This window comes from Marmota flaviventris, chromosome 4 (genome assembly GCF_047511675.1).
Source record: "Marmota flaviventris isolate mMarFla1 chromosome 4, mMarFla1.hap1, whole genome shotgun sequence".
NCBI classification, from domain to species: Eukaryota; Metazoa; Chordata; class Mammalia; order Rodentia; family Sciuridae; genus Marmota; species Marmota flaviventris.
The window spans coordinates 29,840,987-30,084,779 of NC_092501.1; the positions used below are offsets into that span (position 1 = coordinate 29,840,987).

General features: G+C 44.7%; 12 protein-coding genes, 1 long non-coding RNA gene and 2 pseudogenes across 26 annotated transcripts; 5 read left to right on the forward strand and 10 right to left on the reverse strand.

The window, feature by feature from the left end:
* Positions 1 to 13,517: 13,517 nt before the first annotated feature.
* Marveld1 (MARVEL domain containing 1) lies at positions 13,518 to 18,050 on the reverse strand. The gene is made up of 2 exons (XM_027930372.2): positions 15,885 to 18,050; positions 13,518 to 14,444 (listed from the first exon to the last, which is right to left on the reverse strand). Exon 1 carries the CDS (start codon positions 17,893 to 17,895, stop codon positions 17,374 to 17,376), a length of 522 nt encoding a protein of 173 aa, XP_027786173.1. The 5' UTR covers positions 17,896 to 18,050; the 3' UTR covers positions 13,518 to 14,444; positions 15,885 to 17,373.
* A 6,370-nt stretch (positions 18,051 to 24,420) lies between these two features.
* LOC139705472 (SUMO-conjugating enzyme UBC9-B pseudogene) lies at positions 24,421 to 26,893 on the forward strand (annotated as a pseudogene).
* A 13,049-nt stretch (positions 26,894 to 39,942) lies between these two features.
* Avpi1 (arginine vasopressin induced 1) lies at positions 39,943 to 47,743 on the forward strand. Of its 2 annotated transcripts, none has more exons than XM_071611021.1 (3): positions 39,943 to 40,106; positions 46,271 to 46,567; positions 47,135 to 47,743. In XM_071611021.1, exons 2-3 carry the CDS (start codon positions 46,281 to 46,283, stop codon positions 47,295 to 47,297), a joined length of 450 nt encoding a protein of 149 aa, XP_071467122.1. In that variant the 5' UTR covers positions 39,943 to 40,106; positions 46,271 to 46,280; the 3' UTR covers positions 47,298 to 47,743. The 2 variants fall into 2 exon arrangements, with proteins under 2 accessions (XP_071467122.1, XP_027786236.1); XM_027930435.2 differs by having other exon boundaries at positions 39,945 to 40,106; positions 47,138 to 47,743.
* Positions 47,744 to 48,765: 1,022 nt separating this feature from the next.
* Pi4k2a (phosphatidylinositol 4-kinase type 2 alpha) lies at positions 48,766 to 76,516 on the reverse strand. Its single transcript, XM_027930094.2, has 9 exons — positions 76,024 to 76,516; positions 68,230 to 68,430; positions 63,265 to 63,396; positions 62,724 to 62,877; positions 56,914 to 56,975; positions 54,956 to 55,055; positions 53,969 to 54,102; positions 53,434 to 53,493; positions 48,766 to 51,170 (listed from the first exon to the last, which is right to left on the reverse strand). Exons 1-9 carry the CDS (start codon positions 76,456 to 76,458, stop codon positions 51,009 to 51,011), a joined length of 1,440 nt encoding a protein of 479 aa, XP_027785895.1. The 5' UTR covers positions 76,459 to 76,516; the 3' UTR covers positions 48,766 to 51,008.
* Positions 76,517 to 82,098: 5,582 nt separating this feature from the next.
* Positions 82,099 to 92,285, forward strand: Morn4 (MORN repeat containing 4). Of its 4 annotated transcripts, none has more exons than XM_027930348.2 (5): positions 82,099 to 82,518; positions 88,304 to 88,401; positions 89,870 to 89,984; positions 90,383 to 90,492; positions 90,928 to 92,285. In XM_027930348.2, the coding sequence occupies exons 2-5, from the start codon at positions 88,335 to 88,337 to the stop codon at positions 91,074 to 91,076; spliced, it is 441 nt and encodes a 146-aa protein (XP_027786149.1). In that variant the 5' UTR covers positions 82,099 to 82,518; positions 88,304 to 88,334; the 3' UTR covers positions 91,077 to 92,285. The 4 variants fall into 4 exon arrangements, with proteins under 4 accessions (XP_027786149.1, XP_027786150.1, XP_027786152.1 ...); XM_027930349.2 differs by having other exon boundaries at positions 82,099 to 82,277; XM_027930351.2 differs by having other exon boundaries at positions 82,099 to 82,244.
* Positions 92,286 to 93,654: 1,369 nt separating this feature from the next.
* On the reverse strand, positions 93,655 to 118,150 carry Hoga1 (4-hydroxy-2-oxoglutarate aldolase 1). 2 transcript variants are annotated; one of them, XM_027930430.2, is made up of 7 exons: positions 117,617 to 118,150; positions 106,125 to 106,253; positions 105,826 to 105,953; positions 105,297 to 105,431; positions 104,934 to 105,030; positions 103,015 to 103,148; positions 93,655 to 94,868 (listed from the first exon to the last, which is right to left on the reverse strand). In XM_027930430.2, the coding sequence occupies exons 1-7, from the start codon at positions 117,831 to 117,833 to the stop codon at positions 94,719 to 94,721; spliced, it is 990 nt and encodes a 329-aa protein (XP_027786231.2). In that variant the 5' UTR covers positions 117,834 to 118,150; the 3' UTR covers positions 93,655 to 94,718. The 2 variants fall into 2 exon arrangements, with proteins under 2 accessions (XP_027786231.2, XP_071467123.1); XM_071611022.1 differs by lacking the exon at positions 105,297 to 105,431.
* Positions 112,710 to 114,250, reverse strand: C4H10orf62 (chromosome 4 C10orf62 homolog). The gene is made up of 2 exons (XM_071611688.1): positions 114,239 to 114,250; positions 112,710 to 114,064 (listed from the first exon to the last, which is right to left on the reverse strand). Exons 1-2 carry the CDS (start codon positions 114,248 to 114,250, stop codon positions 113,030 to 113,032), a joined length of 1,047 nt encoding a protein of 348 aa, XP_071467789.1. The 3' UTR covers positions 112,710 to 113,029.
* Positions 118,151 to 118,553: 403 nt separating the features above from the next.
* Positions 118,554 to 128,845, reverse strand: Ankrd2 (ankyrin repeat domain 2). The gene is made up of 9 exons (XM_027930136.2): positions 128,729 to 128,845; positions 124,162 to 124,263; positions 123,667 to 123,825; positions 123,465 to 123,572; positions 121,350 to 121,448; positions 120,907 to 121,005; positions 119,923 to 120,021; positions 119,630 to 119,728; positions 118,554 to 118,854 (listed from the first exon to the last, which is right to left on the reverse strand). Exons 1-9 carry the CDS (start codon positions 128,825 to 128,827, stop codon positions 118,708 to 118,710), a joined length of 1,011 nt encoding a protein of 336 aa, XP_027785937.2. The 5' UTR covers positions 128,828 to 128,845; the 3' UTR covers positions 118,554 to 118,707.
* Positions 128,846 to 130,181: 1,336 nt separating this feature from the next.
* On the reverse strand, positions 130,182 to 183,440 carry Ubtd1 (ubiquitin domain containing 1). Its single transcript, XM_027930213.2, has 3 exons — positions 182,943 to 183,440; positions 132,551 to 132,778; positions 130,182 to 131,303 (listed from the first exon to the last, which is right to left on the reverse strand). Exons 1-3 carry the CDS (start codon positions 183,010 to 183,012, stop codon positions 130,918 to 130,920), a joined length of 684 nt encoding a protein of 227 aa, XP_027786014.1. The 5' UTR covers positions 183,013 to 183,440; the 3' UTR covers positions 130,182 to 130,917.
* A 406-nt stretch (positions 183,441 to 183,846) lies between these two features.
* Mms19 (MMS19 homolog, cytosolic iron-sulfur assembly component) lies at positions 183,847 to 212,326 on the forward strand. Of its 3 annotated transcripts, none has more exons than XM_027930237.2 (31): positions 183,847 to 183,976; positions 194,061 to 194,109; positions 196,308 to 196,408; positions 197,210 to 197,295; positions 197,657 to 197,731; positions 198,144 to 198,213; positions 198,650 to 198,778; positions 198,869 to 198,930; positions 201,822 to 201,908; positions 202,309 to 202,383; positions 202,773 to 202,850; positions 203,413 to 203,551; positions 203,800 to 203,954; positions 204,225 to 204,303; positions 204,604 to 204,729; positions 204,926 to 205,007; positions 205,355 to 205,455; positions 205,563 to 205,712; positions 207,105 to 207,260; positions 208,024 to 208,123; positions 208,514 to 208,616; positions 208,767 to 208,835; positions 209,039 to 209,165; positions 209,881 to 209,981; positions 210,112 to 210,168; positions 210,317 to 210,503; positions 210,818 to 210,900; positions 211,022 to 211,186; positions 211,264 to 211,323; positions 211,740 to 211,840; positions 211,920 to 212,326. In XM_027930237.2, the coding sequence occupies exons 1-31, from the start codon at positions 183,865 to 183,867 to the stop codon at positions 211,945 to 211,947; spliced, it is 3,093 nt and encodes a 1,030-aa protein (XP_027786038.1). In that variant the 5' UTR covers positions 183,847 to 183,864; the 3' UTR covers positions 211,948 to 212,326. The 3 variants fall into 3 exon arrangements, with proteins under 3 accessions (XP_027786038.1, XP_027786039.1, XP_027786040.1); XM_027930238.2 differs by having other exon boundaries at positions 205,358 to 205,455; XM_027930239.2 differs by lacking the exons at positions 183,847 to 183,976; positions 194,061 to 194,109; positions 196,308 to 196,408; ... (2 more) ...; positions 198,144 to 198,213; positions 198,869 to 198,930 and having other exon boundaries at positions 198,656 to 198,778.
* LOC139705413 (uncharacterized) lies at positions 199,028 to 203,470 on the reverse strand. The gene is made up of 2 exons (XR_011707302.1): positions 203,383 to 203,470; positions 199,028 to 201,955 (listed from the first exon to the last, which is right to left on the reverse strand). It is a non-coding gene; the product is annotated as an uncharacterized lncRNA (long non-coding RNA).
* Positions 212,327 to 212,555: 229 nt separating the features above from the next.
* On the reverse strand, positions 212,556 to 221,870 carry Zdhhc16 (zinc finger DHHC-type palmitoyltransferase 16). 7 transcript variants are annotated; one of them, XM_027930244.2, is made up of 13 exons: positions 221,661 to 221,870; positions 219,552 to 219,593; positions 217,981 to 218,228; positions 217,608 to 217,802; positions 217,379 to 217,467; positions 216,959 to 216,987; positions 216,139 to 216,272; positions 215,953 to 216,000; positions 215,057 to 215,142; positions 214,850 to 214,945; positions 214,068 to 214,191; positions 213,787 to 213,857; positions 212,556 to 213,145 (listed from the first exon to the last, which is right to left on the reverse strand). In XM_027930244.2, exons 3-13 carry the CDS (start codon positions 218,221 to 218,223, stop codon positions 213,031 to 213,033), a joined length of 1,230 nt encoding a protein of 409 aa, XP_027786045.1. In that variant the 5' UTR covers positions 218,224 to 218,228; positions 219,552 to 219,593; positions 221,661 to 221,870; the 3' UTR covers positions 212,556 to 213,030. The 7 variants fall into 7 exon arrangements, with proteins under 7 accessions (XP_027786045.1, XP_027786044.1, XP_027786046.1 ...); XM_027930243.2 differs by lacking the exon at positions 219,552 to 219,593; XM_027930245.2 differs by lacking the exons at positions 219,552 to 219,593; positions 221,661 to 221,870 and adding an exon at positions 221,450 to 221,540.
* A 144-nt stretch (positions 221,871 to 222,014) lies between these two features.
* Positions 222,015 to 228,929, forward strand: Exosc1 (exosome component 1). Its single transcript, XM_027930327.1, has 8 exons — positions 222,015 to 222,063; positions 222,171 to 222,286; positions 224,312 to 224,386; positions 225,726 to 225,814; positions 226,476 to 226,509; positions 227,023 to 227,073; positions 227,205 to 227,289; positions 228,510 to 228,929. Exons 1-8 carry the CDS (start codon positions 222,033 to 222,035, stop codon positions 228,614 to 228,616), a joined length of 588 nt encoding a protein of 195 aa, XP_027786128.1. The 5' UTR covers positions 222,015 to 222,032; the 3' UTR covers positions 228,617 to 228,929.
* Positions 223,289 to 223,396, reverse strand: LOC114088725 (U6atac minor spliceosomal RNA; annotated as a pseudogene).
* Positions 228,930 to 231,778: 2,849 nt separating the features above from the next.
* Pgam1 (phosphoglycerate mutase 1) lies at positions 231,779 to 239,739 on the reverse strand. Its single transcript, XM_027930070.2, has 4 exons — positions 239,496 to 239,739; positions 234,375 to 234,649; positions 233,660 to 233,840; positions 231,779 to 232,856 (listed from the first exon to the last, which is right to left on the reverse strand). Exons 1-4 carry the CDS (start codon positions 239,632 to 239,634, stop codon positions 232,687 to 232,689), a joined length of 765 nt encoding a protein of 254 aa, XP_027785871.1. The 5' UTR covers positions 239,635 to 239,739; the 3' UTR covers positions 231,779 to 232,686.
* Between the last annotated feature and the right edge of the window lie 4,054 nt (positions 239,740 to 243,793).

Here is a 243,793-nt window from a genome sequence, read left to right on the forward strand (position 1 = left end):
TTCGCCCTCATCTCTCTCTCTGTTTCCTTGCTGCCACCAGAGCAGCAGTTTTCCACCACTGGGCCTTTCTGCGATGATGTGCTGCCTCACCTTGGGCCCAGAGCAATGGGGTCACCCATCTATGGACTGAGACCTCTGATACCATTAGCCCCAAGTAAACTTTTCCTCCTCTTAGTTGTTCTTGTTGGATATTTTGGTCACATTAACGGGGAAGCTGACTGAAATGCCATCCCCATGAGTATTAGAGTATGAGCCTTGTGTACACCCCACCTCCTCTTCCTCACCCAGCTCACACCTCACTGCACTATGTCCTGCTTCCCTCCACACCACTAGGGTACCTGCCTGCAGATGTCCTGACTGCTAAATCCAAGGAGTACTTCCAGTCCTCCTCCCAGGTCATCTCTGCAGCTCTAGAAACTCTTCACTACTCTCCCTTCCTGGCACCACAGTCCATCTTAGCCTTCATGACACCTGTAAAGCAAAAATAACCAAAACGGTTTGGGCGCCATTATGGAAGCACAAATACCCAGGATGGAAGCAGACCTCCAACAGATCAGCAAGCTTTTCTTTATTCCGAAGCGGAGTCAATCAATCAGGCACTGGAGGGGCTTGCTTTCTGGGTAGAAAATGGCCTGTAGTTACAGAGGGCTCTGAGTGTTATAGGTTACAATAAGAGTGAATTAATCACTGGAGACTGAAGTAGGACATGTTGGTTTTGGACAGTCAGGAAAGAAGTTGTAAAAACTCATTGTCACTGGGAAAAGTTCAGAACTCAGTGTTCACTGCTCATCTTCTCCAGGATTCATTGTTTCCCAGAGCTTCACTATTTGCTCTTCTCCTTCCAGGACTCATCAGCAGTAGGAAAGGGTAAAAGTCCAGGGCCCAGCATTTCAGTATCTACCTCCTCCCTTCAGGACCCATTGTGATTGGGAAGGGATAAAAGTTTGCTTTTTTCCCACGGGGCCCATTGTTATTGGGAAAGTATTAACTGGGAGAGGATTAATGATTACCTTCCTCCTCCCTTTTTCTCCAGGTCACACAGTTTGGGGGGATTATCATTTTCCATATCCTGCAGTACCACCTTCAGCTACTTTCAAGGTCTCTTTGGGATTTTTCTTCCCCCTTCAAATGCTGTCTATCTTCCACTCTCTTCCCTCTGACACCAGGTGTTCTTGCTGAGGCTCTCATTTAATCTCAGATCTTCAGTCAGCAGATGTTCCCCATATTGTTGCTTCAGCAACTAGAGCGGTACCTGCTACATAGTAGGCATTCTGTAAAAAAGGGTTGCAAGATATTACCACTGGGAATAGTATATGGGATTTCTCTGAGACCTTATTACTATATATAAATTTATAATTATCTCAAAATAAAATTAAATGTTTACAATATGTAGGAATTTTTTTTTAATGGCTCTTTGTTTTGGTCAACTTTTTCAATTACCTGGCATGTACCAGTCCCAACGTGAATTAGGTAGGAGGGTTTCTCCTTGAATGAGTCGCTTGGTTGGTTTTTCCACTATAAAATGGGGATAATCATTGTATCAACTTCCAAGGGCTATGGTGAGAATTAAATGAGATAAAGAATAGAAAATCCTGGCATGCGTGTTCACGAATTGTTAGCAATCATCACTATTTTTATTTTTACTCAAAACCCTACCTCATCACCCCAGCCCAGAAACCAGACAAGAAGGACTACACATAGATCCAAATCAGATTACACACACCACTAAGCTATACTCAGAAGTGCCCCCACTACTCCTTAAAGGAAAGGTCTCAGGTTTGTGGCCCATCCAGTAAAAACCCTGGACTCTGCCTCTCCTCCCTTAGAATGAGTCTTCTCCCAGAAGTCTCCTTGGTCTCTCAAGCAAAAAGCCCCTGGAAGCCCCACCTCCCCCTTTCCTGACCTAGCCCTAGCTCTGAACCCCAAGGAAACGTTTCCACTCCCACCCTCAACTCTTCCCCCTCCCGCCCTTTTGTATCCTGTTCACACCACTCTCTTATACTGGAAAGTTTTCAGTGCTACCCTGTAATCTCCAGAGGACACTCTTCTGGAAGTTCCCCAAATGTGTCACATCTTCTTCTATTACTCTGCCTTTCTTCCGACATTCTTTTTTTTTTTCCCTGGTGGTATTGGGCATGAAACCCAGGAGCTTTACCATTGAACTACACACCCAGCTTCACCACCCTCCCCTTCCTTTTTTTTTTTTTTTTTTGGTATGGGGATTGAACCCAGGGGCGTTCTACCACTGAGCCACATCCCCAGCCTTTTTTATATTTTATTTTGAGATGCTAACTAAGGCTGGACTCAAACTTGCAATCCTCCTGACCATTCTTCCTGCACTTTCAAGGAGGCCTTCCCCACATTCTTTATTTGGCCTACTGTTACTCCTCCTCCATAACCCAGCTCAGGTTTCGCCCCTTCAGGAAAACTTACCTGACCCCTCCCCCATCAGCAGCCACAACTGAGTTAGGTGCCCTTCGGATTTGGTTTCACGTACTGGCCCTGCCCAGCACTTGGCAGATGAGTGGCCTTTGTTTACTTGGCCAGTCTCACTAGACTGAGAGTCCTGAAAGAACTTTTATGTGTCCAGCTTCTGGCAAAGTAGGTAGGTCCCCAAGGAATGTTCCCTGAATGTGTGCATGCCTGTCCACTTCTTCCCTGTAGTCTAGCTAGACAGCATGTCTTCCCCCCCACTCTGGATGTTGACCTCCTGGAGAGAAGAATCCACATTTCCTTGGATCTAAAACCTCGAACAGTGCCCATCTCTTAAAATGATGACTATGAAACTGACAAACCTAAACAAGGCTCAAATTCCACCCTCAGTGGACTCTTAGTTCATTAAGAGACACTGTCTTGACTTAGCCACAGAATGAAGCAGTGAGCACAATAAAAATCTATGCAAAAATAAGCTTTAGTCTTTAGTCTAAGAAAAAGGATGGGGAAAGCTTTCCAGACAGTGTTTGAGCTCCCTTCTTGGAAAAATATCATGCTGGCATGTGCGTGTGTGTGTGCACGCATGCACTAGCACTCATATGCAGAAGGTCCTGGGGATTGAATCCAAGGCTTCACACATGCAAGGCAAGGGTTCTATCACCAAACTACATCCCTACTCCTTTTTATTTAAAAAATAATAATAATTTAATGTAATTTAGGGACAAGTTCTCCCTAAATCGCCAAGGCTGACCTTGAACTTTCAATCTTCCTGACTCAACCTCTGGAGTCACTGGGATGACAGGCGCGTGGTGCCACCATACCCCACTGAAAGAAGAAAATTGTTTACTTCAATGTTCTAACTACCTGAAATTCCACCATTAGTAAACTAAGTCCCTTGAAGGAATACTAGGTGGAAATGCCCAGTAGAACAAGCAGAGAGGGGACTGTCTAGGCGTGCCTCCAGCCACCAGATGGCTCCCTCGCCCCCTATTTCTGGGAAACTTGAGATTTCAGAGACTTCCTTCAACTTCAGATTTCTGCCTATGATCCTTCAAGTCAGCCTCCATGAATTTCTCACCATTTCCACAATATGCCAGCTATTTTCACGCTTCCAGCTTTATTAGTTATAACTGTGTAACAAGATATTTCTAAACTGTCCAACAATAGACATACATTATTTTATGCTAGGCAAGCACTTAACCACTGAGCTAACACCCCCCAGACTCCTCCTGTTTGGGGTGGTTTGGATTAAGAAATTGAGAGCAGGTTGGTGGGCAGTTTGGGCTCAGGGACTTTCCTGAAATTCCTGTCAGATGTTGGCTAGGGCAGCGCTCATTGGCAGGCTTGATGAGGCTGAGCATTGATCCTTGGGAGTATTGGTCACATGACTAACAATTGATGCTGGCAGACTCATACTGTCAAACTGGCAGAAGTTTCCAGTCCCTCTTCATTTGGATCTCTCTAGATGGCTTTTTGAGTGTCCTCATGACATGTGCTTGATTCCCCCAGAAATCCACAGGGAGCAAGGCAAGAAACCCAAAGTCTTGTATGATGTATTCTCAAGTCACACAGCATCACTTCACAGTCTATCGGTTTTGCAGATCAGTCCTATTAAATATGCACGAGGATCATACAGTGCATAAATGCCAGAGGTGAGACCAGCTGGGGCCATCCTGACGGCTGGCTACAGGTGCTGCTGGCTCAGCTTGGGTACCTTTCCACCTCTGCCTGACCAACTCCCACTTACCTTTCACATCCATGTTGAATGTCTGTTCCTTTGTGAAGCCCTCCCCAAGTGATTCTCCACTTCCTTCTCTGAATCTACATAGAAGTCTGTTCCTTCTCCAGTAGACACCTATCATCTTTCATTCCCCACACTGTCCCCTGAGTTCCTGCATGCAGGGAGACCAAGAACAAACATCTTGGCAGCTCCAGCTTCTACCAACTATAGAGCCCTGGCACAGTAGGTACTCAATAATTGTTTAAAAATGAATGCAGGGCTGAGAATACAGCTCAGTTGGTAGAGTGCTTGCCTCGCATGCACAAAACCCTGAGTTTGATCCCCAGCACCCCCTCTAATAAAATGAATAAATACTGGGGCTGGGATTGTGGCTTAGTGGTTGAGTGCTTGCCTAGCATGTGTGAGGCACTGGGTTTAATCCTCAGCACTACATATAAATAAATGAATAAAATAAAGGTCCATCAGTGACTAAAAAAATTTTTATTAAATAAATGAATAAAATAGAAAAGAATAAGTATGGGTGAGGACATGGAGAAATTGGAAACTGTACACTGTTGGTGGGAATGTAAAATGGTACAATTGCTGTGGAAAAAAATAGTATAGCATTTTCCTCAAAAAAATTAAAAATAATATTACCATATGACTTAGTAGTTCCACCTCTGGATATACACCTAAAAGGATCAAAAACAGGATTTCAAAGAGATGTTTATGCACCCATATTTATAGCAGCATTTTTCACACTAGTTAAAAATGGGTCTGGGTGTGGTGAGGCACGCCTGCAATCCCGGTGACTCAGGAGTCTGAGACAGGAGGATGCAAGTTCAAGGCCAGTCTGGGAAAATTAGTAAGAACCTTTCTCAAAATAAAGAGGGTTAAGGATATAGTCAGTGGTAAAGCACCTTTGGGTGATCTTGAATACAAGAAAAAAATAAAAGAAAAAGAGAGTGGAAACAACTCAAGTGTCCATAGACAGATGAACAAATAAGCAAACTGTAGTATATGCATACAAAGGAACATTTTTCAGCCTTGTAAAGAAATCCTGACACATGCTACAACATAAATGAACTTAGAGAACATTGTGCCAAATGAAATAAACCAGTCACAAAAAGACAGATACTGTATGATTCTGTTCATATGAGGTACCAAGAGTAGTCAAATTCACCACAACAGAAAGTAGCATGCATGATGGTTACCAGGGTCTAATGGAGAGGAAATGAAGAAGTATTATTTAATGGGTTCAGAATTCCAGTTTTGCAAGATGAGAAGAGTTCTGGAGATGGATGATGATCATAGTTTCTCAACAACATCAAAGTACTTAATACCACTGAACTACACACTTGAAAAATAGTTAAGATGGTAGACTATATTGTATATTTTGCTACTATTTAAAACTTTTTAATTAATGAATAATGGACCAAAAATGTAATCTATCCATTTCAAAGGAATATAGTACTAATTCATACTAAAAACATTATGCTAAGTGAAAGAAATCAAATATAAAAAGCTACATATTCTTTTTCTTCTTCTTTTTTTTTTTTTTTTTTTTTTTTTTTTGGTACTAGGGATTGAGGGATTGAACCCAGGGTGTTTTATCATTAAGCTACATCCCCAGCCTTTTTTTTTTTTTTTTTAAATATTTATTTAGTTGTAGATGAACACACAGTATCTTTATATTTTTTAAACTTTTTTTTAATATTTATTTTTCTTTTTAGTTGTAGTTGGACACAATACCTTTGTTTTTATTTTTATTTTTTTAAGAGAGAGAGAGAATTTTTTAATATTTATTTTTTAGTTTTCGGCGGACGCAACATCTTTGTATGTGGTGCTGAGGGTCGAACCCTGGCCGCACGCACGCCAGGCGAGCGCGCTACCGCTTGAGCCACATCCCCAGCCCCTATTTATTTATTTTTATGTGGTGCTGAGGATCGAACCCAGGGCCTCGAACACACTACGTGAGTGCTCAACCGCTGAGCCACAACCCCAGCCCCTCTTTATTTATTTTTATGTAGTGTTGAGGATTGAATCCAGGGCCTCATACATTCGAGGCAAGCACTTTACCACTGAGTTACAGCCTCAGCCCCATGCCCAGCCTTTTAAATTTTTTTTATTTTGAGACAGGGTCTTGCTAAGTTGCTGAGGCTGGCCTTGAACTTTCAATCCTCTCAACTCAGCCTCCCAAGTTGCTGGGACACTGCGCCTGGCTTCAAGGCCGTTTATTCTACAATCACTCTTATATGAAACATCCCAAATAAGCCAGTCCACAGAGATCAAGTAGATTAGTGGCTGCTGGAGCTTGGAAAAGGAAGGAAACAAGAGTGACAATGGATACAGGATTTCTTAGGGGAATGGTGAAGCTGTTCTGGAATTGGATAGTGGTGATGGTCACACAACCTTGTGAATATACACAATAAAATGAGAATTGTTATGTGACAATTTGTGTTGTGTGAATTATATATTAGGTTTTAAATGAATGAAAAAAGTTTGATGTATGTCTTCAGATTTTCTTTCCTATTTAGATTTCTCTAATATCTAAGCTTAATATCTGACCAGCATTTATTTTTTGATCAATAGTTTGCTGCCATCGCCCTAGAACAGTGTTTAATAAATACGTCTTTATGTTCTTGTACCTGGGAAAGAGGGACTCATGAGTAACGAGTTCTCCAGCTGTGAGACAGGGAGTTGTTGGACAAACACAGCAAGGAAATGAATGTCTGCAGTTACACTCTTACTCCGCAGCTCTTGGCAGCCATGAAAACAACCATTCATCAAACACTGGCACACACAAAAAAAGAAGAAGAAAAAAGTCTCACAGTGAGAGGCAATGAAAATCTCAGCAATAAAGCCTTGGCCCTTACATGAAAGGAACAGTTAACTGTCCTCCAAAAAGCCTGTCCTCCCCATCCCATACACACACCAGTGGTACAGAGTTGTTGCTGGGCCACGGCTGGCCAGCCAGGGATTACATTCCCTAGCCCTCTGCGTAGGTCAGGCCATGCGACTCCCAAAGAAGTGAGTGGGAATGCTGAGTGTCCTTTACAGACCAAGACATTTCAAGTCAGAAAGGTACTTTTGCCTCTCTTTCTCCACTTACCAGCTCAATGCAGAAGGAACAGTAAAGCCACAAGGTGGAATAAGCCTGAGTCTCTGAATCATCTTGTAGTGGAAAGTCTCCGACCAGCAGGAACACACACAGTGAACAATTATGTGAGGAACAGATAGATTTGTATATGAATAATAAATAGGCTACTGAAAACTTAAGGTGTATTTGTTGTAGCAGCTAGACATTAATATTCATTCATTTTACCAAATGACTACATATTATGTGCCTTTCTTGGGAATATAATAAGCTTCAAATTCTTTTCTCAAAAATTGTGCATTCTGATGAGATGAACAACCTGAATAAATTTAGCACCAATGGAAGAGCAGTAGGTGACCCACCAAAAACCTGAATAAACCAATTACCATGAAAGAAATTGCAAGAATTAAAAAGAAAAAGAAATTAAAGATTTTCTAAAACACATCAAGCCAAGATTATTTTGTAGACAAATTTTATCAAACCCACAAATAAAATGATAGAGTTAAGGGGCAGGGGCTGGGGCTCAGTGGCAGAGCACTTGTCTAGCAAGTGTGAGGCACTGGGTTCAATTCTCAGCACTGCATATAAATAAATGAATAAAACAAAGGTCCATCACCATCTAAAATATTTTTTAAATGGTAGAGTTAAACTGTTTCAGAGCATAGAACAAGATGAGAAATTTCTTAATTTCTCCTGAGTTCAGAATTACCCTCCCTAATACAAAGGATGAGCAAGAACGAACACACACACACACATCCAATTTCACCTGAAACATAGCCAATTTTAAAATAATAAACCTATCACATGACTGAACCATTCCACTGCTAGGTTTCCATCCAAGACAATTTAAAGCAAATCTACACAAACACTTGTACATGTATGTTCATGGCAGCTATGTTCACAGTAACCAAAAATTTGAAACAAAATTTATGTCCACCAATAAACAAACTATAGTACATCTATATAGTGAATCTACTCAATGATAAAATTGTTGTTACAACAATATCATAAATGAATTTCAATGTAATTAAGCTAAGTAAAAGAAACTAGATATCATCTCTCTCAAAAAAAAGAGTATATGCCACACATTCCATTTATATAAAAGTCTAAAGATGCAGAGTCCTAGAAGGCAGGTCAGTAGCTGCCTGGGGCAGGGAGGGAGGTGATGGGAAGGGGAAGTACAAAAGGCACAGGGAAACTTTTACACATTTTGGTTATGTCCACGACTGGAGCATGGTGATAGTTTCCCCAGTGTTTACCTATATCAAAGCTCACTGCCTGTACATTTTAAATATGTGTGGTTTAATGTATATGTATACCTAACAAATCTATATTTTTTTAAAAAGAAATATCCATGCAGCTACTTCACCTCTCTGAGCCTCACCTATAAAAGGGAGTTGTTATTACATTGCTGGTCTGTTGAGAAGAGAATGAGAAGAAATAATGAATATAAAGAATTTTGTTGGGCTCGGGATGTGGCTCAAGTGATAGTGCGCTCGCCTGGCATGCGTGCGGCCCAGGTTCGATCCTCATCACCACTTACAAACAAAGATGTTGTATCCGCTGAAAACTAAAAAAATAAATATTAAAAAAAAAAGAATTTTGTAAACTTGGAGACAGGCACCAGGGCGCATGCCTGTGATCCCAAATACCCAGGAGACTTAGGCAGAGGGATCACATGTTCAAGGCCAGTCTAGGCAACTTAGCAAGACCCTGTTTTGAGACCCTGCCTCAAAATAAAAAAAATATAAAGGGGCTGTAGCTCAGTGGTAGAGTGCTTGCCTAGCATGTACAAGGCCCTGGATTCAAAAGCTAGCACCAAAAAACTACATTTATGAATAGATTTGCAAATTCTGAATACAAGAATGGAGATGTTGTGTAATTGTACTACTATTAATGTCATTATTAACAATAATGTAATTATCATCATTGTCATGTCACTACATTGTCATTGTCACTACAAAAATACTTCTTCGTTTTAGTCTTCTGGCACACTACTGCAGGACATCTTAGTCCTAGTGTATAGGTGCCAGCCCCAAAGTGACATGAGACCCAAGAAAGAGAAGCAATCAGGCATGGTGGAGCATGCCTATAATCCCAGGAACTCTGGAGGTTAAGGCAGGAGGATCGCAACTTCGAGGCCAGCCTCAACAACTTAGTGAGGCCATAAGCATCTTAGCAAGACCTTGTCTCAAAAAAATCAAAAGTGCTGGGGATGTGGCTCAGTGGTCAAGCACCCTGGATTCAATCCCCAGTATCAAGAAAAAATAAAAAAGTAAAAGAAAAATAACGAGAAGCAGACAAACCCAGGATTGCATAGAGTGCAATTTACTGGGGGATGTACTGACAGAAGTGCAGCCCTGGTGGCAGCCAGACCAGTTGATCCCCTCAATATGCACCAGAAAAGGATGAATATTTATGGGTTAGGACAAAAGTGACTTCATCCTGGCTGGAATGTACCTGGTGTATCTTTAGATCATATCAAAGAGTCAGGCGCATCCCTGCAACCAGGTCTGACTGTAAAACCCCACATGTGACTGGAATGGTTTTGTCTCTTGTTTGTAAGGAAACCCACTCGAGTTACCCAGGGACAGTCATGCAATTATGACTCAAGATGGATGCTGTCACGTCAAGACAAATCCACACACTCTATGTTGAGATCTCTGAGGTAGTTCATTCATTTAGCCTAGAAATAAGCAAACCCAGCCAAGTTTATTAATTCCTAGAGATGGCTGGGAGGAGACCGGGACAAGCTGGTAAATACAACCAAGGTTACCAGAGAAGTGAGGAAAGCCGTGTTGTGAGATGTCCAGAAACTCACCAGCTAGGGAAGCTCGGTTCCCGGGAAATGCTTCTGTTACCTAGATTAAATTTGATTTGAATGCAATCATGGGAGACCTTGCAAACACACAAGGAGGGGGGTTTGTGAGATTTCCACTGCTGACCTGAGGCCAGTTCACCTCTCCAGATACACTGGAACCCCAGAAACTCAATGGAAACAGTCCTCTTTCCTGGCTGAAAGGAAGGCAGAAGAGGGCAGTGCTTGGAGCCCAGAGACAGGTAGGGGACACCAAAGGGAAGGAAAAGCAGGGTAGAGAGGGACGACAGACTCTGGAGAGTAAAAGGTACAGCACAATCATTTCAACACAACAGGGAAGTAAGTAGGACACAAGAAGGCAGAGCAGACGCGGATGAGAACGAGGCCTCCATTTATGGGTGTTGAGACTGTCCTTCCCCAGGTTGGGGAGAGAGCCTGGAGAAGTGGGACAAAGGGAACTCACATTTCTGATCATTACCTATGGCTACGGGGCAGACTGGGCTCAGCAGTTTTTATCAGTTACTCAGGAATCCTCCCAAGGCCTTTGGTACACGGCTGAGAGCTGAACTCTGCTCACTGAGTGACCAGGCACGCTGCTCTGCAGACATCATCTCACTGTGCCCTTTCCACAGCCGAAGGAGGCTGTCACGAATAGTACCCTCATTTGCTAAGTGACGAGGCCAAGATGCAAAGAGATTTTGTCATTTGCCTCAGACCAGACAACTAACAAGAGATCAGGCTCACCTCTGCCGTCACAGGCTGAGCTCATGGAAGAATCTGAGCCAGTCTGCCAACTGCCTGGGAGAGAGAGAGACAGAGAGAGAGAGACAGAGAGAGAGAGAGAGAGAGAGAGAGAGAGAGAGAGAGAGAGAGAGAGAGAGAGAGAACAGAGCACATAGTAAATAGTCAGGATTGCCAAAAGTGAAGGGCTCAGTATCCAAAAGTTCAGGTGGTCATATACATGGCACAGGGCTTGGAGAGAAAGAGGGGCTGGGTGCAGGGGCTGTCTGCAGATCCTCCTCACATCTGGCAGAGGAACCATCTCCAGAGAACTAGAAAGCTGCTCTCCGAAAAGTGCACTGATTAAACCTGAGGGGGACTATCTAATTTTGTTGTGAACTGGGAAAAGAAGAGATGCTGTAATTCAGATTTATAATGGTATCACTTTCTTTATGGTCTTTCCTTCCTGCCTTGGCTCAAAATACAATGTTGCAAATACTCACACTACTTTTAAATGAAGTGTTTGGGTACATTTTAACTTGCAGCCTGGGCAATTTAGCAGGACCTTGTCTCACAATAAAAAATGGCTGGGGATGTGGCTCATTTGTAGAGTGCCCCTGGGTTCAATCCCTAGTACCACCAAAACAAAAACAAACAAAACCCCACAAATTGTAGAAGAGTTTGAAAGTGTATATGCATCCTTATATGCCTGGTTAGTTATTTAAAAAAAAAATGAGGAAGGAGGCCAGGCATGATGGTACAAGCCTATAATCCCAGGTTAACGTAGGAGGATCACAAGTTTGAGGCCAGCTCAGCAACTTAGCAAGACCCTATCTCAAAATAGAAAACAAAAAGGGCTGGGGATATAGCTCAGAGATAAAAGTGCCTGTGTGTTCAATCCCCAGTTCAAAGAAAGAGGAAGAGGAGAAAGAGGAGGAGGAGAGGAGGAGAAAGGAGAAGTGGTTAAGGATTTTATCTCTAGGACATGACATTAGGATGGTTGAATGAATTCTCTTTCTACTTTATGTACTTCTGTTTACATATTTAATGGATATATATTGCTATTATATTTTAATGAACATCCTGTATATTACTATTTTATTTTACAAATAACTATTGTAACAAAATAATATATAAATAAATCATGCTAACCAGACCTCTCATATGCCTGTTCTTTCCTTTAAGCCAATACATGTTAGTTTATTAATTTGCTTTACCATCAGCTACCCTATCCCCACCCAACCCCCTCCCCAAATAAAAAATAAATAAAACAGGAAAAGTAATAGACAAAAATGAGGAAAGCTTTGGGATTTCTAGAACTTAGAGGAGCTCATGATGTCCCTGAGAAGCAGTGTCTTATTTCAAAGTGCCTCCCACACATAAATATTAAATAAACAAACAAACAAAAAAATCAGATTATACCATTCCTAAACATTTGGTGTCCAGGAGGAAAAACCAAATTTCACCTAAATTTCAGAGCCTGCCAAGGACTACGGGGGTTTAAGAGAACCTCTTACAGCCATGTCCTGCTTCTAGCCAGGATATGACTCTGGATAGAAACTCTTTTCCTTCTCTAGAGCTCCATTTCCTCTGTTGAGGGCTGAGTAACAACACCAACCTCTTAAGACTATTGGGAATGTCAAACAAGGCAATGCAGGTAAAAGCACTTTTCAATTATAAAATACCCAGGCAAGCGAAGTCAAGACAAGCAGAGGACTTATCAGGTTTTACATAAAAGTGTACCACTTTTTTTTAATATGTGGCACTGGGGACTGAACCAGGGACACTCTACTGCTGAGTCACATCCCCAGCCCATTTTATTTTTTATTTTGAGGCAGGGTCTCACTGAGTTACTGAGGCTGACCTCAAACTTGTGATTATCTTTCCTCAGCCTCCCAAGTCCCTGCGATTACAGACATGCATCACTGCATCCAGATAACGTCCGCTAAACTACTGAATGAGGCACACACACATTCATGTTGAAGAGGGTTCTTTGGAAGAGTGGGTGTGGAGCACACACAGCAGCGGATCTGTCAGCTGCTCCATTGTGAACTTGGAGCTATTCCCAGCAAGTTTTGAGATCTGCCAATAGGATCCTATTTCCAGGCTGCAGACCACAAGCTCAGGGAATAAGGAGGAGCAGGTCAGGAAGCCTCTTACCTCTGCCTTTGCGCCCTTCCCAGGGCATCTTGGTTAGCAGTCAACAACTGGCTGAGCAGAAAATTTTCTGGGGAATCAAGCACATGTTAGGCACAGTGGTCTACAGGACAAAAACCAGAGCTTGTGCTCCAGGAGACTCCAGCTGTACTCCAGATCAGCTGTGAGGAGTTGCTACCACACCCTGAACTTTGTCCCCCCACCCCACCAAGATGATGGGGTTAGACTAGAACATTTATTCTGAGTCTAGCATGACAGGCAATGGAGCTTGCAAACAGATACACTGAGAGCTGAGCCAGGAGCCTTTGGAATTCCCTCCAGCCTCAGCCAGAAACAAACACAGTTTTCTTCCCTCTGGTTCCTGCCCTCAGGCAACCCCTGTGCCCTGTTCTGAACTGCATGGAAAATCTGTGAACTAGGTTTCCCTTCCTTCCCAGAGGAAAGGGGGAGGCAGGGAGGCAGAGAGGAGGCAGCCGAAGGGCAATGTGGCATGAGGACCTGGAGGGAGGCTTGGAGGACCAGATACCAAGGGTTACTGCAGATTACCAAGACAGAAGACACAGATGCCAAGATCAGACAAAACAAACTTTATTAAGAAAAGCATATTGGTAACCACCGCTAAACTACTGAATGAGGCACACAGGTCCCCTCTCTTACCACCTTCACTCCTCCTAAACCCACTCTCTCTCTTAGCCTTTGTAGAACACTGTGAAAATCATCTCTCCAGTCCACAAGTGCCCCAGACTTTTGGGCTGTGAGCTGCCAGGAAGGTCTTGGGCTGGTTCTGGAGTCTTAGAATCAAAAAGGGAGGCCTATGCTACTACCTTCAGTATCCAAAATTCTAGGCAAAACAGGTGGCCAAAACTAAGGCCGTGGAGATGGGAGGGTAGATGTGGCAGTAGTCCTGTAGATCCTTCTCACATCTCGCAGGGACCACAGAGCCACTAGAAGCCAAGTGGAAAGGCACATGCCACATCTGGAATGTTATAGGCACATCTGGGTGGACAAGGCACCATGAAGGCCAAGATGTCTGCTCCTGAGTGAGGACACTTGGCGACAGGCAGGGCACCAGGGCTGGGGGCCCCGAGAAGGAGATCCTGAGGGAGCTGGACCTGAGCTTAGCATTCAGCTTAGATGGTGATCTTAAAAAAATGCCAAAGCAAAAAGAATTGAAGGTGGAACTAAAACCCACTCTGTACAGGGTACAGAGCTCAGTTCCAAGTGCCTGGAATCTTGTGCCCAAATCATGGCACAAGGAGAATCAGGAATTATCTTGGGTTAAGGCACAAATAAATCTTCACCATCCCGGCTCTTGGATGGTGGGAAAGCAACTGCTGGGCAGAGGCCATTCCCTTTCCCACCTGGCCCTTCCGTAGTGAAGACTCTGAATCCATCTGCCAGTCAGGGCCAGCATGGCCCTGCCAACCACGGCAGCAGGCTTAGGAGAGGTCAGCCTGACGGGCTCTGGCAATCTCCACCAGCCTCAGCAACATGGAAACCTGCAGCAAAAGAAGAAAGTCACTGGGCTTCCGAGGCATTCCAGACAACCTAGCAGCACCCACTCCAGGCTCTGGAACAGTTACCCTTCCATGAGACTCAACCCACTAAAATATTAAATACTCCAGACCCATAGGGCTCAGTGTTCTGGGATTTCCCAGAGAGAAAAACAACAACAAAATAACCACAATTGTAATGGGTATGAAGATTTTCAGTTTTGCAAGATGAAAAAAGTCCTGGGGATGGATGGTGGGGATGGCTGTACAATAATGTGAATGTACAAAATGCCACCCACTAAACTGTACACTTAAAATTGGTTCAAATGGTAAATTTTGTGTAATGAATATTTTACCACAACTTAGGAAAAAAAGGAGTTTTTTGATGCTGGAGATTGAACCTAGGGGCCTCATTCATGCTAAGCCCATCCATGGTCTACCACTGAGCCACATCCCCAACCCCAGAAAAAAATGAAGAAATGCTAAGCATGAGCAAGGCCCTGGTTTCAACTCCCACTACCGGTAAGTAAATAAACAACCACACTGACAGTATCAAACTTAGTATGTAGTGGTGCTACTTAGTATAGTATATAGCATGGCTAAAGAGGCCAGAGTGCCAGGGTTCCAATGTATGCTCCATCACTGATCATGGCGGAGATCTTGGACACCTTATTTAACCTCTCTGGGGCTCGTGTTCCTCATACAAAAATGAGAAGGGCTGGGCATGGTGCACAGCCTATAATCCCAGCCACTCAGGAGGCTGAGGCAGAAGGATCATAAATTCGAGGCCAGCCTCAGCAACTTAGCAAAGCCCTAAGCAATTTAGCAAGACCCTGACCCAAAATAAAAAATAAAAAGGGCTAGGGATGTGGCTCAGTGGTTAAGCATCCTGGGGTTCAATCCCTAATGCAAAAAAAAAAAAAAAAGTGAGAAGAATATTAGCACCCACTTCAATAGAATTACTAAGAGAATACATGAATACATGTAAAATACCCCAAGCAGTGCCAGCCACACAGTAGGGCTATATTAGGTGATATGTAAAACTTACATACTTGCTCTACACCCCCATCTGAACCACTACCTTCCTAACCACAGCAAAGATACCTCTATGCCTAAGTTTTAAGAACAGCTCACTGGGGAAGGTGATGTAGCTCACCGGTGGAATGCTTGTCTGGCATGCCTGAGGCCCTGGGTTCCATTCCCAGTCCATGGCCTACCCTATTCTGGTTTCTGATCCAGGGGAGGTTGAACTTTTTCAAAGAGCAGACCTTTGAAGAATTTAGTAAAAAGTTCGAATTTACCCAACTCTATGGACATTGTGGTTATCACTGTAGCTCCTCCAACTTGCTCTGAATAAAAACCCTTTAACATTTGGAAAAGGAGAAAGTTCTATGCTTTTTATTTAAAGCCCTATGACCCCTTCCAGAAAACCAAGAACTACCTTACCTGTCCAGCTGTTTGCCCTGCTCCAGAGATACTTCTTCTCTTCAGTGAGCAGGGCCCACCCTGTCAGCTGCTGAGTTAATGCCAGGATCTTACAGGTGACGGTCCTTTTGACTGGGAAACCATCTGGAGAGCCTTGGCTTCATTTTTCCAACAATGTAAAGGAATGTTCAAGTTTACCAGTGCCCATGTTTCTGGCTGGCCAGAGGCAGCTTACTCCTTCCTCACTGCCCTGGGCATCCTCCTGCCAACAAAATTCTCTGGAGGGGGCTTCCTAAATCTTCCATGGGAATAAATGAGAATTGGGTCAGCACAGGACTGCCTGGAACCTTAAGGTGACAATGCTGGCCCAAGCCCAGAAGTAATTAACACAGTGAACTAAATTTCTGTACTGGGGCTTCTTGTGCTAGGGGACTTCTCAGAGTCCTTGCTACAAGTTAATAAACATTGTAAAACTCCAACAAGGGGAGAGAACACCTCTAACAAACCCATTTGACCTCAAAACCGTCTTTAAGAGGTAGCTCCTGAACCAGGCTTCCCGGGACACCTACTGTTTCAGCTGGGCCGCCTGTGGGGAGAACAGATTCTAATATTAAATTGGCTGTTCCTAAGAGCTGGCTCTGGGTCCCAACCTGTAAAAAGCAGGGGTAGGCCTCACTCTAACATTCCCGATGGTCTGGTGGGATCCATAATGCAAACATTGAGCGGTGGGCTGAGCAGAAGCCTCAAGAGAATTGTGTCACTGCGAGGCCAAGGAGGTTAGTGTGCTTGGGGTCTGGCCTGTTTGAATCCGGAGCACAAAGGAGGAGAAGGCAGAGCCGAGAGAAGCTTCAGAGGTGTAAGGGTATAGTCCACTGGCCTTTCCTATCCATCCCTTCCTCTTCAGACTGGCCCCAGGACAAGAAGCACCGAGGGATGGGCAGGGAGGGGCTGGAGCAGATTCCCGCACAATCCCAAACGAAAACCAAACTCGTCTCAGGACCAGCTGAGGCCTGTCCCCAGCTCCACCCGCGCTGCCAGCAAGCCTTTTACAAACCCAAGGCTGAAAGAAGGGCCTGGGAAGGGGCTGCTCTTCTGACCACTGGGCGGGAGGGAGGGGGCAGTGGTGCAGCCCAAAGAGTGGTTCCAATTTAGGAGCCTCCCCCGGATCTACGCGGCGCCTGTCCACGTCTTGCTCTCCGCAGGGAAGGGGACGAGGAACATCTAAGTTTCGCCTCGGGGCGGCCCATTTGAGGGTGTGCATCCGCTCCTGGTGTCGCAGCGCTGGTCCCTGGAGTCCGAGGGTGCGTCTGGCACTGCTTTCCGGACTCTGGGCTGAGGCGCTGCTGTCGAATTGGAACTGCATGTCTGGGGTCCGGGGCGCGGGCGGCGGTGGAAATGCAGGGCAAAGGAGGTTGCCAGGGTGCATCCGCGCTGGGCGGCGACGGTGACGGCGGGAAAGACCCCGGAGGGTCCCCAGCGCCAATCCCGGCAGCGGAGAGCGCGGGCAGCCTCACACCACCTCCTGCTTGCCCTGGTAGCGACGGCAGCAGCCGTAGAGCGCCGAGAGCAGGTAGAGGCCCAGGCAGAGGCCGCCGCAGACGGCGGCTGCCAGGAAGGCGTGGTATGCGCAGGGCAGTGGGTAATCTTTGAGGTTGCAGTAGCTGTGGCGCTGCGTCTGGTCGATCATGATGCCCGTCGCGGCGCCGTAGAGTGCGGCCGCCAGCAGATCGTGAGCCACGTTGACCACCAGCCAGCGCGAGCCTAGCACCGGCACCACCTCGTGCTTGCCTAGGAGCGTGAGGAAGTAGAGGGCTAGGGTCAGCAGCCAGAAGAGCACCGACACGAAGAGCGCGAAGTGCACCGGGCCCTGGTACTTGCTGGTGGCGATGGTGATCCAGAAGGCGGCGCCGGCCAGCAGCTGCAGCAGCCGCAGCACGCCTAGCGGGCCGCGCAAAAAAGGCCGCTGCAGGCTCACCGCTCCGCGGGCAGCGCGCGCCTGGGGCGGCGGCTGGCGCGGGGGCGGCGGGAGCATGGCCCCAGGGCGCGGCGGCGGCTGCGGCGGCGCTCCAAGCAGCGGAATGGCGGCGCCTTGCTCGCGGGGGTGGCCCAGCCGAGGTGGCCGCTGCGCCCGCCGCGTCTGTCTCCCCTCCTAGTCCTCTCTGCTTCTCCTCTTTACCCCACCCTTCCTCCCCGGTCTTCTCCCTCCAGCCCTCCTTTCTCTCTCCCTCTCTCCACCTCCTACCCGCCCTTTTCCCTTCCCCTCGATGGTCTCCACCCCCACTCGCTCCTCCCGGCTTCCTGCCATTTCTCTTTCTGTCTGGCTCTCCACCCTGGCGCCCCCCTTTCCCCTCCGCGCCAGTCTCCCGGCTCAGATTCTTGCATCCCCGGGACAGGGCGGAGCGCCCGGCACCCCCTAGCTCCTCTCGGCCCTTCCGCCCTGCCCTCCTGCGCCACTGGGCGAAGTTCGCCACATCTGGGGCCGCCCCTACCCGTTCTGCCTCGGGGCTCCGGCCCAGCCTCCAAAGGGAAGGCTGTTCAACAAGAATTCTCCCAGCCTCTGGCTAGGCCACTTTCACCCTTTCTCCTGTCATAGACCCCACTGAGGCCTCCTGGCCCTGCATAGGCGCCGAAGAGCCGTGTTGGTCCTCAACTGATGGTCGTTCTTACCTGAACGTATCCTACTCCTGCCCACTGTCCAAAGCTGGGCTCCGGCTGTTTCTCCATAGAGTTCACAGAAGGGAACCATCTTCCTCCAGATGCCCCACTACACACCACCGGCAAAGCACAAAGCATGTAACCCTGCTCCCTTTCATCCAACCGCTCCTTGGCCATCTTCTCACCTTGCCTGGAATCAAAATATACTACCCAGCATTACCCAGACATATACTCAGGTCCAAGAGACAACACAGGCCTTGTGTGTAACTACTCCTCCAAACTGCCTGTAACGGGGCCCTATGAGGCTGTGCATTATTGTTACTGCTATGCTAATGTTTTACCTGAGTTTTCATTTAAACCTGGAAACACTCCAAGAGATATAAACAACTATTTCTCTCAGTTTACTGATAGCAAAACGAAACCAGGAGGGGTTCACACCAGGACATTGGTAATTACTGCTGGTCTCTCTTCTCCCCCTTCAGACCAACCTTTGGGCTATTAAGCAACTTTCTAAAACAGACCTTGTTCATTACACTGCTTTCCACACTAACCACAGGATAGAGTTGTATCTCTTCTCTATGGCACATTTCACAATCTGTCCCCAGTCAACTTCCAACTTCCTGATTTTTCTCTTCCTTCCCATACCCATGCTCCCACCTAGAATGTTGACCCCACCAGGCCTTTTATTCCCCAAACAAACTTAGAATGCTCTTCATTCCCAGAGCTCACTTGGAAAACTACTTATCCTTCAATGCCCATGTTAAATGCTTCCAGCTTTGAGTTTAATCTCCCAGGCTATTGATTACTTGCTCTTCTACCTCCTTTTGGACCATCCCTCCACCGTAGTATTGAGTCTGCTACATCATAAGCATTGGTTATCATGTCTTATTCATCTCTGCCTGGTCCTGGCACAGAGGAGAGACTCCAGTAAATACATGTGGAGTCGATGGCTGAATGACTGCAGGAACAGCAGTGAAACTGAGAAGGCCCCTCTTACCCTGGGAACCATGCCTACATCAGACGTCCAGCTGATCCTACACTGCAGAACTAGTCCTTTATATCCTGGTCCTGAGATGAATCCAATGCCCTCTGGCCTGGCTGAGCAGTTCCCTCTTCCAGCAGCCTGGATCCTTTCTAGGGGGAAAAAAAAATCGCTTCTCAGGGGGCTAATGCCTGTCATTACCGACTCAGCCTACTCATGTAGGAATGTGAGAAAGCTCTGCATGCGTATCTTAAATGAACAAATGGTGACATTTAACATCCATATCTATGTAAGCCAGCATGGCGATGTGGCTCAGGGTACAGACCCCGGCGTCAGACTACTTGGCTATGTATCATTGCTTCATTATTCTCAAGTGCAGGAACCTGGAGGGGGTGCTGCTTAACCTCTTTGTGCCTTTCCTTATCTGTTTCATTTTTTGCCTCAACTAGTAGATATTAAACACTTATTCAGTGCTGGGCCCTGTTTAAGGAGCTGAGGATACAGAATATATGTGTGATTTTTTTATCAATTGAATATTTACTGCATATGCTCTGTACCATGACAAGCACTTTACTTTCATGGTTCAATTTGATCCTTACACAAACCCTATAAAATGGTTGTTATTAGCTCTCAATTGCTGATGGGGAAAGCAGGACTTAGGGGGCTGAAGAAGTTCAGAGTTGGGGGTGACAGTTGAAGCAGGAGCTTAGGTAGAGCTGATTCCATGTCCACATTCCAAGTACTTTTACATAATTCCCACACTGTTTTCTCAGCTATTCTCACAGAGACCCAGAGAATGTTTAGTGATTTGCCCAAAGGAACGTGACTTGTAAGTGGCAGGGTTGGAACTAGGTCTTCCAACTCAATTTTAGGGTTTCTCCCTCAGCATGCCTTAACATCCACAAGAAGGACATCCTCAGTGCTCTCTGGACGCCCATCCTGACCTAGTCTGAGGCTCAGATGGGCAACTAGCAACTGAATCTGGGTGCTTGAGTTTTCTGAGCAGAATGACCTAAAGGAACAGGGGGCCAAAAAGGAGGGAAGAGGGAATACCTTTCTAAAAAAGGCATCTGGAGCTGTGCGAGTCAGGGCGCCACCTGGTGGGCATAAACTTTCAGCCTCAGGAGTCAAATCCCGCTCCTTACAAGGAAGAACCCTGCAGTGGCTTTAGGGTGATATTTTTAGCCTTTCTAATCCTGAAAACATTCCAAGAGGCAGTGGAGCAGACTCTCTGGAAAAGCATAACTATGCTGAAGGATCTTGATTCCATCCAGCTTAACAAATCTGGTCTAAGCACCTGCTAGATGCAGACCCTTGGATGAGGAATGCAGGAACAAAGAGGACTGACTATGCCTGCCGGCAAGTGTTGGTACTTTGCTGGAAGCAGAGGGACTGTTGTGGACACAAAAATGACATAGATGAGGATTATAAGGAAAATACAAAAGGGAATGAGAGAGAACTATAAGGGGAGGCCTGGGGACTCTTCAAGTATAAGGTCATTGGAGGTAAGACAGGTTGTGGGCAAGTACTTGTGGGAGATAGCATTGTTGAAAGTGGCAATCCCCATGGGTATTGAGTTCCCTCTGTTAGTTCTGGGGATGCCAATAATGCAAGGCCATGATCTCTGCTCAATCATTCCTTAGGGTTGTGTTTGCAACCTTGAGAGATGAGGGAATGTCTTCCCCCCAAAGAGCAGGCTTGCTTACATCAGGAATGGTGATGTTGGAAGTCATGGGGGTTCCCCAAATTCAGTACTTCTCAGTCAAGTCCCAATGCATGTGTGATGTCCATCTGGGCCTCTCTATGTTGCCTTGTGAAGGCTGAGGACAAGGGGAAAAGACATAATTATGATGCTCGTGTTGTTTTGCCTCTGAGTCAGGAGTCTCATGTCTATGAAATAGCACCAGACCAGCTTATTTGTCAGTGGGGTGAAATCGCAGACCCTGACAGGTGTTCTAGGCAGAGGAAACCTTGCAAGCAAAAGTAGAGTCCAGACTGCTCAAGGGACAAGATGTAGTATTTCTTAGTTTATTATCTCTAAAGCCCTGGTGCAATGATTCTAATATGGCCAGAAAGGAAGGCAAGCAATTGACAGTAAGGAGGAGCGTGTTGCCCACCCTGAGATCTGACGATTAGCACTTGCTAATCAGAGTGACATTCTGTTCGGTCTTTAGTCTCTGGGTTGCTGTAAAAAGTATTGCATTTATGGATTCAACACACATTTGTTTAATACTTATTATGTGTCAGGCCCCAGGCTGGTACTTGCCACAAATCAGCTAACAGTAGAGGCAAAATATGTACCAATAAAGCAGATGGGTACCGGCACCTGCAGAATCCTGCCTTGACTCTTAAAACTAAATTATCAGATAAACATTCCCTGGACAGGTATTGAGGCACACCTGTAATCCCAGTGATTTGAGAGCTGAGGCAGGAGGTTTGCAAGTTTGAGGTCAATCTGGGCAATTTAGTGAGACCCTATCTCAAATAAAAATTTTAAATGGCTGGGGATTAGTTCAATGGTAAAGCACCCTTGGGTTCCATGCCCAGTAGTAAGGAAAAAAAAAAAAAAAGATGTGATATGGAACTTTTCCCCAACATTGATTTTTTTTCTGCTGCCAAGAAATCTCCCCTTAATCTAGACAGATAGAGTGGAACATTGTTGCCATGATTCAAATAGATCAAGGGTCACAGAAGCCACTAGAGACTCAAGAGAACCTTGGCCCAAGTAGCCAAGAGCATGGCATTCAGGGACCAAAAGAGGCAGCAGGAATCTTCAGTGGAACTGCACCGCTTTCCCAGGCTCACCTCCTCATGGTAGTCTTCTCCTTCCCTGTACTGCTTGGCCCCTGTTGGAGAAGCAGTTCTAGATGGGCAGATTTATACTCTAAGGCCCAGCTGCCACGTCCCCCACTCCACTTCCCACCAAAGCTGGGCCTTTGGAAACCTTTTCCTGGAATTTAGCTAAACCTTTTCCTGGAAACTTTTTCCTGGAATTTAATTCCCCAGAGGAACTAGTTTTGCTAAAGCAGCCAAAGCCAGTGCATAAGGCAAATTTGTGGGGAGTAGAAGTTCTGAACAGAGGAAGCTAGTGTGAAAAGAACGATGTATTCATCAGTGTTCTCTAGAGAAACCAAGCCAGAGGAGGGAGGGAGAGGGAAGGGGAGAAGGAGGAAAAGACAGAGATCATAAGAAATCAGCTCACACAATTATGGAGACTGACAAGCCCCAAGATCTGCAGTGGGCAAGCTGGAGCCCCAGGAGAGCCAATAGTATATAGTTACTGTCCAAAGGTTGGCTGTCTCTAGACCCAGGAACCACCAAAGTTCCTTTGAGTCTGAAGATGGGAAAAACCCCTCATCCCAGCCTGAAGGCAGTCAGGCAGGAGAAGTCCCCCCTGCTCATAGGCAGAGCATCCCTTTTGATCTATCAGGACTTCAGCAGATTGCCTGAGACCCACCCACACTGGGGAGGGCCATCTGCTTAATTCAGGCTACCAATTCATATGAACATATGAATTGGTAGCCATCAACAACATCTGCCATCTTAGTCCATTTTTTTGTTGCTATAACAGAACTCTTGAGAATGGGTAATTTATAAAGGAAGGAGATTTATTTTGGTTCATAGTTCTGGAGGCTGGGACGTCCAAGATTGAGTGACTACATCTGGTGAAGGCCTTTTCCTGCTTCAATTCATGGAAGAAAAACAGAAGTGGAGCAGATGCATGTGAAAGAGGTGCAACAAGGGGACACCCTTGCTTTATAACAACCCGCTCTCCCAGGAACTAATCTCATATTTTGGATGAGAGCTCACTCCAAGGGACAGGCAGAAAACCCACTTAGCGACCAGATCACCAAGCAGAGGACATCTCTCAACACCACATCATAGTGCCCAGGGGTGATTCCAACATCAGCTTCGAAGGAGAATGATCATATTCAAATCACAGCACCAAGGATAATGTTAGGCCAAATACCTGGGCACCTGTGGCTTGGTCAAACTGACACCAGATGTGATGATGCCTGCCTGTAATCCCAGGGACTCTGAGGATTGCAAGTTTGATGTCAGCCTCTGTGACTTAGTCTCAAAAAAATACAGAGTGGCACATGCCTGTAATCCCAGCGGATCGGGAGGCTAAGATAGGAGGATCGTGAGTTGAAAGCCAGTCTCAGCAATGGTGAGGTGCTAAGCAATTCAATGAGACCCTGTCTCTAAATAAAATGCAAAATAGGGCTGGGGATGTGGCTCAGTGGTTGACTGTCCTGTGTTCAATCCCCAGAACAGGAAAGAAAAAAATACACACACACACACACACACACAAAGGGCTAGGAATGTAACTCAGTGGTACAGCACCCCTGGGTTTGATCCTCAGTACTACACACACACATACACACATGCACAAACACAGACAAAGAGTTGGACGACAGTCAGTTACCCATGATTTACTGTAGGTCACTGAGCTGGACTTCATTTCTGTGAGCACAGGTAGCTTTACCTATCCTCTCTGGCTACTTTTGTACTTGAGCTAACTTACACATTACTATACCTTACAACGATCCTGTGGGTAAGCAAGTAGGCCTGAATCCTAGCTCTACACAGTAGTGGTTTTAAAATTCTTTGGCTCTCCTCACATCAAGATGTTAGGTCTTTGTACCCTTCCAGTGAATCTGGGTGGGCTTATGACTCAGTTTTAACCAGTGGGACAGCAGGAGCAACACTGAGGACTTCCAACCTATGTCAAAAAGGCAAGGCAGTTGCCTTGTTTGCAATTTAGCAAGACCCTGTCTCAAAATAAAAAAACAAAAACATGTTAGCTCTGAACCATCATGGAAGAAGTCTCACTACCCTGAGGCCACCATGGTCCAGGTCACACCAAGAAGCCACTGATGGGACGCACCAGGATGTGGCTGCCCAGGGACTCTGAACATGTCGGGGATCACCCACAGCAGACTCGCCCAGGAGAGAAAAGCTTGGAGGAGGGACCATCCCTTTTGCTTGTGGTTGTCCCAAGTAAGAACCTAGACAGCACGATGAACCTGATGAATTGGGAATGTGCCATCCCAGGAAAGAAGGGGACTCGTGGGAAGGAGGCTTGTTCAAGCTGTGGATGCTCTTCAAAGATGATCATCCATCCTCACCACCGAAATGTAAATTTGAGCCACCACGATTTCACCTGAATGTGTGTCCTTCTGGTACGGTGTGTCTGTCCATCCTGGAAGAGGACAAGGACTGGAGGCCAGCCATCACGATCAAGTAGATCGTATTAGGAATACAGGAACTTCTAAATGAACCAAATATGCAAGACCCCACTCAAGGAGAGGCCTACATGATTTACTGTGTAAAAACAGAGTGGAATATGAGAAAAGTGTTCAAGCAAGAAGTTTGCACCTTCGTAGACAGCAACCCTGTGGCACTGCAAAAGTGGCACACAGAAGTGACAGACAAAGCATAGATTTATTGAAGGAGAAAATACTCTATAAAGCAGAGGAGAGAAGACAGGGACAGAAAGGGAGAGAGGGAGGGAGTGGGGGATGGGGGAGGGAGAGAATGTCGGGGGATTCTTGTCTTATACGTTGAGCTATGTGTGAGGTGTTCCCCTCCTTGTACAGACCAGATTGAAGACCCTGCATCATTTATTCCATTGGCCACTTTATGGTACCTCCTTAAAATACCAAACCTGTGGCAGGAGTTGTCTTAAGCTATAAGCCTCAGTGGTGGGAGTTGTTATGGACTTACCAGTAAACAGGGACATGATGACTCAACTTCCATCTGGTACCTTTTTCTGTACCTTCCACCATCTTGACATCCTAAACTCCTACCTAACAAAACCTTCAGGACTCAAGATTATTTGGGCAGTTATAAAAAGTTTTGCTAGTATGTTATTGGGTATAATAGAAAGCAGAAGTGGTTATGTTGGTATATACCTATAATGCCAGCCACTCTGGAGGTGGAAGCAGGACGAGTATAAGATTGAGGTCAGTTTGGGCACCTTAGCAAGACCCTGTCTAAAAATAAAATTTTATTTATTTATTATTATTATTATTATTAATTTATTTTAGTACCAGGAATTTAACCCAGCAGTGCTTAACTGCTGAGACACATCCCCAGCACTTTTTAAAAATTTTTTATTTTGAGACAAGTTCTTGCTAAGTTATTCAGGGCTTCGCTAAGTTGCTGAGGCTGGCTTTGAACTTGTAATCCTCTTCCCTCAGCCTCTCAAGCCTCTAGGATTACAGGCATATACCACTGTGCCTGGCAAAATAAAAATTTTAAAAGGGCTGGGGGTGGCCATCTGTTCAGTAAAGCTTTTTGCATGAACCTTCTATGAATTTTATCTGTTTTGTATTTTAGAAATGTCAGTTGCTGCATTCCTGAACTTTTAATTTGCACTATAGGCTTAGAGACTATCAGTTCCCTTTGAACAGATAAATTTTATAGAAGGTTCATGCAAAAAGCTTTACTAAACAGATGGCCACAGAACTAGAACATTTGATGATTTTACTGGCAATGTCAATGGGACTCCCAATGTTTCTGGACCCAACTTGAACTCTCATCTTAGGCTTTGTATTTTGCTTTCCCAGTTTCACTAATGACACACACATGCCAGAAAATAAAAATTCAGAACTTCACATTAGAAAAGTATTCTGAAATGAAAGGCAAGAAAAGCACTTGAATATCTTACAAGTATAGTAGCATGCTGCCAGGGTTCTTACTAAACAAACAGAGGTAGTAGTATTGTACGTTAGGCCAGTAACTTTTAGGAAGAGTGTCTTTTGGAAACAAAGCAGTAGTCTGTCCCATTAGTTTGATTTACTTTTTCATTTCAATATGTAACTGAAAAGCAAAGCATGGAATTATAGGTATATTGATCTAAGGGCCAGGGTAAGTGGTGGAAAAAGATAAAATAAAAAACCTGCTCAAGATAGAAAAAAGGGGGGGGGCTAGGGATGTAGCTCAATGCTTGTCTAGTGTAGGTGAGACCCTGGGTTCAATCCCCAGTAGCAAGCAAATAAAAACAAACAAACAAACAAAAGAAGTATAGTCACTTCTACTTCTACCCTTGATTTTCAGATCCACTGGGGGAATAGTACCAAATAATGACACAAAGTATATACTCCCTTTTTTTTTGGGCAGTACTGGGGATTGAGTTCAGGGGTGTTCTACCACTGAACTACACACACACACACACACACACACACACACATTTATTTATTTTGAGATGATCTTATTAAGTTGCACAGGCTGGCCTTGAACTTGTAATTCACTTGTTTCAGCCTCCGGAATCACTGGGATGACAGGTCTGTGCCACCGTGTCCAGCATATACTGCGTCTATAAGAAAGGACCTCATCCTTTCAGGGTCTTGTCTCTCAAACAGCACTGCAACTGAGTCTTCAGTAAGCCATTCCACCTTTCAGTTAGTTTGGCTACTTTTGGGTGATGGATATTAATTGCATGACTGTGAGCCCATTGCTGTGAAATGAGTTCTTTGACCAGAAGTAATGCTATTAGCAACCCCATGAAGCTGGCTAAACACTGTGTGAGCCCATGGATGGTGGTCCTAGCAGAAGTATCACCAGCAAGAAAAGCAAGTCCAATTTCAGAACATGTGCCTACCACAAGAAGGATAGATCTGTGCCTCATGGAAAAGAGGTGCAATGAAATAAATTTACCACAGATGGCTTGCTGGTCTCCTTGGTGAATAATGCCAAATAGAACCTTGTGTGGATCTCTGCTTTTGGCAGATTAGGTGTACTCAATCTGCCACTCAGTAGTGTGTGGGAAGCCAACCCTGAGCTATTTAGCATCTTCACTCAACCTTGAGCCAAGGCTTGGCATTCCAAGTTATTTTGTGGCTCCTCCCACTTAATGGATTATGCAATGCCCATGACCTCAGTCTTTGCTAGGCTAGGGAGATTGCTCTTGTAGCTCCAAAATTGGGAGTAACCCATTGGGCCTGGACAGCCCACCTCCTACCTTATTTGGCAAAAGAACATTATGTAGAAAACCTTTGATATTTCCCCCATATAAATAAACACAACTTGGGCTCTCACTCTCTCTTCCCAGTATGGAAGGATTGTGAATGAAAAAAAATAAAAAAAGAAAAAGAAAAAGAAGAAAAAAAAAGAAAACAATGAGAAGTTACTTAACATTTGCAAGCAGGTTCTCTACATAATATTTATTTTTACTCATTTAAGAACATAAGTATTGGACCGGGCACACAGTGGCACACGCCCGTAATCCCAGTGGCTTGGGAGGCTGAGGCAGGACGATCAGCAATGGCAAGGGGCTAAACAACTCAGTGAGACCCCTAAGGTCAAAGAGCCGTCCCACCCCCACTTTCTGAAATTACTTTCTGTGTTAGTGTGGTTTTTTCACCACCTTCTTTTCTTAGCTTTATTTTGTAGCCAGCTCACTCCACAGAGAGGAAACCCAAATTCCATCACCTACACAGGACGTGGGCAAGAGTAGTGGTCAGTTTTAGTGAGGAAAATTCCAAATAGTTAAACCCATGTGTCGCCTCCATGTCTGCCATGATAAGTCACTTTGTTCACAGGCTCATTGAACAAGACCTTGGGAGGATAGAGAAAGAGGCTGACTGTTAATGCCATCAATTCTTCTGCCTTCTTTCATATATAGATCTTTACCATCTTGACATTCCATAAAACATCATACTGGTCTATTACGTTGACAGTATTAGGCTAAGTTGGTCTGATAATCAGGAAATAACAAGTACTTTAGATGCCTTAGTAAAACTTACATGATCTGGAGAGTAGGAGATAAGCCCTACAGAAATTGAGAGACTGTGGGCTGGGGATACAGCTCAGTTGATAGAGTGCTTGCCTCACATGCACAAGGCCCTGGGTTCAATCTCCAGCACCACCAAAAAACGTTGAGGGACTGGATGCTTTAGTGAAGTTCTGGAGCATTCAATTAACTTGAACCATATTCAGATAGGCCTTCAATGGTGAAAGAGACCTACATCTCATGCTCTGCCAAGTTTTTAATCAGTTTTTAATCAGTTCCAAATTAAGACAAGACTCTGCAATAAGTTCAGACTGCAGTATAAGCCATTGTTCAACTGAAGCCTAATGATCCAGCAGATCCAAAGATACTTAGTGTTTATGACAAGTAGGGATTGCTTACCTACAAGCCACACTGTCCTTCAATTAGAACCAGGTTTGTTCAGGTATAAGATACAATGTGCTCAGAAAAGAAGAATCATGATTGGTTCAGATAATCATGGCACTTTGACTCCCCTGATCTCATTTCAGCCAATGAAATGTGAAGATAAATTTAATGGGCAGCCTTGGGGAAAGAATGTCCTTATTGCTTAAAACTGATTCATGGACAGTTTTAATAGAATGAGAATACAAATCACAGACTGGGAGATAAGATTTGCAAAAAATAAAACACTGTTATCCAAAATATATAAAGAACTCTTACCAGGCATGGTGGTGCCTGTAATTCCAGCAGCTCCAGAAGTTGAAGCAGGAGGATCACAAGTTCAAAGCTAGCCTCAGCAACTTAACAAGGCCCTCAAAATAAAAAAATAAAAAGGGATGGGGATGTTGCTCAGTGGTTAAGTGCCCTGGGTCCAATCCCTGGTACAGAAAAAAAGAAAAAGAAACTCAACAATAAGTAAATAAAAAACCCAATAATAAACCAAAGATACACATATAGCAAATAAAGCATATAAAAAGATGCTCAATATTTAATGTCATCAGAGAATTACAAATTAAAGCAATGATGTGATACCACTGTTCACTCATTAGGATGGGAAAAATCCAAAACATTCACAACACCAAATTGCAAGGATACAGAGCAACAGGAACTCTAATTCATTGCTGGTAGGGAAGCAAAGTTGTACAGTCACTTCAGAAGACAGTTTTGCATTTTTCTTATAAAATAAACATACTGTTACTATACAATGATTCAATAACTGTGCTCCATCATATAGTTACCCAAAAGAGTGGAAAACTTATGGCCACAAAAACTCCTGACAAATGATATTTAGAGCAACTTTTTGTTTTTTTCATACTAAAACTTGTCCTTGATTGACCTTGGCTGGATAAATGGGTAAATAAATTGGTAATACTCATACAATATTATTCAGTGCTAAAAGGAAATTAGCTATCAAATCACAACAAGACATGGAAGAATTCTAAATGCATATTACTTAGTGAAAACATAGCCAACTGAAAAGGCTGTTTTGTATGATTCCAAATGACACTCTGGAAAAAGCATATGCTATTAGCCAGCTTTTCATTGTGTGACAAAATATCTAGTAAAGTCAACTCAGAGGAGAAAATACTTATTTTGACTCATGGTTTCAGTCTATGATAACTTGGATCCATTATCTCTGGGCCTGTGGTGAGGCAGATTATCACGGTGTGCAGCGTGTGGTGGAGCAAAGCTGCTCATCTCATGACAGCCCCAGTGACCAACTTCCTCAAAACATGCTCTACCTCCTAAAGTTTCTAACCCCCCCCCAATAATCCATAAAGTTATGAATCCACCAACAGATTGATACACTGATGAAGTCAGAACCCTCATAATCCAACAACCTCCCAAAGGACCCCTCTGAGATCCACATCTCTCTGCGCTGGGATCCGCATCCTCCAACAGGTGAGCTTTGGGGAGACGTTTCAGATGCAAACCATAATAAGGCAAAGCTATAGCGAAAGTAAAATAATTCATGGGATGCCAGGGGTTAGGAGGGAAGGAGATGAATAAGCACATCAGAGGATTTTAGAGCAGTGAAATAATTCTGTATAAAACTATAATGGTAGAGGGCTGGGGTTGTGGCTCAGTCATGGAGCGCTTGCCTAGCATGTGTGAGGCACTGGGTTCTATCCTCAGTACCACATAAAAATAAATAAATAAATAAAGGTATGTGTCCATCTACAACTAAAAAAAAAATTTTAAATATTTAAAATTTTAAAACTATAATGGTAGATACATATCACTAGACATTTGTCAAAACTCATAGATTGTACAACACCAAGAACAAACTCTATAAACTAAGGAATTTGGTTAATAATGATGTGCCAATGTAGATTCATTGATGGCAACAAATGTACATGCTATAGTTTGGATTTGAAATGCCTTCCAAAAGGCCCATATGCTAATGGCTTGGTCCCCAGCCTATGATGCTACTAAGGAGGTGGTGGAACCTTTAGGAGGTAGGGCCTAATGAAAGAAAGTTAGGTCACTGGGGGCATGCCTTTGATGGGATACTGAGATCCTAGCCCCTTTTTATCCCCCTTACAGTTTCAGAGGTTCAGCACAAAGTTGGTCAACCTCAAAGCTCTGGGTCAGAGATGAGGCAGAACATCATGGCAAAAGGGCATGGTGAGGAAAGCTGCTCAGTTAATACCATCCCAGGAATCAAAGAGAGACAGAGACAGAGAGAAAAAGAGAGCTCTGCTCACCAGAGACAAAATACAAATCCCAAAGGCATGGCGCCAGTACCTACTTCCTCTAGCTAGACCTGGCTGGCCTATAGTTGCCATTCAGTAAATCCATTCAAGCAGATTAATCCACTGATTAGGTTACAGCTCTCATAATCTGATTATTTCATCACTGAACATTTTTGCAGTCTCACGTATAAAGTTTTGGGGGAACACTACATACCCAAATCATAACATTCTGTCCCTGGTCCCCAAAATCTCATGCCTGCCTCAGTACAAAATACATTTAGTCCATTTTCAAGGTCCCCATAATCTTAACAGTTCCAGCATTCCCAAAAGTCCAAGTCCAAAATCTCATCTGAGACTCAAGGCATACTTTTAGCTATGAGCTCTATAAAGATCAAAAGCAAGCTGGGCACAGTAGCACACACCTGTAATCTCAGCAGCTCCGGAGGCTGAGGCAGGAGGATCACGAGTTCAAAGCCAACCTCAGCAATGGCAAGACACTAAGCAACTTAGTGAGACCCTGTCTCTAAATAAAATATAAAACAAGGCTGGGGAGGTGGCTCAGTGGCTGAGTGCCCCTGAGTTCAATCCCTGGTACAAAAAAGAAAAGAAAAGAAAAATCAAAAACAAGTTACAGTGCCAGGCATGGTGGTATGTGCCTGTAATCCCAGCAGCTTGGGAGGCTGACACAGGAGGATCATGAGTTCAAAACCAGCCTCAGCAAAATAGAGGCGCTAAGCAACTCAGTGAGACGCTGTCTCTAAATAAAATACCAAAAAGGGTTGGGGATGTGGCTCAGTGGTTGAGTGCCCCTGGGTTAGATTCCTGGTACCAAAACCAAAACAAACAAACAAACAAAAACTACTTACATATATGCGATATATGATGGCACAAAGTAAACATTTCTATTCCAAAAGGGAGCAACAGGAGCATGGCTAGAAGGGATTGGACCAAAGCAAGACCAAAATACAGCAGGGCAAAAAGTCCTGAACATGGTATCATAATGTTCTCTCAAAGGGCTCATTTAGCTCTGCCCCTATGACCTTCCTAGTTGAAGCCAACATGACCTCTCTTAATCTCAGGGTTTTCCATGCAGCTTTGGCTTTCCTCTCACATCTTCATCTATCTCCCTCTCAGGGGTTGCATGTAGGGATTCTGATCCTGCCACACTTTGCCTGGTCTCCCAGACCTTCCTTTGAAATCTTGAAGCCTCCATGACTCCCTAACTCCAGCATCCTGCATTCCTGCAGAACTAGTACTACGTGAATGACACCAAGCTCTGCTACCATTGCAATCAGTAGCCAGGTTTCCTGGGACCATGGCTGCAGGGGCCTCTGAGTGCTTGGGTGGCTGAAAATAGTGAACAAACTTCCTGGACCCCCTGGGCAAGCAGGTGCCCCCATGGTCTCTTCTCAAAGGAATTTTTACTTTTGCCAATTTCTGAGATACCCTCAAGCCAGTTTTCTTAATGTTTCTGTGTAAAATACTTAAATTTCTGTATTAGCTATAATCTTTTCAACAATCACAGCTTCCTTGACCCAGATTTACATGTACTTTTCTAGACAGATTGCAAGTTTTTCAAATCTTTTGGTTCTGCTTTCTGCTTCTAATAATCACAGTAAACTTGGCTAAAAACTACCAGCAATATCCATACTACTGCCTGAATGCTGTGCTGCCTTGAAATTTTATCAAATTAATTAGTCCATCACCTTTAAATCCAACCTCCAAAAGTCTAGGACATGAGTAAAAAGTAAGACAACTTCTTTGCCAGAATGTATCACAAATGGCCTCTAGTCCAATTTACAGTCGAGTTCTCCTTCCCCTCTCAAACCTCATGAGCCCATTATACTCTCTCTGCTCTCCTATCAGCATTCTGGTCTTCTGACCTCCTATCAGAATCGGCCACTAAGCTCAGCTTACAACATTCTAAGACTTCTCCAGCCTGCATTTCCAAATTTTTCCAAACTCCTCCCACAAACCAGTTCCAAATATTTCCAAACCATTTGATCAAATTAGTCACAGCAATGACCCCATTTCTTGGTTTCAATTTCTGTTTTAGTCACCTTTGTCACCATGATCAATATACCCAACAAGAACAACTCAGAGGAGGTAAAGCTTATTTTGGCTCAGTTTCAGAGGTTCAGTCCATGATCAGCCAACTCCCTAGCTCTGGGACCTAAGTGAGACAGACCATCATGGCAGAAGGGCATGGCGGAAGAAAGCTGCTCAGTTCATGACATCCAAGAAGGAGAGAGAGAGAGAGAGAGAGAGAGAGAGAGAGAGAGAGAGAGAGAGCGCTGTGCTCACCAGAGACAAAATATAAATTCCAAAGGCACATCTCCACTAGCTACTTCCTCCAGCCATACCTGGCTGGCCTACAGTTACTACTCAGGAAATCCACTCAAGTGGATCAATCCACTGTGTAGGTTAGGTTACAGCTCTCATAATCTAATCATTCTTGCATTGTCTCACACATGAGCTTTGGGGGGACACCATACATTCAAACCATAACAATGGGTATATTATGGGAACTCACTATACTTTTTGCTTAATTTTATTGTGCTCTAAAAAAATACTCTTTAAAAAAAAAAAGGTACCCAGGCTTGGTAGCATATCTGTAATCTCAGCAACTTGGGAAACTAAGGCTGGAGGATCATGAGTTCAAGGTCAGCCTGAGCAACACAGTGAGACCCTGTCTATAAATAAATAGGTAAAATGTAAAAACCCTGATGTATGGAAAGACATACAGCACTGGTTGAATTTTGTTTATAAAACTGCTACAACCAGGGTGGGGCCATTAGGAGAAATATTGCCAGCGTGCTGAGAATCCCCCTGCCTCTGGACCTCTTGTGAGAAAACAAGCTCTTGCTTGACTAAGCCAGTTCAGTTGGTATAATACCTTCTGCTTACCTCTTGATCCATTCTCCACGTTTTCCACTCTGTTCTTGCCCTGGAGGGTGATCCGGTTCAACATCAGGGGGTTTCCCTCCTCTCTGGCTTTCAATTGGATCTGACCAAGAAAAACCACCCACAAGAAATGGGAGGGAGAGAAATGAATTAGGAACTGTTTCCTACCAGGCTCTTGACTGAGGATTCTGGGACTTCTGTGTCTTACAGTCAAAGGTATCCTAACAATATATATGTTCTCTAACTTCTAGGTGGCAATTTGCTTATTATTCATTTATTTTCCCCAGATTTATTAAAGCCTAAACTAATAAAACTTATGTTAATATTTAAGGTCTACAACATGGTGTTGTTTTGATACTTCATAAATTGTTATGGTTTGAATGTTCTCCCCAAACTTCACATGCTGGGAACTTCATCGCCAAGGTAACAATGTTAAAAGATGAAGTCTAATGAGGTGGTTAGGCCATGAGGGCTCTGCCTTCACAGATGCTATCCTGTCCATGTCACTGGAGAGGCTTGGTTATCCAGTTATCAGGAGGGTGAGTTCAGCCCCCTCTTGCCACTGTCCCCTCCACATGAGAAGAAGGCTGTCTAGGGGCTAGGGATGTGGCTCAAGCGGTAGTGCGCTCGCCTGGCATGCGTATGGCCTGGGTTCGATCCTCAGCACCACATACAAACAAAGATATTGTGTCTGCTGAAAACTAAAAAATAAATATTAAAAAATTCTCTCTCTCTCTCTTAAAGAAAAAAAAAAAAGGCAGTCTATAAGCCTTCTGGTAAGAGCCCTTACCAGAAATGGAATTGGCTGCCCTTTTCTTTTCTTTTTGGCAGTCCTGGGGATTGAACCCAGACCCTGTTCATATTAGGCAAGTGTTCTGACACTGAGCTACATCCCCAGCCCTTTTAATTTTTTTTTTTTTAATTTTGAGACAGGGTCTTTCTAAATTGCTGGGAGGTCTCATTAAATTGCTGATACCAGCCTTAAACTTGCAATCCTCCTGCCTCAGCCTCTAGGGGTGCTGGGATTACATGCATGTGCCACCTGACCCACTTTCCCTGGCATCTTGATCTTGGATTTTCCAGCCTCCAGAACTGTGAGAAAATAAATTTCTCTCATCCGGGCTGCTTGGTCTTTGGCATTTTGTTATAGCAGCCCAAGCATATTAATACAATATCACCTTTCATTCTAATCTATATGAATGGTGTTTTGGGTACTGGGGATTGAACCCAGGAGTGATCTACCCCTGAGCTACAGCCCCAGCTCTTTTATTTTTTTATTTACTTTTTTTAATATTTTATTTTTTTAGTTATAGTTGGACACAATACCTTCGTTTATTTATTTTTATGTGGTGCTGAGGATCGAACTCAGGGCCTTGCATTTGCTAGGTGAGTGCTCTACCACTAAGCCATAACCCCAGCCCACCTCTTTTATTTTTTATTTTGAGACTGGGTCTCACTAAGTTCCCCAGGCTGGCCTCAAATTTGAGGTTCTCCTTCCTAAGTCTCTCATGTAGCTGGGATTACAGGTGTGTGCAACCATGCTCAACTGAATGACATATATATAATGTACCATTTGCTTGTAGGGCTTTGTTATTTTTTGGCTTGTCCAGATTGTACTTTCAGACAAAAGGACTGTCATCAAAGTTGCCTTGTGTAATATCATAAACAGAAGGGTGTTTTTAAAAAGAGCTTAGAGGGGCTGAGCTTAGAGGGGCTGGGGTTGTGGCTCAGTGGTAGAGCACTCACCTAGCATGTGTGAGGCACTGAGTTCGATCCTTAGCACCACATAAAAATAAATAAATAGAATAAAAGTATTATGTCCCACTACAAATATATATATATATATATATATATATATATATATATATATATATATATATATAAGCTTAGAATGTCTAGAATCATTTATCAAGGAAAATCAAAGTCAACTCACCATCTGCTTGTCAGTTGAGTGTGAAAGTTCTCCCTGCTCTCTCTAGAACAGGACATATGGCAAAAAACCCATGCAAAGTTGGGCACGGTGATGCACACCTATAATCCCAGTGGCTCTGGAGGCTGAGGTGGGAGAATCTCGAGTTCAAAGCCAGCCTCAGCAACTTAGTGAGGCACTTAGCAACTGAGACCCTGTGTCTAAATAAAATACAACTGGGTATGGCCCAGTGGTTAAGGGCCCCTGAGTTCAATTCCCAGTACAATAAAAGAGAGGGGGGTGAAGAGAGAGTGGGTAGGGGAGAAGAAACCCATGTGAATCAGTCTCAGTCACTGGGGGACCAGACCTGTCCAGCTGTGTGAACAGCTCCTGGAGGATAGGGAAAGGGAAAGAATCCAGTACTGACTTCGTATAGAAGGTACAGCCGTCCCCCAGCATTCACAGGGGGATGGGTTCTAGGAAGCCCCACACTCAGATATCAAAATCTGTGGATGGTCAAGTCCCTTGTATAAAATTGTATAGCATTATAATTGGGATATGAGGTATTATCCCCCCCAAAGCTCCTGTATTAATGAAGGAGCTAAAACTGAAATGTTAGATTATGAGCTATAGCCTAATCAGTGAATTATTCCATTTGATGGGTTAATAATATGAATGGATTACTGGGTAGTAACTGTAACCAAGTGGGGCATGAATGGAGGAGGTGGGTGACTGGGGCATGCCTTTGGAGTTTATAATTTGTCCCTGGTGCCTCTATCTATCTCTGCTTCCTGGCCACCATGAGGTGAGCAGCTTTTCTTCACCATGCCCTACTACCAGGATATTCTGCCTCGCCTTGGGCCCACAGCAATGGAATTGGCCAATCATAGACTGAATTTCTGAAACCATGAGCCAAAATGAACTTTTTCTTCTCTATGTTGTTCTTGTTATGTGTTTTAGTCACAGTGACAAAAAGCTGAATAACACACATAGTATTGACATAGAACCTGCATGCATCCTTTATTTTTATTTATTCATTTATTTATTTTTTGGTATTAGAGATTATTTTATATTTTGAGACAGTCTTGCTAAGTTGCTTAGGTCCTTGCTTAGTTGCTAAGGCTAACCTCAAACTTGGTATCTTTCAGCCTTAACTTCCCGAGTCACAGGGATTACAGGCATGGATCACCAAACCCAGCCTCCTGTATAGTTTAAATCATCTCTAGACTACTTAAAATAGCTAATTCTCTGTAAATTATGTTATACTATACTTTTTAGGGAATAATGACAAGAAAAAAGTCCATACATTTTTTTCCCTAAATTGTCTGAAACAATTTTTTTTCTAATATTTTCTATCCATTGTTGGTTGAAGCACTCAGCCTTTATTTAATATCTTACTTTGTCCTCACAGTAACACTGAGAGGTAGATAGGACTATTCCCATTTTATTTATATATATTTTTTGCAGTACTGGGTATTGAATCCAGGGCCTTGTGCATGCCAACCATATACTCTACCACTGAGCTATGTCTGTAAGCATGATTATTCTCATTTTAAAGATGAGAAGTTGAAAGGCAGAAAATTTAAGTCACTTGAACAGACAGAACCCGTGTTTTGGATTTTAATTTCCTTAAGGTTAAAAACAGTTCTGAGTTGAACCATTTTGGAACCTGAGACAAAAGGAAAAATATGTGCTTATCCAAATACCCTTCCATATTTTGAACCAAATGGAAAAAAAAGTGGATAAAAACACTGCAATCAAAAAACATGACTTCATTTAAAGCCCCATGTTGCCCAATCTGTTCATGTGCTATTGTCAGTCCTCATAAAGCCACTGCGATGGCAGTCTGCCTGGGACCTGTGGGCTGATAGGAAATGACTATTCCCATTACAAAATAGTGCAGAGATATAAAACAAACAATAGCCTGTCTTTATTTAAATTTCAATATTTTGTTCATCATGGATATTTTGCATTAATTTTGAGTTTTAAAAATACTGCATTGAGATGTTATATATCTTATTATGAATTTTTTGGTGTACCTCTTAGATTTTGTGGCACAGAATTCCTTACTCGACTTAATCTGGGTCCTAGGTAAAACCAGATCTTGGCCTGAATGACACCAGGTAATATTCCCCAGAGTCAACCTTCTAAAAATAGGGTCCTATTCATTGGTGGTTTTTGTCTTCAGCACTCTCCTATGGGTGCTTGATGATGCCACTCCTGATCAGGTCTCCTGTGACCCACTCTACCATGGAAGTAGCCCCACGTTCTGAATAGAAATATTGAATCATAAAGTTATAACAATGGAAATGGTTCCATTGTGTGGTAAGCACAGTCACATGGCTGCAAAATGTTTGGAGACACCAGATATTATCCACCCAGCCTTAGTCACATCTGACCCAGAAACCACAAGTTCCTGATTCCTCCCTAGGTATGTTCATCTGGCTCATAGCTTGTAGAGTTCCTAGATTTTCCAAGCACTGCTATGCTGAGTAGTATCTAGCCAATAGTTTGGCTCTCCTATTGCCTAGAGTGGGCTAGATGAGTCCCTGGCTCAGATGCTTGGTTTTTGGTTTAAGAGCATGCACAGTCCATCTTTAGGCAGGCAGTTGGCGGGAGGTTTTGCAGCAATACTTTCCATTGGAGATAACATTAATGATTTCTTTGTTATTTTCATCATTTCCCCAGGGCTTAAGGAAAAGCATCTTTTTAGCTAGAGCATAACATTTGGTGTTACTGCTTTTATGCAGAGGGATGGAATGAAGAACTGTAGACCATGGGATGAGGAAGAACAGCTTCAAAACACTCCCTTACCTTTCAAAATGGAACCCACTAATTTCAGTGTGGTGCCTTGTAATCTCCCCGCTTGGAACTTTTACAGAAGAGATTAAATTTATGAGGTCAGCTTTGTTGTGAAAAAGAAGTCAGGGAGACCTCACTGCCTATACACAGCCATCCTTCCTGACCATTTCTGGACAAGTACACAAACAACCCCTCATCATCCAAGGAAGAAAACAACAATTTATCAATAGCCTAATGGATACTCTGCACCCACTCCTGCCCTCTCCAAGTTCGAAGCTTCGCCTTCTAAAAACACAAATTTGTCACCAGGATAAAATGAGTTAATATTTGTAAAGTGCATTACTTGCACATAGTACATACGCATCATGCTATTCCCTGACCTGAGGATCAGATGCAAACTTCTTCACTGCCTGCCTCTGCCATCTGCTTCCCACAGGGAAGGGAATCGCCTTGCTGGCACTACCCCAGGCCTTGTTGCATACTCGGGCCTCTTTTCATTTCTCCCCAGCAAAGGTATGTCTTGGCCCTAGCACGTGCCCTTGCCTCTTCCTTAAACTCTCTCCCCAGACCCATTCCTTGTCATTCTAACAATTTCAACTCCTTCCTATCTCCCTTGAAAGTTACATGTTCTGCCTTCCAGGACTTCCCAGAGGAAACTTAGGTACCTCTGTTATGCCCCTCACAGCATAAACGTTTATCACAATCGTAATCACAGTTAAATGCTTTAGGTATTTGCCTCCCCTACTAGGCTGTAAACACCCCAAGGCTATATAGTTGTTACTTCCTGTCAGGGAACCCTGACAGGATCTGTCGCTAATGAACGAAGTCGAACGAATACAAACTTTTAAGTACTGTCTCGATTGGGTAACTGGCCCAAAGTCTCAGGGTTGACCCAACATTCAAGCCCCACTTGACGTTCTTGCTTTGAAGACCATTCTGACTGCTGCAGGGACTGCACCTCCTCTACCTCAAAGCTGGAGCCAGAAGGTGGGCTGGGAGGCGGGAGGTTTTAGGAGCTGCCGAGTATAAAGGTTCTGCAGGGGCTACACGCATCCAGGAACTGGGCGCCGCGCGCATTGGCCTCGGCCTAAGAAAAGGGGCATCCGTCACGTGTACCCTGCTGGGCCAGCCGCTGCCTCACCCGGGGGCAGGAATGCGGCCCCGCCCGGCTCTCGCGCCAGCAAAACCGCGCTGGCCCAGGGGACTGACGTCAATGAAGGGGGCGCCTCCAGGCAAGGCGCGCGGGCGGCCGGGGAGGAGCCGAGGGCCCGCGCGGACACACCCCCTCGCTGCTGCTCGGCCGCTGATTGGACTCAAGGAATCTCCGCACTCGATTCTCAAGACCCAAGAAGGAAAGGGGGCAGAGCCGGCCACGCCCCTTGCACCCTGCCACAGTTGATTGGCCAGTGGAGTCTCCGCGTTCGATTTTGGAAGGCTAGCCCCGGAGCTCACAGCAAGGCTGGGGCCGTGGATTGGCTGTTCCGGGGCTCTGGAGCGCTTTCTCTGGGGAACCTGACTGTGACCGAGGTGGCCCGGGCCAGCTCCTGGCTGCGTGCGGCCCGCTTCAGGCAACCAGGTACGTAGGTTGGCGGTACGACTTGGCTCCGCGGTGGGAACTGGCGGGTGGACGGAGACTGGGAACCGCTGGGACACGCACCCCAAACGCACTTAGGGCCCTGTCGTTTTGCCGAGTAGTCACTCTTTAGCCTCGAGGACCGACCCATGCTGGGGATATCGCTGAGTGATCTCAGCCAGAATACTCTCTCCCAGGTTCTGTCCTGCCTGTGAACGTCGCCTGGTCCTTGCAAGCACTTCCTCGGCAGGAAATCTAGAGCTGCACCCGCTCTTTCGAAAGGCCGTGGAATGGTTGGGGTGGGTGCAGCTTAGTTTGCCCCACCTCGATTTGAGATCCGTCGGAGCTGCCCTTCAGCGTACTGAGTAACCGCTCGAACTCCCCATGGGGCGGTAGAGCTTTACTTGGTAGTCCTGATTTTGGATTGCCGCGATTTGCAAAATCCTCAGAAGCAGACAGTAGGCTCTGAGAGATTTCAGAATTTTCTGGGTCCTTCTTTCCCTGAAGACCTTCTCGGCCGTCTGGCAGTAACAAGAATAACAACGGTTGAGAGTGTGGGTCAGACCACCTGGGTTCATATCCCAACCAGCTCTGTGAATTTGGGCAAGTTACTTAATCTTTATGAGCTCGATTTTCTCACCTGCAAGATGGGTTTGACAATAATGTCTCCACAGTGGAGGACAGTGATAATGCAACCTCAGGTGAGGGTTAGAAAGTCCCTCTGAAAGTGCTCTGTTCTACACTTGAAACGAAACTGCCTCTATGAATTTAATCAAAAAGTATGACTTAAAAATACACAGAAGAATTTGTCTCCCTTCATCCTCTTCTCCTAAGAGTGGAGGCCTCTCTAGGAGTTTGTTGTTGGTGATGATGAAGATAACCATGATTCTATAATGCGGTCAGTTTGTAATCTTCCCCTTACATCATTCATTCAACCAACATGCAGAATGGAATGCCTGTTGTATGGCAGGTACTAGAATGAAAGCTCTCAAATACTTCATCTCCCTTTTCCCATTAAGGATTCTATTTCTCACCATTTTGATGATGAGCAAACTGAAGCAGGAGAAAAGTGAGATTTATACAAGGTTATCCAGTTATCCATGGCGCAGCAAGAATTCAGAGTTCCTGAACTCTTAAAGTTATTCCTAGACCTAGTAGTTTATTTCCAGGTCATGTCTGAGAATTGGTCTGAGGAAAGAGCCAGTTTCTTCATCTATCTCCTGGGGAATAGATTTGGAGACCCAGTGGGGTCTGGAGCCCACACAGCCATTTGTTTTTTTGTTTTGTTTTTTTTTTAAAGAAAGAAAGAATATTCTTTTTTAAAAAATATAGAGAGAGAGAGAATTTTTTTTTAATATTTATTTTTTAGTTATCAGCGGACACAACATCTTTGTTTGTATGTGGTGCTGAGGATTGAACCCGGGCCGCATGCATGCCAGGCGAGCACGCTACCACTTGAGCCACATCCCCAGCCCCCACACAGCCATTTGACTCAGCTTCCCAGAGCAGATTTTGGCTGCTGTCCAGTGGCATGCCTGTGCAGGGTACTAGGCAAGGGCCATAAGTGTTGATTCTGGCATTGGGCCAGAGCCTCCAGTTATTTTTCTAAGAGGCCTTTGGCCTCTGATTACAGAGATTATTGCTATCACCAGGGTTGTTATTCAAAAGAGACAAACTGAGTAGGAACCAGGAGTTGCCCAGTTTACCCAAGTGTGCTCTGCCTCTCTTGGTCATGTGAGCTCCCCGAGACTCCAGAGAAATATTCACCTGGAAAACTGTTGGAACTAACTTCATATGTTAACAAATAATGCTCAATTGTGCACCATATTTATATATTGCAAATTCATTGCTGGGTGAGTCACTTGTGAAATATATTTTTGTTAGAGCTCTATAGTTCTTATTGCCTGATTCAGAACAAGTAGTACTTTGTGATTTTCAACATTTTGATACTTACTTTGGGGGTTCATTTTTAACCCAGTTTGTGTCAAATTGAAGTGTTTTGCAATTAGTCTTTACTCATTTGTGCACAGACCCCCACAATTATCTTACGTCTGTTCTGAAATGAGAGATCTATTTGTAGTCTTTTAATAGCCCTATGGTTTCATTTTCCAGTTTTAAAAAAGTACCATTGTTCAAGTATTCACTGACCTTCCTAGATTAAGGTCTTGTCCAGGAAATTGGGGGGAAAGTAACTATTGAACACAGTGAATGAGATAGGAAACATTCTTCTGATAATATAAGTGTTCTGATTCACTACTTCATCGGTTTTCCCAAAGTTTACCATCTAGTCCTACCTGGAATACCCCTATTTTTATTCTCAGTCTCATTCTGCTGTATGAATCCCTGGGTGGGAGGCAGAGCCAAAAGTAGGGTGCTTCAAAATCTGGAGGTGCCAAGCCCTTCCCAAGTTTCATGGAGAGTATTGAAGATAGAGGCTCTGACTCTCCCAGATGGTTTCTTCTTTCTTTCTTTTTTGTTTTGTTTTGTTTTGGTACTAGGGATTGAACTCAGGGGCACCCGACCACTGAGCCACATTCCCAGCCCTATTTTGAGTTTTATTTAGAGATAGGGTCTCACTGAGTTGCTTAGCTTCTTGTCATTGCTGAGGCTGGCTTTGAACTCGATCCTCCTGTCTCAGCCTCTGGAGCCGCTGGGATCACAGACATGTGCCACCACACCGGGCTCCAGATGGTTTCTCCTTGGTAGGTTTGTAACTCAGCTGGCTGGAGGCCATCCAATCAAGGCCTTGCAGCCCTGACAGAATTGTGGAGTCCCCTGGTTGGAACCATCTGGGAAGTCAGGCTCCAGCCATTTCCTCCCCCAAACAGCTGCAGCTGCTTGATCCTGTTGCCTTCTTTCCCAGGGTGGGCGTGGGGGTGGGGGTGTGACTGAGTCAGAGGAAGGACATCACCTCTTCTACCACCCAGACCAGCCTAGTAGTTCATCCTAGGCTTGGTCATTAGGGTGCTCTAGAGCAGTGTGTTCTGACTTCCACCAGACCTTGACCCCATAATCCGCTGTAGCAAAGACAATATCTGGCCTCCAGAGGAGATTGAGGAGGGAGAGGGGGAGCTACTAGTTGGGGATTTCCTAGCACCTAACTAGCCAGACCTGTCCACACCCTCTGCTCCTAGGCCCTGGCAGACAAGCAGGGTCATCCTGCTTCCATATAGACCTAGCCTTGTCATGGAGCATTGACTCTCAATACCAGGGCAGGCCCTCAGAGCTGACTTGATTCCCCTGAGGTCCCTCAGCTGGTGTGAGACAGACCCAGGGCTGAAGCCCAGGCTTCTTACTCCTGAGCCAGTGCTTTGTGTGCTGATCTGGGTTGCAGTTCTACATTTCATTGGTGGAAGCAGGGGATTTCCTTTAAAGTGCCATCTGCTGTGGTTGAAGGTTGGGGGCACTTGGGGGATTCATCCAGTAAACAGGCTGAATTTTATGACTCCACCCTGTGGGATAATTCATTGTTCTTCCCTTCCTATTGGCAGGGCTTCCCCTTTGTGAATTCTATAGGAATGGTGAAGTGCTTCTCATGGAAACATGGAGAAATTGCTCTGAGCTGCTTGGCTATATGGCAGCTGTGGTTAACATCAGGAGTTGCAGTCACAGAACAGCTTCAGGCCTTGGCTCAACCACTGCTTCACAATTCTGTTTCCTTTTGCTCCTCTGCGCAGTGGGATGAAAATAAGTGTCTAGCCTAATTCCTAGGATTGTGTTGATGATTAAATGATACGTACACATTGCTTGATACAGAACATACACCCCATTGTTAGCTTTCCTATCACCTGAAAGTATTCCTTGGTCACTCTAGTCTTCTTGTCATAGTGTGTTCAATACCATCAGCTCTGGGGACTTAATTCTCACACATATTAACTGAATTTCCATAATAGTGCCTAAGGATTTTACAGTTTCCATTTTCTAGGAAAAACATAATTTCTATGAAATTAATTTATCTGGATGTCTTTTTGTGGGTTTATTTTAGTTATTAAATCTTTTCAAAAAGAGAGTGGGGTTCTTAAGACAGAAACTGGGACTGGGCGAGTGTGGAAATGACTGGAGTCATGAGGGTGGTTATTGAGGTGAGGTGGAGGGAAGGCCAGGGGAGGGAGGGTGTAATGATTCTGGGAGTTTGAATGGGGTGGAGAGATGACTCAAACTCTCCAGAAAAAGAGAACAAAAGGCTGGTTAGGATGAGGGTTGCTTCTGCAAGTGGGTCGAGGGTAGGAAACTAGAATTGCTTTTATTTGATTCTGTACTGTGTGCCTCTTTTACATTGAGTATGTAAATAACTTTACTTGAATATATTTTTACTTTACTTTCCTCCTTTGCGGCTGGCTGCTGGTTGACAGCCTCTTCTGTGGGCAGCTGTGAAGGAGGGCCACTCAGGCCCTGGGGAAGACCAGGACTTGGTCTTCCCTACCCTGTTAAGTCTGGGCTGGGAGGGGAACCTAGACCTGTCCTTAGCCCATGGCTCTGGGCACATGGCTTAGAGGAAATGGAGGATCCATATCACAACTCTCTCCCAGGTACAAAGATTAGGGAGGCCAAAAAAGAGGAAATTTCCACTTATTTAGCTCTTATTGATTACTAGATTCATTTAATTCTTATTACAATCCTGAGAAGTGGGTATTTACATTTAAGGGACAGGCTCAGAGACTGAATAACTTGCCTAAGGTCACAGACCTAGGAAGGTGGCAGGGCTGGGATTCAAACCCAGTCCTATGTCATGCCAAAGTTCTTGGTCTTTCCTGTCTCCAAGCTGTTTTCCAATCCCATAGCCTTTCCAGGCTGTACTGGAGACAGGATAAGGTGGGGAGCTTCTTATGTCCTCATTATTATTCAAAGTCAAATATCCAGAATCTAGGAAGATATTTTCATTTCCTGGATGGGAGACATTGACACAAAGCCTGACTTGTGTTGAACTCTTTAAGTCAATCTCTGTCCTTAACAGTATATTCTGACCTTTCCAGCCTTCTCTTCTGTTCCCATCTTCCCCCACCCTGAGTGCTTTGTACTATGGTTAGATCTGATTGGTCTGTTACATACTTTTTGTTAAATTATATGGACTTGGTTCATGCCCCAGGTCTTGAAAATAGGATGTGGAATGTTTATTTTCAATTTGTAAAATTTGAAAAGCAGAATCCAGGTTGAACACCCCAATGTGAAAGTCTGAATGCCCCCAAATCCAAAAGATTTTGAGTGTTGACATGATACCACAGTAAAAACTTTCATACCATGAAACCATTTCATGCACAAAATTATTTAAAATATTGTATAAAATTACCTTCAGTCTTTATGTGTAAGACATGAAACAAATGAATTGTGTGTTTAGACTTGGGTTCTGTTCCTAAGATACTTCATTATTTAGCTGTAATTATTTCAAAATTTGAAAAACTCAAAATCTCAAGCATTTCAAATAAAGAATAGTCAACCTATGGTAGAACGCTGAGCACTGTTCTAAATGCTGTGTCTCTGTATCATCCCTACGAAGTTAGTACTGGTACTAGCAGCTGAAACTTGGAGGGCCAGCCTGCAAGTAGTAAAGTGTGTTTCCAGTCAGGGTAGGCTCCACATCCTCTTTATCTCTGAGTGATAACCTGGGCCTTCATATCAGAGATGTCTAAATCTAGTTCCAGTTGCACAACCACGGGTGCCATAACTTCTCTGTTCCTCAGATTTCACCCTCGATGAAATGAGGGCTGCTGTGTTTATTATACTTAATTAATGTTATAGGAATAAAGCTTCTATAGCACAGCCTGTTACAATGGTAAGTGCTCAACAAATTTGAGCTGGTACTGGGCATCCTGGTGTTTCCCTGGATTGAGAGTACTCTTCAAGTGCTCCTGGCTCTGTGCTTACCCATGGCCTTGACAGCAAGTCATCTAACCTGAGACACACTTCATTAAAGGGGATGAAAAGTAATTCTTATCTCACTAGTAAATGAGATGATAATCGTATTTGTCATATAGCACTTAAATAAGTTTGGCTGTCAGCCTTAATACCATTTCTCCAAGGTGCCCTGGGAAATTAAGCGTGATTTTTACAGCAAGACTTACTTGTTTGAATCCTGGAGAGCAGAAATACTGGAAGCCCTGGCATTAATCAGGCCCCCAGCTTGGAAACAGCCTCTTCAGCACTGATGTTTCTATGATTTCCATCCTCAGAGTGCCCACAATGGGCACCCCAGCCTCTGTGGTGAGTGAGCCGCTCCCTTGGCAAGCCCCCATTGAGGCCCGGGGTCGTAAACAGGCCTCAGCCAACATCTTCCAGGATGCTGACCTGCTGCAGATCCAGGGCCTGTTTCAGCGCAGTGGGGACCAGCTGGCCGAGGAGCGGGCCCAAATCATCTGGGAGTGTGCAGGGGACCACCGAGTGGTGGAGGCCCTAAGGAGGCTGCGCAGGAAGAGACCCCCAAGGCAGAAACCCCTGGCTCACTCATTGCACCACTGCAGCCGGCTCAGGTGGGTACTTGGGACTGGAGGGCTGAGGGAAAGGGTGCTAATGATGCCAGCCTCACTATGTTCTGGCTGCATGACCTAGAACCAGTTGCTTGGCTTCACTTTACCATGAGTCCTGTTAAGTGGTTTTAATGTCTACACAGTGCCACCACCTGACAGGCACTAACCACTTCTGTTACTGCTGTCAACTCCTGAAGGTGCCTGGGTCCAATCAACACCTCCTTGCTTTGCCTTGATTCTTGGCCAGGTGGGAGGGAGTATTATTACAGTTCATAATTCTTTTTACCTATAGTAAAATAGGTAACATTCAAAAGTAAGACTGGTTAAGACCTTAGCTGTGGGAGTAGAGAATGTTCTGGGGATATACTGCAGGACATCATGGGTTACAAGTTGTAGAAACTTCACCTTGAGATAGCATCTCCCCAATTTCTCTAGTCATCCACCTCATTGCCTAGGTCACAAGAACTCCGGTCTCATTTTGCTCTAAACAGTGTTTTGTAGTCCATTGTGACGAACATCTCCTGAAGCCCCCATCTTGTCCTCCTTGGCTTATCATACCTTTGCTCCCAGCAGAATCCCAGAGCCCTGCTCTCCACTGGCCAATGCACAGAGCAGTGCCCCTGAGACAGCCTCCAGTGAGCAGCATTGGAACTCCAGGAGGACAAGTGCCAGGATCCGCCGGAACTGGAGGAAACCAAGCCCCACAGGCTACCTTCACCAGATCAGACACTGATCCCAGGCTGGGAATGGCAAGACCTTCCCCAGGAATCATGGGAACTTTACCAAAGGCCTGGGAGGTGAAGATGGAAGACCTGAGGTAGGCAGCCCTGCACAGATAAATGAAAGGAAGAGGCCACTGGCACTGGCCTGCTCAACTCAGAACAGGACTGGAGGTTTCCCCTGGGCTCTACACCATGTGATACCCATTCTTACCACAGTGAGAAGACACAGACTGTTCCTGCCTCAGCCCTTCTTGATCTAACACTATAACCTGGCCTGCATGATATTCTCCTGGAAATCAAACAGGCACTCAGATGTAGCACCTCACCATGTCTGCCCTAATCTGCTGGCTACTACTGTCACCCATAGTCCAGCAGCCTGTCCTACATCCCTGGTGCTGTCAGGCCAGCATGAGGAAACCATGGTTTAAGTGGCAAATAAAAACACTTGCATCAAGAACTGTGTGAGTCTGTTATAGAAGGGGAGAATCCTGAAATGGAGACTCTGGAGCCAGAGGGGGAGGGACAGAAGTTCCCCAGGAAGGAGGCATCAGGGTTGGCCTCTACTGCCTTCTTACCCCATTCCCTGGAGCTCCTATGACACAGCCTTGTTCTTCCAAGGCCATGGGACCCGAGAGGGACAAGACGGTTTTGGCAGGCAGTCCTGATCCATAGGGAAGAACAGGAAGGCTGCTATGATCAGCCTAATACAATGGGCACTGGGCCCATGATCCAATCTTCAGCCAAAGCAGTGAGACCAGCTCTTTAGATGGCTTTTTCACCCTTATGGGCCCACCATCCCAAGGTGCCATAATGGCTAGACCAATCATTCATAAGTGTTAGCATTATCCTTTGTTCCCAATGGCTTGGAAAACTTGTGAGGGTTTTCCCTACTATTCTGGTTCCATTTCAGAAGAAGCATACTATGTATTCATTAGTTTCTTCCTCCCCTTCCCTATCCCACAAGCTAGATCATCCATCACTCCGAGTCAGGGCTGAATAGGGCAATGGTATGTACACAGGGCAGGCTTGCCCTCTGGTGGCCAAGAAGAAAAGCCATTCTCACTTAAGCATAATCCACTTCTTATTCCAAAGCCCTGGAGCTAGATGATTTTGACATACAAAATGTTTTTGTTTTTTCGGAAATAGGGAAAATATGGTCCCTAGTAAGGACCATAAAATCTCATAAAAGGGAATAACATTTCTGCAACAAATATTCACACTAAGAGATACATATGAATAATAATAGCATCATATCAATATAGACTCAAGTAAGGTTTTGAAATGAGTCATGAAAATACTTTTGGTTTTCCAAGCACTGGAACTGTGGAAGTGAAAGACCTGTAAGGAAGCTCTACTAGGGGAAAAGAGCCCCAGCAGCCATGTCTCTGCAACTCCATGGAAACATAGGTTTCTTTGTCCTTAAAACTGCATTCTACCTTCTTTGTCTTCCTTCCCCCAAAGAGAACTGGACAAAAAAGGTCAGAATTGGATTTGTTATTCATACATTTGCATTGATTTAAATACATTACATACAATTTCTACAGTGCATTAGAAGAATGATAATGGGGGCAACAGCACTCTCACAGCCCAGCCTCCACTCCCTGACTGGGGGGACAGGCTTATGGCTGGCAGAGAGACAGGCCGTTCTGAGAGTGCCACCAGAAGCCTGCCCCGGCACTCAGGGCCCCTAGCTCTCCCAAAGTCCACATTCAAGGCAGCCTGAGTACAGGCTTCAAGGGAGAGAGGAGACCAGCCAGGAAAGGATGCCCTGCACTCTTGCCTTCCAGACCTTGGACTGGCTCCCTTTTACATTGGACCCAATTTTCTCCTGACTGCAGAGCTGGTCTGAAGCAGGACAGTACAGATGTAGCTGGTAAAGTACCAGGTTCCTCTTCAGGTGCCTCTGGCTCTCCTAGGCACCTAGGTAAGGAGTCTTGCCAGCATGTTTGCATGAAGACGTCTTTTCTGTGGAGGGCTACCCACACTGGGTCCCTGCTGGCTCCTGTGGTCAGGAGGCAGGTATTCTCTCAAACCTGGTTCCCAAGGCCAGAGTCCAGGTGGGCTAGATGGGATTGTCAGGGCAGGGCAGGCAGGGGAGTGGTGCCTTTGTCCTCAGGGCATGCATATCTAGCACTGAGATGCTTCCTGTCAGCTGGTGGAAGCCCAGGACAAGCTGGCTCCTGGGGGGCTGTAAGGGATGGGAAGTGGCCTAGCCCAACTGACAGGAGGGCTGCATGTCTTTGCTTTGCATCCTGGATGGTAGGAGCTGTTCAAGCAGAGTGCACACAGCCATAGTCCTCACTCCCTTTCTTTGGTTGTTTTTCAAACCTTCAAAATACTTTCTTTCCAAGGCTGATTGACCAATCGCAGGGTGCTAGAACCACAAAGTGTCCATAGCACATGAACACAGCTGCCCCTCACCACAGGTGACACCTTTTTACTCCCTCCTGAGGCCATTCTTTGCTTTGGTGTAGAAAGGGCTTGAACACCTGGCAAGCAGGGCAGCTGGGGAAAAGACACATAAAAGCAAGAAGATGCACACTGAGCTGGGCAGGCACTGGGGGACAGTTTGAAGACCTTTCTGCTTTGGGCCTTGCCTTTCTCAAGAAGCCAGGGACAAACAAATCCAGGATAATAAGCCAGGGAGAAAAGGGAAACTGTCAATTAGGAGGCAGAATGCAAGTCTGGTTGCCAATACAAGCAGAAGTGGGAGCACATAAAGAAGTCCAAGGACCTGATGATATCCTGTCCTCTTATGAGCTGAGACCACCCCAGAGCGATCCATTCTACAACCTGAACAGAACTCCTAAGTCAAAAAAGCTAGGGGGAAATATTTAAAACAACAAATTAGAGAAGGACTGGCACTAAGGATTCAGGAAGCAAGGCTGGGAAAATTCACCCATAGGCCACTTACAGCTCCCAGTGTGTACCTAGGCCATATGGATCACAATCACGTGCTGGGCATCAACTTTCTATTAAAACAGAAATTCTAAGAGTAGCCCCTCATGCCTCTGCTTGAGTGATAGGCAAGCTGCATCAGAGCAGAGAGCAGAGAGGTTCTGTAGATCATATGCAGAATCACTGAGAGCTGCAGAGCAAAATCCTGCGCACCACAAGAAGCCAGCCTACTGCCAATAGGAAGAGAAGGAAAAGATTTGGCAAAAACCCAAAAGGAAGCTGTGGCTTCTGTCTGTCCCAGAACTAGGAGCCACCCAGTGGCCCTGTAACACAGCCTTGGTTCATTGGAGTAAGCAACTGCCAGGCACCTGAATGTCTGGGTCTATGCAAATTTAGGTCTGGATTAAAGGCTTCTGACATGAGAGGATCTGGGTTCTGCTACAAGCATTTAAATTTGTTTTTGTTGTTGTTTTCTGATGCAGAATATAATAGGGAATTACAAAGGAGCAGGGTGTCAGGGAGGTAGGGACTTTCCCAGCCTGCCACAGGAGATGTTGGAAGGAAGGTGCTCCTTCTAGCCACCTGGACTTCTGGCCTGGAACTCCAGCCTCCCCTCAGAAGGGCCCAAGAGCACTCTGGTCCTTGATTGTGCTTCTCCCTGTGGGTGAGAAAGCCCTGAGGGAGGTGACTTTGAGCAGAGAGGGAGGACTGGTAAAGGCTGCTCTCCACAGGCTTCTCTGGCTTCCTTGTACCCAGCTCCCAGGCATCCTCCCAGCCCGTGTCTCACACAGCATTTCCTCTGCCTGCCATGGGCTTCTCATGGGCTACCACCATGAGAAGAAGGGCTTCCGACTCTGAAAGCTCTGTGTGTAGGACTCGCTAGCAGACCGCTGGTGGGATCGGGCAGTCTCAACAATCACAGGTGGCATCTGGACCAGGTGCAGAGGACTCTTGTTGTCTTTCAGGGCCTGGGTCAGATTTAGGATCTGTAGTGGGAAAAAGGAGACAGATGAGAGAGGCCTGGGATTCCAGATCTTCCTCTGCAGACAGGCCAGCAGACAGAGCACTCCTATAAATCAATAAAAAATAAACACACCAGCAGGTGCCTTGGCTCACACCTATAATCCCAGCAACTTGGGAGGCTAAGAGGATTGAAAGTTTGAGGGCAGTCTCAGCAACTTAGCAAGGCCCTAAGCAACTTAGCAAGACCCTATTTCAAAATAAAAAATAAAAAGATTTGAGATCTAGCTCAATGGTAAAGTTCCCATTGGGTTCAATCCCCAATACCAAATAATAAAAATAAAAAATAAACACACCAATGGAAAATCATACACGTAGACTATAAAAATAGAAATACAAAGGGACAACAAACAGAAAATGGTAACCTCTCTAGTTATTTTAAAAATACAAATGAAAAGCCAGGCACACTGGCCTGTGCCTAAAGTCCCAGCACTCAGGAAGCTGAGGCAGAAGGATTACTTGAGTCCAATAGTTTAAGCCTGGGCAATATAGTGAGATCCATCCCAATTAAAAAAAAAAATGAAAACAAATACCTCCCCTATTTTTTTGCCCTTCCATTTAGTAAAAATAGTGATGATGACTCAGAGGTGGGGAGAACTCAGTTAAATAGACAGGTTTGTGACCTCTTTTCCCTGTTCTATTTCAGATTTCTATGGGGTAGAGGTTCATTTTGCTTTGGTATGTGAACAGCAGACAAGTACAGGTGTGAATGACTTCTTGCATGTTGGGAGAAACTAGATGCTTATAGAACCTTACAGTGTTAAGGAGTAGGTATTTAGTTATGTGAAACTTGCTTAAACCAGACTCAACTTGTCTCTCTCTCTCTTTTTTTTTTTTTAATGTGGTACTAGGGATCAAACCCTGGGTCTTTTGCAAGCTAATCATACGATTTACCACTGGGTTACATTTCCAGTCCTTGACTATCATTTTGAAAGGTGAATTGGCTGAGTATGCAAGACTAAGCATGATATCAAGCTTATTCTTTTACATTGAATTCTCTGACAAGAGTAAATCGTGATTTTTAAGGTGACTTTGAGGGAGGTGACTTTGATTCTGCCAGCCTAATTAGGTCCTAACTTTACTTAGGAAAGCTAGGAAGACCACGTTACAGTTTTCGGACAACTATAATAATAACAGTTCTTCAACCATTTCATTTTCAGGGAAAATGGACTCAATGAGCCCAAGAGGTGCTCTCAGCAAAAGCCCTTAGCTAAATGGTAGGAAGAAGTAAATGTATGATTATGTCTGGGAGAACCATACTATCCTTTAAAGATGTGAGAAGTTAACTTTCTATATATAAAATCATAATTATAATAGCTATCATGTATTGAGTACTCCAAGTACTACTATACCTTTTTCAAATAATTTATCTCATAATAACCATAATGAAATAATTATTCATTAATTCCATGACACAAATGGAGAAATGAAGTGAAGGAGACATTAAGGAATGTGCCCAGGTTGGCCTCATAGGTAGTAAATGGCACAGCAAGGCATCAAACCCAAGCAGTCTAACTGGTTTGTGCCCTCCTAGGCCATCCCAGAAGTCCTTTTAAGGACTTCAAGTGATATGCATGATGCCAGTGCCCTACAGAGCTTTCAAATCATTGTTCAAACATATTTTTTACTATGCTTCTGGAAGATTAATAATGCCCTGAGTTTCTGTGGCTCCCTTTGAAGGTGAAAGTGGAAGGCCAGGCATAATACAATTTGAACTCAAAAATGTTATAACTACAGTCAACATGAGTGCTTACCATGTGCCAAGTGTTATTTTTACTTATTGCTTGATATGCATTATCTCCGGCAATCCTCTGTCCAATTGTGCAAAGTATTCTTGCTAACCTATTTTATAAACAAGAAAACAAGGCTCTTGCCCAAGATCCGAGAGCTTGTAAGTGGTGAGGTGATCTGACTGCACATACCAGCTCTTAACCACCAAGGTATATGGCCTGTCTTGAGCAACTTGAAGACAGGGAGCACTGGCTTATTTACCAATAATTTATCCAGCAACTGGCACAGAGATATGCCTGTAATGAGTGCTTCAGCAAGCACTGGATCCCATGGAAGAAGTTGGAGATTGGACAATACTACCTTTCTTCTCTCATGTGTTTGGACATAGTCACAAACATGTATGGCACAGACTGAAAAGTATATAAAACACAAGTTTTTACACATTTGCTCAGATGAACACATAAGCACATAAGAATCCAAAGGATGGTGCAGGCTTACCTGTCCCCGCATGACAGCAATCTGCTTATGGAACTGGCCCCTATCAAAACCAGGATCTTTCTGTAAAAGAAGGGAAAGAGATAGGAAATGTGTGAATGCCTCATAGGAACCTATTTTCTTTCCCAGTTAGAAACTTTCTAATAAAGTGAGTCCACATAAGGGTTACTGGGCTTGGTAAAGTCAACTAGCACCCTGTGAACTCCTGCTTTTACAGATGAAAAACAGAGAACAAGAAAACATCTAGTTTTCCATCTCAAACTCTGGGCTCCAGTGTTCCATTTGGAAACAAGAGCTCTGTGGATATGTTGGAGCCACATGATGTACACAATACACACTAATGTGATCTACCACCACTGTACATTTCTTTCAAACCCATTCGAACCAGGTTCTGCTGTCCATATGTGGGAACTTGCTTTCGCTGGCTAACTCAAGTCAGAGGGTATTAGCCATTCCCTCTTGGCTTTGTCAGGACCAATCAGATAAACCATCAGGAATGTCTTCTTTATGTAACCAGGTTGAGGTTCCCAGGACTTACCTTGAAGAGTTCATATAGGTCCTCCTCCAAGTCTTTGACAAAGTTAGGGTCTGATATCTTTGGAAGAATCAGATCTTTGATCTCCTGAGAGAATGGGACTTTGGCCTGGGGCAACCAGGCCCAGTAAAAGGGATCTGAAAAGAGGAAAGGCCAAAACCAAAGCTGGTGACTGGAAAAGTCCCTGCTCATCTTCTGTCTTCTATCAGGGTACTTTCAAAGACAGAATCCCTCTTCCCGGATACATAACAAAAAAGAATACTTACAAATGCTATTAACCATAAAGGTTGTATGGACACTAAGTAGAGGAACCAGGATTCAAACCCAGATCTGCCTAATCCTGGAGCTCTTTCCCAGACATTTTGTGCCCTTACATGATAAAAGACAGTAGAGAAGCAACTACCCACCCTGAGAGATTAAGATGGTCTGAAAATAAATCAAGTGCTGCAAAGGGGACAGTGACTCCCTACTTGTTTTTTCTCCCCCTTTCCAAAAGCTTCTTACTTATAATCAATAAGGAAGATATCAATAAGTAAGACCGGACACTGGCAGCTGCTGTAGTGTCCCAAATAGAATAAAACATAAAAAGATAGTTCTCAGTTCTACGAAAGAACAAGAAGCATGCAAAGTGGACATGAAAAAACTCATCTTTGTGCTTCTAATTTCTCTTCTCTCTCTCTTTTCTTTCTTTATTTGGGGTGTGGGAGATTGAACCCAGGGCCTTGTGCTAGTACTCTACCATGTAACTATACCCCTAACTCTCTCTGTTTCTAATTTTTAATCACCCATATGCCTTCAGTGAGAATAATATAAGTAAAAATTAATAATAATTTATATTATGGAACAGCTGCCATTGTATTAAAGGCTGAGATGCATTATTTCACTAATTCTTAGAATGGTGCTATAATAGAGGTATTATTATCTACACTGTACAGTAAGCAAACTGAGACTGAGCAAGGGAAAAGCCAGACCAGTGTTCTTAAGACTTACATGCCCTCCAAGAGTCAGGATGCTTCAGTGGGAAAGCCAGCCCATTGTCTATGGCCGCCACCTTGATAACAGGTTCCTTCACCACCACCCAGTCTGTATCCTGCAGAGCAAGGAAAGACTAGTTAGTGAGAAAGCCCATCTGCCTCAGACCCTGTAGGGTAGTAGCAAAGCAACCCATCTCACCCAACTCAGACACCAATCCTTCTTCAAATTATTTGGAACCATTCTCTGAGCTGGTTTCTGTACTGTTACCTGAACCTGGTACATTTATGGCACCTCAGACTCTGCTTGATCAAGTTCTCTGTGTTCCCTTCTTATCATAGGAAAGGATGATGACCAAAACAAAGATAATCATATGACAATTCTCCTAAAGATAGGCACTGAGAATCCACTAAATGGAAAAGAAGAAAAGTCCACTTCAGGTGGCCAGAGTCCTTTTTAGTGGACTTTGACTCAAATGCCATTTCACTGGTGATGACCAAATTTTCCAGTGAAAAATCAGATCCACAGAAGATGACAGTTGGCTTTTCTTACACAAAGAAGTCTATTCTGATTCAATGATACATAAAAAAGAAAAGGACCACAGTTAAATGGAAAAAGTGGCAGGCCACCTGTGACAGCCCATGATAGGGACACTCACTATGTGGCTCAATACTTTAGGTTCACCGTTGCCATCACAGGAATAGGGACTGTGGTTCCTAGACACTGCATCAAATCCCTTAATTTTTAAGTGTGGAATCCCAAGTTTTGCCCTACACCTGATGAATCAATTTCTGAGGTAACGGCCTGAGGAATGTACTATTTTAGTTTGTTTTGTTTTGTTTTATTTTGCAGTGCTGGGGATCAAATTCAGAGCCTTATATAAGCTAGAAAGGTGCTCTACCACTGAACTACAACTCTTCTAATAATTCAGGCATAAACTTTTGGAGCCAGTGAGAGAAAGAAATAAAACCACCATGAGAAATAAAAACTGGGGCCAGGTGTGATTGTACACATCTGCTACTCAGGAGGAAGAGAAAGGAGGATCACAAGTTACAGGCTAGCTTCAACAACTTATTGAGATGAGATCCTGCCTCAAAATAAAAAAAATTAAAAAATTAGTTAAAAAGGACTGGGGATGTAGCTCAATGGTAGTAAGCCCCTGGGCTCAAGTCCCAGTATTGCAAATAGGAAAAAAAAAAAAGAAAGGAAAACCAGGGCAGGAGGTTAGTTCAGTAGTAAAGCACTTTGCCTGGCATGTGGAAATTCATGTATTCAGTCCCCAACAATAGTGAGTGAGTGAATGAGTGAGTGAGAGAGAGAGAGAGAAAACCAAACTTCTGCTACTTTTAAAAGACATGTAGCCAAAATAGTGATGGAGAAGAGTAGCAGAGGATGAAAGGAACAGGAGAGAAAGAAAGGTACAGAAGCAGCTGTTTCTAAACTTAGTTCTGTAGAATGATGGTCAATTGTGAAAAAATGTTACATGGTTTGAAAAGGGTGTGATCACAGGACCAAACAAAATTAAACAGATTTGTTTCACACAATACTTCCCAGACCTTTTCTATGCTACTATGCAATGTGAAACTCAAAGGAACAGAATATGTTCCAACTATGTTCCAAACTTACTTGGTCCTTTTCTCATGCTATTCCTATTAAAATTAGTAGGATGATCCTTAAAACACACTGAGAGGGCTGGGGGTGGGACTCAGTGGCAGAATGGTTGCCTAGCATGTGTGAGGCACTGAGTTCGATTCTCAGCACCCCAAATCAATAAATAAAATAAAGGTCCATTGACAACTAAAAAAAAATATTTAAAAAAAAACACACTGAGAAAAACTATACCAAATATTAACCTATTATTTTAAAGCCTTGTTCTTCCCCAATTCTTCTAAACTTATATGACAATTCTGTGTGTTTATGTATTATAAAGATATTCCTTTTCATGCTCTTCTTTGAGCTATAGACCAACCTCTTACCCGAGAGCCAGAACTATCCATTGGATAGTCATATTTAATCAGCCAGTTGTCATTGCCTCGATCTGTAAACAGAAATAAAAAGTTAGCAGAAATAATCAGGGTGACTTTTTAATTTAACTAAGGTGGACTAGGTATTTTGAACACCTGGACCAACCCTTCTATTGAGAGCAACTACAGAAAATGGATAAAATATTTCAAAATCTCTGGAAGGCATTGGTTTTAACCAGACTATAAGAACTTAAAAATCAAGTTCTAGGAGATAAAGAAAATCCAGAAGAAGGGTCCCAGGATTTGTGGCTTCTTTTCCCTTACAAACCTACTAATTTGGGAAGAGATGTGACTAGAAGGTTGAGAAGTAGAACACTGTTCTAATAGTCTTATATGGCTAGTGAGTCAAAAGTTATAATCTAGTCACTGATAGGGGAAGGGGACACACTGGTAAATCATCCATACTGTGGGTTGAGACCTAAAGAACTATCTATACCATGTAAGCAAGCCAGCACCCTCTCAGTACCTGAAATTAAAGTGATTCTTGGTGGCTAGTGTGCTTGCTGCTTGCCAAAAGCAAACTTCTTCGTCCACACAGGATTTATGCCAGCGAATATTTCTACAATTTCTGATAAAGAGTATCTGATCACCAAAAATAACCAGATAGACAAACAGACAAAATGAAATGAATAAAAACAGAGAAACATGAGAAAATTAAAGCTGTCTATAGCTTTAATGTAAACATCTTACATAGATTTTTAAATGTTCAAGTAAAATATTTAATACGTTTTAGGGTAAAAAACAAAATTAAGAGTTTCAGTAGAAAACAAGAATATGTAAAAAAAAGGAATCAAAAATTCTAGAAGTAAAAAACTAAAAATTACCAAAAATAAAATTTCAGTATGGTATATGAATTTAACAGTAAATCATGCTGAAGAGGGAGATGGTGACTTGGAGACAGTAAATAAGAAAATAACCAGAAAAAAGCACACAGGAATTAAACAACGCATGCATAGTTTTATCTAACAGCATGTAACTGAGTCTTAGGAGAGAAGAGAAAACTAGGGCAAAAGTTAATATTTTAAGAGATAATATCTGAGACTTTTCTAAACTGACAAATAAAACTACAGATTCAAGATGCCCTGTGAATCCTTAGTAGGAAAAATACAAAGAAAACTACACATAGGCTATCCTAGTAACACTTTTGAAAACCAAAGATAGTGGGAGAGCACTTGCCTAGCATGCCCAAGGCCCTGGGTTTAATCCCTAGTACAGGGGGAAAAAAAAATCTCCAGGACAAGATGAACCTAAATAGAAGTTTAGACATGCAGGAAGAAATAAGAGCAATAAAATAGGTAAATAAGTTAGGAGATCTAGATAAATATTGCCAATTTTGTTTAGGTAGGACAGTTTGCATGCTTTTTTTTTTTTTTTTTTGGTACCGGGGATTGAACTCAGAGGCACTTGACCACTGAGCCACATCCCCAGCCCTATTTTGTATTTTTATTTAGAGACAGGGTCTCTCACTGAGTTGCTTAGTGCCTCACTTTTGCTGAGGCTGGCTTTGAACTTGTGATCCTTCTGCCTTAGCCTCCCGAGCCGCTAGGATTATAGACATGCACCACTGCACCAGGCTTGCATACTTTTTTTTTAGTTTTGTTTGTTTTGTGATACTGGGAAATCGAACTCAGGGCCTCACAGTGCCAAGCAAGCACTCTACCAGTGAATCACTTTATCTTTTAGAGATACATATTGAAACTAATAACTGGTTTCTGAAAATATCAACAAAACTGACAAATCTGTAGCTAAATGGATCAAGAAAAAAAAATTTAAAGGCTCAAATTACTAAAATCAGAAATAAAAGCACAGATATTACTACCAATTCTACAGAATTTTTTTAAATTACATGAGAACACTATAAACAACCATATGCCAACAAATTGGATAACCTAGATAAAATAAGTAAATTCCTAGAAACACGAAACCTACCAAGATTAAACCACAAAGAACTAGAAAATCTCAAACTGGGTGTGGGTAGTGCATGTCCATAATCCCAGCTACTCAGGAGCCTGTTAGAGAATCTCAAATTCAAGGCCAGCCTGGGCAACATAGCAAGACCCCCATCTAAAAGAAAGAAAGAAAAGAAAGAAGAAAAAAAAAGAGAGAGAGAGAAAATCTCAATAGACTTACACCTGTAAGGAGATTGATTTAGTAAACAAAAATTTCCTACTGGGCATAGTGGTGTATATTTGCATCCTAGCACTTGGGAGGTTGAGGTGAGTGTGTTGCTTGAGACCAGGATTGGAGAGCAGCCTGGGCAATGTAGCAAGACTATCTTCAAAAGCAAACAAACAAAAAATTCCCAGGTATGATATTGTAGAATTTACCAGAGAAGTAAAGAAGTAACACCAATCCTTCTTGAACTTCAAATCATTCCATGAGGCCAGCATTACCCTCAAAATGAAGCCAGAAAGAGACACTACAAGAAAACTATAGACCAATATCTTTCATGAACACTGATGTAAAAATCTTCAACAAAATACTAGCAAGCTGAATTAAGCAGCATATTAAAAGGATTACAGACAATGCACAAATAAAATTTATTCATGTAATTCAAGGAGAGTTGAATATATAAAAATCAGTCACAAAAAAAATACATGATCCTCATACTCAATATAGAAAAAGCATTTGACAAAATCTAACACCCTTTACAACAAAAATACTCACCAAGCCAGGAATAGGGAACTACCTCAATATGTATAAATCAACCTACAGCAAACACCATATTCTATGGTAAAAGACTGAAAGGTTTTCCTCGAAGATCAAGAAAAAGATAAGGATGCAATTGCTTTTACCACTTCTATTTAATATAGTACTGGAAGTCTTAGACAACGGAATTAGGCAAGAAAAAGAAATGAAAAGGCAACCAAATCAGAGGAAACACTAAAATTCAAACGTTTTTTGCAGAAACAAACAAAAAACCCATCTTAAAATTTATGAAATCTCAAGGGACCCCCCAAATAATCAAAACAATCCTGGAAAATGATAAAACTAGAAGACCCACCCTTTCTAACTTAAAAACTTACTATAAAACTATAGTAATCAAAATAGTATGGTAATGGTATAAAGAAAGACATACAGACCAATGGAACAGAATTAAGAACTCAGCTGGGTACAGTGGTGCATGCCTGTAATCCAAGAGGTTTCTGGCTCAGTGGTGGAGCACTAGCCTACCATGTGTGGGGCACTGGGTTTGATCTCCAGCACTACATAAAAATAAATAAATAAAATAAAGGTATTGTATCCATCTACAACTAACAAAACATTTTTTAAAAAGCTAATCTCAGAAACTTAGGCGCTAAGCAACTCAGTGAGACCCTGTCTCTAAATAAAACACTAAAAGGGCAGAGGATGTGGCTCAGTGGTTTAGTGCTCCTGGGTTCAAGCTCTAGTACCACCACCCCCCAAAAAAGAGCCCAGAAATGAACCCTGATATGTATATGGCCAAATAATACTGACAAGGGTGTCAAAATCATTTAATGGAAGAAAAGGCAGTCTTTTCAACAAACAGTGCTGAGAAAACTCAATACCCATATGTAAAAGAATGAAATTGGACCCTTAATACCATGTACTATATACTTAACTCAAAATGGATCCATGATCTAAATGTTAAGGCCTAAAAATATAAAATTCTTAGGAAAAAAAAAAAAAAACAGAGCAAAAGCTTCATGACACTGGATTTGGCAATGACTCTTAAATATGAAAGAAATAGGAAAAAAAAGAAAAATCTGTGTATCAAAAGATACTATCAACAGAGTGAAAAACCAATGGAGTTGAAGAAGTTAATAGCAAATCATACATCTGATAAGGGATTAACATCCAGAATATATAGGGAACTTCAAAAACTGAACAGTAATAAAATAAGTAAACCAATTCAAAGTGGGATGGGGATTTAGCTCATTGGTAGATTGTTTGCCCTGGGTTCCACCTCTAATACCACAAAATAAGTGTATAAATAAATAAGCATAGGACTTGAATAGACATTTATCCAAGGAGGATATATACAACTGGCCAGCCAATAAGCCTATGAAAATAAGTTAAATATCACTAATCATCAGAGAAATGCAAAATCAAAACTATAATAAGCTTGGCAAGGTAGGGCCCACCTGTAATCTTAGCAGCTCAGGAGACTGAGACAGGAGGATCACAAGTTCAAGACAAGCCTCAGCAATTTAGTGAGACCCAAAGCCACTTAGTGAGACCCTGTCTCAAAATAAAAATAAAAAAGGGCTAGGGATGTAGCTCAGTGGTAAAGTGCCCCTGGGCTTAATTCCCAGTACCAAAAGCAAACAAAGAAAGTACAATGAATGGTTACTATTAAAAAAAAAAAACAGTAGGGCTGAAGTGTGGCTTGGTGGTAGAATTCATGTTTAGTATGTGTGAGGTCATGGGCTCAATTCTTAGCATCTATCCCTCCCCACCAAAAGAAAAAAAAAAAAAAAACAGAAAATAGTGTTGGCAAGATGTAGAGAAATTGGAATTCTTGTGCATTGTTGGTCAGAATGAAAAATGGTATAGCCGCCATATAAAATAGTATGGTAGTTCATCAAAAAATTACTAATAGAATGACCATATATGATTCAGCCATTCCACTTCTGGTATACGCTCAAAAGGAATGCAAGCAGGTATTTGAAGAGATACATGTTAATTCATGTTCTTAGCAGTGTTATTCACAAGAACTAAAATGTGGAAGCAACTCAAGTGTTCATTAATAGATAAATGGATAAGCAAAATGTGTTATTCACATTAACTGGAACATTGTTCAATCACTAGAAGGACAATCATTGTTCAAAGGAAGGGCATTCCAACACATGCTGCAACATGGATGAACCCTGGGGACATTACACCAAGTGAAATAATCATAAAAAGGCAAATATTATATGATTCCACTTTTATGAAGTATTTAGAACAGTCAAAATCAATGGGGCTTGTGGGGAGGGAGAATGGAGAATTATTATTTCATGGGTACAGAGTTTCATTTTACAATTTGAATTCTCCAGAAAGAGTTTGTTTGAGAAATGGATGATGGTGGTAGCTGCACAATAATATGAATGTGCTTAACGTCGCTGAACTGTACACGTAAAAATGGTTAAGATAGTATCTTACCACAACGCAAAATACTAGAAAAAATATAGTTCAAAAAAGCATAAATTTGGTCAGGTTAAATGAACTAAAATTAAAATTGCACCAGAATTTTTTTTTTTAAATCACTGATGATTATGCAGCCATCTCAAAAAGTCAGAAAAAGACAAAATTAGCCAGGCATAGTGGCCTATGCATGTAACCCAGCAACTCAGAAGACTGAGACAGGAGGATCGCAAGTCCGAGGCCAGCCTCAGCAACTTAGCAAGACCCTGTCTCAAAATGAAAAATAAAAAGGACTGTGGATATGGCTCCGTGGTAAAGTACCCCTGGGTTCAATCCCTAGGATCAAAAAGAAAAGGAAAGACAAAAGTATCCTGTGGTAATAAGCTGATGCTCTAAGAATGAATTGGGATAAAGGATAAGCGTGCTCTTCAGCGTTTTGGAAGAGCCAGGTATTTCTGTCTGGCACCTGGAAAGAAGCAAGGATAAAATGGCTCCAGGCCTTACCATTTCTAAAAACTACACGCTTTGTCTGGACAAAGCTTAATTTGGAAAAGTATTCTCTTAGATCCTCTCTAAATGCATATGACCCTTCTAACATAGGGTCAAGTTCATCTGACAAGGCACTGTGACTCCCAAGCCCTGTACATCACCAGGCCTTCCCCACAGCTGCTCACCAGTGTTGCGGATAATGTAATCCAGCACCACTAAGCGCTCAAACTGCAGCAGTAGTTGCCGGTTAGTGTTCTCAGGGAGAGGTTCTGCTTCAAAACGCCGCAGCCAGTAGTCTGCATCTTTGTAGCCTTCAACAAAGAGCTGGAATGAACCAACCTGCAACCAAGAGGAAGGAACAAAATCATGTCCCTGCAACCCAAGCCCAAAGACCCGAAGGGTAGGCAGGGACCCACTAAGCTCCTGTGGTGTTCACATCAGAGACAGGGAAATTTCCAAGATCCTCATATCTTCATTTCCTTGAAAGTACAGGAGATAAGGTTTGTGACAGAGATCATCCATTCACTTTGTAAAAGAAGCCTTTTATAAATGGTCCAGAGATTAAAGTGAGAAGTTAGGTTTCTCAACAGAAACAAAGAAGACAGAAACCTCAGGGCAGGCTAGTCACAAGCCCATATTCAAGTTGGTGGGCATGTTGCTTCCCCACTTGAATGAGTGCTACCATAAACCATTACATTGGATATGCCAAACAAGTGTAATCTATACCTTTGGTGGTAGCCCAATGCGGTTAAACCGCTGTCCAACTTTTGGCACTTTCTGCAGCGCAAGTCGCTTGCCCCTGGACTTCACTCGGTCAATGGCACTATAGTTGAAGGTTTCACTGGCCAGGTATACTACCTACAGTGGAAAGAGAAGAGATACCCAGGTTAGAGTCAAGTTTAAGGAACCAGACCATCATAGGAGAGAATAGCAAGATGCTCACCAATACTGGTTCTCTTCCAGGGCACACAAAAAATAAATAAATGAATAAGTAAAATGCATTTTTTATCCCACCCAGCAACTAGGATAGGGAATATGGCTAGTCTGGACCAACTGGGTGTTGACAAAGTGATGTAGGCATACCACTTCCAGGCTTGGCCTCTAAAATCTCTCACACTCCTTAGTTCACATTTCCCCATCTCTGTAGCTGGAAATGAAGGGTTCTGAGATGGTACAACCACACAATGGAAGGATAATATATCTCTTGTCACTACATGAGTGACATGGGGGGATATGAGAGAGCTGCCTAACAGACATGAGCAAAAATTAATTCCTATTATATATATTAAACCACTGAGATTCAGGGATTGTTACGCAACAAATGTGAATTACCCTTAACTAATAGTTACCTCGAGCATTAGAAGAAGAGGCCCAAAGTCTACTTTCTTTCCAAATACAAACATACTACAATTTCTACTCTGTATCTTTTTGTTTCCTTTTAAATGTTGTGCTTTGTGCCATTATTCATATTTTAAAAAGAAACATGAAAGCTGAGTACAGTGGTGCATGCTGATAATTTCAGCAACTCCAGAGGCTCAGGCAGGAGGATTACAAATTTAAAGCCAGCCTGGGTAACTTAGTGAGATCCTGTTTCAAAAAAATTTTTTAATTAAAAAAAAAAAAAAAAAGGACTAGGGATATAGCTCAGTGGTAAAAGTGCCCCTAGGTTCAATCCTCAGTACTTATATAAACATTAAAAATTCTTAAAAATTTAAAAATACAAAAATTGTTTTTCACTTTTAATGTACTTCTATATTTATGCACACATTTTATCTGGAATAGTATGAGGAAGGAAACTGAGCACCAGGAGACAGCAGTGGGAGGAGGCTGAATTACTTCTCTCTTTTGACTCTTCTGTGTCTTCTGATTTTTGCACTATATGCATGCATTGCCAATTCAAAAAAAAAATTGTAATGGGCCCAGATGTTATGGCAAACATCTGAAACCCCAATGACTCAGGAGACTAAGGCAGGAGGATCACAAGTTCAAGACCAGCTGGGGTTGTGACTCAGTGGTAGAGTACTCACGTAGCACATGTGAGGCACTGGGTTTAATCCTCAGCACCACATAAAACTAAATAAATAAAAGACCAGCCTTAGCAATTTAGCAAGACCCCCATCTTCAAATAAAATTTTTAAAAAGCTGGGAAGATTCCTCCTAGGTTTAATCTCCAGTACCCACCTCCCCCACCAAAAAAAAAAAAAACCACACACACACATAAATTATGATGGGACATCAATATCATCACACTTGGCTGTCAAAATGCAGTGACACCATTGTAATCCATATGCATGTCCATTACCACATGTCTTATGATTATCCAATCACATATCTAACTTCTCTCTTAAAATTAATGAGATTTAGCAGGGAGAGTTTGGCACATGCCTATAATTTCAGTGACTTGAGAGACTGAAGCAGGAAGATTGCCAAGTTTGAGCCTAGCCTTGGCAACTTAGTGAGACTGTCTCAAAATAATTTTTTTAAAGGGCTGGGGTCAGGCACAGGATTACACCTGTACCCCTAGCAACTTCAGAGGCTGAGGCAGGAGGCTAGCAAGTTCAAGGACAGCCTCAGCAACTTAGTGAAATCCTTAGCAACTCAGCAAAATACTGTCTCAAAATAAAAAATAAAAAGTGATAGGGATACAGAACATTAGTAAAGTGTTCCTAGGTTCAATCCCTTATTACCAGGGGGGGAAAAACCTAGACATTTTGGGAGACAGAGAACACCTTATTCATATTAGCATTATTCATATTATTCATATTAGCATTCCCAGCACCTAACACAGTACCTGGCATGTTCATTAAGTATTAACTGAACAAATGAAAGAACGAATGAGTTACAAATTCTTTTAGAGAAGGCAACTAGTGAGTTTTAGCATAGTTCAGTGGAAAATAAGCAGAAATAGTTAAAATATAAATAGTTAGCATATAGTTAAAATATAAGAGTTAGCATATAAATACCTTAAATCAAATTTATAAGAAAATTCTTGTCCTAAGCTGTAAAATTCATTACAAATAATGCCTTATTTGCCCATGAACCTTAAAAGCAAAATAATTTATTCCCATACAAGCCTTCTTCCTTCCATTCATCCCATTTTATCAAGGTTCCCTGAAATGAATGTGCAAGGTACTATAGCAAGCACTCCCTACCTTACAAATCAGGAAACTCAGGCATATGAATGAAAGAAAGGGCTTCTTTTTTGGGGGGCAGGGGGTATTCATTTATTTTTATTTGTTCTAATTAGTGAAAAGTGCTTTCTAATTTGCCAGTTTCCACTATGAAAACCCTGATCCTCTCAAGCCATAAAGCATCGTTTGCCTCCTATCACATTTATTTTTGATCATGCTTCCTAACAAACTGCTTTTCTCCTATGATTAATGAAACTATCATAACCTGAAATCTCACAGGAACAGAGAACAGAAACAGCCAGTGAGTGAGAATTAGAACCTTACTATTTGGAGCTCCATAACAATTGTAAGCCCCATTTTCATAGTGACAGATGGACAGAATCTGGTCACAAACAGGGGAGGTAAGAAAGTGAATGATTCCTTTCACTATTCTCAGCAGCTGAACTTTAGTTGCAAAGTTCCATCTTAGTCTCATGGAAGACAACAGTTTTAGCTGTTGCTAACTTTCTGATGCAAAAAATCCTCAGGCATCATTAATAGGGAAAGAGGAAGAACAGACATGGGAAAGAAAAAGGTTGTGTGGGCAACATTAATGATTAGAATAGCTTACAAAAATAACACAGGCTAACCGGAGTATAGCCTGTGTCATGTACTGGGCTATGTGCTTTATGTGGATTATCTTGTATAATCTTTTTGTGTGTGTGGTGCTGGGGATCAAACCCAGGGCCTCATGCATGTGAGGCAAGCAGTCTACCTTTAAGTTTTTTTGTGAAATCCTAATAGCCACTCTAAAAGGAACTATTTATATCCCTATTTTTACAGTAAGGAAACAGCCTCAGGGAATTAATTGACTTGCACAAGGGTCACACAAATAAAAAGCTTTTGAGTCAGATTTCAAATCGAGCCTTCTGATTCTTAAGCACTGCTCTCCAGAAACACCAGTTAGCAGGTAAGCATAGAGCCAAGAACAGGAAGGAAATCACACAGTGATGAGCAAGGAGTATTTTAAAAGTTTTTAGAGCCTAGGAGAGGCTTAGTAGGAGGATTCCAGGTTAGGCAAGAGATCTGGGAGTGTTAATTATCATACAAGATGCTGAAAGTGTGTTGTTTAACTATCTTCACAGAAAAATAAAATCAACATATAAAGGGAGGGAATGAGCACAAATCCAGGCAGTGAATTACGTATCAAATGGGAACCATAAGCCTGGTCAAACATTCACTCTCTCCAGCCTGAAGTTGGAGGAAATCTTTGGAATTGTTTCCTTGATTAGACATTTATTCACTGATTCAGATATTTAATGAACACTTACTTACTATATAGTACTTTGCTAGGTGCTTAGAATGGGAAATGAATATCTCAAGAAGTGATCTCTAACTTCTAGAAATTCACAAACTAGTTGGCCTATTGTTTAGAGTTCAGTGGAAAAGAAGCAGAAATAGTTAAAACATTCACAATAATCCCATTGTCTTCTTAAAAAATCCTAAAACAATGGTGCACACCTATAATCCCAGCTACTCAGGAGACTGAGGCAGGAAGATCACAAGTTCAACACCAGGCTGGGCAACTTAAGGAGGCTTTTGTCTCAAAATAATAAGGACTGGGGATGTATCTCAGTAGAGCACCTTTGTTTTCAATCCCCCAAACTGAAGGGAAAAAAAAAAACAAAACAAAAAATGTAAAACCGAGTTTGCAGGGCAGTTCCTATCTGCTGATCAATTTCTTTGCCATCTAAACCTATGAAGAAAACCTCAAGCAGAGGTTTTTGATCTCAAGGCATGGTCTAGAGGGGGTCAATGGATGGATTTCAACTAGTCACCTGAAAATATACGCAAAATACTAATTGCAAATATGTGTGTTTTTTTCTAAGAACAGGACCTTCAGCTGTCATCAGATTCTCAAAGAGGGTTATGACCCAGAACTATGAAGCCCCCTCTGCAGCCTCAGGCCATAAGATCAGAGTGCCACTTGTTACTAAACCTCAGGTGCCACATACTCAGTGGGTGATGATGTGTCCTTAATTGCTTGAATGCTGACCAACATATTCCTTCCCCTCATAACTCTTGGAGAGTTTCATGAAGTACGGGGGTTCTTAAACAGCTCATCCATTCTAGATTATATCTAAAGTCAGATATGGTGGCATGCTCCTGCAGTCTCAACTTCTTTTGAAGCTGAGGCAGGAGGATTACTGGAGCCCAGAAGAGCCAGTCTGGGCAACATAGCAAGCTCCTGTCTTTAAAAAATAAAAATAAAAAAATTGAAATCCTGAGTTTTAAAAGTAGCTAGGTTTCTAACCAGCTTGGGGTTCCCTGGGATATAAAGACCAAGAGAGCCCATAAATGTGCATTAGACATCTGTGAAATTCCTGAAATTGTATATAAAAATCTGTATGTATGTCCTTCAAGAACAACTTTCATCAGATGAATAATTTGTGAGCCTAATCCTGTTACCTTCTCCCAAAAAAGGACTTTCCAAGATTGAAACAGCCCCCACTGGACCCAAAGTCCCACTAACAAGGTTTAAGCCTCAGCAAAACTTTAGCCCAGCACTAAGGTCACTGACCTTTGTACGGGGTACAATGTTGAGTTCCAGTTTTTGGTCCACCAGGCTGGCCCCTGCCTCTGAGAGATATCCCTGGTTGAGGACAAGGCAGTCACGGCCAAAGCAGCAGGGACAGCACAACTTCTGCAGCCACTTGGTCCACTTAGGATTAAGATGCCCATATGGCTCTTCATTCTTGGGTTTGAAGACAGCAATGATCCTCTACACAGACAAAAGAAAAAGGTGAGTTGGGGGGATGGGTTATAATTCAGTAGTAGATTGTACACTTGCATGCACCAGGTCCTAGGTTCAATCCCTAACACCACCAAAAAAAAGTCAGACCAAGTCAGCAGAAATCCAGAAGGAAATGAGTGCACACAAGAAGACAATTCCTGTTTAGTCAGACAGAGGCTACTCCCTAGCTGGTAAGACACCAGTTTGTATGTGCAACTGAGACCCACTGATCAAAAGAGCTGTGGCCAAAGGTGTCAAGTCTCCCCATTCTTCTTGCTACTTCACTCCTTTCCTTCACTCTTCTCTCATACTTATCTCTAACTTTGTGCTTCAAAGAAATAAGGTGAATGGATTTGTACATTTCTAGAAGCAAGATTCAGAAGCCAACTCAGTGGCTCATCTTGAGCCATAGACTGCAATCTTATACCAATACCAGAAGGATATAACATCACACTGCATATAATAAGAGCTCCAAAGTAATCTTCTCCTCCAAAAGTGAGGAAATAACTTGTCATCTTTTTTTTGCATGTATTCCTGCCCCCATTTATTCAATAGGACCTTTCCTTTATATGGCATGCCAGAACTTTAACACCATAAATCTCCAGCTTCCAAGGTATATAAACACAATTTCTCTTTATCAATTATGTAAAGACTCAAAAAGTTATCAATTAACAGGAAATAAAGTACTATGGAATGAGGCTTAAAAATTCCTTCATCAATGGTTAATTTCCTCTGTCAATCTTATTATCTCATCTCTTGGGTATTAAAATCTTGAAATAAAAAGTTAGAAATGACAAACAAAGAAAACAACCAAAGAGCCAGGCATGGTGACACATGCCTGTAATCCCAGTGACTCAGGAGGCTGAGATGAAAGGATCAAGTTCAATATCAGCTTGGGCAATAGAGTGTACCTGGGTTCAATCCCCAAAAAAGGAGCCTAAGAGACAACGAGAAAAGAATCTGCTACCGGTTAGAATAGAATTCTCTTAAGTAAATTCTGATAGGCAAGGGACCAGGACAGAAGAGACCACAAAGATTAAATCCATCTTCTTCAAATGTCATTGGAAATATGGGATAACTAGAAACTCTGGCTCTCCCTCCTGAAGATTTTCTTCTACAGGTCAGTCAGCTCTCTGAGGTTGTTTTACATTTATCTAATTCCCTCCAGTCCCCAAACTGGTAATTCAAAGAAAGAAAAGCAAATATGCTAACCAAGTGACTCATCTTCATATCATATGACCCTCCTCCTCCCCACACTCCACAGCCAACTCAGGCTAATGTTCACTTCATATAATTGACTGTTACTGAATAATCAAGAATACCCTCCTTACCCACCAGTATTCAGTTGAGAAAGAAAATGAATGCCTAGTTTTCCTCACCATCCTCTCTCTCCTTTAACAGACTATCAATTCCTTTATTACATCTAGGAGAAATTTTAAGTTTAGTGCCAATATTTTAAAAATACCTTTCCTTAATACCCACTTAGTAATGTCCCTGTTTAATGAAGAGGTTGAAATACAGATAGCTAAAGTAATAGTAGTCCATGAAGATGAGGATAACAACAGAACTGCACAAGGAAGCAAGAGGTCACCCACTGGCTGGTGTCAGGCTCTACAATCAGTTATTGGAACCTGGGACCCAGAGAGTTCCGAATAGCTCTACAGAAAGAGAGTATTATGCTGTGAAAGAAAGGCCCTTGAGCAGGGTCTAGTGATGCACACCTGCAGCCCCAGCCACCAGAGAGGCTGACATAGGAGAATCACTTGAGCCCAGGAGTTCTAGACCAGCCTGGGCAATCTCCCTTAAGAAAAAAAAGAAGAAGAAAAAGAATAAGAACGAGAAGAAGAAGAACAAGGAGGAGGAGGAGGAGGAGGAGGAGGAGGAGGGAGGAGGGAGGAGGAGGAGGAGGAGGAGGAGGAGGAGGAGGAGGGAAGGAAGGAAGGAAGGAAAGAAAAACAACAAGAAAAAAGATAGATGGAGAGGAGGAAAAGCAGCAACAGTCATTGTCATAGTCGCCCGCCACCACCCTTTTCTCCAGGAACCTAAAATTTAAGATAGTTCAAGTGCATCACTCATATCGCATAGTGAAATAAAGAGAAATGATCTTTAATTAAAAAAAAAAAGTGACCTTTAATGAAACAGTTTCTTTAAAAGTTTCGTAAACATTAAATGGATGATTCTTAAACGTTTCGGTCTTAAGATTCTCTTAAATTCTTAAAAATTATAAAGGACCCCAAAAAGCTTTTGTTCAAGGTCTATCTGTTGTATTAAAAATTGAAACTGAGAAAACTGTTTAATTCACTTAATAATAAACATAAACCTACTATACATTAATCATGATATATTTTAATGACAAATGAAGGTGTATTTTCCTAGCCTTCATTTTCAAAAATACTTTGGTGAAAGAAGACTGGCATTGTTTTACATTTTTCAAATCTCTTTAACGTCTGGCTTAATAGAAGACAACTGGGTTCTCACATCTTCCTTAGTAGTCAATCTGTTTCGATATCACACATCACGTGATCTCTGGAAAATTCCACTCTACACTCATAAGGAAATAAGAGTGAAATAGGCAAATAAAGTCTTACAATTATTAGGAAAATAATTTTTAGCCTTGGACCCCAAAAAGGAATTCATAGGAGCCCCTGGGCCACACTTTAAGTACTACTGCATTCTGCATTAGAGGTTGGAGAGAAAAAGCTGTCCTTGACTTATTTAGGTAGAGAAGTCTTATTTACATACATATTAACTCTTTTTTAAAAACATGTTTTTAGTTGTAGATGAACACAATACCTTTATTTTATTTATTTCTTTTTATGTTGTGCTGAGGATCGAACCCAGTGCCTCACAAGTGCTAGGCAAGCGCTCTACCACTGAGCGACAACTCCAGCCCACACATTAACTCTTGTTTGTTTGTTTGATTTTTGGTACCAGGGAGTGAACCCAGAGGTGCTTAATCATTGAGTTACATCCCCAACCCTTTTTTAAATTTTTTTTATTTTAAGGATCTCACTAAGTTGCTTAGGGTCTTGTTAGGTTGCTGAGGCTAAATTTGAACCTGTAATCCTTCTGCCTTAGCCTCCAGAGCCGCTGGAATTACAGATGTGCACCACCACACCTGACACATACACATTAACCCTTACAGAAGGGAAGAAAGGGCTATTCCAAACATATTAAACCCTGAAAGAAGATGAGTCCAAATAGACAGAATGTAGTGAAAATGATTTAGCTTGTGTGTATTTTCACACCACACTGCTGATCCAAACTGCTTTACCCATTACAACTTGTGGCTTGGGAGAACTGCTTGTATTGATAGTAGATGATGCTTAAAATCTCAAGATCTGTATAGGATGCACAAATTTGACCATCTCTTAACATTTTTAAAAAATATATTTTTTAGTTGTAGATAGACACAATACTTTTATTTTATTTATTTTTATGTGGTGCTGAGGATCGAACTCAGTGCCCCACACATGCTAGGCGAGCACTCTACCACTGAGCCACAACCCCAACCCAACTTTTAACATTTTAGTAAAAGAATTTTACTGTGTTTGAAGTAAAAGAAACAAGAATTTCTTAGAGGACACATGTGGTTGGAAGAAGCATATTCAATATTTTAAGTTTTATATTTGAAAAATGGAAGCAGGCACAATGGCACACACCTGTAATCCCAGCGGCTCAGGAGGCTAAGGCAGGAGGATCACAAGTTCAAAGTCAACCTCAGCAATTTACTGAGGCCCTAAGCAACTCAATGAGACTCTATCTCTAAATAAAATATATATTTTTTTAAAAGTGCTGGGGATGTAGCTCAGTGGCTAAGTGCCCTGGGTTGAATCCCCAGTACTAAGGCAAAAAAAAAAAGAACTAAAAATGGAAAAAGATGCCACTTTCATGGCAAACAGTTGGTGGATAAAGTCTATTAAAGGTTGAAAATTGGGCTAGGGATGTAGCTCAGTAGCAGAGTGCTTGCTTAGCACACGGGAGACTGGGTTCATGCCCCAGCACCACAAAAATAAATAAATAAATAAATATTGAAAATCAATGATAGGAGGCCAAGTTCCTAGAACATGTGGGCAGTGTCTTTATAGATACTGTAATTGGCATTGATGCAAATACCAAACTTACTATGATCTAATGAACTGCTATTCTCAATGGTTATAAAAGTATCTTCTCAAAATTATACTACTTTTGCCTTTTTCAATGTTGTATATCCAAGAAAGCCAATCCAGGGATCAATAAGTACAACAGAACAAAACAAAAAACTCTAAGCTTCATCTAAAAACCAGGAACTACACCAGGGCCTTTCATGTGTAATATCTCATTTAATCCTCTTAAACTAGTAAATCACATGCTGTTCTGTGATTCCTGATAATATGAACATCTGGTAGGACTGACCACACAAACTAGAGAATGTTCAAAAAATATGTTTGTTCCTGAGTGAACATGAGACCTGAAGCACAAGGATGTAAGTGAGGAGGGGTAATGTGAGCACACTCCACCATGACTCCTAATCTAGCACTTTCTCTCTAACAGTTCCAGGTCCCCACTTACTCTGTGACAGAAACCATTCTACGTTGGGAAATGGAATTAGGACTAGAATCAGATTCTTCAAGAATCTTTTCAGACTAAGTTTCAAAAGTAGCCATTATAGAAACTGCTGCTCCCAGGTTCTTCCCTAGTCATGGGACTCCTGATGGTTAGCTGGGCAAGATAAAGACTACAGTTCTTTTAGGCAGAAGGCTCTGATGCAACTCTAGGAAAGGTCCTGAGGGGTGGCGACATTCTTTCTCTCCTTTTCCTTCTTCCAAATAGCTGAAAAACAGACAACATCTCTGCAGCACAAGCAGCCACTTGGAACATGAAGTGGAAGCCACACACTAAGGATGGCTGAATCCTGGATAGAAGAAGGACCTGAACCCCGTGATAAAGTAAAATGCCATGCAGCCTACAGAAGTCCTTTACACAAGAGATAAATGAACCTTTTTTTCAAATCATTATTATTTTAAAATGTCTGTCACACACTGCCAAATTCAATACTAAGCAATATATTGGCTAAAAAGAGAAACCAGAAATTCAGATGAGTAACTCTGGGGCAGCAGAGCATTGTGGTTAGAAGCATGACCTCCAGAGCCAATATGCCCAACTCCACGATTTGGTTGCTGTGAGACCTTGGGTAAATTAGTTATACTATGTGCTTCAGTGTTGTCACCTGTGGGGATAATTATAGTACTCATCTTGGAGGGTGGTTATAAGGATTAAATGAGCTACTATTTGTAAAACACAACCTGGCATATAGTAAGTGCTATGTAAGTATTTGTTAAATAAAATACATTTGGAGTAAGGTCAAAATGACAATACTAACTACAGTGAGGGGCCAGTGTAACCCCCCCCAAACAGCATTTAGGAAGTAGTCTTCTGTTCTAAATCACATTTTCCTCAGAGGGAGCAGGATGGTTACATTAAAAGTTTGATCAGAGCATCTTGTTTTGAGTTCCCCTCTAATAAAGAATAGTGGCCAGGAAATTTTAGCGACCGATATCCTAAACATCACCAAGAAACTTACCTGTGGTGTGCCTTTCTCTGTGTATGTATGAAGTGATAGTACTTTATCTTCCAGGGATAACTGAGAGATCCTATTACTCCTACCAGTGGGACCTGAAATACTGCCATGGGAATTGTAAAGTGTCATGAAAAAAAAAATCTTTTTCATCCTGAACCTATCAAAGATAATCTTAGCACATTCTCAGTCCACAAGCTAACCTCCCCGTCGCCCCACCCAAAAAAAACAAAACAACTCACACATTAAATCTCATTCTGGGGGCTAGAGTTGTGGCTCAGCGGTAGAGCACTTGCCTAACATGTGTGAGGCCCTGGGTTCAATCCTTAGCACCACATAAAAATAAATAAACAAAGTAAAGGTATTGTGTCCAACTACAACTAAAAAATAAATGTTTAAAAATAAAATCTCATTCTGTTTTAAAAAGACAAAGCACTTTGCTGACTTTTAGATCTCAGGACACTCAACTTTTCTTGTTTCTAGAAATTATGGTTCCCATTTGAGTTTTCAAGCTCCCTTATTTAAGGGTCTTGGAAAAGAACTATTACTCTCAAAGCCTTTCATAACCCAGGTTATGTACACAGAATTGATGGCAGAATTGTCTTCTGGTTCTTAATAATTCAGGGATGACTTTCATGAATAAATGAATCATTCAATGGACCTGACCAAGAGCTACAAATGATAGCTCATCCTGGTCACTCACAACTCCTCTATCAAAACAGTATACTGGCCAGGCATGGTGGCACAAGCCTGTAATCCCAGCAGTTGAAGGATCATGAGTTCAAAGCCACCCTTAGCAACTTAGCAAGACCCTAAGTAACTCAGCAAGACCCTGTATCTAAATAAAAAATTAAAAAAAAAAAAAACAGACTAGGGATGTGGCTCAGTGGTGTGGGGCAATTTGTAAAGCACTTAAGTACTGTTTTACAATTTGTAAAGCACCCCTGGGTTCAATCCCTGGTACCAAAAAAATACAACAACAACAAAACCAAATATACTGTGCATCTAAAGAGTCCACGCAGGAGAGATGCTGGGAAAATGTGAGAAAATTTTGGCACCCACTATTTTAAGAAGTATAATAATAACACATTTTCCCAATGAACCATTATGGAACATCTGAAGACTTCAATAACCCTGGCTTGACCTAAGTCAAATGCCTTAAATTCTTCTGTAGTTCTCAAAAGGATAAAAAGTCACTTCTCAGCTGCCCTGGTTGCTCCATGCCCTATCCCATGCCCATCCCCCTGTAAATGCATGCAGGGGACAAAATAAAGGTCAGCAAAACTCCACCTTAATTGAAAAGCAAACTGCTGATAGGCCTGGGAGAGAATGAAAGTAAAAGATAGCAGAGAGTCCCATGTTTCTAAAACTCCACGTTCTACACTGAGGAACTGTCAGAAATGATTTGAACCTTTTCCCAGCGGAAGTGAACAATAACGAGGCCAGGTGAAACTGATGCGTACCCCCACGCTATCACAAACTTCTGTCAATAAAATCCAGGGACTGTGGCAGGAGATATATATCATCACAACACAGAAGACCGGGACTGAATCCTCAGAGCCCCTGATGGTTCACCTGTTCTTCAGAACAGAAACACATTGCTTCGGTGCAAAAAGAGGAACAAGCCCAGAGCCCCAAATCTGTACAAATCTGTAAACCAATGGCCGAACAGTAGTCTCAGTAGTTTATAAAGCTAAGGAACCTACTGCAAAACAGCATCTGCTTAAGCTTCTCTGTCTAGAGGCAAATTGCCCCACACCACTGAGCCCTCAGCCTGTTATCTGGTCAATTTCCTCTTTTCATTTTCACGCCTCCTCCACTAAATAGGTTCTGATTTATTTCTTCATCCTGCAGAGCTTCCCTATCTCCAGTCCTCAGTGGCATCCCAAAATCCTGCTAAGGGCTGGCACTGTGAAGTTTCTCTCTTGCAGCTTTTCTTTTTTTCTTTCCCTGAAGGTGCAAAACCCGGAACTCCCTCAGTGCTCCACCCGCCCGGCGACCGCGATCCCCAACCCAGCTCTCACCCCCTGAGGGTCCTTGACGAAGTAGCTTCCGCTGGAGCCCTGGTAGATGCGCTCAGGGCAGATGCCCCGCTCGATGGCCACCTCGGCCTGCCGCACCACCGCCTCGAACTCGGGGTCCTCCGGGAACTCGTTCCGCTCTCGGTGGGCCTGCGCTGCGTGCGCCGCAACCGCGGCCTGGGCAGCCAGAGCTTGGGCCTGCGCCGCCACTGTATGAGTCTGGCCCTGGGCCGCCGCGCCCCGGGCCCGGTCCAGCAGTGGCTGCCGCTCCCGGTCGTGGCCCGGCGAGCCTGGCGGAGAGGGGCCCGAGCCGGCTGCCGCCGCCACGCGGACCGCGCCCCCTGGTACCTGCGGAAAGTGAGTTCCCGAGCCCGATGGGAAGGTGTACTCCGGGGGTTGGGCCCGCTTGGGGGACACTAGTGGGCTCGTCTCGTCCATCCCTCTGGCCGCCGGCTCCGGGACCCGGCGCGCTCCACACAGCTGAGCTCGCGGCCGGGACCAATCCGTGACACCCCCCACCTCATGCCGGGCCAATCAGGTCGCGGTGCCTTCGAGGCCCCGCCTCTAGACTGCCCTGTTTACTTGGCGACGAGTAGGCACGGCCCCTCGCGCACGAACAGTAGCCAATCAGAACCTGCTCCTACGCAATCCGGGCCTCCGCATTTTTCCCCGTCACCTTCGGTGAAGACTGCGCATGCTCTAGGAGCCAACTCCGGGTCAGACACGCCCTCTGCCCACTGTCATTCCAGCCCCGCCCTTAGCTTCCAATTGGCTATTTAGTCTTTGGCGCTTTCAAAACATTAGCTTTTAGTGTTGGTCACTTTTTAATTGCGTGCCTACTATAAAGTGGCTGTGAGTATGGAAGAAATCTCATTTTTGTATCATTAATTGAGTAGCTACTGTGTTCTAAGTGCGGGAGAGATAGCAGTCAATCAAAGGAACCCTCCACCGCCGTACAACCTCAATGAAAAGCTTTTTAAAAATCCCCATCCAACTTTGGATTGGGCAAAGGGTGGGGAGGGGGTATGGAGGTGGGAAGGATGGTGGAATAAGACGGACATTATCACCCTATGTTCATGTATGATTGCACGAATGGTATGACTCTGCATCGTGTACGACCAGAGAAATGAAAAGTTGTGCTCCACTTGTGTACAATGAGTCGTAATGCAATCTGCTATCATGTATAACTAATTAGAACAAATAAAAATTTAAAAAGCCCCATCTTCGTGCATCTTACATAGTGGTTGGCCCAATTACCCAATGCTTATTTGTTGAGGAAAGATGTAGTCTCCCATGGGACTAAAAAGTTTCCTGAAGGAAGATTCCATAACTTATTCATCACTGTAAAACCTCTGTGTTTAAACACAGAAGGTGCTCGGTACACTTTTATTAGTGGAAAAGGTAAGGAAGATACAGTTACTGACTTCAAGCTGAAGACAATCAGCTCTCTGAGAAAGTATGGGGGGGAGAGTCAAAAAATGCTAGAGGCAAACTCCATAATAGCAGTTCACCAACTGAGGGGTAAGCTGGAGAGTCAGCAAAGACTGTATGTGGGGCCTGTATTATAAGCTAAGTTTTAAAGAAGTATGTAATTAAATCACTAGGTAAAAGCTGTGTGTGGGGGTGGGGTAGGGGGTGGCGGGGAATAGTACCCCAAGCACAGGGAGTTGCTGAAAGAAAGAAGAAGTTAGAACTTGCAAGAACAGACAGCAATCTGCTTGACTGAGGGGAAACAGGATCAAATTGGGTTATCAATGACCTGGAGAGCCAAGCAGAGAGGCACAGGGAGCTTTATGGAACAGATCTTGAGCAAGAAAGTGATGTGAAGCAGACCAACTCCAGACCCAGGTACCCTGAAGTAACTCAGGAGTAAGTATGAGTGGCATCTGAAGAGGATTGGAATAATTACATTTTTAAATCCATAGGATACTGTTTTAGTTAACATTTCTGTTTCTTTTTTTTTTCCTTTTTTCTTTTTTGGTACTGGGGACTGAACCCAGTGCACTTTACCACTGAGCTACATCCCAAATCCTTTTTATTTTTTATTTTGAGACAAGTTCTTGCTAAATTGCTGAGGCTGGTCTCAAATTTGTGATCCTCCTGCCTTTGCCTTCAAAATTGCTGTGATTATAGTTGTACACCACTGCACCCAGCTCAGTTAAAATTTATACTACTGCTCTCTGTGTGTGTGTGTGTGTGTGTGTGTTTGTGTGTGTGTTTGTGTGTAGCTGAGTATCAAATGAGTATAAAACTCAGGACCTCACATATGCTAGACAGGGACCCTATCACTTAGCTAAAGCCCCAACTAACACTACATTGTAAAGTATAGTGTGTAATGAGTAGAAGCCTGGAATTGGGAATCAAGAGACATTTGAGTTTGAATCCTGGCACTATGATGATTATTTTAGATAAATTATTTCCCTAAGTCTCAATCTCCTCATCTATAAAATGGGAAGAATCATTCAAATCTCATTTGATTAAATAAAATGTATGATATATGTAAAGCAGTTAGCATAGTGCTTAATACATAAAAAGCACTCAACAAATATTGGACTTTTGTCATTGCTGGGTTATTTTCATTTTTTATTTTACTATTTTTCTTGAGATACTGGGGGTTGAATTCAGGGCCTCACAGAAGTGCTTCACCTCTGAGCTACATCCCCAACCCTTTAAAAATTTTTATTTGAATTTTGAGACAGTTTTGCTAAACTGCACAGCCTGGTGATTCTCCTGCCTCTGCCTACCAAGTATCTGGGATTACAGGTGTGTGCCACCATACCCAGCATCATTGCTGAGGTTATTGTTAATATTGTTGTTGTTCTATTTAAAGTAACCAGCAGACTAGGGGTATGGATTTTCACTAAAGATGACCAGCTCCATGGTCACCAATATTTCATAATTGTTCTCAAATCAAATTATTGCCAGTTAAACAGAAGTACTGAAATGAAAGAACAGTTATTTAGTTGTATATACAGGAATGTCAAACTTTTTGGCCAAATAAACCCTTCCAGGCAAAGGTCCATTTAAAGTGCAACTGCCTCTTTCAATTAGAACTCATGCATTTTTTTCCTGTCTAGACATCAGGCAAAGTAATGCCTGCCTCTTGTGTCCCAGAGGCCACAGCCACAGAGATAATCTCTTAGTATTAATCATCTCCTTCAGCCCATGAGCTTCAAATTATGGTCAAGGAAAGGTCCCAGAATTGAACTACTCCATAGAATTCTTTTGGTTTTTATTTTTTCCCCCTCTACGAAAACTGCCTTAGAATTTATTTCTGCATCTATTTCTTAGAACTTGATTTTCCTTTTACTGAAATGAATGTCAACATATTGTCAGCACACGAATAGCTAGTACTTACCAAATGCCAAGTGTATGCCATTGTTTTAAGTGCATAGTACGTTACATGGATTAACTCATGTGAGTAGCATTATAGCTCTTATAATGTTGAAAACTGAGGTCCAGGGGAGTAAAATAATTTGCCTGTGGTCACTCATCTGGTAACTGGCAGAGCCTGGACTCAAATCCAGACAGATGGGCTCTATGGTTTTTGTTTTATTTTGTTTTTGTCTTTGTTTGTTTGGTTTTTTTTTTAAACTGGGGATTGAAACCAGGGGTGCTAACCACTGAGCCACATCCTCAGCCCTTTTTAATTTTTATTTTGAGACAGGGTCTCACTTAGTTGCTTAGGGCCTCACTAAATTGCTGAGACTGGCCTTGAACTTGTAATCTTGCTGCCTAAACTTCCCAAATCCATGGGATTACAGGGGTGGGCCAACAAACCTGGCCCAGCTCCATGTTTTTAAAACTACAGTATATTTCTTCTTGTTAAATATCCCTATAAGGTATATCTCATATTTACCCACTTTCTTTCCATTTCCACTGATGCCACATTAGTTTTGAGACTTTTAGGATGTCTTAGTTACATTACAATTGCTCCTCAGTTTGTCTCTCTGTCCAGTCACTCTTATTGCTTATCTCTGGCTATCACTGCCAGATTCATTTTCTTAAAATACTAGTTTCATTATGTCACTCCTCTAGCCAAGAAACTACATTTTTAAAAAAATTTCATTTTTAATTGTAGTTGGACACAATATCTTTATTTATTTATTTTTATGTGGTGTTGGGGATTGAACCTTGGGCCTCGTCTGTGCTAGGCGAGCGCTCTACTGCTGAGCCACAACCCCAGCCCCAAGAAACTACATTTTTATTGTAAGATACACTTACCATCGTAAGCATTCACCATGTTCAATTCAGTGACATTAAATATATTCATAATGTTATGTGGCCATGACCACGATCTATACCCAAAACTTTTTCATTATCTGCACCCATTAACAACAAATATCTCCTCCCCTGTACACCCTAACAAAACGACAGAAATTCTGCTTCCATTATACAATATTCCTTCCTCCTTTCCTCCCCGCAACACATAGCAATCTCTCTTCCACTTTCTGTCAATTTGTCTGTTCAAATAACTACATTTTGCAAACCATTATCTCCTCCCTAATTTTCAGGTCTCTCAAAATTTGGCCTCACCCAATCTATTTAGTCTTATTTCTTCACATTTTCTAATATGCATTCTCCATTCTAGTAAGATCTATTTCCTTAACACCATTCTCTTAGTGACTTCAATTATGTCTATAGTCAATATTACTTTAGCATATGTACCATTGAGTGTTAGCATAGAATTTAATCTTATAGGTTTACTGGTCCAATTTCATTTTACAAGCTACAGACATTAATAACTTATTCCAAATTACACACAATAAGTGGCAAAGATGGGATTTGAGCAAAGAATCCAAGTTTTAAAAAATAATTTTAAACTACCATTTATTTTACAGAGTATTCTCATACAAATCCTGAAGAGCCTTTACTACTATTATTATCATTATTATCATTTTCTAGTCTACAGGTGAAGAAATCCCAATCCAGAAAAAAAAATGGGCTTACTCTCATGAACTTGCTTTCTCCTAATGTAATAGTGATCCATTTCACCTTTTGACTATAGCCCTTGCATCTTATTTTAAAAGGGCTGTGTTTTTCTTTTCTTCTTCTCCCTTCCCCTTTCTAACCTGGAGGTGAGGAACAAGATTACCTTGAGTTATCTGACCTCCAAAGGAAGGAGATGTTATTGGAAGATCTAGGAAGTGACTATTTCCCAAATTAACGAACTGAATCTCAACACACATCAGGATGCACCTGGGACCCCTCTGCCAGCGTACCTTTGAATAGCTTCTTTTAAAGCCTTCTGTTTTCCCTGATGGGCAGAATCACAGCCTCTAGGACGTGAGTCTCCAGTATTTCTCCTTTCCTAGTAAAGCAATAAAACTTCTTTTTCTTTTTTCTCACAACAGTGTCCTCGTTATTGGATTGGCATAGGGGACAAGAACCGCGCTTTAAATAACACCAATAATTGAACCTTAGATTTTTCTCATGCCTGTAGTAAAACAGTAAATCGTGTGACAGCAACCTTGGCTTTTCAAGACTGACAGAACCTAGCGTCATGCTGCACTCACATAATTCAGTAAATAAACATGGATACACTGATCGCTGCACATAGAATTTAGGAAGATTTGCTCTAATTTTGGCACTACATTTTAACCACAAAGGACTTAGGTAATGACAACATAAGTCCCTATCATTAATGCAAAAATGTCTTTATATCACAGTGTCTGACACAGAGTTATTAAAGGGCAATTGTCCTATGCAGAGCGTTATAAATTACAAAGCTGCACCTTTAAAGCAGAATTTAGGTTCTCTACTTAAAACATTTGAAGAATTGGAGGAGGATTCGAGCCTCTTAAGTTAGTGGTCACGGTTGCTTCGGACGCAAGTTTGGTTTTCTCTGGGCTTAACATTCCCATCACGCGGTCTGTGGGTAGCCCACACCAGGAACCTTCATCTCCTAGGTGCAGGCTCAGACCCACCCCTTTCAGAGGTTCCGCCCGGCCTCTCTGTACACTCAGCCCCGCACAAAGATGGCTCGGAGGCGAACTGGACCAATAGGAGGTGGCGTTGCTCCTGGTTACCTAAGTAACAGCCAATGGGCAGCAAGAATTGGGCCGTGAGGAATGGCGGCCTCCGGTGGGACAGGCGGTGGAAGTGGCGGAGAGGAAAGTGGAAGGGGGAGAGCCAGGCGGAGTAAAGGTCTCTGCCGCCGAAGCCCCGCGTTGGGGCGTGACAGTAGTCCCGAAAGGCCTAGCCCCAGTCGGCTGGCAGCACGGGTGAGAGGGGGCTGCGAGAGAATGGTCAGCCAGGTAGGGACAGAGGAGCCAAGCGGAAGACCCGGGCTGGGGAGCGGGGCTTCATCCTGATGCCCTGACCCGAGGGCGGCTGCCTGGGGTGGGTACCAAGCCCAGCTCGAGTTTAGACCACTCGTCAAGTCTCGGGAGAGCGCGCAGCACCCGGGTTAGCGGTCAGAGCATGAGGGGCTGCGTCTGGAGGGAATGACAGAACTGTGTGAACAGAAGAACCTGCGGGGCTGGAGAGCAAACCCAGGTAGATGGAAGGCGCGGGGCTGGAATGCAAGAATGGGGTGGGAGAATGGGTGTTGCCTTGTGGAGATCTAGGGCTTTGTTTACTCTGGGCCCGCCTCCACCAAGGTGGTGGAGGTAAGTCCTGCATACCGAGGCTTGGGGAATGGGATGCCTGGATTACTTTGATGGGTGGCATCTTTGTCTAGACCGTTTAGATACCAACAGGCGTATCTCGTATTAGGACCCGGCCCAGGCGTTCTCCTTTCCCTTTAAATAGAGTAGTGTTCTGATAGCATTACTTCCTAGTCTCTATCGCTTCCAGGTCTTCCTTGTTGTCTTTCTGGTGCCACTGTTTTCTTCCCACCTTCTTAACAATACATTTGTTTACTCTTCAAGTAAGAGAAAAGGGGGGTTAGATTTATTATTAAAAAAAAAAAAATTCAAGGTCATTTAAATGCACTTAAAACATCTTTCTGTTCTAATTTCCTAAAAAGCTTAATATTTGTTCATCAGAGCCTTCATTTTCTTTTCTTTTTTTTAATATTGACAGACCTTTATTTATTTATTTATATGTGGTGCTGAGAACTGAACCCAGTGCCTCACACATGCCAGGCAAGTGCACTACCACTGAGCCACAGCCAGAGCCCAGAGCCTTCATTTTCTTATCATGAAGATTTTAAAAGACTACAAAATGCTTTTATTATAACTGAAAGAACTTTGGCAAGACTGTCATACTCTGGGAAGGGTGGCTTATCCCAGAGTTGTGTTTTGAAATATCTGGGACATAAGAAAACAAAGATAGCAGGAACCAGGCATGGTGGCACATGCCTATAAGTCCCAGTAACTTGAGAGGATTGCAAGTTAGAGGCCAACCTCAGGAACTTAGCAAGGTCCTCAACAACCCAGCAAGACCCTGTCTCAAAAATAAGAAAGAAAAAGGACTGGGGATGTAACTCAGTGGCAAAGTACCCCTGGGTTCAGTCCCCAGTACCAAGTAAATAAATAAATAAATAAATAAATAAATAAATAAAATAGCAGGGATGTATTTCTAGTATGCAGAGTAATAATATATTGGTTTATAGAGAAAAAATAGTAATTTCCTTTTAGGTAAATGTTTGAGCTGATCCTGCAACTCATCATCCAGAGCACAGAATGTGGGTGGATTCCTGTTTAGAAGCAGGAATCTTCACCCCTAGGCCATCTATTCTCTTTAACAAGATTATTTAAATAACATACAAGTGTCGTTTTGCATCCCTTATCAGTCATTATCAACACTGACTATATTAAACTAGATTTGTCTCAGTGACCATGGTTACTGGTGAAATTCCTTTTTTGCACAATGGCTGTGCAGCTGACTCTTAATTAGCATGGCTAATTACATAAGTTGTAAATTAAAATTCTGACACTATATTCTGCAGTGATAATATGAATTATTTGCCACATGTAGCAATTTCCAGCCAAAAGTATCCATGAATTCGACTCCATCTGCCCTTTAATTGGTACTTCTGATGGTAGTCTTAGGAATGGACATGAATTTGACAAACAATTACTAAAGGGAATTTGCTATTTCTCCCTAGATAATGGAAATTTGTAATATGTACTTTTGAAAACAAATAGGAAAGAATGATGGTAAGGTTGAGGTTAAGAGATGGGGTTCCAAGTTACTGTTGAGGTATAATAAGTTACCCCCCCAATTTAGTATCTTTTAACATGATGTTCACAGATTCTGTAGGTCAGGAATTTGGGACTGGTACTGTGGGGATGGCTTCTCTTTGCTCCATGATATCTCAGATTAGATTTGCACTCAGTGGCTGGAGGCTCAAATCATCTGAAGGCTCCTTTATTGATGCCTGGTACCCAAACTAGCATGATTCAGAGTTGTGGATGGCCACCTGGAGCAACAACTCTCTGTCTGGCTTGCTTCCTCATTGCATGGGAACCTCCAGGTAGTTGGACTTCTTATGTGGTGGCTCAGGTCTCCAACTGTGGGTGCGCCAGTGAGCAGATGGAAGTTGCATCATCTTTTATGATCTAACCACAGAACACACATAGCTTCCATCATTTTCTATGGTTGAAGCAGTCACAGTCCTGCTCAGATTCAAGGGAAAGGAATTAAACTTCACGTTTCGATATATCATTGGCAGGTCAGATTATATTTGAACATATAAGATGGGAGATATTATTACAAACATCTTTGGAAAATACAGTCTACCACATTTGGTAATAAGGTAACCTTTCAAGTTTCATCAGTTTCCTTAAGATATTTAGGGTACAGGTCCCAAGGGCTAACAGCATACCAAAAGGTTTACAACTAAAAGGCGGGGCTAGGATATTGACCATAGATAATCTTCAAACTGGAGAAACTTTCCCTTTTTTTAGGGACCTTATACTAGTTTCTCTGGAACAAGATGGGATACCACTCTGGAAGTTTCATGTAGCCTTTAGGAAAAGTAAGTACAACAGATGCTCCCTCTAAGTCCCAAGGTAGTCATTATGGCTCCTCAAACCCCACTGCTATACCTCTTCCCAAATTTGGAGTGAAGCCATGTTAATTAATACTTCTAAACATTTAAAGGAAAGATTCCTATAGCCTTGATTTTGTGTTTATGTTCTAGAGTGATGGCTTAGTTATAAATTTTGTAAAAGATACATATCTTCAGATTACAATGGACATGTTTTGAAAGGATGAACTGTTTCTGATCTGTACATAAGTTGACTATTAGTGCTGTGACTTTATTAGATCTGAGAGAGTCGAAGATGACTTATAGCTATCAAAATGCCTAGCTGCACTTGACAGAATTTTCCTCAGCTGTTCTGATGGAAAATTTATTCTCTTCCTCTCATTAATGTTGCATTTGCAATGAAGTCATGATGACCTCTATTCAAGCACACTCTGATGTTGAGCTGATGGTAAGAGTCTGTGGGCCTGAAATTAGATGCTGACTTTATGAGACATTCATAGGACAGAGGACACAGCAGGTACCAGCATCACTTTTCTGAGAAAATAGCCCCTGGAGATTTGGAGGGGCTTTAGTACAAATAGAAAATGACCCTTGCCTGGGAGTGCCTTTTACTAAGTGAAGGACGTTGGATGTGTAGTTGCTGACCGATAACTAAAGAAGTGAACAAGTCCCAGAGAAGTGACCCCAAACATCTGTGGGAGAGCTTCCACAAGGCTGGCCTTTATTGTGGGGCTAGAAATGAATGTTTCTCCATATTTGATTGAGAACATAGGGATTCTCAGGACTTACCTGGCCTTGTGTCTGAAACTAAAGCTTAGAGACAGGGCCAGGACCTCAAAGATGTGCCTGACCCTGCTGTGGTGAGACCAGGCTGCTTTCACATTAGACCTTTTCTGGGTTTTGGGTATCTGTATCAAAAACAGCCAAAATAGCCCATAGGATATTGATGAAGAACAGATGGGTGGTGATTATAGTTTTTGTTTCTTCTTCTTAGCTTTTACCTCATTAGTCCAACTTGCAAAATTGTTCTGTTTCAAAATGTCCTTTGAATTATGTTGGTGGCATTTTGATACTGAGCAGAGACTTTAGAGAATCACATCTAGTTGTGTGCACCAGGTCTTGCCCCTGTGCTGAAAAGAAGGTACATGTGTCCTGATGGTACTCAGTCAGGTGCCTGAAGTTCAGACTCTAGGTTAATTATTAGTCACAGGGAACCTTTCAATGGTGATTTATACCTCAGAGAGCTTTTTACACATTATTTCCATTTAGCAGAATAATAGTCCACAGCTTTCAAGTGAGAATCCAGTGATGGCTTGTTAAAACTGCAGACTCCCTAGCTCCACCTGTATAGAATCTGATTCGATAGGTCCAGGTTTGGGCCTAGGAATCTGCATCATTGTCATTTGAGAAAACATTGTATTGCTTAGATCTAGAAGAGATGAAGGGGTGAGTAGAAAGGCTTAGGAAATTTTTTTAAATAGGGTTTGAATTTTTTTAAATAATTTCAAATAATTCAGTAATTTAAAATAGAATTTCAAATAATTCTATTTGTCTCTGTTTACAGTCAATGATATTTTGAATATCTTCTTATAGAATATCCTGAATAGAGCATTCTTTTACCATCTAGCCTGATCCAATGGTGGTTTTTTTCCATGATGCATTTTGTCATAGCATTTCTTCTGCTCCCACTGCACTGTATCCCCCTGGACCACCCATTCATACTTGGATGTATCAGTTGGCTTTTGCTGGGTGATAACACCCACCCTAAAATACACTGGCTTGAAACAACAAGTCTTATTTGTCAGTGTGATTTCTGTGAGTTTGGGGCTCAGCTCAGCAGGGCAGCTGTCCTGGTCTTGCTTTCATTGTTACCATCCCTGTTCACAATGCCCTTCAGCCCCGCTGTCACTCAAAACTCCCACTTCCCTCTCTTAGTTGCTATAAACTCTGCCTAGCTTTCAGAGATCTCCATGAGCTAACCTGACCTAAAATTAGAGGCCATAGTACAGGATAAGGAGGACTGGCCATAGTCAGGGGAGGCTTGTGTGCTAATCCCATCTTGACCACTAATAAACTTTTTTTTTTTTTTTTTTTTTTTTTTGTACCAGAGATTGAACCCAGGGATGCTTAAGCACTGAGCCATATCTCTAGCCTTTTAAAAATATTTTCTCTAGAGACAGGGTTTTGCTGAGTTGCTTAGGGCCTCACTAGTTGCTGAGGCTGGCTTTGAACTCGCAGTCCTCCTGCTTCAGCCTCCCAAGCTACTGGTATTACACGCATACGCCACCACACTTAGCCACTAACACATTTTTTAACCACTCTGAGTTTCTATTTCTCCATCTGTAAAATGAGAGAGTTTGGACTAAGTCCACAAGGTCTTTTTAGATTTAAGATTTTTGGCTGAGTGTACCCATTACTCCCTAAATAAGCTCTGAACTGAATCAGACCAGGCTTCTTATTTTCCCATTGGATATCCCATGTGTACGTTGCTCTTTCTGCTTTCATTTCTTAGTTTTCTTTGCTGCTCATTTTAAATTCTGACCATGCCTCTTTGTTAATCTCTGGTATCCAACTTGTCACTCTATTACATTTTCTCTGGTATAATTCAGTGTTTTAATTGCTAGTCTTATCTACTAGATTATCACCTCACTGAGGGAAGAGACTATATTGTATACATCAACTAAGCAAGTAGTGGGTGTTGAGTAACAATTTGTAGATTAAGCCTTCATTTCCATCCCAGATCATAGATAATAGAGATTGACTGAAAACTCTTAAGTGGGAAAAAGAAGTGCATGGGCAGATGTGGTGGTTGTGGTGGTTGTGGTGGTGGTGATGGTGGTGGGGATGATGGTGGGGGTGGTGGTGATGGTGGTTGTGGTGGTGGTGGGGATGATGGTGGTAGTTGTGGTGGTGGTGATGATGGTGAGGATGATGGTGGGGGTGGTGGTGATGGTGGTTATGGTGGTGGTGGTGGTGATGGTGGTGATTATGGTGGTGGTGATGGTGGTGGTTATGGTGGTGGTGGTTGTGGTGGTGGTAATGGTGGTGGTGGTGATGATGGTGATGGTGGTGGTGGTGGTGATGATAGTGATGGTAGTGGTAATGATGGTGGTGGTGGTAATGATGATGGTGGTGGTGGTAATGATGGTGGTGGTGATCATGGTGGTGGTGATCATGGTGGTGGTGATGATGGTGGTTGAAAAGGAGGGTGTTTTTGTTCAATGTACCCAAGGTGACATATACTTACCAGTCTGGTAGCCTTTAAAGTACATCTGTGAAATGACTTTGCTGTCCATTCCTCCAGCCATCCCGTGACACTGACTCTTTTCTGTTTATTTCCTACAGATTTCATCTTTTTCTTCTGTAAGCTGTCACCATGACCCTGACAAAAGGTTCTTTCACCTACTCCAGTGGGGAGGAATATCGTGGAGAGTGGAAGGAGGGTGAGAAGGACCCTGAGGGGATCCAGTGATGAACAAACACTTCATTCAGCTGAAGGAAAATACATCAGGATAGAGAGCCAATTTTATGGATCCTCATTTCTTACTCCAGGGCTTAATTTCACACAGTGCCTTTCCTTTGTTCTATTTTAGGATTAAATAAAGGAATTAGAGAATGCTGTTGTTAATCTAACCTGCACAAATAAGTTGAATCTTTCCAAAATTCTAGATTTGCAGTGTTATAATATCCTTTCATGCTTTAGTAGGATTATTTGAGATTTTCTTAAATAAATGATAATGTAACCAGAAGAACAAAATGAATTCTTTAAAAGCCAGTAAATTGAGTACAGAATTTGTTGCAGTGTCTTGATTACAGTGAACCTTAAAAAGTTAAAGAAGATCTGAAAATTAGGGCAGACACTTAAGACCAAATGACATTCGTTCCCTTGAATTTCCTGTGACAGACAGCTCGTTACATTTGGAAGTATCTATTCATAGGAATAGAAAAACTCTTCAGAGCCTGAGACCAGGCAGGAAGTGGTTTAATGATGTTCGGTTTGGAAACACAATCTGGCCATTTAAAGACTCATGTGTCCAGTCCTAGTCAGCCAGGAACTGCCTGGAGGAGACTGGATCTCCAGTGCAGCAGGTGATATACCCTTGAGCCATGAGGAATTGTGCATTTTGTGACCTTGCCTCCTTCTGTCCCAAGTCTTTTCTCCCCTGCCCCAAAACTTGCTGTCCCCTTTAATACAGCCTTTTAGAGGAGAGACTTGCTGAGGCTCTGCTGGGTGGTCTCTACCCACCGAAAGAACGCCCTTGCACTGTCTGAACAGCATGACTGCTTCCCAGCATCTTGCCCAGGTTTTCTGGTCAGGTTAGTGAGTGGGCACAGCCCTATTGATGTAACAGAGCTAAGCCAGTGCTGCCAGTCAGGCTGTTAAGTTTATTCCATAGCTTCACAATGCTAAAGGGTGCTTTTATTTTTTTCTCTGAGAGGCAGTATAGCTAAGGTCAACAGAGGGCTGCAAGTCAGGCTGTCTGCTGCATTTGCATTCTTGCTATAAACTTCCAGCTCTGGCATCTGGAGTAAGTTACTTAGCTTCTCCTTGCCTCCATTTCCCCATCTATTCAATGGGAATAATAATAGTACTGTATCTACCTCATAAGGTTACCACAGGATTAAATAAGATCATAAATACTAAGTGCTTAGAAGAGTGGCTGGCTATGAATGTTGGCTACTATTATTTTAAGAGCTCTCTTATTCATACTTAGAGAGATGTGCTCCAAATCTGATGGTTGAGACTTAAGATGGGAGGTTCCAGGTTTTTCTGGTGTCAGACTCTGCCCTGCTAATGCCACCATTTTTTTTCTCTCTTTTGTGAATAGGGTCATGAAATGTATGGGATGCTAGGCAAGTGAGAAGGGAGCCTGAAGTTGCCCCATTCTAACCTGTACCCTTTTTGTTCAGGCCGCAGGCATGGTTTTGGTCAACTGCTGTTTGCAGATGGTGGGACCTATCTGGGTCATTTTGAGAATGGGCTCTTTAATGGCTTTGGGGTACTGACCTTTTCAGATGGTTCAAGGTGAGTATTTCTCAGCTTTAAACAAGGGAGACTCTGATATAAAAATGGGATATTAGTGAATCTGATCAACCTTGAATTTGTCCCAGGCACTCTAGAAAACAGACCAGGAGTGGGCAGTTCTTTTATTGGTTACTTTTTAAATAGATTTGAAATTTGAAATATCAGGGAGGTGAGTGACCTTCCACCCCTGCTCCATTCATTTAAGTTCTTTTCCTGAGATTGAGCCTTTGAATCCTCCTGCCCCAGCTTCCCAAGTAGCTGGGATTTACAGTCATGCACCACCACACTGGACTTGGCTCCATGGCACTTTTAACTAATACATACCTGCAGCTGCTTGACTCAGTTAACCTGGACATCTAACTTGCCCATGAAAGGCTAACCTCTTGGTGTTTCTGCAGGTATGAGGGGGAGTTTGCCCAGGGCAAGTTTAATGGCGTCGGAGTCTTCATTCGGCATGACAACATGACCTTTGAGGGGGAATTTAAAAATGGTAGAGTAGATGGTTTTGGTAAGTTGCATCCCGGTAGGTTGGGTAACGTAGGCCAGCCTAATGTAGGTTTAGGCTGTTTAGTTTTAATTCTTCTGTGGATGTCCAGCAATCAATAGTGATCATGCCTTAATGATCCTAATGATATCTGTCAAACTCACCAATGGAGCATGCCTGAGTAGAGCTGGGAGTTTTGTTTTGTTTTTGGTATTGGGGATTGAACCCAGGAGCATTTAATCATTGAGTTACACCCCTATCTCCTTTCATTTTTTTATTTTGAGGCACGGTCTTGCTGAGTTGCTTAGGGCCTCACTACGTTTCTGAGGCTGGTCTCAAACTTGTGATCCTCCTGCCTTAGCCATGGTACCCAGCTGAGTTTTTTACTTCTATAACCTCTACACAAAAGCTGAGCTCTGCAACGTTAATGTTACTGTCATATTTTCTCTGCCCTCAAAGGCCTGCTGACTTTCCCTGATGGTTCTCATGGAATACCCCGCAACGAAGGTCTATTTGAGAACAATAAGCTGCTGCGGAGGGAGAAGTGTTCTGCGGTAGTTCAGCGGGCCCAGAGTGCCTCCAAGTCCGCCAGAAATCTCACTGCTTGATGAGGCAGTGGGCACAGCTGGAATAGTGTCAGTAAAGCCCATGACCACCTGAGATGAACAGAATGAACCAGATTTCAGATGAGATGAGGATGACCACGGAGCCGAAGCCTGTGATGTGCCCCATCACCTGCCAATCAGCAATTTGATCACAGAAAGTGCTAAGGATTTTGGCCCAAAGACCCCTCAGTGGTTAGCAGTTCTGTCTTTTCTTGATGCTTATTTGCTGAAGACAGGAGCTGTGTTTTCTTACTTGTCGACATTTCCTGTTCCTGAGACCTGGGGTTACCCAGTACAGAGTGGCTGCGGCCTTCACTCCATTTACTGCCAAGTGATTCAGAATCTCCTCATTCTGCCTATGTTTGGGGCACATGACCCTAGCCCCCATAGGGCCAATGCTGTGTGCTGCCCTGGCAAAATGAGGTACAAGATAGACAGTACAGTGACCCTGTGAAAGTCGGGCCAGAACTTCTCTGTACATGAGCCCCTCATTCAGTGCAGTTTGAATCCTGACTCCAGGCTCCAACTTTGTCTGATCAGACTAGTCTTTGTGTCTGCTTATTTCCCCTGTGAAGGATCTGGTAAGAGTGTTGTTTTCTTCTTTCTTGACTTTACAAGTCATGTTCCTTACCTGAGTTAGGGCATATAATCCAATTTCCATTTGTGTCTCTCCGTTCTTAGAGTCTATCAGAGAGAATTCCTTTGTGGCATAGTCAAGAAAGAAACTGATGTAATAGTAACCTCATAAGTTGTATTCATTACTCACTCCAGGTCAAGGGGCAGACATATCCAGCCTCAAGGCCTTCCTGGGGAGTGGACTAAGTGCTGGGGAAGGCCTGCATCGACACAGTTCTTTCACTGTAGGTGGTAGATCAGACTCACCTACACCCCTGGGTGTAGGTAGACTCACACCCACCCTGGGACTGTGGTGAACTAAAAGCATTGGCTGTTCCTCGCATTTGACTTGCTATAACTCTCCCACCAAGAGCCTTGATCTTCAGGCCTTGGTCAGATTTTGGAAGGTGGAATCCCTATACAGTTCATCATGAGGCCTCCAGTTACCACAGGACCCAGACATACCCCCAGCTCCCATCCTCACACTGAATCTCCCTCAACAGCAGACTATGGTGGAAATTATAACCGTGTGCCTCTATTTATTCTGTGAACTGTATTGTAGAATCAAGTGTTCATAGAAATAAACAAATCACCAGATCTGCCTATACTTTGTTTCTATGACTTTCTTGCCCTGAATCCTCATGAATACCAACACATTTGTTCTTTATAAAAGTTAAATCAGTGTGGGGCTTGGAACTGACAGCTGTACTATATAAAACATCACCTAATTCTCAGAATGTCTGCAGAGTAGAATGTATGAACTTTTTTTTTTTTTTTTTAATCAGACAAGATTAAGTTGCCCAGAGTGGTGAATGGATAAGTAGAGCTGGGTGGAATTCTATCACGGTCTTTCTGATTCCAGCTCCCTTTCTATAGGCCTCCCCTCACCCTGAACATCAGAGTGTGCAAGGCCTGAGATCATTATAGCCAGACCTGCTGGTTGACTTTAGTCATATCTCCTCATACCTGGGTTTCCCTGTTTCTGCAACACTAGAGCGACAGAACTTCCCCCACCATGTTATGTGGGAGGCCAACATAGCATGTGACCAGCGTTTGCTTCTCCTCCTGATCAGTGTTGGTCACCCCGTGATCTGGTTGCTTAAGTAACTGAAGACAGTAGCCCCAATCTTAATGCAATGTGTCTTCATGCATGGGCGTAACTTCCTACATCCCCAGGGATTGAGCTACGCTCACCTGTTCCTTTGTGATATTACCCCTTGCCCTGTTCGGGATAGAATGTTCCATGGAAACACCCTTTGTGTGTCCCCTCTCTTACTCTGCCCTTGGGTGAGGCCTACTAGGTGTCAGTCAACCTGCTGACAGCAGACATCATGAAGCTAGACTCAGCCCCTTGAAACTGACCCCTTGCCTCATTTGAATGGCTTCTCCTCAATAAAAGGGGTCAGCTTTCTCTCTTTCTGCAGACCCCTAAGGTCAGAGGAGTCGTCACAGCACCCCCAAAGAAAAAGGTATTTCTATCTCTTGTGTGGTTATTTGGTGCAGCCCAGGTCCCCTGGAGTGACCCCTGAGTGTTTAAGTCACCGGGAACATGACAATGTTACCCCTTTACATACCTGCTGTTACTCAGTCTTGGGAGGAAGGTATGATTATTATCCTGAATTACAGATGCTCAGGGAAGGTAGGTGGCTTCCACAAGTTCCCATGGACACTAGGAGCAGTAAGGACTGGGCACTTAAACCCAGGCATATTGAAGCAATAGAGGTCCCATCCACCAGCCTTCCTCCCTAGCCCTCACATTTTTCCCTCAACCCTCAACCCGATTCTCTGAGCCCAGCTCCTCTAGAAGGTGCCTGTGAGAAACCCAGCAGCCAAAGCCTCAAGCTTGAATGACATCAGATGGCCAGTTTAGTTGAAGGTCATTATCAGTAATTTTTTAAAAGTACTTGGTTTTCCATATATAACCACTGAAAAGCGTTAAACATTTTGAAGAAAGCACCCTCTATGATTTTGGTGTTTCTAAATATTTTACTTGCACTCTTTCAACTCTTATAGTCTCCCATTTGAAATCATGAAGAGTTCCTAGGCCACCACAGATCTAATGGCTCTTTGCTCAGTATTGTGAAAGGCAGACAGTTAAGGCCTCGAGTTCCTCCAGGAAGGTTCTTGACATCTGACCAGGAAACCTAGTACATAGCCACATTGGTTTTATTTGTTAAACTTTATTATTATAGTAACAAAGTGATTATTTTTAATAATAAAAGTAGGGTGTTGGGGATGGGGATGGAGCTCAGTGGTAGCACACTTGCCCTGGGTTTAGTCCCCGGTGGTACTGACCCCACCCCCTGAAAAAAGTATGATGCCTATAGACAAGAGGATAGCCCTGTCTCAGGCCAAGTCCCTCTCCCTAGTGTTTCAGAACTGGGCTGGTCAGAATAGTTTTCTAGAATGAACGCAGACCCCTATTTGTCCACCAGGTGTCACTGTTTACCAATCTGACAAGCCACTGGGCACTCAGTGATGGAAATCAAAGCTAGAGACAAGAATATGAAATGAATGAAAATAGATTTAGGAAAGGGCTTTGTGGCTAGAATGCAGCTTGGGAGCCTTTCAAAGACCTGCAACACCTTCCTGTTCAGGTTTTCTAACCTGGTACTTCCTCTGGAAGGAATCAGAACTCGGGTGCTTAGGCATAGCCCTGACTTCCAGCCATATTGTGCTAGACTCAGGTTCCTAGGCTCCAATTTAAGCAGTTGTCCATACTGTCCAGTTGCCCCCCTGCCCTTCCCATGGGCTTCCTAGTTTACGAGACTTAGGACAGAGGAAAGCATCCACAGAAAAAAGATCAAGACTGCTCCTTCCTAGTCTGAAAGTCTCTAGAGACTCAGCATCTATGAATGTGAGAGTCACAGACTCTGAGAAAAGGAGATTGCATGGAGATGCCTAGCACAAGCCACCTGGAGGAGAAAGTGGAAGAGGAGCCTCTCCCTCCGATGCTTGCTGCTCCTCTTAAGGCTATGGGACCAGGCAGGAGACTGAGATGACGCAGGCCTCAGCGTACTCTGCTTGCCCTTAGAGCCAGCCATTGCTGCTGAAATCCAGGCGCAGAGCCTCCTCCTCCGCAGGGCTCAGCTCCTGCAAGGGGGCGCGACAGGGTCCTCCATAGTATCCAAACCAATCCATGGTTTTCTTCAGCCCTGGGATTCCAAAGCGCCGGGTCACCTGAGAAGCAGGGTCTGTTAGTCGAGACTGTGGAATGCCATGCACACACCTACCCAGTACCCAGAGACTTGTCACTTTCAGACAGTTGGGGTTCCCACTCTCCTCCCCCTGTAAAGAAACTACCAAATGTGTGGCACCCAGAGTAGATTGGGAATCCAGATTTAGAGGCCAGAAAGCAGGTCTATAATGGAAAAGTGCAAAAACCTTGGATTGAGCAAGGAAAATGCCTCTTTTGATTTTAGGAGAAAAAAATCCATCCCAACATGAAGGAGAGTAGCATCTAGCCCTTAAGCTGGGATGGGAGAAGGCAGTAAAGACTTCACTAGTGCATCACCAGTCTGCATCCCAGTTCCCAGAGCCTGATCCAGTCACATCAGGCCTGGGAATTAGGAGGAAACTTCAGGCAAGACCCTTACCCCCTGGCATCAGGGTCCCCACCCACCCATAGCTCCTCAGGAGCTTTCATAGGAAAAACAATCCATTATTGTTCAAAGAAGTTTTGTTGTAAAACTCTATGTTATTTTCTTATCTGAGCAAATTCTCTTGTCCAAAAAATGAAGGGGCTAGACAACATGATCTCTAAAGGCTTATCTGTTATAGTAGAGGACCTAACGCTTTTGTCCTAATTTTAAGTGATGCATGACATTTTACAGAATAAATGAAGCATCAAGTTTCTTTGCTTTTGATATAGAAACATGTTACTTCATATGATCAAAAGTGTTAGATGAGGCCGGGTGCAAGGGCGCATGCCTGAAATCCCAGCAAGACAGGAGGCTGAGGCAGGAGAATAACAAGTTCAAGGTCAACCTCAGCAAATTATTTAGGTCCTAAGAAACTTAGTGAGACCTGGTCTCAAAAAAAAAATGTTGTAAATAGGGCTGGGGATGTAGCTCAGTAGTAAAGTGCCCCTGGTTTCAACTCCTAATAAAATAAAATAATAAAATAAAAATTAAAGGAGCTGAGTATGAGTGTGTGACTAGTGGTATTGTGGCCCAGGGTTCGATCCATAGTATAAGAAGGGAGGAAAGAAGGATGGAAGGAAGAAATAGCTTTTATTTGGAGGGAAGGCAAAACCTTAGAAGTATGGGCTTTATGAAGGGTAAGAATAGTGAGGTTGTTTGGGGGTAGAAGTAACTATTCACCACTAGAGGCCAGTAGGCTTTAGCAAGGCCAGGCTTTTTCTTGGGATGGGTAGAAAGTCACTCTCCCACAAGGCCTAGTCCCACCCATGATGTTCTAATAGTCTGGTCTTTTACCCAAAACTTCTCTCATTGGAAAAAAAAAAAAAAACTAGGGGAAGAGATGAAACTAAGTGGTACCTAGGAAAAATTCTGTTTCTACCATGTTTTTCTGGAATGCTGGCATACCCTCTTCAGGCCCAGAAAAGGGCCAGCTGTTTTGGTGCTAAAGACCACAGAAAGTCCTAAATATAGCCATGGGCAGGAGGAGGGCTGGGGGTGGGGAGGTAGAGGAAGAACATTGCATTCGATCAGGGCAGGGCAATAGAGTGACATCAGGCTGCTCTTGGGGTGTCTGAGCCTACAGCCCAGGCAGTGGCAAGGTGTTCCAGGCATTCCTGAGTGTGTGCCCAGAGCTGGCACAGGAGAGCACACAGCATGAGGATGAAGCAAGATGGGGTAAGTGGACTGCATGCAGAGAGTTGGGTTGGCAGCTGGACCTCCTATCTTCCCAAGGGGGAACCCGAGCTGCTTGTCTGTAAAACAAGTTGATAACTACACCTACCCATAGAGATGTCACAAGGACCAGATGAGAAAATCACCACTAATATTAGATCAGTCCCCAGAGTCCCAGGAAGCATCACCTCCTTTTTCTGTTCTAGGGGATGCAGGTTCTGGAACCTTCTCTTTCACAGATGGGAATGGGAAAAGCTGAGGCCCCACCCCAGTGGAGTGTCCATTATGTTCAGGGCAGCCTGTGCCCCATGGGCTTAGCTGAAAGGCACTCATTTCTGTGGTTTTAGAATGGCTGATCCCAGGGAGCTTCCCATACAGGAAGACTCATGCTTTCCTCCCCAGGCGTCCTTTCTCTAAAGCTGAGTTAATCTGCCCTTTTGAGGTAAGGATACAAGCTGAGGAAGGTCTGGAACCTGCTCTCCATTTTACCAAACAAAGCACCATTGAAGAGTGCCTGTAACACACAGCCTAGGACTACTGTGTGCCTTCCATGCAAAACTTAAGGAAAAGCAGAAAAAAATTTAAATAAATAAAACACAAAACTCAATAATCAAGATTAAGAAATTGTGATCTAATTTTTTTTTTTTTTTTTTTTTTTTTTTTTTTTTTGGTGGTGGCACTGGAGATCAAATCCTCAAACCCAGGACCTTGAACATGCTAGAAATGTGCTCCATTACACACTACACAATTTATTTTTCCTGGCACTGGGGATTGAACCCAGAAGCACTTTGCTACTGAGCCATATCCCAACTCTTTTTTTCTTTTTTTGAGTCACAGTCTCACTAAGTTGTTGAGGCTGGACTTGAACTTGCCATCACCCCACCTCAGCCTCAGGAGACACTGGGATTACAGGTGTGCATCTCCATGCCTGGCCCAACACAATATTTTTTTAAAAAATCATAATCAAGCCAGGAGCAGTATTGCACACCAGTAATGCCAGTGATTCAAAAGACTGAGGCAGGAGGATCTCAAGTTTGAGGCCTCCACCAGGCACAGTGGCACATGCCTGTAATCCCAGCAGCTCGGGAGGCTGAGGCATGAGTTCAAAGCCAGCTTCAGCAAAAGTGAGGCACTAAGCAACTCAGTGAGACCCTGTCTCTAAATAAAATGCAAAAATGGACTGGGGATGTGGCTCAGTGGTTGAGTACCCCTGAGTTCAATTCCTGGTACCATAAAAATAAAAAGAAGAAGAAGAAGTCTGCAACTCATCAGGATCCTTTCTCAAAAGAAAAAATAAAAAGGGATGTGGATGTGACTTAGTGGTAAAGCATCCATGGGTTCAATCCCCAGTAATAGGGGAAAAAAAATTAATGCAAAACAAAATCTATCATGAAAAGTTTCAATACAAACTCAAATAGAGCCCTACCTATTTTAACATGAGAGAAAAGAAAACATGTGTACCCCTATGTACATGTTTTTTTGTGTATTTTTTAATGCCCCCCCATAGAAGTAGATGGGGGGAAGTTTTAGTGAGTTTTCTTTTAATAAACCAGGAAAGTAAAATTATAATAAATTGTGTTTTGGTATATATAAAATAATTAAACCTAAAATAATGCTGTGAGTTTTTATATACCCACTTTGCAATATATTTTTTCAAATACTTTAATGTTCTGGTGGCCAGAGGGAACCCCTTTTTAGGAAAAAAAAGAATTTCCACTTCCTGGAAGATGAAGTAAATGTACTTGTCCCTATTATTTTGATAAGTACAACTAAAAACTCTGGATATTATATAAAAACACACATGAGACTCTGAAGGGTTGAGAGAAGGAAGACCAACCAGGGACCCCAAGCCCCAGGCAGAGCATAGTGGTGAGTTTGAGGGCCCACGCTTGGAACTGAAGGCAGCAACCATGAAATGCCAATGGACATGGACAACAGAAGTCCCAACAAAAGCCAGTTGTCTCCAGCCAAAAGACCAGGAAAGGGGCCGTCCAGCAAAATGGAAAACTTGCAAGAAACTACTACTCTCTATTCTAGCCAAACATTGCAGAGTATATTGTGGCCCCACCCCAACCAGGCCAGCAAAGCCTGAACTTCCAGTCCGATATCACTCCCAGGTGGATGGTGTCAAGGAGGTCTAGTGGAGGAGAGTCAGGACTTTGACCACTGCCACCATAAGCAGGCCACCCAGTGCTTCCCCTCTCCCACCCCTTCCCCTCACCCACCAGACACACAGGTGATGTCCGCAGAGGCCATGTGAGGGCAGAAAAGAGACTCTTCACCCTTCCAGCTAGATTGAACATGTAGAAGCCTAGTGCACAACTGAGCTACATCCCCAACCAAAGAGGTATAATTTTTTTTTAACTCCTAAAGAAGAATTCCATAAGTCCCCATGGTTTCAACTAGAGAATTCTACAAACTACAGAGTATTTAATGCCAATTCTATACAGCCTCTTTCAGAAAACAGAGAAGGGAGAACACTTCCCAGTTCATTTTAGCAATTATTACCTATTATTACCCTGATACCAAAACCAGACTAAGGCTAAACAAAAAAATGAAAAAGGAAATTGCAGACCAACGACCAATATTCCTCATGAATACGGACACAAAAATCCTTAACAAAATATTAGAAAGTGAAATTCAATAATGTATCAAAAGAATTAAACACCATGACTAAGTGAGGTGTGTTCCAAGGAAGCAAATCTGTGCCAAACGTTTGAAAATTACTTTATATAATCCACCATGTTAACAAGCTAAAGAAGAAGCAGTCACATGATCGTGTCAATCAGTGCAGAAAATCATTTGACAAAATTTAACACCCATCCATGATTTTATAAAAGTGTTAGAAAACTTATAATACAGGGGAGCTTCCTCAACTTGATAAAAAGCTGAAAAAATAATTTTTAAAAATCCCTAGAGTTGACATTTAACTTAATGGTGAAAGACTGAATGTTTTCTTTCCCTTAAGATCAGGAACAAGAAAAGAATGTCTGCTCTCACCATTCAGTCCCCATTCTGCAGGAAGTCCAGGTCAATGCAATAAGGCAAGAAAAGAAATACAAGGCATACAGAACGGAAGGGAAGTCACTAACCATCCTTGTTTGTAAATGATCTGAGTGTCTATGTAGGAAATCCCAAGAAATATATAAAGCAAAATCTCCTAGAACTAGGAGTTCAGCAAATTCACAGGACATAAGATAGAATTGCAAAAATTATATTTCTAAATGCTAGCATTGACCACTTGGATAGTGAAATTAAAAGTACAATTCCATTTTAGCTGGGCACAATAGCATACACCTGTAATCCCAGCAAATTGGGAGGATGAGGCAGGAAGATTGCAAATTCAAGGCCAGCCTCAGCAATTTAGATTTTAAGCAACAGAGACCCTATCTCAACATAAAAAATAAAAAGGGCTAGGGATGTAGCTCAGTAGGGAAGTACCCCGGTGTTCAATCCCTAGTATCAAAGCAAATCAAAAATTAAAAATAAAATACATTTTTGATCACTCAAAAATATGAACTACTTAAGTATACATTTCTCAAAATATGCACAGGACTTTTTTTTCTGAAAACTATAAAATACTGAAGAAATAAATCAAAGAATATCTGAATAAATAGAGCCACACACTGTGCTCAGGGATTAGAAGATGATATAGTGAAGGTGTCAATCATCCCTAGACTGTGTTATTCAGGTTGAACACAATTGCTATCAAAATCTCAACGAGATTTTTTTGTAGATATAGACAAAATTCCATTTATATGGAAAGACAAAGGAATTAGACTAGCTAAAACAATTTTGTGGGGGAGAGACAAAGTGGGAGGCATTAGTCTATTATAAGATTTATTTTAAGACTTGTGTGGCTACAACAATCAAGTCTGAGTGGTATTGTGGAGGGATAGACCCATAGATCAATGGAAAGAATAAAGAGCCCAGAAATAGACCCATACAAATATGCCCCATTGATTTTCCACAAAGGTGCAAAAGCAATTCAATTCAATGGAGGAAAGACAGCTTTTCCAACAAATGGTGGGGAGCAAGTAGATATCCATAGGCCAAAAAAGAAAAGGAAAGGAAAGGAAATTTGACCCAAGACTCACATTTTAAACAAAAATGAACTCAAAATGGGTCATAAACTTGAAAACGTAAAACCATAAAACTTTTAGGAAAAATGGTAGGAGAAAAATCTTCACATTCTAGTTCAAAGCAAAGAATTCTTAGATTTGACAACAAAAGCATGATTCATAAAAGACAGCATTGATAAATCTAAAACTTTTGCTTGGCAAAAAAAAAAAATACTATAAGGAGAATGAAAAGACAAGCTACAGACTGGGGAAAAAAATGTTTATAAATCACATCTCCAACAAAGGACTAGTATCTAAAAGATACAAGGAACTTTCAAAACTCAACAGTGAAAAGCCCAAACAATCCAATTAGAAAACAGGCAAAGGGAGGCACATCATCCCAAGGACTCCAGAAGCTGAGGCAGGAATTTAAAAGTTTGAGGCCAGCTTGGACAACTTAGCAAGACCCTGTCTCAAAATAAAATAAAAATGGCTGGAGGTGCAGCTCAGCGGTACAGTGCTTGCTTACCTGTGTAAGACCCTGGATTCAAACCTCAGTATCACCAGAGAGGGGGAAAAAGTATTTGAGTGAAGAGGTTATGATATAAATACATGAAAAGATGTTTCATGTCATTAGCTACCAGGCAAGTGCAAATTTAGACCATAAGATGTTACTACACCCCTATCAGAACAACTAAAATTAAAAACGGCCATAATACCAAATGCTGGTGAGGATGCAGAGACTCTGGATCACACAGACTTTCACAAGAGGGCAAATGTAAAAGGATATAGCCACTCTGGAAAACAGTTTGGCCGTTTCTTAAAAAACTAAACATGCAACCATCATCTATGGCCCATTAGTTGCACTGCTTTGTGTTTATCCCAGAAAAAAATAAAAGTTTACGGTCACACAAAAACCTGCACACAAATGTTCATGGCAGTTTTTGTTTGTTTGTTCGTTCATTTGAGACAAGGCCTCACTATGATGCCCTTGTTGGCCTCAGAATCTTTTTTTTTGGGGGGGGGGAGACGGATATTGGGGATTGAACCCAGGGGTACTTAACCACTGAGCTACATCCCCAGCCCTTTTTATTTTTTATTTTGAGACAGGATTGCACTAAGTTGTTTAGGGCCTCTCTAAATTGCTGAGGCTGGCTTTGAACTTGTGATCCTCCTGCCTCAGCCTCCCAAACTGTTGGGATTACAGGCATGCACCACCACACCCAGCTGACCTCAAAATCTTGGCCCTCTTCCTTCAATCTCCAGAATAGCTAGGATTACAAGTATGTACCACTGTGACCAGCTCTCATGGCAGTTTTTAATAGCCAAAGATTGGAAACAGATCAATCCCCCTTCAAAGGGTGAATGGACAGGCTGAGTTACAGACATACCATAAAATACTACTCAGAATTACTATTGATATAGGCAACAACCTGGGTGAATCTCCCAAGAAATAATGCTGAGTGAAAAAAGTCAATCCCCCAAAGTTATATACTATGTTTCCATATAGTATAGTCTTGAATACTACCAAATAGTATATTCCAGAACTGACAAAATTATAAAAATGGTGAACATTATTTGAGTCACCAGGAGTTAAGGAAGGAGTGGGAGCGGGGCTGAGTAGGCGTGGTTGTAAGAGGGTAACAAGAGAGATCCTTGTGGTGATGGTATCAACTTGAAGTTGAATGTATCAACTTCAAATATAGTATATCCTATCCAATATCGTAAAATTATTCTATAGATTTGTAAGATGTTACCATTGGGGGAAAGTTGGATCGTTCTATATTATTTCTTAAAACTGTATTGTCTCAAGATTAAAAGTTTAATTTAAAATATATATAAAAGCATATATAGAGAGGCACACACTTTTCTGTTTGCCTCAGACTTCAAAATGGCTTTGATCTTGACAATCAGTCCATCTTACATTCTTCTCCTTGTCTCACCCAACACAGAATTGGGGCACACAGTCTGATTGCAGAATAGATTATTGAAGACAGAACTCTCCTGGGAAATCAGGGTTCTGAACATCATCAGCCTTCCAATTTCTCCTTTTCTACTCCTAATCATTCAGATTTTTAAGATCTGGTCCCTGAAAAGCTGACCTAAAGACTCATGGACCACTCTCTAAGGCAGTGTATCTCTTAGTATGGTCCCAGGATTGCTTGAGTTGTAATACACAGGACACTTGTTTTAATTCATATTCAAGGAATTAGGACTTTTGTTTAAGCCTCCAGAGGAATTCTAATGCATACATAAGCAACAGGGCTCAACTTTGTCTGCAGCCAAGATTTTCTGGGGAGGCACAAGGAGTTCCCACACTTTCTAAATAAAAAGTCTTTCTGAAAGGGCAGGGATGGGGCAGGGGTGGAGGGAATGCTAGCCTGGGCTCCCTCTACGATGAGAATACAGAGCCCCTCCCCTCCCCTGCTGCCCCTGGCTAGGAGAGCTCACCGCAGCGTTGGGTTCAATGAGACGGTGCTGCAGCTTCTGGGCAGCTTCCCACTGTCCTGTGAGGCAGAGTCGCTCCAGCTGGCACACCTGGGCCCCCAGGACATTGGCCAGTGCACACACGCCCCCCACAGCTCCTGCCCAGAGCAAGATAAAGAACATCAGCCACAGCCACTTCCCCCAGAGAATCCCAACCTCTTCATTCTGGGGACATAGGATCTAGATTTCTGTGCTCCTGTTGGCCTCGTCAAAGGCATGTTCTGCGAGTGCAGAGTACACATTTCCAGAGAGAAAAGCTGCCTGCATATTCAAAATGGAAGCCTGCAGGCCAAGAGCTGCTCAGCTGTCTGAGGAGCAAGGAATAGCTCAGGACAGTTTCTCCCTTGCATCCAGCTATCATCTCCCAGAGCCAGGTCACCCTGGCCGGATGACACCTCCAGAATTCCTCCAACGGCCCCTGATTCACCAGGCCTGGGAGGACTCGAGTGGTTGGGCACTGGTGCTCTTCTGAAATCTTCTTCCCCCAGTAAATTCAAACTGGGACGGTGTAAGATGGGGTGGAGGAGTGGAAAGACCTCTGGGCACAGGGTTAGGAGACCACATATTTCCTCCCGCTGGCTGCATGATCTTGGACAAGTCACAGAATCTCTCTTATCCTCTGTTCTTATCTAAGCAAGGAAAATGGGTTGGCTATGATCCCCAAAAGCTCTGCCACATCTGCAAGCCTCTGAGCATGATTCTGAGTCTAGTTAGAGATGACACTAAGCACAGTGCCCTCAAAAGGAAAGAGTTCTACAATTTGGAATGAGTTAATACAGCTGCCATTTATAGAATACCTACTATGTACCAGGCATTCTAGCCGATGGAAGGGGGGATGCTTTCATTTCCTTTTACTTTATAGAGTAGAAACTCATGCCCAGAGAGGTTGAGTGCCTTTCCCTTTGTTGATGTGTAAATGGCAGAGTTGAGATTTTAGCTCAGATAACCCCACCTCCAGAGCTTGTGCTCTTTCCCATTCACCCCACTCTCAGGAAGGAGGAGGAAGTGGGTTCCCTCTTCTTCCCCTGCTCTGCAGATGGGGGATATGCCAGGACCTAGACAGCAAGCCAAAGTCTGCAGAGATCAGAGGGAATAGGACCCAGTGTTGCCCCTTGCAGTACTGGAAAAGTTGCTCAAAGCTGAATTCATGGGCCTTTTGCTGAAGGAAAAAGATGCTGCCATCGTACCCCCTTCCTTTCGTGGTCGAGGCTCCACTTGAACCAAAGAACTTTGATCCAAAACAGACAAGAGTAGTTTATCTAAGTGACATCCCTAGGATCCTTGATTGGGACAGAATCTGCTCAGGCAGCCAGGCACAGTGGCACATGCCTGCAATCCCAGCGGTTTGGGAGGCTGAACCATGAGGATCAAAGCCAGCCTCAGCAATGGCAAGGCACCAAGCAACTCAGCGAGACCCTGTCTCTAAATAAAATACAGAAATAGGGCTGGGGATGAGGCTCAGTGGTCGAGTGCCTCTGAGTTCAATCCCTATACAAAAAAAAGAATCTGCTCAAGCAGCTGAAGATCCCTGGCCCAACCCTGCAGGTCTGACAGTTCACTCTGGCCTGGGATTAAGCAGGGAGTAAAGTGGACTTCTGTCCTAGAGGGGAAGCCTCAAGATCTCTGCCTTCATAGAATTATTTGCAAGATGAGATTAAAGGAGCTAAAGTTGTCATCTAAGCATGGGGACTTTGTACAAACTGCGGGCCAGGGATTGCACATAGCTGCCCCCTCCACCCAACAAAGTCACTCTCAAGCATTCAGGTTCAAACAAGCAAGCAGGGTGGCCAAGTTTCTGACAAACCACCCAGTCTGGGCACTCCCAGTTTTCCTGCTTGAGTATCTTGGTCACCCATGACAGTTTAGAGCAGCGGGTGGCCTACCCAAGGCATAGCTGGCCATCAGGAAGCCCGCCGATCCGGCCAACACCTGGAAATCCTGCTTGCTGGTCTTGTGAACGATCAGCCCAATCCTGGTCACCTGCAATAGCAAACCTGGTGTGAGAGCTGAGCCCAGGACCTCAACCTCCCACCTAGATGAGCTGGGCAGATGTTGCAGAATGACAGTTCAGTTCTCAGAGAGATGCCTTTGAGTACAGACAATGCCCCAGAAAGCACATGCTACAGAGAAGCCTAACAGGAGCCCAGGAATAACACAGATCTCAGAGCTTCCCTGAAGGTGGTGGCTGATATGCCAGGGTCCAGACAAAAAGGAGGGTGCCCAGCCGGGGAACCGTTGCCACTCACATCACCACCACTGTCCTTCATGCCCACAATATTCGGGTGCTGGGAAAGCTTGACCACTGCATCCACAGGCAGGTCCAGCCCTGTGTTGGCTGGGACACTGTACAGCACCACAGGGATTGGAGAGAGGTCAGCAACCTGAGGGGTACAGAGAAAAACGGGGAGAGGGCAGCCAGCCCAGGCCCTTGGAATTGGAGTTTTTCCTGCACAGGTCCTGGCAGGGGTAACTGCATGGCTACCTGGACAGGACTACCCCCTAACACTAAGCCACCTGTGCTGCAAGCCCCAATTGTAAGCAGCAATGACAGCAACGATCTGTCTCCATCCTCAACAACCCACGAGGTAGATGTCATTATTCCTCCCATTTCAGAGAGGAGGAAATAATGACAGAGAGTGGTTAGCTAGTCACCCAGTATCACACAACTTGAACATGGTGGCATTCCACCCATGTCCCATAGTTGCCATTCACATGAAGAGGAGCCTCTGCCTCAGCCAGCCTCCTTTTGGTCTCAAGCCTCTCACTGGTGCCCACCTTGGTGTAGTGGTGAATGAGGGCAGCGCTGTTCATGCGGCCACGGAAGTAGCAAGGAGTCACCACCATAGCAGCATCTGCCCCGACCTGTGCCATGCTGACAGTCATCTCCACTGTGGCTTGAGTGGCTGCAGGAGGGAGGAGGAAGAAGGCCTGGGTCAACACGCAGGGCCAAGCAAAGGGGGCCTTGGTATGGCCCAGAAGAGGCAGAACAAGAAGACAGAAACTGACCCCAGAGCCAAGGAGCCTGAACCCCACAGCCCAGCCACCCCGGGGGGCCCAGGGTATTCTGGCCTCACACTCGCAGCCGGAGCCCGCTAGCAGGAGCTTGTCCTTGGGTATGACCTGGCGCACGCGGCTCACCACCTCCAGGCGCTCTCTGCTGGTCAGGAAGGGGAACTCGCCGGTGGAGCCCTGGACCACAAAGCCTGCAACAGAGGCCCCATCACAGTGACTGATGCCTTCCTGACCTCTTAGAACCATCAGGACACGTGTTCAACACTAGCAGGCTCTACCTCCCCAACACCATAGCTCTTCACACCTTTGCTTCTGGTCCTTGTCCTGACACCGGCAGGACGTTCACCAGGTGCATTCCCATTCCCATCAGTTTTCTTTGTTTTAGTGAAAAGTTTTAGAGAATAGTCAGTAATAGAGGCTACACCCATGTATCCAGCACCCACAGCAACTCTCTCATGATCCCGTTCCTCTTCCTTGTCTCTCTGTCCCAACTCAGGTGTTTATTGTCCTCATTCATACCTTTATATACTGGCAGCATACATATAGACCCAAGAACAAGATAATATGGTATTTTGGGTTTTTTTTGGGGGGAGGTACCAGGGTTGAACTCAGGGGCACATGACCACTGAGCCACATCCCCAGTCCTATTTTGTATTTATTTAGAGACAGGGTTTCACTGAGTTGCTTAGCTGAGGCTGGCTTTGAACTTTTGCTGAGGCTGGCTTTGAACTCTAGATCCTCCTGCCTCAGCCTCCCATGCCACTGGGATTACAGGTGTGAGTCACCACACCTGGCAATAATATGGTTTTTGCAATTTAAACAATGTAGAAATAGAACAAAGCTTATATGACCTTGTGCTGCTTTCATTGAACATTATGTTTTGAGCTTTGTCCACAGCACCACCCATGGCTGTGATTCATCCATTTTAATTGCTGTAAGGGTTCACTTGTATGGGCAGACCACAGTTTGTTTTTCATTCTTTTGTTGAGGCCTGGGTCAACAGTGACTGACAAAAAGAGTCTTCCCACTCCTGGGTTCATCAGGGACACCCCAGCAGCCTCAGGAGCAGTCCCCGCAAGTGTTCATCCATGGCAACTCTTGGTATGGTCAGACTGATTTTGGCCAACTTGGGGGCTGAAAAGTGATATCTCATTGTTTTGAGATATTTCATTTGCATTTTCCTGTCTTATCAACCAATTATCCGAAGATTTCTAATATGCACCAGGTATAGGTGTAAGGTGTCAACATTATATTTCTATAAGAGACCAGCTAAATTGATGCTCTTCAGCTAAACTGGAAACGGATAGTAGTAGAATTATTTCCTCTCAAGTTTTCCCATGTAACTTTTCTTTTCCTCCTTTATTTCTCCTCCACTCTATTCCATTTCAAAAAAAAAAAAAGAACCACTCAGGTAGTTACAAACACAGCACATGATCCAATAGGATTATTAATAAATAGAATGAAAATTGGAAGAATGAAAAGAAAGCTGAGACCAGCACTGACATCCAAAATCCCTGCCATACATTTGTGAGAGATGAGCCATAAATGTGAGATGGAGCTTCCCGACAGTCAAAGCTAAAAGGGAAACATGGTCAGCTAACAGATATGTAGAACCCAAAACATAAAAGCAGCTGCTCTGGAGAAACACAGAGTTTCCTGGCACTGAGACCAAGAGAAATTGTTCCTGTGAGTCATCCTTAAGGGGACACAGTGTGATGTAGACTCAACTTGTACCACAAAACTTGTTTCGTGCTGTTCACTACACTATTAGACTCTATTGCGTGGGTTGGCAGAACAGCTCTCACTCGAAAGTGAGCTTTTTTATTTTATTTTGAGTCTTTGCCTTGGTAGCGTCGCAAGGAACATTTCGAGGCAAATAGCTTTTAGCTTCTGTTGAATCGTCTCCTGAGGACTCATTGCTTTGTGTTCTGCTGGAAGCCAAAGAGAAGAGCCTCCTTGAATCTTGCTACATAAGGCCCGGTACTGTCCCTGTGGGTTGGACCCCTGTGCCAAATCTGCTGGCCCTGGATGTGGGCTCCGATCTGGCCATGATAGGACCAGTACCCTTGACTAAGGATCAAGAGATCAAGCTCTTACCACTTCCCTTATAGGAATGCCAAAGCCATCTGTCACCCTGGGCTAGAGCAGGCTTGTGCTATGGTCTATGCTCTAGCCACAGTCACTTCCAAGTCACCCTTTCATCTAGTGATCAGCACCAAAGGCCCCAGGGCCCCCTGTGGACATGGCTTCAATGCAGGACAGTGGGGTCTGGCACCCCAGGAAACAGTAGCAGGCCCATTGCTCACGGTTCTCTCCTGTCTCTGGAAGGGAGCATCTCAACCAGACCTGAATCCCAGGAACCCTTGACAGTGTGGTTCAGTGGAAGGGATCTGTTTAGCGAGCCAGTATTAGGCACCTCTATTTCCTTTTCTATGAAATGACAACTCATTTCAATTCTAACTTATCGGGCTGTTTGAGAGGCTCAGACAGGAAAATATATCAGAAAACACTTTGAAATCCGTAAACAGGTGACTCCCCCATCCTCCTGGCTGGATGTCGACAGCAGGCCTGGTGTGCCTGGTAGAGAGGGGCCAGACAGGAAAAGGCCAGCGTCCCCACGGATCAGGGATGAGGAAAGTGGGTGACAGAGAAGCTGGGAGGCAGCACAGTAGAGTGGTCAGGGGTGTAGGCTCTAAAGTCAGAGAAACTTGGACTAATTCTCAGTGTGGCCCACTCACAGCTATGAGATTTGCAGAAAATGACTCAACCAAACCTCAGTTTTCTGGACTGAAAAATGGGGATAATGTTAGTTCTTTTCTCAGAGAGTCATTTTGATGGAATAAGATGCTATTTGTAAAGTACTTAGAATAGAACTTGCTCCATTAGTGTTAGCTGACATTCATATGGAATCAGGGGATAGGAGGTGGCTGGTGCTGAAGGGAAGAGTTAAAGGTCCCTTTAACTCCCCACTTCCATCATCTATAAGGTGAGCCCCTCTCAGTTTGGAAGCTACTCCCCCCCTCCCCACTCCCATGATAATGCTGGCTGCTCTGGAGAGCTAGGGTGGTCTGAGAAGGGCACTGGGTGTTGAAGCTGGGAACACACAAGCAGCATGGTAATTTATTGTGGCCAAAAGGGAATCACAATCTTTCTCACATAAGGAGTACCCCCGGGCACTGTTAAGCCCTCTAGGTTCAACATCTTCCTCCTCCAGGAAGTCTCCCTGGGACCCCTCCAACTTGACCACTCTCCTCTGCACCTCCACTAGCTGTGCCTCATACTTCCCTGTTGCTTACACCTGTGTGCAGAGCTCCTCAGAACCCTTCAGTGCCCCATCCTACCCCTACATGCAGGACTAGGCAAAATTGCTCAATCTGGTCTCTCCTATAAAATGAGAACTTAGACCAGATGGTCTCCAAAGTCCTCCCTGGCTCTAAATTTCATAGTCACTTCTCTGGCTTCTTCCCCTGCCCTTTGCCTATATCTTAATGCTCCCCCCTTACATCAAAATTGACTTCTAGTAGCCAGAGGTAGTGGCACATGCTTGTAATTCCAGTGACTAGGGAGGCTTATGGCAGGAGGATCACAAGTTTGAGGTCAGCCTTGGCAATTTAGTGAGACCCTGACTCTAAAGACAAAAAGGACTGGGAATGTACCCTAGTAGTAAAGCACCCCTGGGTTCAATCCCCAGAACCAACAGGGCTCATTGGTGCAGTGCTGGCCTTCATGCAGGCCTTGGGTTCCAGCTCCGCACTGCAAAAAGTCCAAACACACCGGTCAAGGGTTCCCAGTGCACTGCCACTCCCCTGCCCCTGCCCATTTGCTCACGCCTTTCCCTTCTGCATGGACCCCAGTGAAAGCCTCTCAAGTGCTGCAGAGCCACCGAGCCTTTGCTCCCTCCCCTCTGCTCTATGCTCCACAGCATTTTGCTCTTGCCTAGCCCTTGGTTTGTCTGGATTCATCAAGGTCAAGGACATTGCCCCACTCATTCTGGTCTCCTCCATGACAGCAGCACAGTGCCTTGTCGAGGAGGTGTATTGATAATTTGTGTGTAAAAAAAAAAAAAAATTGTTCCAGACCTAGCCTGGGGCAAAACTTTATTGCATGATATAATTCATAACCTCTCTCAGGTACGAAACATCATTCTTGATAAAATGCTTAAGCAATTTCCCAATGAACTTTGGTGGAATTTAGCTTTAATCTAGGAAACCAGCCACCCTCCCAACTGACTGAGGCCAGAGTCTGGTGACTGTCAACTGCTCTTTGTATCTTAGAGTGGTCTGATTGTCTCTTTTCTAGTAAGACTGTCCCCACCATGAGTGTGTATTCATTGGTGCCTAGAGGATGTTTTCTTTGTAACACAACTATAACAAAACTTTTTTGACATGTCCTTAAATTGTCTGAACTGTTTTTAGATCTACAGAAGAGTTGCAAAATATTATGGGGAATTTCTTAGCATTCCTCACTCAGCCTCTACCAATAACATCATCCACCTAGGGAACAAGAACCAGAACCAGGCAATTATTGTGGGCATACCATCTTTAGCTGATGACTTTTAATTTTGCCAATTTGAAGCTTTTTTTTAAAGTTAAGATTCCAAAATCTTAATCTGAAATTTCATATAATAAACTTTTAAAAAATATTTTTTTAGTTGTAGATGAACACAATCTTTATTTTTATTTATTTTTTTATGTGGTGCTGAGGATTGAACACAGGGCCTCATGCATGCAAGGCAAGCACTGTACCACTGAGCTACAACCCCAGCCCATAAGTAGTTTTTAATATGGGATTTGATATTTCACCAATCCATGTATGCATTTTTTTTTCCCGGGACTGGGAATTGTATACAGGGGTGCTCCATCATTAAGATTTTTTTTTTTTGAGACAGGTTCTTAGTAAGATCCTTAAATTTGGGATCTTCCTGTCTCAGCCTCCCAAATCACTGGGATTACAGGAATGAGCCATGGTGCCCCCATTTCTGTGTGTGCATTTTATTTCATACTGAGGATTGAACTCAGAGTGCTTTACCACTGAGCTACATCCCCAGCATCCCCCTTTTTTGAGACAGTTGCTGAGGACCCCACTAAATTGTTGTGTTTGACCTTGAATTTGTGATCCTCCTTCCTCAGCCTCCTGAGTTGTTGGGATTACAGGTGTGCATCTCTGTGCTCAGCTGTGTGAATGCATTTTAATAATCACTTTGAGATGTCAAACCTCATCACTCTGTTGCCTTTTGTTTATGTAGCAGCCTCTAACATTTGCCAGTGTGACTGACCTCATTTTTTCCAACTAAAATTTTTCTCATGAAATATTTTAAATATATCAACTAAAATGTATATTGTCACTTATTAGTAATGTTCAACAAAAATTCAAATAGGGCTGGGGACGTGGCTCAAGAGGTAGCGCGCTCGCCTGGCATGCGTGCGGCCTGGGTTCGATCCTCAGCACCACATACAAACAAAGATGTTGTGTCTGCCGAAAACTAAAAAATAAATATTAAAAGAAAAATTCAAATAGTCTCAACTGTGCTCTATAAAATCAGTTGACAACATTTAGGGTATTTGTGGATTTATCCATCCTTTGCAGTAATTCTGGGCCCCTGAAGGATGAGGCCCACAGACTGGGAATCCCTGGTAAATCCATAATAGATCCAAATGGTAAGAAATTTCTATGTCAGAGCTGTATGGAGTGAGTGCCTTGTAGTTGACTCCTCTCAAGATCCGCTGGGGAGGTGGTTGCCTTCCCTTCCACTGCCTGATTGTGGGTGGGAGAATTCACCCCAGGAAGAGGAAGCAGAAAGAGTCCCAGGCTTTCAGGTGGGCAGAGGAACTGTCAGGACATGTGCCAAAGAGGTCAGGAATAAGCATGAGAGGCACAATCTTGTTGGTTGATGGGAAGAGCACTGCGAAGCAACGTGGGCAGGGATTAAGGGACTCGATGGGCTGGAGTCTCAGGAAAAGCTGGGATCTAAATCCAGCAACATGTCTTACACGTCATCTCAGGCAAGTTATGTCTTTGAATTTCAGATGCCTTCTTTGTAAAATGAAAATAACCTAATACCTTCCTCATGGAGCTGTGACCTGACACTTAACCCAGGGCAAGACATATATTAAAAAAAAAAAAAAATAGGAGGCTGCTAGAGCAGTAGTCATACTGGTAACAACAGCAGTAGCCAGCCCCAGCCCCAGCAGCGGGGACATGAGACTGTTATAACAGCTCAGTGACTGTGGACTACAGGTCGTGGGGAAGTTCTAACACGGATCCCTATGGGCACCCGGAAACAGATGGGGCAGGGAGAGAGGGCAGCAGTGTGGATTCTCCAGACTTGAGATAGCCCCAAGAGCCTAGAGTAAGTCCCACCTGGCTGGCGCACACTCCTCTGAAAGCCCATTCTTCATCCCCTCTCCCCCAATACCTGGCTGTTTCCTCCTTCCCTGGCAGCAGCAGGCTGATGGGTTTGAGGCCCCTGAAGGTATCTTATCCCCCCAAAGTGGGGAGGCTGCTAATGGAGTCTCAAATCAGACCTAGTGAAGAGGCCCCAGGCCAGGTCACACATTGCAGGATTGCTGGAGAAGGTGCCCTCTCCCTCCGTCCCTGCCCAGACCTCAGGCAGCCACAGAGCCCCTGGACTCAGAGTGAGGGTATACAAGGCTTTATTGGCTCAGTTCCAGGCATTTGGCATCGTGTGGGGCTCTTGGCTGCTCCTGGTATCTGCCTCTTCAGTCTTCTCTCGGTGGGTCTTCAGGGACCTCAGGGTCTATCGTGCTTTGCCTTCTGCCAGCTCTTCCTCCATCAGAGGCCATCCTCTTTTGCAGATTCCACTCATGATCTCTGTCGGGGGCCTGAGGAAGAAGGGATTTGGCAGCAGCATCTCACCCTGGGCCCAGAGGATTCCCAAAAGGAGGGAAAACAGGCCTGTGTATGTGGGCCAGCCCTGCTGGGGGAAGGGGTACATGGTTAGGTGCCTTCAAGAGTCACAGTTTTGGTGGCTGCGACTGGGCACACTATGGCTCTGGTGGCTTGGGTGACCTGAATGGTTCTGCTGGCTTAGGTGACCTGAATGGCTCTGCTGGCTTGAGTGACATGAATGGTTCTGCTGGCTTGTGTGAACTGAATGGCTCTGGTGGCTTGGGTGACCCAGAAGACCTTGGTGACTTGAGAGGACTGGATGGTTCTGGTGGCTTGGGTGACCTGGAAGACCTTGATGGCTTGGGTGACCTGGAAGACCTTGATGGCTTGGGTGGCCCAGATGACCCTGGTGGCTCGGGTAAACTAGATGACCATGTTGGCTTTTGTGGCCAGGACGACCCTGGTGGCCATGGTGACTGTGGCCACGGAAAGTGTGTGGGTGGTTGGCACCAGCGATGGTGTCTTCCCTCTGGGCGAGGAAATTCACTTTCAGCTTAATCTCCACTTCCTCGAGGGCCTTCAGTTCCTCTGGGGTGACATCCTTGGCCTCCAAGTGGCCTGAGTGCTGGTAAGCTGTGGCTCGCTGCAGCATAGAGTTAGCCAGGTGCTGCCCCTTCGTATCAATCTCCTTGGTACAAGCAACCACGGCAGCCCATATGGCCTCATCTGTGGATGAGGATTTTCCAGATTCTTTGAGGGTCTCTTTGATCACCGAAGGCCCACACATCTTCTGCTTGGTGGTAATAGTCTCCTTGCGAATAGTGGTGTTGTCCTCTCCACTCCCACTCCCAAAGCATTGGGAGGCATTGTTGTTGACACCGACACATTTGGTGGAGACCAGCTTCTCGTCAGAAAGGCGGCTAAAATGAGATTTGATCCAGTTGTCATTCGCTTTGCGGCATTCTGGTGACTCATTTCGTGGAGATTGAGTGGATGTCTTCCTTCTCCTTTTTCTCTGAGTCCACAGAATAAGGCCTCCGCCTCCAAGCAAGAGGATAGTTCCCAGCACCACCTTGCATGATGGTTGCTGGATGAACTCCAAGAAGGTCTCCAGGACCCTACTCCCAGCAGCAGAGCTAAGAGCACTGCTGAGCTAAGAGAAACAGTGGGGGAGCCCAGGTGGTATGGCTCATGCTTGAAAGAGCAGGCTCCCCACGGGCGTCTGGCAGGCAGGCCCTGCTGCACCCTCCCTAGGATGCCTCCTGCCACCTCAGCAATAAACCCCATTGTGAGGAAGGCAGCTGGGGGCGGGGTGGGGGGAGGCTACCACATCCCTCATGTCTAGCCTGGTAGGCATTGTTTAAGGCCTGGGTCCTTTCTCCTGTCCAGGCATCTGTCCTCAACGTCAGTGGAAGGGCAACTTCTCCAATGTAACCCATTCTGCTAGCTACCAGTTCTTATCTTTCAATCTTTGGTTTCTCTCCCTCCCCAGCTGTTGGCCCCCAGAGGGCAGAGGTTGCTCGGACAGACTGGTCATGGTAGAAAGAACCCCTTGGCTAGGCTGGCATTCATTTTTGGCCCACCAAGGCTGGTGTCTACCTCTATGCAGGGCTCATCTCTGCTGCCAGCTCAGCACATTCCATTCCTGCTTGCAGTTCCATCCCCACTAATGGCAGAGTCCAGACGGAAAAGGGCCCAGGAAGGGGCTCATTCTGGAATAACATGAGGTCACAACTGGGGGGAGACAAGCAGTGTACTGAGAAGGCAGAGCAGAGAAGAGACTTCATTGGGTCCCAGATTCTTGGGGCCATTATGGGTGGTGGGATGCCTTTTCCATAATTGCCTGCACAATCCTGAATAATTCCCATGGCTTGTCACGGTAGAAACAGGACTGGGCCACATTCTATGCCCCACCCAAAGGCATCTAGCACATTTATAAAATGAAGAAATGCCAAAATGGGCTTGTAAAAGTTGTGACATTTTAAACAAACTATTTTCTTTAACGGGGAGTAATGGTCTTGATATATATATATAAAAAATATTTTATCTTTCACAAGAAACCATGGTCCACTCTACATATGGAGGGAATAAGATACAATCTTAAAGTTTTATAGGGAATATCATCTCCCTGGTTTTGCTAGAGTAGCTCTGTGGTTGTTCACTAACTTTATTTGGAAACAACAATTCAAAGTCCACCTTCAAAGTTGTTTACTGTGAATTCAGGGTCAAATGGCTCTTCTGAACAACCCCTCCCTCCAGTCTCTGGTTATAACATTTATTTCAAAAGAAAACTCTGTATTCATATTTTCAGTACAAATTAGCAATGCTAAAAAAAAAAAAAGAGCTACATAGTTTCCAATAGGACCTTCCAGAAGAATCTCTAACTAATGTTCATGACACATCCAGGACAGGTTCCCACCTTCTCTCTCTTTCTTTTTAAATCTTTTTTTAATTGTAGATGAACACAATACCTTCATTTACTTATTTTTATGTGGTGCTAAGGGTCAAACCCAGTGCCTCACACTTGCTTGGCAAGTGCTCAGCCCCTGAGCCATAGCCCCAGCTCCTCCCATATTCTCTTTAGAGGGCTTTGTTGGAGACGCCTTACAGTGTGACACATGATGGCTGCCTCTTCTGCCCCTGAATATTGAACTGCAAAGTCTATTCCAGAACAGGGCAAGGGAAACTGACTTTAGGGCTTACATGGTCTTGTCCTGGGAGCAGTGACAAGACACTTCAGCTTTGTGTTCCCTGTTCCAGTGCTCCATGGTAGAAGAATATGTTGAAACCTGTGACCAAGAACCTGAAGGCTCAGCTCCCTGTTCTAAAATGAGGAAACTGGACTAGAAAAATTAAGTGATTTCTCAAGTCTCTATAATGGCCAGAGCATGAGTCCCTCCCAGGGCTTCTACCTCCAGACTCCCTCTCCCTCAGGCTCTGTCTCCCTGGAAAGGGGCTGAGGGGCATCCAACAGGAGCAGAAGCCTGTATGCCATATTCACTGAAGCCAGGGCACCCATTCCTGCTGAGAATGGGTGGGTCAATGGAAGGGAGGGTCCAGAGGAGAGCTGGAGGGTTCTCATAGTCTGTGGGTTCTCTGGGTGGCAGGCAGACACCAGAAGTAAAATTCACCCTCCCAGCCTTGAACCTTGAAGCCGAAGCACAGTCATCTGTTAGAGGCTGAGGAACTTCCTGCTTTGCTTCAAGGGAATCAGACACAGCCCAACTTGCAGTTCTCTGTGAACAAGCCCCAGCATATATTTACCTAGAGTTGGTATCCCTGCTTAATGTGGGCATCCACAAAGCACTTGTCCCCTGGGGAAGGGTCACATCAACTCTGCCCTTAGCAATGAATGGAGTCTCAGTTGGGCCACTGGACACTGTCACAAAGCAACTTTGCCAATTACACTGCTATTTTAATAATCATCATCATAGAAATCAATACATTCTCATGTCTAGCACCCTACAGTTTACAACATGCTTTTACTTGTATTCTCTCAGATTTTTCTCCCAACCATGCCATGATATGTGTATTATCACTCGCCTGTATCAGATGCAGAAACAAAGATTTAGAGAGATTATCCCATAGTAAGTCAATGGCAAAGCTGTGATTGGAAACCAGAGTCCTTGGTCTTAACTGTTACCCTGTACTCCTTTTCTTCTGGTACTGGGGATTAAACCCAAGGGTGCTCTACAACTGAGCTACATCCCCAGCCCTTTTTATTTTTTAATATTTTTTTTAGTTGTTGATGGACATTTATTTATTTATTTGTTTATATGTGGTGATGAGATTCGAATTCAGTGCCTCACACATGCTAGGCAAGCGCTCTACCACTGAGCCACAACCCCAGTCCCCCTTTTTATTTTTTGAGACAGGGTCTCACTAAGTGGACCAGCAGGCCTTGAACTTGTGATCCTCCTGCCTCAGGCTCCCTAGTTGTGGGCATTCTAGGGATGTGCAGTTATGCCTGGCTGGTGCCACACCATTCCCAAAGCTGGTGCCCACCAGATGCCATTTGTTGAGAAAGTCTGGTCTAGTGACTTAGAAGGGGTGATGGGGTGAGTAGAAAGAAATGGAGCATGGGCCATGCAGTTAGAGACAATTCAAATCCCAGCCCAGCTATATCAGCTGAGTGATCTTGGGCAGTGACCACGTCTCTGAGCCCCAGCTTCTCATGTATGACACAGTGCTACTGAGAGTACTGTCCAGGGATTGCCCTGGGTGATGGATGGGCAGCCGGGCAGGACAGCCAGGTTTTGCTATTTTGTTCTACTTCCACTTATTGCAGTGTAGCTGTGTGGCATGTTGAATGTCATAAATATGATCTGATCCTTGATCTCAGAGAAGAGGAGACCAATGTAAAAGGGGAGATGAGTCAGAGGAAATAGCACAGCGAGCACTAACTCTTGCCAAGGGAGGCTTTGCCCAGAAGAGAATGTGCAAACAGGCTTTGAGGAGAGGGAGACGCGCCCCCCCCCCCGCCCCCCGCTGGGCTGCCACATGATCTTCCTTACATCAGCACATGGGGCCCGGTTGACAAGGACGTTCACACCTGTCATCCAGTGTAATCCCCACAAGAGCCCTGGGAGCTACCAAGGAACTTCTGTCCTTTTCAGTGCCTCTGTACAGAGGCAGGCGAGGTTCAGAATCCGTCTACACCCCTGGTCTCTGGCTCCCCACCCCCACAGTGGACAGGCCTGCTTACCTCGGAAGGGGATGGTGCCCATTTTGTACAGGTTCTCCTCCAGTTTCTCATAGTCCACCTCTGCGGTGGCAGTGAAGGGGGTCGTCACAGGGGGATAGATGCCTGCAATGTCCACCTTCCTCCCATCCCCTGAGGCCCAGCCCTTCACATTCCTGGACAGGCCCCTGCTCAGCCCCTGTTTCACAGAGGCCCAGACCTGGGGGCCCAGCATCTCCATAGGAGGCCTGGGGCCCAGCTGTTCTATGGCCCTGAACAAGGCTGAGTTTAGACTCCTTTCTACCTGCTATTAATGATTAATGGGTCTAGTTAAAAATTTGTGGCCTCTCCTGCCTTGTGGACAGTCTGAGGGTCTTGCCCTAGGGTAAAGGGCAATACCCTCAGGTTTCAGAGAGCCTTTTATCTCTGCTGGGGAGCAGCTGGAGAAATGTCACAGTGCACCTCTGCTGCCCTGGGTCCCACTAAAGTCCGGCTCTAGCCCATCCTCCTCCATAATTCCCAGCCCTGAAGCCGGGAGCACTGCCAGTTTCCAGGCAGTTTCGAGGCTAGTGGAGCTGATTGGCTGAGCTGGCCAGGCCCTGCCCTGCGGGAGGGAGGTGCCACACACCAAGTGAGAAGCTTCCGGTAACAAGCCACCTCACTCCCCTGCCAGGCTCCTCCTGCCAAGGAGGCCTTGTGTCAGGCCTGTGCTGGCTATACATAGCTCCACAGGACAGAAGTTACCAGGAAGGGGCCAGGATGAGCATATCAAAGAGCTGACCTGTGCATGGGCCAAGCCTGACTCCCAGGGATTTGGGAAGAGGCAGAAAAACATGGTGACAGGATAGAAGCTTGGAGAATCCACAGTAGGAAGGCTTTCAATTCTCCTAATCCCCAAACCCATCTTTCTCCCAGTCTTCATTCCTCAATATTTTGAACACAAATGGAAACAAACATCACAAATAGCAAAATGAACTTTTTTATTGTAATCGTTCGTGAGTGCTCCCGGATTATGCAGGAGGTGGCTGGGTCCTCAGTTAGCTCTTGGGGCCATTCTGTGACCATCTGGCTGCACATGAGAGGAGCCAGGTGCCTGGCTGGGCTGTGGCAGGCATTTATTGGGCTGGCACAGGCTGGGGAGTCTGGCGCCCACTCCCAGGCCCCTCTAGTCCGTTCTGCTCTGAGCCAGGGTCCGGATGTTCCAGGGCGTGCCGGGTGTCTGCCTGCCATAACTGCACCAGGTCTGTGGGGGTCTTTCCTGCCTGGGGGGAACCACAAGGAGATCTGTTCACGGTTCAGAAGTCTACCAAAAGGTGTCCTCAGCTACATCAGTGGTTCTCAACTGGGGCCACTGGACACAGTGAAGACATTTCAGTGGTCACAACTGGGAGAGTGGGGACTTCTGGAATCTAGTGGGCAGAGCCAGGGACACTGCTTAAACTCCTTCGATGCCTAGGATAGTCCCCCCACAACAAATTACCCAGCCCCAAATGTCAATAGTACTGAGGTTGAGAAACATCCATACCTTCTCCATATCTTCCTTCTTATAACCTCTTAGTCTTCCCTGTATCAAAGGGACCCTCCTATGCCCCTCTATATTTGATTGTTCTGGGCCCCATTTCTGAGGGTCAAAGTCCAAACTCTTGGATCTTCATCCACCCTCATTAAACTCAAGGACCACCAGAAACCAGCACAGTGTGCTAGGAATGGAAGGGCCAAGCAAATGCTTAAGTTCCTTTCAGCTCTCTCCTCTGTGACCTGGGTCCTCCTGGGGCCTGCATGTGAGAATGTCCTGTGGACTACTGGGGACCTTTGGGAAGTCTTTTTACTGTTTCTCTTGTCCTCTAGATTCTGCCACACAGAGAGGGGAAAGTGGTAGTTGGAACGGCAATCTGAAAAGGACATCTTCAGGTTCTGTACCAATGACCAGAACCAACGATCTGTATCCCTAGGCTGGGACTGCCCCAGGGTCCCAACAGACCCTCCACTGTGCAGGTGCTCAGCCCAATCACTGACTCAGGGAAGGAAGGAACATACCAGGTTCTTGCACATCATATCAGCTCCATGCAGGATCAGCAGTTTGATGATTTTGTAGCGGTTGAGCCTCACAGCATCATGTAGGGCACTGTCCCCTTCCTAGAAATGGTGTAGCACTTAGCATGACCCTTGGGGGGGGGCAGCAGATGGGGAGCAGGGTGACAGAAGGTGGGCTGGAGACCCTACTCAGGAGCCACAGTCTGGAGGGTTCCCGAGGGCCACTCGCTTGGGGGAGTGCATGAGCTGCCCACATAGCCATGGTGGGGCCAAGCCAGCGGGAGGCCAGCACTCACTCTGTCTCTGGCATTGATGTCCAAGCCCAGGGATAGGAAATGTTCCACAATCTCCACGTGCCCCGTGCGGACTGCCACGTGCAAGGGAGTGCTCAGCAGCTGCATGGGAGGAAGCAGGATGTGCTGGCTGAGGGGCCTGGACTGTGATGTCCAGGGGTTGACGGCTATACTGATTCTAGCTTGAACCCTCCCCCATGTCCTAGTGCCAAGGCCTGAACCCTGAAAGGGCCGCGAATGAAACAGTTTCCCACCATCCTATCCAATAGTCCAACTCTAAAGCCTTACGTGCCACCTCCTCTAAAAACGGTCTCTGATTCTCCTCTCGCTGAGCTGTGGGCAACCATTCACTCCTCCACTCTTATTTTTTTTATTTATTTATTATTATTTTGCAGTACTGGGGATTCAAGCCAGGGCCTTGAACACGCTAGACAAGCACTGTACTGCTGAGTCTGTCCTCAGCCCACTCTTCCTCAAATACTTATAAAGATGCCACTTGTTGGGAGATGACTGTGTGGTGGGCATGGCAGAAACTTACAAAGCATTAGCTGTATGTTGAATAAATAATTCACTTACATATATTTGCCCACCTAATCTACACAAGAACCCTGCAAGACATTTTACAGATGAGGAAGAGAGGCTCAGAGATCCAGTTACTTGTTCCAGTTACCAGTGAAGAGACAAATGAATGGAAGGAGGGTAGATTAACAAATAAACGAAGAGACGAATAAACGGATGGATGGATGGATAAACAAATAGAAGAGTGATGAAGGATGGCATGGGATAACAAATCCCAAGTCTCCTGTACTCCCTTCTTCTCTACTCTTTGGTCTCAATCCCTAGATGTGGTCCCTCAAGGGGCAACTGCTCTGAGGCCACCCTAGAAACTAGACAAGTTCACTACTTTTCTGCCACCTGCCCTTTGCCCCCTGCCCTCTTCCCTGCAGTCACCCCAGCATCTACTGCACCTGAGCACTGCTGCCGTACCTTATCCCGCACATTGGTGTCTGCTCCTCGGCTTTGCAGAAGTTTCACCACTTCCAAGTGGCCTCCGCGGCAGGCCCAATGCATGGCTGTGCAGTCCAGCTAGATGGGGAGGATGGGGCTTAATTATAGAGCTGCAGGGAAGAAATGTCCTGGGAGAAAGAACCCCAGCAAAGAAAGTGGAGGGACATCTGGGGAAAGGTACAGAGAGTGGGCAGAGACACTGTGGGCAGTGGAACAGAAGAGCCCTTAGGGCCTATCTAGTCCAAGCCAGTTAGGAAGGAGAGGGGACTCGCCCAATGCCATACAACCTACTAGAGGTGGCATCTGGCCCCTGAGCCCCGCTATTGTGTCCCAGCTTGGGTTCCATTGTCAGGGAGAGGAGGTCTATTGGTATAGGACCAGCTCTTGCCTCCCCCACCCCCAATACCCGCCCTCTCACTCACCCGGTCCTGGAAGTCCACGGTGGCCCCACTTTCCAGAAGCTTCTCTAGTATCTCCATGTGGCCCTCCAGGGAAGCTCTGTGCAGTGCTGTCCGACGGAACTGTCCCCAGAGAGGCTGTGAGGCCTTGGCCTCTGGCCCCAGGTCTGAGTCCATCTCCCACCCAGACTGAGGCCTAGGCTCTGCTGCAACTCAATTCTGACCCCCTATGCTGAGTCCCCTTCTCCCCCCACCCCCGTGTTTTGTAGCTCCTTTCCAGATCAGCCTTAGAGCCCCTGCCCTTCTCACCCTTGGAGATTGACCTTCTCGCTGGCCCCAGCATATCCCATACCTTTGCAGGGGCCAGTCCCTCTGCTGGGAATGTCTGTTTTGCCCTCACTTTCCCTGATGAAAATCTGCTACTCCTTCAAAATATGGCTCATGTGCCATTATTTCCTTTGAACCTCTAGGCAGAGTTGCCTCTAGGCTCAGCTGACCCTTGACCTTGAGCATTGGAGGGTAGATGGAGTCTCACTGGACTCCATTTCCCAAAAGTGCCGAGCATAGTGTCGGAGGGTAGGTTGCCCCGGTTACAATTCAGGGAAGGAAAGGACTTCCTCCCTCCTGTGCAGCCACTTTCCTCTTTGGACTTTGAAACACTGGGCCATGCATGACTTTCCATATGCTAAGATCCAGTTCTGGGCACTCTCCCGCCACTCTCAACCCTTGTCTTTTTTTCTTTTTTTGTATTTCAACACCTAGTAGATAGGAGGTGCTTGAACAGACAAAACGGATTAACCCTGGAGGCTAAAGAACAGAAAATACATGTTAAAATCTACAGTAATGCAGAACAAAGGTAGGTGACCATTAATGCTTAGTCCCAGTATATGAGAATAAGGGGACCCTTATGAAGTATAAAGAGGCAGCTTCAAGGAAAACAAAAATAAGCATGATGGGTGATGGAAACATTTTTAAAATAGATGGTGGTGAGGCGGGTGCAGTGGCACCTGCCTGTAATCCCAGCTGCTTGGAAAGCTGGAGCAGGAGGATTATAAATTTGAGGCCAGCCTGGGCAATTTAGGGACACTTGGTCTCAAAATACAATTTTAAAAGAGGTGGGACCAAGCAGGGTGGTGCATGACTGTAGTCCCAGAGACTTGGGAGGCTGAGGCAGAAGAATTTTCAGTTTGAGGCAATTTAGTGAGACTCTTGTCTCAAAATTTAAAAATTAAAAGAAAAAAAAAAAGACTGGGAATGTAGCTCAGTAGTAGAGTGTCCCTAGGTTCAATTCCCACACCACAAATTAATTCATTAATTTAACTTAATGAAAAAGAACTAGAGATATAGCTGGCTGGTAAAGTGCCCCTGGGTTCAACCTTCAGTACTGTAGAAATACAAAGAGATGTTGGTGATGTTTGCACAGCTTTTTAAGTGTAATTAATGCCACTGAAGTTAGACGTTAAAATGGCATATTTCATGTTATATTTTAACCCAATAAAATAATGCAAATAGGGGCTGGGGACATGGCTCGTTGGTAGAGCACCTGCCTAGCATGCACCAGGCCTTGGGTTCGATCCACAGTATCACACATGCAAAACATAATTTTTAAAAGGCAGCATGAGATTATACCATAAGAAACAAAAATGCCATATCTTAGTATGGGCTTTATAGTTTTTTCATTAATTCAATTAATACTTATGGAGGTGCAAATATTTCATTTGATCATAATATGTGACACAAGTAGGCCAAATTTCAGCAGAGGAGGCAGAGGCCTGGAGAGGTGGAAGCGACCAGCCACAGATCTCAAAGCTAGGGAGTGGCAGACATGGGATTTACCCCCATATCTCCTTCTTCTGAGCTATTTTTATTTGATGCCATTCCTCCACCTTCCCTAGAGAAATTCGTGGCATAAGTTACTCTGCAGGTGGTTCATAGTTGGGGAAAGATCTAACAAGGATTTAGGTAAATTCTTGGGTGAGGAAGAGAACATCCTATTCTGGGCACTCCTTAACCCACCCCCAAAACGCCCATGGCTGTTCTCAAACAGGCCCACAAATGGGCTGAACCAGGGTCTGGGCAGGGAGAGCTAGGCAGGTGCAGGTGCAGGTGCAGGTGCAGGTGCAGGGGAGGAGACTTCACCTCATCGCAGGTGTCAGCTGAACCCCCATCTGCAAGGAACTTCTCAATGACCTTCATTTTCCCCTCCACTGCAGCTTTTAGGAATGTCTCCTTATCCACGGGGCCGGTCTGCAGGGTGAGAGTCCGGTCATGGAGGGTGGTCCATGTGATCAGGGCCTCCCGGCTTTCCCCTGCCCAGAGATGGCCTCCTCAGAACCCTTACGATCTCCTCTGGCTCTGGAGGCGGCTCATGGGCTGCAGCCAAGGCTTCCCGCTTCTTCTGCTTGCGTTTTTTCCGCAGCTCGATGAGGTTCTGGATCCCGCCTACATCGATGATCTCCCGCCGCAGGTCCAGGGATGTCTTACGCACGCGCTCTTGGCCCTGAGTTTTGATGACCCATCAACCCACACTGGAGTTTAGAGGCGGGGCGAGGGTTGAGGTCCCGTGAGCTAAACTGGAGATGGGGGTGGCGTGTGTAGGGAGACCTTCTAGAGAGAAGGAACCAAGTCCAATTCTCTTTCCAGGACAAGATGGCAAAGATGCGGGGAAGGCAGGGAAGGGGAGTCTGATTAGTCAGGTCTAGCGGGGCCGAATGTCTGCATTGCTCACGTGCTTTCAGGAGCTCTGAGCTGCTGGTCCAGGGACCGCAGGAGGAGAGAAGGAACCCTGGCCATACATGCGTGGCTGAGCGCAGATGTTGGGGTCTCCCACACTTACCTTAACCTTTTGCAAAGCCAGTTTCTGGGCACCGAGGTGCTTCTCGTCCTCTAGCACCAGCATGTCCATGGGCAGCTTCCCCTGGGCGGCTCCCCGCAGTTTCTGGTGAGTCAAGAGAGTACCTTCTCCAGGACCTCGAGGCAAGGGGGAGGTTTGGGGGAGCCGGTATCCACTCCCCCAACCACCCCAAGGTCACACAACAATGAATCCCGTGTGACCTCAGAACCCAGGCAAGAACAAGGCTCCTAGAGAAGTACCCAGAAGGGGGCTCGTTCCACAATTCCTCATCTCAGGCTCAATCCCAACCCCTGGCTCAAACACCTGCTTCCCAAACAAGACTGAAGGCCCTTGCAGTGAGTTTTTATGAAGTTAAATATATAGATGTCTCTTGATATCCACAGGGGATTAGTTCTATGGCTCATTGCAATACCAAAATCTGCAGATGCTCAGGCCCCTTGTATAAAAAGGCATAATATTTGCATATAATCTCCACACATTCTCCAGTATACTTTAAATAATTTCCAGATTGTTTACAATACCCAATACAGTATAAATGCTATATAAACAGTTGTTACACTTTATTGTTTAGGAAACAATGACAGGAAAAAATCTGTGCATGTTCAGTGCAGATACAATCTTTTCCCCCAAATATTTTGCAAATGTGATTGATCTAATCCACAGAAGCAGAAGCCGGGGATTCAGAAGTTCTAAATGCATTCACTTTTTAAAAAATTTTGGCATTAAAAATTCACATTGAGGGCTGGGGATATGGCTTAGTTGGTAGAGTGCTTGCCTTGCATGCACAAGGCCCTGAGTTCAATCCTCAGCACCCGCCCCCCGCCACAAAATCACATTGAGTGGGGCATGGAGGTGAACATATGTAATCTCAGTGACTTAGGAGTCTGAAGCAGGACAATCAAAAATTTGAGACAAACGTCAGCAACTTAGTGAGATCCTGCCTCTAAAAAAAAGGACAGGAAAGTAAATCAGTATTAAAGCACCCTTGAGTTCAATCTCCAGTCCCCCCCCCAAAAAAAAAATCATATTGATGAGAAAATTGTGATCTGAAATGGTAGTTTTTAAATTCTTTTTTTTTTTTTCAGTGCTGGGGAGCAAACCCAGGATCTCATGTATGCTAGCTGAATGCTCTACCACTAAAATTCATTTCTGGTCCTTTTAAATTTTGTATTTTTGAGACAGGGTCCCTCTAAGTTGCCCAAACTGGCTTCGAACTTGTGATCCTTTGCCTCAGCCTCCTTAGTAGCTGCAATTATAGGCATGCACCACTGTTCCCAACTTCTATTTTACATTATTTTTAAGTAGACTTCTTGACAATATAAAAAGTTGGCAGTTATATTAGACATTGACTTTCCCCCAAAAAGCTTGGAAACTATTGCTCTCAGGGAAACTAAGGGATGGGAGCAGCTTCTCAGCTTTCAGGCTGAGGTGGATCCTGAGCAGCCACTGTATTCTCACTGTAATAATGGTTCATCTCCCTTCCAGATCTTCTCTCCATTTGTAACTCTGTTTTTCAAGACTTCTTCTTTACTCTTTGTGAAGTGCTGGCACCCCATGCCTGGAGCCCCCATGCCCATGTATTGTGTAGATGCCAGCCCAGAAACCTCTGCCCAGGTTGGAGAGTGCTGAGGCTGGAGGGCAGCTGAGGGGACTGGTACCTTCATGGTGCCCAGCTGCATTTCTCATTTCTCACTGAGTCCCAGAGTAGGCCTCTTCCAAGATGGATTGGAGGGCTTATTTTCCAGGTCTCCTATTTGAACTAAACCCAGGGCTTCATGTAGACCAGGCGAGTGCTTTACCATTGAGCTTCATCCCCATCCCCAGTTCCCCAGGTCTCCATTTTGAAGGATCTGTCAACTACTGCCTTCTCTCTTTCTTGTCGGGCTTACATGGCTTGGGGTCTCCCAAGTGCTGGCCTCACTTGAAACACTGCATCTTCTTCCAGGGATAAGAGATGACTTGGGACTGCAGCTACTGCTGCATGTGGGACTCTGGCTGGGCTCCCCAAGGAGCATCCAGAGGGCGGGCTTAGTGTCCCCAGCACCTGTGACAGGCCTAACACATTGTAGGTGCTCAAAGAATTTATGGTGAATGAACAAAGGAATGAGTGAATGGAAACGGGAGGCGGGCTCAGCATCTCTGCCCATCCCTAAGTCCTCAGTGATGACCTGGCCCAGAAAGCTCCCACAAGAGAGATCCAGCAGCTCCTGAGACCTCCTCACACCATTGGAAGGGGGCATGGGCTAGCCAGAGGCTCTCTGTGAAAACCCTGCTGAGCTGGGGCCTGCTGGGAACAAATATGGACTCTAATGCCACCCACGTCTTATTCATAGCCCCTCAGTTCAGGTTCAGCCTTGTGGGCTGTGAAATAGGTGCTCCCATCTTACCTCACAGATGATTATGCATATTAAATGAAAGAATGTCTCTAAGTGCCTGGCAAGAGTGGGCACTGGATGGGGAGGTTGGCTCTGAGGGCACCAGGTGTCCTGATAGCCCTGCAGCTATATTTGTTAGATGAATGAATGGAAGAGTACTGCTCTGTGTCCCCTTACTGAAGATTCCTGTGTCCAGTGGCAGCCTTCCAAGTCAATGGGATTACAGGTTTGTGCACCATCCCCAGTTTGTCTAAATTTTATTTAAACTAACACTTGGCCTAGTGTCTGCTCTGCCAAGAGTCCAATGCTGAGAGGAATGGAAGGACCAATAAAGCCCAGACCCTACCTTCTTTTCACCAACTCTGCATTCATTTCAGCCAATATTTCTCAGTTTCATAGTCAAGTAGAAATGGTTAAATGGAGATATGGATCAGTAGTGAAGAAGCACAAAGGGTGGGTGGGTCATTCCATCTGGAGGCCTTCAAGGACTACTCTGTGGGATGGATGATATTAGAGTTGGACCTTCAAGAGTGGTAAGTGGAGATCAGAACTGGGGAGAATATTCTAGGCCAAGGAAATGACAGCACCTAAAGTATCCATAAGAGAAAGTGTAACTAATAAGAAAGTCTGATAGGAGGGGCTAAGGCCAGAAAGGGAGACAGAGGACAAATCAGAGAAAGCCATTATTCTGTGGGCAATGGGAAGCCACTAAGTGTTGTTGAGTAGAGAGTGGTACCTTCTGACCTATTTTAGTAAGGAAGCTCTGATGGCCCTGAGAAGGACTTGTAGGATGGAGAAAGGCTAGTTCTAACAGGAATGGAAAGAGGGAGATAGCTGGGTATCATGGCATATGCCTGTAACCCAGCCACCTAGGAGGCTGAGGCAGGAGGATTGTAAATCTGAGACCTTCAACAACTTAGTGAGGATCCTATCTCAAAAGAAAAAAAAAAAAAAAAAAGGAAAGGAAAGGAAAAGAAAAATACTAAGGATGTAGCTCAGTGGTAAAGTACCCCTGGATGCAATCCCCAACACACCCTCCCCCTCAGGAGGAGATAATAGATCAGTTCAGAGGAACACACCATTCACAAAAGGAAGTGTGGCTGAATGAGAAGTAAGAAAAAGTAAAAGGATCAGAACTCAAGGGAAGAGGGGCATCCCTGGATCTCCAGGAATCCAACTTCTCATTCCCCTAAGGGCGTGTGCACATGGCTGGTCAGTGCCAGGGAGGGGAGTCATGCTGCTGTGTCACTTCTGGGCTGAGACAGGAGAATCATAAATTCAAGGCCAACCCAGGCATCGTGGTGAGACTGTGTCTCAAATAAAATAAAAAGGGCTGGAGATACACCTCAGCTCAGTGGTAAAGCATCCCTGGGTTTAATCCTCAGTATCAAAAATAAACAAATAAATAAATGATTTAGAGTATGACAAGACTGCACTCCTGCCCTCTTCCTTATCCTAGAGGAAATGCAATTGTGCCACCAAGGACTCCCCACATGTGGCTGCAGTACTGGGGAAATCAATGCTTCCTTTCCCAGCATCCCTTCATCGCTTGGTACCATTTATATGTGTGTTGGGGGGGGTGGGGTACTGGGAATTGAAACCAGGGCATTGTGCATGCTAGGCAAGCACTCTACTGCAGCTACATCCTCAGTCCTTTTTATTTGAGGCAGGATCTCATTATGTCACCCAGGCTGGCCTTGAACATTCTGTCCTCCTGCCTCAGCCTCCTGGATAGCTGGGATTACAGGCAGGCACCACTATGCTGAGGCACAGTCCCAGTCTTTATTCCCCTGTAGTGACCCAACTTCAGGAAGTTGCTCCTTCCCAGCCTCCCAGAAGCAGCGGGGGGTTCTCAGGGCCACAAATCCTAAAGTTCACAGGCAGTGCCCACTGTTTGCCCTGTACAGCCTGGCCGGTCTCCTGAAACCCAGTTGGGTGGAAAGGGTCTTGGGAAGCTTGTCTTGGCTCCCATGGACCACTACTCTGTTTTGGAGACTGAAGCCTCAGTCTCTCATCACCAGCAACCCTCTCTGCCAGGAATGCGCCTAGCAGGGCTCTTGGGGATACTTGTTACCCACCCCACCACCACAGTACAACGGCCAGGCTCTTCCTTCTCATGACAAAAGAGATGGATGTCCCCACACTCTGTCAGGCCTCCACGCCCCTGTTCCCACCTCACTCTCCTCCTCCTGTGCCAGCCGCTGCTCGATGAGTGCTGTGGCCTTCTGCACCGCCTCGGAGCTCTCCAGTGGGCCCTCCATGGTGCCGTCCATAACTGCCTCCCTCTGCAGGCAGAAGGCACTGGGGGCTATATAGGCCAGAGAGCTCATCAGAGAGCTCTGGGTGCCTTTGTCATGAGCTCACTGGCCCAATTCTTCACCTGCCTCCCCCACCTGTCACCTTCACCTCAGGCAGCCCCAGGGAGCAGGGGAAGCCAGGACAGGGAGCAAAGTAGCCCCGCCCCCAACTACTGGCATACTAGAGCCGAGGGCACAGTGCCTCAAGGGTAGGGGAGCAGGGAGGAGCCTGTTCAGGCTGCCTAAAAGCTCGGGTCCCAGCCAGGCAAATGGGTTACACAAAGCACCTGCTGGCTGCTTCCTCTGGCTGGATGGCAGTGCCACCTGCTGGATGCTTAGAAACCCTGCCCAACTAGTGCCAGTGTGGGGCCTGAAAACCAAACAGGGGTACCCATGACAGGCCCGTGCCCCCAGGCTACCTGTGAACAGGTCCTGCCAGCCGTGGGGAGAGGTAGACTCCAGACTGCCTTGTCTAGCCTGGGGTACCAGGACAGCAGAGGGAGTCAGGGCAGCCGGCCACCTCCCTCTGATCACGGCTCCTGGGGCTCAGCCTCTCTGGGGCCCCACAGCACCCCCTAGCGAAGCATCACTGCATGGGACCATGTCCATTAGTCACAGAGAGATCTTATCCATCTGCCTCCCTCAGGGACCTCTGCAGGAATTACAGGGTTGTTTCAAGACAAGGATCTTGGGAAGCCAGAGTGCAGTGCCAAAGCCAGACAATGCGGGGCTACCTTGACCAGGGGCCAGCCATGCTCACTGAGAACAAAGAATACTCCCAGCTGGAGAGAAAGCAGACCTGCACTCACCCGGTTCCTCACTGGAACTTGTGGGACGAGCCCTGGGTCATCCTGACACACAAGGAAATGGTTCCCTTTTCTCTCTGGTTCACTAAACCCTGACATATGCTCATCATCTAAATTTGTCAGAAATCCTGCTTTGACACCCACTCGGGCAGCATTGGCTGGACTTCCACACACACCTTGATCATGAGGGCCTGGCCTGCGGGACCAGAGCCTAGAGCCAACCCACTCCTACAGGAGGGGCAGACCAGCAGCAACTAATGCCACCTTCCTAGGTGTTGCTTCACTGTCAAGGCACTGTCACATTGGCTCTTCCACTTAACCCTCATAGCAACTGCAGGCAGAGTCACCTCCACCTTAGAGAAAAGCCACGTGGGTTCGGAGGTTAAGATCTCCAAGAATACAAGAGGAACTGAAATTAGGGCCCAGAAGATAGCAGCTCTGGTCTGTGTGCTCTGCTGTGCCTGGACAGCCACGGAGGCCATGCCCACCTGTTCCCACAGAAGCAGGATCCACAGAACTCAAAGTTGAATGCCAGGCAAAAGAGGAGGAGCCAAAGGCTTTATTGATAAATATGCACATATGTCTGTACATGAGGACCTGCTGAGGAGGCCATGACCAGGCTGCAGACCCACCACCACTTGAGTTACAGCCAGGAAATGGCCCCGTGCAGACCCCTGCCACAAAGCCCAACCATCCAGCCCCCTGCCTCACCTCTGCCAATTGTGCTGGAGGCAGGGAGAGGCAGAGGCCCGCCTGCCTCAGGCTCCCCAAGCCCTGGGACTCACTGGTGGTTCCCTCCTCCCAAGGGGACTGGCACTGTGCCCAGGGCAAAGTCAGGGTGGGAGCGGAGGAGGGAGACAGCAGCTGCTTCCCGACCCTGAGCAGAAAACCAGAGTGAGCACAGTGCAGCACCGGATGACAGATCTGGGCCTCAGGGCCTCCAGGTTGGCCCCTGTGGCTCCAACCTGCTTCAGGAGAGATGCAGGGTGGAGGGCCCCAGTCACCTTTTCTCTGACAAGGTTGGCAAGGCCTGTGTGTGGCAGCATTGTTCCCTGGGTGCTGGGCACTGGTGGCCCACAGTGCCCCTGGGAGGCAGGGTCCCTTCACGGCTCACCCAGAGCCATAGAGCGGGGAGATGCCCTTAAAGAAAACAACAGCACTTGAAGGCAGCAGCAGGGTGGGGGGCCTCGTGCTCCAGGCCAGCTGCTCAGCCCTGCAGAGGCCCTCCATGGCCTCTCTTCCCAGGAGTCCACGGGCCCATCAGTCCTGGGGTGGTGGGGGCTGGTTGATGATGACCTGGATGACAAAATCTTTCTGGATCTTTGTTTCCTGGAGCCGTGTGCGGTCTGTGAGCAGCTTTCCAGAGAAGAACCACCGCTGCCAGGATGGTTCGATGCCTTCCTGGGTGTGCAGCTGCCTCTTGAGCTGCCCCACTGTGTCAGGCAGGCTGGCGCTGAGCCTCACGTCCTTGCCCGTGGAGAGGCGCACCTTCAGTGGGAACTCACGGCGCACACTGGGGACAGGCTCGGGGGGCTCCAGACTCTCCTCCTCAGTGTGCTCCAGCAGCAGGTTCACGGGTGGCGACAGGCAGTAGATGGGCAGCTGGTAACGATTGCCCAGCTCGTCGTAGCATTCACAGAGGGTGCCTGTGGGAAACACAGGGTGGTCAGTGTTCACCTGGGGATGTTGTCATGCACTGAATGCTTGAGTTCCTGAAAATTAATGTTAAAGCCCTAACACTCCAGTGTAACTTTCTGGAGATGAGACTTCTATGAAAACAATCAAGGTTAAATCAGTCATAAAGGTGAGGCCTAATCCATAGGATTACTATCCTTATGAGATGCCAGAGAGCTCTCTCCCTTTCTCTCTTCCCAGCATGTGAAGACACAGCAAGAAGCTGGCCATCTGTAAAATAAGAAGAGAACCCTCACCAAAAACTAAATCAGTCGTCACCCTCATCTTGGATTTCCAGCTTCCAGAACTATAAGAAACAGATTTCTGTTTTTGAAGGCACCCAGTCTGTGGAACTTTGTAATAGCAATCTAAGCAGATTAATCCAGCCACCATGGCTGCCCCACAGTCCCCACAGAAAGGTTTTTCTGGGACAGCCTTATGACCAGAGGAGCACAGGGCTGGAGCTAGGAAGACCTGGGCTGGCATCCTGGCTCCACCAGGTGCTGGCTCATCAGCCCCAGCACATCGTTTAATTTTTCATTTGTTCACCCAACAACTGCTGAGCACAAGGTGCTGGATGCCGGGTGCAAGACAGTGCAGCTGGAAGTGTATTCACTGAGTCGCAGGCACGACCTTGATGCTGGGACTGTATAACGGACATTATATGCACCTTGCTGAATCCTAACAGTTGTGTACCTTAACACTTGCAAAGTCCTCTGGTTCTAATATAAGAAGTGGCTTATTCAAGGTCACACAGCTAGGATACAGTCAAGTTAAGACCCGGGTCTGTGACTCTCTACTTTGCATAGCCCATGAGCCTGATGTGAACTTAAATGAGACCATGCAGTAGAAGCTTCTAGCTCAATGTCTGGTACATAAAACCCAACAGAAGATTGGTGCTTCAGATGTTCTAGGATCCCAAAGCACCCTGAGCAAGTGTTCAGCTTTCAGGTTTGCTGGGTCTTTGTGTCCTCTCAGTAGTCAAGCAGGGACCCCTGTCTTTTGTTTCTTTGTGTCCCCACCTTCCTGATCTATGCTCTGAGGTGAGGCTCAATTGAACAAGTGAATAGCTGCTCCCCCCACCCACACACCTCCCTGCCTCCACCAGCTTGGATAGAAACTTCTGATGTGGCTGATCACTAGCTGTCCTCCACCACTAATCTCTGTGGTGGATGACCACCCCCCCCCCGGCCCTGCCCCCCGCACCGGCTCAGCTCACCATGAGGCAAAGTGATACTGGCTCCATCCAAGATGGCCTGAGCCAGCTCGTGGTCATTGGCCTCGGCAGCATAGGCAGCAGCCTTGAGGGCATCCCAGATCTCCTTGCGGCCCTCAAAGGCAGGTGCCGTGTCCCAGAATTCATCCCGTTTGCTCCGAAGCTGCCCATCGGTCATGGGGTAGTCACTCTTCCATTTGAGCCGTTCCTTCTTCAGGGGCTCATTGCGTCCTAGACAGGGCACAGGGACAGGCTCAGCATCTCTAAAGCCACCTGGGTTACAATTCACCTTCTCACTAGCCCCTCACCACTTGAGGCCAGGCCCTGGTCTGCCTAACACCCCACAGCACTGGCTCCTTAGTATTTAGGTCTCTGGGCCCCTCCTCAATAGCAGGGAGGAGTCTGGAAACCCAACTTAGGGATATAAGATAAGTTTGTCAGCAAAGTATTTGCAGATGCTCCTCAACTTACAATGAGGTTATGTATGGATAGTTGAAAATATCTGAAGTCAAAAGTGCATCTGTTCACCCAACTTCCTGAACATCACAGCTTAGCCACATACTGCGGAATGTCGGTTGTTTCCCTTTGTGGTCATGTGGCCCAGTGGGCGCTGCCACTGCCCAGCATGGAGCGTTGCTGGCCAGGGAAAAGCTAAAAATTCAAAATTCAAGGTGTGGGTTCTACTGAATGTGTATCATTTTTGCAGTCTCAGGAAGTAAAAAAAAAAAAAAAAAAAAAATCTAAGCTGGGGACTTTCTGCACACCTTTGCTTGTCATTGAAGTTTTAATTTTACTCTTTCTTTGAGTATGAAGTAACATATGTTCAGCATAAAAGAAATGTGGAAAGAATGTAGATGTGTAAAAATAGTAACAGCCACCATTTATAGAACTGACATGTGCCAGATCACAGGCTGGGCACTTTGGACTTGTTCTCTTTTTTGCAGCACTGGAGACTGGACCCAGGGCCTCGCACACACCAGGCCAGCATCCTACCACAGAGCTGCAGCCCCAGTCCTCTTTATTCATTTGACCTTCGCAACAACCCAATAGATTGGGAAACTAAGACTCAGAGGGTTTGTCATTTGTCTAAGGACACATAAGTTCTGACTTAATGCAAGACTTTAACTCCAAAACCCAGCCTCAGACAACCGAGGGGAAAATTACTCAGAATTCCACCGTTTAGAAGTAATGACTGCTGACACCTACACATTCCTTCCAGCTACCCTTTCCCCATTTTTCTCAATATAGTTGAGTTTGTATTATTACATTTCTTTTTATCCCTTGTTCCAGAAAGAACTTAAGACATTTTTGTGCCAATATACTACTTTCTTTTCATCTCATATTTATATTACTGCCAACTTCCACATGATTAAAAATTATAAGCAGTTTGAATGTCTTGTTACTAACTTGCTGCCATACAGATAGTTACAATGGTCCCCACCCCTATGGGCCTGGGGCTGGAACCCAGGACCCAGGACCCCACACATGCTAGGCAAAATGCCCCACTAGTGAGCTACAGCCTCAAACTAGCCCAAGACATTTTTTTTTAAATCATAACCAACCAACCAATTTCTACAGCATCTGAAGAAGAAAACATTTCTGTCAAATGTCAATTTTCTTGTTACCCAGCTCCAAGTGACCTCCAAGATAGCCCTGGACCCTCAAAGGTGTCTGAAGGCTCAGACATCTCAAAGCTAAAGGCAGAGTGACAACACGAGCCAGGTGGCAACACTCACTAAAGCTGGGGCTGCCTTCAGGCTGCTCCCACTGGCTGGGGCAGGAGGGGGTTACTCAGTGAAAGAGGACAGCATTCACTGGCTACCAACTGTGGGCAAGCACCCCATGTGAGCTCTTCATTTGTATTCACTCTCCCATTTCACCCTTGCATAGCCTTAGGAGGTGGGTATCATTGTTGCTGCTTCACAGATGATACAGAAGATGAAAGAGATTAAATGACTTGCCTGAGCTCTCAAAGTGAAGAGTGACAGAGAGGATTCCACCTCAGGTCTGACTGAATCCTGTGGTTTGCCATCTAAATTCACAGCTACCTATGTGGGCAGAAAACTCTGTGGCCAAACATTCAATTTAAAGTGTTCTGGGGGTTGGAAGAAGGAAAGCAAATCCTCTTTAGAGGAAACCAACTTCAAACCAGGCCTCAAAAAATTCCCAAAATAAAGTTTCAAGGAAAAATAATAATAAGGGCATAGTTAAAAAGCAAACAAAAACATCATATGCAAGGGAACAGTGTGAGTCAGCAGACAGAAAATCAGACAACGAAGACCTCAGACTGGAATTTATCAGACAGATTACAAAATACTGAGTTTAAGAAATGAGAGCCTTAAACACATGGATTAAGGCTAGGAGATCATAAAGAATTCCCGAGAGTAGGGCTCGGAGATGCACACTTGTAATCCCAGTGATTCAGAACGCTGAAGCACAAGGATCATAAGGTTGAGGCCAGCCTCTGCAATTTAGCGAGGCCCTGTCTCAAAATTTTTAAAAAAAATTAATAAGGGCTAGAGAAGTAGCTTAATGGTGATGAGCCCCTGCGTTCAATTCCCAGTATCAAAGAAGAAAAGAAACTTCCTAGAAAAAGAGAGGCTTGGGACATTTTAATTAATTTATTTTATCTAAAAAAATTTTTGGTAGCAGGGATTGTATCCAGGGGTACTTTACCACTGAGCTACATCCCCACACTTTTTTTATTTTGAGACAGTGTTTTGCTAAATTTCCAAGGCTGGTTGTGATCCTCCTGCTTTAGCTTCCCAATCTCTGGGATTACAGGCATGCACCACTGCATACAGCTGGGGCATTTTAAAATGTCCACCTTTTAGCTCTGTTCCTGACTCTGAAATAGCTGGACTGTAAACTGAAGAACACTGAGCTCTAGCTGGACATGCATCTCTTTCTCTCAAACCAAAGGATTTATCTTTAAAATAAACAGTCTCATGGTGGCCCTTTCAAAGTTGTCACCTCTTGAATTATTCTTGAAGCAGCTTTCAGGATCACCTCCCCTTTACCCAGAGAGAAGCTAGTTTTCCAAACTGTCATTTATGCACTTCTCACCCATGGGTGGACACTGCAAGCGAGCCTAAGTATTAACTGCATCTGCAGTGACCCAGGTCACAAGGGTGTAGAAACGCCTCACCCCACACACAGGGCACTTGGAGTGGAAGGTATTAGAATGGGGTGATGGTGGTGGGCAGGGGGTCAGGCAGGGTTAATGCAGGAAAACAGCAGGAACCCAACCAGCTCCATCTCAGCGTCTTTGCACTTCTGTGCCACCAGAGGGCAGCCAAAGCACCTCTGGGCCAGTGTTGGCCCCCTGCATCAGTAAGTCAAATGCAGCAGAAAAAATATCTTAACACTGAGTTCTCCGGGCACAAAGTTAAGCATACACAGGAGACATGCCCTAATGTCCAAGCTCAAATACTGGTGCATACAATCTTAGGTAGAGACTCAGATGAAAACGGAAAAGGAAGCTTTCCCTCTAAGTAAATGGATGATGACATTTTAATTTCAAATACTTATAACAAAAGGGTATTTTATAGTTAGTTGAGTCAAAAAAAATTGGCAGTGGAAAGGATGTGAACTCATATGCTGCACAAACTGGTACAAGCCTTATGAAGGGCATTTGGAATAATACCTTTGGCTCAACTATTTTGTTTCTAAGAATTTATTCTAAGAAAATAATCACAAGAAGTGTGTATGGTGAGGATTTATAAAGATTTTTAGCAGGGAGAGCTAGACACAGCATCAGGAAAAAAAGGTGAAATAAAATCTGCATCTGTACGAAGGATCAGTGGCAGCCATTTTGTGATAGTGAGGAAGGATGTGGAGTAACATGGGGAATGTTCATAACATAGCGAGAAAACACTCCAGAATAATAGGTGCTCTGTGTTTCAGTTTTTGCTTCTAAAAAAGTATGCATGATGAGTGGGCATGGTGGTGCTGGACTGGGAGACAGGGCAAGACCCCCACCTAAAATTACAACAACAAACCAATAAAAAGTATGCATAATTATATACATATTTAAAAAGACCAGAGAAATTCACAATCAAAATATTAACAGTAGTTATATATCTGATTGGCAATTACCAGTGACTTTTTTTTGGTTTATATTTTCCAAGTTTTCTACAATGAGAACTTCTTGTGTTATTAACAGAATAATACAACGAAAGTCGTTTGTAAGGAAAGATGTACGTGGGGTTCTGAGGAACAAACACAATAAAGTGGAAAGAGAGTGGGGCTGAAGCGGTGGAGCAAGAAGCCTGAAGCTTCCTTGGCAGCTCGGGGCAGCTTTGTCTAGGGCCAGGGCAGGTTCTGCTGGAGTCAGCAGCAGAAGTATCCAGTAGCTTCTGCTTAGGACTCCACCTGTTCTAGATAAGCTTCACTCAAAGACAGAGTAACAGAAATGGTCCCTAATCTTAATGAAGCTCACAAAAGAGCTTTCAAAAAATAAGTAAATAAAAGTTCATGCTAGTCAAGGCTTTCAACTGCATGGGGAGGCGGTGGGGCAAAACACTCACAAAAATCATGGGCTTCTGTGACTATGGTAGGCAGCAACAGCAGAAGATATCCGTGACTGGGCAGACAATGTGTGTCTGCATCCAGAGGCAGAAAGGCTCCACACCTCCTGCATTAGAATCTCCCAGGGTTCCAGTTAAAAAAGCAGTTTGGGGAGCCGGGGATACAGTTCAGTAGTAGAGTATGTGCTCAGAATGTGCGAGACCCTGGGTTCCATTCCCGGCACCAAAAGAGAGGGAAAGAAAAGGTAGATTCACAGGGCCAAGGTCAGATGCCCGAATCAGAGCACTAGGGGCTGGGCTGGGGTGTGAACTTGATTCTGTTTTAAGAATCTATTTGTAAACACAGCAGGACAGAAGTGGAGATAGCGTGTTCGAGCTCACTGTAATATAAATCAGCTCAACACGAGGTCTCCAAAGCTGCTGCCAGGAGCAGATCTGGGGAGAGAAGGGGAGAGCGCAAAGGGCACCACGTCTGTGTTGGAGGAGGATAATGATGGTGGATGCTGTGGCTTGGCCTCCATAATGAATGGTCTCTGGTGATCCCACCCTAAGGGAGGGCACTGGGAGGGGAGCGGGAGAGAACACTGAAGGGCCTTTCCCACCTGCCTGGAGCTGGCGTGCGTCTGAGTGTGTGCACTCTCAACGTCTGACACGTTCCAGAGTGTACAGCAGGGGGATTTTCTCAGACACAGGAAAGACAGCTGGTGGCTTGAAGCTTGCTGGGTGGTGCCTCTCCTCTGCAGCATCTGGTGAGCTGAGAGTGGAACTGACAGACGCACAGGGAGCACGGTGGGGAACAGTGCAGGAATGACAGGAGAGGCCAGGGGGCAGCATGGAAGGGCGAGGAGAGGTCCACAGGAGGCTCCTGCACTTCTTGATCTCAGAACCCAAGAGATCCTTCCTGTGGCTTCTGGGACTGACATAACTGAGCCCCTGGGATGGGACACTATGCCTGAGACCTGCCAAAGGGAGGAGAGATTTCCCAAGACAGTACACCCAAGCCAGGAGACAGGCCTATTTATACCTGTGGCAATCCCCCGGCTATTTCCACACTGGGTTACCAAGCTTGTCCCTAGGCCCTTGTTTCAGGGATGGGGCCAACAGTGTCCTTCTCAGAAGTACCAATTATGGACAAGTCTTGGCTTGTTCTGCTGATGTGAGGGATGAAGCTCCAGGAAGAAGGCAGGAGTCGGAGCCTCCCTGACCCCTGGGCTTGAGGGGTCCTTCAATCAGATGCAGAATCAAATCTTTCCACCCTCCTCCTGCCCACCCCAGCAGTCACAGCTGGAATGCAGATGGCCTGCCAGTACCCACCTGCAGAAGGGATAAGAAGTCAGAAAGAACAGCAGGCCCTAGAAGGATCAGCACAGCCACAGAAGGCAGGGAAACAAGCCCAGGTAATCCCTTCAGGAAGAGCAGTATTTATAGTCAGACTTAGCCGGGGATGACCCTTGAGCCTGTCTACCCTTGCAAGGGAAAGGGCTGGTACAGCTCTGCTCAGGTGGAGCCTCTTTGGGGCCTGTAGGCCTTGCCTTCCCATTCATCCCCTGGGGCCCCAACTCCAGGGCTTAGGGAGGGAGAAGGGTAGAGCCCGTTGCTAAGTGACAGGCCAGACTTCCTAAACTGCATCCCCTCCAGGGGCACACTGGGCCCCGAAGGTCCTGGGCAGGGCTGGAGGACTATGGCAGAGTGCTCCCCATCCTCTGGGAGCCCTGTTCTTGACTCCAGGAAGGCGCCAGGCCCAGGGCATCTGTTCCTCTGCCATGATCTTGTTCAGCGGCCCAAGGCTGGGACCACCTCCAGTTCATCTTACAGGTCCCAGGGGCAGGCTGGCATCTGGCACGCCTCAGGAGGAGTGAATGAAGTGAGCAGACAGTTTAGGGAAAGAGGAGGAGCTGCCGGGAAGAAAACCCTGCAAATGAGGAGCAGCAGACTCTGTTTTGTGAAGAACCCTCACTGAACAGGAAGAGAGGGAGGAAGGAGAAAGGAGCCAGACAGAGGGGGTCAGAGTCCGGCACTGAGGGGTACAGTGTGGAGGATGAAGGGCTGGTGCCAGAATGAGCCCAGGGAGGGCTGGAACCTCTGCGGCCAAGGAGCCGAGGCACAGCCAAGAGAAACGGACCTGTGGGGAGGCATGGCCGGCCACAGGAGAGACAAGGGGGCACACAGGCGCACAGGGACAGGGCCGCTTGCTCCACGCGGCTCACAACCTGAGCATTCACCCAGCACAGAACCTGGGCATGCTGGGGAGGACAGGCCTATATCTGCTCTCTGTCCTGTGCCTCCCTCAGGGTCCCTGGAAAGACAGGCAGGGGACAGCGGGTCACCCCAGGACTGGGCACTCTTGGACCACACCCCAGCCCATTCCTGAGCGAAACTGACCTAAGCTCTACTACAAACAGAAGCCCTGCATCCTTAGGGATCCACCTGCCACCCCACCAACAGCCCCTTCTCTAGGTTGGCGTGGAGAGAAAACTCACAGGTAGAGTGAAACAGGGAGAGTTTGGGAAATTACCAAATTTCTTTGTTTTACATCATTTTTTAAATTATAGCTCTTCTTTTCTTATGGTGAATGCATTCCCATCTTCATTTTGTACTGATGTGCTTGTCCCCAAGTGCAACCAGGGTCCTGACTGGAACATGAATAGGCCAGTGTGAGCAGTTCTAGAGGGAAACTGACCACGCATGCTTTTTGGCAACTGAGACTATGGATCACTCAGTAAAGGACACCACAGCCTCTGCTATCTCACACAGGGGCTGCAGAGGAGGACAGTGGGGCTTCTCTCTGGGTATTGACCATCTATCTGCAAGAATGTGGGTGAATGACCTCCCAACTTAAGCCTCAGTGTTTCCATCTGCAGAAAGGCTTGACACTACCCCCCACCCCCGCCACCTTGTGGCCACTGCAAGGACTAAGTGACAGTACTCTGCCCAGTGCTTAAAATATGGCAGCCACTATGTCACTAACAATCAAGTCAACACTGCTTATTACCATGATGCAACTAAAGGGTATCATCTTTTTTTTCCCCCATGAAGTTGCTGTGAGTTTGAAAACCTCTGCTGTCATGAACTTTTCGTCTGCACCGCGCAGTGCTGGAGAATTCTGGGGTTAGCTAAGGCTGCTTGACAGGGACAACGAGCAGGTTTGATGGATGCTGCTTCCCTGCATAGCACAGGGTCAGCACTTTTCCTGAGGCAGAAGAGGGAGGATGGTGGCTAATAAATAAAACAGGAACTCCTGGGGTTGCTAGAAAGGTCTCCTGTGGCCAGCTCCTTTGGGATTTCAGGGGTGAGAGGCATGGGTCCTCTGCCACTGTGCTGTCCACAGCCCACAGGCAGCCCTGACTCCCTGCTGTCAGAGGGCCTGGTGCTCACTGGGTTGGTATCCAGAAGCCCACGGACCAAACGTGATGCCCAGGATTCCATTCCACTTGATGTTGACTGCTACAAGCACTTCTCTCCTATGTGCCACTCTACCAAGGCATGACCTTCAGGGTAGGGCAGGATCCCCAAGCTGGAAGCGACCAAGTCACTGGCCTAGTTGCTTCATTTTACACAGGAGAAAACCAAGGCTCAGAGGTGATGTGACTTTCCCAGGTCCCACAGCTGTTTCCCAGGCGTGTGTGTATGTGTATGGGGAGGGGAAGCTGATTTTTAACTAGAAAATGAAATTGTCAGGGCCTGGACACACAGAGATGACTACAGGAAAAGCAGCAGCCACAACACGCAGCAGGAGTCAGTGGGGAGCAGTCACAGGTCTGCTCTAGCATTCCAGTGCCCCCAGAAAGGAAGGGAATCCAAGAATGGGGCCCTCCCAGAACACTGCACAAGTCCGTGTGCCTAGGTCTCCCACAGGCTTGAAGAAACAGACCCACAATTCAGCACTTAAAGAAACACAAGACCCCAATTCAGCACGGTTGGTTTGCAGCTTGGTGAAGAAGACCAACCTCTTACCCTACACAACACTCCTGGCTGGTGGTGAGTCTCCATCTGGGGAGCTCAGTATGTCATAATCCATTGCTGGATGAATCTGATGGTTAAAAAACAAATAGCAATTACAGTTATCTTCCCACTGAGCTACATGGAAGGCCTAGAACAGAGATAATACCTAGAATCTGAGGGCACAGAGGCTCCTTGACTACAAGAGGTTTTGTCCTGATACCTACTGAGGTTGAAAATATTGTAAGTCAAGAATGCATTTAACACACCTATCAAACAAGATAGTTCAGCTGAGCCTACTATCTTAGTCCATTTCTGTTGCTATAACAGAATATCCAAGACTAGGTAATTTATAGAAAAAAAGGTTTTTTGGGGCTTATGGTTCTGGCATCTACTTGACCTTTCATGCTGTACAAATAGCAGAAAAGCTCAAGAGGGGAAGAACAAGTAGGCACATGCAAAGAGAGGAACAGGGCCAAACTCCCATAAGAAACACATTAACTCATTAATGGAGGCAGATCCCATGACCCCAAGGACCTCTTAAAGGCCCTACTACCTCTCAACACTGTTATGCTGGGGCCAAGATGCAGTATGAGTTTGGCAGACATATCACACCCAAATCACAGCACCTACTTTAAACCTGCTCATAACACTTACATTAGCCTATAGCTCAGCAAAGGCATCCAAAACCAAACCTATTTTACGATAAAGTGTTAAATATCTCATGTAATTTATTGAGTACAGAAAGTGAAAAACAGGATGGCTGTGGGTTACTCCTGTACCACTGTGAAGTTGAAAAGTGGGAGTCAACCATCATGGGCTGGGAACTGACTAAAGTTTGGGAGTCAGATGGTCCTGGGTTTGAACACCGTTCCATCCTTCATTTAATTAGCTAAGTGACCTTGGGCAAATGTGTTGGCTTCCTAGTCTCTTCTGGAAGGTAGGGAGTGATCAAAGCCCCACATCTTAGGAGGGTTGAAAGTATCAAAAATATATACACTCGAGTAAATGCACATACACTAATCTAATCAAGAAGATTATACATAATAAATCAACTAACCTAATACCCCAGGTGAGGTCTCCTTAGCACAACACATGGCAGGCTCTTGTTTCAGAAATCTGAAGATAGGTTCACAGAAGAGCACCATTCTAGCTAAGAGGAGGCACTTATCACTGTCACTGTAGTTGCTGCTGTCATTATTATTATTGTCTTGACCTGAGGTCTGTGGGCTCGATTCTCTGGAATAACAGTCTCGCCCCTTCAATGGGCCACCTGATGCTTTGCTGTTCTTCATGCTGAACATCCGTTCCCACTTCCTCCTACTGCTTCTCCCAAGTCTTCAACTTCTTGCATGAGATGCTGAAACTGATAAATTCCTAGAAACATCCAACTTACTAAGACTTAATTGTGAAGAAATGGAATATCTGAACACACCATGACTAGTCACAATACTTCCCAACGAAGAAAAGCCCAGGACCCACTTCCTGGGCTGCTTAGAGTAGTTAGATTAGTTGAGAGGCCCTAAGAGCCTGGGTGAGGTCTATTCACAGCCCCCAGGCTCCTGAATCCCCCCTCCCAGCCCCTCAGCAACATAACAGCAAATTGCTCAGAGCTGACTGGGGCTGGAGGTAGAAAAGGACCCTATAAAATTTCCCTTGGTTGGGGCTGCAAATTGTCTCAAGCACTGTCATTCATTTAGTATGTCCTCCAGCAACGGGTTCTAAGTTACCATCTTTCAGGTCTGTGTCCGCAGTGGGGCCAACTTGAGGCTGTATGATCTTCCAAGCACATCTGCCAAATGCAAATGCCAGTCTTCCATCCACCTTACAGAGATGCAAAAATGCCCCTGGGTTTTTGTGAGCAGTGCAGAGTGCACACACAGACACATGCCATTCTTGACATCTGGAGTGCCATCTTTTTTTTTCTTTTTGTGGTGGTGGGGATTGAATCAAAGGTCTCATAAATGCTAGCAAGGGCCCTACCACTGAGGTAGATCCCCCGTCCTATTATCTATCTAGCTATCTATTTTTGTGGTACTGGGGAAAGAACCCAGGAGTGCTCTCTACCCTTTAGTCCTTTTCATTTTTTATTTTGAGGCAGGTTCTCACCAAGTTGCCCAAGCTGGTCTAGAAATTACACTCTTCCTACCTCAGCCTCTTGAGTATGTGGGATTGCAGGCATATGCCACTGTGCGGGGCTTGGAGCCCGTCTTTTCAAGGATCATCACTGGCTTCACGTGGCACAGTTCAGGACCCAGACATTTCTTTGTGGATTGACAGAGAATTCCTTGCCTGAGCACATTTGTGCTCCAGAGCCAGGCTCAGGCCGCGCAGGCAGCTGTGCCTGACTCATGCCTCCCCTTCCTCCTCTACAGCCATGACTCACCAGCCCTGGCAGGCCTGCACCCTCCTGGTCTCCGGCACTATACGGGCCAGACCCCACTCTGCAGGATGCAGGCCTGAAACCCCCATATCAGCCCTGGGCTGCATGCAGCCTCCTGTGAGTGCTGACATTGTAACTTGACTGTCAGTTCCTGGTGGGCAGACTCTTGAGAGGCATCACAGTGTCGTGTATCAAAAACATGGTGGCCAGGTGCCCACCCCCAGGGATTGACTTAATTGCTCTGGAGTCTGGCCTGAGCATCAGAGAGTTTTAAAATCTCTCCAGGGGTGGTTCTATTAGATGGCCAGGGCTGAGAGGCACTGATCTGGAACTAGGCTGCCAGCCAGGTTGGCTGCTTTGATTGTGTTTAATTAGGTCTCTGAGAGGGCCTGGCAGGGGGCTGCTCAAGGAGAACCCCATGCCTGCCTCAGGCTGACCATCTGGACAGCCAGGCTGGTCAAATGGCAAGAACAGGATTGGGGCTCAGGGCACCCTCTGCTTGGGGAAACCCAGATACACTGCCCAGAGCAGAGTCCTGTCTTAGCAGAAAGGAGAAGGCAAGCCAAGCTCCAAGGCCCAGTGCCTGGGCTGGGGAGTCAGCCTGAGCCCGGCCTTGTCATTCTCCTTACTAACAAGGCCTGCCTTTTCACTCTTCCCACCTCTGACTGAGCAGCCTGAGGCCTGATCTCTCTTGTCCAGTGTGGCCAGCACCCAAACACATTCTTCTGTGGGGACACAAAGGACTCTTCCTCTGGGGCCAAGCCACGGCCCTCTGGACAGAGAATGAGTGGCTCCTGAGGCAAGGGGAATGAGTGGGAGAGCAGAGGGAGGGCCATCTATTTCCTAAGAACCCCCACCCCCTCCCCAGCTGCTCTGGGCACGAAGAAGGGAAAAACCTGACTCATCATTGCTGCTGTGACTCAGAGGCCGGTAACTCCCTCGCCAGACTGGTGGGAAGCAGAGCCCACCAGGGTCTCACAACCAGGATCACAGACCATAGAGCCCAACTCCATCTAGGGAAGCTTCTAAAGGATGCATCCTGACACCACAGCTGCAGGCCTGGAAAGGGTACCTCAATCAACTTGGCCCTCTAATGGTCATATCCTCCAAGGCTGGTTCGGCAACTCACTGGTAATGGGTGGGGATGGGTGGGGAGAAAAACTGAGAGGCGTTGTAACATGGAGAGGTGGCTCTAGAATCAGAGAGGACCTGGGACTACTTCTCAGTGCTACCCTCACTGGGGCAACTAAACATTTGGACCTCAGTTTCCATGACCATAAAATGGAGCAATAATATCCACATGGAAGGATAGTTGTGAGGATGAAGCAGGATACTATGTGTAATCAGTACTGTGTGGAACACAAAGGAGGAGCACAGAAAATAGATATTGTCACTAGTTCTATGTTTTAGGATTATAGTCTTTAAGAATGGGGGTGTAGCTCAGTGGTAGAATGCTTGCCTAGTAAGTTCAAGGTTCTAGGTTCCATCTCTAGTACCACTTAATTTTTTTTTTGGGGGGGGGGGTACCAGGGACTGAACCCAGAGACTCTTAACCACTAAGCCACAACCCCAGCTGTTTTTTGTTGTTGTTTTGTTGTTGTTGTTGTTGATGGGCCTTTATTTTATTGGTTTATTTATTTATATGTGGTGCTTCATATGTGTTAGGCAAGTGCTCTATCACAGAGCTACAACCCCAGCCCCTAGCTGTTTTTTTTTTTTTTAATATTTTTTTTTTTTTGAAACAAGGTCTCACTAAGTTATTTAGGGCCTTCCTAAGTTGATGAGGTTGGCTTTGAACTTGAGATCCTCCTGCCTCAGCCTCCCAAACCACTGGGATTATAGGCATGCACCATTGTATCTAGCAAAAGTTTTTTTTTTTTTAAACATATTTCATTTAATTTACAACGACCTTGTGTGGCAAGAATTAATATTTCCATTTTATAAATGAGGACTGAAGTTTTGGAACCCCAGTAATCCAGCCAGTGGTTTCAGATCCTCTCACTCCTAGCCTACAACTATCTCTGCCTTGCTTGCCAACTCTGCAGGATGGTAAGAATCCCTGGTGACCCTTCCCCTACAAAGCTGACAGGCACAGAACCAGCTCTGCCTCTGGTCCAGAAGGGAAGGCTAGCTGGACACTATTGCCCAGTCCTGCTGGTCTACCCAGACCAGCTCAGCTCTAATGCACTTGGTGTTTCCAGAAATATCCTCACCAGAGCAGATAAGCAGTATACCCAGGCTGCCAGAGCCTCGGATTCCAGAGCTGGAAGAGAACCCCGAATCTGCCATTTATTTGCATGACTTGGGCTTGTTATTTAACCTCTGAGAATCTGTTTCCTCATCTGGAAAATGGGGATACTAATAGTAACTACTTTAGGGGATTAATGAGAACTATGTAATAATCACGACTTTTTAACAATAATGGCTAACATTTAGTAAGTGTTTTCCATATGCCAAGCACTCTTTGAAGCACTTTATATGTATTAAATCACTTAATCCAAAGGTCACACAGCTAGGTGGCAGGCTGGCTCTGATCCGAATAGATCCTGCCTCTCCTGGATGCCAGAGGCCTGGCAGGTATTAAGCGCTCAGCGTATGGGTGCTGGTCTAGCAGAAGCTCAGGAGTCATTTCTAACAGGAATCAATGAATGAACCTCTTCTGACTAACTTCACTTGCATCCACAAGCGTTACTACTGAGTCTATTGTGTACAGCCTAGCTGAGTTATTTGAAGTTCCTGTGAACTGTATAGTAGAAAAATAAAAAACAATTTGTGAAAACACAAGGACTCAAATGAACAGAGCCTCCCCCACCCCCTCTGCAGGAGGATAAAAGGATCCAGATCGCTGGAGGAGAGGCAGAGGCTCCAACCCTGATGGTGCCATGCCCCTCCCCTTTCCTGGAGAAGGTTCCAGATGGGAGGTATCAGCCCATCAGGAGGGGGGGTGGAAATAGCCTGAGGCTCTAGCTGTGCCCTGGCCCCTGGGGGTGGTTGTAGGAGGGCCTCAGGGGCTGCCCAGGCATCTTGAGCTATTTATTTTGGCACCAGCTGAGGAGGTGGATCTGGAAGGTAGGGAGCAAAAAGTGGTTGTGCAGCCTCCAGGAGCGGGCTCTGGCGCCTGCAGGGGGAGCACAGAGAGGCAGGGCCCCAGGCCTCCCCTTGGCACAACCCTGGCCTCCCTCTGGCTAGGAAGCTGAAAGGAGAGGTTCTCCACATCCCTCCATTCGGGCTGGGCCTTCCTCGCCTCTCCCCACAGCAAGGCCTGAGGGAGTGGGTAGGTGAGGCCAGGTCTGAGTTTAACAACCAGCCTCCAAAATTTTTTATACAGAAAACTCTTCCCCCATACCCCAAAGAAAGGCATGAAAGGATTTTAGAGAAGCCTGTTACCTGAGACAGGTGAAGCAGAGCTGTTTTGGGGTGGGGGTTTCACATACATGCCCACCCCTGAGATGTGAGCCTCGGCTCTTACTTGGCGCCGTCTACCCTGGTCCTCTCAGAAAGAACTACTCATGCTGTCAGCCAGCCCTGGCCTGGGCAGTACCCAACTCGGCTCTGTCCAAACTGGAACACCTCAGGCCAGGACAGCAGGAGCACTCCCTGGCAGGGCCTAGCCTGGAGCAGGTCTTCTGGGGCCCTTCATGTGGACGCCCTCTCTCTACCACAGTTCCCAGGGACGCTTTTAGCTTTAAGACTCAACTCAAATCCACTCGGTGGAAAGCCCATGAGTTGCTCCTGAGAGCATAAGGCAGATAAGGCAAGAACTTGGTCCTCCAAACCCTCTAGCCTCTGCCCAAACCACAGACAAACCACATGTGCAAAGATGTGCGTGTACACATACACACAGGCCTCATGTTCTATGAAAAGAAAGAAATGCTGCAAGACACAAGGAGAGAGACTCTCCTAGACCCTGGGGAACTGTTAAAGTAGAAACTGCTTGGATCACTCAGTCATTTATAAAACGTTCACTGCTTATCTACCAGGGCGAGGCATGGTGGATGCCCAGATGAGCATGAATCCCTGACCAGACCAGCTCATCTCATTGTCTGGGCCAAGGCTGAATCACACAGATGATGCATGGCTACCCTTTTTGGTTTTGAAATACATTATGTTCATGCTCACTATTTGCAAAATATTTGAATATTTTGGGAAATACTTGGAATGTGCTACTCTGTGGCACATTTTAAAGAACATACAAAGATATATAAAATACATTCTACTGTCATGTATAACTAAAAAGAACAAATTAAAAACGTAAACATGCAAGGGTCTAAAAAAATAAGTATATAAATTAAAAATTAAAACAAAACAAACAACTAAAACAAGCAGGCAAACAGGCATGTGGTGGAGGGGAGCATGTAGCAAGTATGCTAGCACGGGCTCTGGCCCACCCTCCTCAGTTTAAGCAGCTGCCAAAGGGTTGGGAAGGAGCTGGACTAGATCATCTGCTGAGGGCTCCAAGGGGAGCAAGCTTCGCCCTCAACCTTTCATTTTCAGATTCCCCACCTCACCCTCTGCACACACACAGTAACCTGCCCTACTTTGGCCTCTGCTGCTGCTAGAGGAAGAGGCAGCCTGTAAGCTCTGGGCCTCAGTTTCCCTGAGATAATAATGGTGAGGGGTGAGGGAATGCACCCCTGCAGATGGATCCAATGAAAAGGACCAGTTCCAGGCAGAGCCTCAGGCTATCTGCAGGTTGTCAGCCCTGGATCTGTGGCTATCCCACCCCTGTGCTGATGGGCTTTGCCTGGCAGCTCCCTACTGGACCACACAAGTTCACAAGACCCTGCCACCCCACGCCCAAGGTAACCCAATTCTTCATGGTCAAATGACAGCTGAAGGTGGGCCAGAGAGAACTAAGGTGGGAGAGGGTGATGATTACTGGCTGCCAGGGTGCCAGGCCCAGACAAAAGGTTCATGGCCCAGATTGATTTCAACACATGATTCCTAAACACCCACTGTGGTGGTGATCATGCCAGGCCCTCAAGGGCCCAAGAAACTTAATTAGTTTAAGAATGTCTAAGGTTTAAAGAGTGTCTCCTCCTGGGCAGGTGGTGGTGGGTGATGCACGCCTGTAATCCCAGAAACTCTGGAGGCTGGGGCAGGTAGATTGCAAGTTCAAGGCCATCCTGGGAACTTAGCAAGACCCAGTCTCAGAACAAAAAGAGTCAGGGGTATAGGTCAGTGGTAGAGCACCCCTGGTTTTAATCCCCAATATTGTAAAAATAATAAATACAGGAAGGAAGGAAGGAAGGAAGGGAGTGAGTGAGTAAGTAAGTTAGTTTTCTTAGGCTTTGACTGATGACCTGACTCTAGGGGGCTCCCTGCTCCCCACCTTGGCCATTCTCCTAACTCGGCCACTGTGAACTCACTTTGCTGCCCAACTCCCCCACTGGCCAGCTGGAACATCAGCACCTCAAGGCAGAGCCCTGGTCTCTCCTTCACAGTTGCCCTGGCCCCTGACAGAGTGGGTCCTCCATACTGTTGAATAAATGGATGAGTGGAGGAACACATGAATGACTGCACCACAAGACAAGCAGAGAGTGGCATAAAGGAGGCCTGGAAGGCTGTGGGCAAGAAAAGGAGAGAAGGGTTTCTCTGGCAGGACTTCTTAGAGGAAGCATGACCTGGTGAGCTTGGCCTTGCGAAGATGTTTCAGATGGCAGGTACAGGAGCAGCCAAGGCCTGCAGCGAGGCTAGGACAGCAAGTGCAGCCAGCAGGACAGGACAGGGTACAATGAGTGGATCCACATCCCACAAGGTCCTGATCCCACTCATGAATGAGCCTCCTACTGAACAGTGGTCCTTACTCTCTGTTGATAAACCAGGACTCCAAAAATATCTGAACACGCGTCCACAGTGTTGGCACCTGCAGGATCACCCTGTCTTCTAGTCTTTGTGCCCTGGCTGACTGGCTCCAGTCCTAACCCACTGTTCCACCATAGGGATGGGGGAAGAGGTGGAGGATAAAGGGGAATTCCCAACCTTGTCATGACAAAGATCTTTCATTAATTCCCCCCCAGGTCACGAACTAAGTTCTCTCCAACTATGTTTAGATGAAACATTAATTTCTTAACAATAGAAATGCTAAGACATATGTCAATTAAAACTTTGGACCAACATATGGAAACTAGAGACACTAGTCCCGATGCTGCGCTGACAGGATGCCAGTCCAGAAAAGATGTTTGGGTCAACCTGAATGTCTCTGTCTCTCAGTGTTTCAAGGCCAGGAGATGGAGCAGCAGCACAGGAACTAAGAGACATGGCCAGGGGAAGAAACAACAGGCAGAAAAGCCCAAAGGCCTGCAGTCTCTCACATGCAGAAGACATGTCCCCACTGTCCACATGAGTCCTCCTCTTCCAAGGAAAGGGCATTGTGGGCTCAAGGGAGTGGAGGGGGAGAAAGGCCACCAAGGGTTTAGACATTAACTGGGAGCAATGTGGCCGTGAGGTGGGCAAAGAGGACTGATTTGATGCCATTTTTATGAAGGGCAGAGATCAGGGCCAGGGTAACCCTTAGGAGTCAGACCCTTGGAGGATGTGTGCCTCCCAAGAAAACTGGCAGCTCCAAACCAGCCTAAGTTTGCAAAGAGAGGCCTGGCACCTACATGGAAAAAAATCTGGACAAATGCACACACCAGTCTTCCCACCAAGGGAAGAGGTGATGGGCCCCTAGCATGCATGTGTGTTTGCCTCAAGCGTTTGTTTAAATGTGGTTTGGTAGAAAACCTTGAGACTTACAGGGAAAGGTGACAGAAGATCCTTGTCATGACAAGGCTGAGACAGCTCTGCTAGGACTTCGGATGCCTTCTACCCACAAGATACCTCTAAAGAAAAGACTGTTTCTAGCTATTTTGGATCAAATAAAGCTCCTATTTAAGCCACTATGTGTGCATTTTACCTCAGATAAGCTGTAAAGAAGTCAGGCATGGAGGCACAAGAATGTAGTTTTAGCTACTAGGGAGGCTGAGCTGGGAGGGCCACATGAGCCCAGGAGTTTGAGACAGCCCTGGGCAACACAGTGAGATCCCAATTCAATAAAACAAAATGAGCTGGAAGAGTAGGACTCGGCTAGGGAAAAGACAGGGTGAGACCAAGTAAGGGATACCAGAGAGGACCTCGAAAAGGCAGGTCTGATCTTCTAGTGGAGCCATCCTTAGGCCACTGTCTTGGGAAGGAAGACAGCTAAGTGGCCAGGAAAGTCACAGCTGGCCCAGCCTGCAATGTTTCCCAGAGTGGCAGGCTGCAGGGTTTGGCCAGCCTAGGGCAGCTGGGCTGTGGCCCATATCACCTGCCATTCCTGCAACCAGTTTGACGAGGGCTTAAGATCTGTGTCAAGTAAGAGCTGAGTCAGACTTGGGGAGGGGGTGGAGTTGCAAAGGGGCAGGGCAGACAGGTCAAGCCTCATTCTCTGGGGAGCGCTCCACCAGCCCCACAGCAGCCTCAGGTCACACTGCCCTGGGCCCCCGGGATTGGGAGAAAGACCACCTCCTGCAGTGGCAAACCCGAGGGAATGCAATGCCCCAGGAGGAAGAGCTCTGCAGAAGGTGGCAGCTGGCAGTTGTGTGCGAGCAGGAGACCACCTGTTTTGCCCCAAACTTCCACCTTGCCATAGATGCCAGACACACTCTGGCAGTGGGCTGAGGAGGAGGCGGCACACCCAGGCAACAGGCGGTATCTGTTTTCAGCACAGCTAGCAAAGGGACAGGGAAAGCACAGGGGTGCAGCTCCCAGCTGGTGAAAAAGGCATCCTCTCAGTTTCAGCTCAGCTGGAGGTCAAGAACTGCTGAGGCTGGCAGACCTGCCCAGGATGCTATTTACTTGCAAGTGAGCATCTCGTCGCCTTGGTGACCTGGGGAAGCACCAGGCAGGAGCCAGCCAGAAGGCCAGAAAGGCACAGCCCTCTCTGTGCGAGCAGTGGGCCTTGACCTTTCCAGCTGGGAAAGTGGATACAAAGCATTCCTCCCTTCCTGGTCCCTGACCATGGGCCAGGCACTACACAGGCCTGTGTGGACCATAAAGGCGCACAAGGCTACATTCTGTCTTCGGGAGAACCCAAGACATACCCAGAAACAGGAACAGAAAATCAGAAAGTGAAGGCCACAGAGTCATGAACAAAGACCAACAGGGCTGTGAAGGAGGGACTATATTAGGGGGAAAGATGTGGAAAAGGCTCTGGAGGAAGATGGCATTAAACGACAAACAAGCCAGCACATCCCTGTGGACAGATGGCCCCTGCTGCCTGGCTACTCCACAGCCAAGTGACAGCAGACCCAGCGCACCTTCTTTCAGGGGCTTCCTCTGGCTGGCTGCTTTCCCCCATCGGGTCAGTTCCCACCTCACTGTCTCACTTTTCAAACCCTCAGTATCCCACTGGGCTGTCTCTTCTGCCTGAAGCTGCCCATCAGGTTGTCCAACTATACGTCCCCCAGTGTCACAATGTCCTGCTAACTGAGTCTTCCTGCTGCCTTGGTCTCCAAGTCCACAGTCCTATCCTCTTCATATCCTGGGCCAGTTTCTCCATTTTGGAACCCATCTGGAGACCACCGTGCAAGGGCGGAATCTTAAAACCCCACCACACAAAGTTCTGTCACAGGCTTCATGTTTCTCCCTCCCTGGAGACCCAAAACTACAAGGCAGCCTGCCCAGGGCCTAGGAACTGTTATCAGTTTCCAGAGTCACTAGGCACTTTCTCCAGCAGCAAAGTCAGACCCAACGCCCAGAATCAGGCCAAGGAGTGGTCTGAAGGCTGCAGCCAAGGGCCAGACCCCATGACCTGGCAATGCCAAGCACAATCGGGAGCCCTTTCCTTGCCAACTTTCTTATGTTTTCTATTATTGAAAAGATAACATATGCCAATGGAGAGACATCATATAATAGAAACCTAAAAAGAAAAAAACAAAACCGTAAGTCTTCTATACCCTATCACCTAAAAATAACCAGCAAGAACACAATAAGGTATTTTCTTTTCTGTTCTTCTCAATTCACATTCATATTCCTGGGATCATATGGTATGTATAACTGACACTTCTACCATTGTGATGTTCTCACTCCTGCTTTCATTTTAATCTGATGCCAGCTGCTGGCCCACTGATTCTCAACCACATGCTGCTGGTCAGATTCACCTGCACCGCTCCACACAAATACCAGGGTTTTACCCTAAATACTGACTCTGCAAATAAAAGAAATTCATCCAGAATAAATAAGACACTTCAAAAAAATTCTTCTTCCCCCACAGTTCTAGGGATTGAACCCAAGGATGCTCTACTACAGAGCTACATCCCAGCCCCTCCCCCCTTTTTTTTATTTTAAGACTTTAGCTAAGTTGCCCACGTTGCCCTTGAACTCGTGATTCTCCCATTTCAGCCTCCTGGGGTGCCACTGCACCTGGCTTGGAATCTTTATTTAACAAAGAATCATCTAATAAATATTTATTGAACATTTATAATGTGCTACATGCTATATAGGAAGTACTTCTTCATAACCAAAAGCTTATATCATTATTCATTCATTCATTCATTCAAAAACATGTATTGAGTTTCTACTATGTACTAGGCCTCATGCCAGGGAGCAGGGATAGGAAGTCAAGAAGATAGGCTCTTAAGGTTAGAGTTAATAAGGAAGACAGGCATATAAAGAGATAGCTAGAATCTGATGTCCAAGAGCAGGGAGAGTGATGTGCTGCACCCACAGATTCAAGCAACCACAGATTGAAATTTTTTTTTTTAATTGCATCTGAGGGGCTGGGGATATAGCTCAGTTGGTAGAGCACTTTCCTAGCATGCACAGGCCCTGGGTTCAATCCTCAGCATCACCACCCTCCATAAAAAAAAGAAAGAAAGAAAAATTGCATCTGTACTAAATATGCAGACTCTTCTTGGGGTTATTCCCTAAAATACGTAGTATAATCTCTACAAGGGACTTGAGCATTAGCAGATCTTGGTGGTGAGGAGATCCTGGAGGCAGTACCCCAGAAATAACTGAAGTACAACTACATACAGTAATCATGGGAACACAGGAGTGGAGTCTTACTCAGTGAGTGGCAAGTGGCAGGTCCTGAAGTCTGCTCTGACTCCCAACAGATGAGTTAGCCAGGCAAAGGGCACGGGGATCTCACGGTGGCAGAAACAGCACAGGCCCATTCTGAGCTCTGAGGAAGCAGGGTCTGGGGAGCAGCCACCAGGGCTGCTAGCATGGATCATACCAGGCAGGAGGAGGTCAGAAATGAAGCCCAAGAGGAAGCAGCGGTGGGGCAGGGAGGTCCATTAGGCCAGCGATATGGTTGGACATTGCCCTCAAGAGATGGGAGAACCTCTGAGGAGGTGAAGCAGAGAAAGGCATGCATTGTGACAGCTCACTCTAAACTCATGAGGACGAGTATTTTAGGGGTCTGGATTGCAAGCAGGAAGACCAGTTAGGAGGCTGCTGCCATAGCAGAGGGGTGAACATAGTGGCCTAGACTTGGGTTTTGCTGAAGGCTTATAATGTGGCAAGTGGAGTTTTGATAACAAGGGAGATGAGGGGATAGATTTGAGAGGCACTTCAGTCACACATTAGATTGTTTTCAATTTTTTACACAGGAATGAAAGTCTTCATACATAAAGCTTTGCCCACACTTCGGCTTGATTCCCTATGATGAGGTCCTCCTTGTGGAACTTCTAGGTCAAAGAGTGGGGGCTATTTTAAGGTTCCCAATGCCTTTGCCAAACTGCTTTCCAGAAAGACGACCAATTCCCACTTCCACCAGCAGTGGAAGGGTCTAACTGCCTGTTAGACTATCTTAGGCTCCAAACAAGAAAGAGAGAGGTCAGCTCACATATACCTCAAAGACAAGCTCCTTTACATGTTCCAAACAAAACTACTGGGGCTGGGGTTGTGGCTCAGTGGTAGAGCCTAGCATGAGTGAGGCACTGGGTTCGATTCTCAGCACCACATATGAATAAATAAAATAAAGGTACATTGACAACTAGGAAATATTAAAAAAACAAAAACAAAACTACTGTGCCCAGGAGCAGGTCTCCAGACTGCAGCAACAGCACCCCAGGCTGAGGGGCTGTGGCTCTAGAGACGGACTAGGATCTGGAAAGGGGCACTCTCCTGCTTCGTCCCATCTTCCTTGCTGCTGCCAGGAACCTGGTTAACAACGTTGTCACTCCCCCGCTCAAAAATCTTCCAGGGGTCACCACTGTCTTGGCAGAACTCCTTGACATGGAAATCATGTTCCCCAAAATATAATCTTCAGTGCACATTCCCACTGTTCATGCATTCAGTTTTTCAACAATTACTTGAGTACCTACTATCTGCACAACAAAACAAAGTCCTTGTTCTCATGCAGTTCACATTCTAGAAGAATCATCATGCACACAGCGTGTTTCAGGTATCCATATGTGTTATACTAAAAATAAAGCAGAAAATGGAGCCACGAGAGGGGACACAATTTTGGAAAGCATGATTAGGGAAGGCCTCTATCAAGTAGACAGGTGCAAAAGCCAGAGTGGAGCAGGGACTGAGCCATGTGGACATCTGGTGCATGTTCCGCTCTCACTCCCTTCCACCACACTCAGACCACACCACAGCCGCCAACCCTCATGGACTCCCAAGTTTCCACACCTCTGATGTTGATTCTCCCTCCTGAAGACCCCTCCTCCACCTGTTGGCACTGAAGGCCTCTATGCCCAGCTCATATTACCTCCTCTATGAAGCCCTCCTGAGCTTCCAAGCCAGACCTGCTGTCAGCCCTCTCCTCCACAGTCCTTGGGACTGAGGGCACATCAAGTCCATGGGTGGTCCTTTAGCTCTGTATCTGCAGTGCCTAGTGTGTGCCAAGAGAGAACTTCTATTTTGGCATCGGCAGACTGTGGGTTTCCACACATGCCCTCTCCAGACTACACTGAAGAGTTGCTGAAATTCAGAAATTGCCCGACAGCCTCTGGTTCACCAAGTTTGTGTAGCACAGATTCTGGCACACAGATGTTCACCAAGTGGGGAGGGCATGTATGTAAGTTGTCAAAGACACAGCAGGCACATTACTGACAAGGACACATTCTCCTCTCAGCACAGGCAAGTGAAAATTCTCTCCATCTTTTGTAATAGGACTGTTAAATGTCTATCCAAATCCTTCCCTTTGTCTTGAGCACATTGTGGCCTGTAGAGACTGTGTTCCCAAACTTCAAGCAGCCAGGGTAGCTATGTGACTGCACTGTTGTCACGGGAATGTAAGCTGAAGGGACTGGTGCCATGGTGGACCTGGGCTTAAGGACAGTGGGCATTCCTTCTCCACCCCCTGCCCTCTCTTCTGCTGGCTGGACCCCAGACACGGTGGTAACTCAGATTAACCACACAGGCAACAATTCCACAATGGAGCAGTACCTCTCCAAGGGAACTGGATCCTGGTGTGGCCACAAGCGGCCAAGCTGCCCCTCCCCTGTCTGTGCATGTCAAAGACATCAGATCCATTACATGAGACAGGAAAAGAAGCTTCCATAAGCCACTGTATCCTTGGGCCCCTGAGACACAGTGGAGCTTTACACTAATGAATGCGCTCACCTTCACAGGGTGGGTGCCAAGCAGCAAGGAGACCGAAGCCACTAACATTCTCAAGAACATTTATTATTGCCTAGTGAGAGGAACGGTGAGTCCAAGTTCCTAGTAAATCCAGTAAGGTTTAGAAGAGTCACGAGAGGAGGTGAGGGCTGGGGTGGTGGCTCAGTGGTAGAGCACTCGCCTAGTATGTGTGAGGCACTGGGTTTGATCCTCAGTACCACATAAAGAAATAAACAAATAAAATAAAGGTATATGTACATCTAGAGAGAGGGGGCTGGGGCTGGGGCTCAGCGGTAGAGTGCTCACCTAGCACATGCGAGGCTCTGGGTTTGATCCTCAGTACCACATATAAATAAATAAATAAAGATTAAAAAAAGAAAACACTAGAGAGAGAGAAGGTGAGATGAAGGAGGTGTATAAGGACAGGGCTGGGAAAGGCAGCACCTGAGTCCATGAGAGGTTTAAAAAGCCCAAATCTACTGGCAAGAGAGTGCTATAGTTTGGATCTGCTATAGTTTGGATATGTGTTAAAGGCCTGTTCCCCAGCTTGTGGCATTTTGGAAGGTAGTGGAACATTTAAAGGGTGGGGCCTACTTGGATGAAGTTAGGTCATGGGGTGGTACACCCTTGAAGGGTATATTGGGACCCCAGCCCTTCCTGTCTCTCCCTTTCTTTGCTTCCTGGCTGCCATGAGGTGAACAGGCCTCCTCCTTCAGGGGCTCTTAACATGACATACTAGAGTGCCGTAGGACCCATGGAGTGAAACCTCTGAAACTATGAGCCAAGATAAATCTTTCTTCCTTTTAAGTTGATTATCTCAGGTATTTTGTCATGGTAATGGAGAGCTGATTAGTACAAGGGGCTAAGGATACAAAGAAAAAGCACACACTTATTCTAGCTCCACTTCATGGGCTTCCTCACACTCATCCGCTGGCTCCTGATAAAGAAGGGAACTGCATGCACGGGGCACTGGGTTTGATCCTCAGCACCACATAAAAATAAAATAAACATGTTGTGTCCACCGAAAACTAAAAAATAAATATTAAAAAATTCTCTCTCTCTCTCTCTCTTAAAAAAAAAAAAAAAAGAAGGGAACTATAAGGAAAGTGAGGCAGGAGCTCTCTGGGTAGGAGAGGAGACGTAGCCTCACTACAAGGACCCAGGGGGCTGCGTCTTCCTCTACCATAGGATAAAATTCTGGGTCTGCTGTGCCCAGCACCACCATACTCTCAACTCTACCAAGTCATGCTTCACCAGAAGCACAAAAACTGAGGACAGCCACTGCCCTCTCAGTCCCAGGTACCTGACCATCTGCATGACAGCTCTCACCCACCTCCTATAACCATCGCTTTAGGTTTAGATCTGGTGCTGGGCTAAGTACCTGTGAGGAAAACTGTGAAGACAGGCCTTATGGAGAGGCAGCACAGACCAGGGAAGTGGAACAGGCTTCACACTCTAGCCCTACCTATTAACTGACCCTGGGATCCTAAGCAAGCTTTAGTTCTTCATCTGTAAAGTAGAGATGATGTTACTTCCCAGGGCGTAGAAGAAAACACAGTATGTGCCTAGTGTATGGAAGGTTCTCCACAAATATTAATGGCCCTCCATTGCTCACAAATGACTTCCTCATTGTCCTGCCCCAATCTATGAAATTCCTACCACTGGACCTGTCTTTCAGGGTTAAGGCACTGTCTGTAAAACATTCCTGTAGAGTAAGATGTCATCTCCTGCAAAAGACAATGAAGTGTCTGGGAGGCTGGCAAAGGCTGGCATCCAGAGCCACTGGCTGAGGTTCTGATGGTAAAGCTCCCAGGTATAAAGGGGATGCTCCAAATTAGTCATCAGCTGCAGGGAGGGCCTGAAGAAGACACTATATAGAAATACAATGTAAAGGCGGCTAAATCTCAAGATCTGGGGGTCTGCGTGAGGGCAGGAGAGAAGAAGTTAAGGCAGCCAGGAGGCAAACTAGCTCAGGGATGCCTCACCAGAAAAGGAGAGAAGCACACAAGAAAGGGAACACAGAGGTGAAAGGCCTCTATGGGAGGAAGACGGAGGAGGGACTCAGCAGGGTAGCCCAGGCTTTGCAGCTCTGGCCATCCTCTGAGGCACTAACTCATTACATCTGGCCCCTCCAGATCCTTCCTGTGAGCTGTGATGCACCATATGACTCCCATTGTCCATCCCTACCCTCACATTCCAGCCTGGTACATTCTGAAGAGGAAAGAGGCTACAAGCTTTGGCCTTGCCATTTGGAAAGAGCTCTCAGAATCTTGTCCATAATACATGCTGGAGGTCAGGCAGCAGACAGAATGTGTCTGGGCAGTTGAAAGACAAGATCATGCATACCCAGAACTGTTTCTGGTCTGGCCACAAATTTAGGATAACCTAGGCAAGTCACACACCCTCTCTTTGACCTCCATCGTGCTGTAGGACAAGGCACCAATGCTCACCCTGACTTGAATCTCAGGAACAATAACAGGAAAACGTCATCAAAGGATACAGACCTGCTTGTGCCGAACTAGCAGGTGGGAAATACAAAGAAGGCACCTAGGCTCATGCAAGTTCACAGGAACTGCTGTCACAGGGCATGGCCTGGGACAATGAGGCAGGCCATAACACATACTGCAAAGGCCAGACTGAAGCAAGGAAGAACTTCCTAATTGCTAGCACACTTGAAGAGGCAAGCTCACCTGAGTCTTTCAGGGCTCAATTCCAATAATTGCCAGACTTGCTCCTCTAGTCTCTGAGGTTCAGAGAGGCCACCACTAATAAAAACTTGCTTGATATTGTGGCAGGGTCTCTGGAACCATGCCGTACCCCTCTGCATCACAAAGCCAACCACATGGGCAAGGAAAATAAAAAAATTCAAAAGCCAGCAGGTGTGGTGGCACATACCTATGATCCCAGCTACTCAGGAGGCTGAGACAGAAGGATTACAAGTTCAAAGCCAGCCTGGGCAACATAATGAGACCCTATCTCAAACAAAACAAATAAGTCAAAAGACAATGAATCCAATGATGCCAACATCTGTAGTCCCAAGAAACCCAAGACCAGCTGGTTGGCAACAGTAACATAGAATAGTTGTGCATTGATCCTAAGGCCCAACTTACAGCCAGCCTCAGGGCTAGCTAGAGACCTGGCCAGGTGATTACATAACCCATTTCAAAAGAGATGACACCTAACTCCTGTTGGTGGAAACCTGGATCAAAGCCTATACTTGGGTCTACAGAGAAAACAGGGAACTAGAACACAGACATCCAGCATGGGCTGCCCTGAGAAGTCTAGAGACTGTTGCTTTTGCCTGGCAGAGGGTGGCCCTGCCAGCTCAATTCAGAAGAAGCCTTTATTGCCTCTACCACCAGATGTGGTAGCACGCATCAGTAATCTCAGCTACTCAGGAGGCTGAAGTAGAGGGCTGCAAGTTCAAGACTAGCCTGGGCAACTGAGATTCTGTCTAAAAATAAAAAGGGAAGAGGTTGCAGTTCAGTAGTATAGTGGTTGCCCACCATGTGCAAGACCCTGGGTTCAAGTTCCGAGAATGGGAGGGAAGGGAAGGGAAAAGAAAAAAGCGAGGCTCTACCAGGCCTAACTTTTGCAGAACTAGATCCTGCTGGAGCTGGAGAGATCCTAGGAGGCCCTACAAGTACCTGCTGCAGCTGATGCAAGGATCCCCAGTGAGCTGACCCTGACCTCCCCTGGAGGCTGGATTCTCAGAGGCAGTTCATTCCAATTTCAGACTGCTCTCTTTTCTCTCTTATGAGAAACAAAAAAAACTAGCTTCCTGGAACTTCTACTTATGAGCACCTGCTCTATCTATGAAATCGCATCACAAACTTCCAGGCAGCAAACACTGTGTAAGGGTTCAGATCACTCACCAACTGCAGGCTATTGAGTTGGAGGGACCCATTCAAATCCCAGGTACCTGATCCTGAGCGGATCATTTCATCAAGCCTCTTATTAAGTAGAGAAGACAGTGTCTTCCTTGTGGACTCCTGTGAGGATTAGTGAGATTGCGTGTGTAACTCTGGCTCACTATGTCGGGTAAGACAGCCTTCCTGATCTCCCTATATGTTTGTTTTTTTGTTTTTGTTTTTGCTAAGCAGTTCCAGTTCCTTATGACATGATTTCAAGTTCCCCAACATTCACTAGACTAGGCAGCTGGAGTACAATGGCAGATCTTGAGAAGAACAAAAAACCCGAGTTAACATGCACTCGATTCTCCTGGTAAGGTGCTAGAGGGGCCTATTTCATCTCCATTTTGACCTGAGTATAATGAGTCAGATGTCAGGCTAAGTCCTTCAGACTCACTGTTGAACACGACAGGATCCCTTCCTCCATCAGCTTAGGGTTTAGGTTACTCCATAAATCAATGGTCACGTGTATCCAAACACCTAGAATTGAACTCAAATGCCACTTCCTATGGGCGGGTGCAGTGGCACACACCCGTAGTCCCAGCAATTCAGGAGGCTGAGGCAGGCAGATTACAGGCCAGCCTGGACAATTTAGTAAGAAAATCTGTTTCAAAAGAAAAAATAAAAAGGGTTGGGGATCTGATTCGGTGATAGAACACCCCTGGGCTCAATCCGCAGTACAGAGAAAAAACAAAGCAAAACAAAAAAAGAAGGCACTTCCTCACTCAGGCCCTGCTCCCCTCCCTGTGGAGGGAGGCCATTCAACCTGCAGTCTGCCCTTAACAATCCTCATTTACATTTAAGTCCATTATCCCTGCCTGTGGGTGAAAGGTTGTGTCTCAGGTGAGGAAAAAAAAACAGTAAAATAGTCCATAATATCCCAGATTAAATGACAAGATTAGCACAGAGCTCAGCCCAAAGTATGCTCCTGAGCAGAGCTGGCAGGCCCTGGGCCTCAGACTCCAGCCCAGCTTCCACCGCAGAACTCTTGGCACCTCCCCTCCTCTCCTCATGGTCCTTACATCTGCTGTGGTTAGAAGGTCAGAGCAGACAGTCACCAGCTATAGCCCCATGGGAGCCAAACTCCAGATACTGGTTCTGTCTAGTGCTCTGGAGACAGCCTCCTCCTCCTTTTTAGCTGAAAATACCTCCTCACCAGGAGGGCAAAACTGAGGTAGCCACTTGCTTCTTCCAGTGGCTTCTTTCCCTATTTGGAAGGCATCAAGTTCTGCTGTCCAAGGGCCTTCCCTCATGCAGTTCCATGCCCAGCACCCCCTTGGGTTGTGCCAGTACACAAGAGGCAGGACCAGGGCCAGCCCACGTTCTCTCCTCACAGGCCTGCCTCTGCCCTGAAGAGACATCTTTTTGTAATGGAAGGCATTGGCTGCATCTGGTGGCCTTCACCTGGGGTGAGACATGAGATAAACATGCTACCTCAGTTTCAGCCTTTGGGAGTCAGTTTAATTGTCTCTTTTTCAAGGAAGTCTTCCTGACCCTTCACTCAAAATAATTCACTTTTCCAACCTCATAATTCTCTCCCCAAACACTATTCCTTGTTTTGTGGCATGCCTTTTATTTTGGCTGGTTGAATATAATCTGTTCCCCCATTATTTTGTAGATTCCAGAGGAAAGAGCCCTATCTACTTTCTTCGACTGCACATCAAGGTCTGATCTGTGGCTATTCAGTGCACCTCTGAGCTTTCTGGAGGTAACGACCATCCCTGACTCAGGATGGTTCCACTTAGCTATTTTTTAGCTTAATGATGTGCAAAGGCATACCTATTCAGCCATGCTGTTGTTCACTTTCAATAAAATATTTAATAAATTACATGGGTTAGTCAATACTTGGTTATCAAATACACTTTGTGTTAAGATGATTGTGCCCAACTGTAGGTTCAGTGCACTGAGCATGCTTAAGGTAGGCTAAGCTAAGCTATGATATTTGGTAATTAGGTATATTAAATGCATTTTGATTTGTTATTTTCAGTTTATGGTGGGTTTATCAGGACATGATCCTATCATGAACTGAAAAGCATCTGTATATGCTTCAGATTAGCCAAACTCTCAAGGACTAATGGCTTGCTCTGGGCATACAGCAGGAAGAGAGTGGCAAGGCCACTGGGTCAGTCACCCAAAGCCCAAGAGGGTGTGATCCAATTGAGACAAGGCAGGCAGGATGGGTAAGAATAGCTTTCACTGTTGCTGACTGAGCACCAGCGGGGCACCGGGCAGCGTGCACATTCCGCTTAATCTCCACAGCTGCGCTACGAGGCGGGTACCAGGAGAAGGAACCGAGGCATCAAGAGGTTAAAGGATACAAACACAAAGTAGTAGACCTTGGATCTAAACTCTACCTTAGTCTTATATTCAAACTTTTGCTCTTAGCCACTAAAGAACAAAGATTCCCTTTATAGAGGACTCTGGTCCCAGTTAGCAAACCAGAGTTTACTCCATCTGCCCAAGCCTCTGACCTTTTAACATGATCCACATGGTGAGCACCATCCCCAGAGACCTCCAGTAAACCCCTACAGGGCCATAAGAGATAGAACCACATGACACATACAGTCTCTTGCTGGGAGACGCTGTGTCAAAGCTCTCACACATGCCCCTACCTAAAACTGTGCCATGCCCCGCTAGAGAATTATTGTATATCAGCAAGATTTTGTCAAACTCCACTTTTCAATAGTTTCCATTTTAAAAACACTGTATTCTTCCAAACCTAAAATATTGAATGCTTTTCAAACATCACATATGCCCCAGTCTCCAGAGATTGAATTCATTCCTACCCCCCATGACCGTCACTACTCATAGATAATAACAGACAAAAAGAATTTACCACCAACATTAGAAATGTCCCAGTGAGTATAGAATGTGTGGCACAGGCCACCTTGGGAGCATTTCAAGTACACTCAGAATAAGATGGCACTCTGATCTAAGTGGGTATACCACAGAGGAAAGCTAAGGGGTTCGTCTGCTATTCCTCCTTCAGAAGTCCCTGTGTAAGGATAATGCAAATGAAGTTTTTATTTTCCTGCAATTCTGGGGATGGAACCAGGGCATCACACATGCTAGACAGGCACTGACCTACTGAATTACACTCCCAGCCCTTTTTTAATCTTATTTTGAAAAAGATCTTGTTAAGTTGCCCAGGCTTGCTTCAAACTTATGATGCATCTACCTCATCCTCCTAGCTGGGAATACAGGTGTGCACCACCACACCCAGCTTCAAAGTTTTTAAGGACTCAGGAAGACATTTTCCCTAATTATAATGGGACGCAGGTGGGGGAATCCACAATAAGAGAAATATTCTAACTCCTACTATCCAAAAGTTCTCTCTATTGCTTGGGGTATAAAAAAGAGCCAACAAAGCACATCTCTGAGAATGACATGGCAAAGTTTCCTATCTGAGTTAATGACTATTTGCAATAGGAACCTGGGAGAACTTGAGGTCTAAGAGGACTTTGGAGATCCCTATTCCTCTGACCACTCTCCTCCCTCAGTAGGAGGCTAGTAAATGGCCATGCTAGAACGGCCATGGGAGTCAGGTTATAGGCTCTAGTCTAGTTCCACTTATTGATGATGTAGGCCAAATTACATAACTTCTCTTAGCCCCAGTTTCCCTCTACTGTGAGAGGATATGTATATAGTGTACTTCGTTGGGTTAGTATGATAAAATGAGACAATACACGTATGATGTTTAGCACAGTGTCTGGAAATAATGTGACCATGCAAAATATTTTTTAAGTGTTAGTTTTATTATGTCTACTATTATGACTCTTCCCCTGTAGGAATTTAGGCAGCTGGTAGGGCAGTCCAGAGGCACCTGGCAACCTTCTCCTCCTCATTTCGTATTTATTGTCACAAGTGATGAACTCTGTGGCCAAGGACAAGAACAGCTGGGCAGGCCAGGGAGATGCACAGCTGCTGTGTTTTAGGGAAAGCAATACTCTCAGGGGCCGAGCTAGGGAGCGAGCTGGCAGAATACAAAGTCCGGCCTGGGGTGGGAGAGAGAAGGCAACTCCTACAGAGGCTCTCTGGGAAAAATGGACTGAAATAGCCAAAGGGGATGCAGGTGGAGAAAGACGTATACACTAAAGTCAGCCTGGGTCACAGGAAGGCCTTCCTGGAGAAAGCAAGCTACAGGTGAGCCAGAAGGAAGCACAGGCCAGTGGGCACATACAGGAAGAGCAGGATGCAGAGGAAAACTGTGCCCCATCTTCAGGGAGAGCAGCTGGGGAGAAAGGACAAGGCCTCCCGACATGGAAAGGTCAGGATGCAGGGGAAGGAAGGCTACAACTTCTCCTCTGCTTGACCTTGGGTGCTCCATTCAAGCCTCTTCCATCTCCCCAGACTCAGTAGGCCCCCAAATTTAGTCAATATTCCAGTCACCGCATTACCTCTCTCCCCATCTGGGTCCTTTCCCTTAGGTTGGTGGCAAAACTGGATACAGGTTTCATCATTTCCCCTTTTTCTGGTATCTTGGAAATAAAACAAGAGTACTCTGGTTTTCTCTGTGGGGAACAGGCCATGGAGGCCAACTGGGGTGAGGGGGATAATCGTCCCAGAGTGGCCCTTACCATCAAGGGGCCACACTGGAATATCAGAGGTTAAGCTTCCCCATACTCAGGCCCTTTCCCAGCTCTTTTTTTCTTAGATGACAAGCATAGCCTCTCCTTCGTGCCTTAGTCCTGCCCCTGGTCACTATATACACACAGCAGCTATCAGGAGAATCTTAGAAGTCACCTGGAGTTAAGAAATCCTAGATGTAATTGATCACTCAGATGCCCCCAGACTCAAGTTCTAGACAGGTGTAAGTCTCCACATTATCCCCAGGTAATACCAAGTGGTGATCCATCTGCCCAGGAGTATGGGGAAGCTCTAATAGAGATGGCATCATGTCACAGCCCAGGTTCAGAAGGTCACCATGCAGGGTCATCACACATAAGGCCATGGTAACAAGACTTCCTGTATCTGTGTGACTTCCTATGCACAAAGTATTGTCACATATATAATCTTTGACATTCCCCACAACTCTGAAGGGACTGGGCAGATATTGTTCCCATTTTGAAGAGGAAGCTGGGGTGACTTGGCTGGGGTCATAGTTCCTAAGATGCAGAGCTGGTGGGTCTGAGACCCATTCTCAAGTACTCTCACCCTTTACCCCAGGGCCTCCCTTTCAGCTCTGAAGACGCTTTTTCCCAACCTAAAACGGCAACCACAAGATCTCCAACACCCTACTGCTCCTTAGAAGGAGTAATTTCTCCCCCTCCCAAAGTCCCAGTTGTCTCAGCCCATGCCCCTACCCACTGCCTCTCATTTCTCTGGTCTGTACTCTGCTTCAGCCAACCTGTAATCCAATCCTGTGAACTTCCTCAAGGGGGCTTCCATCTACCTTGCACTTCCACTCCCAACCCTTGCCCCTCTGCCTGGAGCACCAGGCCTCCTAGTTGGCCTCCATTTTTCATTCTGCCCTCCCCCTTCCCTGGTCATCCTTTGTGTCCTATGAATCTAGAAGTGCTCTTCCAGGTCCCTTACATGCCCCTGTCCACAGGTTCCCAGTGGCTCTCCCTCACCCCTGTTCCTCAGCCTGGCAGTCAAGCTGCCCCTTCAGGGGCTGGGGATGTGGCTCAAACGGTAGCGTGCTCGCCTGGCATGCATGCGGACCGGGTTCGAGCCTCAGCACCACATACAAATGAAGATGTAAAAAATAAATATTAAAAATTCTCTCCCTCCCCCCTCCCTCCCCCTCCCCCTCTCCCCCCTCCCCCTCCCCTTTACAAAAAAAAAAAAAAAAAAGCTGCCCTTCAGGCTGTACCTTTCCCTGCTCCCTCCCCAAAGTACTTACTGTCAGGCCCTCCCTGCACCTTTGTTCAGGCTAGAGGGGGCTCTCCTCTGTCCCATCTCCTTCAATGCTCCATTCTCCAGTGTCTGCAGCAACCAGACCAGAGACAAGGAGGAGGCGTGTTTAATACCTGCCCCACACTAGGCCCTGAAGGGGCAACCTCACTTTCAATGCAATCCAGTCCCTGCTAGCTGCCTGTACCAAGGTGGTCCCGCGGGGGGAGAAGCCAATCCACAGGCTGCCAGGACCCTGGCACTGGTATGCTCATCTGTGAAATAAGCCAGTGAGTAAAAGAAGTCTGGGGCTGGGGAGAAGGAAGCCAAAAGCAGGTGCTCGCACAAAAGCAGAGAGGCCACATGGCTCCAGAGAGAGTCACCTCCACTCCGGTCCCAGACTGCCTTCTAGTCCCACCTCCCAGGGGGTTGGCTGCCTCACCTGCTACCCATACTCCTTCCCTGAGCCAGGCTCTTGCTTCTTGTGTAGAATACTCGACATTAGGCTCAGGGAGCACCGTCCCTTCCTTCCAACAACCCAAACTGAAGGAAACCTGTCTTAGACAGCAACTAAGCTCTGCCTAGAGTACTTCTTTCAAAATCTTCTTGTGTGGCTATCACATGTTCCACACACACCCGTTTCTCTCCCAGGGACCAGAGCTCCTCATTGAGGCTGGCAGGAGCACAAAGCTCTAGGACTGTCTGACCAGGTCAAAGTTCTCCTTTTCATGAGCTACCCCCAATCTGCACAGTGCTTGGAGAGGCTCCTTATCAGACCTGTTTTGTCTTGTGCGACCCTATCCCCTGGGTGGGAGTTGAGCACACTAAGGATGAAGACCTGACCCCAGCAGATCCTCTCCCGTGGGAATATAGACTTTGGACTGTGAGGCCTTAGTCTGTCCAAGTGTGGTTGGAACTGTGCAGGAACACCTGGGACACGCTGGCCAAGGACAAACAGGGAAGCCAAACTGTAGAAAAAAAGAGGGAAGCCATAGAAGAAAGCTGAATGATGGAAGCAGGGGGTCTAGCAAGGTTTTCCAAGGCAGCAATCCAACTTGTGGGGTCCTTTTTGCTTAAGCAAGATTCAGTTGGTTTCTATTACTTGCGATCAGGGGGTCCTAACACAGCTGAGATCTCCCTCTCACATTTCTCCAGGAATACAAAGCAGGCGCTCCACCAACACTTGCTGAATGAAGGAAAACTGGCCCCAGAACCTGGCTTTCCTATTTCTGCCAAAGGCACCATTGTGTTCTACAAATACTCTCTACATAAAGTGTGTAACTCAGCCCCAGGCAACTCAAATTAAATGTGCTTTCCTTGCCTAAAATGCATTATATCCTCATTTTCATCTCTTCTTTGGGGCACACCAGCACTAAAAGGAGCAGGCCAGAAATAACAGCCCTTCAAGTACAGGCCAGCAAGCCGAACTGAATCTGCAAGCTCTGTGCCATCCCCTGGCTGTCCTACTACAAACAATTCTGCCCTGAGATTTATGCCCACTGCCACAAGTCTAGTTTACTCAGGATGACCATCACAGTCTCTAAGTCACAAAGCTAGGAATCTGGCAGATTATGCCAGAGACCATACAAGAAGGCCAGCCTCAGAATCCTAAGGCTAGAAGAAACCTCAAGAAAGTTGTCTTGCCTATTGGTTTTCAAAGGACCCCAAGACCTAAGAGGAACCCCCTGGGGACGCATTTCCCCAGGCTTTAACCAGTGACATGTCCATTGATTGTACCTATCACACTGTCTTGTGTTCTGCAAGTGTTCCAGTAGTTGAAAAAACTGTACAGAATCCTGTTCCAAATCAACTCCTTCATCATTCAAATGAGAAGCCAGAGACCCAAAGTATTACACAGAGAGGACATAAAGGACTTCCCCCGGGGTTGCTCACTGCCCCTACCACACCCCCATTGGAGCGGTGCTCATTCTGAGGTGACCCCGCTGGCATCAGCGGAAGGGCGATGCTAAACCGCTTGAACAATGTAGAGCTGTCCTGATGCTAGTCCTTCGCTATATATAGTTTCTCCCCTGAAATGACCTCATGCAGCAGAAAGGTTTGTGGTGTGGCAAAACTGGCTTTGTGTCCCCAACTCCAGAGAAAGAGAACTGCTAAAGTAAGTGGGGGATAAATGGGAAAGATGAGTCTGCAGGAGGGGGAGGACTTCAGGTGATGGGTAGTCAGCAAGCTTTTGAGACATTTCTGGAGAAATTCTTGCCTTTGACCCCTGTGCAACATAAGGAAGGGTCAATCTGGCATTCTCCATGTGGTGGATAATGAAACAAATTCCAAGTTTGGGGAGTGAAGCCACTGCGGCATAACAGGCTCTAATGCTGCCCACTCATTAGATGGATGTCAGATGCCTCTTCCTAAACCATTTCGTTCATCTGCACCCCTTGCACAAGAACCAACAGGGGCTCCCATTTACCCAAATGTCCCCATTTACTATGCAAGAACTTCCATAATCTTGATTACTCAATTGATTTGATCCTATTACCTAAAAGAAAAGCTGGAAGAATAAACATCAAATGAGACTAGAAACTCTGGGTGGTGTACAAGGACTTTCTTCTTTGGGCCTTCTTGTATTGTTCACATTTTTCACGTAAACACACATGCATTAGTTTTACAATAAAGAAAATCATACCGCTTGCTTCTCTCCAACCTGCACCCCTTACTCAAAATCGCCAATCCTCCTACAAACTGTGCCCACTTACCCCTAAGACCTACTCTATCGCAACCCTACCCCAGCCTCAAGGAACAACTTGGAGACCACCATCCACAGAGGTCTTACTTTTTTGGGGGGTGGGGATATTGGGAATTTAATACAGGGGTGGTCTACCCCTGAGCTATATCCCCAGGCATTTTTAATAAATTTTTATTTTGAGACAGGGTCCCACTAAATTGCCCAGGCTGGCCTAGAACTTGTGATCCTCCTGTCTCAGCCTTCCAAGTATCTGGGATTATAAGCATGCTCCATACCTGGTCAGAGGCCCACCTCTAAATATTGAGTCCACAGGAACTTCTCCCATCTTAACTCTATCTGAAGTATCTACACAATGCCTTTGTCTCAACCTGTCTACGTTGCATGATATAGCACTTGTCTACATATTGTCTTGTTTTTTTGTTTTTTGGGTTTTTTTTGGTGATGCTAGGGATTGAACCCTGGACAATGTGCATGCAAGGCAAGCACTCTATCAACTGAGCTATATCCCCAGCCCCATATTGTCTTGTTTAAAATGGTATCACATCTTTGGTTATGCTTCCTCTCCCAGGTATACCATAAGTCATCATGCATGGTGCAACAAACATGTATAATGTGTTCACAAACAATTTCAGGAATGAGGCAGGATGAAATATTAAGGCACACAGACTAGTCACCAATACTACCTCTGAATGCATCTGCACTGATCAGTGGCTTGACCTCTCTGAGCCAGTCCCCAAGTTCTTCCTACTGAATTACCCAGTAATACCAATTCCCTTCCCACAAAAGGTAAGAATGAATTTTGAATATGCCTGCCAACTTCGGTTGTTGGGGTTTTTTTTGTTTTGTTTTGTTTTTTTTTGGTACTGGTGATTGAACCCAGGGGCACTTAACCAACTGAACCACATCCTCAGCATTGTTTTTTAAATTTATTTTGAGACAGTGTCTCGCTAAGTTGCTTAGGGACTTACTTATTTACTGAGGCTGGTTTTGAACTTGCCATTCTCCTGCCTCAGCCACCTGAGTCACAGGGATTACAGATATATGCCATAGAACCCAGCCCAACTTCAGTTTTGAAAATGAATCATTTCACCTCTAAAACTGAGGCCCAGATCTACCCCACAACAAGGGTTCCCATCCATTCATACCCAAACTAGCATGGGATACGGGCAGACACAGGCAAAACAAGGCCCTGAGGCTGAAGCCTCTCCTTGGACACTGCCTCTGGGCCATGGCTCCAGCAGATGAATGCCCAGGAAATGGTATTATCAACAACAGAAGCTGAGTGTCCCTGCCCAGGGCTTCAGGAAAAGAATCTGATGGTCAGTGATGGGCCAGCAATCTAGGCCTTGCATCTTCCATGGGACAAATGGCAAGCAGGACAGAGAGGCTCAGTTTCAAACAGGAGGGGCTAGCTGCAGATGACAATGATTCCCCAGTAAATATAGCCTTCCTTCTGCCTACTGACCCCAAAGACTACCCCATTCTGTCCCTAGAGAGAGAGCCCAAAAATATAGAGAGCCTATAAATGTAGGGATTTCTAAAAAAAAAAGAGTCATCTGGACCTTGTGCAAAACCATAACAGTGATAAGTTTCTAGCCAAATTAGGCCTCCTGTTTCCTCACAGCCAGGCCTGGACTAGGCCACAACAATCTCACATGGAGCTAGACCTGGGTGAGTTCTGAGGTGTGCAGAACTGGCACAGAGTACAGAGGAGAGAAGGCGGGGAGCAAACAGAGGAGTCAGCCTGGGGCATAAACACTCTGTAAAAGTGCTGTGGGCTCCCCTGGGAATCACGCCCTAGGCTCTCCTGGCCCCTTGGCACTGTGTGTTATGATCTGCCTGGAGGAGCTGGGAGTGGAAATGGGTTTGGCAAAACAAATCACAGACGTTCCAGTATTATTCAGTCTATCACACAGTGAGCTGCTGAAGGAGAGAAACGGCCCTGCCCTGTGCTCCCACTTTAGGCAAAGGACACAAATGTCAGAATCCTGTCAGAACAGCAACACTTCCACTTTCAGGAGTCTGAACTTCTCTAAACCTCAGCTTCCTCATCTGTAAAATGGTGGTAACTAGGCTTTTATTAGCGTGTAGGTAATTATGTCCACCTTGCAAAGCCCAGTGAAAACTGCAGATACCTAGCTGAGTGCTTCCTCCGCACATGGCGGGTGACTAATAAACGGTACTGCCCTTGGTGATGACCATTCCTGGAGTTGCTGGGAGAGCTTGGGAAAAGAAACACTTGTGCCACATCACAGTCTATTTTAGGGGAATAGAGCACTTTTGCTAAATTACACACACACACAAAAATCAATGTTATATGTAACATCCCATATATTATACATAATATCCCATATTTGCTTCCTCTCCCAGGTAGACCATAAGTCATCATGCATGGTGCAGCATACATGTATAATGTGTGCACATACAAATGCAGGAATGAGGCAGGATGAAATATTAAGGCACACAGACTAGTCACCAATACCACCTCTGAATATATCTGCACTGATAAGTGGCTTGACCTCTCTGAGCCAGTTCCATATAGGAGACATGTGGTCTGTTTTTCAGACACTGGGTGGGATTTGGGGAGGTAGGAAGAAGGACAGACCCATGAAGGTTGTCACAAGTGCACTTTCTGGCATGTTCAGAATGTTTAGTGCAAGAACTGGCAAAAGTAGAGTACCTCGAGTCATGGGTGGCAATGATGTCAGTAAACCAGCTATACCTGTTTAGGGACCAGTGAGCCCTTTGTTAAGATTGAGTGAGGTTGGAATGGCATGGAAGGCTGAGAATCAAAAACAGTGGTCTAGAAACCAAAATTCATTTCTCACTGTGTGACCCACCTCCATACAGTAGGAAATGTCACCCAGCCTCTCTCCTAAACTGAGAAAAAAACCCCGCTCAGCAACTATCAGGATGAGATGAGTGTGTAGAAGTGCCTAACAGTGCCCACCACCACAGCTGGTGCTCAATTGACGGTAGCGCAAAATAAATGAAAACCAACAGGACTTGAACCTCGGTGCGGAGGCTGCTCATCAAGTGTGGAAAAGTGGCCGTCACATGGATGTGTATCACTAGCTCCTCCAAGTTCAGAGGGTTATCATGACGATTTGAGTTACCTATGTAACTGACCATGTGTTTCACAGAAGTGCATAAAGTTCTAGGAAGAAAGTCCTAGCATACTCGGAGATTTTCTGCCAAGCTGAAGACAGGCCTCAGCAAACTGAGGGCACTCGCCAGCCTTGATCCACTGGATGAGAAATATTTGAAAATGTGCAGAGATAACCTAGAAAAGTGGCTATTGGTTGTTGCTGAAGTCAGCATCAAGAGTTGCAGGGTGTGTTATGAGTGATTTGTTACAAATAAGTTCTCTAGTTTTTGTGAATGATTCACAGTTTTTAAAATGAAGCTAGATTCAAGGTTATCTCTATAATAATATCATGTCTTACAACTTGCTTCCCAATTTCCCAATTGCATTCCTAAATGAACAAAATGATAAGAATGGTAGATAATCCAGTGCACAGGGAGGAAGTTTTAGGGTTTTGTTTTGTTTTGTTTTGTTTTAGTACTGGGGATTGAACCCCTACATCCCCATCCCGTTTGGTTTTTATTCTGAAACACAGTCTCACTAAGTAGCTCTGGCCTCGGGGATTACAGGCATATGCTGCAACTTAGGCCTTGCCTATGAACTCGGTCGGCTATGAATATCAGCTGGTGGCCGGACGGGTGAAGACAGCTGGCCTAAACGCAGTGCCAACAGCAAAAAACAATAACTAACACTTATTATGCATATTTTAGAAATATTTTTAGTTGTAGATGGACACAATGCCTTTATTTACTTTTATGTGGTGCTGAGGATCGAACCCGGTGCCTCACACACACTAGGCAAGTGCCTTACCACTGAAGCTACAACCTCAGATCCTTTATTACGCATTTAACATGTCTCAATCACTGTTCTCTACATAGGTAACTCAAATCATCATGACAACCCTTTGGCGTTATCTCCATTTTACAGATGAGGAAACTAAGGCCCAAAATATTTACAAACAACTTGCCCAAGATTATATAGTTAATGAGCTGAAAGGACTGGGATAAGAGAATATAAATGAATAAAATACTTACCATAATTGTTATAATTACCTATGGCCAAAAAAAAATATTTTTTTAAGGGAAGTATTTTATAGGCCAGACACAATGGCACACACTGTAATCCCAACAACTCAGAAGGCTGAAGCAGTCCAAAGCCAGCCTCAGCAATTTAGGAAGTCCCAGTCTCAAAATAAAAATAAAAAGGACTGGGGATGTAGCTCAGTGGAAAAGCGCCCCTGGGTTCAATTCTCAGCACCAAAAAAAAAAAAAAAAAAAAAAAGAATTAACAGAAAATAAAAAAGAAACCAAGACTATCTTATAAATGTCCTCTTTGAGGGCTGGGATTGTGACTCAGTGGTAGAGCACTGGCCTAGCATGTGCAAGGCCCTGGGTTCGATCCTCAGCACCACATAAAAATAAATTAAATAAAGATATTGTATCTAACTACAACTAAAAAATAAATATTAAATAAAAATGTCCTCTTTGAAAGGCCTCAGATTTTGCAAATCAAAGGAAGCTAACACATGCCCTGCATTTGTTACCATTTGTGACCAGAATCAGATTTCCTAGGTTGGAGTACCAGAGACAGAACTCTGCTCCTCCCAACATTAAGGCTGAACAAAAATCTATAGAATATAAGCCATCAGAAGAACCAGGATCTCTGCCTTGGTTATCTTCATTAACAACCCTCCACCACCATTTGCTAAGCATCTACTATGTGTAGGCACCAAGATCCCTTCACCCTTATCATCACATTATCCTTGGTTACTGTCAATGGTGGACTCTTCTCCTACTTTACAGATGCAGAAACTGAGGCTCTGCCCTGAGGCTTTCTTACTGTGGTGAAGCCACTGCCTCCCTATGGCTTTTGCCATTTATTAATAAATAATCTTGATAGTTTAACATCCTTATCGAGTCCCACTATGTTCATTTGTAAAAGAGGAAAAGTGATTCCTGCCCTGCCTACCAAGATGGCTGTGGGGATCGAATGATAAATAATACTTGAGAAAGCACTTTGAAAAACTACGAAATGCTGAGCAAAGCAATGGATCGTTCCTCTTATTAATTACAAAGAGTGACACCTGATTCTACAAGCATTTTGCTAACTGTGACTCTCCCCTGCCTCTTTTCCCTGGGGAATTGGGGATTAATTCAAAGTCTGCAGAGCGTGGGCACTCCTTTCTTCTAGTCCCTGGCATCTGGGAGTTGGAAAGTGGAGGTTTGCTCCAGGAGAAGGAGGAGGAAAAAACTGTATTTGCATTCTACTGGTGTTTCTCTTTAGGAACACAGTCTTGGCTGGAATTTTATTGCCTCCAGCACACTCAGCCCTCAAATAGTCAAGGCATATTTACAAAGCACCTACTACGTGCCAAGCACTTTGAATCAAGATGATGAACTCCTAGGGCTTCTACCTATAGAGGTTATGATCTGGGGGGCAGGACATCAGAATAGGAGAGGACAGCAACAAGAGGGAGAGGTGGCTACAGTCCTTGGAGTTTTGCAGACTTCACAGCTGACCTCTGGGGGCACTTTTCATGGGTGGGCAGGGCTCGCAGCATAAGGCAATGAGCTGTGGCACAGGAATTCCAGTCAAAGTTCTCAGGCTGGGTTCAGGCCATCTCTTCTCAGCACAGTGACCACCAACAACCACTTGACTTTCCCAAATGTAAAACAGGGAGAACTGTTCCCACGGGTAAACTGGGCAGACTCAAAGACATGATGCTTGAGAACAGGCCTAGCAAGGTGCCTGAAGGTGCTCAACAATAAACTCTCATTGAAAAAACATTAACAATAAGAGAGTTAGTTCTCATCTCCCCATTCTGAGGACAAACTTTAGTGGCCAAAAGCTTGGGCACTGCTGTCTACAAGCTATGTGGCCATAGGCAACAGCAGTTGCTTTTTTGAGGCTTGGTTTCTTTGCCTGTAAAAAGGTGATAATAGCATCCCTGCAGGGTGGTTGTGAGGATTAACCTGGATCCTGTACCTGATGCTCCGGGCATGTGGTACATACTGCAAAGGTGAGCTGCTGCTAACTGCATCTCTTGAAGCCCTCAAAACAACAAGCCCGCAGGTGATCCAGGCTGCTTACTGGTTCATGGTCTGCCTGGGCTTGGGCTCACTCACCCTCAGGTCCTGGAACCAGGCTCCCAAAGGAAACAGGAACCAGCAAGGAATCATTCTGCCTAGGTCCCTGATAACAACACTCTGACATTGTAACGAAGGGGCTCCAGGGAGAGAAGTTGAGGAGCTGAGGATAATGAGAGGTGTGGATACACATAATGAGCTCAGTCTCCCTCCTCATGGAGGGAGGCTGAGGCAGGAGGATCACAAGTTCAAGGCTGGCCTCAGCAACTTAGTGACATCCTATCTCAAAAAGAAAGAAAAGGTAAAACAGACAAAAACAAAAAGCAACAGAAAACAGCAAACACTGATGAGGACGTGGAGAAATTGAAACCCTTGTGCGCTGTTGGTGGGAATATAAACTGGAACAGCCATTAAGGAAAACAGTATACTAGCTACTCAAAAAATTACAAGCAGAATTACCATTGATCCAGCAACATCATATCTGGGTATATACACCCAGAATTTAAAGCAGGGACTAAACAGTTATTTGTATACCCAAGTTCATTAGCAGCATTATTCACAATAGCCAAAAGATGAAAGCAACCCAAATGTCCTCTGAGTGATGAGTGGATAAATAAATGTGGTATATACACACAATGGATTATTAGGTTTTTTGTTTTTGTTTTGGGCCAGAGATTAAACCCAGGGGTGCTTAATCACAGAGCCACATCCCTAGGCCTTTTTTGTATTTTTTAAGAGACAGGGTCTTTCTGAATTGCTTAGGGCCTCGGTAAGTTGTTGAGGCTGGCTTTGAACTTGCAATCCTCCTGCCTCAGCCTCCCGAGTCACAGGGATTATAGGTGTGCACCACCACATCCAGCAGTCACTTTTTTTTTTTTAAAGGACATTCTGATATGTGCTACAATATGTATGACAACATACTGAAGACATGTTAAGTGATTAGCCAGTCACAAAAGGACAAATTTTGTATGATTTCACTCATATGAATTTTCCAGAATAGTTCAATCCATAGAGAAATAAAGCAGACTATCAGTTGCTAGTGGCTTGGGAAGGGAGAAATGGGGAATTGCCATGTAATGGGTACAGAGTTTCAGTTGGGGAAAATGAAAAAGTTCTGCAGACTGTGGTGAATACACTTATGCTGCAAACACGCACACTTTAAATGGTTAAAAGTAATTTTATGTATATGTATGTATGTATATATATATATATATATATATATATATATATATATATATATATATATATCAGAAAGAAAAAAAATCCAAAGAGCAACCACTGACTTCCAGGAAGAAGAGAGCAAGGAGTATAGGTGGAACAAGAACCCCAAAAGTTCAGTAGCTGGAAGCCATTTAGTTTCAGGTCCTTGGCCCTAGTCTCAGAAGCTCAATCCTCACTCACACTATTATAAGCCCAGTAACCAGGCAGGAAAAGCCTAAAAGAGAATTAAAAGCCCCTGCAAAACACACATACCCCAATGTTGCTGCATGGGTCCCTCCGAAATGGGCTTGCCCCCAGTAATTTCCTTGTGCACACCACCAGTTCACTCCCCACCCCCACTCTCTTCTTTATGAGCTAAAAACTTTTGAGAGAAAGACCTTTTGTGGTCCCCCTTACCCCTAAGTAGATGCTTGGTCCACTCAAGTGTGAACTCAATGACCCAAGTGGCAAAGAGGAGGTTGTTTTTGTTGAGTATATTTGGCTCAGAAACATATCAATCATTTTAGAAAAATTCTCATCCAAAAAAATAATTTTTTAAATAAACATTTTATAGTTTTGCTCTTTAAAACAAACAGCAAGCTTCAATAATATGGTCAGAAAAAAAAACATACTTGTATGTAAATATCCTATAGCTTTGAATAGAAACTTTCTAAGTTCACAAAGTCTCTTATCATCCAGGGTCTCACTTGATTCTTACCATGTCTTTGAGAGGTGAGGAGGGAGAGCCACCCAATTGTACAAATAGGGAAACTGAGATTCAAAGAGATCAAGAGGCTTGGCCAAAGCCACACAAACAACTAGAAAGGCCCAGAGAGCCAAAGTCTCATTTTTTACCAGATGCAACTCAGGGTTGAGACTTCACACTCAAGCAGACCATAGACTATGAAAGTATTTATAATTAGTGTTAGCTTATTTGATCCTCATATTATCTGGATGAAGTAAACTGGAAATACTATTTTTTAGAGGATCAATTAAGCATGAAACCTGCCCAAGATGACCACTCAAGAAAGTGGCGAAGGCTGGGCGCAATGGAGCACACCTGTAATTCCAGTGGCTCAGAGGCTGAGTCAGGAGCATTACAAGTTTAAAGACAGCCTCGGCAACTTAGGCCTTAAACAACTTAGTGAGACCCTATCTCAAAAGATTTTTAAAAAAGGGTTGGGGATGTGACTCAGTTAAGTATACCCCTGGGTTCAATCTCCAGTACAAAAAAAAAAAAAAAGAAAGAAAGTGGCGAAGAAGAAAATAGACTCCCCCTCCCTTTTAAACATACTTGACCTTGATTACAACGTCTTGACCTCAGCACAATCAAGACTTAAAGCAGCCCATAGCGTTTTTATACAGGTTGCACCATATTTCTGTGAACTAGGCAGGGAGCAGATATATCTTTGTTCTCTTTTTAATAGCTGAATAAGAAAAAAGAGGTTATAGAAATCTTTAGGTCCTTTTCAGCTATGATTCTAAAATTCTATGATTCTAAAAATTCTCCAGCAAATTGATGGGCAGAGAGGCTGGGATCCATATCACTCAACTTCCTTCCTCACATTCTATTAGACCAACCCACTCCTACCCTGCCAGTTATGGACTACAAACACCACATGTACCTGAGAGAGGGGGCCCACTGTTACACAGACACACATGTGAAATGACAAGAATGTGTCACTGCCTGAGTGGGATCCTCGTAAGAGGCCTTCACTCTAAGCTCTCTAGCTTCTAGCCTCAGCCCCAGGATCTTCCAGCAAGATGTTCATTCCCAAGCCCCAGGGAACCATACCTCAGGTACTGGGGACCTCATCTGCACCTGGGGGTAGAAAGATGCCACTTCAGGGAAAGAACACCACTCTGAAGTTGCAGTTAAGGTCCCTTCACTAGCACAGCTGCCCTAACACAGGAGGGCTGGCTGAACTCCTAAGCCAGGAGATCAATCATGTATGCCCACCTTTGCTCTTCTATGCATCTCACCAACAAGGTTTATACATACTAATTTCATCCACAAAATACTTATTAGACACCAACTATATGTCAGGCTCTTGGTCCAAAAGATTAAATCTCTGATCACAGGGAATAAGGGGAGGCAGCCAGGGTCAGATGATGATATGAACTACAGAGAAAGGTGAAAAAGCTTCCTGGAAGGGAAGCCGACACTGGGCTGAGGAGAGAGAGGGACCCATTCAGGCACTTGGGGGTTGAACAAAGGGATGAAGAGCAAGAGATGCTCCAGAAAAGAAAATGGGCAAAACTCATATTGTGACTTCCAAGCCAGTACAAAGACTTTGAATGAGATCCGGAGTCACAGGAAGGGATGAGCAAAGGAGTAACAAAATCTGACTTAAGAGTTTACAGCATCACTGTGGCTGCTGTGATGGAAATTGTCTGTCAGGAGACAAGGGAGGAAGTAGGAAGGTCAGTGAAGAGGCCAACTTAGGGTGAAAGTGGTGGAGACAGAGAGTCAGGTGCAGGATACAAAAAGGCAACACCAACAGACTTATCGATTAAATGGATGTGGGATTTGAGAGAAAGGGAGAGGTCAGCGATGACTCCAGAGTTTAAGGGACTGGGCAACTAGAATAAGGAATTCAACCTTCGGAGATAGGAACAATGAAAGGAGGAACACGGGTAGAAGCAAGATTCATTCTGGCTTGGACACATAAAACTGAGAGACCTTGTGGATATCAGATTTGTTGAGTAGGCAGCAAATCTATAAGGCTGGAGAGTTGGAGAGGATGGTAAGATTATAAACTTGAGCATCTCCAGCATATATAATATGTAACCGTATGTATAATCCTACAAGATTCACATAGATGATCATGTGTAATTTGTCTGTATGTTTACTGTCTGTCCCCACAAGACTGTAAGCTCCCTGTGGCCAACGACCAAATCTGTTTACAGTCAGCAAGGTACAGGGCACTCACTAATTATTTATTGAGAAAATGGAGAAGTTGCCCAATTACACTTTCAAGAATAGCCACACTGCCCACAAAAGAAGCAGACTCCCTCCCAAGCACAACCAGCCCCAAACAGGGCCCTGGGTCTGTACACCCAGAGCTTGAGATTCCAGAACGTAAATGGATACGCCTGGCACATCACAGAGTCAGATATTTGGGTTTCAGCCCTGCCACATTCTCAAAGGGTGGAGCTAGGCAAGAGACTTGCCTGTTCTACTACCTGTATTTCTTCTGACAGTGGCTGGGGGATGGGCTGCTCCACCCAGGTCACAGGTAGAAATATTGATCTACTTGGGGTAGATGTATAGGCTGGCAAGCGCCCCTCCAGATCCTCAAGTATTCACAGAAGCATGCAAGCACACCCAGCACCTGGAGAAGAACCTACGCCTACTGGGGATACATTCAGAGAAGCAAGAGAAATAAATAATAAATGGCAACAATCCAAAACTTGATGAGATGAGAGAACCTTTTATCCAATGCAAGAATTCCTGACTAATGGCAGGGATTCACCTGTCATGTAACTGAGAAGATAGAACTAAGGACAAAAGGTGGCATTATAAGGCAATATATTTCACCTCAATTACTCCAGTTTTGAACAGTCACCTTTATGAAAATGATAAAACTGCTCTAATGACCTTGTTTAATTCCCTGCCTGAGATATTGGAAGTGTGGCCCAGAGAGGCTGGGCGACTTGCCCAGGATCACTGAACAAAGAACCAGGACTAGAATTCAGGTTCTAGCTCTCTGCTGAGGGTTTTTTCCCAGTATAGGAGTGGCAAAGAAAAGGCGACGGTTACAGTGGGAGCTGGGGAGTTAGTTTCAGGCATTAGTCTTTTTCTTTTTCTTCTTCTTCTTTTTTTTTTGGTTAGGGCTTGAACCCAGGGGCACTTTTCCACTAGCTACATTCCCAGCCCTTTTTTATTTTTATTTGTATTTATTTTTTTAAATATCGTTTTAGTTGTAGTTGGACATAATACCTTTATTTTATGTATTTATTTTTATGTGGTGCTGAGGATCGAACCCAGGGCTGTGCATGTGCTAGGCGAGTGCTCCACCACTGAGCCACAATCCCAGCCCCATTATTCATTTATTTTTTAATACCTTTATTTTTTGTATCATGTTTATGTGGTGTTGAGGATTGAACCCAGTGCCTCACATGTGCGAGGCCAGTGCTCTGCCACTAAGCCACAATCCCAGTCCCCCTTTTTATTTTTTGAGAGAAGGTCTCACTAAGTTGCTGAGGCTGGCCTCAAACTTGCAATTCTCCTGCCTCAGCCTCACAGTTGCTGGGATTACAAGTATGCACCACCACACACCTAGCTTTTTTTTCCTTCTTTCTTTTTTACAGCGCTGGAAATTGAATGGAGGGCTTCACACGTGTTAGGCAAGTGCTCTACCACTGAGCAACACCTCCAGCCCTATACATTAGCCTTACAACATGAAACTATATCCTTGTCAAAGGGTAAGCTGCAGATGTTAAAGGAATGCTAGATGCATGCTGTGAAGTTAAGAAGGATTCTTCCCTTGTACCAAATCTGTGATCCTACAGAGTTCCCCTGAGCTTTGGACTTTATGAATAACGCTATTCATAGCAGGACCCATGGAATTAAAATAACGATTCACTAGCAGGCAAAAAAAAAAAAAAAATGCAGGTATATACTTCAGTAAAATGTTTACATAAAGAATTCAGGTGGCAAGGTGAAGTTCGGTTAGCTTTCTAAAGTCAACAAATATTGAGTGCTTCCTCTGTACAGGTCTCTGTGTGCTATGTGCCGAGTGTGTGTATGCATGGTCATATGAGTGAGAGACAGAGACAAATACACAAAGGAAAGAGAGAACCCAGGTCTTCAGGCTTGTAATGTGGTTGCTGATACAAGACTGTGAACATCAAAGAAATGACTAATAATATGGAGTAGATAATTATCAAGTAAGTGGCATAGGTAATGTGTCTGCAGGAGTTCTCTGAAGAAACAATCACTTCTGCTAGGGGCGGGTGGGGGAGGTTGTCAAGTGGGGCAATCAAGAAGGACATGGGATTTGAGGTGGACCTTGAAGGAAAAAAAGGTCTCAATAAGAAGGGGAAATGGATGAGCAAACACTGGTGGCTCATGAGAAGATAAAGAAATAAGTCTTACAAGGACTAGGCCACATTTGAACAGCCTTGAAAGAGCTTGTAGGATTGAGAAGGTGCAAAAATGTTTTGAATATTGAAACTGCAGGGTTTAAAACATGTTGATTTAACAAACGCCTCCTGAGAGGACACTGTGTGCAGGCATTTGATGAATGACTGAAGGCGAACTTGCCCTTGGTGGGGAACTCACTCCAAACTGGCAGAAGAGGTGGACTTGAGATGACAAGGGCATAAGTCATTTGGGAAGAGGCATGTCTGAAGGAAGAATCAGCAGGCCCCAGTGACCAACTGAATGGGAAGCAGAGGACAAGGAAGCACAGACTCACCAGAGAGAGTTCTTCAAAGAACAAAGTCAGGCAACTTAAGAACAGAAGAGTAAAGGGAAGGTAGTTTAGGGGAGATGCACAGCTTTGTTTTAGAGGTGCTAAATCTTAATTCTATCTATATCACGGTGTCCAGTGGGTGCTGGATATGTGGGTCTGGGGTTTCAGTTGAAGATAGAGATGTAGGGATCTTCCCAATGGTCAAAGTGTGGGATTGAAGAAGATTTCTCAGGGAGGGAGTGTAATGAGAAAAAACAGAATGTCAAATTGAACCATAGATGTTCCAACCCTAGGTGGGTAGAGGGATAGGAAAGTGGGTAGTGGGTTAGAGTGATCAAAAAGGAAAATCAAGACAGTCTAATGCCAAGAAAAGAAGTGGGGGAGACTTTCAGTGGAAGAGGGTTGTCAACAGTGAAAACATGCTATAAAATCAAGGACTGAGATTATAAAAAAAAAAGTTGATGAATGAATGAATGAAAAGGAAGCCTTTGGGTGGAAAATCAACTTTCCTCAGTCAGAAGAATGGCCAGGGTTGCCCTCAGACAAGATTTTAATGTTCAGTTTTACCCCATTCTTCCTATGAAAACACGTTTCTTCCTGCACAAGTCATCCTGTCCACCACACAGACATCCTTCACTGCTTCCCCCAGGTCTCCCCCATTCTTTTTTCCAGTTTCCGCAATCCAAGCAACACACCTTTGGTGGAGAAGTAGACAGGAAACTCCAACTAGAGTTTCCACTTCATTAACAACTGTGGCTGTAGCCTCTCTTACACAAAAGGGTATGTGGCAATCAGGTGGAAGAGAAGATGGGGTTCTAGCCCAGCTGTACTACTAACCAGCTGTGTGACTTTGGAAGTTACTCAACCTCTCTGAATATGGACACTTACATAGGGGGGATGTAAGTCTACCAGAAATCTAGACAAGTTTCAAAGGCTCCTTTGAGCTCTAAAGTCTATTTTATCATTCTCAGAAGGGTCCTTGCAACACCTTCAGAAAAGGAAGTGACTACAAGACTCAAACGACTGCCAGACCTCTTCCCCGGGTGAAGCGCCAGGATAGGAAGGTTGTACCAAGAAAGTGAGACAGCGCTGCCCAGGCCTCTCGGATCACCAGCGAGCAGATCCCACTCCTAGTGCTGGGAAGGATCCCAACAAACCTGAGGGTGACTCTCACTACGCACCCCAGCTCTCTTAGACTCCCAGACGGCCAGGAGGCTCTAAAAAGCCCTGCGGGGAAAAATAAAGATTTCCTTCCCAGAGTCCTGAGCTGCTTTTGCAAGTCGGATTCCGGCAGACACGATCTGCAGCCCGATAATGACACAGTCTTTGCAAGGAGCGACTGTTCTTTCGTCTCGCTCGCTCAGAGTTCTGGGGCCGCCTGGCTGCCCGCGCCGCGCCCCGACGGGCCGGCGTCCGACCCCGGCCCGGGCTGCCAGGCCAGCGGCGTCCTCATCCTGGCCCCCTCCCTCCGTGGCCCCACTGCGGTCTGCAAACATTTCCTGCCCCTGCCCCTGCCCCTGCCCCCGCCCCCACCAGGAGCTTCCCAGTTGGAGCGAGTTAGTCTCGCAGCCGGGTCAGAACTTGCAGTTGCCCCAACTCGGCTCCCCTGGTCACCCCGCCCAGAGGAGGGGGGTCCCGTCCGCCTTCGAGAGACATCGAGGAAGCCCAGGCGCCGCGGGAGGTCGCTCGGGAACCCCAGGGCTCCGGCCAGGAGGGGGACAACTGGCGGGGAGTCGTGGCCCTGTTCACTTTCCCAGCGTTACCTGCTCGTTTGCGGGGGTGTCCTGGGGCGGCCGGCCTCTCACGGCGCTGTCTCCCCACGCAGTTGCCCATGCTGGCTCCTCAGCCGGTCCCCATGCACCGGAGGCGGCGGCTGGCCGACTGCTCCGCGTTCCTGCCCAGGACGGCGGAGTCCGGGGTCAACGGCTCCTGCCGCTCGGCATCGGGCGCTCCCGGATCTCCCCCCGGGCGCGCTCTGCCCGGCGCCGGCTTCGCCACAAACTTTGCGGGCCAGGGGAGAGAGGGAGGTGGCCGACTCTCAGCACAGTCCCAGGTGGCCGGGCCAGGGGGGCCCGCGACGGTGCCCGGCCAGAGACCAGCCCCGCTGGAGGGGCGGAGAGGGGGCGGGCACCGCCGCAGCTACTCAGGGTTCGCTCGGGGCTCCCAGCTGGGGCCGGCCCCCCAGAGCCTGTCACTCACCTGCCTAACCCCGCCCCAGCCCGGCCCAGCTCTCTTCCGCCGGCTGGCGGTGCCCGCGCCGCCGCCGCCACTCGCCCCAGGTGCGCATGTGACTGACGGCACCGCCCCTCGGGCCGGGCCTGATTTTCTCATTGGCTTCCCCCAGAGTGCGCACCGCCCCCCGGCCCCACCCAGCCAGGTACCCGCCCCTCCGCCGGTCTCCCGGGGAGTCCGGCCGGGAATTATTCGCCCTCAATGGCCCCCGGCTGCGTGCCCAGCAGGCTCCTCCCCTCTCCGCGCCACCGCCCCGACCTCAGGCCCCGCCCCTCGGGGAGGGGCAGTCCCGTCCCTCCCTGGAACTGCCTGGACCGGAGCCGGCAGGCACGTGATCCAGAGAGCGCCCCGCCCCCTCGGCCTTCGCCCAGCAATTGGCTCAGAAGGCGCGTGCGCGAAAGGTCTCTCTTTTACCACCTCCTACTTCCCCACCCACCGTCTCGGGTACGCGTCATGGCTGCCGCCGCCGCTCTGGAGGCGGCGGCGCCTACGGGCGCCCTGTGGGGCCTCGTGCAAGACTTCGTCATGGGTCAGCAGGAGGGCCCCGCTGACCAGGTGGCTGCAGGTACGGCTGGCAGCGCCGCGTGGCTTCCACATGGCCGACTAGAGGGAGCGGCCTCAGCACCAGCGCGGGGCGGGAAGGGAGTGAGGGACAGAGGTGACTTTGAGAGATTGGTCTTGGGCTACTTGGTGAGCGTCGCGAGCTTGAAAGCCATAACAAGTAGAGTTAGTTGCATCTTAGAGCGCCTTTACATTCCTCATCGCCCTGTAGTCAGTGATAGAGAATCATTACATTTCACAAGTAAGGAAACAGGCCCAGCGAGGGAAGGAGACTTGCGCAGAGCTACCGACCAGGTAGGAGGGGGAGATGGGACTCGAACTCCTCCAGGTCGGAACCAGGTGCTCACGCCACGAGACGGTGCTGTGTGATGTTGACGTGGGGAGATGGATGTTCAGAGGCATCCGCTCCTTTCGCGAGGCATCCTGGGAGTGGCCAGTGGCCCCTCTCTGACTGGCTGTAATCCGAGGGAGGAGGAGAAGAGGAGCCAGTCTCCGGGGAATTGGAGATAAGGCTTTATTCCGTGCCTTAAGAGTTCTCAATTAATTTGTTTCACTACTTTTTTGTGTCATTTATTTTCTTCCCAGATCTCCAGTTTTCTACTTTTGACCAGTTTTGAGGAATCTCTTAGTTTTAACACTCTAAAATTTGAACAAAACAAATTCGAGGCCACTTTGGAATTCTGACTTAGCTCTTTTGGGGGGGGGGGGCAAACCTAAAACATTATCGAATGTTAGGCTTTCACATTCAAGTTTAATAGCATACAAAATGAGTACAGATAAGGTTTTAAAAAGTATTTATTTTGGGAGGTTTTGCATGCTTGGGGAAAAGTAAAAGATATGTTTCTCTTGCAAATTGAACAGATTAACTTTTAGGGTGAGAAATGAATCTGCTAGGAACATAACACTGATACTTTGCAATATTAATTTTCATTCAAGTCATTTCACTATTATTGAACACATATTAGTTTCCAAATATGGCATAAAGCAAATGAGATTAGATCTGTGACCACCAAGAACATATAATGTGGTTGAAGAGACAACCATGCTCTAAGAGGTTTGTGCAGGTTGCTTTGGAAGCATCAGTGGACAAATGCCTGGTGCTGCCACTAAGCTTATCATATTACAACTTTAGAAAGTATAGTGTGTTATCAGGGCTTACAATTAATATGTACAGTGTGTTGTCAGTGTCATTTTTCCAATGTTTTATTATGAAAATTTTCTAACATTCAGCAAAGTCTGAAGAATTTTATAAAAAACACCTCATCACCACCTAGATCCTACCATTAACATTTTTCTGTAATTTGTTTTATCACATACCTATCCATTCATTTAAATTGTGTGTATCAGTATGCTTGTCTCCTATTTTGGCATATCATTGACTAGGATTTGTTTACAGTTTATTTTGGTATAATGTTTATATCCAATGAACTACATATTCAAATTATATATTCACTGTTTGTAGCTAAAACAATCTCATCCACTACCAAGATAAAGAACATTATTGTTGGGCTGGGGATATAGCTCAGTTGGTAGAGTCCTGCCTCCATGCACAAGGCCCTGGGTTCAATCCTCAGCACCACACACACACAAAAAGAACATTATTGTTGTTATCTGTAACTTTTCTTTCAAATTTATACATTCTGAAAACAATAATTTTTTGATTCAGAACACTTTGAAAAGAGAGCTCAGTTTTTTTTTTTTTTTTTTGTACCTGGGATTGAACCCAGAGGTGCTTAACCACTAAGCCATATTTCCAGCCCTTTTTTATATTTTATTTTGAGACAGGATCTCGCTGAGTCACTTAGGGCCTCGCTAAGTTGCTGAGAAAGGCTTTGAATTTGCAATCCTCCTGCCTCAGCCTCCTGAGCTGCTGAGATTACAGGTGTGCACCACCATGCCCAGCTGACAGCTAAGTTCTTAAAAATATTTTTGTAACATAATTTTATTTATGCCTTAAAAAATGGCCTAAAATGTTTCCTACTTTAACTTGGCTCATCTGTCTCTCTCTGTAATAGTAGACATTTTGTAATTTAGCCCTCTAAAAAAAAGAAGGTTGTTATAGAAAAGTAGTGATTGATGAAATTGAAAAGGTTTGATGGGGTTGGATTATGCATAACCTTGGCTTCTAGGGCAAAGGATTTGAATAGACTATTGTAGGTAATAGAATCATTGTAGATCCTTAAGCAAGCAGAGCCATAAAATGAAAGCAAATTTGGAAAGGATTAAGTTAGAATTCTCCATCTTAGCTCACAACCATAGTTAGGGTTGTGGAAGGTTGACAGTTTTTGCTTTCTGATCCTCCAGCCTATGTCAATCTCTGTTAGTGCTAAAGGGACCAGACAGCTTCCTGTTCAGCCATTTGTGGCAGCAGCCTCCAACAAATTATAAATGCAGAAGGAACACTCAGTGATCACAAATGCAGATTCCATCAAATTTGTTTTGCCCCTAGGGAAGTTTCTGGTGAAAGTAGGTGTCAGCTATAAAGAAGGAGCAAACAATGGAAGGGAAATGACCTGGAAGCCCAAGAGTTAGGACCTCTCCTGAAGGTGTTCAGAAGCTGCCACCACTTGAAGTAAACCTTCATTTTCACCATTGCTTTCTTGGACCTTTAGTTCCCAGCATCCACCTTATCCTCTGAGTGCTATCATTCCCATTTCCCTCCACTACTACTGATCCAAGTTAGATGTTGGAGTCAAAGTCTAGATTTGAGTGGCCACCCCCCAGACATCTCACACTTCCAAATCTTTATAATACTTTTTTCTCAACCACTCATCTACTTATTAGGAGAGTTGTTTAGTAGCTGTGTCTGTGTACATCTCCAAATAATACCCTTCTCTACCACCAGTATCTCCTAGAACTAATATAAGTATATAAACAATAAAAATTGCTTTATATAGCCATGTGTGGTGGTACATGCCTGTAATCACAGCTACTTGGGAGGCAGATCACAAGTTTGAGGCCAGCCTGGGAAATTTAGTGCAAGACCCTGTCTCAGAACAAAGTTAGAAAGGGCTGGAGATGTCAGTGATAGAGTGCTTGCCAGGCTTGCATGAGAATCTGGGTTCAGTTCCCAGTACTGGGAGAAAAAAACTGCCTATGTGAATGGAGTGAGAGATGTTGAAGGAAGAATCTGAAATTTGAAGTCAAACCAGTTATAAGGCTTAAAAGAAAGGGCCCAGAGTGTTCCCAAAGTTTTAAGCCTGAGTATGAAAAAAGAGGAAGTATTTTGTCCAAAAGAGGAGGTTGGAAAAGGAGCTGATTTGGGAGAGTATGATTTTTGGACATGTTGAATTTGCAGGTGGTGAATATAATTTTTTTCATTTCAAGTTATTTGGATTTTCCTTTGTTTCAATCTTGATTATATTGTTTTCTCACATTTGTAGTTGCTAGGGGAGACCACTATTCATGAAATGAAAAAAATGAGTAAAGAATAATAGAACAGGGGCTGGGGTTGTAGCTCAATGGTGGAGTGCTTGCCTAGCACATGTGAAGCACTAGGTTCGATCCCCAGCACCATGTAAAAAATAAATAAATAAAGGTATTGTGTCCATCTACAACTAAAAAGAATATTTTAAAAAAATAGTACATAGTTTGGAGAAATGTCTGTGCATCAGCAGCAGAAAGGGCATTTGAGAACCTGATTGGAACCTAGTCCTGAGAGATTTTTCTCTCTCTGGCTCATATCAGTCCTCCTGCATCACCCCAGACCTACCCGCACTGCCTTGGGCTGCCACTACAGATTCTCAAGAGACTATAACTCCATCAGACAGAGATCCGATTGTGCCTTCTAGGTCAATGACCTCATAAATACTCCTTTGAGGAATCCTCTGTGTCCCACATGAATCAGTTCCCTGCTGAAGAAAGTAGGGAGCTAGGAAGTGCTAGTAAGTCCATCTGTGAAGAATAAATCTTGAACATATAGGGAAAACTTAGGCCTGCCTAGAAAAGGAAAAGAACTTTTATTTTTTTTTCCCCATAATACCAGGGAGTCTACCCTTAGGAAAATTAACTCTTTATTAGCTTCTTTCATCCCAGAAGTCCCGTGTATAATTAATAGTATTCCCAGGTATTTAGGTTATTTTCATGTGGGAGTACTTATAGTGGTAAAAGAATTAATCACTTAAAGTTAGTAATCTTTGTAAACCCAGGAATATTACTTTTTTTTTTTTTTTTTAAACCCAGTATCTGTTTCTATCACTATGGTGACACTGAAATAGTTAGGCTGTGATTGATGTGTTTTGTTCGTTTTGTGTTACTAGAGATTGATCCCAGGGGCCTTTTACCACTGACCTGAGGTACATCCCCACCTCCCCCGCCCCATACTTTTTAAAAAAATTTTTTTAGTTGTAGATGGACACAATATCTTTATTTATTTATTTTTATGTGGTGCTGAGGATTGAACCTAAGGCCTCACTCATTCGAGGCAAGTGCTCCACCACTGAGTTACAACCCCAGGCCTCCCCACCCCTCTCATTTAATTTTTTATTGGTTCTTTTTAGTTATACATGACAGTAGAATTCATTTTGACATAATCATGCAAGCATGAAATATATCTTGTTCTAATTCAGAACCCCAGTACCTCTCCTTCCCCTTTCCTGTCTCTACTCCTGCTCTCTTCCTTCCCTTTTTATTTTGAGACAGGATCTCCCTAAATTACCAAGCCTGACCTTGAACTTGAGATCCTCCTGCCTCACCTTCTGGAGTCTCTAGGATTATAGGCATGTGTCACCTTACCCAGCATTGATTATTTTAATGTCACTCTGCCCCACCAAACTGTGGGCTTCTTAAAAGCTCCCTGTCATTGGGCATGGTGTCACACACCTTTAACTCCAGCAACTTAGTGGCAGAGAAAGGATTGTAAATTAGCCACACCCTGTCTCAAAATTTAAAAAGGGCTGGGGATGTGGCTCAGTGGTAAAGCGCCTTTGGGTTCAATCCCCAGTACCAAAACCAACAAAAAAACCTCCACAAAACTCCCTGATATATTTCTTTTCTTTTTTTCTCTGGTACTGGGAATTGAACCTAGGGGCACTTTACTACTGAGCTACATCCCCATCCTTGTTGTTTTTTTTCATTTTGAAACAGGGTCTCACTGAATTGCCCAGGATAACCTCAGTTCTACTCTCTCAGGTATCTGGGATTATAGACATGTGCCACCACACTTTATTCTCTGCTGTATTTATATCTTTTTTTGGTGTCACCCAGGGGCACTTAACCACTGAGCCACATCCCCAGCCCGTTTTATTTTTTATTTTGAGATAGGATCTTACAGAGTTGCTTAGAGCCTTGCTAAGTTGCTGAGGCTGGTCTTGAACTTGTGATGCTCCTCCCTCAGCCTCCAGAGTCGCTTTACAGGTGTGCACCACTATGCCCAGTTGCACTTCAGCAATTTTAAATGAACAATTCAGTTGTTTTTTTTGTTTGTTTTTAATATTCACAGTGTTCCATAATCTAAAAATTCAGTAACATTCTCATCAACACCAAAAAGTAGAAGGCTTTTGGACAACAGTCACTATTCACTATATAGTCTGGTTATAGAGATGAAAAGAAGGTTTCATATATGAAAGACATTTCTGAGGTGAACTGAAATAGATGTTTAATTTAGTCTCCTCTGTGAAAATATCCCCAAAATACCAATTCTAGTTTTTTGCCAGCTTATTTCCCATTTTTCTTAATCTTTCTTACTGTGCTATGATAGCCTTATTATTTTTTCCTAATTGTGTACTATTTTTATACTCCTCCCCTTTTTAAATGTACTGCATAATTCAAGATGGGATCCTTATGAAAGTTTTGAAGACTAAAAGGCTCCACCAGGAGAGTTCACTCAAGTATTGGGATGCAAGGAATCATGTGCAAGTGAATGTTTCTTTGTAACAATAAGGTTTCACACTGATGTATGCTGAATGCTGAAGAAGTTATTTTTAATCAGAAAATTTGAGTGGGAGTTGACTTTAGGGGCATAATGAAACTTTCTTTGCTGATAGAAATATTATTATTATTTTAGTGGTGGGTTTTTTTTTTTTTTTTGGTAGTGGGGATTGAACCCAGGGTTGCTAACCACTGAGCCACATCCCAGCCCCTTTTTGTAATTTATTTAGAGACAAGATCGCACTGAGTTGCTTGGGGCCTCGCTAAGTTGAGGCTGGATTTGAACTTGCTATCCTCCTGCCTTGGCCTCCTAAACCACTGGGATGACAGGTGTGTGCTACCGTGCCTGGGGTAGAGTACTCTTTTATGGTTCAACCAAGACAGGTATTTCTCTTCATGAAAGTATTACACTTAAGGAATCAGACGTGGAACTCAACCATCAATTCCTTGGTTGGTTTGTCCTATGAGTCTGACTCCTGCCCCTTCCCCCAACCCTACAGCCTGCTCATTTTTTCCCTTGGCTCTTTCTCAGGAGCTAGGGCAGCAGCTGGGCCTTCCACATCCTGGCACAAGCAGGGCTAAGAGTGCCTGATGTCTACATTGGTGCCAGTCACGAGCTGTGAATCCTAACTAGAGCTCTCCTTTCCTCAGTCTGGTTGGACTTCTCCTTACTTTAGTGCCAGAGTAAGCCTCTGTCAAGCTCAGCTCACAGCTGTTACCCTGAGGCCAGAGACTTAAGGAGAATTGGAAGCTTAGGAGTTTGTTCTCAAGCCTCCCCCACCCCTACTTTTTCTCTTGTTAGCAAGAGGTAACTAGCTAAGGTCCTGCATTTAGAAGTAGGTGAGTTAGGAACCCAGAACAGGTTCCTGAAAGTAATTCCCTGCATATCTATCATACCATCATTAGCTAGAACTCCTCTTTGTAACTCTCTGTTAATCAAACCCTTATGAAAATAACCTTTTGCTCTTTGTTTCTCTGTAAACTAAAAAGCTTCTGTTAAGTCTTCCTGTTACTTTTGTACCCCTAAAATTGTTAAGTAATATATTTACCTGGTGCAACACTGAAAAAGTGCCAAAGCGCAATACAGCAAGAAGTGTCCCTCCAAGATGGAATGCAGAGTGTAACTAGTGTATAACATACCCTCACCTGAAGAGGGCAGGGAAAAAGAGCTGACCTAGGTGACTTTGGAAAACAGTATTTTATTTTATTTTTTAACACCAAGATCAAAATTGTATATAAACTACTGTGTTTGATTGATAATTCTAAATATAATTTATAGCCTATACCAGGAATGAACAAATTGTAAACAATAGATAATGGGAATCAGCTTTCTCACTGTCAGAGAAAGAAATTATAAGTAAGCAAAGGGGGAAGGCTAGGATGAAACCGATAGTCCTGGATTAGAGTTGGAGACTTTAATATGATCTTCAGATTAGCTTAATATATATGCACACATAGAGAAATAGTGATAAAAAAATTGTGTAATGTAGGTTAGGATGCATACATATATTTCCCAGCTTTCTGTGCTCAGCAGGCTTAGAAATAGTGTCATCTTAATAACAATGAGCACATCCGTGCTCAGATCTTGGTTTCTAAATGCCATTTTCAAAACAACAAACAGGGCTTCTTGAAGAAAAGGCTGATTCTGGGGTAGAGCAGGGAAATTACAAGATGAACCTGTACTATTTTGTAGGGCTAGAAAGTAAAAAAAAAAAAAGTGCTCAAGAAATTTCTTAAAAAGGGAGGGGGGCCTATCAAAGGAACACAGGAGCCAACCTTAAGTTCAATGGCCAAATATGGAACAACTTGAGCTACAATATAAGTAACCTTTTATTTATTGGGCATTAATAAATTGGATTGTATTTATTGAATTGTTACCCAAAATATAAAAGTCTATGTGAATCTATACTGATATAATAAATAGCTGAATTCTTTTTACATTTTATGTTATTTTGGTACTTGCAATTGAATCCACTGAGCCATATCCTCAGTCCTTTTTATATTTTATTTTGAGACAGAGTCTCACTAATTTGCTGAGGCTGGCTTTGAACTTGAGATCCTCCTGCCTCAGCCTCCCAAATTGCTAGGATTACAGGTATGTGTCACTGCACCTGGCCTGAATTTTTTTTAGAAGAATTTAAAATAATACAGGTAGATACTCCTCTCTCCAGGAGCTTATTCTTTCTGTCGTCCTTGAGTGGGGCTAGACTTAAAGACTCTCTTGTAAAGAAAAGAGTATCAGAAAGGAAAATAATAGCTACATAGTACAGAGACCTGGTGGTTGTACCTTGACTGAGTGATCAAAGCCTCACCAGTGGTAGAGAATCCATGTGGGTAACTTGTACCCTTGATGTGACCTGAAGAAAAGAGTACTTCATCTCTTTGAAATTCTTCTTGAAAATCCCAGTTTAGACATGAGGAAAGCATCAAACAAATCCAGGTTGAGGGACATTCTTCTATAAAGTACTTCTTTTAAACTATTAAGGTCATGAAAAACGAGGAAAGGTAAGAAAATTTCACAGAGTAGAAGGCAGTAGGGACTCAGGATGGCTAATGGCAATGTAGTATCCTTCACTGGAAAAATGGCATTAGTAGGAAAAATGGCATTAGTAGGAAAATCTGGTGAAATTTGAATAAAGCCTGGAGTTTAGTTAAAGGCATGTGTGTGCCAGTACTAATCTCTTAGGTTTTTGTCTTTCTGGTCCTGGGGATTTAGTCCAGGGGCGTTTTATCACTGAGCTATGTCCCTAGCTCTCTTTATTTTGGGACAGGGTCGCACAAGTTGCTTGGAGCTGCACTGTGCCATTGAGGCTAGCCTTGAACTTGTTATCTTCCTGCCTTAACCTCTCAAGTCGCTGGGACTACAGGCATGTGCTGTCATACCGGGCAGTCTCTTAATTTTAACCAATGTATATGGTTTGAGAAATGTAGCATATAAGATTTTAACATTAGGGGAAATTGGGTAAGGGTTATATAGCAACTTTTCTGTAAATCTAAAATTATTCCAAAATAAAATGTTTCAGTGAAAAGTCTACTGCTGTTACTGAGTACAATGGTATCCACCTGTAATCCCAGCAATTTAGGAGGCTGAGGTGGGAGGGTCACAAGTTTGAGGTCACCCTCAGCAACTTTGCAAGATTCTATCTCAAAAAGTAGAAAAGACTGGGCATGTTGCTTAGCAGTAAAGCACCTCTGGGTTTAATCCCCAGTACCAAATTTAAAAAACAAAACAAAACAAAAGTCTACTTCTCAATCCCTGGCTATTCATTGTCTTTCTGAGATAATATTATTCTTTCCTGCTATGTCTTTCAGACATGTAAATAAATGTAAATGAGAACATCCCCTCTCCCTCTCAAAACAATGATCTGTACATATTCTATGCACTATTTTTTACCCCGTGCTGCATTCATGTATTTATTTCGCAGTAGTGGGGATCCAACCCAGGGCTTTGTACATGCTAATCAAGAGCTCTGCCACTGACTGAGCTACATCCCCAGCCCTTCTTATTTTTATTTCTCACTAAGTTGTCCAGTTTGCCTGGAACTTGTGATCCTCCTGCCTCAGCCTTCTGAGTAACTGGAATTTCAAATGTGCACCACCTTGCCCAGCTATTATTCTGCTTTTAGATGTTCCATTATTAGTGTGTATAGAGCTGCTTCGGTGTTGTTTCAAATCTTGGCTATTATGAATAATGCTTCAGTGAACTTGGGAGTGCAAACATCTCTTCAGATGTAGATTTCATTTCCTTTGTATATATTCCCAGATTTTTTTTTCTAAGTTTATAAATAGGTATGTGTTCATTTATTCTCTCTCTCTCTCTCTCTCTCACACACACACACATATACAAATAGGATTTCCCCCTACTATGTCTACAGTCTCTTATATAAATATGGGATGGTTTTTAATTTCATAATACTAACTTTGTACCCAGCTATCTTAACAAATTATTTTATTTTTTATTTCTCTTGGGTTTATTATAAATAATTTCCAAATGATTTACTTTCTCTTTAGTTTTTATACTGAAAGCTGCATATCTGAAGTGTTACTGTAACACTTCTTATCTAGGAAGGGGTTCTTGGCAAGTGCAGTGGGCCCCATGGTATCACACCTAGGGTAGGCAGGAAGCACTGGTATTTAGAGCGATGGAACCCTGTAATAGGGGTTTTATTTTTGTTTTTTCTTAATTTCTTTTTCATAATTTCTTTGTCTGTTTCCTCTAGATGTGAAATCTGGCAGCTACACAGTGTTACAAGTGGTGGAAGCCCTTGGGTAAGAGTCTTTGTTCTAGAATGCTCTTCTAGCCCTGCCTATGAACTCTGAGAAAATTATTTTTATGCATTGCTGCTTTCCTGGAGCCCGAATTTCCTCCATATCCAAAAACCCCTTTCTATCAGTATTTCAGACTAAGCTTACATCTTTGAATTGTTCTGAAAAGATACCATGTCTGACTAAAGCTTAAGGTAGTGTTAGGAAGCACACAACTTGTAGGTACACAGCTCCACAAGTTGGGCCTGGTGGTTGGTTGAAGGCCATCCACTGTTGTTTAATTAGAGCAAGAATACCTTTTGTATTTCTTTAGGCTCACCCAGCCTCTATAGGATCTAGATGACCTGAAGCAGACAAGCTGTGGACTGTGTCTAGAAAGTGGCCAGGAGGCAGACCTCACACCAGATCACCACTGAGGGAAAAGGCTTAGGGAAACAGCTAAAAGCAGTGTTTTTAAAATCTGGGGTTCCATCCTCCCTAGAAAATAATTTGTTTATAGTCTAATGCCTGCCTTCTTCATATTTTATAATTGGGGGACCATTTAAATTGATTACCTTTATTAGCAAGGGTTGTTAACTGTCACAGCCAGCATGTCTTCTGAAGCAAGAGGGAAAACTAGAAAATGAGGGAAATTTAAAAACCTAAATCACCTATTCAGCATTTCTCCCACATAACACATCATTTCTGTATAACTTTTGATATACATTCTTGTGGCCTTGGTTCATTTTTGTTAAATATTAGTTTTATTGTAATATAATTCACATATAAAATTCACCTTTTGTTATTGTTATTGTTTTGTTATTGGGGATTAAACCCAGGGATGGTTTAATCTAAACCATTAAACTACATTCCCAGCCTTTTTCACTTTTTGTCTTGCTAAATTGCTGAGGTTGGCCTCCAACTGTGATCCTCCTGCCTCAGCTTTGTGAGTTGCTGGGATTGCTGGCATGCACCACCACATCCAGCATAATTCTCCATTTTGAAGTGTCTATCCCATGGCTTTTAATATATTCATTGATTTATGCAGATTTTAGGGCATCTTCATTACTCCAAAAAGAAACTTATGCTCATTAGCATTCATTACTTCTTCCTCCTTCTTCTCAGCCCTTGCAATCTCTAGGAATATGCCTATTTTAGAAATTTAATTTTCACATGGAATTATATAATATGTGACCTTAGTGGCTGACTTCTTCCACAAAGCATATTTTCAAGGTTCATCCATGTTAGATATTATGTAGCAGTATACATTTCTTGGCTTGATGAATAATACTACATTGTATAGGTTCTTAAGTTGATGGGTATCTGGGTTTTCAGTTTTTGGATATTCTGCATAACGATGCTATGAGTATTTGTGTGCCTTGGTTCATTTATAAGCGCTGGGAGTGCATAATTTTCTACTTCCTGAGAAGTTTTCCTATAAGTTCCTATCCTACAGATCCTGTCAGAAGGGATCTTATTTTTGCTCCATTACTCCTTATTATATGCCTTTATCCTTGAGGTTTACTGTAACTATTGTCACTTGCTCCTTACCAAGAATTTATTTCCTGCTTGTTTTGTGTCTAGTATGTTTATTTGTAATCTCTGTAGAACTATTTTGAAGGTAAATCACCTTGTTGCTTCAGGGCAGCTTCTCCCATATCAGTAGTTTTACATAGTTAAACCTTTATTCTGGCCATCTTTGTAACCTTTCAGTGATAAGGTTTGGGGATTTTGTGTTGGGGTTTTTTTGTGTGAGTTGTTTTCACCTAGGACTTTGGTATGGTGTAGTGGTTCTCAGCATTTTTTCCTTAGCAGTAATTTATAAAAATATACCTTTTCTCCTGTTTTGCTAGAAGCTGCAGCTGCCAGTTATCTCTCAAGTCTTGTGGGTAGCTGCTAAGTTCTGTTTCAGGAGTATCAATGTCACAGTCATATTACTGGGGAGAAGAGAATAAGCACAATTCTTATTAGGTGTCAAGATGGGAGTGCCTGGAAACAGTAACTTCTGTTGGCTGTGGTGTCACATGTGCCTCTAATAATGCCAGATCCATCTGGGGATCAGTTCTTCAGGCTTCAGTTCTTAACTGAGCACCTTTCTAGAATGTTTTTACTCTTTTACGCTTCTATGTCCAGAGGCTGAGTGTGACCAATTGTAGAGTGTTTATTACTTCAAAGGTTTGAACAGGTTAATAATAGACTGTCTCTATCCCATTTTCTTCCAGGTCCTCTCTAGAGAGTCCAGAACCCCGAACTCGGGCACGAGGGATCCAACTTTTGTCACAGGTGCTACTCCAGTGTTACTCCTTGCTCCTGGAAAAGGAAGGTACTGGCATCACTAGTAGGAATATCTTCCCAGATTGCTGAACCAAGGCATCCCATGTTCAAATTAACTTTATAGGAGGGAGAGTGTAACATATCTATAAACTACTAATTCAGGGTCTTCATTCCTCACTGGTATGTGTGGTTGAGATGGTAAAAGCTGAACCATGAGACCCATGGGTTTCAACTATAGCTTTAGATAATTTTTTCACTGTATCTTCCCCAGTCTATAAAATGGACAAAGTAATGTTTCCAGTACTGTATCTTAGCTGGAGAAGAAAAGTAAATTTTGTCAGAACACAGCCACAACCATTTATTTACCTATTATCTACACTGTTTTTAGGTTACAGTGGTAGATTTGAATAATAGCAATAGATACCATGTCCTATAAGCCTATAATACTACCTGGCCCTTTAAGAAGAAAAGTTTGCAGCCCCTGGGTTTCATCCCCAGCATCAAAAAAATAAGAACACAACAACTTTTAGGGACATGGGGTATAATTCAGTGGTGGAACATGTGAGGCCCTGGATTCAGTCCCCAGCACTGGAAGAAAGAAGAAAATCTGCAGACCCCAATTCTGTAGAGAGGCAGTTCTGGAACTGAGAGTGGATTTCACTGTGGATCTATGTGAGAATAGATAATATTTTCTTTCACCCTGAGATATATCCATGCCTTCCATATTTTGTAGTGAAATATTTTGTAGTGAAACCCAGACTGGGACAGCCTTAGAGACTGAGGGAAGGAGCAAAACTGGTGGGCCTCCCTTACGCCTGCATGAACTAATGGCTGAATCTGGTTTGTGCAGTGGTACACCTGATCCTGTTCTATGAGAACCGGCTGAAGGACCATCATCTTGTGATCCCATCTGTCCTGCAGGGTTTGAGGGCACTTGTGAGTTCTCCTTTTCATTACCTATCTGTATTCACGGGAGCCCTGTCCAGTTCTTTCCTTGCTCTTTGAGGGTAAGGCTTTATGTGCTAAAAGGACAGAGACCCAAATGTGGGACTAGATTAGTGTTAGCCAGCCCTACTTATGTTTCTACTCCAAGGAGTAAAAGTAACCTTTGGGGGACTGGAATTCAGCTGAATCGGAAGAGAGCTACCAGCTAGATGTAGAAAGTTCCTGTTAGTGTTTCCTCCTAAACCAGGGTGTTCTGATTCCCACCAGAGCTAACTAGGCCTCTTTTAGGTTGTGTCTTGGAAAGTATATTCTAATTCCATCAGTGTTCACATATCTTCCCTTCTCTCCCCAGAGCCTATGTGTGGCCCTGCCCCCAGGGCTGGCTGTGTCTGTGCTTAAAGCCATCTTCCAGGAAGTACATGTACAGGTGAGTAATAACTGTCCCAGTGGTATTCTTCTCATCCCCTACCCCTTGATGTAACTAGAATGAGATGGTAAAACATATTGCTTTCTAAATTCTAAATTCTTTCATGTCTTATGACCATATTTATATTGGTATACTTTCTTATTAGATAAGGAGAGGGAGGGATGCATGCCATTATGTCTGACCTATGTCCTCTTAGCCTAAAGAAAGTAAGGCATAAAGAAAGACAGGCTTGGGCTTTGACATCACTGCCATGCTGGTCAGTAGCCATACCCTTTCTCTACAGTTCCTCTTAGGTTGATCTTATGCTGGTATAAAGAGTTATCCATTTAGAGATTATAAAATAGGAAGTAGTTGTATCAGCTGAGGTATATTTTAGCCTCTTTTTTGATTTCCTTTCTCCCCTACCCTCAAGTCCCTGCTCCAGGTAGACCGACATACAGTCTACAGTATCATCACCAATTTCATGCGAACTCGGGAAGAAGGTAAGAGGCTGGACTCACGAGAAAACCTGAAAGTGAGCACACACTACTTTTTTTTCCCCATTAGTAGGATGCATTTTAGCCTGGGGGTTATATAGATAAGAGCCAGTACTCAGAATGATGAAGAGTGACTGGGGGTCCATTCTCCCCTTCTGCAATATATAAAGTTTTTTACATTTTTATCCTAAAATTATATATATATATATATATATATATATATATATATATATTTTTTTTTTTTTTTTTAAATTGTGTGTGTGTGTGTGTGTGTGTTTGTATTCATCCCTTTATTGAGTACTTTGTCTTGAGATAGGAAGACAATAATGGTCTGTTCTGAGAGAGGAGCAAGTGATAACAGAAGGAGAACACAGGCCTCCTAGGAGAAAGTCTGAACTTTCTATCCCATGGGACAGTAGTGACCTTGTTCTCTCCTTCCCAGAGCTAAAAGGCCTAGGAGCTGACTTCACATTTGGCTTCATCCAGGTGATGGATGGGGAAAAGGATCCTCGTAATCTTCTGGTAGCATTCCGCATTGTCCATGATCTCATCTCCAGGGACTATAGCCTGGGTATGTCTTAGTGGCCATGAATTAGCTGATTCGGGCTTCTTGGGTGAATGAAACCTATAATTCAACCTCATTCTTTCTCTGTTGTCACAGGACCCTTTGTGGAGGAGTTATTTGAAGTCACATCCTGTTATTTCCCTATTGATTTTACTCCTGTAAGAAGCACCTTTGTTTATTCATTTAAATATTTTGTTGAGTACCTGCTATGTACAGGCACTGTTCTAGGCACAGAGGGCACATGTGAACAAAACAGACATTTCCTGGATTTATGTTTAGAAATCCTCATTAATTTACATTTTAATTCACTGGGAAATGGAGAAGCATTTGACATTTAAGGAAGAATTCAGATCAGCAAGTATTTGAGGGTACTCCTTAAGTTCCTTGACAATATACTTGGTGCTGAGGGGTACAGGATTGTGAAACATAGTCCATGCCCTTGAAAGCTGAAACATTTAAGTAACAATATGAGATTAGGTACCAAAATGAGTGATACTATAGTTTTCTGAGAAGACAGAGTTCAGTGTGAGCTCAAGTAGGCAGGCACTGACCTCATAGATAAGATAGGATTTCAGTTTGTTTCTAAGGAATGCATGGGATATGATTCTGGAATTGGAAAGGGCATCTCAGGAGATAACAACAAATTGGCAGAACAAGAAAGGAACAATCAAGCACAGTATGTATAGGAGATATTTGTTGTGACCCTCTCAGGCCTTCCTCCCACTTTGCATTTGATTTCTTTTTTACTTCAAAATACACAGGATCTAATTACTGTGTAGGCATGCGTGGGTATGTGTACTACAAACATTAGTACTATGTGAGAAATGAAGAGTTCTATTGCAGCACAGCAAGCAACATTTGAGTATTGATTGTTATTGCCTTCAGAGTGCACAGTCAACCAGGCTCAATGCTATGCTGCACTGCACATATAATCCCAGTGACTTGGTGGGAGGCCAAGACAGGAGGATAATGAGTTTGAGGCCAGTCTTGGCAAGACCCTGTCCTCCGACACCCCCCCAAAAAATAAACAAGGCTGGGGGTGTAGCTCAGTGGTAGAGCACTCCTGGGTTAAATCCCCAGTGCCATAAAAAATAAATATAATTGAAGTGCTGCAGCCATTTTTGCTATAGGGAATTACCAACTTATTTCATTTGGCATTGTTTCTTGGGATCACTTCTGCCCTGAAATTATTTTCATATCTTCCATAATCAGTGACCTTTCTACCTCAGAACAACTTTATGCCTTTGAAATCTTGAAAGATCCTGCTTTGGCTACCAGGTTTGTTTTTTTTTTTTAATTCCCCTGATAGTGGGCCTAGCATATGCTAAGCAAGTGCTCTACCACTGAACTACATCCCTAGTCCTTTTTTTCATTTTATTCTGGAGGCAAGTTCTTGGGAGTTTTTACATGTTTCTAAGTGAGGGTTATAAGTGTACTTATTAAGTGTGAGCTTCATCATAGATTGGCTTACCTGGAAAGTTGAAGAACTCCACAAATATTATTTTTCTTGGGCTAGTCCAGTACTTCTCAAAAAAGACCTTAGGTCTGCCTATCAGGATAGGTCTGATTACAAGCAGAGGGAGCTGAGAATACCAGCACTTAGTACCTATCACTTAGACCCCCATCTCTTGGTGCAGCACTGAGGCTCACCACTATACCTGCAGCTCTAAGATTTAAGACCCCTGTTCCAGAAAATTAAACCTCAGATTCTGCTACCTTTAATGAGGAGCTAGAAGTCAGTCTAGAAAGTCAGGCTGCTTCTCTAGCCCCACTCCCAACTCCAGAGGTTCCTGGAACTGCAGTCCCAAAGCCTTTTGAGGACTGTGCAGTGTATGTATGGGTAGTGATTTAGCTTGCCCAAAGTCTACCTGGGATTCTGTTGTCTTATGTCTGTTAAGTCATTTTCTTCATATCTATTTGCTTTTCAGCTTCTAAAATTTTATTGCTGATGGCTTTTCCCTTGTTATCTGCAACCTTTAGCCTTAGGTCCTCAAAAAAAGAAGATCCCTTTTATTGTATTTTTTGTGTAGTTTTCAAAGGAGAAATGAAAATCTGATTCAGTGTTTTCAGATCTGCCATCTTGACACAGAAACTATATATGCTTATGTTGTCAGAGTTACAAGTTTTTATATGGGTGAAGAAACAGAAATGTCTGTCAAATGATTGTTATTTATATAAACTGTGTCTGAACCACACAATGAAATAGTATCCACCACTAAAACATGTTATGTAAGAATAATACCATTTTAAATGTTCTTATTAATATATTAACAGAGGAAATAGATTATAGACTGTATATACAGAGCAGTCACATTTTTTTGTTCTGTTTCTTTTTTTTCCCAGTACTGTGGATAAAACCCAGGGCCTCAGCTAGGCAAGTGTCCTACCACTGAGCTATATTCCCAGCCCCCACCCACCTTTTAAGTTTAAATAATGGAAACTTACACTCTCACAGTTCTAGAGGCCAGATGACCAAAATCAAGGTGTTGGCACCTGCGGGAAGAATCCTTCCTTGCCTCTCCCCCAGCAACTGGTGATATAGTCAGTCCTTGGTATTCCTTGGCTTGTCCAGCCCCTTTTTTTAAATTTTGAGGTAGAATCTCACTAAGGTGCCCAGGCCAGCCTCAAACTTGGAATCCTCCTGCCTCAGCCTCCCAGATAGCTGAGATTAAAGGCATGTGCCACCATCCTTGGCTAGCAATCACATTTATTTATAGAGAACCAGTGTGTACTAACACATTGTAATATTAATATAGGTGCAGAGAAGAAACCAATTCCCAGAAAGCTATGGGTGCTTATCTATGAGTGGTAAAATGATAGATCAGATAGAAAATGTGTGACCAGATCAAAAATAAATGCCTAAAAGACAAAAAACTCCAAGGAACACATAAGAGCAAGCATATTTTCTTGCTGAGGCCTCATATATTCTTATTCTGCTAGACTAGACCTGTGACCACATCACCTGTTGTGCAGGTTTGCCAGATTCAAGCCTTTGTGTCCAAAGGTGGTCTGAAAAATTATACAAACTCATGGCCTTTCTCCTTTCCAGCCACCTAATGATCCCCATGGTATCCAAAGAGAAGATCTCATCCTCAGTCTTCGAGCTGTGCTGGCTTCTACACCACGATTTGCAGAGGTAGGTCTTAGCCAGGATTTGGGTACATAGTGTCTGCCAAAAGAAGTCTGAAGAAAGAATAGTGAAACATGGAGAAAAAGAAAGATTTTAGGGTATGGCATCCTGCAGATGTCTTGTATGGCAAGTATCTTCAGACTTTCAATATAAAAAACTTAACCATCTCATCCCTTAGAATAGTAATTCCATCTCTAGATGGTGCTCTTTTTTGAAATCCTCCAGCTCTGCCAACTTGCCCATTTTTCAGGTAACTGGGAATATGGCCTGCTTAGCAGGAAGGTTAGCTTACAATCATTACTCCTAACTTGAGTATAGCTCCTTGATGTCCCTTGAGACTGGTGGCAGTAAGGACATAGTTGAACTTGAGACACTACCTATTTCAGCTTTAAGTTCTCTCCTACAGTTCCTACTCCCCCTGCTGATTGAGAAGGTGGATTCTGAAATTCTGAGTGCCAAGCTGGATTCTCTGCAGACTCTGGTGAGTGACTTTTCTCCTTACAGGATCCAGCTCCCTTTAGACCAAATAGGGGTACTAAAAGATAAAGAGATTCTTGGACAACCAGAGAACAGTTCATAGGCCTCAAAAGTTGTATACACAGGGTTTGGGCCTATGTGATCACTTAAAGCCCTCAGATACATATTGTCTTGTCCTGTAGTAATTGAGTGGTAAGGAAAATCTCACCAGGGCTTCCTCTTTATGCTTCTTTTTCATAAGTCAGGTTGAGCTCCTCTTTTTCTGGGTCCTGGGTAGGACTATTACAACATTCTGCTGGGGACCAGACTCGTTTATGTGCCATTGTGCCAAGGTGCCTGTATCTCAGGACATCTGAATGTGTAGGTAGCTGATGCCTGCTATTTCCTTGGTAGAATGCTTGCTGTGCTGTATATGGACAGAAAGAACTGAAGGACTTCCTCCCCAGCCTTTGGGCTTCTATCCGTAGAGAGGTGAGTGCTACTTATTTAGCTAAATTCACTATTATTAATTCCAGCTGTCGGGCATGAAGGGAAATAATCCCCACTGTCCTTTTTTCCTATTGTCCCCAGGATCAGGGTACTAGTCCTGGTTACTCAGCAGGCAAGCAAGGTCTAGTCTCTAGTCTAGTTGAGTAACAAGGGAGAGAATTCCTATGCATGAGCCAGTTGCATGATGAGGGCACATGATCACCTTTTCACTATGTCCACTTCCTGTCCTCTAATGTCAAAGAGTATGGGTTGTGGGGTGGATATCATACTGAATAGTGAGGGAAAGAAAGAGACTTTAGATGGTGGATCCCCATAGCCACTACACAGAATTGGCATTCTGTTTCTTAAAAAGTATGCGTAATAATCCTATTGGGACTAAGGAATTGGTGAGGATAATCAATGAAGACACCATTGAAGTGTTCCATTTCCATTGCTGTGCCCTTAAAGTTCTCAATACTGTGCCCCCAAAGAAATATACAGGGGATGGGTGGGGTCTCATCTGGTGCAGGCTCACCTCAGTAGCCATGGGATCCCTTCCTGACAGGTGTTCCAGACGGCAAGTGAGCGGGTGGAGACAGAGGGCCTGGCAGCCCTCCTCTCCCTGACGACGTGTTTGTCTTGCTCTGTGCTGAGGGCTGATGCTGAGGACCTCCTCGACTCCTTCCTTAGCAACATTCTACAGGGTAATGAGACCATGACAGCCAGAAAGGGGAGTGAGCATAATAGAGATGACATTTCTCAAGGGCCAATGACCCTTCATGTGCATCCCCCAATGTTCAGTGATTTGGGGCTGCAGCCCTAATTTGAATTAAAGACAGTTTGGTAACTGCTAGCAAACTGTTCTAGGTCTCACTTTCCAACCTCCATGGACTTTAGGGGCAGGAGGCAACATTTGGCCTACTCCCCAGGTCTGTGATTGCTGCCTCTCTAGACTGCAGGCACCATCTGTGTGAACCAGATATGAAACTGGTGTGGCCTAGTGCCAAGCTGTTGCAGGCAGCCGCAGGTGCATCTGCTCGGGCCTGTGACCACATCACCAGCAGCGTGCTGCCTCTACTGTTGGATCAGTTCCACAAGCACAGTCAGGTAAGGGGGTACAGTCTTGCGGGAGGGAGATGATTGGACCAACATGCCAAGATCCCTTTCTCAGAGACTCTGAGAGAGAGAGACACCAAAACATTAGCTTAGGCCCAGAGGGATCTGGGGTTTTGCTCCCATTAGCCGCTGTTCATTCCCTTATTCACTCTTCACTGACTTAAGTCTTACATAAAAGGATAATTTCCCCTTTTTCCAGAGTAGCAGGATTGAAATCCTTTAAAATATTTTTTGACTCTAGTACTCTTTAATACATTGCAGAGCAACCAGCGACGGACAATCCTTGAAATGATCCTGGGTTTCTTGAAGCTGCAGCAGAAATGGAGCTATGAGGACAAAGGTGAGGTCACCTTCCAGTTGAGGTATCTTGAGGGCTGATGAAATCTGCAGCCTATAAAGGATAGCAGGGCAGATTGCTATACAGAGACAGTCTAGAATAGCAGTCCTGTTCTAAGGCTGTAGCACAAGAGAACACTGAATGGATGAGACCTATTTATCTTTCCAGTGCATTCCTGGATGCCTAAAAGATTAAGCCCTTAAAATCTGTTCTGAGTTGTCTTTTCAGAGTATGAGTACATAGTGCTGAGTCAGTGATATGGAATTAGGGTTTCCTTCTAACCTGGCCTCTGTCTCTCCCTAGATGAAAGGCCTCTGAGTGGCTTCAAGGACCAGCTTTGCTCACTGGTATTCATGGCCTTAACAGACCCCAGCATTCAGCTTCAACTTGTTGGCATCCGTACACTCACAGTCTTGGGTGCCCAGCCAGGTACATTATAGGGAAAAGAGAGAAGATATGTGTATGGCCCCCCTCCTGGTGATTTTCTATCTTAAATGAAGAACAGTTTTCATTCCCTGTTCTCCCTGCAACACTAGTTGATTTGGGATTTCCAATAGGATTTTTGGAAGGGTTGTAGTGGCTGCAGGGGAAGAAAGGTGAGACTCATGTTCCCTTCTAACCACAGGTCTCCTATCTTCTGGGGACTTGGAGCTGGTGGTGGGTCACCTGTACAGACTGAGCTTCCTGGAGGAGGATTCCCAAAGTTGGTAAGAATCTAAAGCAGTGAGGTAGGGCACGCTGTTCCCTGCCTCTGTACGGCAGCAACAGATGCAGCAAGGACCAGGGCTCTGTGCTTCTGACCCTTGTCTCTCCTTAGGGAAGGTGGGCTCTGTGTTTGGCTCTGGCTGCTAACCGGTTGGAGAGATGTGGGACTGCTCTCTCTTTTTCCTTGGGCATTAAGAAGCCCTGTCCAACTCAGTGGTGTAGGTATTTGAGTCCTGCTCTTTAGCAAGGTGGCCTTGGGAGCCCACATTCCTAGATCTGCTTGTTGGCAGGCCTTGGTGAGAGAACAGTAGGCCAAGACTCAGCTAATACTTATCTGCTCTGGCCCCAGTAGGTTGGCAGCACTGGAAGCATCAGGAGCCCTGGCTGCTCTCTACCCTGTGGCCTTTAGCAGTCACCTGATACCCAAGCTTGCTGAGGAGCTGCACAGAGGTAGGTATGGCTAATCTTTTGTGACCAGCCCTTCAGAGCAAGGCTTTGGGGGCCTTCATGCTTGCTACCATCACACAGTAAAACTTTGTCTCCTGGGTTGCTTTCAGGGGAGTCAGATTTGGCTAGAGGGGATGAGCCCACCAAATGTTCCCAGCATTTGCGCTGTCTGCAAGCTTTGTCAGCTGTTTCAACACATCCCAGCATTGTCAAGGAGACGCTGCCTTTGCTGCTGCAGCATCTCTGGCAGGTGAACAAAGGTAGGTACCAGGAATAATCACCAGGAACTGGATGAAATGGGGACCTGCAGCCAGGGTTTGAAGTCGACACCTCTCAGGCAGTGGTTCTAATTGTAGTTGTACTGCGAGTGACATGGTAAACTTCTTTTAAAAAATTGATATATTGTAATTGTATGATATTTAAATCTGTGTATATACTATGTAATGATCAGATGAGACTGATTGGAGGGTCTGTCACCTCACATTTATCATTTCTTTGCATTGAGAACATTCAAAATCCTCACTATTTGCTATTTTGAAATATTCAACTAAGTGAGGTACCCTGGGTTTGATCCATAGCACTGAAAAATTTTTTTTCCAATTAATCATTATCAGCCATAGTTACCCGACTGTACTGTTGAACATTAGAAGTTATTTCTCCTATCCAGCAGCACTCCCTGTACTCATTAACTATCACCTCTTCATTCCCCACCCCCATACCTTTCCCACTCTCTGGTAACCACTATTCAAAACAGTATTTAGGGACTGCAGTTGTAGTTCAGTAGTAGAGTGCAGACCTAGCATGTGTGAGGCACTGGATTTGACCCTCAGCACCACATAAAAAATAATTGTGTCCATCTACAACTTAAGAAAAAATAAATAAAAACAAAAAAAAAACACAGTATTTGTCTTTCTCTGGATGTGGTGAACTTTAAAAAAAAAAAAAAAAAATTACAGGTACCTTACTACAATTGAATCAGTATCTGACTTGTAAAATAGCAACTGTAAAGAGTTATCAAGTGATTTTCAAGTGCATGGTGCTCAATATGGTCAACCAACAGCCTGGGTGTCATCTAGGAACTCACTAAAAATGTAGTTTCAGCCCTAACTGATGAGAATCTGCTTTTGAGCTGAATCTCCAGGTAACTCAGGTACTCTCATGGCCAAAGTAATCATAGCTGTTGCTAATAGGAATCTATTCACTGTCACCCTGAGTCCTGACTAATCATTTCTCTGCTTTGGACTGTCCAGCCCTTGTGGGTGGATTCAACAGCTTTTAGGTAGAGACAAGAACAGTAGACTCACACTGTGGCCTGGGTCTGATTCCTGACTCTGTACTTCCTGTGACCCTGGAAAAAACACTGATAATTTCATTGAGGCTCCATATCCACCTCTGTAAAGTGGAGGAAGTGATACTTCTAGAATTGTTATGAAAACAAAGGGAAGAGAGTAAGTGAATACTTCTGCTGCAGATTTGGCACAGAGCAGGTCTCACCTTTAAAGTCAGAATAGAGAAAAAAGCTAATAACTGGGCTCTTAAATAAGACACTTTCTTCTAATCATTGTCTTTGACTGCTATTTCATCTGCTGTATCAGAAATACCTAATGTGCTTTTCAGAAAACCTTAGACAAAACTGACTTTCTCCCCACCAGGGAATGTGGTTGCAGGATCCACTGAAGTCATTGCTATCTGCCAGAGTCTCCAGCAGGTGGCAGAAAAATGCCAGCAGGACCCCGAGAGCTGCTGGTATTTCCATGAAACCGCTGTACCTTGCCTGCTTGCCCTGACTGTGCAGGCTTCCATGCCAGGTAATTTTCTCCACCTCTCCTCATCCTGTCAGAATTCTGCCTTCCACTATTGTTGGACAGCACTGCCACCCACTGAGTATTAATGATATTGCATTTTGTTCCATCAGGTTTACTTTGAATCTTTTGTCCAAGTGAGATTTTACTTCAGAGGAAAGGGTGCTAAACATGATCAATGGCAGAAACCAGGATCCACTAGATTTAGTAGTGTACGAAAGGATGCATACCAGGCTGGAGATATAGCTCATCATTAGAGCATTTGCCTAGCATTTGTGAAACCCTAGGTTCAGTTCCTAGCACCTCAAAAAAATGCATACCTTATTTCCTTTTAATTGATTCTATGGGGATAGTAATATCTATATCACATGGTAGTTGTTAAGGATTAAGGAAGATAATGTGTGATGCCCAGTTGCACAACTAGTGTTCAGTGTATGATAGCTGGTATATATAAGGACCTATAAAAATAAATTCAGGTTGTTTTAAAATTTTTTAAAAGACCAGCATTTCTAGGTCTAATATTAAGAATGTTCATATTAACATCCTCTTTCCCATTGTGCCTAAGGACTAGGCACAGTGCTCCCAAGAGCTCCATCTGTTTCTGGTGCCTTGCTGATTCTCAAGGCCACAGTACTAGAGGACAGATTGAGAACTGCTGCTTTGTGGCTTGAGTCAAGCTCATTGTGACAAGGACAGGAATTAATCATTTTGGATTTCTGAACCAGTCAAGGCCTTTTGATTCTATGTATATGTTTTGGTGTTTTTGCAGAGAAGGAGCCCTCAGTTCTAAGAAAAGTGCTGTTGGAAGAAGAAGTCTTGGCCGCCATGGTGTCTGTCATTGGCACTGCCACCACCCACCTGAGCCCTGAGTGAGTATAAGTTTTGCTGATAAAGCTAAAGAAGGGGTTTTTAACACCATGGACTATAGGGGTGGGCAAGCCATAGGCAGTATTCTTAGTTGGAAAATCACCTGTAGAACATTTTTAAAACTATACATTGAGTTCCTTACTAGAGTTTAAGCTATAATAGAGTAGAGATTTGGTCTGTTTCGCTCACTGCTCTATCACAGCAGTCTCAAAGGGAATGTTTCCAAGCATATAATATGTGCCAAATTAATATTTGTCAAATACATAATGATCCTAGCCTGCACCATTGTCTCAGTGATCCTAATGAGAACCCCTGTTGGAAAGGCACTGCTGTGGAGGGAAGGGCTGTTTAGAATCCTAGTCCCTTGATAACACCTGTACTCTGCCCCCCAGATTAGCTGCCCAGAGTGTCACCCGCATTGTGCCCCTCTTCTTGGATGGCAACACCTCCTTTCTGCCTGAAAACAGCTTCCCAAGCAGATTCCAGCCGTTCCAGGTAAAAGAGTCTGATGGATCAGATGAGGGAGAATCTTGGGATTTGTATCCTTCAAACTTCTTCTTGTAGGGCTGATCTAGGGTGGGTATAGGAGCAGACAAGCCTATTGCTGGCAGGACAGGCCTGAAACAGCTTTTTTTTCCCTTATAGGATGGCTCCTCAGGGCAGAGACGGCTGATTGCACTGCTGATGGCCTTCGTCTGCTCCCTGCCACGAAATGTAAGTTAGTACAACATTTGGGGAGTTGGATCTTGGGGTGACCTGGGCTGAAATTTGCCCCAGGCCAAGCTGATTTTTTACTTCCCCCACTAAAGAATTTAGTTCTCATCTATCCTTCTGCCAATCCCTGCTGGCACTTCTTACTAGGTATCTTTGGAGTTCAAGTGTTTTCTGGGTCCGTTACATAGCCAGGTTTTCTGTAGGTGGAAATCCCTCAGCTGAACCAACTCATGCGGGAGCTTTTGGAGCTGAGCTGCTGCCATGGCTGCCCCTTCTCCTCCACTGCTGCTGCCAAGTGTTTTGCAGGACTCCTCAACAAACATCCTGCAGGTATTAGTGAGCCTGGGTTGGGAGCCTCCTCAAACCTTTAAAAAGGGGGCTTGCTGCCAGGTGCAGTGTCACACACCTGTAATCCCAGCAGTTCGGGAGAATGAAGCAGGAAGATCATAAGTTCAAAGCCAGCCTCAGAAATTTAGCAAGGGGCTAAGCAACTCAGTGAGACCCTGCCTCAACATACAAAATTAAAAGAGCCAGGGATGTAACTCAGTGATTAAGCACCCCTGAGTTGAATACCCAATACCAAAAAAAAAAAAAAAAGAGGAAGACCTTGCTAGCTGCGTGTGGTGGCACTTCTCCGAAGCCTGAGACAGGATCTCAGGTTCGAGGCCAGTCAGGGCAACTTAGTGAGATCCTGTCTCAAAAAAAAAAAGAGCTTATTAGTAACATAACAGGGCTGCCCCTGCTCAAACACTGTCACCAGATCTTGGGACAAGACTCTAGAGGAGAAGCTAGACAAAGCGTTACAGGGTTCTACAGTGGCACTCAACAGAGAAGCTTTATTGGGAGTTGACAACCTTCTCCTCCAATGCCAGCATCCCTGTGTTGAGTGGACTATACCAGGCTCTCATGCTAGTGTCTTATTTTTTCTCCAGATGAAATGATATTGATACGGTTTCTTGGGTATTCTGCACTTAAATGACTTACGTTCTCATCATTAAAGGAAAAAGTGCTGCCATTGCATCAGCATGTCCTGCTTCCTTTTTAGGGCAGCAGCTCGATGAATTCCTCCAGCTGGCTGTGGACACAGTGGAAAATGGCCTGGGCTCCAAGCCTTCACGCAGTCAGGCCTTCACACTGCTGCTCTGGGTAAGGAGGTGGAAATCAATTCTGGCTGGACACAGGCAGTTATTTGGTTAAATAAAATGTCCCTGATGACCCTGAGCCATAAGCAGCTACCTCCAGGTTCTGGGGTTTGACTTTGTCTCTCATATTACAGGTAACAAAGGCCCTAGTACTCAGATACCATCCTCTCAGTTCCTGCCTTACTGCCCGGGTAAGTCCTTCCTTTCTGGGACACAGGAGAACTCAGACTTAAATAGGAACCCTCTTACCCTGTTGCTCCTGGAAACCACTTCCATCCTCCTCCTTGGCATTTAAGGTTCTTCATCCCTGATGTACCTCAGAGATTCTCTTTTCTCTAGCTTATGGGCCTCCTGAGTGACCCAGAACTAGGCCCAGCAGCAGCTGATGGCTTTTCTCTGCTCATGTCTGACTGTACTGATGTGCTGACTCGAGCCGGCCACGCTGATGTGCGGATCATGTTCCGTCAACGTTTCTTCACAGATAATGTGCCTGCTTTGGTCCAAGGCTTCCACACTGCTCCTCAAGGTAAGAAATCTGAAAGGCAGGCCCCCAGATATATAGACCTCTGTTTCACTTGGGAACAGTCTAAAATAATTTATGACCCAAGCGCTTCTTTAGAGTTGTGCTATGTTCTATACCCAGAAAACTAAACTTCCCGATTCTTGCCCCACTTTTTCCTTTAATCGGTATATCTTGCTTATTCTGAGCTTGAGTTGCTTTGTTTTCCTTCTCCTTTTGTATGCTGAAATTCCAGCCTTCTCAGAGATTGGAGTTGAGTTCTTGAATGACTGTCTAAGCCTGTTTCTCCCCAAGCTTCTCCATTTTTTTTTTTTTTACAGATGTGAAGCCAAACTACCTGAAGGGTCTGTCCCATGTACTCAACAGATTGCCCAAACCTGTGCTTTTGCCAGAGCTGCCCACAGTAAGTTTCTATAATCAGCCTCTAAGCAAGAGACAAAGCTTTTCTCCCATAGCCTGGGCCAGAAAGGGGAGAACAAAGATCATCACAATGTGGTCACCCCTCTTTTTCTGTTGCCTCTTAGCTTCTTTCCTTGCTGTTGGAGGCCCTATCATGCCCCGACTCTGTGGTCCAGCTGTCTACCCTCAGCTGCCTTCAGCCTCTTCTACTGGAAGCACCCCAAGTCATGAGTCTTCATGTTGAAACCCTGGTCACCAAGTTTCTGAACCTCAGTTCCAGCCCTTCCATGGTGCGTTGAGCCCTAGCACCTCTGTGGTACTTCATCTCTCCTCAGGTCTCCCTCATCTCTGTATGATTGTGTTCCAGGCTGTCCGGATCGCTGCACTGCAGTGTATGCATGCTCTCACTCACCTGCCCACTCCTGTGGTGAGTACGTCTGTTGTCCTCCCTGGCCTGGGAACCTCTTTCAAGAACCAGGGAAGTACCTCTTTGCCTTTATCAAGTGAGATTAGCCACCCTGCTGTGTGGTTAAGATATGAACTACAAGGTACAGATAAGCACAGATTTTTTTTCCCTTGGGGCCAGAATGAATCTAAAAAATACTGACCACCCAATAAATAGAATGGCCATCCTGCCACTTGGCATCCTCTAGAATCACTAAAAAAGAGTAGGATATATTATATGTGCTTAGCACATGTGAGGCCCTTGGTTCAATCTCTCCCATTAAAAATGGATAGGATATATTCTGCTCTTTTTGAATATTAGTTCTACAAAGCCAGAGAAGCAGCTCTTCTGGTTGCTAAGTTTGACCTTGGCTAAGATTATCTCCTCTGACTCCACAGCTGCTACCATATAAACCACAGGTGATCCGGGCATTGGCCAAACCCCTGGATGATAAGAAGAGACTAGTGCGAAAGGAAGCTGTGTCAGCCAGGGGAGAGTGGTGAGTTCTAGGTCATGGGGAGAGATGGGACCAAAACGAGCCTTACTGCTGATGCTGCCGATTTTCTTTATGCTTACAGGTTTCTGCTGGGGAGCCCTGGCAGCTGAGCCCTTATTTCTGGCCTAGACTCTTCTGACAATCTAACCTGGAATTACTAACTCAAGCCATCTTGCCCAAGGCAAGAATACTAGCCTCTGCCCGCCTTTCCCACAGACACAGCACAAGCGCTGGGCCTCTGCTGCATGGCTATACAAGAAAAAAACAAGAGTCCTAATTTCTAAAGGATTCGTGAACTAACTGAGCAAGTCTACTTGTTTTTGAAGGAAGATCTTGGGTTGTGGGGCCCTTCTGTTGTATCTCATGTCAGGAAATGGGAGCTATGCTGCTGAGGGGTGAGTGCAGATGACTGTGACCCTGAAGACCAGGGATAGTGGATGATAGTGAACGCGTGTGTACCTGCTGGAGAATAAAGGTTTCTTTTGGTAATGGTGCTAACTATCAGAGATAGTCCCCCTCACCCCACATATGCCTCAGTAGCACACAGCCAGAGGTGGCACAGTGATGTTTAAGGGTTAGTCAAGAATTCTGCAGGGCATCCAACCCCTCCAAGTAAGGGCAATGAAGGTGTGAGCAGAATATCTACTCACTAGGCCCTGACCCTGACTTCTCCCACCCTTCCCTGCCCTAGAACTAGGCAAAGAGTTAAAAACCCGTATACTTTTACAAATCAAACACCTTTATTTTTGTTCCCTTCATTAGCATGTGAGAAGTGGCAGTGACTCTGACCTGGGCAGCAGGCCTGTTGTCTTTGCCCCATTAAGAAGTTAGGATCCCAGATGTACCCTTCAGGTGTTTCCCCAAACAACAAGTGGGAGAGGTGATGGCCAGCCCCGGTGCTGTGACATGGAGAATATCAGATCAGCACCGGACAAGGTAGCTAGCTGCCTGACCCCTAGGCTGGGGCTAGAATTTATTTGCCTGAGTAAAGGGATTTTAGTCCTAGGATTTCTCCATATTGTGTCTTGCTTCTGCCCTGGCCAGGCTGGTCCTTCAGTTGTTCCTGCATAGTACCTTAAGGCAGGCCCACTGGCTCCTTTTGATGAAGGGTTCCAAGGAAAGCTGCCCTTGGAGGCCCTTGAGACAGTGTAGGCAGCAGAACAAATACTCAAGTGTGGCTGGCACAACCCAGCTCACACCGCCATCACAGAGGCTGAGTGAACAGTCACCCAGGGAGGGGGGTCCCAGCTCATTCCATTCCCATGGGGCAAGTGACTAGAAGGTAACAGCACACGGGTAAGCCAGTGCCTACAAGAGAAGACAGAAATGTTTCTGAGTTCCAAAAGTTCCTGGTGTCCTTTCTATTTATTTTACAGCAAGCATACATCAAGCACAAAGGTAATAAGAGTCCTAATACTGTCCATTTGATCTGTCTTCTGGGCCCTTGAAGGCCTTTTGAGGTTTTGAGCTATTCTAAGGGGCCTCTGCAAGCACAGTGTTAGGCAGGAGTATAATAAAGATGAGAAAGGGAGGAAGGAAAGAACTGACAATGTGACTGGTTGTTATTGCCTCAGTAATTCAGTTTGAAGAATGACTTCCCCTTGTCTCTAGGGCTGAGAGAGCTAGCTTTGTTTATTGCCTCAGGACTCCAAACACTGCCTACAAATGAAAAGTGATTGGCAACTACTACATACTACCTTTTTCAGTATTCTAGTGTAGTCATCTTAAACCTGATCTGCTCCTTAAGCCGTGGTTTGAGCCCCAAGCCCCTCTGTCTTAAATGAAAGCAATGTTCTTTACTCCTACAGTTTAGAACTGCAAAGACAGGGACATGTGGCTATTTAAACTCATGAAAATGAAATCCAATTAAAATCCTTCAGTGGCACTATCCACATTCTAAGTATTCCCAGGTAGAGGCCATCTTTCTCATCACTGGTCTCTTACTTTACCTTCCTGTGTCCACACCCAGGAATACCTTCCAGTTGTCCAGACAGCCATAGTTGTAAGGATTCCTAAATACCTAGAGCCAAGGAAAAGAAAAAACATTTCTACAGACCTCTTCTTTATAATCCCCTTCTCATTTTGGAGACAATTTTGGCTAAATTGAAGCCCAGGTAAGCAAGTTCTGGCATTATGTTATAGTTACAGAGTTGTCCCTGACCATGTCCTCTGCTTCCAGGATACAGGTTCAGTTACCTACCTGCCCACCCAAGCCCTCAACCCCACTCACTCTGCCCTTCGCCTGTAGTCGACGTCTTTCCTTCTTGTTGATGTGCCTTTCGATGCTAGTCTCACCCCGGCTGATGAGAACAGCATGCCATATGGTTAGGGCACCCAGGGCAAGTGCCACAGAACTAAGAAAATAGACAAAGATTGGTGGAAATTAGGGCCATTGGATGTAGGTCTGAAGTTGAGCTACACAATGATTAGTTAGCAACCTCTCTGCCTCATTTTTCTTATCTCCTGGCATACTTCCTAGATTAACTTGTACTTTCACCATATCTATAAAGAACATCAGGCTCCCATCTACTCAGGAGGCTGAGGAAGGGGTATCACATTGATGTTCAAGGTCAGCCTAGGCTATTTAGTGAGACCCTGTCTCAAAATAAAATTTTAAAAGGGCTGGGGATGTAGCTCATTGGAGCACCTCTGTAGCATTTGTGAGGCCCCAGATTCCATCCCTAATACCTAAAAATAAAATTAAAAAATGTGTCAGTGTAGGATGAAAATAAGTCATGTGGAAAGGAAGAGGGAGAAATAAGTCTATTAAGAGAACATTCTATATTTCCTAAAAACTCATGCTTGGGAGACAGTGAAGAGTAGCAAAAACACTGGGGGATAAGATAAGGGTGACATGAAATTTGCATTCCAGCTGTAGCACTCCTAGCCATGTATCAAGGAACACATCACTTCATTCTATAAATCTATAAAATGCAACCCTTTAGATAGTTACTACCAGGAATAAATAAATTTAACTTACCTTGGCACATAATAAATAACAAGCATGCTTACATCCTTAGTGCTTGGTAAACAGCAGTGCTCATGTCCTGAGTGTTCCCTGCCCCAAAATGCTGAAGAAAAGTGCTGACTCTGCCAACCTCAATTAGACTAGAACAGAGGCAGGTCATTCAGGATGGGTTCCTGCCTGCATTTGGGCACTTAAAAAAGGTTTTTCTAAAGCTGCCCTACCCTTAAAACTATCAAGTCTGAGTTAAATACCTGCACAGGAACCAGAGGTAGACAAGGCTCTTGTGAGTTATCCTTTCCCGAAAGGAGAAGGTGGGTGGTGGGGTCTGGTGATAAGTCTAGAAAAAGAAAAAAGCAAAGCCTGGCTCCTTTTGCTCAGTTGGTCTCTATCAACTGCCACCAAAGCCCCCAGCACCTATATGCAGGAAGTATTCCAAACCCAGGCAGAAAAAATGGAGACTAAAGCTACACAGGAGTCAGGACAGCAGGCAAAGGAGTGGACCAAACCTGGTGGCACCAACACATGGACAAACACTGGGCAGGGCAGGTCTGGACAAGATGGAAAAGCACAGGAGGAGAGCTGACCCTGGGCCTTTAGGTTGACAACATGAATGGGGCTCCAGGGGAAGCCACTCCATTCCACAGCCATAACTCCTTTATGTGGCTGTATCCCCAAGAAAGGAGACCAGACCCATAACCGGCATTCACTAATTGGAGAGGAAAAAATCATTAAGAACTGAGAAGGGCAGCAGAGGTACAGCATATAAGCCCAGGATGTGCTCAGAATAAGGAGTTCTAAGAGGCAGAGTGGGGATTACCCAGATGCAGATGGACCAGCTTGATGTCTGTCCCCTGGAACCCCATTACACAGACTAACACAGGCTCCTTGCTGCTCAGGCCATCACCAAGACAGAGTCCAGGCTCAGCCCAAAGAGGTGATGATGGGATAGTCAAAAATTGTCACATCCCAGACACTTCCAGCTTGCCCCAAGCCACTTAGTCCACCTACTGCAGCCTCCCTAAACATCCCTGATTCAGCCTACTGAGGCTCAACAAGCCCCTACAACTAAAGTAGCAGGCCCAGCTGTCTGAGCAGCTCTATGTTCCTGGCCTGAGCAGCAGGAGGCAGTGGGGTGGGGACAGCCCACCTGGTTGGCAACCGCCTGCAGTTTGTTCTTGTCGAGCTGTTTCATTTTCTAAGGGGATGGAAAACAGTGCTGGTTATACTCTTAAGGCCCTGGGGTGGGGGTGCTACCAGTCCCATTCCTTAGGGACAGGCTCACACCCTGAAACACTGCACCATTGAGTCACCCTGCTCCTAACCGTAGGCTCACCTCAATGGCAGCATAAGCCTCCCGGAAAAGGTCCCAACTTCCATAGCTGCAGTAGACACAGCCCAGAGTCATGAAAAAGCAGAAAGAGAAGAAGTACCGATGGTTATAGTGGCCCACACAGTTATTTAGCCAGGCTGGTGAGGGGATGATTAAGGACAAGATCAAACAATTTCAGTGGTGTCCAGGCCTCTGGTTCATACTTGGTTAAAGACAGCATCAACCAAGCAAGAATTATTTTCCAAAGGCAAGAAAATATGGGATTATTTCCTAAGGTTCAGGTCAAAGTCTCATAAGCTTTTCAGAGCACTCAAGTACCCCCAGAGAATCATGAAAATGAATCTGCCAATACTTTAACCTCACTAGGGTTAACTGGACATCTGTATGGGACAACACAGGGGGACCCATGAGTCTATTTGGTACCCCCAGGGGACAGCCAGCGAAGCCCTGGCATCACTTTCCACCCAACAGCTATTAGCATAACAGCCTACAAAAGAAACCTGTTGAAAGATCCCTGGCTCAGGCTGGGGATATAGCTCAATTGGCAAAAGTGCTTGCCTCCCATGCACAAGGCCCTGGGTTCAATCCCCAGCACCACCAAAAAAAAAAAAAGATTCCTTGCACCCAGAGAATCCATCCCAGAGAGCCTATGAGCCTCCTGTGCCCCGCAAGAGATGATCAACCCCCACAATGTCTTTTCTACTAACTTCTCATGAGCCCAGTGTTCTCTGCACGGTGAAGTCTTAGGCATGTGGCCATTAACCCTGTATAGTGCTCTGGAACTAAAGAAGTCAGTCTCAGGCAGAAGAAAGCAAAAGGATACGGCAGTGATGGTCCATCTTCAGCACACACCTGTGAGGGAGGGACACAGGCTCTGTTTAGGTGGCCATGGTTCTTGAGATGTCAGTACCAATCCTTTCCTACAAGGGCCAGCATCCTGCTGAGGTGGAGAGGGCACAGACTTTGAAGACAGCCAGGCTTTGCTTCAAACCCAGCTCTATAACTTATTGGCTATGTGATACTGGACAAAGTAATCCTCTCTTGAGTCTCAGTTTCCACAAGTAGTAATAATGCCTAACTCAGAACCATCCTGAGGACTATGTTTCAGGAAATAAGAGAATGTTGCCTGGGACGAGATGGATGCTTGATACATGTCTTAGCAAACTCTTAAGTCAGGTTTTGCCCTAGGGCCACAGCAAGAGAGTCACTGCTGGGGTTCATAAAGAACAAAGCCAAGACCAACCTATTGCAGATGCTGCAGTGGTGTGTTCGGGCAGGTTTGGGATAAATACACTTCTTACAGATGGAGACTGTGGCAATGTCATTCCTGCCCTGTGAAGAAAGAGCATCATGACCACTATGGCAGCACCATTTCTATGCCTCAAAATATTCCATAACACTCTCCCACTCCTGAGACTGGCTCAGATAGCTGCAACTCTGCCCCTACCTCCCCTCCCCCCAGCGGAACCCACCTGGGGTGGGTACCCAGGTGGAGTGGTGATGGCCTGGTAGTAATGGAAAACGATGAGAATCAGATTCCAGTGACTGTAGAAGAAATGCCAGCAGAGTCGTGGCACCGAGTAGGTTTGAAGGATGAGAGGCAGGACACACAAGTAGGCGATGGCCACGATGGAGCCCGTCAGCACTATCACCAGCACCACGAACACCTGCCAACACCAGTGAGGTCAGGTAGACACAGTAAGAACGCTATACCCAGAGGAGACTCAGGAATTTCTCTAGGGATAGAGGGCTGGCCTCCAGAACCTAATGCAGGTCTATCAGTGAAAGACACGTCTCTCTGCTCCCCCCAAAACATTCATTTTCCTGCTCCTAGGCATCACTTACCACCCCAAACCAGCGGATCACGTTGTCCACCAGCCAGTAGACAGGCTCAAAGGCAGCATCGACAGCAGTATCACCACCCCCAAAGGAGTTATAGAGCAAGGAGCGCAGGCAGACCTTGCCATAGCGCCAGCGCTGTACCAGGCCGCGGAGCAGAGGTGGGCAGCGGCGCCTGTAACCCAGGAGCAGAAGCAGGCGCAGACAGAGGCGGGCTGGGCCCAGCAGCAGGCTCCGCTGACCCCTCATCGCTCCTAGGAGAGGATACCATTGTAAGGATCCAGTGTGAGTCCTATCCCTCCCTCCCCAACCATTGGGAAGGCCCTGAGCACCAGCTCAGAGGGCAAACACCTAAGACTAAGACCCAGCTAGGCCAGTCACCAGCTGTGAGGAATATGAATGGCACTTTATTTTTCTATGGAATGTCCAGTGCTCATGTCCTAACCAGAAAGAGGGACTGGAGGTTCTGAACCTGCATAAATTGTATTTATATTATGCCACAGGGGTGCACAGCAAATCCACTTAAACTAAAGGGATCATGGTATTAGAGTAAGGGAGAGAAAGGTGGCATCACAAAGGAGTCTTTGGAGCTATCTGTGTAGAAACCATTGAAAGAAGCATGGCCCACATGAACAAAGCTGCCCAGTACATCTTGGCAAGACCACTGTGGCAGAAGTTTCCCAGGGCCTCCTGCTTGCCCTGACCACCAAGGGTATAGCATATGAATCCTACACATAGATTTGCCTTGGTGCTGTCTTGGTAAAAGATACTTTTTCCTACTCCCTCTAGGCTGATGTTCCAGGCCAGGAGACTCAATCTGGTAGCATGAGATTACTGTCTCCTGTCAAGACAGCCAACCCTCAAATGACATAAGATGCTTTGTCTCCAATTCCACTCCCAGCCCTACCCCAAGGGTACAGCAGCCAGAACAACTTCAGGTATTCAGAGCAACAGAACCAAGGCTGGAGACACAGCTGTGGGAGGGATCTCCATGCTGGTGGCTCATGAAAACCTCAGGGCCTGCCCTCTCAGTGACAAGTCTTCCCTGATGCACTAGTAAGACACAAAAGGACCTTCTCTGCAGCTGCTGCCCTTGGCCCCAAGCTTCCCAACCAACTTTCCCAGCTGTGCAAGAGCCTCCATCCCTTGGCACTCTCCACCTCATCCACAGCATAGGAGCTCACTGCCCAGGCAATGACCAGGACACAGATGCTCTACCAGACTTTTTCCATGACAGTCTCAATTCTGCAGATTAACTCTTTTACCAGAAAAGAAATTATCTGATTTTCCCCTAGAGCAGCCAGGAAGGGCCGCTTTGTCCTTAACAACTCCACTGACTTATTTAACAGGCAGCTCAAAACCCAGCAGAAACTGGAGGAGGCTGCTGTGCTATGGGGATGGTTTCAATTCAGTAACTAGAGCAATGTATTCTCTTTGCACTCTGGCTCATCCCCACAGAAGATCTTTCAAAGAAAAAATAATTACCTCCTCCTACATGCCATGTAAGCCTTACAGAGAAAAGAAACCCAGCAGACAAGGCCTACAAAAGGAGAGAAAGACAATTTAGGAGGACCTACCCGATGCACCAGGATAAAGAAACTGGCCATTCCCATCACCTCCTAGGAAGATAAGAAAATTAAAAGGAAGTGTAGAAAAGAGGAAAACCAGTAAGCTCAGATTTGGATGCCTATTGTTTGGAACCATGATTTGGCTAAAGCATGAATTTTCAAAACAGTAGACAGCCAAAATTAAATGTAAGAGTAGAACAGGACAACTGCCCCACAACAAATCTAGGTGACTTTTAGACTGTCCACACCACTGTATTCTCCCTTGCTACAGATAATGGAGAATTTCCTAGTTGCTAAAATACTTTCTGTAACAACGGCATACCTATCAGATACATTCCTCATAGGTAATCAATAGGAATCATATTCTACCTCAAAGCCACCACTAGTAGTCTAAAAAAATAAAAATTATCCTTCTTAGATTCTCTACTTTTCAGATTCTTCTCAACCACTTCCTGAATTCCTGAGCTCTACATGAAATGTCTACCCCAAAGACTAGATTTAGCAACTCTCATCTTCCCAAACGTAACTACTTAGGGTTCAATTCTGCCCCTAAGTAGTTCTGTGACCTTAGGCAAATCATTGATCCCTGCTGGAATTTAATAACATTGTGTTCTCATTCAATGAGGAGGTAAGATTAAATGGTAAGATCCCTTCTAGCTCTAACCCTTTATAAATATACGAGTCTGTGTGTGTGTGTACACACATATATTTGGTAAAGTATAAATGAAAAGTTTACAAAGTACTTAGCACAATACCTGGTTCATGAAAATACTCAAATAGTTGTTAAATTAATGACCTGGAGGGTTGCAGAAGTGGAAAGCCTGGTCAGATATCTATCTGTTCTACAAACATCAGCAAGGTCATTCCTGAAATGTGATAACACTAAATAAAGTGCCTGCTGCTAACATTCTTCCTGATTAATAAAGAAGAGAGAAAGTAAAATAAAGAAAATAGAAACCGTAATTAGAATCACAGCATGAAAAAGAGCTAAAAGACATTTTAGAAAACAAGTCTAACAAGAAGTCAACCCAAACAAGTGAACAGAAAGCTTGCAGATGAAGAAACACAAGTCAAATTTGGTTGATCAAAATATGAACCCAGGCCCTTCCTCTCACTTTTAGCTACTGAGACACGGGAGGCATGGGGATGCCAGGGAAAAGATGTTATCCATGGGCCACAATGAAACAGGTTTCATTTCAGGAAATTGAAGAGCAAACAAAAAAATTATGTGTTGGAATGGGGGGCTGTGAGCTCAGAGTGAACAGGAAAGGAAATAGAAAAGCACATTTCTACTCTCATACCAAGATAAACTCTGACTAGTCCCATTCCTCAGTAGTACCCACAGGCCATGGTGGCCATCTGCCACCAGATTAGAGACTGCAGGCCACAACACTCCCCTCATCCCTGAGCTCTAAATCACCATCTGTTTCCCTAGGGAAAAACCGATTGGCAAAAAAAAAAAAAAAAGGGGGGGGGGGAGATAAGGAGGTACAGATTCCAGAATAGCCAGAATTTAGACAAAATAGATCAGAGTCGTCGCAAATTTCATCTAGACTAAGATGCTGCTCTCAAGTTGTTTACAATCTCAAGTAAGAGATGTCAGACTTCAGTAAAGCGCAGTATTTCATTCATATGCAGACATCCCTTCTGGGTTGCCAGCTTTAAAAAAAAAAAAGAAGTAATGCATGCACTTAAGAAGGGGCCCTCACAACTGGAGGATCTAATGCAGGACTGAAAGCTGCAGTTACAAAACCCAGGAAAATGTTCTGTGTCTCAAAAAGGGCAGTGATGTCAAACTGCAACGGACAGATGGCCAAAAAACTTTGGTTCCGGCTTGGGCTCTACCTCGAATTATGTTTGAGCCTTTGAACAAGTCAAACCCTGTCCCTGGATCTGAGTTTCCAAACCTGTGAAATGGGCAAGTAGGGCTGGCGGACCTCCTTCCGGCTTTGCGCCTCACAGATGCCCCGAGGGTACGCTCTGCCAGAGGAGGACACGGCCCTGCAGGGCGGGGCGCGCAGTGAGCAGGAACCTGGACTCACATCAAGGCCCTGGGACAGGGCCCGACCCTAGAAAAATGGACAAGGATGGGGAGCAAGGGCCGCGACTTCTCCTTACCTGCACCCTGCCGACTCCTCAATCAGCCAAATGGCCGCTCACCACCCCCCCCTCCAGCTCGGTGCCCGGGCCAGGCCCGGTTCAATCCGACCCACCATTGCCCGTCACCCTCAGCGCCAGTAAGCGGACCCGGACCCGCCGCCAGCCCATCCTCAACCATGAGCGCAAGCGCGTGCCCTGAAACCTCGAAGTTCCACCTCCGATTTTTTCCCGGAGCAACCTGGGAAATGGAGTTTACCCCGGAGACATAGCCCCCGCTGATCACGTGTCAAAGTGCACCAATTGGCGCATATCTTACTGCGGAACTGCGCCGGTGTGTGACCAATGAGGAATCGGCTCCGTTTACATCCGGGCTTTACGACAGTGGCAGTCATGGCGCCACCCGTGAGATATTGCATCCCTGGTAAGTGAGGGCCGCCCGTACAGAGCCATGGATAGTGACAAAGTCAGGAATCCTGAACTGCTTCCTGCTTCTGGGAGCCCAAGGCTGATGCAGCGTTTTTTCTGCAGGCGAACGTCTGTGCAATTTGGAGGAGGGCAGCCCTGGCAGCGGCACCTATACCCGGCACGGCTACATCTTTTCTTCGCTTGCGGGCTGCCTGACGAAGAGCAGCGAGAACGGCGCGGTAAAGGAGGCGGCTTCCCTTTTCCTGTCTCTCTTAGGCTGCTTTTGAGTTCTGATTTTTAGACACCGGCGCCGCGGACGCGTCTTTGGTGCCTCACCAGTAAAACGATTCAGCCTCTCGGGGTTTGCCGTCTGTGATGGCCACTGCTGTGCACTTACCAGTTTGGTTTATCTCGCCTCGTTGGGCTGCCGACACTCTGGGACGAGGCTGGAGCGAGGACAGATGCAAACTGAGAGTAGCCCAGCCCAGCAGTGAGCTGAATCCCATCAGAATGTTGCCTACTTTTCCTCCTTATACCCCCACTATTTCCTCCTCACTCACTGCAATCTAGTCTTACTGGCTTATTTCATTATCGCTAACACGCTAAGCGCCTTACTGCCACAGAAATTTTGTATACCTGCCATTTTTCTGGAACACACTCCTCTTCTTCTTAGCTTGTGTATTTCTTACATCTTTCAAAAGCCTCTCTAGTGTCATTTTCTCAAAGAAACCCCCTAGACTCACTGGTTGAGGAAAGGGTTTGTAGGGGCTTGTTTTGTTAAAAATTTACAACAAACTATTCCTTCCCCTGAGCATTTCAGCACTCGGTTTTTTTTTTGGGGGGGGGGGGGCGGGGTGTTTGTTTTTTTGTTTTGTTTTGGTTTTTTGGCACCAGGAATTGAACCCAGGGACACTTAACCCCTGAGCCACATTCCCAGCCCTTTTTTATTTTGAGACAGGGTCTCACTAAGTCGCTCAGGCTAACTTTGAACTTGAGGTCCTCCTGCCTCAGTCTCCCAAGTCACTGGGATTACAGGTGTGAACCACTGAGCCCAGCTACCATTACCCCCTTATGAGAGAAAACATATGGCCCTTCTTCTAACTTTGGCTTATTTCTGTTAGCATAATGTACTCAAGTTTCATCCATATTCCTTCAAACGACATAATTTTATTCTTCTCTATGGCTGAATAAACTTCATTGTGTATATATGCCATAATTTGGCTATTGTGAATTGTGCTGCTAAAAAACAATGGTTAGATGCTGGAAGTAGACTCTATGCGTGTTGTCAGGCCTGAGGGCCTCTTTCATTTTTGTCAAGGAGAGGGCTAACCTCTCCTTTCATACAACACTCAAGCATTTTCATGTGTTAGTCATAGTGCTAACCTCTGAAGATGTAGTAATAAGCCAAATACACTTAGCTTTTTCTGTGGAGGGCCCAGACGCAATTCAAACAAATAAATGTTCAAATGAGTGTCTCATTAACAATTGTGATAATTGCTTTGAAAGAATATTGTACAGCACCATGAGAACATGTAACCAGAGAACCTACTCTTGGTCAGTGAATGGGACATTTAAGTTGAATCACCTAAAGGATTAGAGGATTAAATTAGAGTTGAGTGGGTGAAGAAAATGTAGTTCTAGCTGAAAGAACAGGTTAAACAGAGATTCTACTGAAGTGAGAAGCAGTTTGTAAGTTGGGAAAATTAAAAGAGGTTTAGAGAGTCTTAGTATAGTGGTCAGGGGAGAGATTGATAAAAGATGAAGCTGAAAATATGTTTTACACCAATAGCCAATATCATGCTTAAAGAGAAAACTCTAGACATAATTATATAAAATATAAGAAAACAGTATGGCCGTCATATAACATTTATTTGGAAATTCTGTGCTATGCAATTAATAATTAAAAGAAACAGAGGCATTATTATAACACTTGTTATAACAATGAGTCAAATTATGCATGATTACAGGCAATAGGGTTGTATACCAGGAAATTCCAAGAGAATTTTATAAAATTTATTAGAACTCATCTGGAATGTTTATAAATTCCAAGGTATTTTTCTGTTATAAACCACAAATACCGGGCTGGGGATGTGGCTCAAGCAGTAGCGCGCTCGCCTGGCATGCGTGCGGCCTAGGTTCGGTCCTCAGCACCACATACAAACAAAGATGTTGTGTCCGCCGAAACTAAAAAAATAAATAAATAATAAATATTTTTAAAAAAATAAATAAATAAACCACAAATACCTTTATTGTTCTCTCTGTAGCTTCCTGTGGTGTCTGTGATGAGAGAAACAGAGTCCCAATTACTTCCAGATGTGGGAACTATTGTAACCTGTAAGGTAAGTTGGTCCTAACCTACTGCTTAGGATACCCATCCAATACCGAACTCAGAATAATTCTAGAACTGCATTTTCAGTATGGTAACCACTAGCCACTTGTGGCTATTGAAATTAACAAGTGTTAAAAATTCACTTTGTCAAGCCAGCACGGTGAGACACACCCGTAATCCCAGTGGCTTGGGAGGCTGAGACAGGAGAATCGCAAGTTCAAAGGCAGCCTCTATAAAAGCGAGGCACTTAGCAACTGAGACCCTGTCTTTGAATAAAATACAAAAATAGGGCTGGGGATGTGGCTCAGGGACCTAGTGCCCCTGAATTTAATCCCCGGTACCTCTCCCCCCAAAAAATTCACTTTCTCAATCTCACTGGCCACATTTCAAGCAGTGAAATCAAGCCCAGCAGTCACTTGTGCCTTATGGGCCAGCACATGACATTTTTATCATCACAGAAAGTTTGACTAGACTATACTACTGGACTAGAAATTCTAGGATATTGATCAAGGCAGCCAAATTCAGGCATCCATAGTTCCTTCACTGAGCTGGTTTCTGAGCATGTAGTTTCTATCTCTGTCTGAGAAGTGAGGCATACCAACAGGTGATAATGAGATCTGTTTTTAAAATGTGAAACCAAGACTGTCTGCACAGAAGCAAAAGACTCTTCTCTAGCATTCCTGTTTAAAGACCTTTAGGGATTTTCTTTAGTTGTTGATGGACCTTCATTTTTACTTGTTTATTTGTGGTGCTAAGGATCAAACCCAGTGCCACACTCATGCTAGGCAAGCACTCTACCACTGAGCCACAATCCCAGCCTTGACTTTTAGGGTTTTTGAGAGAAGGTACTGATTAATGTACTAATCTGTAACTGTAACACATAAGTTACCTCTACCCATCCCCACCCTCTGCCAAGTTCACTTGTAGCTTTTGGTTTCTCTATAAATTATTCCAGAAGAAAGTATATGTGTTACTCTGAAAATAACTACAGAGGCAATTATTAGGCAGCAGATAAAACATAGATTTAAATTCTATTCACTATATAAGCCTCTTATAAGATCTGTTAAAGGTCTAGATTTGCTTCTATGCGCTGTTTTAAATTAGACTTGTGGACTTTTAAAATCTGCACCCTATTATCTCACTTGATTTCTGAGTAACCCTATCATATGGCCTCTGTGGCTCTTATTACACAGATGTCACTTAGGTAGTGATAAATAGGAGTTAACTTATTTTAAATTCTACTTAGTAAGGTTGCTTGTACTAAAATCCTGGTAATTATTAATTTATTGCTATGTCCTTAAAGTGATATCTGCTAATCCTCTGATGCTGATCCTTGTTCTATTGCACAGGTCTCTAGCATCAATTCACGCTTTGCCAAAGTGCACATCCTATATGTGGGGTCCACACCACTTAAGAACTCCTTTCGAGGAACTATCAGGTAAGAGGTACCCTTGTCTTCACATGCCCCAGTACCTGGAATAAAATTGGAATATTTAGGAACAATTACAGTTCCTACTCATTTTTCTTTTCTTTGTGCCAATAGTACCCCCCAAAAGAAATATTCTATGAGGAAAATATTAATAAGAGAGGGTTTTAAATTATAGCCAAAAAAAAAAAAAAAAATGTGTGAAGCTAAAGATTAGGAGTATCAGGATGATTCAGACCAAACAAAACAAAAGCATTTTAGAAAGCACCTTTTTTTTCCTTGAATTTAGTATAGATTAAACCCAAAAGTTTTAAGACTGTGGGTGAAATAATGGGATTGTTCTCTTGTGGATTTTTTTCGGAAAGGATGAAAAATTCTTGCAAACCAGATAATGTAACTTGTGAGGATCTTTCCACAATCAGGATTTAATATGGTCTAGGACAGTTTAAGTTCTCCTGAGACAGCAGAGTTCCTTTACCTTCCTGCTGAATCTGATCTGCTTTTCCCAAGCCAGAGGTATCAGTATTGACCTTCTCTGTGGTCCAAGAATGGGAAAATGTTTTGTCCTCTCCATGTGGGCTAAGGCTACCTTCTACCCCATGTCTGTGGGTGGCAGCTGGGTCCCCACAGACGATTCTTACAATTAATCTTTCTGTCAATTCTTTTTTTATAGAAAGGAAGATGTCCGAGCAACTGAAAAAGACAAGGTTGTTGGTTGGTTTGGGTATTTTCCCCCCATGGCTTTAGGGAACTTGATTTTTTTTTTTTTTAATTATTATTCCAATGAATTTCTAAGTCAGAGGAATGTGAAGTTCATGGAAGTTTAATATATTCTGTGCTATGATGTGTGAAATCTATCTTGCTATCCTTTTCCACTACTTTAAGAGTTTTATTCCTTCAATTGATATCAGCATGTCTAGTTTATTCTTTGCATTTAAAGTTGGTTATTTATTCATTGCTCTTCCCTCAGACTTATTTTGGGCCCTTTCAGAGCCAACTATAGTGCTTTTTGTTTAAGTCAGAGTCCTGGTCATGTTATTGAATTCAAATTCTTCCATTCATATTATGATGCTATAGGAGCAATGAAAGGAATTGACCGACAAGTGCTGATGACTTCTACATTCTGGAATTAGAAAGTAAACTAGCTCTACCAGAAGGATGAAATTTCAGGTAAACCTGATCTAGACCTTTCACATAACATTCCTATTCTTTCTTTACAGGTTGAAATTTATAAGAGTTTCCGCCCAGGTGACATTGTTTTGGCCAAAGTGGTATCCTTTATTTCCAGTTGACATGTCTTTTGTCAAAAGAAGAAATGAAAATAGAGGAACAATTAAAGTGACTCCAGGGGAAAGACTTAAAACTAACTCCTCATTTTCCTTCACCAGTATTATGTGACTAGATCTCTTTAGGTGATGCACAGTCCAACTACTTGCTGACCACTGCCGAAAATGAGCTGGGAGTGGTGGTGGCCCACAGTGAATCAGGTGAATTGATCCATGTTTCCATATCCTTACGCTACCCTGGGAGCTGTGGTTTGGGATTAATCCATTGTTTTTTCTGATTTTCCTTGGTTGGTTTGTTTTTGTTTTTGGTACCAGGGATTGAACCCAAGGGCACTCAGCCACTGAATCACATCCCCAGCCCTATTTTGTATTTTTTTTTTTTTTTTTTTTAGAGACAGGGTCTCACTGAGTGGCCTAGCGCCTCACCATTGCTGAGGCTGGCTTTGAACTTGAGATCCTCCTGTCTCAGCCTCCCAAGCCTCTGGAATTACAGGCATGGGCCACCATTCCCAGCATTTTCCTTGTTTTTTCATTATCTTAGAAGCAATATGGGTGTAAATACCATCATGTGATGCAAAATGACATTTTGGTCAACAGTGGACAATATATACTATGGTGGTCCCATAGATTATATCACCTAGGGCTGGGGGTACAGCTCAGTGGTAGAGCTATTACTTACAATGTACAAGGCCCTGGGTCTGATCCCCAGGATTTAAATATATATATAGTGATATTATAGCCATTTTAGTAAATATACTCTTAAGTTATTTGCAGTGAGAAACATGTCCCATCCTTAACACAGGACTGTGCTTACTACTGAGATTAAAATGATTCTTCCTAAGTTTCCTAAGTTGGAGTTTCAATGGCATAATCAGTTAGTGCTTAGTGTGAGGTACTTGCAAGAATGATACTCCCAGCCAGGTGTTGTGGTGCATGCCTGTAATCCCAGCATCTTGGGAGGCTGAGGCAGGAGGATCTCAAGTTCAGGGCCAGCCTCAGCAACTTAGCAAAGCCCTAAGCAACTTGGTGAAGCCCTGTCTCTAAATAAAATATAAAAAAGGGCTGGGGATGTGACTCAGTGGTTAAGCATCCTGAGTTCAATCCCCAGTGCCTCATCCCCTGCAAAAAGAAAAAAAAAAAAAGAATGATATGCCTAAATCTAAGCAAATAGGAAATTAACTTTGTAAGTCAGTGGAACAAAGTTTTTTCTTCTGTAAGAGGTATGGTTCCCTAGGTAACCACTGATAACCCACCCCTATCCTAGTGCTGGGTATGAACCCAGGCTCTTGCACATACTAGGCAAGTACTCTGCACATACTTGGCAAGTAAATGCCAAGCCTAACATTTCATTCTCAAACAAAAGAGGTATCTCAGGAAAATATCTGGGGCCCCAGCTCTAACACTGGCTTTTTCCCCTCTAGGTGTCCAGATGGTTCCCATCAGTTGGTGTGAGATGCAGTGTCCTAAGACCCACACTAAAGAATTCCGGAAAGTGGCTAGAGTTCAGCCTGAATTTTTGCAGACCTAAGATGCTACATTTTACCCCATGGAGGGGGTAAGCTATTTCTAAGAGTATGTGATGAAAATAACTTCAAGATGCCATGGTCTTTATTCAGATACCTGGGGTCAGCCAGTGACCACCTCTAGAAAAATCTGCCAGTAATTTATATAGGTGGAACATTATTTTTGTGAACCTTTTAGTAAATTGGATTCTTGAGGATAAAGCTTCTCTTTGGGGGATATCAACAAACTGTAACTTTGGAGATAACCTGATAGGCCTTTTAAGTATATATTTTTTGCTGTGACAAAGAAAACATTTTTATTAAAAAAATTTTATGGTTTCTGTTGTGAAGGTATCTAAACAGGTGAAGGTATCTAAACAGTTTCAGTTATTAGATTAGGGGTTTGTTTGCCTCAGCACCCATTAACTGACGTGTCAACTGCTTGCTTGCTCTAAACAAAAGCCTGATTGTTGATCTCTTGTATTTTTTGTGTTGTTTTATATGCTTCTGCTTTCTAGGTGCCTAACACTGGGTCAAGCACTTTATACACCTCTCAGTTAGGTACATTATAGAATGTATGTAGTGATCAGGTAGCATGTGAGTGGTTTGGTAAACATACTTATACAGTGGGTATTCCAGAAAATGTTGCTTAAAAAGAAGGACAAAGCATTATCATGCAAGGTAGCCAGGGAAGGATTTGTGTGACATGAGATCAAAAGGAATTAAAGAGCTTGGTATATGAAGTTCTCTAGGCAGAGAGAAGCCCTAGCAAAGTGTAGAAGCAGAAATGATGGCATTAGTTTGAAGATGAGGGAGAGAGATAAGTTAAGCATGAAGAGGCTGCAGAGGACATTGGAAAGAAAGATGAACATGAGATGGTTCTTCTTGGAGATGTTGCTCAAAAGCCCATGACTCCAGTGTGTGCTGACAGTGATGGAGGGTGAGCTTTGGAGACAGCCCACCTAACTTTATGCCCTCTAGTTACTAATCTTCAACAGATTAGGGAGTTTTTTTGGTTTTATTGAAAATTTTGTTGGCGGGAGGCTGGGGTTGTGGCTCAGTGGAAGAGTGCTTGGCTAGCATGTTGGAGGCACTGGGTTCAATCATCAGCACATTAAAAAAAATAAATGAATAAAATATTGTGTTCACCTACAACTAAAAAAAATTAAAGAAAAATTTCTTGAGATAACTGTAGGTCCACATGCAGTTTTCTTGTTTGCTTGGCTGATTTTGTTATTTTGGGCAGTGGTGGGGATGGAGCCCAGGCTTTTGTGTATGCCAAGCACACACTCTACCACTGATCTACTTCCCTAGCATGTGCAAGGCCCTGGGTTCCAATTCTAGCACCAGAACAAAAATAAACATCAGCATATTGACATTGATATTAAGCAAGTTGTTTTTATCTGTTTTCTCATCTGAGTAGTAGTGTCTCATAGGATTACTGAGGAAGAAACACATAGAAGTGTTCAGTACCTGCTAATAGTATTATTATACATCATTTTTATTATACATATCCAATTGCCTTCTATCAAGTACTAAGTACCAGGCCTTATGTTAAAACACTTTGTAGATTGTTTGTTAATAAATACTTTAACTTCAGTGTATTACAGACAGTGCTACAAAGAAAACTTGTAGGAACTGGGGTTGTTGCTCAGTGGTAGTGCTTACCTGGCATGTATGAGGCTCTGGGTTCAATCCTCAGCACCACAAAAAAAAAATTTTCTTTTGTAAAAAAAATTCGTTGTCTACTATTAAAAAAAAAAAAGAAGAAAACTTGTGTAACATTTATACTTGTGCATGCCCATGCACTACTGATTCCTGGAAGTAGAATGCTGGGTCTAAGAATATGCACAAGCCAGGTGCAGTGGTGTGCACACCTGTGATTCCAGCAGCTCAGGAGGTTGAGGCAGGAGGATCATGAGTTCAGAGCCAGCCTCAGCAAAAAGCAAGGTGCTAAGCAACTCAGTGAGACCCCGTCTCTAAATAAAATACAAAAAAGGGCTTGGGATGTGGCTCAGTTGTTGAGTGCCCCCAAGTTCATCCCTGGCACCAAAAATATATATATATATACACACACATATATATGTACCATCTGTGCGTTTGTGTATGTATGTGTATGTGTGTATGTATACACACACACAAAGCTATTCAGGAGGCAGAGGTGGGAGGATCATAAATTTGAGCCTAGCCTGAGCAATACAATGAAATACAACCTTCCAACCAAAAAAAAAAAAAAAAAAAAAACCACACAGAATAAGGTAGTGATTAGATGGCCTTTGGGGGGGGGGGGGGGGACACTAGGGATTGAACCCAAGGTCTTATCCATTCAAGGTAAGCACTCCACCAACTAAGCTATAACCTCCCTAGATGGCCATTTTTCTTTACCCAAACAGTGTAGCCTAACCTGGGCTACCATCTAATGCTTTATTTAAAATCAGGATATATTTGTCTTTCCTGTCAGTACTAAAGATAACTGCAAATGAACAAAGTTTGTTTGCACTCTGAGTAAACTGTACCCCTCTATAATTATTTCCCACATCTCAATTTCTAGCTATAGTATATAGATTTCACAAGAGTAGCAAATATTTTCATGATATAATTTTGCAGGGTGTAGAAGTGGAGGCCAACTGGTGCCAATTTTTTTGTTTATGTGTCACTGTTTCCAAAGAGCATTTGGATCAACTAGTTAATAGAATTCCCTGATCTAATACAAAACAAGTTAATTTTCTCAGCTGTAAGCATATAATATTGTACAAAGCTATGTGCCTCATAGTAGATGAGCTCCTTTTAGGACACTATTCTTTTTTATCTGCATCCCCAGGACCTAGTACTTTACACATAACAAGTATTCAATAAAAATTTTGCAGGTATTCTCATAGTCAACTGAGCAGCTGTGCCCAATGTTAGGAAGGGACCATTGAGTGATAACAAGACCAGGTGTTTTTAAGTTCCACAAGGGATTCTTATGTGTTCAAAATGAGAAGCACTATCTTGTAGCTGGTAGAGGTGTTCCATTATTTTCTTGTCATAAGGCAGGTTTAGTCATGACTTATTAGTGTAGGGTCTGGAGACTTCTAGAAACTCAAATACTATTAGCATGTAATGATTGTTCTAAAACTCCTAATCATACAAAGCTTTGCTGGATGCTAAGATCCCTCAGAAAAGAGGTATAACATCACACAGGAAAATATTGCACATCACTCCTTTATTATACTGATCTGGAAAAAAGATTTTATTACAGTTATGCTAAATGAGTACTGGGCCTTTGTGGCAGGGCCAAGCAACTGGAATAAGACTCAGAAATCAGACACAGTAAAAGACACACTTGGACATGATCAAGAGGCATTTCACTGCCACAAAACAAGGCAGAGGAGAGATTCTCTAAGATACATAGCAAGATACACTCCTGCACCTTATAGGCCAAGGAGCTTATCCCATATTGGTGTGAGGAATGGCTTAGTTTCTGGTGACCACATGTGGGATTAACCACCACTAGAAAAAAACCAGAAGGTTTTTTTTTTTTTAGTATTTATTTATATATATACTTTTTCTTTAGTGAAAGTAAATGTAACAAAAGTTAGGGTTGATCCCAACATTCTGGAGCCAGCTCCTCTGGGGTCAGGGAGTTGTCTTTCTTAATTCACCATGCAGGTTACTTTTGTATTCCACTGGAATGACTAGAGCCCCCTGCTACCCATCTTCCCAGTGACCTGAATACAGAAGAGTACAGAACTGGCTCTTAGAAACACAAACAGGCTCTCTGGCTTCTTCTCATTGGTCATGCCTTGGCACAATTCCTCCCTACCCTTCTCAAGAAAAAAACCAACAACTACAACCTCAACTCTTCTGGATATGAGGAGCCTTCCCTGGGCTTAGATTGAGAACCTGTGCCCCAGAGTTTCTATTCTGATTACAATCTACAAAGGGAGTGGGTGCAGGAGACAAAATGCTAAAATTAAAGTGGGAGCTACTGGTCCCCATCTGCAGCTACAACTTAAGATGCCCACAGATGTGGTCAGTATGGTGATGCAGGAGAGAGGTGCAAAGGAATGGATGGTCAGGGTCTTCCTTGGTACAGTGGTCTGCGATCTTGCCTTTATTTCTTTGCCTTGCCCTGTGCAGCCACGGCTTCCATTGCTTTACGAACGGTCTCTTCATCCCCCAGGAACTGCATGGGCTTGATGGGCTTCAAGTTCTTGTCCAATTCGTAGACAATGGGAATACCAGTTGGCAGATTCAGCTCCATGATGGCCTCTTCAGAGAGACCTGAAAAGAGCCATCCTGATCAGCCACACAAGGTGTGAATCCACATCACCCCTCTAGGTTTACTCTTCATCCCCCAGGTGAGAAAAGACTTTGGTAGGAATTAATGATTAATTGATTAATCTGATCTTTGTAATAGTAATTAGATATTTATAATAGTAGATTGACTCCATAAGGAGTGGCCTCTAGGACTAATTTCTCAAGCCACTAAACTGAAAAGCAAGGAAAAGGAAAAAAGTGTGAGAATGTACACAAGATTCTGGGGTGGGCTACCAACAAACTACAGAAAGGTGCATACTGCAGATATATCCCTACCTAGTAAGATCTAAACCTACAGTGAAGCATGACTATCCACATCCCAAACATCCTATATAGTCCATCCTTCTGTGAAAATTTGGCACTCTGGGCTTCTAGATCCTCAGAAGCTAAACAATGTAAGATGGAGATTTATATGTGAAATTGAGCCAGGCTGAAACTAAAGAACATTTTATCAATAGTTTACATCCTCGTCTAGAGATGGGCATCTCAAACTATCATAAATATTTTTCTGAACCAGGTCTAGAATAGGACCTGAGGTTCTGCATGTATAACAAGTTGTCAGGAGTTCAGCTGCTACTGCTCTGCAAACAAATTTTGAGAAACGGGTGTCTTATACTAACTTATACCACTATAAGTCAACGTAAATTGTCTAAGACTATCAGTATGTTGGCCCTTTCCCAAGGGTCTCCTTTATACTAAATTATGTCCCTAATTCGGGAAGTTCTGCTTTATCCATCCCTGAGGGCCCATCTAAAAAATGCACATACCCTCCAGATGCTTGACAATGCCCCTAAGGCTGTTGCCATGGGCAGCAATCAGAACCCGTTTCCCCTCCTTTATCTGGGGGACTATTTCTTCATTCCAGAAGGGCAGAGCTCTGGCAATGGTGTCCTTCAGACTCTCACAGGAAGGCAGCTGATCTTCAGTAAGGTCTGCATACCTACGATCCTATACAACAACAAAACTTGTTTACCAATTATTACCAGTAGCATTCAATAAATGGCTTTCGGAATGTACAATAATTCTGCCATTCCTCATCTCCTAAGGAGTTAAGGGATGGATGAAGTTCTCTCACCAAGGTTCAGCACATAGCTGCCAGCTTAGGAAAAAGGATCATTATCCTGCCATTCCCTCCCCCACTACTCAATACAAAAGAAATATAACTTAGAAAAGTTATGCAATAAGATTTTTCCTAGTTCATTTTAACTTGTAATTGATTTAGGAAGCTTAAGAATGGGTTTTATAAAATGATAGTAGAGGTACAAATATGGAGATAAAAATTCTTCTGAAATAAATACTAAATTCATATTGTAACCAGCAGTCATTCATTGGTACAGGAAAGACTCCATTAACTATTTTATCATAAATTATAAGCTCAATGGGACCAGGAAGCTACTAATAAAAATTTAAAAATAATAACGATAACGAGGCCGATTCTAACCTCTGGTTCTAGGTGAAGTGATCAAACAGGTTTGCCCATACCTTACTGATATTGCTGTAGAAGGGGTGATCAGGCTCCATTGGAGGCGGTGGGACATCATAGGAGCGCCTCCATATCTTTACCTGGGCCTCGCCATGCTTGGCAGCAGTTTCTGCTTTATTGAGGCCAGTCAGACCCCCATAGTGCCGTTCATTGAGGCGCCAAGTCCTCACCACTGGCAGCCACATCTGGTCAATGGCATCCAGCACTGTCCAGAGGGTTCGGATTGCTCTTTTCTGTACTGAGGTGAAGCAGATGTCAAATTCATAGCCAGCATCTGGAAATTAGAAGTTCCAAGTGCTAAGTTAACCAAGTTCACTCTGAACCATAATTTTTTTTAACACATAAATCTCTTATACAGGTATCCGAGTTAAAATTATTTGGCAAATATTTTATTTTGTATATTTCCATAGTAAATGTGATATCATGTCTTTGAGAAAACAAAATTTGTTTGTTTTTTGGTACCAAGGACTAAATCCGGGGCACTTACCTACTGAGTTACATCCCAAGCCCTATTTTGTATTTTATTTAGAGAGAGGTTTTCACTGAGTTTCTTAGGCCCTCGCTGAGTTGCTGAGGATAAACCGTGATCCTCCTGCCTCAGCTTCCCGAGCTACTGGGATCACAGGCATGCGCCAACAAAATTTGTTGACTTATGTATATATCTCCTAGTAGATCCCTAGTAATGCATCTACCCTAAGGCCTGATGTACTGACAAGTTAACCTGAGGCATGTGCTTGTATGCTAATTTCCAAAATAGTGTTTAAACACTTGGGGAGAGTGGGCTGTGCTGGGGATTGAACCCAGGGCCTGCAACCGAGCTATATCCTTAGCCCATGTGTAAACACATTTTAAGAATTTATTTCTACCAGGCACAGGGATGCATAACATAATCCCAGCTGCTCAGGAGGCTGAGGCAGGAGGATCACAAATTCAAAGCCAGCCTCAGCAACTTAGCAAGGCACTAAGCAACTTAGTGAGACCCTATCTCAAAAAACAGAAAGGACTGGAATGTGGCTTGGTGGTTAAGGACCTCTGGGTTCAATCCCTGGTACCAAAAAAAAACAAAAACAAAACCACCCAACTTAGAATCTCTTCCTAAATAGTAACAGCTTACATTTCCAGAGGGCTTACCATTGGTATGGCACTATGTTTTACTTAAGTCTTCATAACAATCCTATGAGGTTACAATCCTTACAATCCATTTTACCAGATTAGGGAAATAGAGGTGAAGAGATAAGCAAATTATCCAAGATTACAGCCATTATTTGGACAAATAAAACCTAGGCTGCAGGCTGGGCTCGGTGGCGCATGTCTGTAATCCTAGTGATTTGAGAGGCCTCAAGTTCGAGGCCAACCTCAGCAACTTAGTGAGGCCTGAAACAACTTAATGAGACCTGTCTCAAAATAAAAACTAAAAGGGGCTGGGGTTGTAGCGCAGTGGTAGAGTGCTAGCCTAGGATGTGTGAAGCACTGGGTTTGATCCTCAACACCACATAAAAATAAATAAAATAAAGGTATTGTGTCCAACTACAACTAAAAAATAAATATTAAAAAAAAAAACTAAAAGGGCTGGGGATGTAGTGGTAAAGTCCTCTGGGTTCAATCCCTTATTACACAACCACCACCACCACCCCCTGCAAATAAAAACAAACCTAGGCTGAGGGGATTCTGAACCCAACCCCAACTCTTTTCTGTGCTGGAACTGAACCCAGGGCCTCATGCATGCCAGGCAAGCACTCTACCACTGAGCCACATTCCCAGCCCCCAAACCCAACTCTTAACCACCATCTATCTGTAGCTGTCTCCATTTTCCTAACTCCTAAGGATGCTGGTGTTTGTATTAGTTTGAAATATCATTTCTGATACTTATTAGACCTCTAGTTTTGGAAAAATGGGATTTTAAAATCCCCAAAATCAGAACACAGCAAATGCTAAATAAAACTTCAGTTTGTTGCATGAAATTGTATCCTCAGGACAAGGCTGACCAGACTTGGCTATTGTCACCTACTTAACCACCTTTTCCTTTTGGGAATCAGGAAAAGTGTGGAAGTCCTTAATCCATCACTCCTTTTTACCATAGTAAAAAGTGCTAACCTATTCTCTAAGTCTTCTCCCAAAATTAGCAGAAACCATTAAGTTTTCGGTGGACACAACATCTTTTTTTTTATTTTTACGTGGTGCTAAGGATCGAACCCAGCACCGCGCACATGCCAGGCAAGCGCGCTACCACTTGAGCCACATCCCCAGCCCCATCCTCAGCCGTTTTTGAGACAGGATCTCACTAAATTGCCCAGACTAGGCTCCTCTGCCTCAGCCTCCTGAATAGCTGGGATTACAGTAGTCATATAGTACCAGTGGCACCCAGCTATCTGATTCCTTTATAAATTAATCACTCATTTCTCCATACATGTTAGTTATTGTATGTCAGGTTGTAATTAAGAGTTATGTTGGCCCAGCCAATAAGTTACAATGAATCAGTCTTGTTTCATCAAATATTTTCCCTCCCACCTGAATGAGGAGACAACTTTTTCCTTTTGGGAATCAGGAAAACATTCTTGTGCTCCACAACATTACAAGGTCCTCTTCAAATTTTAGCACAGATGGGCACCATGACATAGGCCTGTAAGCCCAGAGGCTCGGGAGGCACGCGGGTTCAAAGCCAGCCTCAGCAAAAGTGAGAAACTAAGCAATTCAGTGAGACCTGTCTTTAAATAAAATACAAAATAGGGCTGGGGATGTGGCTCAGTAGTTGAGTGCCCCCAGAGTTCAATCTCCCGTACCCCCCAGCCCATAAAAAGAGAGCCAATAGGGAATGGAAAGATGAACCATCAGGAAACCCACCATCACCATCACCAAGAGAAAAGACCACAGATATCTTCATTGATCCTCAGGACCAGGCTGAGGAGACTTGGCTACTGTCACCTACTTAGCCACCTCCTCCCTAACCTAAAGGGGAAGAATGACTCCCAACAAAGGCTGAGTCAGTAGGAAGTGAATACCTATAGTGCAAACCTCAGCTCCCATGATGAAAAGCTACAGGCTGTTTAATTGCAATTATTTCCACTTGCAGTGGAGTATCTATCTCACTTTGGATACATGAATAGTCCCTGAGGAGAAAAGTGCTTCCCGCTAGGACTCTTTAAAGAGAATGCTAAAGGATCAGAAGCATAAAGCCTTTTCCTTTGGCTTGCCCATTAAATCAGAGTACAACCAGGGATAGGGTGGATGGTGTAGTGTGGACTCCATTCTCCCCAAGGTACCTCTCCCTTTCTCTACCTTAACGTGGCATGGGGAAACAGTTCTCACTAGATTCCTGCTGAAACCAACTCTTAACCACCATCTCTAGCTATCTCCATTTTCTCCTACTATTAACTGAAGCACAAAGGAATTTAATATATGTATTTAAGATATTTTATATTACTAGATTATTCATAATGATAATCAGTTTTTGCTTTTGGTCTTATTCTAAAATGTAATTATTTGTAATGCACACAACACATTAAAAATTTTTATCTGATTTTTCTGAAATTTAATACTAACAGTATTTTAAAACTGAAATGGGGCTGAGCATGATGGCACAACTGCAATTCCAGTCCCAGGGGGACTGAGGCAGGAGGATCAGGAGTTCAAGTCTGGCCTGGACAAACCAGTGAGATCCTGTCTCAAGAAAAAATTTTAAATAAAATAAAAAATAACAGCTGGGTGTGCGTGAAGCTCAGGAGAGTATCCGTGGGTTCAATCCCCAGTACCATGAAAGAAAGAAGACTGAAATTGGGTTTGTTATTTTACAGATATTGCAAGTTTAACCATTTGATGGTCTTAAAGGACTTTGTCCTGGGCTAAGCATCAGCAAAACACCACAGAACTACACAGTTCTTCCTGCCAGAGAACCAAAGAAAATGGCCTCCTTTACTAGTACTTTTCCTTTAGGGCCTCTCCTAGATGCCAAGGTTAAAACAGGCCATCCCAGAGCATTCATATCTGCCCTCCCAACAGGATTACATTTCTCAGACTTCCAAAGCTTTGTCCCTTTCAAAAGGATGTACAATGGAGGTCAAGAAGCTAGAGAGGGCAACTTGGGGTCAAATATCAGCACCACATCAACCACGCATATAACCCTTTCATATACCAGTTTTGTCCAGAGATTAGAGGGGACCAGGGCAGGATCTGCCTTAGTCATGAGTGAAAGCACTTCAATAAAGGGATTCCTTATTAGAATTCCAAAATCACGGAGATGGGTCAAGCCAGAATAGGCAAGCATTTTCTGGGCCACTTCCACTTTTCTAGGCCTTTGTCCTTGGCCAATAGCCCGCCAGTTCCTCACACCTACCTGTTACTCCACCCAGAAATGGGGCAAGGACCTTGGACTAATAAGCAGATACGACCTTGAACAAATCACCTTTCCAATCCTCACTTTTCCCATCTATAAAAGGGGGACAAGGAGGGATAGGAAAGAAGGGATTTTTATGGAGCTACTTTAGAAACTATCAACTCAAATCCTTCATTCACTCACTCGGTTGCAATTGGATGCGTTTTGGATTCAGTATTTGTGGCAGGTTACTTAACTGCAAAGCAGTCCCCAAGCACGCGGGTTTCTCGGTGTCTTGAAACAGGTTAGGCACCCGTAGCGAGTCTCACTCCGGGGACTGCAGGTAAGAGCCTGCTAGTGGCCTGCCGCTTCGCTACCATCTGCAGCAGTTCCTTAAAAAGGCCGCCCATTGGAAGGCACCAGGCACTTTCCATGAGCCCCACGCCCTGGGAGAACCCTATAATGGCCTACCGACCGCAGGCGGCCCCATCTCCAGGAAAGCCACCCCTGAAGTGTAAATTCTCAGGCTAAAAGGGGAGAAATTGCATCTAGGCGATGTCCCCAACTGCGCAATGGGCTGCGAAGCAACCAGCCACGCGTCCTCCTCCCAGCACGGCCCCTCACACTCCACTGGGTGACCTTGAGCAAGTCGACTCCCCACGCTGTGTCCGCTTCCCCAGCTGCAAATTAAACTGCTGGAGAGAGGCTGCGCAAGCTATCGGCCCTGTTCCGGGGCTCACACTAGGGGTGCCTCCAAGGCCGGGCGCCTGACCCTTTCACACCGCCCCCCACGACCAAGCCCGCTCGGTACCTCGCAGAGCCTGCCCGCCGCGCTTCGCCTCCTCGTGGCCCGCCGGGCTCAGGTCGGCGTCGTACCAGCCGCTGAAGCGATTCTCTAGGTTCCAGGCGCTCTCACCGTGCCGAATCAGCACCAGCTTGTAGGCAGCCATGGCGGCGAGGTAAGGATGCGGCGCCGACTAGAGCTTGCAGAGATTCCGGAGTCAGCCCGCCCCCCCGGCCGCGCCTGCGCGCTCGCAACCCACGCCCGGTTCCCGCGCGCTTTCTCTACTAAATCTTTCCACTTTCTCGGGAACGCCCTCCGCCCGCCAGGTGTACGCATGCGTTCTATGCCGCAGTTGCAGCCAGTTTGGGGGGGGGGGGGGCGCTCTGGAACACAAGAGCGCATGCGCTCTCCATCGCCGGCCTCGCGTCAGCCGCGGCGGTCACGGAGCGCACGTAAGCACGAAGGGCGGCGGGGCCTTAGGCTTGCACGCTGCCTGGTGCTAGGGTTGGGCGGTGCACTTGATGTGGTCCTTAATGAGCCCCTATCCTTTGAACCGCTAGGTAATCCCAAGTTTTTGTTCCATCTGTACACAGTTTGATTCACAACTGCGTTCGAGTCTTCATTCATCCATCTTATGTACTTTGAATCACCGACAGGTCGCAAAACCTGTCTCAGCCTGGGCTGAAAAGTGGACATTGTGGTTCTTACCTGGTACCTGAATCGATTCTGCCTAGAAGTGCTCAGCATACGGTGGTACTCGCGCCAGGCGTGGTGGCACATACCTCTAATCCCAGCTACTTGGGCAAGACCAGTTTGGGAAACTTAACGAGACTCTCTCAAAATTGAATTAAAAAAACGGGATGTAGCTCAGTAGTAGAGTGCTAACCTAGCTTGTGGAAAGTTCTGTGTTCAATCCCCAGTACCACGAAAGAAGAAAAAGAAAGTTGTTGCTGTTTCACGTCAGTAGGATACTGGTCTTTTTACTCTTACTTTACAGATGAGGACCCTGACTCTGCTGATTCCATAACCCTGCTCTGATCTTTGTCCACAGCTTCATGTTGATGTTTCCCCCTACAATCATATGAAGCAAACGCTAGGCCCCTTCATACATTCTGGAAATTGGTGGATTCTGGTCACTGCCAGGGCCCATTTTTGCCCCAATCAGTAATTTAAAATATCTGCATGTTTGGGCCGCCTTCTCCTGCGCACATCCCTTCCTCCTGGTTTATTTCAATCTAGCCACTTTAATGAACACTAAACATGTGCCAAGCAGTGAGAATGAGTCGAATTCCTGCCCTTCAACACAAACAGAGGTCAAAGAAGACCCACATCTGTGCTGCTTGCTGTATTTTGACAGGAGAGCTAGAAGAGTTTTTAGCCAGGGAAGGTGGTATAATTCCAGCAATTCTGCAGGCTGAGGTAAAAGGATTGCAGGTTCAAAGCCAGCCTCAGCAACTCAGCAAGGCCCTAAGCATCTCAGCAAGGTCCTAAGCAACTCAGCGAGACATTCAAAATAAAAAGGACTGGGGCTGTAGCTCAGGGGTAAAGCACCACTGGGTTGAATCCCCAGTACCAAAAAATAAGAGACAAAGGGGGCCCTGAGGATGTGGAGATATAACTCAGTGGTAAAGCATCCCTGAGTTCAATCCCTGGTACCAAAAAGAAAAAGGAAAAGAAAAATATTTTTAGCATGCACTGGTAAAGCACCTACTACATGCCAGGCAGCCTTGTTAAGTGCTTTAAACACTAACTCATTCAATCTTCCTATCTTCCTAGGACCCCCTGAGACAGGCACTCTGCCGCAGTCCGGCTGGCTGGGCAAAATAACCCGGGGGTGAGGAGCAACTTGTGTACATTGATACAGCAGGAATGGGAGCCATTTATTGCAGGACAGGAGCAGTATTTATACATTCCACACAGCTTATCTAATTATACAGCAGTCAACCAATCAGGAATCTCCCACACTTAATGGCTCGCTTTTGTTACTCCTCAAACCACTCCCTCTGGCATTTTGCCAGGCACCATCCAGACTTGTTTACCAACTCTAACATTCCCCTAGCTAAATGCCAGGTGTTATTTTGACTTGTTTACAGACTCTAACAGCACTCCCCACTTATACAGATGAGGAAAATGAGAATAGGGTCATTTGAACAAGGTTAACTGGAACCAGGATCCAAGCCTAGGCTAACTGGCTCCCAAGTCCATGCTCTCACCTATACTCCAACCTCCATTTTTTTTTTTTTTTTTTTTGCATTTTAGGTATTTGTTGACCCCAAAGGGTGGAAAAAAAGATTTTCAGAGATAAAGAAAAGGCCCTTTAGGAACCTCAAAAATCAAAACGTGGACTGGGGCTGGGGCTCAATGGTAAAGTGCTTACCTAGCATGTATGAGGCATTGGGTTCTATTCTCAGCATCACATATAAACAAATAAATAAAATAAAGGTCCATCAACAACTAAAAATATATATATTTTAAAAAAATCAAGGGGCTGGGGTTGTGGCTCAGCAGTAGAGCACTCACCTAGCACATGCAAGACCCTGGGTTTGATCCTCGGAACCACATAAAAATAAATAAATAAAATAAAGGTATTGTGTCCATGTACAACTAAAATTTAAAAAATAAATTAAAAATAAATAAATCAAAACGCATATGACAGGTTGTAGATAAATTATTATAATACCTACTGTTTGTAGAAGTTTAACATGTTGTGTTTATTATCTCAACCCTCCAACAATTCGTATCATGTAGCTACTTATACAATTGTGTTCCACAGATGAGGAAACAGAGAGAAAGACTATGCACACAATCACAGCAGGAAGTGGAGGAGACACCAGGACTCAAACCTAGGCAGTTCAACGGCCTAGTCTGCACACTAACCACAGCACCCCATTGCCTCCCTCTTCTGCAGCTGGGAAAATATGGAATTCAGTGTCAGAGAGGTGACTGGAAGGAGAGCAGCTCCAAAAGTTGCACCCAGAAACTCATGGGACTCCAGGGCTGCACAGCTGGAACTGCCCTCCCAGCAGGATGCCTGATAGGGGATGACTAGCCTGCAGGAAAAAGAGCAAGCAAGATAACTAGAATTATTTGGCAGGAGGCCAAGGGCATCTGTGCCACCAGCCCTGGGAAAAAACTAAGGAATATGCTTTATTTCCTTCACCAATCCCCTCTGCCTCCAGAAGGAATCTCTCATCTCCTTGAAACTATGATGAACTCTGGAAATTCTGTGCCTCACAGAGTATTTACCTTGGATTAAATTATCTCAGAGTTGTGTTTTTTGTGTTTTGTTTTGTTCTGCAGTACTGAGTATTGAAACTGGGCTACACACATGCTAGGCAATTCAATTACTCCACCACTGAACTACATCCCAGCCCTTATTATTTTGAGACAAGTTGCTGCTAAATTCCCCAGGCTGACCTGGAACTCATGATCCTCCTGCCTCTGCCTCCTGAGTACCTGGGATTACAGGTGTACCACCATGTTTGACTACCTCACTATTTTTCATGAACCTTGCAAATTCCTTGAGGATAAGTACATCTTTACATATTTCATACACCCACACACATGCAGGTAGCAATATGCTTTGCCCTTTGTAGTGTCCCTGAATGTCCTTGAGTATCAGAGCTGGGTGAGGCCTCAATAGTCCTCCACTGCAAGTGCCCATCTCCTGCCACTCCAGTTCACATTGGAAAGATGAGGAAAGTGAGGGGAACCATTCAAAAGAGCAGGAGATGAGCAAGAGACCAGATTTATCAGTAACAAGTCAGAAGCAATCCATGGGGAAGGGCCTCAAGGTTGGGACTTGCTATGTGAGAAGAGAGAGGCAGGTGCACAGAGATCCAGAGAGATAGTAGATGGGAGGCCATGCCTGCCCATAGGACCCTGAAGGCTGTGCAGCCAGAAACAGAATTCCTGGGCAATTATGGGACCCTAGTCAGTGTCTATCACAGCATCTCAAATCTAAGAAGTTTAAAGCTTATCAAACCAAGATTTCTTAAATGTTGGTAAAAGGTAGGAATAAATCAGTGTATGTCACCCTCCACTGTTTTTTGTTTTTTTTTTTTTTTCCGTTTTTAATCTTATCTCTTTTGAACACAAGACACAGACATGGGTCAGGACTGACTCCTGAGCTGAGGATTCTTAACAGTTTTCCAACCACAAGGGTATGGGTTAGGACAACTCAGAGAAGGATAACCAGAAGTCACAGCCATTACCCTCCACTGTCCCTCCAGAACAGAAAATGCTTCCCTGAGCTTTCCTTCCCCATTTATTTTCCCCACTGAAAAATAACTTCCTTATCAAGTACTGAACATTCAGTGAAGGCC

Coding starts and splice junctions, on each gene's coding strand:
- Marveld1 (XM_027930372.2), bottom strand. CDS start 17,895: ATGCTCCCGCCGCCCCCGCGCCAGCCGCCGCCCCAGGCGCGCGCTGCC.
- Avpi1 (XM_071611021.1), top strand. CDS start 46,281: ATGGGCACCCCAGCCTCTGTGGTGAGTGAGCCGCTCCCTTGGCAAGCC. Junction 46,568..47,134: donor CACCACTGCAGCCGGCTCAG/GTGGGTACTTGG, acceptor CTTTGCTCCCAG/CAGAATCCCAGAGCCCTGCT.
- Pi4k2a (XM_027930094.2), bottom strand. CDS start 76,458: ATGGACGAGACGAGCCCACTAGTGTCCCCCAAGCGGGCCCAACCCCCG. Junction 62,878..63,264: donor GCATTGGGCTACCACCAAAG/GTATAGATTACA, acceptor TCTTGGTTGCAG/GTTGGTTCATTCCAGCTCTT. Junction 54,103..54,955: donor TCCTGACTCTTGGAGGGCAT/GTAAGTCTTAAG, acceptor TCCTCTTTTCAG/ATCCCTTTTACTGGGCCTGG.
- Morn4 (XM_027930348.2), top strand. CDS start 88,335: ATGACCCTGACAAAAGGTTCTTTCACCTACTCCAGTGGGGAGGAATAT. Junction 88,402..89,869: donor TCGTGGAGAGTGGAAGGAGG/GTGAGAAGGACC, acceptor CTTTTTGTTCAG/GCCGCAGGCATGGTTTTGGT. Junction 89,985..90,382: donor ACCTTTTCAGATGGTTCAAG/GTGAGTATTTCT, acceptor GTGTTTCTGCAG/GTATGAGGGGGAGTTTGCCC.
- Hoga1 (XM_027930430.2), bottom strand. CDS start 117,833: ATGGAGATGCTGGGCCCCCAGGTCTGGGCCTCTGTGAAACAGGGGCTG. Junction 106,254..117,616: donor GGGCACCATCCCCTTCCGAG/GTAAGCAGGCCT, acceptor CCTCTGTTGCAG/GCTTTGTGGTCCAGGGCTCC. Junction 103,149..104,933: donor GATGGCCAGCTATGCCTTGG/GTAGGCCACCCG, acceptor TGCTCTGGGCAG/GAGCTGTGGGGGGCGTGTGT.
- Ankrd2 (XM_027930136.2), bottom strand. CDS start 128,827: ATGGACGGCACCATGGAGGGCCCACTGGAGAGCTCCGAGGCGGTGCAG. Junction 121,006..121,349: donor CCGTGGACTTCCAGGACCGG/GTGAGTGAGAGG, acceptor CTCCCCATCTAG/CTGGACTGCACAGCCATGCA. Junction 119,729..119,922: donor ACATCAATGCCAGAGACAGA/GTGAGTGCTGGC, acceptor CACCATTTCTAG/GAAGGGGACAGTGCCCTACA.
- Ubtd1 (XM_027930213.2), bottom strand. CDS start 183,012: ATGGGCAACTGCGTGGGGAGACAGCGCCGTGAGAGGCCGGCCGCCCCA. Junction 132,779..182,942: donor ACACCCCCGCAAACGAGCAG/GTAACGCTGGGA, acceptor TGCCCTGTCTAG/GACGCAATGAGCCCCTGAAG. Junction 131,304..132,550: donor CAGTATCACTTTGCCTCATG/GTGAGCTGAGCC, acceptor TGTTTCCCACAG/GCACCCTCTGTGAATGCTAC.
- Mms19 (XM_027930237.2), top strand. CDS start 183,865: ATGGCTGCCGCCGCCGCTCTGGAGGCGGCGGCGCCTACGGGCGCCCTG. Junction 205,713..207,104: donor TCTCTGGCAGGTGAACAAAG/GTAGGTACCAGG, acceptor TCTCCCCACCAG/GGAATGTGGTTGCAGGATCC. Junction 209,166..209,880: donor CCTCAACAAACATCCTGCAG/GTATTAGTGAGC, acceptor CTTCCTTTTTAG/GGCAGCAGCTCGATGAATTC.
- Zdhhc16 (XM_027930243.2), bottom strand. CDS start 218,223: ATGAGGGGTCAGCGGAGCCTGCTGCTGGGCCCAGCCCGCCTCTGTCTG. Junction 214,946..215,056: donor TACCTCTGGTTCCTGTGCAG/GTATTTAACTCA, acceptor CCTCTGTTCTAG/TCTAATTGAGGTTGGCAGAG. Junction 214,192..214,849: donor GTTTACCAAGCACTAAGGAT/GTAAGCATGCTT, acceptor CTATTTTCTTAG/TTCTGTGGCACTTGCCCTGG.
- Exosc1 (XM_027930327.1), top strand. CDS start 222,033: ATGGCGCCACCCGTGAGATATTGCATCCCTG. Junction 224,387..225,725: donor GAACTATTGTAACCTGTAAG/GTAAGTTGGTCC, acceptor TCTATTGCACAG/GTCTCTAGCATCAATTCACG. Junction 226,510..227,022: donor GAGCAACTGAAAAAGACAAG/GTTGTTGGTTGG, acceptor CTTTCTTTACAG/GTTGAAATTTATAAGAGTTT.
- Pgam1 (XM_027930070.2), bottom strand. CDS start 239,634: ATGGCTGCCTACAAGCTGGTGCTGATTCGGCACGGTGAGAGCGCCTGG. Junction 233,841..234,374: donor TCTACAGCAATATCAGTAAG/GTATGGGCAAAC, acceptor GTTGTTGTATAG/GATCGTAGGTATGCAGACCT. Junction 232,857..233,659: donor CATTGTCAAGCATCTGGAGG/GTATGTGCATTT, acceptor GGCTCTTTTCAG/GTCTCTCTGAAGAGGCCATC.